The 288,358-nt window shown below is 43.3% G+C and overlaps 3 protein-coding genes across 12 annotated transcripts; 2 read left to right on the forward strand and 1 right to left on the reverse strand.

Annotated features, from left to right (window-relative positions):
* Positions 1-19,902: 19,902 nt before the first annotated feature.
* Positions 19,903-46,715, reverse strand: mon1a (MON1 homolog A, secretory trafficking associated). Of its 4 annotated transcripts, XM_033037068.1 has the most exons (7): positions 37,608-37,873; positions 32,858-32,914; positions 29,579-29,724; positions 27,054-27,506; positions 24,392-25,160; positions 21,878-22,025; positions 19,903-20,450 (listed from the first exon to the last, which is right to left on the reverse strand). In XM_033037068.1, exons 3-7 carry the CDS (start codon positions 29,703-29,705, stop codon positions 20,310-20,312), a joined length of 1,638 nt encoding a protein of 545 aa, XP_032892959.1. In that variant the 5' UTR covers positions 29,706-29,724; positions 32,858-32,914; positions 37,608-37,873; the 3' UTR covers positions 19,903-20,309. The 4 variants fall into 4 exon arrangements, with proteins under 4 accessions (XP_032892959.1, XP_032892960.1, XP_032892961.1 ...); XM_033037069.1 differs by lacking the exons at positions 32,858-32,914; positions 37,608-37,873 and adding an exon at positions 46,343-46,715; XM_033037070.1 differs by lacking the exon at positions 32,858-32,914 and having other exon boundaries at positions 24,392-25,157.
* A 348-nt stretch (positions 46,716-47,063) lies between these two features.
* On the forward strand, positions 47,064-87,969 carry LOC116983354 (RNA-binding protein 5-like). 5 transcript variants are annotated; one of them, XM_033037073.1, is made up of 25 exons: positions 47,064-47,120; positions 53,510-53,588; positions 55,067-55,280; positions 58,172-58,327; positions 59,703-59,775; positions 62,335-62,408; positions 63,754-63,834; positions 65,868-65,928; positions 66,384-66,446; positions 67,396-67,556; positions 68,205-68,302; positions 68,903-68,990; positions 69,464-69,547; positions 70,128-70,218; positions 72,921-72,994; positions 77,846-77,924; positions 78,016-78,107; positions 80,204-80,374; positions 80,990-81,136; positions 82,752-82,838; positions 83,815-84,006; positions 84,487-84,561; positions 84,947-85,044; positions 86,112-86,241; positions 87,650-87,969. In XM_033037073.1, exons 2-25 carry the CDS (start codon positions 53,563-53,565, stop codon positions 87,773-87,775), a joined length of 2,541 nt encoding a protein of 846 aa, XP_032892964.1. In that variant the 5' UTR covers positions 47,064-47,120; positions 53,510-53,562; the 3' UTR covers positions 87,776-87,969. The 5 variants fall into 5 exon arrangements, with proteins under 5 accessions (XP_032892964.1, XP_032892963.1, XP_032892962.1 ...); XM_033037072.1 differs by lacking the exon at positions 47,064-47,120 and adding an exon at positions 47,514-47,738 and having other exon boundaries at positions 69,464-69,544; positions 70,125-70,218; XM_033037071.1 differs by lacking the exon at positions 47,064-47,120 and adding an exon at positions 47,532-47,738.
* A 4,557-nt stretch (positions 87,970-92,526) lies between these two features.
* Positions 92,527-134,183, forward strand: rbm5 (RNA binding motif protein 5). Of its 3 annotated transcripts, none has more exons than XM_033037076.1 (25): positions 92,527-92,655; positions 94,118-94,192; positions 103,043-103,223; positions 106,596-106,748; positions 107,517-107,589; positions 108,343-108,416; positions 112,275-112,361; positions 114,403-114,463; positions 115,280-115,336; positions 116,905-117,065; positions 118,266-118,363; positions 119,177-119,264; positions 120,259-120,345; positions 122,731-122,821; positions 125,004-125,086; positions 127,564-127,639; positions 127,780-127,871; positions 128,832-128,996; positions 130,629-130,778; positions 130,875-130,952; positions 131,951-132,145; positions 132,250-132,324; positions 132,418-132,515; positions 132,986-133,118; positions 133,696-134,183. In XM_033037076.1, exons 2-25 carry the CDS (start codon positions 94,176-94,178, stop codon positions 133,819-133,821), a joined length of 2,499 nt encoding a protein of 832 aa, XP_032892967.1. In that variant the 5' UTR covers positions 92,527-92,655; positions 94,118-94,175; the 3' UTR covers positions 133,822-134,183. The 3 variants fall into 3 exon arrangements, with proteins under 3 accessions (XP_032892967.1, XP_032892968.1, XP_032892969.1); XM_033037077.1 differs by having other exon boundaries at positions 103,052-103,223; XM_033037078.1 differs by having other exon boundaries at positions 92,538-92,657; positions 94,121-94,192; positions 103,052-103,223.
* Positions 134,184-288,358: the final 154,175 nt, after the last annotated feature.

Genomic DNA, 288,358 nt, shown 5'->3' on the forward strand with positions numbered 1-288,358 from the left:
GAGTCAGGGGAAAGGGGAAACGAGAGATGGAGAGATATAGAACAAATGAATGAAAGATATGCAAAAATGTAACGATGATCAAAGAAAGATGGAGCCCACAATGGTCCATTGTTGGCTGTGGGCTGGGTGATAACGAGTTATACACACAATTAAACTCAACAGTAGATTATCTTGTTTTCCATTCAGGGATTAATATTTACAGAAAAATGGAAAGAACTTTCCAAGTCATCCTTGAAATAGTCTCAGGGATTTCATTTGACATCATCTCTACTAGCGTTTACGAATCCTGTCTGGATTTGGGGTTCTTTGCTACAAGGGGAGATTGGACAAACTTGGGGAAACAAGGAGCTGCAGATGCTGGTTTACAAACTCAGATGGTCAGGCAGGAACTCAGGAGAACACGGATAGGTCAGGACCCTTCTTCAGACCCGAAACGCCACCATGTTCTCCAGGGAGGCTGCCTGACCCACTGAGTTACTCCAATATTTTGTGTTTTATTTTTGGACATAATGGATTGTTTTCTCCGGAACGCCAGAGTTTGAGGGGAGATGGGAGAGAGGTATAGTAAATTAGGAGAGGCTTAAATAGGGTAGACAGTCAGTACCTTTTCCCCAGGGTGGAAGTGCCTAGGACTAAAGCGCATAGCTTTAAAGTGAGTGGGGGAAGGTTTAAAGGAGATGTGCATGGATTTTTTTTTACATAGAAAATGATGGGTGTCTGGGAATCAGGCAACTGAACCATCCCATCACCAACTAGAGAGTGACTCTGACCTATCATCTACCTCACTGAAGACACTCAGACTATCTTTAATCAGACTTTACTGAATTTCATTTTAGTTTTTTAGTTTAGTTTAGAGATACAGCGTGGAAACAGACCCTTCGGCCCACTGAGTCCGTGCCGACCAGCAGCCCCCGCACATTAACACTATCCTACACAAACTAGGGACACTTTACAATTTTACCACGTCAATTACCCTATAAACCTGTACATCTTTGGAGTGTGGGTGGAAACCGTAGCTCCCGTAGAAAATCCACGCAGGGAGAAAGTACAACTCCGTACAGACAGCACCCATTGTTAGGATCGAACACGGCACTCGGGCATTGCAAGGCAGCACATCTACCGCTGAGCCAGCGTGGACTAAACGTCATTTCATTTATCCTGTTTCTGTACACTGTACAGTCTTTTCGCTGACTGGATAGCACACACCAAAAAAGCTTTTCACTGTGCCTCGGTCCACGTGACAATAGATAAATAAATGAAACTAAACTAAGCAGTTGGCTCCCAAAAATTGAAATAACCGACTCGTTTTTTTAATCAACAATAATTGCGGGATATACTTAGTCAACAAGTAGGGAGACATCCTACTTTTCCAGTGCCATTTCTCTGAAATATAGCCAGAAAAAAACTACCAGGCAATTGATAGAAGGAAACAGGGCTAATGGGAGGGGTTGACTGTTGGACAGTCTAGAGATGAAAAGGACACAAAAGGGTGTTAAGGGCCTGTCCCACTAACGTGACTTCTCAGCGACTGTCTTTGATCTTCAAGCTTGAGGGCACTCGCCTGAAAAACCGCAAGCTGGATCGACCGTCAGCGATGAAACCGCGAGCTGGATCGACCGACCGCACACACATAAACACATCGCAAAGGCGGCGGCCAGGGAAAGCGGGGGAGCGCTGTCTGAAATTCACACCCGCGATGAACAGGAAGGTAAAAGACGGCTGGCACATAACGGTACGTCCTTTAGAGAGAGGGGGAGAGAAGGGGAGAGAGGGGGAGAGAAGGGGGGAGAAGGGGGGAGGAAGAAGGAGTGGAGACACTTTTAAGAAGCCAGACAACTTTTAATAAATTTTAGCGGGCATTTAACATTACCTGTCGGTTTACTTACCTTTATTTTCTCAACGAGCTGTACTCGCGACTATCCTCGATTTCCATTGATCACCCTCAATTACCTACGAATAACATGCTGACCTACTACGACCTACCTCGACTAAACCTACGAGTAAAGAAAAAAATCTAATTTTTTCCATGGGGACCTTTTTTTACTCGTGGGCATTTTTCAACATGTTGAAAAATACGCCGCAACCTAGCTGAGGCCTCGGGTATGCGGGGACTACTCTCGAGCATGAAGGAGAGTTACAAAGACCTCCTAGGACCTCGTGTCGACCATGCTGCGAGAATGAGTCGAGGGCAAACTCATCTGAACTCGCGGATTAGGTCGCCGCAGTGGGACAGCCCCTTAAGATAAGTAGAGGAGAGTGAAATTTAAAGTCAGAGAAAGAGACATAGGTGGAAAGGGACGATGGGGGAGGTTTAAGAGGAGCAGGATAGTGGGGGAAATGGTTGTGCACCTGGATTTAATGGGGGCACAGGAAACAGAGAGTTACGTTTAGCTTAGTTTATTGTCACAGCGAAAAGCTTTTTGTTGCGTGCTAACTAGTCAGCGGAAAGGACGGCACCGTGGCGCAGTGGTAGAGTTGCTGCCTTACAGCACTAGAGACCTGGGTTCAATCCTGACTATGGGTGCTGTCTGTACAGAGTTTGTATGTTCTCCCTGTGATCACGTGGATTTTCTCCAGGTGCTCCAGTTTCCTCCCACACTCCAAAGACACGCAGGTTTGTGGGTTAATTTGCCACGGTAAAGATTCTAAATTGTCCCTAGTGTGTAGGACAATGCTAGGGTAATGGGATTGCTGATTGGCATGGACTCGGTGGGCTGAAGGGCCTGTTTCTGCGCTGTATCTCTAAACTAAACCACATATGATTACAATCGAGCCGTCCACCGTGTACAGGGACATGAGAAAGGGAATAACATTTAGTGCAAGATCAAGTTCAGCATAGTCCAATTAAAGATAGTCTGAGGGTCTTCAATGAGGTAGGCTGCAACTCAGGACTGCTCTCTAGTTGTTGGTGGGGTGGTTCAGTTGCCTGATAACAGCTGGGAAGAAACTGAGGGAGAGGGGCAATGTAACTAGTAAACATTGTCTCCTATATTCATGAAACTTTGATTAACACGGCCGTTAAATATAATGACAAAACCAAATGCCTGTTAAATAAAATGACAAAAACCAAAACCAGCAGTTTTGCTTTCATGGGAAAGTGGTCAGAATTCAGTTACGATACGATACGATAGAACTTTATTTATCCCAGGAGGGAAATTGATCTGCCAACAGTCATAACAACACAAAATACATGAAACATGAAATTAAAGTGATGAGTGGAAAAGGCTTGGGGATGTGCAAAGATTGGGGGAGGGGGGGGGGGGGGGGGGGGGGGGGTGGGGGGGAGTCAGTCTCAGTCTACCCCACAACAGAAGTTGTAAAGTTTGATAGCCACGGGGAAGAAGGATCTCCTGTGGCATTCTGTCCTCCATCCACAGCAATTAAAATTAATTGACAAAATAAAAGCTGAAGTTCACCATTAAATGACATTTTTGAACATAACGGATGACTGCACTGCACTTCAATGGTATATGGACACACTGATCTGTTCTGTATTATTTATGCCTGCAATATTCTGTTGTGCTGAAGCAAAGCAAGAATTTCATTGTCCTATCTGGGACACATGACAATAAACTCTTTTGAATCTTGAATCAAAATCAAGAATTGGTTTGAAGCGCTGTGTGGGAATTGCATATGCCTTAGTTTGCCAATGGTTTTTTTTCTGACTGATTTAACATCCCTCCCACTAGAATTTGACCAATGCATTGGAAATCCCCTGAGTGACTATTATAATGACGTTTTGCTTGTACACCCGATTATTCTGCATGTTTATTTTTGCATCACTGTGCAATGATCAAATGTTGTGACTAAGTTCCCCAGCTCTTTCTCCCAGTCACCCTGTTATTAAACATAATGAATGTGGCCGACGAGGTGATGATAGTCATAGAATCACACAGCACAGTAATAGGCCATTCTGAGTCTAAGTTTAGTTTACTGTATCGAGGAGCAGTGAAAAGCTTTTATTGCATGCTAACCTGCCAGTGGAAAGACCCTACATTATTACAATCAAGCCATCCACAGTGTACAGATACATTATGAAGGGAATAATGTGAATAACGTTTAGTGCAAGATGAAGCCAGTATAATCCGATCAAAGATAGTCCGAGGGTCTCCAATGAGGTAGATAGTAGCTCAAGACTGCTGTATAGAAGTATAGAAGAGTATAGAAGAGAGATTGAGCGACTGTCCATATGGTGCCAGCACAATAACCTGGCCCTCAACACCAGCAAAACCAAGGAACTGATTGTGGACTTTGGAAGGAGTAGGATGGGGACCCACAGTCCCGTTTATATCAACGGGTCAATGGTTGAAAGGGTCAAGAGCTTCAAATTCCTGGGCGTGCACATCTCTGAAGATCTTTCCTGGTCCGAGAACACTGATGCAATTATCAAGAAAGCACATCAGCGCTTCTACTTCCTGAGAAGATTACGGAGAGTCGGTTTGTCAAGGAGGACTCTCTCTAACTTCTACAGGTGCACAGTAGAGAGCATGCTGACCGGTTGCATCGTGGCTTGGTTCGGCAACTTGAGTGCCCTGGAGAGGAAGAGACTACAAAAAGTAGTAAACACTGCCCAGTCCATCATCGGCTCTGACCTTCCTTCCGTCGAGGGGATTTATCGAAGTCGCTGCCTCAAAAAGGCTGGCAGTATCATCAAAGACCCAAACCATCCTGGCCACACACTCATCTCCCTGCTACCTTCAGGTAGAAGGTACAGGAGCCTGAAGACTGCAACGACCAGGTTCAGGAATAGCTACTTCCCCACAGCCATCAGGCTATTAAACCTGGCTCGGACAAAACTCTGAACATTAATAACCCATTATCTGTCATTTTGAACTTTATCAGTTTATTTATTCATGTGTTTTGTAGTCAATGCCTATTATGTTCTGTGTGCTGAAGCAAAGCAAGAGTTTCATTGTCCTATCAGGGACACATGACAATAAACTTAAACTTGAACTTGAACTGTCTAGTTGTTGGTAGGATGGTTCAGTTGCCTGATAACAGCGGGGAAGAAAATGTCCATGAATCTGGAGGTGTGCGTTAGCACTTTTATACTTTTTTCCCTGATGGGAGAGGGGAAAAGAAGGAGTTGCTGGGATGTGACTTGTCCTTGATTATGCCGAGGAAGCGTGAGGTATAAATGGAGTCAATGGAAGGGAGGTTGGTTTGTGTGATGCTCTGGGCTGCGTCTACAATTCTCTGCAATTTCTTGTAGTCTTGGATGGAGCTATTCCCAAACCATGCAGTGATGCATCCCGATAAAATGCTTTCTATGGCGCATCAGTGGAAGTTGATGAGAGTCTTCTAAGTTGACCAAGATACCCCATTTAAGCTAGTCCCGTTTACCCGCATGTTGTTATTTATTATTATGATCTCAGTGCTCTAAGTAATGTTATAAAATTAAGTCGTTACTGGAGATTTTTAATTTAATTTTCCCGATCCAGTCACATTACCTCATTTTGTAATTCATTTGCTATTCTGTTTGTTTACAGAAAGCTTGAGAGTTTTGCTTTCAATTTCGATCTCTGCAAGTAAAACATAACGAGGCAGCAGTGGTGCAGTGATAGTGTTGCTGCCGACCAGCGCCAGAGACCCGGGTTCGATCCTAAATATGGGTCCTGTCTGTATGGAGTTTGTGCGTTCCCTCTGTGACCGCATGGATTTTCTCCGGGTGCTCCGGTTTCCTCCCACACTCCAAAGACGTGCAGGTTTGTAGGTTAATTGGCTTCAAAATTGTAAATTGTCCGTAGTGTGTGGGATAGTGCTAGTGTACGGGGTTATCACTGGTCGGCGCAGACCTGGTGGGCTGAAGGGCTTGTTCCCACACTGTAATTCTAAAATCTAAATGATTTCGGCACTATTTTCTTGAGTTCCTTACAGCCCACTCAACAATTCCCTCAGAGATAACTACTGATAATAGCATCAAGCAATTGTAACAGCACAGTAGAACATTTGTTCAATCAGGTAAGCTCCTAGTAGAGAAAGATAGTTAGTTTCCTTTGCCCTCAACCCAACTTCTTTCCATTGATTCCATCTAACCCCAGTCACTCCCTTATCTCCCCTCTCAAACCAGGCATGACATATAGAAGTTTGAAAATGCATTCCTCCTAGATTCAGGGGCAGCTTCTTCCCACCTGTTATCAAGCACTGAACCATCCTATCATCAACTATAGAGCGGTCCTGACCTACCGTCAACCTCACCGGACTCTCGTACAATTTTTAATTGGACTTTACTATACTTTATCTTGCCCATAACAGGGGCCCCCAACCTTTTTCGTCCCGTTTACCCCTGGCAACTTTAATAGCACATAACAATGTTATTTCACTTATTTATGAACAGATATCGGTATACCAGAACCAAACACAGTCAGTCAATGAGAAAATATATGTACAAATCCAGAATCAACAAATTTACCCCCTGGGGGGGTAAATGTATGCAGTACAGTGTATGCCGTAGGCTGCCATGTCCTCCACATGGATTGAGCTGCTCCGTGTGTCATGCCCTTTGACCCGATGACCTTACGTGCAAACCCCCTATAGTCATGTATTGTCTTTTCACAGACTGGATAGCACGCAACATAAAAGCCTTTCCCTGTACCTCGGTACATATGACAATAATAAACTAAACTAAAATTAAAAAGCACCATTTTTCATCATAGAATCATAGGCCCTTCAGCTCACCAAGTCCATGTTGACTATCAATAACAGACCCACATTCATCCCATTTACTGCCACTTGTTCCATTGCCTTCTCTGCTTTGGCAATCAAGTGTCAGTATTAATACATCTTGAATATTGAGAGGATATTCTCTTCCACTATCACTAAGGCAGTGTGTTCCAGATTCCAATTACTGGAAAGCTGTAAACTATACAGGTCCACCACTAATTTTACAGCAACTGATGATCCAGCACCTCCTTTCATCCGGACAAAATTACGAGAACGTACTTGAAGTTCACCACCGGGTGGCGCCACCAATGGCTGCCTCGCCAATAGTCTGTCTGTCTCTTCCTTCTTTGTGTTTTTATAGTATGTGTTAAATGTATGTTTTTCGTGTTCTTTAGCTTGTTTTATGTGGGGGGTGGGGGGAAGGGGTTGGGGGATACTTTTTCTAATCTCTTACCTCGACGGAGATGCGATTTTTTTTCCATATCATATCTCTGTCCGCACTGCGGCCTAACATCGAGGAGTTGGCGGCCTTTGCTGGATACCGACATTTGAGAGCTCCACGGCGGGTGCCTGCGGACTTACCATCGCGGAGCTCGCGGTCTCTGGTCAGAGACTGACTTCGGGAACTCCAAGCCGCAGGAGCTTCGACTGCCCCGACAAGGGAGTTTCGATCGCCCCGACGCGGAGGCTTCGACCTGCCGGCTGTGGGAGTTTCAATCATCCCGACAGATGGTTCGACTGCCCCGACCGCGGGAGAATGAAGAGGAAGAGGATTGGCTTTTTTGTCTTCCATCACAGTGAGGAATGTGGGGAATCCGCTGTGGTGGATGTTCATGTTAACTTCGATGTAGCTGTGTATCTTGTTGCTTTTTTTTCGTATGGCTGTATGGTAATTCGCATATCACTGTACCTTAATTGGTACACATGACAATAAAAGGCCTTGGAAACCTTTGCAGTTGGCTGGGTGGCCATAGATGGCGTCATGTGTGGCGCACTGTCTTTAGGGACGGGTCCCTCTGTCCTGATAGTTATATGTTTACATCTGCAGTTGTAGATAGTGATACCTTGGTTTTGTGCAATTCTCAGCTTATTTTACACAGATACATAGATACACAGACAATAGGTGCAGGAGTAGGCCATTCGGCCCTTCGAGCCAGCACCGTCATTCAATGTGATTATGGCTGATCATCCACAATCAGTACCCGTTCCTGCCTCCTCCCCATATCCATTGATTCTGCTAGCACTAAGAGCTCTATCTAACTCTCTTTTGAATGCATCCAGTGAATCGGCCTCCACTGCCTTTTGAGGCCGAGAATTCCACAAAGTCACAACTCTGTGTGAAAAAGTTTTTCTTCATCTCAGTTCTAAATGGCCTACCCCTTATTCTTAAACTGTAGCCCCTGGTTCTGGACTCCCCCAACATCGGGAACATTTTGTTTACATTTATCCCTAGCTCTGGCTGCTAAGCAAGGTCGAAGTACTAATCATGGTGTCAAGCATAAGCAACATTTTACATTTAATATATGTTTTCTTTAAGTTTTTAGCAGTCCACAGTGCTTTAGAGACATGGGAGGGGTATAATTAGTGGGCCAGGGATTAGTTTAGTTTAAAGATACAGCACGGAAACAGGCCCTTCAGCCCGCGCCGACCAGTGATCCTCGTACACTACCCTGCACACTTGGGACAATATACAATTTTCACTGAAGCCAATTAACCTACAAACCTGTACATCTTTGGAGTGTGGGAGGAAACCGGAGCTCCCGGAGAAAGCCCATGCGGTCATAGGGAGAATGTACAAACTCCGTACAAACAACACCCATAGTCAGGGTTGAACACGGGTCCATGCCGCTGTCATTGTTGCATCAATATTACATGACCTCTGTTGATCTGGCAAAATGGATAATCTTGCAGGGCTCTGTAATCACGGGTGCCGGAAAATCGGTGATGGACCTGTAGCTGAGAAGCCATGTTAACACTGATTATCTTCTTATTCCGTCCTTGTCTTCAGCTACCCTCCCTCCCCCACTAGATTCTACCACAGAGGGGCAATTTATAGTTGCCAGTTAACCTACTGATGGGGGGGGGGGGGGGGGGGGGAGAGAACACCTAGAGGAAACCCACACTGTCATGGGGAGAATGATCAAGTACTGCATACACACCACCTGAGCTCAAGGGCTCAAGTTGGTTCTCAGACTCGAACAGGACAATCCAGCCCAATGATTCGGTTCATTTACTCTCTTACGTAACATTAATCTTAAACAATCTGAACAGGGTAGCGCACTGTACTTGTTCCAAGCAAACACAATAGCTTCTTTATGCCAGGTGATTTTTAGACTCGAGTAAAGCACAAAGTGCTGGAGTTACTCAGTGAGTCAGGTTGCTTCTCTGGAGAATGGGGATAGGCAGCGTTTCAGGCCAGGATCCTTCTTCAGCACTGAGACAGATGATGCAAAGAGAGCTGGAGAAAACCTGTAACATTGCCTACCCATGTCCTGTACAGGTGCCAACTGACCTTTCAGACCATAAGACATAGGAGCAGAATCGAGTCTACTCCACCATGGCTAATCTACTTTTCCCTCTAAACACCATTCTCCTGCCTGTTCCCTGTAACCTTTGACGCCCACCCTAATCAAGAACCTATCGATCTCTGCCTTAAAAATACCCAATGTGTTTGTCCTCCACAGCCGTCTGTGGCAATGTCCCACTGAGTTATTCAGGAACTTTGTTTTACTCAAGATTCCAACATCTGCAGTTCCTCGAGTCTCAATTTCAATTTTTCAACTCTTCCTGATAGTTACAAGATGAGCTGAAATGCTATGGACATCCTACAAACAGGCGGAAGTAGCCTCATGAACTTTCACAGTTTCCTAGTGTTGAGAGTGAAGAGGTTCTTGGAAACTGGAGCAGTCAATGCAACCGGCCTTCATTTAGTCTGAAGAAGGGTCTCAACCTGAAACGCCACCTCTTCCTTTTTCTCCAGAGATGCTGCCTGTCCTGCTGAGTTACTCCAGTTTTTTGTGTCTATGTTCGGTTTAAATCAGCAGCTGCAGTTCCTTCCCACACATTTGTTTGCTGTTGAAACAGACAATTGTGACATGACGTTGGACCCTCTGGGATACTTGGACAGAGGTAGACAGAGTGTAGCAGGCCAATTTTTGTGCCTACCACCACAGTGATGAATGCTGTGGTGGATGTTTGTGTTACATTTTTATTGTGTATTGTGTGTTCTTTATCATTGTACCGCTGCTGGCAAATTCATTTCATTTGCACTTTATGTGCAATGTGACAAATAAATTGTATTGTATTGTCATATTGAGACGGGTCAGGCAAAGAGCTGAGTTAACAGAAATCCACAGCCACACCTTTAGACACACTTTGAAACTATGAGCCAGTAAATACTAAAGAGATAAGGATAGCAACAGATGAATGTACTGTAAATGGGTGTTAAATATACTCAGAACACAAAAGTGCTGGAGGAACTCAGCGCGTCCGGCAGCATCTCTGGAGGTCATGGACAGGTGAGGTTTTGGGTCCAGACCTTTCTGCCGATAGACTGGTGTGGGCAAGAGAAAACTGGAAAAGAGGTGGGGGCAGGACAAAGCCGCCTGTAGAAGGGTCACATGTTCTCCAGAGATGCTGTCTGACCCGCTGAGTTACTCCAGCACTTTGCATCTCTGAAATGCTGTCATTCATGGTTATGATCTCAATGCTCCAAACAATATGTATACATTTAAGTAATTACTCAAGTTTTTTTCTCTGGCAAATGATAGGTAAATTCATGGGAGGGGGAGTTTTGAAAGGGGACAAAAGGGGATAAAGGGAGACAAACAGTTGTCAGATATGGAGAGAAGAGGAGTGAAGTAAAGCCAGAGGGTGGGAGATAGGTGGAAGGAGTTTTTAAGAAGGAACTGCAGATGCTGGAAAATTGAAGGTACACAAAAATGCTGGGGAAACTCAGCGGGTGCAGCAGCATCTATGGAGCGAAGGAAATAGGCAACGTTTCGGCCCGAAACGTTGCCTATTTCCTTCGCTCCATAGATGCTGCTGCACCCGCTGAGTTTCTCCAGCATTTTTGTGTACCTTCGATAGGTGGAAGGAGATGGGTTGGGGACAGGTGGCTGAAAACAAGTCATTGATAGGAAGTAGACAGTGTCTATTTGGACAAGGCATTAGGAGCACGATACATTTAAGAATTACAATACTTGACATCTTTGTAATGGATAAACCTAGCACGGCCCTCTGTTTACAACCTATGCAATGCCTGAAATGGTCTTGGTCACATTTGGTGGCTATCAAGCCCCTGTCACACCTTGTCATTGTAGCCAACGTGTATAAAACACCATACACGAAGATGGCGGCGCGTTCAGACGCAGCGGCTTTGCGCTCCCCAGTCCGAGTCAATTCGGAGCAGCCCAGTACAGAACGCGGCTGTGGAAATAAGGTATTTAGAAACCTCAGAACCCCGAGAACAACTAGAACCCTTAACTATTTTTGTTGTAATGTTCTTTTTACAAACCATGTTCTCGGGGTATCTAAATCTAAATGTTATTAGTTATTTAAGTTATGACATCGGATGGTAGCTGCATACCAAATCTCGTTGCACTTATGTGCAATGATAATAAAAGATATTATTATTATTATTTCATTCTTGCGGATTCTTTCCTGCCTAATTTGAGATTAAATGAAGGGCGCAGGGACAGGCAGCATCTCTGGAGAGAAGGAATGGGTGGTGTTTCGGGTCGAGAACCAGCTAACAATGATCTATTCTCCATTTTCCTTGATCTCCATCCCCTTTGTCCTATTTTCACACCTTATACTTCCTTATCTCCCTCTCCCCTGACGACGGTCTGAAGAAGGGTCTCGTCCCGAAACGTTACCTATTACTTCTCTCCAGAGATGCTGCCTATCCCGCTGAGTTACTCCAGCATTTTGTGTGTATCAACAGGGAACAAATGTGTATACAGTCACTCTGCTATAACATTATTATGTATGAAAATTTTATAAAACTGCAGATGCTGGAAATGTAACACAAAAACAGAAAATGCTGGAAATACTCAGCAGGACAGGCCACCTCTGTGGATAGAGAAACACCATTAATGTTTCAGATCAAAGACCCTTCGTCAAAACTAGGAAGACGACGAAAGAAGATTCTAAAGATGCAGAGAGTTGGTGAGTTGGTTGGTTTTGAGAGTAAACGTGGGGTGACTACAGCGGAAAAGCTGCTGGCTCACAGCGCCAGAGGCCTGAGTTCAATCCTGACCTCGGGTGCTGTTTGTGCGGAGCTTGCATGTTCCCTCTTTGACCATGAGGGTTTTCTCTGGGTGCTCTTGTTTCTTCTTACATCACATACCGGTTTAGTTTAGACACATTACGGAAGCAGGCCCTTTGACCCATCGAGTCCACCCTGGCCATCGATCACCCATTCACACTAGTTCAATGTTATCCCACTTTGACATCCACTCCCCATTTACAGAGGCCAATTCACCTACAAACCCGCACATCTTTGCAACGTGGGACGAAACCCGAGCATCCGGAGGAAATGCATGCAGGGAGAACGTGCAAACTCCACACAGACAGCACCTGAGGTCTGGATCAAACCTGGGTCTCTGGCGCTGTGAGGCAGCAGCTCTCTCTGTCTATACGGGTGCTCTGGTTTCCTAAGATGAGAGGGCTTATAGGTTAATTGGACTCTGTAAATTGCCCTTGGTGTGTAAGGAGTGGATGCTAGTGTGAACATGTGATCGAAGGTCGGTGTGGACTCGGACTGCAGGGGCCACAGACGGAGTGGGAGTGAGTTGGAGAGGTAAAGTGGCAGGCACCAGGAAGATCAGGGGTGCCCGTGCAGACTGAATGCTGCTGCTCTGCAAAGTGGCCACTCAGTCTGCATTTGGTTTCTCCAGCATAGAGACTACACACATTGAATGCAGACAATGATATTGAATGAAGTGCACGCAAATCTCTGTTTCACCTGGAAAGCCTGTCTGTGTTCCTGAGTGGTGGGAAGGGAAGAGGTGAAAGGACAAGTGTAGCATCACCTTTCAGTTTAAAGTTTAGAGATACAGCGCGGAAACAGATCTTCCGGCCCACCGGGTCCACACCAACCAGCGATCCCAGCACATTAACTGTATCCCACACACACTAGGGACAATTTTACAATTTATCAAAGCCAATTAACCTACAAACCTGTACGACTTTGGAGTGTGGGAGGAAACCAGCGCTCCTGGAGAAAACCCACGCAGGTCACGGGGAGAACGTACATACTCCACACAGACAGCACGACTAGAGTGGGGGAAGAACAGAAAGAGGGGGAATGCAAGAATTATTTGAAATCTGAGAAAGTAATACTCATCTAGGTGCCTGATGTGTTTTATGCTGCAGTTCATTCAAAGGAGACATACTGTATAATTATCTTTTAATGGTTGAAATACATGTCTGTAGGAAATGATTTAGATCCAAGGAAGAAATTAGACGTTTGATCTCTATTGCACTGCTGTGAGTCATCCCAGACGATGCTATCTTATCTGTACTGGCTTACATAAGTATTCTGGAATCTTGGCGATGTCATCGCTGAAACGAGTGGAGATTTCAGGAATAATTGTTTGCGATCTGCTATCGTTGATATTATCTGACTCAGCAGAACATCTTTTGATGGAAAGATTGAGCTACTGATAGAAGTGTGATCGTGGCGCAGCAGGTGGAGCTGCTGCCTCACAGCGCCAGAGACCCCGGTTCGAATCTGACCTCGGGTGCTGTCGCTGCAGATTTTCTACATTATCCATGTGACCCCCTGCATTTCCTCTGGATGTTTTAGTTTTGTTTTAGTTTAGTGATACAGCACAGAAACAGGCACTTCAGCCCAGAGACCAGTGATCATGGTACTATCCCACACACTATGGACAATTTACAGTGTTGACTGAAGCCAATTAACCTACAAACCTGCACGTCTATGGAGTGTGGGAGGAAACCTGAGCACCCGGGGAAACCCATGAGGTCACAGGGAATATGGACAAACTCCGTACAGACAGCACCCGTAGTCAGGATTGACCCCCATATGGCACTGTAAGTCAGCAACGCTACCGGTGCTCCTGTTCCATCCCACATCCCAAAGACGTGCGGCTTTAAAGGCCAATTGTCCTTGTAAAATAGCCTTTAGTATGTAGGGAGTGGATACGAAAGTGGGGATAACGTGGAACTAGCGCGAATGGATGATTCATGTTCGGTGTGAAGGGCCTGTTTCCATGCTGCAACTTTCTATTCAGTTCAATTCATGTCAGCTGTCCACCATATTGGCACTGAGCCATTGTGGCGCAGTTTCTCCTTGTGCACAGTATATCTCCTCTGTCATAGAAACATAGAAAATAAGTGCAGGAGTAGGCTATTTGGCCCTCCAAACCAGCACCGCCATTAATTATGATCATGCTGAGCATCCAAAATCAGTACCCCTTCTGGCTTTTCCCCATATCCCTCGATTCCCGTTGCCCTAAGGGCTAAATCTAATTTTCTCTTGAAAACACCCAGTGAATTGGCCTCCACATTCCAGGAAATGCTCTCCTTACTGAACTCTGTGGTGTAATTTCAGGCTGGGCAATCCCAGTCACACCCATAGGCAGGTTGCTAGGGTACCTGGAATCATCGTTCGATACCTAGCAGCTTACACATCCTTGGTCACCTTCCTGTGATATGTGCTCCCTAATCGGAGTTCCACTAGTCAGAGTTTGCCACCCCGGGAGGACTTCCTTAGCAGTGCACAGCTGGGGACTCGAGTGATCTGGCATCATGCACTTTGACCACAGCCATGCAATGGCACGGTGACACAGCGTAGAGTTGCTGCCTTACAGCAACAGAGACACCAAGTCAACTACGTTCACTGCCGGCACGGAGTTTGTATTTTCGACCCGTGACCGCACGGGTTTTCTCTGGATGCTCTGGTTTCTTCCCACTCCAAAGGTATATAGATTTGTAGGCTAATTGGCTTTGGTAAAACTGTTAATTGTCCCTAGTATGTAAGGTAGTGGTGGTGTACCAGGTGATCACTGGTCAGCACGGATTTGGTGGGCTGAAGGGCCTGGTTCCGCGCATCTATCTCGAAAGTCATAGAGATCACAACACCTGAAGCAGTTCAAGAACAGCTTTGAGGGGAGTAAGAAGATTCAATTAACCTGGTCCCTGGAAGCAGGGGGGGGGGGGGGGGGGGGGGGGGGGGGGGCGAGGTAGGCTCCAACCCTTTGTGGAGAACCTTTCATTCACTCGAGACTTGAACCCATTGCAGTACCATCTCAGTGAGTTGCTGTAAAGATACTCCAGGGAATCAATCCCAAGGAGCAGTGTGGTTATGTTGGAGATCACCAGGCAAATGGTCACGGAGTCACACAACATATACAGGCTCTTTAGCTGAACTCCTCCATGCCAAACAAGATGCCCTATCTAAGCTGGTCCCAATTGCCCATATTTTTTACCATAAACCTGCAAATCTTACCATTCCAAGTGTTTTTTAAATGCTGTTCTTGTACCTGCCTCAACTACCTCCTCTGGCAGCTCATTCCACGCACCCACCAGCTACTGAGTGAAAAAGTTGCCCCTCGGGTTCCTGCTAAATCTTTCCCCTCTCCCCTCTCACCGTAAACCTGTGCCCACTGTTTCATGATTCCCCTCCTCTCGGTAAAAGACTGTGCAAAAGAGTTGACCATAGGACAGTTGATGAAAAGCTTGGTCAGAAAGGTAGGTATTAGGGTGTAACAAAAATAGAGGCAAAGAGAGAGTCTATCGCTTAAGAGATGCAAGGATTGGAGGGGGACTGTGCAAATTTTGGTTTAGAATTGGAGGAACGTAGAAATCTCAGGGAGTCAAGGGCTGGGAAAGGAGCAAGGCCAAGAAGCAAACTTCATTCCAAGGGCGAGACTTAAAACTGTTTATTATCTCCTTAACTAGGAACCAGCATCAGCTAAAAAACCCAATGACAGACAAGACCATCATGCAAACCAACCTCCTTTCCATTGACTCCATCTACACCATGCAGCCTTGGCAAGGCCAGCAGCTTAATCAAGGACCAGTCTCACCTCGGTCACTCCCTCCTCTTCTCTCTCCCATCAGGCAAGAGCTACAGATGTGTGAAAATGCACACCTTCAGATTCAGGAACAGTTTCTTCCCAGCTGTTATTAGGCAACTGATCCTATCACCAACTAGAGAGCAGACCTGAGCAACCTTCTCCCTCATTGGAGACCCTAGGGCTATCTTTATTTGGACTTTACTGGACTTTCTCTTGCACTAAAAGTTATTTGCTTTAACGTATCTGTACACTGTGGACAGCTCGATTATAATCACGTATAGTCCTTCCGCTGACTGGTTAGCATGCATTAAGCTTTTCACTTTACCTCAGTACATGTGACAATTAACTAAACACACTATCCAGGTACATGTAACAATAAAGTACTATTGACTTTAACTAAAAACAGCATTAAGATACTCACTAACCCCAAATCAATATATCCTTCATGATAGCAGCTTTATCTCCGACCCTTTGGGGAAAACCTACTCCTATTTTTCTGCCTGAGAAAGAACTTAATTTAATCGGGCAGATAATTATTTTTCAAACAAATACACAGTACTCATAGCAACTCAATTAGTCACAAAGCACGTTCCATACACCCATGTGAAAATGTTCCCCCTCAGGTTCCAATTAAATCTTTCCCCCCTCATCTTAAATAGACAATAGACAATAGGTGCAGGAGTAGGTCATTCGGCCCTTTGAGCCAGCAATGCCATTCAATGTGATCATGGCTGATCATCCACAATCAGTACCCTGTTCCTGCCGTCTCCCCATATCCCCTGACTCCGCTATCTTTAAGAGCCCTATCTAGCTCTCTCTTGAAAGTATCCAGAGAACTGGCCTCCACCGCCCTCTGAGGCAGAGAATTCCACACTCACAACTCTCTGTCATCCTCTGTCGTAAACTGTTGTCCTCTGGTCCTTGATTCCCCTCCTCTGGGCAAGAGACTGTGTGTGTCTACTCGATCTATTACGCTCATGATTTTGTACACGATTGAAGTTGAACTATAAAATATTTGCAAAAGAATATATGGTAAAATAAAAATTTCTAGTAATCTTTTATTTGAATTATTGTACACGTGTTTTCACATTTTTCCACCGAAAAGTAGTAATTATGAAAATTCAAGGAAAATTGTAAATTTATTTCCATGTTGTGTAATAACTGTGATTTTCAACATTTAAGTATTTTCATTCTCTTTAAACTCACCTGCCACTTGAGGGAGGTGACTCCAGTAGCAGACAAACTGCCTCAGAGTAAGATGCTACTCAGTTATTTTGTATTAATCCGGAGGCAACGTGTACAACAACAATAATGTGTATTTTAATAGCCTATGAACAGATTAGGTTCTGGTCCCATTATCCACCACCGTAGCACATGCTGCCTGGATCGATTCTACATCAATCGATTTCACAGACATTTGTAGATAATTGAAGATAAAATAAATTGTCAGTTAACAAAAAGTCTTAACAATCAGTGTTAAATTCCTCCCCCCAACACCTCCCACCCCCTCCTCCTCCTCCCCCTCCCCCCAACACCCCCCACCCCCTCCCCGCCCCCCCACCAGCTCCAGTGTTTGAGTTTAAAAATGAAGCTGCCGTGACGCTATAATGCCAACTTTCCTCATCGTGTGGCAGTAGAGAGCAGGGAAACAATGTGTAGGAAGGAAATGCAGATGCTGGTTTAAACCGTAGATATAGAAACAAAAAACTGGAGTAACTCAGCAGAACAGGCAGCATTTCTGGTTGAAGCAAATCCAATACCATAGTTTGGAAGTATCACATTTTCCATCAATGCCTATTCGCTTGAAAAATCAATGCAATGAAAATTGAAATCCTCTTAAGGAACATTTTGTTCATCCTTAAATATTGTCTTTCCATTTGACACTTTTCTCCCACTCGAGCAGCTGTTCCTGAAACTGAGAGACTCCTCAAATCCAGTTCCCGCTGTCCAGTTGAAGGTACCGATTGGTTCCGTTTCACAACACTTTCAGGCAGTTTAGTTTAGAGGTACAGTGCGGAAACAGGCCCTTCAGCCCACTGAGTCCGTGCCGACCAGCGATCCCCATACACTTACACTACCCTACACACTGGGGACAATTTATAATTTAACCTATAAACCTGTACGTCATTTGAATGTGGGAGGAAACCGGAGCACCCGGAGTAAACCCACGCAGGTCATGCAGTGAACGTACAAACACTGTGCAGACAGCTCCCGTAGTCAGGATTGAACCCGGGTCTCTGGCACAGTAATGCAGCAACTCTACCCCACACCACCGTGTCACCCCATGTAAGCTTCTCTCACTGCTACTCTGCATGAAAAAATATCACATAGAATGAAGCAACCTAGAGTGCAACAGGATGGATGTTTTAAACCTCCTGCTTCTACCCTGAGGTAAACAGAGTTGGAGGCGTGAAGTTTGTTGCAAACTTTATTTCAACTTATCACACTCAGGTAGACAGGGTGGTGATGTTGGTGTTCGGCAAGCTTGCCTTCATCTGTCAGGTAACTCAGAACATGTGCTGGGATGTTGTGTTACAACTATACTAGTCGCTGTTGAGACCATAAGGTCACAGTGGCGCAGCGGTAGAGTTGCTGCCTTACAGCGAATTCAGCGCTGGAGACCCGGGTTCGTTCCTGACTACGGATGCTGTCTGTAGCGGGGATCGCTGGTCCATGTGGACCCGGTGGGCCGAAGGGCCTGTTTCCGCGCTGTATCTCTAAACTAAACATATGGAATTATTGTGCACAGTTCTGATTGCTGAGCTGAGGGGTTTAGTTAAGAGATACAACGTGGAAACAGGCCCTTCGGCCCACCAAGTATGCACCAACCAGCGATCCCTGTACGCTAGCACTACCCTACATGCTAGGGACAACTTAATCTTTACCGAAGCCACTTAACTTACAAACCTGTACATCTTTAGAATGTGGGAGGAAACCAGAGGACCCGGGGAAAACCCACGTGGTCACGAGGAGAACGAACAAACTCCGTACAGACAGCACCCGTGGTCAGGATCAAACCTGAGTCTCTGGCGGTGTAAGGCAGCAACTCTACTGCTGCATCATCGTGGCGCTCCCAGAGGTGACCTTATAAGACATTTCTAAGATAATGAGGGAGGAAGATAGGGTGGATGGTCATAGTATTTTTCTCAGGGAATGGGAGTCCAAAATTAGAGTTAAGGTGAGGTGGGAAAGATTAAAAAAAGATACGAGGGCAACTTAATCCACTCAGAGAGGGATGGGGATATAGAGGAGCTGCCAGGGAAGCTGTAGAACTGGATACAATTACAATGCTTATTAGCAATCTATTTTCTGTCTATAAACAATCTCCACCAAATGACTACCTCCAACAGAGGCAGCTGAAAGACAAACCTCAGGCTTCTATATACAGCACAATCCATAATTTATCTTGCAAATGAACCTTCGCAGTAAAATCTCTGGAGGAAAGGAATAGATGATGTTTCGGGTCGGAACCCTTCTTCAAACAAAAGGATGTGTCAGGTCAGTCTCTGTGGGTCCACAAAGACGATGGACCAACCAGATTCCAAAATCGTCAGATGCTGGACAGTTTATGCAACAATAAAAAAAAAAAGATACTTTCCATGTTATGTCTGATAATCTAAGGATAGCCCAAAATGCTTTTGGAATACAGAAACAACTGCAGATGGTGGTTTATACCAGATAGGCACATAGTGCTGGAGTAAATCAGTGGGACAGGCAGCATCTCTGGAGAAAAAGGATGGGTGATGTTTCAGGCCAGGACCCTTCTTCAGGCTGAAGATTGAGTTTGAAGAAGGGTCCCATCACCCATCCTTTTTCTCCAGAGATGTTGCCTGGTCGACCCACAGAGTTACTCCAGCACTTTGTGTCTGCCTTTGTCCTGCTTTTGGAATACGCGTCCTATAAGCAAATACTGTTATCTTGTAGGTAACGTGGCAGTCAACTTGGAGAGCAAACATCTATGAACAGCAAAGTGTCGTACTGTGATGAAGACTGTAGGGTAAAGTGGTGACCCTGAGGAGAACCCCTTACTCCTCCCAAGGGCCTTGAGATCCTTAACGTTCAAGAGAGCGTGCAGCATTCAAGAGGAGTGACAGTCAGGATCTTTGCACTCAAGATGAAGAAGCAGAATCTTCAAACTGAAGGCAAGACCAGTTTGACGTTTGAATAACAGTTTATACAATTTGTTTAAAAAAAATGGAGACTCCTATTCGGGGTAAATGAATGAAGATTCAATATGAGATTTCTCATTGCTGGCGAGGTGCACTACCCCGGGGAACTACTCACCAGTTTCAAGCAGTGACCATTTTATCTCAGTGCGTTGGATCCTATAGGTTTATTTATTGTTCCTATAATACAAAGATACCTCCGCAATTCAACACTGGATAAGAAGACAGAGGCTTGCGACACGGGAAAGGGGGAATCTAACAGGTCTGTTTATGAATGGAATAGTGTTTTTACGAAGGGTTACCGGCACGTTTCTCACTCTTGGTATTGTCGATCTTGACGGCCTGTCGGCTTTCAATCGCCTGCCACACATGATGTCAGTAGTTCGCCTGTGTTTGTCTGTGGGGAGTGAGAGAGATGCAAGGGCAGCCAGTGTCAGTACGTCACTGGGTTGAGGATGAAAAGCTTGTCCTCTTCCTTCCGAATCCATTTCATGAGTTTGGTGATGGCATTGACCGCCGCTACTTTGGTTCCCATTGGAGTAAAACACATGTAGAGTTCAAATCCATTTGTCACCTGCACAATGAGTAAAACACAAGGCGAGAGTTACAAAACAAACTTTTCTCAAGACAGGTCCACCACCGATTTTCCGGCGCCCTTGGTTCCACAGCCTTTCTGGATTATCCATTTTGCCGGCCCGACAGAGGTCATGGACTCCGAGAGGAGTCGAACGGCACCGGAACGGTCCGTTTAGGCCACCGGGGGGGGCAAAGATACCGGCCTCGGAAGTCGGCTTCCACAGGAGTTCCCCAGCCCTGGCCGCAGCGGCAAATTGGATCTGCCGATAGACTGCGGAAGTCCCGATGAGGTCAAGATTGGGCGCCACAATTTCAGGGGGGTGCTTCAGTGCGCTCTCCTAAATTCGTCCGGATTAAAGGAAATGTCGGATTCCACCAGTTGCCGGAAAACCTTTAGTTTAGTTCAGTTCAGTTTAGAGGTACAGCATGGAAACAGGCACTTCGGCCCACTGAATCCACGATGACCACTGATCACCCGTTCACACTGGTTATTCCACTACACACTTGGGACAAGTCACAGTGGCCAATTAACTTACATACCCGCACGTCTTTGGGACGTGGGAGGAAACTGGAGTACCCGAAAGAAACCCATGCGGTCACAGAGAGAACATGCAAACTCCACACAAACAGCACCCGAGGTCAGGATTGAACCCAGGTCTCTGGCACTGCGAGGCAGCCACACTACCGCACTGCCACTGTGTTGCACAAAGCTTAAGATGTAACTTAAATCTTTCCTGTGGATTCAAGAGCTGCGATAGACAATTGCAGTATCGATCCAACTTCAAACGCTGCATTCATCAGAAATTCATGTACCCACTCAAGAGATGCTTAAAGCTATTCGCAGAAGGTCTGATGTGACAATAGTTGCACGACTTCAGAGAAACAAAACTTGTGTCATTGTTCAATACAAAATCGTTGAGACAGTTTAAGATCAGGTGGGGAAAGAGTGGAATTTCACTTCTTTGCCTCAAGTTTAAGAAACTTTATTTCAATTAACAGCCTGACAAATTTCAGTAAAATATCTTTACTCGACAATCTTGTGCGTCATCCATTTATATGGAATGATTGTTAAATCTCCATTTGTTATTTCCAGATCTTTGGCATTATCAATGTGTTTTTAAGGGGTCTGGGTCCAGCCCCTTAAAAGATGTTGATAATGCCAGAGGTCTGGAAATAACAGAGGAGTTTCTTGGACAATTCAATAATCTCTAGGATCAGGGAGGACTGATGTTATCCTGTTAGACTGCTCTGTTGCTCCCGGACCTATCACTTCATTTAATTACTATTTGGATTCGTGTCATCCAGCACAATTAGGAGATTCCAACAGGTATCTGAAGGGATGGTCTTATTAAAGTGGGGATGAGTATCTTGTGAAGCGCTGGTGCAAGTCACCTGCTTCTCCCTGGGGGTTGTTTCATTTCTTACCCACGCCAAGAGATTCTCCCGTTCGCCTGCGTAATAGATGTACTTCAGAGGCCTTGCAGAGTTGTGAATGCGGCTGTACAAATACTGATACAGCTCCAGGAGTCGTTCCAGCTGCTGCTCACTTGTGTAAGGAGCCTCTACTTCAGGACTGGAAGAGGAAACAAAACGGATGTCATTGCTAAATATATAAAATTGTTGAGATCGATTATCAGGATGGGAAGCAATGAGATTTCTCTTGGTTTGTCTGAACATAGAACAGCACTGCTGAACATGTTTATGCTGAACATGATGCCAAATTAAACTGATCTCATGATCAATACATGATCTATATCCCTCTATTCCCTGCGTTCCATGTGCCAATCCAAAAGCCTCTTAAACGCCACGATTGTACCTGCTGCCACCACCACTACCCCAGGCTATGCATTCCAGGCCCGCACCACTTGTGTGTATAAAACTTGCCCCACACATCTCCATTAAACTTTCTCCCTCTCACCTTCCGGGTATGCCCTCTAGTGTTGGATATTTCCACCCGGGAAAAAAGGTGCTGATTGTCTACTCCATCAATGCCTCTTTTAACTTTATATACTTTGACCAAATCTCCCCTCAACCTCTGATGTTCCAGAGAAAACAATCCAAGTCTATCCAACCTTTCCCCTCACCTGAACCCCTCTAATCCAGGCAGCATACTAAAGTTGATGACCAATTATTTTTTCCAACAGTTTTCAGTATCTTTCCTTCACTGTACAATTTTGCATACCATCCATCCATGTGGATGGTTATTTAGTCTTTGTTCCTTTCTCATTACATACAAAAAGATTTATTCAAATAGTTGCAGGGATGATGGCCTTGAGTTAAGTTGAGACTGGATAAAATTAGGTTGTTCGTATTGGGGTAAGGAAGGTTAAGAGGAGTTTGGACAATGCTGGGAACACTCAGCGGGTCAGGCAGCATTTGTGGAGGCAGAGACAGAGTTCTAAAGTTGTTAAATTGTTTTACATTTGGATCTCCAGCATCTACAGTATTCTGCTTTTGTATAGCCCGTGTGAGGTTTGATCAGTGTACATGTGTGCAGATGCTGGTTTAAATCGAAGGTAGACACAAAATGTTGGAGTTACTCAGCAGGACAGGCAGCATCTCTGGAGTGAAGGAATGGGTGGCGTTTCGTGTCAAGACCCTTGTTCAGTCTTGACCCAATCTCGACCACGGGTCGAGACTGAAGAAGGGTCTCGACCCAAAACGCCACTCATTCCTTCACTCGAGATGCTGCCTGTCCTCCAGCTTTTTGTGCCAATCTTTGGTTTAAACGAGCATCTGCAGTTCCTTCCTACACAACAAACAATGGTTAAATAGGTAGACATTACATCTATGCCCAGAGCTCTGGGATAAAATTCCATAGTGACCAGATCCAAACAGCTAATGCTGGAACCACTCAGCAGATCAGTGGAGACAGAAACATTATGTTTAAAGTTAATAAATTGCTCGGTATTGCCTTTATTTTAAATTTGCAGCATTTGCAGTATTTTGCTTTTGTATGGTTCAAACGAGGTTTGATTGGTGTACAGAATTGTTACTGGTTTAACTGGAATAAACAGAGGAAGGGTTTCTCATCAGACGGTGATACAAAGACCAGAGAAATTAGATTTAAAATTGAATGCAAGGAGTAGTGATGGAGACAGACTCAGTCAGTGACCATGAAAGAGAATTGCACAGGCACTTGAGAGTAAATCATGAATTTACATACACCCTGTGTGTCTTGTTATCCATTGTCTAGCCAATATTTATCTCCTACAATCACATCTTACAATCAGGACTACTGGATGCCACAGGGAGAATGCGCAAACTCCACACAGACAGCACCAGAAGTCAGGACTGAACTCGCGTCTTTGGCACTGCAAGACAAGCCAGTGTGCAGCCCATCTCTGTGAAAGTGGCCGCTATTCTCTCTTTTACACCTCAATGCACAATTAGTCAGCAGCCTTGCATTGAATCTAAAGTTCACCGTGAGGCAGTGGCTCCACTGTGCCGCCCTATAAATTAGAGCCTTAGACCACCAAGTTGGTGGTCACAATGCATACAGTACAAGTGAATCTGTTTCCATGGTTGTAAAGGGCCTGTCCCACTGTACGAGGTAATTCAAGAGTTCTCCTGAGTTTCCCCTGATTCGAACTCGGAGAATTACCAATAATAGCCGTTCGTAGGTACTCGGGGCTCTCGTGGACATTTTTCACAGTGCTGAAAAAACTTCACGAGTTACCGCGTTTCCAGAGTACCTGCCGTTAGCATTACGAGCCGCTACGAGACATCCAAGAGCTCCGACGTACCCGCTACGTACATTCTACGCACTTACCACGAGTTTCTTTTTTTTTTAAACTCGGGAGAGCTCTTGAATTACCTCGTACAGTGGGACAGGCCCTTTAAGCATTTGAGATCACGAAAGACACTGTATAATTCCAAGTTAGTCTTTTACAACTTGAATAACTGGGTGAATGGTGCATAAGCTCAGAGCATTCTCACCTGGTGAATAAACCCGAGCTTCTTGACTTGTAGATGAAGTGCCTCAGGTCTGGTATCCCCACTTGAGAAATGCTATAAGATGGAGTCCGCAGCTCCTCCAGCAGCATCTGGAAAGTATTCCTCTTCTTCAGCCGCTCCAGGAATTTACTTTTGCAGTTTGAGATGGGAAAAAAGTGCTCCCTGTCTGTGGAGATGAGGAGCAAGCACAGGCTGTTGGCCTGATCAAGGTAGGAGATGTGGACATGAAAGAAACCATTGGAGTTGAACTTGGGTAGACATATCGGTGTCCAGACCTCTCCATCTCGGAAGGAGGTAGATGCGCTGATGAGGTTGAACAGAAGATGGAGATCGATGGGATGTAGAAACTGGTCCTTTTTCCTCACCAATGATACAAGTTGGTTCTGGGCAACCAGAATGGAGAAGACGAGGCTTTTGTCTTTGGCTTGCTGGAGGCTGCTGCTGATCATGTCCCTCACAGAAGAAGTCAATGGTAGACATCGCACAGCACACATAAGGAAGCTGGGATCCTTGTCCATCAGATTGAGGAGGTTATCTGTTATCCTCTCTGACCCCGAGAGCAAGCGGCGCAGATCGTAGTTCTTCTTCTGCTCAAAGATTCTGTTGAGCTGCGTTAAAGTCAGGAGACTGACTATTTGGTAGTAAACGTACAGAAGTTCTTTGGCCACTTCCTGCTCTGATTGGCGGGTGTGTGAGACTGCCACCATGATCAGAGGACTTCGACGGATAAAAACCACCTTGTAGCCCTCTGCTAAAGAGAAAGATAGACTTAGTCAACACATTCAGAGAAAATCAAAGGAAGGGGAGGATTATCAGTCCAGGGCCATAGTATAAATATTTCAGATGGATAAAAAGACTGCTCACCATCATCCCAACTGTTTACCAGCTGCCCATAACTAAACGCTTACAGTCACAGAGTCCTGGAGAGATACAGCACAGAAACAAGTCTTTCGGCCCACTGAATCAACACTGACCATCAACCGCTCAATCCTACTTTAATCCCATTCTTTTTTTATTCTCTCTATATTCACAAGAACAATCCCAGATTCCCATAGTCACCCCCGTCACACAAACCAACTTCCCTGCCGTTGACTCCCTCACATCTACACTTCACGCTGCTTTGGCAAGGCCACCAGCATAATCAAGGACTAGTCTCAACCCCGTCGCTCCCTCTTCTCCCTTCTCCCATCGGGTAAGAGGTACAGAAGTGTGAGAACACACACCTCCAGATTCAGGGACAGTTTCTTCCCAGCTGTTATCAGGCAACTGAAACATTCTATCAACAATTAGAAAGCGTTCCCGAGCTATTATCTATCTCATTGGAGATCCTCGGTCTATCTTTAATCAAATTTTACTGAACTTTACCTTGCACTAAATGTTATTCCCTTCATCATGTATCTGTACCTGTGGATTGGGTCGATTGTAATCATGTACAGTCTTTCCGCTGACTGGCTAGCACGCAACAAAAGCTTTTCACGGTACCTCGGCACACGTGACAATAGACTAAACTACCAATCCTGCACGTCTTTGAGATGTTGCAGCAGAAAAAAACGACAAGGATCCGGGAGCAGACACCTTGACTGAGGTGCTCCGATTAACAGATGGCTCATGGATTGGGAACACAGAGAGGACAAACGGGGATATGAGGAGAAACTGTTTTTATTTAGAGAGTGGTTAAGGTCTGATTTCATTGCCTGTGAGGGCAATGCAAAAAGAAGCAACAACTGCTTTTTAAAGGGCAGGCACAAGAGAGAATGTGAGTGCTGTGGGGAAAGAACTGGGGGTTGGGATTGCTCTACCAGGAGTTGGCATCATCGCAATGGGCTGACTGGCCTCCTGAGCCATAACTATCCTATAATTTGCAACCCAAAGGTATGAACATTGAATTCTCCTATTTTAGGTAACTTACAAACACCTTTATTTCACCGCTCTCTTCTGCGCACGCATTCCCCCCCCCCCCCCCTCCTCCTTCATCCCCTTCCACCTGTATTTCATCCTGTGGCTTCACATTACATGCCTCTTTTCTCCTTAATACCTTTTGCCTTTTCGTCTCTGATCTTTGTCCAACCATCCTCCTGCAGTCAAACCGCCCCCCCCTCAACTGTATCCACCTATCACTTTGCCCTGGCCTAACCTCTTTCTGTTTTCTCCTCCACCCCTCCAATCAGTCTGAAGAATGGTCCTGACTCGAAACATTGCCTTTCCATGTTCTCTGGACATACTACCTGACCCGAGTTACTCCAGCACTTTGTCTTTTATGTAAATAAGCATCTGCAGTTTCTTGTTTCGACAATTATATGACTCAAAGATTAGAGAACATTCTCTACAACAATCATTTCATTGGCAAGTTCGGATTTTTTAGTTTTAGTTTGGAGATACAGCGTGGAAACAGGCCCTTCAGCCCACCCAATCCACGCTGACCATCAATCACCCGTACACAAATTCCATGTTATTCCATTTTTGCATCCTGCACATTAGAGGCGATATAAAGAAGCCAATTAACCTACAAAAATTAAACAACCGCACCTCACGAATGAATACATTTTGTAAACAAATTCCCACAGTCACCCCGATGCTATGGGTGGGATATGACTTCACCTGGAATAGGCAAAGCTGACATAAAGATGAATGAAGCCAAACTCACCAGCATGGATGGACTTGATCATGTCTTTGGTTGCCTCAATGAAAGCAACAAGAGCCACCATCACTCCCGTCAAGGAAGAAAGAGCTTCCTCTGTCCCATAACGGGAATATATGGGCTTTCCAGCATCGCTGAAGACAAAGATGTGCTTGCGGTGCTGCTTCCACGAGTCGCTCGTTATGTCCTCCTCTTTGTCACTCAGCACCGACTCTCTGCGCAGAGGCCCAGACGACACCTCGCCCTCCGCATCACTCTCTCTTATCTCCTTGTTGACGTCCATCGCCACGCCCGTCAGCTGCGTGCTCAGCTCATTGAAATCTTTGCTGATCTCTTCGATTTGGGATTGCTCAGTGCCTCCCTCGTCGGCGCTGTCCAGGCACCTCTTCTCCTCATCGTCTGCCGTTAGGTCTTCGTAGGACCTTGTGTGGACAAACATTGCACTCTCCTGTCCTGCACCTAGATAAGAAGTGTATAAAAATAAACCATTCTCCTGTCCATCTTGTCACTAATGACATGTGGCAGGCATGAATAATGACCGCGTGAGTGAGAAGGTTCAAAGGTTTGTTAGCTATAGAATAACCTCTCCAGGAATGAGATAATGGTTGTCATGGTTTATATGATTTGTATAGAAAAATAGACACATGGAACAAGAAATAGTTTCATAATAATGCATTGATATGTCTTTAGACTAGACTTCAGAGATAGAGGCCCTTTGGCCCACCAGAGACTAGCATGATCCTACATGTCTTGTTTAGATCCTAAAAGCAGGGCCCAAGATACAATGCATAAAAAATGCAGCAATGAATATGCATCATAAATCTAAGTGTATGTAGGATTAAGTTAATCATTTGCAATGCAACTGTGGATTTGACGGCTACTGAATGTTTTGGAGTAAGTTCCAAGGCTGGAGAAAAAGCTCCTGTTAAAGGGCATTTCACATTAACAGCAACATCCTGCATTTACATATTGCCGTTAGTGTCCAGGGCATTTCAGGACACTAGGACAATTTGACGTGCCTGTATTTTTTTTAAATGACAAGAAAATGTATTGATGGGGAGGTTGTTAGGTGCTTTACAAGGGATCGAGGAAAAATTAAGTTAAGCCTAGGTCAGGCCATTGAGTATAAAAGTCAGGAAGACTGTTGCAAATTTGTTAGGCCGCATTTGAAGTATTGTGTGCAGTTCTGGTCACGCCATTAGGAAGGATGTGGAGGCTTGGTGAAGGTGCAGAAGGGGTTTACCAGATTGCTGCCCAGATTGGAAGGAGTTAGCTATAATGAGGGGTTGGACAAACTTGGATTGTTTTCTCTGGTGCATCGGAGGTTGAGGGGAGTCCAGAAATATATAAAATTATGAGAGGCGTGAATGGGGCGGCAAGATGGCACAGCTGTAGAGTGGGTGTCTTACAATGCCAGAGACCAGGGTTCAATCCTAACTGCGGGTGCTGTCTGTACAGAGTTGGAACGTTCTCCCTGTGTCTGTGATGGTTTTCCCCGGGTCCTCCGGTTTCCTTCCTCACTCCAAAGGCGTACAGGTTTGTAGGTTTTGGTGATGATCGTAAATTGTCCCTAGTGTGTGAGATAGTGCTAGTGTACAGGGATCACTGTATCTCTCAACTAAACAGGGTGGTAAGTCAGAACCTATTCCCTCACGGTGGAATTGTCAAGGACTATAGGGTATAGCTTTAAAGAGAAAGGGGTAAAGTGTATAGGTGTTTTGGCCTTTGACCATTTTCAAACCTGATTCAAAGCATAAAAGTCCATGACAGACAGACCAACAGCTAGAGGTAAGATCGTTTCACCCTGATTCACAACTCAACCACAGATTGTTTCATTGACCTTTGATGAGGAGTAGCACAGGATGGCATAAATCAAAATAGCCTTTAGAATCAGGTATTATTGCACCACAACATGTGGAGAGTTTTCAGTTGCTGGACGATTTTCATAGTTGAAAAACAGATTTTTAACTCTACCTACCTAAGCCTTGTAAATTCTCCGTTTCACACCTTTTCCTAGCTCCAGCTAAGGAGGATGGAGGACCAGCCTAGGAGGCCCACTTGCCCGCCCATAGTTGAAGGAATCGGACGGAGGGCCAGTAACCAGACCGGCTGTGGGGGGGGGGGGGGGGGGGGGGGGGGGGAGTTTGCGGCCTCGACGGTGGAGTGGGCCACTGGAGACCCTGCAACAGCCTGGGACTCGGCTAGACTGGACTTCGCTCCAAGAGGCTGAAGGCGTGAACATCATGGCTACGCTTGGCCAGGCCGACCCCACAACGATGCCAGGCCAACAGGCCTTTATGGTCAGGTCAAAAGCCCTGCACTTACAACAAATGTTACCTGAAAATGGCGCTAAAAACTAGCGACTCTGTATACTGTATCGGTGTACTACTGCTGTACACTTATACGTTATCCAAGATGTATCTAAGTGCTTATGTATAGTATTACTTGTACTGAACTTTATACAAAAGCAAATTCCACTGTACCCTGGTACATGTGACAAATAAAGTACCATTGAACCATTGAGTTATTACCTGGCTCCTTGCCTTCCACCAGTCCTGGGGTGGGACTCTCCGATCTGTTACCACGCTGCAGCTCAACAGGGACCAAGGAGCCATTGACCTCCCAAGACACTTTCCGGTTGTGAACATCGGCCTCCATGTTCTCACTCCTTGGATGACTGTAAATATGCAAATAGACAATTAGCTGTTATGGGGAGAATCTATTTACACTAAATAATGGACAAGTAAGACCTGGAGAGGTCAGGCCTCCCGAGTTGGAAGGTTAGCACATTGGACCATGGAACTGGTTGAAGATGATCTTATACCACTAATCTCTTCTATAACTCAGCATTATACCAGAGATTAAATTTTGCTGTGTAGATTTTCTGATACATTTCCTGGCAAATCCACTCCAATGTAATTAATTGGAGGTTAAATACCATAAGACATAGGAGAATTAGGCCATTCGGCCCATCGAGTCTGCTCCACCGTTCAATCATGGCCAATCTGTTTTTCCCTTTCAACTCCATTCTCCTGCCTTTTCCCCGTAACCTGTAACACCCTCACTAATCAAGAATCTGACAATCTCCGCTTTAAAAATGCCCAATGACTTGGCCTCCACCGCCGTCTGTGGGAATAAATTTGCTACCCTCGGGCTAAAGAAATTTCTCCTCATCTCTATTTTCCATTTATACGTCTTGGAATATTGAGATCCAAGGTCCCAATAAATAATGTCTGGCTTTACATTAGTTTTCATTGAGATTGGGTATTACATTAGTTATGTTAATAGACAAACACTTAATTAACTTCTACAGTAATAAGAATTACTGACTGAGGAGCATGTGCTTGATGCCACCTCTTGTGGATTATAACAACTTTATTTTGACAAAATTAGGTATGACAGACTGATCAATGAAGTTAAAGCCCATGGGATCCAAGAAGAGTGGATTCAAAACTGGCTCCATGGCTGAAGTAATGGATAATAGATGATGGGCAATTTATGACAAATAGTCTGTTAACCGTTGAGTTTCATGGGGCTCTGTATTCACACCATTGTTTTTGTGATATGTAATGATGATTTAAACTTAAATGTAGGGGGTATGATAAAGAATCTTTCCTGATATGTTATTGTTAGTGAGAACAAGAGATTTAAACTGTAAGAAAATGAATGGTATAACAGAATGTTAATTATTAAGAGGAAAATTGAATCAGGATGACACAAGTGGTACAGCTAGTGGTGCTGCTGCCTCACAGCTTCAGAGACCCCGGTTCAATTCTGGCCTCAGATGCTGTCCATGTGGAGTTTGCACGTTTCCCCCAGCGACCACATAGTTTTGTCACATAGATGCTCCGGTGAAAGAAGAAGAGTTACACAACTAAAAGTGGAATGGACCGTTTGTTTACGTGAAAAGGTTGGAACATTCTAGGCTTGTATTGACTGGAGCTTGAGAAAACAGAGCAAGTTATGACCCAGTTCTGCGATGTTGAATTAGGCTGGCCAGCTTTGGCAGCACAGCGGTAGAGCTGCCGTCTCACACCGTCAGAGACCCGGTTTTAATCCTGAGTATGGGTGCTGTCTGTGCAGAGTTTGTACATTCTCCCTGTGATCGCATGGATTATCTCCGGGTGCTCCCAAATTGCAGAGATGTGAAGGTTTGTAGGTTCTGTAAATTGTCCCTAGTGTGTAGGACGCAAAAGTGGGATAACATGGAAATAGTGTGCGGGTGATCAATGGTCGGCATGGACTCAGTGGGCCGATGGGCCTGCTTCCATGCTGTATCTCTAAACTAATAGCTCTGTAAATTATTTAATAGTTTAATAGTCCTACAAACTACCAACAAAACAATAAAATTCTTTCTAGCTGCAGCGTAACAGGCTTGTAAATGCAATACACACTGATAAAAATACACAAAATTCAATAAACCAAAAAATGAGCACAAACAGAATTGGCCGATTGGTCTCCATCTGTCTTGTAAATTGTTCACAATTACATGAGGTTATTCCATCAGCTACGTTAATGGGAGAACCTCAAATAAGATAGAGTTGATTTGAAGATGCTCATTTGTGGGAGAAATTAAGATTAGGTTGCCACCATACTTCCTTTGTGAAACATTAATGTAATTCACATTCACGTAGGAAAATACATCTGCTTAAATTTTTGTTAGTGAATAATTGACTGTAGTTACATCTTGCTTAAGAGGGACAATTACTACCATAATATTACCACAAAGTGAAACTATTAACCTGGTTCCTGTTGCAAATTCGAAGCATTTAAAATATTCCTTTGATCTGAATTATACACAAGATATCTGTAGTGGTAGGCTTAATGAGTATCAAATTGCTTTTACCTCAGAAACTGTCACAATATTACAAAATACTGGAGTAACTTAGTGGGACAGGCAACACCTCTGGAGGGAAGGAATGGGTGACGTTTCGGGTCTAGACCCGTCTTCAGAGTCTGAAGCTAGTATCTTTGGCCTGAAGGTGGGTCTCGATCCGAAGCATCACCCACTCCTTCTCTCCAGAGATGCTTCCTGTCCCACTGATTTAGTCTAGTATTTTGTGTCTATCTTTGGTATTGCGATGTACTTGTATATGTTGCCCTAATAATAAAGAAGGTAAGTAATCTGGAGAACACAATCTCAAATTCCATCTCTCCCTGGATTGTGGCCTCCACCAGGGACACTAATTGATTTGTCTCTTCCTTCTCCAGAATGCAAGAACATTCAAGGAGTGTTACATCTAAGACCAGGATCTTAATACCAGCCAAAGATTGGAAGTGATGAGTTCCTATGTTGATTAACAAAATACAACACTAACTGGTGCCTTTGGGAATGTTGACTTTGAGACGCGGCATGGTGGCCCAGCGGTAGATTTACTGCCTTTCAGCGCCGGAGATCCGGGTTCAATCCTGACATAGGGTAGTGTCAGTATGGTGGGATCGCTGGTCGGCACAGACTAGGTGGGCCGAAGGGCCTGTTTCTGCGCTGAATCTCTAAATTAAACTCTGCAGGTACATCCTAGATCACTCCCTGAACAATGCAGAGCCACTCGGGAAAGGCAGAGCGTGCTTCTGACAAGCTGTTATCACATCTCACTATTCCCAAGGTGTAACTTCTATTTATAAGTATATTTTGTGTGCACTTTTAATATATAATTTTCAAATTGAAAAGCTATTAACACAACCAACAGCGACAAAACTCGGTAGATACTTCAACGTCGGCAGTGTTATTATAATCTATTGATGGAGGATATGTTCCTGTATTTGTAATTATGGACAGAAAACGGGATTTATTTGCAGGCAACACTCACACAGACCTCCTGCCCTTCAGATGGATAAAGGATGAAACAAGTTTATTGAAATGTAATCTGTGTTAAAAATAGAAAAGATGATTAAACAAAAGACATAGATACAAAAGTCAAGGTGTGTTAATTTTATAATAACAACCTTTAAAAGACATTTGGACAGGTTCATGAATAGCAAAGGTTAAGAGACATATGGGCCTAATACGGGTCAATGGGACTAGCTTGGATGGGGCTTGGTCAGCATGAATGAGTTGGGCCGATGGACCTGTTTCCCTGCTGTACGCCTCGTGTGACACATACACACTTCATAAAGCCAGCTGAAGTCATTTCCAACCATAGGGTTACAAATTGTGATTTACACTAAGCAGATGGATGAGTGATGGCAGTGTTACTTTTCTACTATCTACACCATGCAGTCAATGCAATCCTGGCCTTTTCCAATGGCCGTTTTCCACAGTGTCGTGAAGGTACCAGAAAGTTGCTTTTGGCCCAATCATTTAAAAATATTGGCAGCCAAGAAATGTTTGCTTGCGATAACACACTCTATATCAACTGTAACTGAGGAGATATCCCTGATATTACTCACAGGTGAAAAACAGTCAGTCAATGTCACTAACTGTTACAAGGAAGTAAAGTGTCCAACCCTTTGCCCCTTGGATGTGATCAGGGAATTTTTGGATTACTAAAAGCAAAATGAATCAATTATTAAACTTTTGCCCCTTGGATGTGATAAGGGACTTTTTGGATTACTAAAAGAGAAATGAGTCAATGATTACAATGAGTTTCAGAGTGACTGATCAGTAAATGTTGATGAGGTTAGATACAGCAAAATTGCTTATACTATATCCGTTGGGGCATTTATCGATTGGGACCAATACCACGTTTTGGTGGGTGAAAGAGTTATGCAGCACAGAAATGTTAACAGCATAGAAAGTTAATTTATTTGTCTGTGTTAGATGACCATCTATGATATTGGCTCAGCTTTTTTTTTCCCCTATGGGAGTACACACTGTGCTCAGCCTAACCTGCTCTGCATATCTTCCTGGTCTGCAGTTTGCAATTCCAAGTCTTATCTTTTTTTGCTCAGGGTTCCAGCATCTGCGGTTTCATGTGTTTCCAGTCATTTATCTATGTTCTTTTATCTTTGTTCTCACTCTCTAACTGCTCCAATTCACTCAATGACCAGATAACACTGTATAACAGCTTATCCCTACGGTCACCCAGTTTTACTCGGCACCCTATTCTATCCCACCCTCCCTGGTGCTTAACAAGTTACTTTTCTCTCCATCCCGGTTCTGAAGAATGCTCTCTGTATGGAGTCTTTTCGTTCTCCCCGTGACCTGCGTGGGTATTCCCGGGAACTGCAGTTTCCTCTCACACTCCAAAGACGTACGGGTTTGTAGGTTAATTGGCTTCAGTAAAATTGTAAATGTAAATGATCCCTAGTGTGTAGGATAGTGTTAGTGTATGGGGGGGGGGGGGGGGTCGCTGATCACTCAGACTCGGTGGGCCGATGGGTCTGTTTCCCCCCTGGATCTCTAAACTAAAACTAAACGGGTGAAATGTTCATTCTGTTTCCCTTCCCACAGTGGCAGCCCAAGCTGCTGAGTGCTTCCGGCATTTTCTGTTTTTATTTTAGATTTCTAGAATCTGCTGTATTTTATTTTATTTCCATAGTTTTGAGGTTGTTACGAAAAGGGTTAGATGAGGATGGTTGGGGGCTAGAACACTCTGCCTGGAAAGGTGGTAGAAACAGAAATCGTCGCAACATTTTAAAAGTGGCTGAATACAAACACAAAGAGCCGTGACTTGCAATATTATGGATCAAGTACAGAAAGGTTGGATTACAACACAAAGCTCTTTTTCTGCTGACTTGACACAATAGAACAAATGTCATAAATTTCCCAGTATACCAAAAAATTATTTTTTTCCCCACCTGATTTATATCCCTTCAAGTCCAAAGGTTTGGCCTTGAAAACCCTCCATGACTGATCACGATAGCCCTCAGCGCAGAGGGGCAATGATTAGTGATGTTACTTCAGATAGCTGGATTTAATACTGGGCTTGGGGACTGTCTGCGTGTAGTTTGCATCTTTTCCCTGTGACTGAATGGGTTTCCTTGGGTGCTCAGGTTTTCTCCCACATTGCAAAGTGCTGGTTAGCAGGTTAATTGGCTACTGTGGGGTGGGAATGGGAATAATTGGTGGGGTGGAGGTGGATGCGGGTGAGATGAGTGTAGGACGGTTGATATAAATATAGTGAACCAAAGGGCCCGTTTCTCAGCTCTAACATTTTAACAAAAGGACTAAAAGCCAAACATTCAAAATCCATTGACTAAATAAATTTCTGCTTCATCTCAGAGCTAATCATCCGACTCCATCAGGCTATGTCCTCTCATTTGAAAGTTACACATCACCTCAGTTTACCATTTGCATAAGGAAATGACAGGTACAACATTGGTTTTCTGGCATCCTTTGTTCCAGAGCCTTGCCGGATTATCCATTTTGCCGGGCCAACAGTAATAATAATTCAACAATACACCTCTGACCCACGAATTATCCCCCTCCCGTGTCTTTAAAGCACTATGGACGGCAAGAAACTTAAATAAAAAATTAACAACTAACAAAAAAAGTAAATAATTAACTCTTTCAGGATGGAAGCACACGTCCAAAAGAACATGCGCTACACACAATGCTCTCGTAATTCTGTCCAGATTAAAGGCGGTCAGGAATAGGTGATGTTTCGGGTCAAGACCTTTCTTCAAAGTCAGCCCTGACTCTTAGTCTGAAGAAGGGTCTTGGCCCTAAACGTCACCTATTTATTTTCTCCAGAGATGCTGTCTGACCCGCTGAGTTAATCCGGCTATGTGTCTATTTCCAGCTAACTATCCTCGGTACACGTGACAAACTAAACTAAACTGCTGAATACTTCCAGCGCATGGCATTTTATTTATGATGTTCAGAAATCTATATCTATAATAAGCATTATTTCAAATGAATTAATTTTGAATAATTCAAATAAAATCTATGTATTCCAACTTCACTCTTCTTTCCCAAGTTAGTTGCAAAGACAGCAATGTATAAGAGGTCCCATAACCACCTCAATAAAAAAGGCAATCTCCACCCTGCAGGGTCACAGAATCATAGTGCCTGAAGTCCACTAAAACAACATGCACGACAGGACTCAAAATATACTAGTACACAAAATGCTGGTGGAACTCAGCAGATCAGACAGCATCTGATGAGGAAATGGAGAGGTTGTGTCTCAGGTCGACCACCTTCTTCAGATTCGGAGAATAATTTAAAAAGGTCCCAACCCAAAATATCACCTATCCATTCCGTCCACAGGTGCTGCCTGATCCATTGAGTTACTCCTGCACTTTGTGTTTTACTCAACACTCTCCTACACTCTTACACACTTCCTTCTGTCACTATCAATGGAAGCATATTCATGTTACACTCAATTTAATGCCCTTCTTGCCATGCTTTTCCCATGTCATTAACAATACCACCTCATACAGACAAAAACCTTGGTGGGTTGCGGGAATTGAGAGCATGAATGGAATAATATACATGGATTATATAAAGATCAACACCTGCTTAAATTAACATGTAACCAACTTGTTATTTTGAGCACACAGAACTTTTTTTTATATAAAATGCACCAATGTAAATGTTATCATTGTGACAGAAAAAAACTGTTTCCATAGGCACCTAAGTCGGTCAATAGAAGTCACAGATTTACATACATTGGCAGATAAAAATGGAATGGGGAGGAAGGGGAATTTTACTTTAAAAGCATAGTAAGTTGGTGTGATTTAGAATACACTGCCAGAAAAAAGGCAGATCCAATTGTAACTTTCAAAAAGATTTTCATAACTGTTGGCAAGAGGTGAGAGGGGCGGTCCAATGAAAAGGAGAAATTGTGCCAAACCAAAGAACATAGCAATGTACAGCCTTCAGGATCCGGTCTGAAGGGTCTCGACCCAAAACATCACCCATTCCTTCTATCCAGAGGTGCTGCCTGTCCCGCTGAGTTACTTCAGCATCTTGTGTCTATCTTCGGGATCAGGCCTTTCAACCCGCAATGTCTGTGCTGGACATGATGCTTTATCTCAGTGGAAGGGGAATTCAGACCGAACCAATACCAGTAAAGTGTTCAAGTTCCTACACACTGGTGTAAGGATTCAATTCTACCCACTAAAGGATTACTACATGAGGTTATTGTATTAAGAACCGATCTCAACTTCAACTGTCTAGCCAAATTTTCAATTCAGGTATTTCCCACACAGCCAGTGAGTGAACATTTAAGTTAAGAGCTGAATCACCCACGCATAACTTCTATTTGAAGGTTATCGTTGCTCCCACTTCCCCCGTATCAAATCTGTCCCCCTAAACCTGACAATAGCCAACATTATCACCTCCGTGCAAGACGCACAATCAGGCTGATGGGTAGATGTACAATCACTGGCTCTCTTCACCAATTCCTCCCCCGGCCCCATTTCTCCTCCCCTCTTCACACCACACGTGCAAATTACATTTTATTCAAAGAGCATGCGGATAATTATCATGGTTCATTTTTTTGGTGATTTGTGCTTATGGGATTATCTTCAGTGACGAATCCAACAGGAAACAAATACAGTAATATGTTTTAAAGGAAGTTCCAACCTCCTCCGTCCCCACCATATCGACTATTAATTATTAATTCCTGATGAGAGCATTTAATTAGACAATACAGTCGGTACGCTTACACTAACCTGCTCAATCTTCAGGCCTTTGTGCTGCAGTGCCTGAGAGGAAGGGCAGAGATGAAAAATGTTACTATTATTATTCACTCTGTTCCTGTGCTGCCCCTTGCTTCCCCGCTGCGTTACTCGGGCTGTTTATTGCACGGCATGCTCGCACCCCCCTCCCTCCCTTCCCTCGGTCCTTCCTTTGCAATGCGTCCAGTCCAGGGTGACGTCTCTTTCCCCCCCCCCCCCCCCTCGGGAAACTTCCTCCTTGCATCAGAGGTCAACACCAATATCGCAATGAGGAAGAGCCTCTCTTCCCCCCCTCCGCCCCCGCCTTCTGCAGCGGTTAGCTGGGACTTGTAGTCCACAACCGCACGCCATTCACTCGAAACATCAAGGGACGTTCTCGACCGACCAGTTTCTTGACCCATATGGGTTTAATATAATCACTGCATTCTGGACCCGTGTCATGTAAAAGCTTCTTCGCACAAAGAATGTTTGGGAATCCCTTCTCCAAAAGCTCCGAGCCTAAATGGGCTGATTGAACACGGGTAGGAAATAAAATTAGGAAAGAGAATTGACTTGCAAACGAGCTTTGATCTAATTAGTTCTATTCCTAATATTCTCTCCATCATTTCAAACCTAATTGACACCCCACATTTCTGGCTTTCTGAACCCAAGCGTTATTTTTTTGAAGAAAGAGACACACAAGTGACTGCAGATGCAGGAAATCGTACCCGAAGAATAAACCGCTGGAGGAGGAATTCTTTTCTTGAATCTGTTCTGCAAGTTATCCCATACCGGCGACGATAGTCCCATAAAACCCATTGATTTGACACCATAAATGGAGCACACTATTCGACACATAATACCTGACGACTTGAGGGTAGTTTTCTCACTTGCTTATTCCAATTTGGAGCAGCCACGTAAAGCAAAATAACATTTGTTCAGGTCACAACCCCTTTCTCTACCTGAAATGGCTGGAAGTTCCTGGTGCAAATGCAAGCCAATCTGAATCTGAATCTCTTTATTGTCATTGCACATGGTACAACGAAATTTAAAAGTTAATCCCACGGTGCGATTCACAAGAGCAATTTTAAATATATAAGAAAAGGTAAAAATATATACATATAAAAATTTTTTAAAAATACAGATAAATAACAATAGCAGCTGAGGTAGAACCATTCAGTTGAATGTGAGTGTTATTACTTATTTTGCATTGTTAAGTTCACTCTTATCAGGTAATCTCTCAACAGTATCAGTACAGATACTGCACATTGGCCCTTCAGATCATTGGCTTTCTTAGAACCCTTTCACACCCAAAAGCATAAAGTACATGTACATTTCTCATAAATTCTATAAGACAGTGAAAAGAAAAATACAGCCAAAAACAAGGCATGATCGCAAAACACAATTAGGGAACAAGCCTATCGTTATGCAAGAGGTGGTTTGTGATGTTCTGTTACGTAGATAGGATTACGGTTGTGCAGTTTGGTTCAAGAACCTGATGTTTGTAGGAAAATAGCTGTTTACTACACCTGGTGCTGTGGGACTTCAGGCTTCTGTACCTCTTGTTCAGCAGTAGCAGAAGAGGACATGGCCTGGATGGTGGGTGTGCTTGATAGATGCTGCAGGCTTGGGGAAGTGCCTCATATTGGTGTTGTCGATGTTGGGGAGGGCTGTGCCCATGATGGACTGGGCAGAGTCCGCCACTCTCTGTGTGGTTAAAAGTTCCCGTGTGTATAAATATTTCCCGTAAAAGACAGGAATTGAAGTGATAATAGAAGATTATTCTTTTCAGTGAATAATATCACTTTTAAGATTCACCATTGGCAATGAAGAATTTGTTTCCAAACTCAGTTACAACCAAAGAGGAAGCTTATTTCTTGCAATAAAAATGAAAGCACATCTAGCAATTGTTTGCAATTAAAATCAGGAAAAGGAAATTGCCACAATAGGCCCGATGTGCTTTTTAAATCATGATATAGGGGAGAATAATGAGAAATGTATTTGTTCATCACAAAAAACATTGATGAAGATAAATTGAGGACTATTCATATTAATGTGGTGGGAGTCCCTTGATAATTCGGCTCTTGTAACTTATGAACTCATAAATGTAGTTAACACTGTGGGGGGGGGGGAATATATGCCTCCAGAATGCCAGTTCAGACAGAAGTGCCACAGGTGTGATTTAAAAGGCCACATTACCAGAGCCAGTTGGCATCAACGTGGAAGTACACTGAGCAAACAAAATTAAAGTAAGAAATTAAAGGAAGACACTCAAAAATTTCTGAAGTTTTCACCTCTCTCACCAAGTGAAGGAAGCATGTAAAAATAGTGTTAGAGAGGTAGAGTTTACAATGAAATCAGTGCATTAAATGGTTTTCCTTTGACTTCATAAAGGTCTCAGTGGCAGAGATGTACACTTGAGCTTGAGTTTCTTTCCTGAAACTGTATCCCATTGCCACTGATAATATATTTGCTGTTTTGGCTGGAGGGCAGCAGTCCACTAAGTTGGACGACAACAGAAACCGTTGGAGGGGCAGTCTACAAGGGATTGTTCATGTTTCACCAACTAGCCTTCACAGCTTTGCTTGCACTTGTGGCCTTTCAGAAAACTATGGAGCTCTAGGGTGTTTAGGCAAATACCTGCAGAGTTTGGAAGTGTTGGCCTACCTTTTCCGTTCAGCTTAGCTTTTTAGAAGTGTACGTCCTTGGCACAGAACATGAAGTTGAACGAATGTGATAAATTCTTGACAATTATAGCAATACTCTTACATCCATTGCATCAATTGCTACAAAAGGAAGTGAGGTGGGTCGAAGCTCGTGAAAATCCTTTTGTGCATTCCAATCATTTTAACTGATTGCTGGTCCATTGAACGGAGAGGTAATACAGTATGATCTTGTGATGCATCACCTTATGGTATCATTGCTATAGTGTCCCATTAATCAGAAGACCGGTCTGAAATGACAGGAGGGTTATGTCCAGAACATTGACAACAACAAAGAGTTCACTTTGCATTTCTGGATGTTACTTCAGCATTTACACTGATCACAAACTCCTAACAATCCCGCTCAATTAATTGAAATCAGTTAGGGCGGCATAATGGGGCAACGGTACAGTTGCTGTCTCACAGCACCAGAGACCCAGGTTCAATCCTGATTATGGTGAATGTCGGTATGTTCTCCCTGTCGGTTTTCTCCAGGTGCTCCAGTTTCCTTCCACATTCCAACGACGTAGAGGTTTGTAGGTTAATTGGTTTTGGTAAGTTTTAAAATGGTCCCTAATGTGTAGGTTAGTGTACGGTGTGATCACTCGTCAGTAGATCGTAGAGCCTGTTTCTGCACAGTATCTCAAAAGTCTAAAGTTTCATTAAATGGTTTCCCTTTGAATTCAATGATGTGCTTCAAACTTGTGAACATTCAAGCATACTATTGCTTGCAAATCTGAGGGACTGTGTGCATTGTCTTATGCCATGCTTGTGTGTACTCCACAAATTTGACAACTCACAGCAAAAGAGAGCATCACATGGAAGTCAGATGCTCTACCAGAGAGGGAAGAACTGCAGCAGATCTCAAAGGGTTTCTTAAATAATGTTGAACTAAGTAGGAGATTGAAGATTAGTAATGTTTGTAATTCATGCAGCAGTATACAGTGCCCTCCATAATGTTTGGGACAAGGACCCATCATTTATTTATTTGCCTCTGTATTCCACAGTTTGAGATTTGTAATAGAGAAAAAAAAATCACATGTGGTTAAAGTGCATATTGTCAGATTTTAGTAAAGGCCATTTTTAAACATTTTGGTTTCACCATGTAGAAATTACAAGTGTTTAAACATGGCCCCTGCATTTCAGGGCACCCTAATGTTTGGGACACCGCAATGTCATGTAAATGAAAGTAGTCATGTTTAGTTTTATTTGCATATCCTTTGCATGCAATGATTTCTTGAAGTCTGCGATTCATGGACATCACCAGTTGCTGGGCGTCTTCTCTGGTGATGCTCTGCCAGGCCTGTATTGCAGCCATATGCTTGTTTTGGGGGCTAATCTGCTTCAGTTTTATCTTCAGCATATAATAGGCATGCTCAATTGGGTTCAAATCAGGTTATTGACTTGGCCACTCAAGAATTTACCATTTTTTAGCTTTGAAAAACTCCTTTGTTGCTTTAGCAGTATGTACATTTCAGAATTCATTATGCTACTACCATCAGCAGTTGTTTCATCAATGAAGATAAGTGAGCCAGTACCTTCAGCAGCCATACATGCCCAGGCCATAACACCCCCACCACCGTGTTTCACAGATGAGGTAGTATGCTTTTGATCTTGGGCGGTTCCTTCTCTCCTCCATACTTTGCTCTTGCCATCACACTAATATAAGTCAATCTTCATCTCATCTGTCCACAAGACCTTTTCCCAGAACTGTGGTTGCTCTTTTAAGTACTTCTTGGCAAACTGTAACCTGGCCATCCTATTTTTGCGGCTAACCAGTGGTTTGCATCTTGCAGCGTAGCCTCTGTATTTCTGTTCATGAAGTCTTCTGCAGCCAGTGGTCATTGACAAATCCCCACCTGACTCCAGAAGAGTGTTTCTGATCTGTCGCACAGGTATTTGGGGATTTTTCTTTATTATAGAGAGAATTCTTCTGTCTTCAGCTGTGGAGGTCTTCCTTGGCCTGCCAGTCCCTCTGCGATTAGTAAGCTCACATGTGCTCTTTCTTCTTCATGATGTTCCAAACAGTTGATTTTGATAAGCCTAAAGTTTGGCTGATGTCTCTAACAGTTTTATTCTTGTTTCTCAGCCTCATAATTGCTTCTTTGACTTTCACTGGCACCACATTGGCCCGCATGTTGATAAACAGCAATAAAAGTTTCCAAAGATGATGGAAAGACTGGGGGGGGGGGGGGGAAGGCTAGGTGCTGAGAGCTGCATTAAGGATTCATGCCAGTAAAGTAAAACAATGACCAACTTGATATTAAAATTCAAGCCTAGTAAAATTTAGACCAGCCATCTTACCATACCAGCTTTTGTTTAAAATATTCCTACAGGTATCGTTTCTCACCATTACCTTCTTGCCCGCCCCTCAAAATACACACGATTCACTGTCATTGCAGATGGGCGGCACAGTGGCACAGCGGTAGTTGCTGCCTTATAGAGACCTGGTCCAGTGCTGTCTGTACATTCTCCATGTGATCGCATTGGTTTGCTCCTGGTGCTCCAGTTTCCTTCCACACTCCAAACGTATAGGTTTGTAGGTTGATTGGCTCCGGTAAAAAAATTATAAATTGTCCCTAGTGTATTGGATAGTGCTAATGTACAGGGTGATTGCTGGTCAGTGCACTCACTGGACTATTTTCATGCTGTATCTCCAAAGTCTAAAGCCTAAAGATGGGAAAACCACCCCCAAACTCATTGTCCTACTGAAGACCCTTGAGCACGTTGACAGAGAATATAGTACAAAGTAGATTGCCAGAACATTTTTGGACCTAATAACATTCTGGAGACGTAACAGACATCTTAGCTTCCAGTCATGTGCAATAGTGATGAAGTGCTGTGCTGTCTCCAGTGCCATCTCTCAAGCGAGACATCAAACCAAGGTCTATGCTCGCAGTTTGCTTTCAAGGAGGCTATAGAAAATTCCCATGCTCTATCTTGAGAACAATCGAGGATAGTATCCTTGTTCTGATCAATATTTATTCCTTAAAATCACTAAACACTTTATTATGCTGCAGTTAGAGGGGGCAATCTATTCATAAGAAGATACATACAAAATACTGGAGTAACTCAGCAGGTCAGGCAGCTTCTCTGGAGAAAAAGAATCGGTGATGTTTTGGGTCGAGACCCTTCTTGAACAACTTGGCTGTCACATTGCTTACATTACATCAACGATTACATTTCAAAATGGTTTCATTGGATGGAAACCTCTTTCAGATATCAACTTTAAATTATTTTTCTCTTGGCTAATTGGTAGAACTGCGTAGTAAGCCTGCTTCCAATCATTATGGTGCATTAGCCAATGCAGGTAACTACCCACCAGATGGAGTTGCAGAATGTTCTGGTTGCAATTAAATTTGAAATGTACCACTGGGCAATGTCAACAGAGTACGCAATGGAGATTTACGAATCAGAATATCAAAATAGCCTCTTGTTGATCTGCAATTATATTCATCTTACAAAAAAAGGATTGAATTTTTGCAATACTTTTTTGAGCATTCATGGAACAGAAGGAAATTTGTTGGCAAACACAAGGCTTTTTTTGGATCTCTCTTATACCGTGGAGCTCTGTCTAAGGTAGGGATGTGGAGCAACATTGTTACCTTGCCAATCTTGTTTTCTTTCATTTTCCTGGACTTGTGCCTTGGTGGTTAGTCAGCATTTATTGACCTTCCCTAATTGTCTTTGGAAAGGTAGCAGTGAGCCACCATCTTGAACAATTACAACCCTACAATTCATTTCCAGGAGGGAGTTCCTGGATTTAAATTAAGCAACAACCACATTGCAGTGATATATTTCCAAACCAGGATGGTGTACATCTTGGAGCTGAAACTGCAGGTGATGGAGCTCCCATATACTCCTCCTTGGTGGTACAATGGTTTATGGAGATCCAGCAAAAATCATTCCTTGCACAAATTATTTGGTGCTGAGAAAACCATCCACAGTCCAAGCATCAAAAGACTGTGAGCAAAGAGCAGAAGAGAGTTAAATAAAGAATGGAGAGGCATGCAGGGCATACTGGAAGGAACAATTCAAATCCCTTTCATCTAGGAGGAGGAGACATGCCAGGGGACCACAGAAAGTTAATATTTCAAGAAAGGATACCAAGCCAACTGCGATAACTGCAGAAAGGTTTCCCTACATTAGAACATCTGTAGAGTCCTCCTCAACACTCGCAGTGACTGAAAAAATGCTAATTGAATCGCATTGTGGATTCTGTCAATCCAGGAAGCATGAGCAACTCTTCATGACCGTACAGAGGCTTTGACTGTCAAATGAGAGGGTTTCTCGAAATTGGCTGTCCTCAGAATTTCATCCCCATTTGCTGCACGATGTCATTATATTAACCCAGTCCACGAAAGAACCAGTCTCACTGCAGAGTAATGTCAAATAAGTCAGTGTCCCAATGTCTCAATGCTTTTCTCAGTCTGTTTGGCACAATGCTGCAACTCACCTCCAACAAGCTTCTTTCTACAATGGAACTAACCTACATGACATATGCGAGACTATTCAATCTGCATCACCTCTCTTCCAATTACTATGTTACTCCCATCTCGGTCAAGCTGAAGCATATGGATAATTGCTGTATTTACAGAGGCGAAGCTCCAAGATGGCAGAAAATAGGCCTTACCCTTAATACCTGCAAAATTAAGGTTTTCTATCAACCAGTGTCCAAACCATTACAACACCCTACCCTTAATAATAAAGATCCACAATAACACCTTGGGAAACATAGACCATTTTAAATATCTCAGCAGCCACCATCATCATGACGAAAGCCACCATCATCTTCAGCACACCAGCACTGCCGTTAGCCATCTAATGAGAATGATATAAGATCAAGACTTCAAACCCAGCACAGTCCATGGTGTACCAGGCAGCTGTGGCCCTTGCCACAATGAATGCTTCCATAATTTGGACTAGTCACAGCAGTCAGGTCAAAGTGTTGAATTGGTACCACCAATGTTGGCTTTGCAAAACCATCCCAATCCATTGGCAAAGCAAACCAATATGAGTATCCTCTCCCATGCCTGCCTCTGGCACTCAATTAGTTGTTAGGCCAGCAACATCTCTTACATGCTTGACACCTGATCCCTGAAACAGGCACTCTAATGTGAGCTCTGCCATGGCAACAGATTACTCAGTTGGCAGGGAAAATAGATGGCTTCAAAGCTTCCTCGATAGAGAATAAGAAAACAGTGACACATGGGAATAATTGACCCACAGCTGCTCAACATGGAGGTGGAGAATTTGTAATGACGCAGTTGAATAAACTGGCAAAATGAATGGATAGAAAGGTGATAGATTCTATGGATCTGATGATCTGCATCCTTGGGCTTTGTTGGAGATGGTTATGTATGCTTGGCATCTTCCAAAATTCCATAAAATCTTGTATTGCTTCCATAAATTGGAAGGAAGCAAATATATTATTTCATGATTTAAGAGAAAATAAGGTGGACCATTATTTCCCTATCAGCAATAAGGAAAATGCTGGAATTTATTAAGGAACTGGTATCAAAACATAGAAATAATAGGATTGGGCAAAATCAATTGGATTTATCATAGGGAAACAACTAATCTGGCAGAGTTTTTGAGGTTGGATCAATACATAACAAAATAGATAAGTGGGATGCCATTGATGTAGTATATATGGACTCTCAGAAAACGTTTTAAAGTGCCATACAAGAATATTAACAAATATACAGCGCATTATATTATCATCCCCTTTTCACTGCACCTCAATATTTCCACCAAAACTCAATCCACATCACAGATAGGTCAGGGAAGTGGGATGGAGTACTAAAGTGGCAGACAAGTGGTCACCCAATCTACATTTGTTTTTGCCAGTGGTGAGAGGATCACACAACTGCCCTTATTTCATGCCCGTTGTAGTTGTTCATTTTTCCTCTCACTCGCATTAACCAGACGACCACAATTTATCGCCCTCGCAATCATGGGAATAACTCTCTCCATCCATCCATCCTCCCTCTCGTTAAAACGACTTAATTTTCTCCTTTCCCCCAAATGTGACGAAGGATTTTCAACCTGAAATATCAATTCTGTGTCTCCTTCCACAGATGCTGCCTGATTTACAGGACCTATCATTCTTCTTAATCTCCGTTCCTCACGATGCCGATAGGCCGACCTTCTCTCTCCCGGCGTGCCGCGCGGCGTCCCCTCGCTCAACATTACGTAAATGGACCTTCTTTCTCCCAGCGTGCACCGCAGAATCACCTCACACAATAATGCGTTGAATGCAGTGGGTGGGAGAAGAAAACCTTCTTTCTCCCGACGTGCCGCGCTGCGTCGACCCTACTCAATACTGAGTTGAGAACAGCAGGAGTGGGAATGAATTTATTTCTCGAGGCGTCCCTTCACTCAATATCAAATATCCTATAGCGGATCTTTGCTCAAAACTGAGTTGAAGCCAGTGGGGATGACCTTCTTTCACCCGGCATGCCGCGCGGCGACCCCTCATTCATGAACAGCTCTTTTTTCAGACTGAAGGAGGGCCTCGGCCCGAAAGGTCACCTATTCCTTTTCTCCAGAGATACTTCCTGACCCTTTTAGTCACTCCAATATTTTTGTCTCAATCTTCTGTGTCAACCAGCCTCTGCAGGTCATTCCTGCCACATCGGGTTGAATTTAATGGGGATGACCTTTCTCCCGGCGTGCAACGCGGTCCTGTGACTCAGATCAGGGGTGGGAGAGGGGGGTAGAGACCAAAGATCCCCTGCTCCGCTATAAGATCTTTGGTAGAGACCTTCACTTTCCCGGCGCGGGTTTCATGCCAGATGTGAAGTATTGAAGACCAGTTGTGTAGGTTAGTATGCACAACACATCCAAGTTGGCGATATGCAGAGTACTGCCCTGCTGCCGACTACAAGTTCAGAAGGATGCTGCATTGAAGGGAAAGGCGGAGCTATCCGGTGCTCGGCTTGCCACGTGACAGCCGCCTGTCGCTGGGTGCTGCGTTGAAGCAAGTGGGCGGGGCTAAGCCGCGCTCGGCTTGCCACGTGACAGCCGCCTGTCGCTGGGTGCTGCGTTGAAGCAAGTGGGCGGGGCTAAGCCGCGCTCGGCTTGCCACGTGACAGCCGCCTGTCGCTGGGTGCTGCGTTGAAGCAAGTGGGCGGAGCTAAACCGCGCTCGGCTTGCCACGTGACAGCCGCCTGTCGCTGGGTGCTGCGTTGAAGCAAGTGGGCGGGGCTTCTCTCTCCCAGCGTGCTGTGCGCGCCCGCTTCGGTTCCCATCTGACGGCGAAAGAGAACCGGCGCCATTTTGTCGGCGGTGGCTGCGAGGCGGGGAAAAAGTGGAGCAGAAGCCAGAGGTGCTTGTCCGCTCTGTTGGATAAAACCACGGCCGTTGCGACGCGGCGTCGACGACATTGAACAGCAGAGTGTATTTCCTGGCGTCTGTCGGGTATATTCTGGTGGGGGATAAAGTAAGTGTTCGGCGAGGTGGGAGTGTGAGGTTGGCGGCTGTGGCCAGTTGGAGGCCGCCGAGGCAGAGAGCAACAGCCTGGGCCACAGCGTCAAGCCCAGGGCAGCGATTCCCAGAACCCAGGCCCACACGCCAAGTGCTTTAAATCAGTATGTGTGGGTGGTGAGAAGATTTTAATACTACACTTGTACAAAATTGTATGTTTTTAACGTTCAAATTTTACTTTCCTGTCCAAAAACGCCTGATATATATTCTGGAAAAATGTTAAAATACGTTGTAGAATAGTTTTTTTGTAAAAAATAAAGCATCTGACCATGTTTTATCAACCGAAAGTTGTGAATTATATTAAGACTGCAGCACAACAGCTGTGCGATTTGGCACAACTGGTCTTCAATACTTCACGACCCTCCCAGCTCAAAATGCAATTAACCTTTTGAATTTGGGCGTCTCTTACCACTTACATCGGTCAGTAGTATTTGTACATTTTTCCCCATTACCCTCAAATGTCCTAAATTATTTATGTTAGTACATATTTACTCAGCCTGGTTTTGAGCTTTCAAATGTATATGACTTCCAAATCCACCATATTGAACTTCTTCATGCTTTCATATGTGATAGGAACAGAATTAGGCCACTCAGCCCAGCAAGCCTACTCCACCTTTCAACCATGGCTGATTTACCTTTTCCTCTCAACCCTTCTTCTGCCTCCTCCCCATAACCTCTTACACCCGTACTAATCAAGAATCTATCAATCTCCGCCTTCAAATATCCATTGACCTGGCCTGCAGCCTTCTGTGTTTTAAAAGTCTTTTTTTGTGTTTCTTAATCTGAGAACTACTGACTTTATTTCATTGGTTACATCCTACGAAATCAAATTAAAATATTGTCTTTTGGATTTTATTCAGTATTTTCTGCATGGTCTGTGCCAGGAGCAGCTTAACTAAGGCTGTACATACATTGAAACAAGGAACTGCAGATGCGGGGTTACCAAAGAAAGACACAAAATGCTGGCATAATTTAGGAGGTCAGACAGCATCACTGGAGAATATGGATAGGTGACATTTCGGGTCAGGACCTTCCATCAGTCTGAAGATGAGTGCCGACCTGAAACGTCACGTATCCATGTTCTCCAGGGATGCTGTCTGACCAATTATTCCAACATTGTGTACATATATTGAACATTGCTTCTTAGCCTTTGTGTTCTTTGCCTATGGAAATGCATTTGATTTGTATTTAATTTGTTTTCCTATATTTTTAACCATTTATGTATTTGTATTCCTAGATCTCTACCTTCGCTTACTACTTTCTTGGAACGTGTCTTTCTTCTTCCTTCTCTCAAAATGAGGAACCTCTTATATTGCAATATTCAGCTTTTTTGAAAGATTATATATCTTTTGCTATATTAGTTAAGACCCATTGTAACTACTTGAGTATGAAAGTTAAGATTTCCAGGCAATGAAGGAGTATTGCTCTTAAAGTGCCATCCTTCAAATGGATGTCAAAGACACTATTTTGAAGCACTGCAGAAAGAAATGCTATTGCCAAGGAATAAACATTCCTTCAGCAAAAAAAGCTGTTGGAGAAACTTTGGGTCAGGTCAAGTTGCGTTTATCGCAACGTCCACAAGTACAGTGAGGTAAAGGTACAATGAAAATCTTACAGCTCATCACAGGCACATTGAGACAAATACACCAAATATAAATTACATACAAAATCAACATGACAGTAAAAAAGGCAAAACCACATGTGCAAAATACAATTAGGATAAAAATCTAGTCTGTGTTAGTGCAAGAGGTGGTCTTTGCTTTCTGTTGTCAATGTAGGATTAGGGTTGTGCGGATTGGTTCAAGATCCTGGTAGTTGGAAGAAACTGAACCTAGAGATGTGCAATTTCTGGCATCCATACCTCCTACCTGATGGTAGCAGCAAAAAGAGAGCATGGACAGCTGAAATAACTGAGTGGGTCAGACAGCACCATGGACAGATGACATTTTCACATGGGGCTGCTTTGAAATGTCATCTGTCCATTTCCCTCCACAGATGCTGCCTGACCCGCTGGGTTCCTCGAGCAGTCGTCGCCCCCCCCCCCCCATGATTCCAGTATGCGTGGTCTCTTATGTCTCCATGAGTTCTTTAAAGGATTGTTGGTGAGAGATTTTATCAGAAAATTTCACACTGTTGGAGCTAGTTGCGCCCACATTGTTGGCTGAGTTCCCCTTGTTGCAACATGGTTAGTGCTTTGGTAAAGCCATAAGTGATAGGAGTAGAAGTAGGCCATTCGGCCCTTCGAGTCTACTCCGCCATTCAATCATGGCTGATCTATCTTTCTCTCTTAACCCCATTCTCCTGCCTTCTCCCCAAAACCTCTGATACCTGTACTAATCAAGAATCTATCTCTGCCTTAAAAATATCCACTGACTTGGCCTCCACAGGCTTCTGTGGCAAAGAATTCCACATATTCACTTCCCTTTGTGAATAAGTGCTTCATTGGCAGTGAAGTATTTGGGTTCATCATGAAATGTACTGAAAAAGCATACTCGAAACCCAAATATCTTTCTGGTTAGGCATCAACTGAATATTGAAATACCGGGGATCGTTTATAAATTTAATAAACCAGTGATCTACTTTTCATTTTGCATCTTTCTAACAAGCTTGGTCCTTGGTTTCCAAATGATCTGATTTTGCCTTGAGATTTCTTCCCTCTTCTGAGTTATAGATCTTTGAAATAGGACCTTTACCCACTCAGTGTGCACTGAAAATCAACCACATATTTACATTAATCCCACATCAAGCCCATTTTTATTCTCTACAATATTCTCATTCCCAGAGATTCTATTACTCACCTACACATGAGGGACAATTTACAGTGGGCATTTAGCCAGCTAATTTGCAAGTCTTTGGGATGGGAGTACGTAGAGGAAATGCAGACTGTTATAGAAGGAACATGCAGATTCTATGCAGCACCAGAGGTCAGAATTGAAGCTGGGTTTCTTGCAATGTGAGGCACTGGCTCTGCTAGTTACGCCACTGTGTCAGTTTCAAATAAACCTCTAACAAGGTGTCTTCTGTAACACCTTGGTAAAGGTTTTATTTGAAAGTACATATCCGCATGTGCTTGTTCTTCAAATATTTAAAGGTTGCCTAAATGTAATTGAAATAAGGTACCACCGATACTGATTTACAAAAAAAACACTGCAGGACTAGTACATCAGGAAGATTGCTTGTCCTCCTTAGTGAAGACGGATCCAAAGTACCTGTTCAACTCATCTACCATTTCCTTGTTGCACATAATAAATTCATCTTTTTCAGCCTTCAAGGGTCCAACTTTGGTCTTAACTAATTTTTTTCTCTTTACATATCTAAAGAAGCTTTTACTATCCTCCTCTATATTCTTGGCTAGCTTACCTTCGTATCCCATCTTTTCTCCCCGTAATGCTTCACCGAACAGAGCATTTTCATAATGGTTTAAAGCATTTTTGGGCATTTCATCAGGCAGTATAGGAAGCAAATCCTGTTAGATATGTATGATATCTTTTCAAAGAGAAGCACATCTGCTTGGGTATAAAATTGTCAAAACATCTTGAATGGTCATTGCTTTATGCTTCCTTCCATAGGAGAATGCCTGCTTCATGCATTCTCATTGCTTTTTACTCACTACTTTCAAATGTTTTTACACTTACGAGGGTTCCTTCAAAAATGTCAATAAGAAGCATGAGTGGCACAATCGGTAGAGGTGAGCGCCAGAGACTTGGGTTCAATGCTGACCTTGGCTGTTATCTGTGCAGTGTTTTCACACTCCCTGTGATTACGTGAGTTTCCCCTGTGTCCTATGGTTTCCACCCACATTCCAAAGATGTGCGGGTTAGTAGATTAATTGTTCTCTAATATTGCCCCTTGTGCGTAGAGAGCTGGTGGGATAATAAATAAATAATGTAAATGGGTGAGCAGTGGTTGGTGTGGGACTCATGGACCCAAGTGCCTGTTTCATGCCATATATAAACTAAATCAGAATTTTGCTTGCAATTTAGATTTGAAATCAAGCAAACAATTTGGAGAAAGTTTCTGTAACAAATTCTAGAACAACTCGTGCATTTGGTTTGGTTCCGCATTTGCCCTCACCCCAGCCATAGTGTTCCTTTGGAATTTAGAATTATTAAGATCATCAACATATAGTCCAATACCTGCTCGTATTTCCGAAGTTTCTACCCACCCATTTGTACGTAGAACGCTGTGAAAATTTAAAGAATTATGATATTTCTCATTAGGAATGGAATGCCATTAACATGGAAGGGTGTAGTTACATTGCAATAGATTTTATCATGAATGAATGTATATAGAGGGATTTCTAACGTCTCAAGTATAGAATCATAACCATGCAGTGGTCCGATTATCTCTACATACTTTCCTTTTGCTTTCTCAGTATAAAACTGAATGACGAATGATAAACATTGAAATGACCTTCTGCCCAACTCGTCCATACCAACCAAGATGTTCATCTAAGCTGGTCACATTTGCCTTTATATGAACCAGATCCCACCGTACCTTTCTTATCCATGTGACTCAAACTATGTCTTGAGGGTTTATAATGAACCGGCCTAAACTATTTCCCCAACAGCTCGTTCCATGTACCCACCACTCCCTGTGGTGGGGGGGTGGGGGGGGGGGGGAGGGGGAAGGGAAAGGGTGCCGCTCAGCTTCCTGTTAAATCTTTCCCCTCACTGTAAACCAATACTCTAGTTCTTTTTATTTTTGGCCAACCCTGGGGAAAAAGATTCTATTCACTCTATCTATGGCTGTTGTGATTGTATACACTGCTATAAGATCGCCCTTAGCCTCCTACATTCCAAAGAATAAAGTCCAAGTCTGCTCAACCTCTCCCCATAGCTCAGGCACATGAGTTCTGGCCATATCCTCGTAAATCTTTTCTGCACTCTTTCCAACTTAATATGAAGAGTGCAAGTTGTACCCAGTAGCTTAGAATTGTTAAGTCGATTCAAAAGGAATATTATCATCAATGTCCTCACTACTGATAGCGCTGCGTTTCCTTGGATCAATTCTTGTAACTTTTGGTCTTTCAACTAAGAGCTCAAGTTGACAGCTTCGAAACCCAAAGAGGATGTTAGGAGGAGAATGACGTTGTGCCTTTGTTGTGTCATTTAATAACTGCCTGAATTGTGGCATGTTCTTGAATGTTTCACATTTACATTTTAGAGTGACGGGCAGTAACTTTTTTTCTCCGTCTCAGTCATGTACAACAGTATTTCAGAGTTGTATGAATTCAACTTTTCTTGGAAACACGCGCACAGCAACTTTGTATAGTAACTGCATTACTATAGGTGCATTACCAAGGTGTTGCATATTGACTGCTGGTCATGATTAGAAAGTACCACCATTTTCTGCAGAACATGCAATACTAATGCAGAATAATCCTTTTTTCCATTTAACAACTTTTGGGGGGCGGTATTGTAATTATGTGAATACACTGGCAACTTCACAATTTAGCTGGGTTAAGCTACAGATGTGGAATTTAGATTGGAATTCAACATATTCATGCTCTTCCCTTCGAGGCATGTCTTGTCTGCCATATTGGAGACATTGAAATTTTGTCTGGAATTTTGCAGTTTTTTTTAAAGGTCTTGAGGTGTTTAAAAGACATTGCTCTTGGGAGACTGACTGGATTGGGAGGAAATGGATTGCTGTAAGTTTACAAAAATTATTGTTTACTTTAATTTCAATGCTTGCATTCAGAATATTTCCTTTTTTTAATTGAAGATTGTTACTCAAAACGGTTTGGGGAAAAACTGACTTCAGGATAATCCGTAACAATGGGCTACGATAAATATGACAAACGGTAAGAATTTTTTAGATAACTAAAATACTGCTGTAAATCTGATATAAAAACAACATTCTGAAAGTACTCAAATGGCCAGGCTGCTTTCAGAGTGTGAAGCAGTGATTACACAGCGACCTTATTCAGAATTGGCAGAATGCTCTGTGTTATAGTCATTACACAGATACATTGACTTTCATTCACCATAGATGCTGCCCAGGTATTTTCAGTTGTTTATGTTTTTAAGAATTTAATTTGGGATATTTGTTTAATGTTATTGCACACCTGAAGGAGGCTGTTTTGAGATTTTGATATATTGACTTCCAAAGAGGATAAATTTGCCAAAGAACTTTCTTGACTTTGCACCAGTTCTGTTAAAACATAATTTGAAATCTTTAAAACATCTTTTGGAAATAGTTCTTCTGATGGCATTAATAGAAAAGTAATTTTGACTTTTCTTATCCCATCATGTTTACTGAGCAGTCTTTGTTCATTTAAAACATTTGGATCCCTCAGCTTGTCTTTAGTCTTTTCCAGTTAAATTAAAATGTAGTATTTTCTTGCCAATGATTGTATTCTTCAAATTGAAAATAATTTGCTTGTCAGTTATATAATTTTGCTGTCTCTTTTTAGAGATTACATCCTATAACATTGAAAGTGCACATTAAGACACCTGCATTGTCAAAATGAACACAAAATCATCGAGCCCAATGTTGTGCACAATCTTACCTGGTATTAGTTTAGTTTAGAAATATAGCGTGCGAACAGCCACTTAGGCCCATCTTATCCCTCACCGACCACTGCTCGCCCATCTACATTAGTTCTTTATAATACCAACTTCTCATTGATTCCCTACACACAAGGGGCAATTTTAAAGAGATCAATTAATTTACGAACCTGCACATCATAGGGATGTGGGTAGAAAGGGGAGGATCTTTGAGCTATATAAAATAGATTTTAGTACCACCTTGGAGAAATGAGATTCAAAGTTAAATTTAACTTTATGGCGTGTGTTTGCATTTTAAAAATAATTACAAAAAGGGTTGTAAAAAGTATCTTATTCTCATGGAAATTGGTGAAGTTGCTAATATTCATAGTTGAATTGAAATCATTTTTTAATTATGGACTGTGACCAGATCATTTGTGCATAGATATTTTTCAGCAGGCTTAATACTGCATGAGGGAACTTGAAACCTGTTGAATCTGTGGTCACAAACCCTTAAGGAGATAATAGCTAAGTGGTCTATTCCACGTCTAGTGCCAGACTTGGCTAACGTGACCCTGGGGCTTTCATTGCTGGTTTAGGTCAGTCATTCATTGATTATGATGGTCGAGCCTTTGATATCTGACAATGGGGAACAGCAATTTCCCCCCACAATTTGTATACTTTTATGGTGCTGGGAGACATATTGGAAAGTTCATTTCCTTCATGGGGACGATTATTAGGATAACGCAGAATCCACAATTTTATCAATTTCATTTTTTTTCCCTCTTTTCAGTGAAACTAGTCGAAGTGAACGAAGTGGACGTTATGGTTCTGAATGGAACAGAGATGAGCACAGAGAGTCACGAGGTAGACGAGACTACGACTATAAAGATGTTGACTATCGTGCTCCACCAAATCACGGCAGGGACTATGATCGTGATAGACGTCGCGGTGATTATCGGAATAATGACCGCCATCAAGACTATAGGGATTATGACAATTCTGAGGTATGTGCCCTTCCTTAGCCGCAATATTTGATATCACTTCCATTAGCTTTTTGTTGTGGCTGTTTGTTTTTTTGGAGTCCAAAAGAATGTAATATGGCTGCACCAAATCTCTTGTCAATAGAAGACTAGGTGGATGGAATAGTCAAAGCTGAGAGGAAAGTGCTGAGCCTTATTCAGGATGGTAGTTTTCCGACATTTTTGTTTCAAAAATTTACCATGTTCGTTGGGTCTTAGATGACAATTATCAATTTCTCTTGGGTTAATTATAAAGATTATTAATGGAGCTAAACACAGGTCATTAATTTAATGCTTGTATCTGGGAAGGCTGATTGGTACAAAGGTTCAAACGTATTTCTTGGAGGCATTTCTAGAGCAATATATTTTGTGTGCCGCAGTTTGTTGCATTGTACTGTAAAATCTCCATTTAGAGATGCAGCATGGAGACAGGCCCTTCGGCTCACCAAGTCCACACCAATCATTGATCGCGTACACCTAGTTCTATGTTCTTCCACTTGCATAGAAGCACACAAGGGGCAATTTACAAAAGCCAATTAACCTACAAACATGCACATCTTTGAAATATGGGAAGAAATGGAGCACCCGGGGAAAACCCACACGGTCACAGGGAAAATGTACAAAACTCCGCACAGACAGCACCCATAGTCAGGATCGGTCTCTGGTGATGTCAGGCAGCAGCTGTACCACTGTTGCGATGCTGCCCCCAACCTAGTGATCACTTGCAACCTCTTGTTCCAGCCCTTCGCCATACCTTTGCCCTCCATAATGTTTAGGACAAAGACCCATCATTTGTTTATTTGCCTCTGTACTCCACAATTTGAGATTTGTAATAGAAAAAAAATCACATGTGGTTAAAGTGCACATTGACAGATTTTATTAAAGGGTATTTTTTTACATTTTGGCGTCACCATGTAGAAATTACAGCAGTGTTTATACATTGTCTTCTTCCCAACCCCCCCCCCCCCCCCCCCCCAATTTCAGGGCACCATAATGTTTGGGACACAGCATGGCAGTCATGTTTAGTGTTTTGTTGCATATCCTTTGCATGCAATGACTGCTTGAAGTCAGCTATTCATGGACATCACCAGTTGCTGGGTGTCTTCTCTGGTGATGCTCTGCCAGGCCTGTATTGCAGCCATCTTTAGCTTCTGCTTGTTTTGGGGGATAGTCCCCTTCAATTTTCTCTTCAGCATATAAAATACATGCTCATTTGGGTTCAGATCGGGTGATTGACTAGGCCACTCAAGAATTTACCATTTTTTAGCTTTGAAAAACTCCTTCGTTGCTTTCGCAGTATGTTTGGGATTATTGTCTTGCTGTAGAATGAACTGCCGGCCAATGAGTTTTGAGGCATTTGTTAGAACTTGAGTAGATTGGATGTGCCTATACACTTCAGAATTCATTATGCTACCACCATCAGCAGTTGTATCATCAATGAAGATAAGTGAGCCAGTAGCTTCAGCAGCCATACATGCCAAGGCCATAACACCCCACCACTGTTTCTTGAGCAGTTCCTTCTCTCCATACTTTGCTCACCATCACTCTGATATAAGTTAATCTTCGTCTCATCTGTCCACAAGACCTTTTCCCAGAACTGTGGTTGCTCTTTTAAGTACTTCTTGGCAAACTGTAACCTGGCCATCCTATTTTTGCAGCCAACCGGTGGTTTGCATCTTGCAGTGTAGCCTCGGTATTTCTGTTCATTAAGTCTTTTGCAGACGGTGGTCATTGACAAATCCACACCTGACTCCTGAAGAGTGTTTCTGATCTGTCGGACATGTGTTTTTCTTTATTATAGAGAGAATTCTGTTATCAGCTGTGGAGGTCTTCCTTGGCCTGCCAGTCCCTTTATGATTAGTAAGCTCACCAGTGCTCTCTTTCTTCTTAATGATGTTGCAAACAGTTGATTTTGGTAAGCCTAAGGTTTGTCTGAAGTCTCTAACAGTTTTATCCTTGTTTCTCAGTCTCATAATGGCTTATTTGACTTTCATTGGCACAACTTTGGTCCTCATGTTGATAAACAGCAAAAAAAGTTTCCAAATGTGATGGAAAGACTGGAGGGAAGACTAGGTGCTGAGAGCGCTCTTATACTGCCATTAAGGAGGCAATTAAACACACCTGGACAATTACAAACACCTGTGAAGCCATGTGTCCCATACGTGGTGCCCTGAAATGGAGGACGATGTATAAACACAGCTGTAATTTAGACATGGTGGAACCAAAATGTATAAAAATGGCCTTTATTAAGACCTAACAATGTGCACTTTAACCACACGTGATTTTTTTCTACTACAAATCTCAAATTGTGGAGTACAGAGGCAAATAAATAAATTATGAGTCTTTGTCCCAAATGTTATGGAGGGCACTGTATCTCCCCACCAGTCTTGAAGAAGAGTCCTAACCTGACCGTTTCCCTCCACAAATGCTCCCTGACCCCGGAGATGTCTTACCAAGTGTTTTCCCCCACTTGAAATTATGCTGATTGTGTTCAAATTGTTTAAAAATATGTATCATATGAATGGCAGGTCATAATTAATCCTTCATTGCCCTGCTTACTCCCTATAACTATTCGCCCCCTGATTCTCCTCCCATCCACTTACGCTGGGAATGAGTTAATCTGCTGAATAGGATATCTTGGGTTGCTGAGGTTATGAGGCAACAACATCAGTTCTATGCCACCCATAGTCATTCTAAAGGTGTATATTATGAATTGAAGCTATTGCGAGGAAGCAACTGCAACTTCTGTTCATGCCTTCCATTGTAAGAAAATTGTTTTGCCCACCATTAGGCATTACTAGAAATTCAACATCTAAACAGAGTGGAATTGAATTGAGAATCGATGCTGAGAACATTAACAATGTCTTTGCTTCCAGAATTATGATGATGATGGCAGATATGAAAGACCTGAGGGAAACCAGTACTGTGATGGTGACTACAAGGACCATGATTACAGAAATGATGGCTCTGAAGAGAGAGAGAACAAAACAATTATGTTAAGAGGTCTTTTACCATCAACAACGAGGGAAGATGTACGTATATTGCTAAAATTTGGGTTTATCGGCACTTGATAAGGTACGAAAGAACCATTGGATCATTTGGGGAGGGATTGGAAACAAAATATATGAAATGGCTGTATATCTAACTAGCTGAAACCTTGTGTAACAATGGATGACCTGCTGTGAAATGGTATCAAGTAACTTCATTTGATTTGTGAGGATGGGAATGTCAAGATAATCTGGAAGAGCTATTGTATTGGTCTTTGCCCTTCCAGGATATGATTACCAAGAAACAAGAAAGTAAGCAGTAAACCTATGGGTAATTGGCATATCAAAATAACTTACAAAATGCAAGAAGTTGGGAGTGGCAAACATGCGATAATACAAGACTTTAGTCGGAATGGTGAAGTTTGTGTTTGATTGTAAATGAATAACCAAAGGGTAATTTCATTGTGTAAACTTGCACAAACCTATGCTTGACTAACAATAGTATTTTCATTTTCGAACTGCCAAGAGACACATTGACCAACCATGTAAGTATTGTGGTCTTAGAACAACAGTGTTGCCATTCTCCAGTAGGTGACGAACGTTCTGATCCTTTCCATGATCTACAAGACAACTATCGGAAGCATGAAAGTTTGTTCATCATCTCTGTTAATGAGCACAATTCCAACAATATTAATGCTCAGTGCCAACAAGGGCGAAGCAGTTGTTTGGTATTTTAATTAAAGCTCCAAACATTGATTCTTTCCATTACTAATACCTAGTGGTTAGATTATGAACTATGCACAAAATGTACTGTAGTTATTTTCTTTGGGTGCCAAAAAGATGCAACTTCAATTGCTAAGAAGGAAGGCAGCTTTGGGCACTTGGGAATGCGGGTTCCTCTCTGTTATCTGAAGGATTTTGTTCTTCCTGCATTGTCATTGGATCTGAATCCTAAGTGAAGTGGGTCAAATATGATGAGATGGATGGGCTGCTCTTTTTCCACTTTTTAATTACCATCCATGATTAAATGAGATATTTCAGATATACACCTTTTTTGTGCTGTCAGTTTGAATTTTTAGTAAGGTTAGATTTAGATCACCTTGCAAAGTTACATGTAATGCAAGATCTAAAATCTCTTGTCCACAATTGTTTTCCTGCCTTTCTAATGGTGTTCATTTGAGTGCCAGGATCTGTGTTCCAGTGTACAACCAACCAAGGAATGGAACCCAGAGCTGGTTTAAGATATTATGATATAATCATCTGCCATCCTAACAGTGGAACAGTTGAAACTGAGACTTCCTTGTATCTGTTAAAAAAAAAAAAAAATTATCAACTAAGAATAAATATAAAATAGAATATTTTCAGAAGTTGCTTTTAAAAATTCAAGAAATTAAAACAAATTTTAAAATATTCCTTTCAGATTCTTGAAATATTTCAGGATAGTGATGAATTTCAGCCCAAGGATGTGCGAGTGATGAAATGTAAAGTTTCAGGTGAGATTTTCGCTGGTTTTGCAGGTGTACGTGAAAATATAAATATTGTACTTTCTGTTTTTAATGGGGAAATCACAGATTTTGACTAGGGACACATGCTATAAAATTGAGTTCAAGCAAATGTTTTTAGTGCATGGGGCAGATAAGGGTATCTTGAATTAAATTTGTTGAAACTGTTTGCAATTGTCATATATAGAACAAAAGCAGTCCCCTAACTATTTCCCAAGCAACGACTGAGCAAACTGATAAATGTTTTAACTACGTCAGCACTGAGGTGTTTCTGCCTATGGCTCACTCTTCAAACATTAGTACGTTCCACACAAACTTTACTCATGTTTACTGGATTACCTTTTTCGATTTCTCAAGCCATTTCAATTTAATTTCATAACCTTTTAAACTGCAAAAAGTTGGATCATATTTCCCTGATTTCTGATTGAATTCCAAGGCAATTTAATGTTGCTCTTAGAAGAGAAGATAAATTATTCTGAAGCGTCAAGTGTATAAATTATTTTTGATAATACATCATCTATAAATAGGTTTTGTTCATTTCCTTTCAATGCCTTAAGGAGTTTTATTACCGGTTCGCTGAACTGGGTTTAAGACAATTTCCTGTAGAGGCCAACAGAAGAACTGCGTGGATAATGCAATATTATTGATAAATGGTGAGGTGTTTTAAGTACGTCAAATGGCAGGAAGCTGGGGGGGAGTTGACTTGGCAACCCTTTAATTGCCACATAATACCAGTCCAGAATCTTTGTATATTTTGCATTCTGGCCGAAATTAGTCAAGACTAAGTTTATTCAAGGAAGATGGAAAGAAAGTAGTGCGGACAGTGAGGAATTTAATTATCAGAACTTCACTAAGTGCAGCAAATTCTTTTTGAATAATACTTTTACTTTATTTTACAAAAATCAGTGCTCTGTTTGCTATCTGCACACATTTTATTAAAAGCTTCTTGCATTTAAATATTTTTGTTTCCGCTACCAGTGAGTCTTGACAGACTTGGTATTAAGGAATATCTGGGAAAAATTACGCTAATTATGCTTTTGGGAGAAGCCAATCTAAACAGACTAGTTTTTCTTGTAATGCATGTTTGCCAACCTTTTGACTAAACGTTTTATTTGTAAAAATGGAGAGGAGGGGTCTGGTAGCATTGCTTTTGTTTTGAAAAATGAGCTGAAGCAACTTTTATCAGAGCTCCGATTGGAACAGAACTGTGAGCTTTGCTGTGAAAGTGTGCCAGTTGTTTATATGTTATATTGTGACAACAGGGAAATTAGATGTGCCTATAGTACATTTGAGGTATGTGTGCCATTTTAACTACTCTTAAACAATCATGGAAAAAGCAGGTTCAGAATTTCACATTCTTAATGGTTGATCACACAAGCAGAATTCTAAAATAAAAACCCACTCCAAATTTCTCATCTATATCTGCTGTATTAAATATTCAAAAATTATCCCTGCAGAGGCTTTGGAAGTATTGAAGTGTACAGTTAAGGTCAGAATATAATAATTAAGAAATGACACTTAATTAGCTGTACCTTTTCATTTGGCTTTTAAACATTTGATTACAGGTAAAATCAATTATGGACTTTGCACATGTCACAAATTTGTTAATGTTAACATAATCTGAATTTTCTCCATAAAGATTCCATTGAACAAGTAGAGAAATAATTGAATGATATTATAATGACACCCAGGCAATGAGATTTTTAAATTTCCTTAATCTCGAGTAATTCCTATTTAGTGCTGAGAGCTACAATCCATTACAAATTTTTCCAGGTTTATGTCAAATTGTGCAATTCCCATGAGATGTTCTTAAGCAATATTGTTGTTAGGAAGGCAGCCTATTGTACTTCACCTTGAAAGGGCATTGCTCAGAGAGTTTGTGCAATTTAGACCATGGGAATGTTATTGACCCTTCAAGCACTGCATTTACATGACCGCTTGCACATGGCAAGAGTTTTCTGATACATTTCTTTGGGAGTGGTGAGAATTGTATTTAGCAATACTACCACTGAGACCTAAACATTTAGAACTAGCCTTTTGCCTACTGGCTGCAGTGTTGTCTATTTGATGTGTTTGTTCTACTTTAGCGAAGCACATAGCTGTTGTTGATTATATCCTTGTGGAGATTGGTCCAACCATGAAATGGTGCATTACTGGATGCCCAAGTTTTAATCTAGTGGGAGGAACATTGCAAAATACTGAGATATAGGAAGCTAGCTAATTTGTTTGAATGGTGAAGTATTTTAATGCAGGTAGGTTATAACTAAGAGTGTTTAATTTTAAATTATAACTGTCTAAATCTAAAGTTGGAAGAGGATAGGCTGTTAATGGGAGATAAAAATGCTACAGAATGTGTAAAATTTCAAGTACATTCTTGAAAATGTCTTTAAATGTATTTGTTTACTTATATGACAAAACAAAAGCCAATAAGCCTACTTATGAAGCCACACAAATATAGACATTTTTACAAAACACGTGGCGACATGATGAATGGATGCTTTAAACACACTGACTAACACAATCCCGTCTATATCTGAATGCTGTCTCTAGGTCAAAGCCGTGGTTTCGCCTTCGTGGAGTTTAATCACTTGCAGGACGCAACAAGATGGATGGAAGCCAACCAGGTTGCTTCATCACGTCTAGCTTTATTGGAGGGGGAAAGATCAAGTATTCATGCTGCAGAAAAGACCTAGAGGCACCAAATATTACCCTTTCCCTCAAATACCATTGCCCTTCTATTACATTTATGGAACAGACACAAGTTATTTTATGGGTGGTTACATTTTTATCAGCTTTTGTGGTCATGAGCTTAACTGCTTGCAGTAAAAAGGATAAACGAGTTGTGATTAGTTGCTCATTTTAATGCCCTGTATCATACGACACATTCCCAAGTACATTTTAAGGATGCCTCTATTATGCAATACTGCACCATTTATTTTGTTGTCCTCGTACCTGTGCAAACGTCGTACATCATAAGTGCTTGCTTTTTGGGTCTTTCCCTCTTCCACATGCAAACGAACTCCAGTGATGCAGAGTCTTCAGTGCTTTGTTCTGTTTTAAATTCCAGTAAAATGCAGTTCATGTTTGCTTTGTTGGTCTGATTTTCATGAATGTGACTTCTAGTTTCTGTTTTTGTATCGGGAGAGAGAAGGAAATCGGAGCCATGATAATTTCCAGTCCATTCAAACCACCTTGTATTTAAGGGGAGGCACTGATTTGTTAGTGCTCTGTGTTTGTAGCATGTGGTATACATAGTCAAGGTTAGAAATGTATATACACGTTCTGGAGCTAAGGGGGAACAAATGTTCAATACGCTTTGTTTTTCATTCACTTAGCTGTTTTGGAGAACCTCAGTTACCTTAAAATTAGTGAGGGCATTTGAGCAGTTGAGTAAGCATTTCTTGGCTGCTGTTCATTTAAAGCTTGAGACATGTGCTAGTTATGGAATTAGGTACAGTATCTTGATGAATCGAACGTCCAGCTTCTGAACTGTAAACAAGAAGCTGGATGTTTTGTGGAGATGTCCTAATTTTTGCAGATGACAAAATCTATATTTCTAATAACTTAGACAATGCAATACTTGAATTGAGGGAGTGATGTCATATTGTAAATTAAAGCAGTAATCTCAGGGTGAAGTTTAATTTTGCAGAGTAAGTGAGGAAAGTGTAGAAGGCAAACAAAATGCAGCATTTAATGTTTGTTGTATCAGTGAAGAATCAACAATTTACCTTCAAGCCAGCATTAGATTGGTATTTTAGCTGGTAAGGGGGAGGGGGGATGGAAATCATATGTGTCCCTCTTTCAAGAGTTGTGACCCACTTTCAGCTCTGAAGTAGAACATTATCTGGGAGACTAAATCATCTGTTTCCAGGCGAATCAAATTTCTTGAACTCGCAACCCGTGTGATCTGTGTCGTCTAAAGGAAATCTGTTACTTTATGTAGATTTTGACTTGCCCTTTCGTTTGCAGCAGCGGTATCTTACAATTCTTGGAAAGTCAGTCTCGATGCATTACAGCACAAAGCCTTTTGAAGACTGGGGCTGCAACAAGGTAGTAAAAATTAACTGCAGCAAACTCATGCTTGTTATTGAATTTTTGTCTCATGCATGAACAAATTAAATTTGTAAGTTATTTGTTAAAACCCAATAGTTTCAAATTTGACATAATAAAGTTATTTTTCCTGCTGCTCTTTCAAAACTAAGTCTTAAATAACTACATTTATTTTAGTTACTGCAAGCTAAAAATACTAATGGCAGCATATTATACTGTCATTGCATAACTGTCAATTGAAGTGATTGCGTGTCAATTTCAGTGGCCACATATTGAAGTTGCTGCTGTGTTCTTATGAGATGGTGTGTGAATACTGCGGCGAGATTATATGGAAAGTTTTTTTTTCCTGTAACGGCTATTTTACCCAAGACAGCTTTTGGTTTTTTGCTTTTCGATTTCCAAAGGAACATTTAAGTGATGCTCTAGTCTGAAATCGAGTTATAACCTAAATGGTGCATAACATAAATGGTGTTCCTAATTCATCAGTTGCACTTTATCCAATTTGTGTTAAGAAAATCATAGTAGTACTGTTACTCAAAACTAATGCTGTTTTAACAATGTTATTTTGGATGCAAGCATTTAGAACCGTTACTGATTTATTGTTGCACCTGGGTATTGTATAGATTAGTAGAACAGAGTTTGAGAGCCTTTTCGCTCTGTTACCTAGTGATCTGGAATTTTACCCGTTAGCCATTAACAGATGATCTGTGGGCCATTTCTAATAAATCAGTATGCATCAGTGGAGAAGGTTAATTGTTGTTTTGTTTCCATTGGCCATGAGCTTCAGAAAGTGCATGGACTATGTCAAAGTGTTATTTTTGGAGCAGGGGATGTGCATGCGTACTTTTGCCTTCCTTCCCACTTTGTATTTTGTTCCAAGTAGAAAGTTAGGTGTTTGGATTGAGCTATTTAAATTTTTTAATGTTAAACTAACGTCTCTCCGTCTTTTATAACACATTCTTAAAATGAATGCTGAGTCTAGAGAATTTGGAAAACACGTTAAAAAAGGTGAAAATCTTGTTCTCATTGAACAATGGCTTAAGATGTTGGGGTATTCGGGGATTTTAGAGCCGAGATGCAGATTAATTGACAGAAATGTGACCATGGAATAAATGGATTTGGGATTTGGATCTATCCTACTTTAAATGAATGATAGGACAGTGAAGAATTATGTGGTGTGCTCATTTCATGAATTTGTTTTCTAGGAAAGGCCTAACAATTTATGCACAAAATTTATTCCGTGTTTCTCTTTCACCATATAACTTTGCTAAGATTGCAATGTTACTGTTGTGAACATTCTGTTAATTGTGTAATATTACGTGCTTATACCATCTCATGTTTCCCCTTTGGAAAGCTTAAACCAGCATGTAAATTAGGGATGGTAGCACGGGACTCTGTTATGCTACGATTAAGGGAAAACACTTCCTTTTTAGAACTTATCAGCTGGCGACGACTAGCTGTAATGTTTTTTATACAATTTCATACTTCTTGGGATGAGGTATATTGATGTAGGAAATGTATTGTTTCCATGCCATGCTCGCCCATCCACTCAAACTTCTCAGTAGCAGCCAGAAAATAGACAAGAGATGTAAAACTTGATTTAAATCAGATTCTCAAAATTAAGCAGCTATGTTATAAATTAGCACAGGTGATACCACAGGTTTTATTGAAGGCACAGGAAACTACAAATGCTGGATTCTTGAAAACAATCTAAAAACTGGTAGGAGGAACTCAGCGGGTCAGGCAGCATCAGTGGAGGGAATGGACAGTTGACTTTTCTGGAGCCCTTCTTCCACCTGATCAGTCTATTAAATTCCCTCTACAGATGCTGCCTGACTTGCTAGTTTCCTCAAGCACTTCGTATTTTACCACAGTTTTTAAGTTTTGTCTCTGTTTTACAAATCTAGCTGCCAATCCCAAAATTTGGATTTTTGTTTGCAATCTGTCCTATATTTCATGTTGAAGAGATAACGGAAACAAGGGTTATTGTATAGATAATGTTGCTACATACATCTTTCTATTTTGTTTGCTAGTGTGGAGTGACTAATTTCAAGCGACGTGAAAGATGCTTTAAATGTGATGCTCAGAAGCCTGGTAAGCAGTGCTGAGAGATTACAACATTTGATTGGTATGGTTTCAAAAATGTTATTTCACACCGCGGTGGGCTTGAAGTTGTTAATGCTTTTTCAGTGCACCTACTAGAGAAATTTGCAGAGGGAATCATAGGGGTGATCACATTGCCCGTCAAAATTAACCTGAAGTGATGTTGAGTGCTAAAGAATAGGTGTTGTTCATAGGTTCTTGATGTTGGTAAAAATGTGAACATTCTTTATCTTTGCAGTATGACCTGTTAGTAACTATATTATTTATTGACAATTTAATCTCAATGAACAAACACAAATTTTAATAGTTCTGTTCTTTTCATGTTGAGGATATTGCATTGAAAATAATTAGCAAGTGCCTTGGTTCTCACCATCTTACCTCTTCTCATTCACCCTTCCGGAGCTTGCTCTATGATTGGATGATTGATATTTCTTAATTTCTTCCAGAAACTGAAGAAGAGCAAGTTCGTGTGCAAGGAGAGCCATTTATGTCTGACTATGCAAATGACAGTAAGTTTTTAAATAAAGCAAATTTATCGCTTGGTATAATATTTTGAGGTTGGCTTTATTTGGCCCCCACAAGGTGTATAAATATGTATTGATCTGATCAACATTTGATAAGATTCAATATGGTAAAGTGGTTTTGTCTTTGGTTCCACTCACTAGCCAATATATATGACAAACTGATGTCACTGTGTTAAATTGTATATGGTTTCAAACATCTTTAATTTATTTACAGGAATTCTTTGGGGAAATTTGGAATTAACTTGCAGAGTCCCTCTTTCTTTAGTTCTAAATTTAAAGCTATGGTTGTTAAATACATTGAAGGCACTTGGAACTTTGAAGCCAGTGTTGTTTCATTGAAATGACTTAGGACTGCCTTTCTATGTGAAAGAAAATCGATCAATGCAGTTGACAGTTAAAACCAAAATTTCAGTATCCTGCGAGGTGTCGTGCTTCCTAACGTTGTGAGCAGCACTTTGAGTTAAACATATGTTCATCTAACAATACTGGAAGAATGAGGAGAGTAAAGGAAATAAAATCCTTGTACATTTGAGTATTTGAAACCAAGGGAGGAAAGGTGTTGTACAGTCATCTTCTGTTTTTAAATGGAAGGTGCATGTTCATTTTAATTTTGTTAGAGGTGGGATATATTGATAACAGAATATGATGCTTTTCACATTCGTCATCTGTTGCTTGGTAGAACTGCTTCTACATTCCAATCATAACAATATTTTTACATTTTTGGATTGGGATTTTGTTGTGAACTGGCTGCTGTCTGATTTTTTTTATTTATTTTTTTAAAAAATCTGATTGGCTCCAAACTAATTTGGTCATCAATATTCCAATGACCAGGTTACAACTTAAATTATGTATGGAGCAAGATTGAAACCGTAGTCATTTGACCTTACATATAAAAGTTGCCATTGTATTCTAATATCATTTTAATTGTCAACAGCCATTATTTTAAGAAACATAGGCCCACACACGCCAATGGAATCTATCCTGAGTGCATTGGCTCCATATGCTGTGCTTTCCACTGCAAATGTAAGGTTGATCAAGGACAAACAGACCCAATTAAACAGGGGGTTCGCCTTTGTTCAGCTGGATTCGTCTTTTGTAAGTTTTATATTCCCTCTTACATAATGACATATCATAAAGTGATCATATTGCCACAGGGTTATTGTGACTAAGATATTGAATCAATTCATGCTCTGTGAAAGCATTGTAGCCAACTCTTTGCTTGAATGTTTTATGTAAATTGAGATAGCAAGACGTTCAAGTAATTATTGCTCTGCAAGAAGTAATTTGGGATATGATGAGCATTGGCATGTTTATTAAGAAGCCAGTTTATTACTAGTGGGGTGGAGTCATTTTGGAGATCACGTCTTCTGAAGGAATTTAAAGTCAGTTTTATGGACAACGTGCTCAATAGAGACGCAATTTAAAAAAAAAAACGATTTCATAGAGAACTTGATCTTTTATGTAATTGTTCCCTGATCTACATGCACATTGACGCCTATTCATTGATGTCATGGCTCAGCTTTCACAAGACAATGGAATTTGCAATATTATGTATAATATTTGGTGGGCTACCAAGTTCCATTATGTCCTAAGGCTTATTTTACTAGCTTTGTCAACTTATTAGATTCTTGTAGGTTGTTTTTCGGAAGCTGTTCATTCTGCACTACTGAGCCAGGCGATATTTAAAAAAATAAAAATGGAATGTATTCTTTAAAATTGTGATTTTTTTCCCTCCTTTTACAGGAAGCTTCTCATCTTATTCAGATACTGCTTGCACTACAACCTCCATTAAATATTGATGGGCGAACTATTAATGTTGATTTTGCCAAATCTCTAAAAAAGTAGGTTGTCTCCGAATGTTAAAACCTTTTAAGTACAGCTGCAATATTTTGATATAGATTCCTTTTTCTGAAAGGTTTTTTAAAGCTTGCAAACCTAAAATGTGTTATCTGAAACCTAATTGCATATGTGATGAAGTATTCCACTCCATTCCATAATGCTCAGTTTGAGCTGATGGGAAATGGGTTAAAGCTACACTTCTCATTTTGTTTTTCCTTTCCCATGTTTTATATCTTAAAATTATCTGAAAAAATGTAGTTTGCTATCTATAAATTTGCATGCCACCAGCTAGAACCGTGTGGCTAAAGTGGTGAACTCTGGCTGGAAGAGACTTTGGTATCACATAACACTCCAATGTTGCTTCCTATCCATGGTGCCAATTCTTTTTTGGCACCTCGCTGAATGGATACTTTACCGGTTCTGATCATAGCACGTTTCCAGAGTAATAGGAAGGTTTGGTTTATTAAACGGGAAAGCACACCTGTTGTGCCCTGAAAATTAGGTCTGGACTCTGGCATAGATTTCCCTTTCTAAGTGAAAACTGGTTGCTCCTGTACTCATTTTGATATCCTCATAAATCCATAATGAACTGTTTATCTTAGGGACCATATCCTTTCTGATGGTAATAAGATCAGTTCGTCAGCTGTTGCAATCACAGCTATAGCTGCTGCCCAGTGGTCGTCGAGCCAGGTAATGGTCTCTTTTATGTGGTTTTCCTACATATGTTAGTTGTACTGCCTATTTAGTTATTTAGTATGACAGCAGTATCTTATTTACATTTAAGGTGATGACCACCACCTCGTTTAAAAGTACTCATCTACTTATAATCCATATTAATCCTGCACAATGTGGATGCAGTTTGCCTGAGTTGGTCATAAATGTGGACCCGTCAAAAGCTGTAGGCTGTCAAGGTTGCTGCATTTTACGATGTGTTCTTTATTTTTCTCGAGTACTAATCCTCATTTAGGTTACAGTTCCAAACACGCATTGCTCTTCTCTCTTGACCATAGGGGTTCTTCAGTGTGAGCCTTGAGTGCCAACTGGTTACTCCGCTGCAACAAACTATTTCTGTGAACTTGAACCAGCTCCTGTACTGTGCAATTGTTAACGTTTGAAAATGGGATTACCGTTGCTTCAGTCGCATGCATTTTTACCTGCTGTAGGTGCAACAAGGATCAGAAGATGGAAATATTGACTATAACTACTTCCAGCCAGGACAAGATGGCTACAATCAATATGATCAAGTATGTTTAGAAAAATTATTGCAGTGCATAATTGTAGGCATTTTTTGTGATTATTGTGGAGTTGAGAAAAGGCAAAAGTTAAGACCACTTATTTTGTGCTGCTTAGCAGTGCAATGAGTTTAAGGACTCCCTTGAGCATCACCACTGATGGCTGTTAATCCTTGAAATTAATTCTGTGGAAGGATATTTATTCTGAGTGTATATTCTCCTGATTGCTACATTTTCCGTGTTTTTGGTAATGTAATCCAATTGTCTTTTTTTAACACGATCCAAATGATTTTAAAAGCTCTGTGGATGTAACTTCACACGAACTGCAGCAGTTCAAGAAGGCAGCTTGTCATCATATTCTCCAGGGCAGTTGAGTGGCCTTGTTCCATTTGTTTTTTAAAAAAAATAGTAAATACCTTTTGACAATCCTCAATTTGATCCTGTATGACAGATGAGGTTTCAGTAAATCCTAGCCTACACCTGCCTACACTTATTTGTATGTGAAGTTGCAATACAATGCTGCATTGTGAGAGGAGAGTAATGCCCAGCCAAGAAAATTGTTAGTGATTTTACTGTTATATGTCTGCTTTAGGCGCCGTATTCACAAGATTATGGTCACCAAAGTGGTTCTTCGGATTCCACACAGCAAGGTGTGGCAACTTACCAGGCACCTGCTGTAATCACAGGTGGGATGTCTAGTTTTTAACATAATATTTTATTAATACTGTTTACTACTTAACTGTTGGTCTTTGTAACTGCACAGAGTATTTGTTAAAGAATTACATCTGTACCTGAGAATATACTCTATAATAACTGAGAAATCTTGATGTTGCCTTAATAGGAAATTTGCTGCTCAAAATTTAATGAAAAAAATGGGCATCTCTAATGAGATATGAGTGGGGACTTGAATCTTACCACGTGGCTCATTATTAGTATTCCATATGGAATTTGTCATCAGGGAGTTATTAGTTGGCTTTTCTGCCTGCCATTGAGGCTTTGGATGCCGTTGGAGGTGTTTTAAGAGTCATACAATGTCCCAACTATGTGGCTTCTAATGTATTAGTATCTGAGACCTTGAATCTTAATAGAGTGCACTAACGTCCTAATTTATCACTGCTGCTTGATTAGAATGTAACATTTCTATACTGTTCTTCGAATCATTCTGATCTAAATTCACTTTAACCATATAACAATTACAGCACGGAAACAGGCCATCTCGGCCCTTCTAGTCCGTGCCGAACACTTACTCTCACCAAGTCCCATCTACCTGCACTCAGACCATAACCCTCCATTCCTTTCCCGTCCATATACCTATCCAATTTATTTTTAAATGATAAAATCGAACCTGCCTCCACCACTTCCACTGGAAGCTCATTCCACACAGCTACCACTCTTTGAGTAAAGAAGTTCCCCCTCATGTTACCCCTAAACTTCTGTCCCTTAATTCTCAAATCATGTCCTCTTGTTTGAATCTTCCCTACTCTCAATGGGAAAAGCTTATCCACGTCAACTCTGTCTATCCGTCTCATCATTTTAAAGACCTCTATCAAGTCCCTACTTAACCTTCTGCGCTCCAAAGAATAAAGACCTAACTTGTTCAAACCTTTCTCTGTAACTTAGGTGCTGAAACCCTGGTAACATGCTAGTAAATCTCCCCTGTACTCTCTACGTATTGACATCTTTCCTATAATTTGGCGACCAAAATTGTACACCATACTCCAGAATTGGCCTCACCAATGCCTTGTACAATTTTAACATTACATCCCAACTTCTATACTCAATGCTGATTTATAAAGGCCAGCACACCAAAAGCTTTCTTTACCACCCTATTTACATGAGATTACATCTTCAGGGAACTATGCACAATTATTCCTAGATCCCTCTGTTCAGCTGCATTCCTCAATTCGCTACCATTTACCATGTACGTCCTATTTTGGTTTACTTTAATTATGTTAATTTCCTGGTTTAGTTCCAACAGAGTTGTGAATCTGGAATTCTCTGCCACAGAAGGCAGCGGAGGCCAATTCACTGGATGTTTTCAAGAGTTAGATTTAGCTCTTAAAGGGATATGGGGGGAAAAGTAGAAACGAGGTACTGATTTTAGATGATCAGCCAAGTTCATATTGAATGACGGTGTTGGCTCGAAGGGCCGAATGGCCTACTCCTGCACTTATTTTTTTATGTTTCTATGGAGGACATCTCAACACAATTCCTGATTTATATTTCTATAAAATTAATACTGGAAATTTATTCCATCAATTTTAAATTTTCTTACATTTCTTTAATGTTCTTACATTTTTACATGTTTCTTACATTTCTTTAACATATGTTCTTGGAGAACTGTAAGCTCCAAATACATCAAACTGGAAGCACTGTCTCTGTTCTGGGATGGCTGTTTCTAATGCTGTATCACAGCACTTTTTTTAGCATTGTCATGAGAGATTACCAAGTGGACAGAGGAAAATTATCAAAGACATGCTCAAAGGTTCTATGAAGACTTGCTACATCCCTAATTACTCCTGGGAATCAGTCCTCTGTACCATGCATTGGGAGCGCATCATGGCCTTACAGAAACTACAGACCATCTTGCACAAACTACCATTCAGCGGGCACTGTCATCCATCTGCGGCAGCCATTGTTGGCGCTTTTGCCAATTTGGGACCCATAAAACCCAAAGTCAGTACAAGTTGGACTAGATTCTGAGGAGTTGCCCAAGAAAATGACTATTTGTAAACTATATCTCTATTACAGGGGTTCCCAACCTGGGATAAGTTTGCCCCCAGGGGGTAAATTTGTTGATTCTGGATTTGTACATTTTTTCTCATTGATTGACTATGTTTGGTTCTGGTATACCGGTATCTGTTCATCATTAGTTCATAAATAAGTGAAATAACATTCTTATGTGCTATTAAAGTTCCAAGGGGTAAACGGGACAAAGAAGGTTGGGAGCCCCTGCTCTATTAGAATAAAACTGGTCGTCCTCCTGCAATAGTTGCGGGTGAAACTTTGGTAGTAAACTTGTGTAACTTTAATACCAGTCATTTGTAATGTTGGTGTTTAAGAAGGAACTGCAGATGCTGGAAAATCGAAGGTAGACAAAAGTGCTGGAGAAACTCAGCGGGTGCAGCAGCATCTATGGAGCGAAGGAAATGGGCAACGTTTCGGGCCGAAACCCTTCTTCAGACTAGAAACGTTGCCTATTTCCTTCACTCCACAGATGCTGCTGCACCCGCTGAGTTTCTCCAGCACTTTTGTCTACATTTGTAATGTTGACTTGACTAATGCATGGTTCATTAACCTATGTAATTGTGGATCCTCCTGGACTATACTTGTTTATTGCTCCCTCCCTTGATATTTTTTTGTTACGTTTATATTTTCCCTTTGACAGCTCCTCCTACGGTTTCTAAATCTGCAACAGTTTCCCATGATGGTCAACCCTACCTGTCACTGAATCAATCTGAGGTATGTGGGTACATTTCAGTGTTCTCGCGTTTGAGAATTTTGAGGGTACTGAATTGTTCAGCCCAAAGAGACACAAAATGCTGGAGTAACTCAATGGGAGAATCAGCATCTCTGGAGAGAGGGATTGGGTGATGTTTTGGGTCGAACCCCTTCTTCAGAATTGTTCAGCCCCTTAAGTTAGATTACAGAAATATATTCTCTCAAGGGTTATTCCAGAAATCCAAAATTACGCTCTTGTGCACGCTTTGAATTATTCGCTGTATAATTTAAAAAAATTAAATATTACAGCAACCTTTCTGCTAAATGTTGAAGCTGAACCTGCCAGTAAAACGCATAAACAAGAAAATATAATTAGACACCTGCTTGCCGCATTTTGTAGCTTTGAACTACATCTACATATTGGCATTAAGCTGAAAGCACTGTCTTTTTTTGCAGATTCCATTCATGTTAGTTGACTTTGGCAGCAGATTACAAAATATATGAATGTGGGTTGTTGCAGGTGGTAGTGGAATAGTTTCCATCAGGAAACTGAAGAGCTTGTTGATAGTGCTGAGGAGGAAAAAAATCAATTTCCAAATATTATTCTTGGGATTTTTCGGGGGGGGGGGGGTAAAAAAATTTAATTTGACATCTTGGGCAATCGGATGGTGGCAGAGGACCTTGTGGAGCCTTTTTGTTCCTGCATACAGAAAAACTAAGTTTATTGAGCTTTACCATTTTGCATTAATCCAGCTGGCATGGACAATCTTGATGAAAGGTGTAGATCAAACAGTATTGCTGATTTGATCCGTGTCTGGTTTTGCTGCTGTTGACCTGGATCTATAATCCATGTCGGGATTCCCGCACCAACGCACGTCGTGCATGCGGGCAGCCATGTTGTGTTTTGGTTTTAACTTGCGATTCGGAGCCTACAGTACTCATCTCGATTGTATGTGTACAAATTAAAGTACTTGTTATGATATATAATGTCTCTGTATCATGTACTTTGCACAAAAGGTTCACCTGTTCATTCCCTACAGTTTTATTTTTGAGATAGTGATGTATTTTGATGCCAAATTATCCCTTTGATCAGTTTTCAAACAAGTTCTTAAATTCTTTCTTAGCTGTTAAATTCACCCTAACTGTTGAGATAAGGTGAACTCCTCTTTAAAGGGGTGCCACAAGGCTCAGTGCTGGAACCCCAGTTATTTACAATATATATATTAACGATTTAGACAAAGGAATTAAATGTAACATCTCCAAGTTTTGGGATGACACAAAGTTTGGTGGCAGTGTGTCTGCGAGGAGGATGCTATGAGGCTGCAGGGTGTCTTGGATAGGTTGGGTATGTGGGTAGATGCTTGGCAAATGCAGTATAATGTGGATACATGTGAGGTTATCCACTTTGGTGGCAAGAACAAGAAGGCAGATTATTATCTGAATTAGGTCAGATTAGGAAAAGGGGAGGTGCAACGAGACCTAGGTGTCTTGGATATGGATCTTGACCTGGTGAAAGTAAGCATGCAGTGAAGAAAGCAAATGGCATGTTGGCCTTCACAGCAAGAGGATTTGAGTATAGGAGCAAGGAGGTCCTACTGCAGTTGTACAGGGCCCTGGTGTGACCGCACCTGGAGTATTCTGTGCAGTTTTGACAAAAGACATTCTTGCTATTGAGGGAGTGCAGCGTAATTCCTGGGATGGCGGGACTGACATATGATGAAAGAATGGATCGACTGGGCATATATTCACTGGAATTTAGGCTGAGAGAGGATATTATAAAAACATATAAAATTCTTAAGGGATTGGACAGGTTAGATGCAGGAAAAATGTTCCCGATGTTGAGGGAGTCCAGAACCAGGGATCACAGTTTAAATAAGGGGTAGGCCATTTAGGACCGAGATGAAGAAAAACATCTTCAACCAGAGAGTTTTGAATGTGAAATTCTCTGCCACAGAAGACAGTGGAGGCCAATTAATTGGATGTATTCAAGAGAGTTAGATATAACTCTTAGAGCTAACGGAATCAAGGGATATAGGGAGAAAACAGGAACATGGTACAGATGCACAACCTTTTATCCGAAGATCCAAATAACGAAAACCTCCGAATAGCGGCCATTTTTTCGGTCCTTGAAGAAAGGTCCTTGAAAACGTTCGCCGAGGGCGGCCCGCAGAGGTGACAGCGGAACCTCCGGTCGGTCCTCGAAGAAAGGGGAACTAAATCCCCATTCATAAAAGAGAAGGTGAGGGTATATTGCGCGGGAGGGTTAATAATTGACAATATGCTGCTGCCTGCCCGCTGAGTTAAAAAGTTCCCACGGTAGACTCACGATACACAGTGCAGATTGTCGCTCCCTTCAGTTTCACCTCACCTACGCCCCTCTGCTTCCCGGCCATGTGTGTGACCCCTTCCCTCCCCTCTCCATCTCCCCGCCCATTGCACCGGCGCGGGGGCTTTGCACTGTCTTCACGTCGGCGATTGCAGTAGGACTGTGCCAGTCACCGGAGACGTCAGGACCAATTGGACACCGACCACCAGGCCCACCGCAAGCACGGAAAACCCAGAGACCCACAGCCAACAGCAGCCCAGCCCAGCCCCACTCCAACTACAGAGGAACCTGGGTTGCGGATGACGGGGCGCAGCTCGGGGCGTCGTAGGGGCCCATCGGGGAGCGGGTTCCTGTTGGTCCTGACGTCTCCGGCCACCTGCCATCCTCCGGGAACTGTACCGCCCTTGCAGGAGAGTGGGGTTGTTTGCAGTTGCAGAGGGAGGGGGCAAGGGCGGTACAGTTCCCAGTCTCAGCTCCAGTCCAGGGGGGTGGCAGGAGACGTCAGGACCAACGGGACACCAATACAATACAATAATAACAATACCTTTTATTTGTCATTTGAACCTCACATGAGGTTCAAACGAAATTTGGTTTCTGCAGCCAAACAAAAAAAGAACCAAGACACACACCAACACAATTCAATTCACATAAACATCCATCACAGTGAGTCTCCTCCTCACTGTGATGGAAGGCAAAGACTTGTCTCTCCCCTGCTCTCCATTCCTCTCCCGAAGTCGAGGTCAAAGCCCCCGGCGGGCGCTAGCAAGTCCGCGGCCACTCAAAGCCACGCCGGGCGATGTAAGGCCCTGCCCCGGGTCTTGATGTTGGAGCCCCCGGCGGGCGCTAGCAAGTCCGCGGCAATTTACAGCCGCGCCGGGCGTTGTAAGGCCCCCCTCCAGGTCACTCAACCCCTTAATTCGGGCGGGAGAAGTCGCCGCTGCCGGTGCCCCACAAAGCAGTCTCCCACCGTGGACTCGCGAGCTTCCGGTGTCACCATCCACTGGAGTCGGGTCGCAGCAGCTCGCCCCCGCAGCTCTCCACGCTCCGAAGCTGGCTAGCTCCACGGAGGTAGGTCCGTAGGTCCACAGCTCCCACCGCCGCCCACCGACCCCCAGGCCCACTGCAAGCACGGAGATCCCAGAGACCCACAGCCAGCAGCAACTCCAGCCCAGCCCCGCTCCAACTCCAGAGGAACACGTAGGGGCAGAAGCTGATGGTGTGCAAGGTACGTCTTGTTCTTGGGGCGGCGGATGAGGGGGCGCAGCTCGGGCTGTGGGCAAACTGCCACTTGTCGCTGTAGCGGCCCATCGGGGAGCGGATTCCTCTGGAGTTGGAGGGGGAGGGGGTATTGTGCTGTTTGATCGCCCCCTGCTATCCCAGGGACAGGGAGACACAGCGGCTTTTTAGACAGTTGGGCAATCACTTCCAAAGTTCTGCCCACACAGTCAGTACACCTCTCCTACACTGCATTTCATACAAACATTTATTCTGCAAGAAATAACGACATTGAAGACTCAAACTCGCGATCGAGTAACTGCCAGGATCAAGGCGCAAACTCGCGACCTTGCGGATATGAGCCGAGCACTCTACCACTGAGCCAGCCATTAAAATCTACGCTAAAAAATTTCCTTTCCGAAGACCGACAAATTCTGAATTACGAAAAGTGTCTGGTCCCAAGGCTTTCGGATAAAAGGTTGTGCACCTGTACTGATTCTGGATGATCAGCCATGATTGACGTTTCTGGCTACAACGGCTGAATGGCCTACTGCACCAATTTTCTATGTTTCTAAAATAATTTCAACGTGTTTGACTTTTTATTATGCACTAAATTCACTCTAGCTGCTAGTTAGTTTGTAATGGCTCTCAAAATGTGTCTTGGATATGGATCTTGACTAGATCTTCAGCTGCAGACTTACTCCAGCATTCAGTTAGATCTTGGTTGAAATAAAAATATAATGCAGAAAAATCTTGTACGGCACGAGTAGGCATTTGTCTAGGCAGAAGTCTGGATAATGCAGATGAGAAAAAATATACTGCTCAGCACATGTTATGGCAAGTTACAGTCTTTGTCTTAATCAAGGTATAAAAAGAAATGTAGATGCTTGAGACATCTGTAAAGCAAATTAAATCAAACACTCAGCAGATCAGGCAGGATCTGTGCAGATAGAAAGTTAACAGTCAGATGAAAAGACATACAGGTAAAAATGATTAATTTCTCTCTGAAGAGATAGAGTTAAGTCAGATGAAAGAACATACATCTGATCATCTTTCTGTCTGACCTGCTGAGTTTGATTTTATTTGCCTTTCAGATGTCTCGAGAATGTGCATTCTTTTTTTGTTACACCTTGATTAAGACAAAGGACTCGGACTATATACTCTCTATAAAATAAAGTGCTGAACAGGATTGTTTACATCTGCATTGTGCAGTTATTGGTTATATGTGGCATCAATCAGTTTTGAGAAATTATCTGCATATTAATAGCTGGCATGGTGATATTTAATTATATACTTTGGAGTATTTTAACTAAAGGTAACTTTTTTTCCAGGCATCACAATCAGGTCAATCTCAGCACACAGATTCTTCCCCACCTAATGGTTCTTCAGATTCAAAGGATTCAAGCTATCGTGAGTGCTTTACCCAGGTGTTACTCTGTGCTTTACCCAGATGCGCTCTCTTTAGATGTTGCTGAGAAGTCATTTTGTTTTTCTGTTCCAGCTGTACCAGATGTGTCCACTTACCAATATGATGAATCATCAGGATATTACTATGATGCGCAGACTGGATTCTACTATGACCCAAATTCGCAGGTACTCACTTATCAACAGTGTACATTTTAAAAGCCGACTATGTGCTGATTTGCTTCAGATCGATATCTTGACATGGTCATACAGCACGAAAGCAGGCACATTGGCACAGCTGATCAAGATGCCCCATCTAAGCTAGTTCTCTTCATTTGGCCATTAATCCTGCACCCCTATCTATCCATGTATCTGACCAAATGTCTTTTAAAAATTATTATTGTACCTACCTCAACTACTTCTTCCAAAAGGGATATCTTTTGTTTTAAAACAAATTTACATTATCAGAATCTTGGGTAGCTTGATCAAATGTCTCACTACTGTAGTGACTTATATGAAACTAACAATGATGGTTTCTCAATCCAGGGAGATTTCTAATATGTTGCAGTTATAATTGCCTGCTCCATTAAGATGTAGCCAAACTTGCCCTGAAAATGTCAGCATTCTTAAACAGACAAGTTTGTTTTCAGGTAAAACTGGATTTTCAGGACTATTTGGCGTTCCTCTTATTAATGCCACAGCCCACTTTTAATTGGGTTGCCAGCAATACATGAAGTTAAAATTATTTTCCCTGAAGTCTAATGCTCCATGGATAAATATGCCTATTTCAAACGATGCTATTCAGAAGGGACTTCTGTGTTTTCCATCCAAAAGAGGAAATTCTGAATTGTTGCTATGCTCTGATCTTGTTTACTTTAATGCTGGCCTAATTGATTAAAAGATATAGCAAAGAAACTGGCTGTTTGGCCCACTGAGTCCATGCCAACCCTGGCCTGTTCAACATCCTCCATGTTATCTCACTATTGCATCCACTCCGTGGCAATTTGCAGTGGCCATTTAACCTGCAAACCTACACACTTTGAGATGTGGAAGGAAATCGGACAGAGCACTCGGAAAAAAGCCATGTGGTCACAGGGAGGACATGCAAACTGTCCTGTGATGTAAATGAACATTTCGTTCAGATTGATAGTATATTTTACGTTAATTGACATGTTAACTTTACAAGAATCACTTTTCAAACCACGTTTCCACTTGCCCTGCCAGTCAGCTGCGATCGACGTCACAATGGGATCCTGAATCTCATTTACATAAAAAATCGCGATGTTCTAAAAAAAGTTTTAATCAAATTCTTCCATTTTCATTAACAGCTAACATTGTGTTTAGGTTATTAAAGAAAAAATGCGATTTTCATTGAGAATTCAAATTTTTTTTTTAAACATCGCGCTTTTCATTGGGGGGGGGAGGTGGGGGAGCAAGAGGGGGAGGGAGAGTGGGGGAGGTGGGGATAGAGGGAGAGGTGGAGGAGGTAGGGGGAGTGGTGGATAGGGGGAGATGAGGGAGTGTGGGGTAGTGGAATAGGGGGAAACGGAGATAGAGGGAGAGGAGGTGGGGTAGGGAGGGGTTAGGGAGGGAGTGACTGCGGGTAGGGGAGGTGGAGAGGGGAAAGAAGAAGGAGGGTGAAGAGGAGGGGGTGGGAGTGCTGGGGGATGAGGGGGAATGGAGGAGGGTAGGAAGAGGGATGGGGAGGCGCAGTTGGGGGAGATTTGCCGTGACTCGCGTCACAACTGGGATTTCTGGCGTCACAATGGGAACCCCTCAGCCACGCCTGTGCATTTGGAGGCTATGCGTCAGTTGTGGAATATTGCTTTGGGGGATGGGCCCAACGGGTCCGCACCTGGTCTAGTGCATTTTAAAAGGGGTATCTTTTGATTTTAAACAGATTTACAATTTCACAACCTTGGTCTGTGATGAAATGTACCATGCACCACTCTGATAAACGTTTGATGGATAAAATGGAATAAATCTGAGACTGAAGGTTAAGATGTGATAAACAGGTCAAGAATGTACTGATAAGTAGTTAATCTGATATTTTTGTTTTCCTTGTATAAGATACTTGTCAAGTTAGATATAGGGAAACTTAAGGAGGCAATTGAGTGAATGCACATCAAGTGATGCTGCCCTTCTTGATCCATACTTGAGTTAAAGATATTGATTATACTTTATTCTTACCTGTCATCAAATAATTTAAGAGGTTCTTTGATAAATGTTTGCTCTTGACTTATTGTGTTATCAAACAATAATGCATTTTAAAAAATTTGTTTCAGTACTATTTCAATGCACAGACTCAGCAGTATATGTATTGGGATGGAGAAAAACAAACTTACTTACCTGCTCCAGATCAATCTATGCAGCAAAATATGAAATCAGCCACTGGATCAAAAAACAAAGATGGGAAGGAGAAAAAGGAGAAACCAAAGAGCAGGACAGCACAACAAGTGAGAAATGTGGCATGATTTACTAAACACAAGTAGTTTAGCTTCCACTGTCCCAATTGGTGAGACCAAGCCTAGGCTTGGCGATCGCTTCGCCCAACACCTCCGCTCGGTTCGCAATAACCAACCTGATCTCCTGGTGGCTCAGCACTTCAACTTCCCCTCCCATTCCAAATCTGACCTTTCTGTCCTGGGCCACCTCCATAGCAAGAGTGGGGCCCACTGTAAATTCGAGGAGCAGCACCTCATATTTCGCTTGGGTAGTTTACACCCCAGCGGTATGAACATCGACTTCTCTAATTTTAGATAGTCCCTGCTTTCTCCTTCTTTCCCCTCCCCTTCCCAGCTCTCCCACAGCCCACTGTCTCCACCTCTTCCTTTCTTCTTTCCGCCCCCACCACCCCCACATCAGTCTGAAGAAGGGTCTTGACCCGAAACATCGTGTATTTCCTTCGCTCCATAAATGCTGCCTCACCCGCTGAGTTTCTCTCGCATTTTTGCCTACCTTCGATTTTCCAGCATCTGCAGTTCCTTCTTAAACAATCTATTATCAGTGATCATGTTCCATTCTATATTGGGTAGATGAGAACTTAATGTGAATTATTTTTTTCCCCGTAGATTGCTAAGGACATGGAGCGGTGGGCTAAAAGTCTAAATAAACAGAAAGATAACGTCAAAACTACCATGCAGATGATAGCTGCTAAAGAAGAGGAGAGGAGAGAATCTGCTGCCGCAGATGCAGGATTTGCTCTATTTGAGAAAAAGGTATGTTGATGCAGTCAAAAGATGTTATTGGGTGTAGTGGAGCATTTGAATTATTTGGATCTTCAAAAGGACACTCATTTTATATTGTAATTGAGCAGATATTAGCTATATGAGGAAAGGATTCAAGAGTTAAAGGAATGATTGTGAGCAGAAGCTCATGTTCAAAAGTATTAAGGTTTTCTACAATTTTAGGTGCACAGGGATAATTAGGTGAAATGTGAACTTTAAGGGACAAATGAATTGAGGATTATTTTGCAAACAATCTAGAGGTTTTTTAATCCAGAATTAAAATAACAAAATAAATATTGGAAATAAAACGAATCAAAATTGGGCAATTATAGACGGTGGGAACTTGAGAATATACCTTAGGTGTTAAGCTGGATCCATTCAGTTTTAAAATCTGTGTGACGAGATAAAAATAAGCTTTTCTGTAGTAGAAGCATCTAGAATGAGGACGATATAACACATCTGTTCCTTCCTCTTATTTATGTAATACTTAGGCCAAGCAATATTTGTAGAAACAGTAAACAGGTTCATGTTTTGTGTAGATGAAATTTAATCGGATCTAAGGGAAATCAGAACACATTTTAAATTGCACACAGAGGGCTAGGAGAGAACAGAGGGAATGTCTTTGTTGTGGTTGAGACAGATTGACTGACAAATAGTGGGGAGCGGTTGATAATTGCAGATAATCTGTCAGGAAGATAACAAAAATAAATTATATGAAGGTGGATTGGATGAAGACAGAATAAATTTGGTTGAGAATTTGTCATTCCAATGCTAGAAATTATCTGAAATAACAATGCTGGGTGTATTTGTCCTGTCGCCCTTGCAGATTGATTACATATTTTGTAAAGAGATCACCCTTTCTGCATTTGGGGTTACAAACTTAGACTATGTTATGGACATTGCAGTACGCTAAATTGAAAGAGGACACCAGAAAATAAGAGCATAAGGAGGCCATCGGACTCCTCATTCCTGCCCAACCATGGCTATCCATGCTGGCCTCTACTCTTCTGTGCCATTTCCCCTTAATCAAAATAAAACCAATGCAACAAGATTTAATTACATTCAACTTTCCCAAATGATTAGCTATTTCTTTGGTTGATTCTTGCATTTGTCAATAATAGCTGATAACCTGACTGACCTGTAGTCCCCTGCCTTTCTCCTTATTTGAACAGCATTGGCTGTTTTCCGAACTTCTGAAATTTCCTGGTAAGCTCCAGGAATTTAGTGAGTTGTCAAAAATGGTTCCACTATATCTCTGCACCCATTTCCTATAAAATCCCAACGAGGGCACTGGCGACTTCTCTGCCTCTAGACCCCCCCCCCCCCCCCCCACCCCCGAGTTTCTCCAATACTTTATCCCGTCTGATATTAGGAATATTAGTAACATCTTCCATGACGAAGACTGATGTAAAAAAATGTATTCAATACATCTGCCATTTTTTTTGTTTGCTCCAATTAATTTACACCAGCCTCGATCTCTGGAATCCCCATATTTATCTTAGTTGCTGCATTTATCTTTGCATTTCCTAGCAACTGTTGCCTCTCATATGGTTTGTCTTGTTTAAATGTGCATTACATTAATGGATATTGAACACACCTGTTATAGGGGATGGTTGAGCGCCAGCCAATGGTATTGGAACCATTTAGTGGTCTGCCGGAACACCTACGAGATGACGATGAAAGTCCACTGAAGGTTTGAATGTCTTTCTTTCAAGCTTGCTTTTTTTTTGTGTATTTCCATTTACCTCAAATATCATGGGTTGAGAAATTTGCAGTGTTGCCACGTTTAGATCAGGTGAATGCCCACTAATTTTCGACAATGGAAATGGGAAAGTGTTTTCATGAAGTTGTACAGAACTGCAGGCTTCAAGCATGCGGGCAGTGAAAAAAGCTAATGGCATGTTGGCCTTCATTGCGAGAGGATTTGAGTTTAGGAGCAATGAGCAAGGAGGCCCTGTACTGCAGTTGTACAGGACCCTGGTGAGACCGCACCTGGAGTATTGTGTGCAATTTTGGTGTCGTAGTTTGAGGAAGGGCATTATTGCTATTGACGGAGTGCAGCATAGGTTCACCAGGTTAATTCCAGGGGTGGCGGGTCTGACATATGATGAAAGAATGGGTCGACTGGGCTTGTATTCACTGAAGTTTAAAAGGATGAGAGGGAGTCTTATGGAAACATATAACATTTTTACGGGATTGGACAGGCTAGATGCAGGAAAATGTTCCCCATGTTGGTGGAGACCAGAACTAGAGGCCACTTAGGACTGATATGAGAAAAAACTTTTTCACCCAGAGAGTTGTAAATTTGTGGAATTTTCTGCTACATAAGGCAGTGGAGGCCAATTCACGTTTTCAAGAGACTTAGATATAACTCTTAGGGTTAACGGAATCATGGCCCATTTATTTGATACATTTTAAGTGAGGTATAAACTTCATCATTATCTTATATTTGATCTGCTTCACAGTAGTGAAAATTATACTTTTGTGCCTTGTTTTCATTTCTATGACTTAAGCACCTCTGTGCTATATTTGTAAAATGATAATTTGTTAACAATTGTTTATTTTGACTATTCGTACATCTCCAAGGTAAATAATAGTTTAAATGAAAAGATTGAGCTGCTTACCTCAAAATACATTGATTAAACTGAAGTTTAATGTCTTCCTTGCAGAGAAAGTCAAGTCCGCTCCAGGGTCTTGTGGCATCCTATAGTGGAGAGAGTGATGACGAAGAACAAGAAACATCTCAAGACCTGGAAGAAAAATTGACAGATTGGAGCAAAATGGCCTGTCTGCTGTGCAGAAGACAGTTTCCTAATAAAGAGGCCCTTACTCGCCATCAGCAACTGTCTGACCTGCACAGGGTAACTGCAGTAAAATTAATATGTGTAGTAGGAACTGCAGATAATGGTTTATACCAAAGATAAGGCACAAAAAGCTGGAGTAACTCAGCGGGTTAGACAGCATCTCTGGAGAAAAGGAATAGGTGACATTTTGCTTTCGGGACCCTGCTTCAGCCTGTTAGTCTGAAGAAGGGTCTCGACCCAAAACGTCACCTATTCCATTTCTCCAGAGATGCTGTCTGGCCTGCTGAGTTATTCCAGTTTTGGTGTCCATCTGCAGTAAAATTAATATTCATAAGCACGTGAATGCTTGCCACACAAAATGCAGTGAAGATGCAGTGATGCTTTTGGCTAAACATTTCTTGTAACTGAGGTTGATTCGTTAATTTTGTGACAAATTATTCAGTACGTGCTCCAGTTAAAATAATTAGATGTGTACCTTCTGCACGGTGAGGATGGCTTTATGGCGAGCATAGTAATTATATTTATGTATCATTGCAGCAAAATTTAGAGATCAGGAGACGATCAAGAATGTCTGACCGTGAACTTGAAGCATTGGAAAAAACAGAAATAGAGGTAAGCTAATTTAAATGGTAAAGTTAGTTATAAGGGCTCTTCTGTTTCTCAGCAATCTTTTGGCCTTCAGCTTGGCTTCAATATATACACTGAGAGGGTATATACTGGAGTACAAGTTACTCCACTAACTTCTCGAGGACCCTTCACTGTCTCGGATTTGAAAAATTATAATTTTGCTTTAAACTTTGGATCACTTGGATCAAAGTTTTATTTGCCTATAATCGTGTCTCTATGGTTCTCTCAAATGTGGTTTTAAAATGATAGAACCGGTCCTAAGTGGCTGTACATTAATGGATAAGAAATCTAGTTTTAGACCAAATTATTTTATTAGCATTTAATGGTTTGCATGGTTTTGTACTTGAAATATGCCTTCCTTGCCTCACAGATGAAGTACAGAGACAGGGCAGCAGAAAGAAGAGAAAAGTATGGAATCCCAGAACCTCCAGAACCCAAAAGGAAGAGATTTAATAATGCTGCAGTAATGTAAGTGCAACCAACAAACAAGGGAACTTGATTAGGCCATTTACCCCTCAAATACGTTCTTATCATTAAGTGAAATTATGATTCATAATTGATATGATCTAATTGCATACAGTTTCCCACATTCCTGTGGTATCTTCAGTTAATGATCTCTCAAAAATATTTTTTGAGAGATTAACTACAGATATTGATTCAGTTGAAGCTTTTAAGTCTATGAAACATTAATTAATTTTCCCCTGTGTAAAGTGTGATAATTGGACCATTTTGTTGATATGTAAAATGGATGGTGAATCACTCTGGCTGTTGAACCCAGAACTGTGAGGCTGGCCGTTAGATCTGAGAAATGTATTCACTTAACAAATCTTTGAAAATCTCAGCCCCAAAAAGTCATTTATGTTCTGTTGTTAAGTTATGTTCTGTAGTCTAAATCAATAGAATATTTGATATTAATGAAATATAAAGGAAGTTTAAATAATGGTGACTCAATGATTAGTTATGATCTATTTTGTACCCAGCTGGGATGTGTGATCAACTTGGTTTTTGTTCCTCGTATATTTAAGCTTCAAAGAAAGAATAATTGCAGCAGCTTTTTCTAAATCAATTTAAACTAGATCACTCTTGGTAAATGTAATGCTAATCGGGAGGAGCAATGTGGAGGAATGCAAGAGTAATTAGATTCTGTCCATTTAATAACATAGATTACGTGGTGAAAAGAATGACTCTGACCCATTGAGCTTTTTATTCCATTGCTGAATTTCTGTGCTCATTTCTTCTTGGTGCACAAAATTGGGATCAATATTGATTGTAACAGTGTCAGCAAACAGATTGCCCTTGTTCCTCCATCACAGACTAGATCACAGTATGGTGAAGTTACATTATTGTTATGGATCTGATAAGCATCATCAGTGGTTGAAAGTATCAACTTAAACTTACCCAAACAAGCTTGTGAATCCCCATGTTTTCTCTAGGACAAATTGAATTGATCTCTAATATCCTTGCCATTGCAGTAGTGTTTGGCATTTCTAAAAATTTTAATTAGAAAATAAGATAAGATATTTTCTTTGCAACAGTGATTTTGAGCAACCAACAAAGAACGGTATTAACAGTGACAATATTGGGAGTCGAATGCTTCAGGCGATGGGCTGGAAGGAAGGCTCAGGATTGGGTAGAAATCGGCAAGGCATTACAGCACCCATACAGGTAAGGTATTCAATGTATTTTCCCAATTTGGCTGCCACTATCGAATTCATAATTAATAACGGGTAATTTGATTTGGCTATTGATAACCTGATGTCAATACAATAGTTTCTCGATTGATCCCTTGTGAAACAGTGATTTTCTTAGTCTTAAATTTGCTTTTATTTTGGCATTTCTACAATTACACAGAGGAATTCAGACGTGCTACTTTTGCTTATTGCTCCAAGTGCCACATTTGTTTTGTGTGCTAATAAGAATAAGCCAGCATTTAACACATCCCCATCATAAAGATGCCTGCCAATGAAATTCATGCTTTGGGGAAGGAGTAAGAAATCTAAAACTGGTTCCTTGAAAATATCATAATTCAGGGACTGAATCAAAGTGCTGTCATTAATCACAACAAATATTGCATTATTATAATAATAATAATAAACTTTATTACGGACTTGCGGCCCAGACAAGGGGCAACATTACATAAATGCATTGCGTATATTAAAAAAATATCAAAGTACATATAAAATCTTAGTATATCACTTATAACAGCATCATAAATTATATTTAAAAAAACCACAATACACGAGTTAAAAATCCACATTAAAAGAATGATCAATGTCCGACAACGAGACAACGATACCAGTGTCTCCACAGCTGGGATTCGTAGCGTGTAGTGCTAACCCTTATGTTTGACAAGGCCAAATCCAACTGGAGTTTCATTTCAATTTTTCTTTTAGGACATGTAATATCTGCACCCATTTATTGCTTTGTATAACATGGCATTTGCTCACTGCTTTCTGCTGCATCTTCAAGCGGTACTGAATATGGTATATTTTGGCGACTGATTGTGGAAGCTAGCTACTTTATTCTGGACACTTCCCTGGTACGCTTCATGATTGCCAGCTAACGAATGGCACATAGAGGCCAGGGAGCCAATAGTCCCCGTCTCAGCCTTATCAAGATGATCATAGAACATAGCTTTCAGTTGTAATAATTACTTTGTTATAAGGTGAAAGGATGGAAACAAATAGGATTAACTAACCCTTGGCATCAAGTAAAAGACTAAGCTGTTTTTGGAATCATGTAATTCTAGGTAATTTCTGGCCTTATCAAATACAGTGAAATAATTATTTAGAGATAATTGTGCAATTTCACAAAGGTGAATTGTCTATCAGTGATTCAGCTTCCATAGCCCTCAAGTAGATATGGGCTACAGTTCAATTATTTTTGGTCTGCTTAAATCAGTGATCCTTTATTCTGAATCTGGGAGTTACATTGATGATTAATTCCATTAGCATTAGAATGCTAGGTACATGTACTTTTTGATTTTTAATGTGGGTAATGAAAAAAGGCATTTATGTTTCGTACCAATGTAAATGCTGCATGATTCAGTGTTCTTACAAATTTTTAATTTCAGGCTCAAACAAGGATGAAAGGTGCTGGTTTAGGCGCACGAGGAAGTTCATATGGTGTCACTACTTCTGATTCCTACAAAGATGCGGTTAAAAAGGCAATGTTTACAAGGTTTAATGAATTGGAGTAACTTAAGAACGGTTGTAAATATGTAAATAATTTTTCCTAATTTTTGCTACCGGGTATATACTTGAGTAAACGGTGTAATTTGTCTTTAGGAAATGTAATTTTTTGACACTTTGGTTAAATCTTATTTATGTTAAATGTACAATCAAGTGTACAATAATGTATCTACTGTTTTTTCAGAATAAATTTTGAAAAGAATGAGTTTTTCTTTAAATCTGTTATGTTCTGAAACATACAATACCAAATCTTATGCAGATTATATGTTTTGTTTTTTGCTGCTTATAAATTGTAATGTAAGGGATGTTACAGAGAAGACTCATCTGGGGGAATCCTGCAAAAAATTTGTGTAGACCTTAAGTACAGGAGTCAGTCCATTGAAGCTGTTCTGCCATTCAATATGATCACGGTTAATCAAGCCTTCAAATTGGCTTTCTTACCCTTTTCCCCTAATCACGTTATCGATTAGAAAACAATCTCAGACTTAAACATACTGGAGGATTCTGTGGCAAGGAATTCCAAAGACTCAAGCTTCAGAAGAAATTCTTCATCCAGATTTATGTGGGCACCCCCATATTCTGAGATCACACCCATTCTCATCCTCACATTTTTCCTTTTTAAATCCCTGAAGACATCACTAAGAAACATATAAAATTCACTGAATACAGTCTGAATTTAAAGTGCGGAAGGAACTTGGGAGGCCAGCTAAGTTTGGCTAGCACTTGTATTTGTGCTCAGCATATATGTTCTCTTCTGTCCCAAGTTATTTAACCTTTCTTTGTAGGACCACACATCCATATTCTCTTGCTGGTGAATATCTGAATTTGTTCATGACGATCAAGATGCCCCATGTAAGCTGGTCCCATTTCACCCATGTCACTCTAAACATTTCCTATCCATGTACCTGTCCAAATATTTTTTATATGTTGTTATTTTACCTGCCTTAACTACCTTCCACAAACAGTGGAAAAAGTTGCCCCTTGGCTTACTATGAAATCTTCCCCCCTCACCATAAGCCTACACCTTCTAGTTGTTGATTCTCCTACCTTGGGGTAAAAGACTGCACATTCACTTTATCTATTCCCCTCGTAATTTTATACATCTCTAAGGTCACGCTTCAGCCTCCTGCACTCCAAGGAATATAGTCCTAGCCTGCCCAACATCTAAATTAAGCTTTCTTCTGTCCGACATAACCGGTTCCAATGATTTGGAATCACTACAGATCAAAGATGCATCAAAAATAGAGAGTTTAAGCGATTGTAGACCCTCTTTGAGGTTCTGTGCTAGTCCTTTATATACACACCAGTCATTGGCACTACAATTTTTCAGATAAATGTTTGCAAACTGCAGGACGCCTCATATTTAGGCAAATTTTCAAAATCTATCCAATGTGCAAGATGATATAAAAGGACAGTGCTGGAGTAACTCAGCAGGTCAGGCAGCATCTCTGAAGAACATGGATAGGTGACATTTTCGGTTGAGTCTGAACAAGCATCTTGAGTCAGTCTGAAGGGCCTCAACGCAAAATTTCACCTATCCGTGTTCTCCAGAGATGTTACTTGACCTGCTGAGATACCCCAGCATTTGTGTCCTTTTGTGTATGTAGCATCTGCAGTTCTTTGTTTCTATAAGCAAGATATCATTTTCAAATGTGCTTTACTGGGCTCCTTGAGCTGCATATCCAACCTTGGTTTTCACTATATCAGCAAAGTCAGTTACAAATTCTTTATGATGTCATTTTACATTGTGATCTCTTCATTGTTGAAACTCCTGGCTCTTGATAGTGCAACATCACTGTTATCTGATAGAAACCTGGGGTGAGATCTTCTTAAATGTGTTTTTAAATTCCATGGAATAAGTCTGGGCCTCTGCTATTTGCTATTTATAACCTGATTTTGATGAGTAACCAGTAGGTGACAACGAGAGTACTGCATTATTTTGTCACTACAAACAGGAAAAGTATGATGAGATTACTGAAAAGTTACAAGGAGGCCAAGGGAAAATTTAACTGAGACTGATAAATAGACGTCTAGAACTGGTGAAAATAAAAACTATTTTCCTAAGAAAAGTAGTTAATAAACGTGACTAAGGTAAGAGGGAAATTGAGTCATAAAAGTCTGGAACTCAGTACCTAAAAGGGAACGTAAACATTCTAACTCCTTGCATAGGGAATGGAATATTTGCAGAAGGGTGTATTAATCTTTACGTTTAAATAATACGTGAAAATGCACTTGATGTGCCAGGTAATCTGTAGGGTAGTGTACCTGGAGCTAATGAGAAATTAGGACACAGCTCTTTTTCCTGCCAAGATGTACTAAATGACCCAGATGGCCGCCTCTTGTGCAATAATGATTTTGAAAAGGGACCAACATGTTTGCTAACTACACTGCCAAGTGGGAAAAGTTAGCATTAAGGAAAACAAGGCATTTGAAAAGTAATATGTACAAGTTATGTGAGTGAGGCAGAATATGTGGAAAGATCAAAGGAAGTTCTGCGAAATGTTGGTATTGAGGACCAGTTTTGTTGCATAGAAATTGTAGAGTTAATATCCAAGTTTCTTTTTGCGCAGAATTAAAGTAAATAATATGAAAATTATTTGAAAGTGTTAGATTATTAAATGTGGCAGCACAAAGGAATGATGTATGGCTGCTCATACATTAAACACTGGTCTTATAATCGGGAGCACCATGCTCATTAAAGCCTTGTTTTTCATGTACTTCATTCACTCGTGTGTCAGACAACGTATGGCTCGCTGTTGGCTTCTGTCGTCCAACATGCTGACAGAAATGGTCGCCCGATGCGTCACAGAGTGCATCGTGTCATCGTTTCCGGGGATCGCCAGAAGGAGGCTTCTGTCTTGATCCCCTTTCATGTATTAGGACTATAGGAAGGTTAATGGAATGCTGGCCTCTACTTCAAGGAGTAGGGCATTCAAATAAAGTAGGGACATTTGATGTAACTGCAGGGTGCTGGTGAGGCTTGTTCTAGAGTACTGTATACAGATAGATCGGCCATGATTGAATGGCGTAAACTTGATGGGCTGTATGGCCTAATTCTATTATCACATAAACTTATGATATGGAATCATATGTACCAGCAATGGAGCAATTACATTTCTAAATTGCTGCATGCCCATTAACACAATAACATACAAATCCTTAATCAATAAATTAATAGTCAGTAAGAATAGGTAACCTGGTCACAATAGTATGAAATCAAAGTGTGGTGCAGCCAAATCAAAGTCTATAATAGATGTGGAGATATGGTCCCCATATTTAAGGAATTGCATATTTGCATTGGAAGAAGCCTATTGAATAACCTGATTCCTGGAGTGAAGGTGCTGATTTATGAAGAAATGTTGAGCATTTACTCACTGCAGTTTAAAAGAATGGGAGGTGATCTGAGACACCAGATTCTGAGGAGTATTTATTGATGGGCAAGATGCTGAGAGGACATTGCACCCCGCACAGGTTTCTGGAATTAGCAAGCATAGTTTTAGAATAAGGGGTTGCCAATTCACGGTGGAGATGTGGAGAATTTCATCTCAAGGGGATGTGACTCTTTGGAGTTCTCCATTCGAAAGTGCTGTGGAGACAGTCATTGAATAAATTCCAGGTGCAATTTGCAGTCTTTAAGACTACAAGAGGCAGATTTTGAATAGTGGTGTTGAAGCCACGCAGAAACAAGGAACTGCAGATACCAATTTACAGAAAAAAAATAACACAAAACATGTTCTTCAGCATTTAGCGCCCTTTTTAGATCAGCCATGATCTGATTAGACTCAAGAAGGGTTCTGACTCAACACCACCTATTCCTCTTCTCTGGATACTGCCTGACCCATTGGGTTACTCCAGCATTTTGTGTGTGTCTATCTTGGGTAGAAACCAGCATCTGCAGTTCCTTCTTACACCTGATCTGATTAAATATTGGAATGGATTCAAGGGGTTGCTTGCCCTACTCTTGTTTTATGAGACATTAAAAAAAAAAATAAAGTGAAACAATGTGAGGTTGATTTAAAAATCTCTATGATTGACATGAAGCTTTCCAAATGTGACGATTGATATCCCTCTTGTATCCCTCTTGACTCTTATATCCCTGAAGGAAGCCATTGCATTCATGTCAACCACTGTAGCATTGCAATAATTCCCAATAGCCTTGGATTGCTCTGGCTTGGGGTGTCATTTTTCTGTAATCTTCAAAAGCAGAGGTTAAATTTTATTAACTCCGTTTACTGTGAAGCTTCCCATAGGAGATTTTACCACAGTAACAGCGCAGGATACATGTATAGAGTGGACGTGGAGCGGATGTTTCCACTAGTGGAAGCGTCTAGGACCGGAGGCCACAGCCTCAGAGTAAAACAATGTACCTTTTGTAAGGAGATGAGGAGAAATTTCTACAGTGAGAGGGTGGTGAATCTGAAATTCATTGCCACAGACTGCTGTGGAGACCATGTCACTGGATACTTTTAAGGCAAAGATTGACTAATTCTTGATTAGTAAGGGTGTCAGTGATTATGGGGAGAAGGGGGGAGAATGGGTTTGAGAGGGAAAGATAGATCAGCCATTATTGAACGGTGGAGTAGACTTGATGGGCCGAACGGCCTAATTCTGCTCCTATCACTTATGATCTTGTTCTGGCTTCAGCGCGGTGGTTGCGTTGAGTGGGCATTGTAACAGCCTACAACTCCCAGAATGCCGATGAGGTGAATTGCACTTTTGACCAATCAGAGACGGTGGATCAGCGCGGAGCTCGCCGGGTAATCGCCGAGCCCGGCGCCATCTTGTGTGTGTGTGTGTCTAATGGCGGTTGGTTCTTGACAGGTGGCGGAGAAGGATTTTAGGGGAAGCGGGTTCTCCCCGAATAGCGCAGTGTCTTTGCTACCGAACGGTAAGTGCGCCGAAGATCATACAACGTGGTCCGAGTGTTAGACTGAGATTGTCCGTTTCGAGAGAGCGAGTCCGACGGTGAGGTGGCAGCGGAGGCCCGCCCGGGGAAGCGGCGCATCTGGAGAGCCTGCGGGCAGGGAGAAGGGAGGGGTGGGGAGAAGACGATAAAGGGGCGAGGAGTGGGCTCGGAGGAGGTTGGGTGGTGGGGGTGAAGGGGACGGGGTTGAAGACGGTGGGGTGAAGGGAGCCGAGAGAGGTGGGAGTAAATGGGGCCGGGAGGGCGGTGTAAGGGGTCCGGCGGGTGAGGTCTGGTGGGGGTGAAGGGGGCACGGATGGGGTAGGGGTGAAGGAGTGCAGATTGGGGGAGGGGAGGAGAGGGAGGGCAGATGGGGGGCCGGGAAGGGAGTGTGAGGGTGAAGGTGGGGAGAGGAAACTGATATTAAACTGCTGCCCAAAAAATCTTCAAATTCTGCTTTCAGATTGTTCCTATGATTTTTTTTGGTGGGATTGGGGAGGTGAGTTTCCATGTTTTAATGGCTTTTCGCATGACGGGTTATCATTTTTTGGAGCAGAATTAATATTAACTTGTATCAGACTTGTATGACCTGGAGCGGGGCCTTGCATCGCCCGGCGCGGCTTTAATGGCCGCGGGGCTTATTTACCATCGCCCGCCGGGGGCTTTGACTTTGACATCAGGAGGAGAACGAGGAGTGCAGGGGCGAGATAAGACTTTGCCTTCCATCACAGTGAGGAGGTGATTCTCTGTGATGGATGTTTGTGTAAATTGTGTTGTGTCTTGGTTCTTCTTGTGTTTGTATGACTGCATAAACCAAATTCCGTTTGAACTTCTGGGTTCAAATGACAACAAATAAAATCTAATCTAATCTAAAAATTATTTATCTTCTGAGAGTCCTATGTGTGGTCCAAATTTATCTTCCAAGTTCTCCTTGGGTGATGTAAAAAAACTGTGGGCTGATTGTTTTCAACTTGCACGAATATGAAGCATCAGTTAGATGTTTTCTGAACCTTGAAGATTGTAAACAACTGTTCTTTTAATTAACAGCTTAATGGTGTGTGAATATTTACATGAGATTCTGTACCTTGATTCAAAACCCAATTTTAATGGGATTGGCAGTTATTTTGATAAAACAAAAAGATCTGCGGGAAGATTAAAAAGAAACAAATTGATATGATACTGATTTATATCTATTATTATAGGTGAGAGCTAATTGCCAAAATAAGCCATGTCAAAGCTAAAAGTAAACAGTAAGTAAGATATTTTAAAAAATTGGATAATTCGACCTGCGAAATCAGAGAATGGAAAGAACCTTCCCATGGGTTATTTTTACTTTTATCAGAGAAACAGGCATGATCATCAACAGTGTGTTCTATGTTGTAAACAATGTTTTTTGTTAGAAATCAGTTTATCATAATTAATATCAGGCCTGCTGTATTTTTCCTAGGCATTATAAATCAAGGTCTTAATTTTGAATAATCCTCACAAGCAAATCCTTTTGAACAATGGGTTCTAATAAACGGTGAGTCAATTTTCCTAATACTTTATGTGGAAAATAGAACATGTAAAAGTGTGTGGATGATTCTAACATTTGAACAATGTTCCAAAGACTTTAAGATCCTGTTTGAGGGTGGGAGCCAGGAACTGCTTTTAGTTTACCTTAGTTTATTGTCACGTGCACAGTGAAAAGCTTTTGTTGCATGCTAACTAGTCAGCAGAATAACAATACATGATTACTATCGAGCCGTCCACGGTGTACGGATACATAATTAAGGGACTAGCGTATAATGCAAGGTAAGGGCCTTCAACGTATACTGCTGTATTCTGCACTGCAGGGCTCTCACTTAACTTATTTTCTCTGTTTCCAGCCGGGCACCCTAGGCAGCTTTATAGGTTGCCAAATGACAGTTTAGGTGGTCATTTAAGACGGCTTGCATGAAGCGTGCGATAATATGCTCGGACAAAGTGCAGTTACCAGTCAGAATTATGCTCAATGAAGCATTCACATGTTATTTCTGCTTCAAATAAAGTCACAAACTAAACATATTCACCAATCAAGATATGATACATACCACAATGACATGCAGCAAAATTACAATACAGTATCTTAACTCTTTTTACACGTTGAAATGAATGCAATTTCTATTATTTCTTTCCACTTCCAAACAAAAATGTGGTTGGATTATTCAGCGTATGATCAACCTCGGTGAGACCAAGCGTAGATCTGGCGATCGCTTCACACAACACCTCAGTTCGCAATAACCAACCTGATCTCCCGGTGGCTCAGCACATTCAACTCCCCCTCCCAATCTGAATCAGTGCGCATATGCGGGGTGGCCGATGGTGTGCTGGCCCTGGTTGTGCGCATGTGCAGGGGGAGGATGTGCAAGCCCTGGCAGAGTGCATGTGCACGTGCCGACCAAAGATCATAGAGAGGCCGCTCTATACTCTATGATCTTTGGTGCCAGCGGATGAGGAGCGGCCGGAGAGCGGAGACCCGGCGGCCCGGACACGGATGGCCGGCGGGGACGGAGAATGACAGAGATAGAGATAGAGAGGGGGGCCCCGCTCAGAGTTGAACGGCAGGTGTCCCGGGTAAGCCAAGCCGGGTAAAATGGCACGGCTTTTAGATTGCCCGGCGGGACTTTAGGTGGCCATTGGCACCCGGGCAACTGTTAATTTCGAGCCCTGCACTGTATCTTTTCCTTTGTAGTTGAATTTGACATCGTATTTATGTATGGTGTATCTGATCTGTTTGGATATCATGTAAAAACAAAGCGTTACACGTGGCAATAATAACCATATAACAATTACAGCACGGAAACAGGCCATCTCGACCCTTCTAGTCCGTGCCGAACACGTATTCTCCCCTAGTTCCATATACCTGCGCTCAGACCATAACACTCCATTCCTTTCCCGTCCATATAACTATCCAATTTATTTTTAAATGATAAAAACGAACCTGCCTCCACCACCTCCACTGGAAGCTCATTCCACACAGCCACCACTCTCTGAGTAAAGAAGTTCCCCCTCATGTTACCCATAAACTTCTGTCCCTTAATTCTCAAGTCATGTCCCCTTGTTTGAATCTTCCCTACTCTCAGTGGGAAAAGCTTATCCACGTCAACTCTGTCTATCCCTCTCATCATTTTAAAGACCTATCAAGTCCCCCCTTAACCTTCTGCGCTCCAAAGAATAAAGCCCTAACTTGTTCAACCTTTCTCTGTAACTTAGTTGCTGAAACCCAGGCAACATTCAAGTAAATCTCCTCTGTACTCTCTCTATTTTGTTGACATCCTTCCTATAATTAGGCGACCAAAATTGTACCCCATACTCCAGAATTGGCCTCACCAATGCCTTGTACAATTTTAACATTACATCCCAACTTCTATACTCAATACTCTGATTTATAAAGGCCAGCACACCAAAAGCTTTCTTTACCACCCTATCTACATGAGATTCCACTTTCAGGGAACTGTGCACAGTTATTCCCAGATCCCTCTGTTCACCTGCATTCTTCAATTCCCTACCATTTACCATGTACGTCCTATTTTGATTTGTCCTGCCAAGATGTAGCACCTCACACTTATCAGCATTAAACTCCATCTGCCATCTTTCAGTCCACTCTTCCAACTGGCATAAATCTCTCTGTAGACTTTGAAAATCTACTTCATTATCCACAACCCCACCTATCTTAGTATCATCTGCATACTTACTAATCCAATTTACCACACCATCATCCAGATCATTGATGTACATGACAAACAACAGTGGACCCAACACAGATCCCTGTGGCACCCCACTAGTCACTGGCGTCCAACCTGACAAACAACCATCCACCATTACTCTCTGGCATCTCCCATTCAGCCACTGTTGAATCCATCTTGCTACTCCACCATTAATACCCAACCATTGAACCTTCTTAACCAACCTTCCATGAGGAACCTTGTCAAAGGCCTTACTGAAGTCCATATATACAACATCCACTGCTTTATCCTCATCAATATCCCGAGTAACCTCTTCAAAAAATTCAAGAAGATTAGTCAAACATGACCTTCCAGGCACAAATCCATGTTGACTGTTCCTAATCAGACCCTGTTTATCCAGATGCTTATATATATTATCTCTAAGTATCCTTTCCATTAATTTGCCCACCACTGATGTCAAACTAACAGGTCTATAATTGCTAGGTTTACTCTTAGACCCCTTTTTAAACAATGGAACAACATGCGCAGCACGCCAATCCTCCGGCACTATTCCCGTTTCTAATGACATTTGAAATATTTCTGTCATAGCCCCTGCTATTTCTACACTAACTTCCCTCAATGTCCTAGGGAATATCCTGTCCGGACCTGGAGACTTATCCACTTTTATATTTCTCAAAAGTGTCAGTACTTCCTCTTCTTTGAATCTCATAGTTTCCATAGCTACTCTACTTGTTTCCCTTACCTCACATAATTCAATATCCTTCTCCTTGGTGAATACCGAAGAAAAGAAATTGTTCAATATCTCCCCCATCTCTTTTGGCTCTGCAGATAGCTGTCCACTCTGACTCTCTAATGGATCAATTTTATCCCTCGTTATCCTTTTGCTATTAATATAGCTGTAGAAACCCTTTGGGTTTACTTTCACCTTACTTGCCAAAGCAACCTCATATCTTCTTTTAGCTTTTCTAATTTCTTTCTTAAGATTCCTTTTACATTCTTTATACTCCTCAAGCACCTCATTTACTCCATGCTGCCTATAATTATTGTAGATCTCCCTCTTTTTCCGAACCAAGTGTCCAATTTCCCTTGAAAACCATGGCTCTTTCCGATTTTTACTATTTCCTTTCAACCGAGCAGGGACATAAAGATTCTGTACTCTTAAAATTTCACCTTTAAATGTACTCCATTTCTCTTCCACATCTTTCCCATAAAACAAAATGTCCCAATTTACTCCTTTTAAATCCTTTCGCATCTCCTCAAAGTTAGCCTTTCTCCAATCAAAAATCTCAACCCTAGGTCCAGTTCTGACCCTCTCCATAATTATATTGAAACTAATGGTATTGTGATCACTGGTCCCGAACTGTTCCCCAACGCATACCTCTGCCACCTGACCCATCTCATTTCCTAACAGGAGGTCCAGCACCGCCCCTTCTCTAGTAGGTACTTCTATGTATTGCTGCAAAAAACTATCCTGCACACATTTTACAAACTCCAACCCATCCAGCCCATTTACAGAATGTGTTTCCCAGTCTATGTGTGGAAAATTGAAATCTCCCACAATCACTACCTTGTGCTTACTACTAATATCTGCAATCTCCTTACATATTTGCTCTTCCAATTCTCGCTCCCCATTTGGCGGTCTATAATACACCCCTACAAGTGTTGCTACCCCTTTCCCATTTCTCAGTTCCACCCAAATAGCCTCCCTAGACGAGCCCTCTAATCTATCCTGCCAAAGCACTGCTGTAATATCTTCCCTGATAAGCAATGCAACACCTCCACCTCTTGCCCCTCCAATTCTATCACACCTGAAGCAACGAAATCCTGGAATATTTAGTTTCCAATCACAGCCCTCCTGCAACCATGTTTCACTGATCGCCACAACATCATACTTCCAGGTGTCAATCCATGCTCTAAGTTCATCCACCTTTCTTACAATGCTCCTAGCATTAAAATATACACATTTAAGAAACCCACCCTCTCTTATTCTCTGTTTATTGTTTTTTTCTTCTCTCTTCCCTACATTTTGGGTCAGAGTGCTACCATTCTCTGCCTCCTGCCTCACACACTGACTGCTAGCTTTCCCAATTTGAGTTCCTCCCCCCAACCATACTAGTTTAAAGTCTCCCCAGTAGCCTTTGCAAATCTCCCCGCCAGGATATTGGTCCCCCTCGAGTTCAAGTGCAACCCGTCCTTTCTGTACAGGTCGCACCTTCCTCAAAAGAGGTCCCAATGATCCAGAAACTTGAATCCATACCCACTGCACCAGTCCCTCATCCACTCATTTATCCTCCACCTCGCTCCATTCCTACTGGTAGGGAATTGAAGAATACAGGTGAACAGAGGGATCTGGGAATAACTGTGCACAGTTCCCTGAAAGTGGAATCTCATGTAGATAGGGTGGTAAAGAAAGCTTTTGGTGTGCTGGCCTTTATAAATCAGAGCATTGAGTATAGAAGTTGGGATGTAATGTTAAAATTGTACAAGGCATTGGTGAGGCCAATTCTGGAGTATGGGGTACAATTTTGGTCGCCTGATTATAGGAAGGATGTCAACAAAATAGAGAGAGTACAGAGGAGATTTACTAGAATGTTGCCTGGGTTTCAGCAACTAAGTTACAGAGAAAGGTTGAACAAGTTAGGGCTTTATTCTTTGGAGCGCAGAAGGTTGAGGGGGGACTTGATAGAGGTCTTTAAAATGATGAGAGGGATAGACAGAGTTGACGTGGATAAGCTTTTCCCACTGAGAGTAGGGAAGATTCAAACAAGGGGACATGACTTGAGAATTAAGGGACAGAAGTTTAGGGGTAACATGAGGGGGAACTTCTTTACTCAGAGAGTGGTAGCTGTGTGGAATGAGCTTCCAGTGAAGGTGGTGGAGGCAGGTTCGATTTTATCATTTAAAAATAAATTGGATGGTTATATGGACGGGAAAGGAATGGAGGGTTATGGTCTGAGCGCAGGTATATGGGACTAGGGGAGAATACGTGTTCGGCACGGACTAGAAGGGTCGAGATGGCCTGTTTCCGTGCTGTAATTGTTATATGTTATATGGTTACTCTCACTGTCGCGTGGCACAGGCAGTAATCCTGAGATTGTTACCTTTGCAGTCCTCCTCCTTAACTCTCTACCTAACTCCCTAAATTCTTCTTTCAGGACCTCTTCTCTTTTTTTACCTATGTCGTTGGTACCTATATGTACCACAACTTCAGGCTCCTCTCCCTCCCATTTCAGGATTTCTTGGACCCGTTCAGACACATCCCTGACCCTGGCACCAGGGAGGCAAACTACCATCCGGGTCTCTTGTCTGCGTCCACCGAATCGCCTATCCGACCCCCTGACTATAGAGTCCCCTATTACAATTGCCCTCCTCTTCTTTTCCTTACCCTTCTGAGCAACAGGACCGGTCTTTATGCCAGAGGCCCGGCCACTGTCGCTGCCCCCAGGTAGGCTGTCTCCCCCACCCTTACTCAAACATGAGTACTTATTTTCAAGGTGTACAGCCACCGGGGTACTCACCAGTCCCTGCCTCTGTCCGTTGCCCTTCCTAACTGTGACCCAATTTTCTGTCTCCCGTGGTCTTGGAGTGACCACCTCCCTGTAACTCCTATCTATGACCTCCTCGCTCTCCCTGAGCAGACAGAGGTCATCGAGTTGCTGTTCCAGGTTCCTAACACGGTCCCTTAGGAGCCCCATCTCGACGCACCTGGCGCAGATGTGGACGTCTGGAGGGCACTCAGACTCCATGACCTCCCACATGTGACATCCAGAACAGTAAACTGCCCTGGCCCTCATTCTCCCCCTTAACCGAATACAATTAAGCCTTACCCGGGATACAAGCCAATCAGCTGCTTCCTCTAGTCCTGTAACGGCTGCTTCCTCTAGTCCGTTCGACCAATCAGAGGCTTCCACCAGCCCCCTTAATTTGAAGTGTGATCTGCGAATGGAACGTTGCAGATTTTGGTCGCTCCTCCCTCTGTAACGGCTCCCGGGCCTCTGTTGAGACGAGCCCCGCGATGGGTTTTTTAACTCACCACACGAAGGTCGCTCCTTCCTCTGTAACGGCTCCCGGGCCTCTGTTGAGACAAGCCCCGCGATGGGTTTTTTAACTCACCACACGAAGGTCGCTCCTCCCTCTGTAACGGCTCCTGGGCCTCTGTTGAGACAAGCCCCGCGATGGTTTTTTTAACTCACCACACGAAGGTCGCTCCTCCCTCTGTAACGGCTCCTGGGCCTCAGAATCTCCCAGAATCCTTAACTCCCAGAATCCTCAACCTGAAAGCAGAAATGTAAACGAGGGGTTGCACTCAATCAGTTGCTTCCTCTGGTCCTCTTCCACCAATCAGAGACTTCCACCTTCTCTGGAAGTGAGATGGAACGTTGCAGATTTGGGTAACTCCTCCTCACACCAACGGCTCCCCGGGCCTCTGTAGAAGCAAGCCCCGCGCTGTTTTTATACTCACAGCTCCAGGTAACTCCTCCTCGCACCAACGGAGCCCCGGGCCTCCAAATTTGGAGGTTGGATGTGAGATGGAGATGAGTTCTATTTCCCAGCACATGGGAAAAGTTGCCTTCAAAATTAACTTTTAATTAATAGTAATCATTAAGGCTTTCAGGTTTTACCTCATTATTGATGTTTGCTACCTTTTGACTAGTTTGACTTGTTTAGAAATGCATGAAGGTTATTTTATTCTGGGGGGTATGTTATATGAAAGTCATGAATATAGTGGGAAGTCAAATTTGGTTCTAAGCAGACTACTGAACCACTGCTATTTTGAGTTCAGTTTTCTAATATTAATGTTTATTGTATTTGTTTTATTTTCTTATCTGATGCCACCTACCTGTTTAAAAATTCCCACGTCATAATTACTAAAGGATATTTTCCATATTGCTTTATGCGGCATTCATGAGCTTAGTTTTGTATCTGTCTTTTTGCATCTGACAGCCCCGAGTCATTTCCCCGACTACAGTAAGTTCAGATTGCATCATTTTTTTGGTGTTAATTGATTTATCTCAATCACACAGGAAGCTGCCAAATGCATCAAGGGGTTTAAGTAGTCAGGTTAAAAACAAATGCTGAAAATGCGCTGCAAAGACAGCATCTGTACAGAGTTAATTATTGTGCACGATATGAAAATTTGCCTGACTGGTTAAGGATCACCAACCTTTTCTAATTTTATTTCAGATTTCCAGTGTTTGCATTTAAATTTAATTATACACTTTATATTCTTTATGAGTTGCATCGTATTGGGCCAGTATGGTAGAGACTGAAGTGTCTTCTGGCAGAACAGCAGGAAATGAGCAGCAAATTTATAGCTATGTGCACCATTAGCTGTGGAGAGGTGGTCCATTGTAGTCACTCACTGTGCATCTTTAAAAATTTGGCATCCAAAACAATTAGGATTCAAGGAGAATTTGTGTAGTTATCTGTAGTTTCATCATGCTGGTGAGAATTGAAGTTCCTTTAAATGAGGCAGGAATTATAATGTTATCACATGGAAGCAATATTAATCTGTGATGATTGGTGGCAGGACATCCCTGTAATATTTGTCATTTGTGAACCCTATGTTTTCATGCAGTTCTCTGGTCCCAGTAGCACCTGATCTCAGATAGCCAAAAGTTTAATTTAAAATTTTGTTTATTTCAGTAGTTTGTTAGATTTTGCTGGGAGGGTTTCCAAGTATGCAACATAGACAAACTTTTATGAGCAACATTTCAAATTGACTGTGCATGTTCTTACAGAGAACTGCACTATTTTGTATATTCAAAATGTTAAATTGATAATGGCACCAAATACAAATTCTAAAGAACACCCGCCACTGGCACTTCACCCGTCATTCATAATCTATCATTCGTGGAATTCATTTTTTTTTCCAAGGACTCGCAACCAGATAATGTGCTAATGGGATATTCTGGCATTGTTTTCTAATTCCACAAAACTCATTTAAATGGCTGTCTAACTGGCGACTGCCAATTTTAACATCCGTGATGTTAGTTTACAAGAATGATCCCAGGAATGAGTAGGTTAACCTTTGATGAGTGTTTGTCGGCACTGGTCTGTACTCGCTGGAGTTTAGAAGAATGAAGGGGGACTTAATTGAAACATACAGAATAGTGAAAGGCTTGGTTAGAGTAGATGTGGAGAGGATGTTTCCACTAGTGGGAGAGTCTAAGACTTTAGGTCCTAGTCTCAGATTTACAGGACGTTCTTTTAGGAAGATGATTAGAAATTTGGTGGTGATTCTATGGAATTACTTGCCACAGAAGGCAGTGGAGGACAAGTCAGTGGATATTTTTAAGGCAGAGATATATAGATTCTTGATTAGTACACGTGTCAGTGGTTATGGGGAGAAGGCAGGCGAATGGGGTTAGGAGGGAGAGATAAATCAGCCATGATTGATGGGCCGAATGGCCCAATTCTACTCCTATTCCTTATGACCATAGTTTTTTATTAATTAGGATAAGATGTAGAAAATAAGCCTTGCACATCTTGGTTTTTGTAACTTGGGTGCATTATACTTTATCATCTGTTAGTTTAGGTGGGATAAACCTATAGTTTTTCCCCAAGAAACAGAATGGCGATGTTGACTAATTGTTCCTATTTCTCCAGTTATCAGTGCAGGATTATTATGTATGGGTATACTTTTATTTCTCTCTGTTTTGCAGAGTAAGTAGAACTGAACGGAATGGCAGATATGGATCTGATCAGATTAAAGACAGGGTTGATCTGAGAGATCGGCGGGAACGAAGTTTAAGATGTGATCGAGACTATGATCACCGAAGTTCTGGTGACGATCGGCGGCGGCGACATCAAGACCACTGGAATTCTGAGAATTCTGAAATTGATGTAAGTGTACATTTAATGGATTTTGATTTTTAATCTTCAGAGAAGATGTGTTATCACGGTGCTTCGGCAATTTGGTGACTTGGTGCTTTTATGAAATTCTTGACTCTTTTGTGGTAAGCGTATCATTAGGTGTGTCTTCACTGAGAACTACCTTATTAATGAATCAAATAATGCACCCATGAATTACTGCTTATACCATAAATCAGAATTGGTGCTGAAAATATTCTGATTTACTTGGTGAGATACCACATAATTTGCTTTACTTTTCCTGACCACCGGGTGGCACCCACAATGGCCGTCTCGCCAACAGTCTGTCTCGTCCCTCCCTTCTTTGTTGTTTTATTGTATGTGTTAAATGTATGTTTTAGTGTTCTTTAGCTTAATTTATGTATGGGCGGGCGGGCGGGCGGTTGGGGGAAACTTTTTCATCTCTCACCTCGACGGAGATGCAAATTTTTTCCCGTATCGTATCTCCGTCCACACTGTGGCCTAACATCGTGGAGTTGGCAACCTCTGCTGGAGACCGATTTCGGGAGCCTGCAGGACTTAACACCGTGGAGCTGGGGGTACCCATCGGGGATCGACCTTGGAGCTCCAACCACGGGAGCCTGCGGACTTTTAACATCGTGGTGCTCATGGTCCCTGGTTAGAGACCGGCTTCGGGAGCTCCAGGCCGCAGGAGCTTCGACCACCCAGATGCGGGAGCTTCGGTTGCCTCGACTGCCCTGACCGGGAGAATAAAGAGGAAGAAGTTTAAACTTTATTGTCTTCCATCACAGTGAGGAATGTGGGGAATCCATTGTGGTGGATGTTTATGTGAACTTTTATGTAGTTGTGTGTCTTGTTTTTTTTTTAGTATGGCTGAATGGTAATTCGGATATCATTGTACCTTAATTGGTACACGTGACAATAAAATACCTTTGATGGTATTTAGGCCCTACCACAGTCACGTGATATCCACTTGATTGAATTAATTCTGCTTGTTCTGGTATTCTCACAGCACCCCGGACAGCCTTGCAGAGTTCATACTTTGTGTACAGAACAGGTTCGTCCTTGAATCCTCGGATCAGCATCTTCCTGTTCATCCAGGGTGTATGGTTAGGATAGACCCTAATTGTCTTTGTCAGAATGCAATCAACAACACATTTCCTCATGAAACTGATGACGAATGTGTTATACTCATTGAGACTGGTTGAAGTGTTCTTGAATGGACTCACAACTGGCCTGAAGTAGACCCTCAGGCCATGATCTTGTTGAATGGCTGAGCCAGCTCTGAAGATTGAATGGTCTCCTTCCTATCCTAGGTCTTTGAATAAACAGACATTTGAACCTTTGAACTTTTCATGTGTTAATATTTAAAGCAGGACCCTCTCTCTGCAGTAAAGGATCTTCCTCCAAAATGATCAGTGCATTAGATGCGCTGCTAATAAGCTTGGTTTTCCACAGAAAATACACTTTAGAGGAATATTGTGAAAGTCAATCGCGATAAAATAGGCCAAAGTCAGCATGGCTTTGTGAAGGGGACGTCTTGCTTGACAAATTTGCTGGAATTCTTTGAAGAAGTAAACAGCAGGACAGACAAAGGAGAGTCAGTAGATGTTGTTTACTTAGATTTTCAGAAAGCCTCTGATGAGGTGCCACACGTTGGGCTGCTTCGGAAGATGAGAACCCATGGTATCAAAGGGTAGATACTTGCATGGATAGCAGGTTGGCTGGATAGCAGAAGACAGTGGCAATAAAGGGAGCTTTTTCTGGTTGGCTGCCAGTGACTAGTGGAGGTCCGCAAGGGTCGGTGCTGGGGCCGCTACACTTCACGTTGTATATTAGTGATTTGGACGAGGGGATTGAAGGCTTTGTGGTAAAGTTTGTGGATGACAGGAACATAGGTGATGGGGCAGATAGTGTAGAGAAAGCAGGGACTCTGCAGAAGGATTTGGACAGATTTGGAGAGTGGGCATTGAAGTGGCAGATGGATTATAGTGTAGCAAAGTGTGGAGTCATGCATAGGCTATTTTCTAAATGGGGTGAGAATCTGGAAATCAGCTGTGTAAAGGGACTTGGGAGTGCTGGTGCAGGATTCCCAAAAAGTTAATCTGCAAGCCAAATCAATAGTAAAGAAAGCAAACTCAATACTAGCATTTATTTCAAGAGGGCTTGTATACAAAAACAGGGATGTAATGTTGAGGCTCTATAAGGCGCTGGTAAGGCCACATTTGAGATATTGTGAGCAATTTTGGGCACCATATCCGAGGAAGGATGTGCTGGCTCTGGATAGGTCCAGAGGAGGTTTACAAGAATGATCCCAGGAACCTATGATGCGCGCTTGTTGGTACTGGACCTGTACTCGCTGGAGTTAGAAGAATGAGAGGGGACCTAATTAAAATATACAGAATAGTGAAAGGCTTGGATAGAGTGGATGTGGAGAGGATGTTTCCACTATTGGGGGAGTCTAGGACTCAGAATTAAAGGACTTTCTTTTGGGATGGAGATGAGCAGAAATTGATTTAATCAGTGGGTGATGAATCTGTGGAATTCTTTGCCACAGGAGGTCGTCAGTGGATATTTTTAAGGCAGTGATAGATAGATTTTTGATCAGTACAGGTGTCACAGGAATGGGGTTAGGAGGGAGAGATCGATCAGCCATGATTGAATGGCGGAGTAGACTTGATGGGCCGAATGGCCTATTTCTACTATTCATTATGATATGAGCCTTTATGTGGTTGGCTAGATCAAAGTAGAGGGCACCCAGTGCTCTGGAGCCAGACACTTTAAGGATGGCAAATTACTCTGGAGGATATTAGGGAGTCAATTGTTGACATTTTGATCACTTCCTATCATCTTTGCAGTAAAAGCTATTGTTTTTGAGAAATCATTTAATTAAATTACCCACCTGTTACCTTTTAACATGTTCACCGTGCTTATCCATGCTTATCCATTATTTCCTAACGTCTCCCTAAATGTGCCCTTAACATCTTGCTTATTTTTGGTATTAATCTCGGCCATCTAAAGCCAGTTTGCATGGTTACATTCGCAAACAAAGTGAGAGGCTGATTGTGATTACTGCAATATATTAAAATGGAATCTTCACTCTGATCATGCACGGGCTCAAGGGGATGAGACATTTTTCACCTAAAAAGTGCCCTTTCCAAGTAAAAGGTGCCAATAATCATTTTTTATTAATTATCTGGAAGTTGCATGGCCTCTGCGAAGCATGGTCAATTAACCAAACCTGAAAACCTGCATTCTCCTTGGTGCAATGTCTTCTCAGTACAATTTAGTCAGTATCTTCCTAGACCATGTTTAAAACCTTAGTTCTGAGAATATTCTTTGGTTTTAGTGCACTCATGTATTTGGTACTTTTTTTTCCTTTAGAGATATCAGGAGAGAAGAAACAGCGACAGATCAGATGGTGGTTACCATTCTGATGGTGACTACAGGGATACAGACCGGAATGACCTAAATAATGAGCAAGAAAGCAAAACTATTATGTTACGAGGACTTCCCTCATTATCGACAGAGGATGATGTAAGTCTTACGTTCTCCCTCAATATTTGCATTGTGGAAATTACTATGATTCTTGCTGTTTTGCAAAAAAACTGCCTGGGAAAAATAAATGCTTCATATAACCTCCTTGCAATAATCAGACACCATAAGTACCCGTGTCTCACAGTTTCAGCACAAGTGGCCATTCCAGTTGACAATTCTGCAAAGATATTCGATTAACCAATTTAACATCTAGTCTTTAGTATTTTTAGCTTGAAGTAACAAAAGCAAACAAATATGTTTATTATTGAAGACCATATAGGCAAAATACATAGTTGTTGCAAGTCTGAAATTTCTAACCCCTAAGCACGTTGATACTATTTTATAACATCGAAGGTAGACACAAAATGCTGGAGTAACTCAGCGGGTGAGTCAGCATCTCTGGAGAGAAGGAATGGGCAACGTTTCAGGTCAAGACCCTTCAGACTGATGTCGGGGGGGGGGGGGGGGGGACGGGGGACACAAAGATAGAATGTAGGAGGAGACAGTGGGACTAGTGGGGGAACTAGGAAGGGGATGGAGAGAGAAAGCAAGGGCTATCTATTCATTAATTTTAAACAAACTTTTTAAATTATTTATCCTGAGGTACATAATGCCGTTGATGTTTCTGGTATAGGTGGGATTGCATTTTGCAACCTGCAAACCCTATGGAACAACAAATGGAAAATTGTTTTTGAACAGTGTCATTTGATCTAGGTTGCATTGAGATAGATTTGAGTTAGAATTGTAATTGCAATTTTTTTCTTCTAGATTCGAACTGTTTTAGAGACTTATGACGGGGTTCAGCCTAGAGATGTGCGACTAATGAGGAGCAAAATGTCAGGTGAGATTTGTGTTCCAGCTCCCGGCTTCCCCAAAACAAAGAAAGACCACAGCTGGTTTACTGAGTGACCGAGCGGTCAGAAATAGAGCACAAGAATTTGCCATGGCTGAGGAATGTGAAAAGTAACATTGATAATTTAATGGAAAGCAAAATGTAATCCCTCAACAATGCAGTGACAGCACCAATCACTGTATTTTCTTCCTTTTAAATGTCGTAGACGAACGGTAAAAGTCCAGGATTAAAATACAGTCCGATCATTTAATAGCTGAGTGAGCAAAGTCATATTATCATTCCCAAAATACAATATCCAACTATTTATTTATCTATTTTATTTTTATTTAACATTGTACACTATTTCCACTGCACTTCATGTGTTAAACACAGGAATGGTGGTAGTGCTATGTGATATACAAAAAATATGTGATGCCATTGAAAACTCGATTACAGGTGGGTACTACAAAATAAATTCTTGTTTCCAATTTGTCATGGTCTGCATGAAAGAAGCTTTTTATTGGAACCTTTGTTCTTTTTGTAGAGAGATTGTTACTCCTAGGCATTGACATTTTGCACTGTTCAGTTCCTTGCCATGGCAAAGAAAAGGACAAAGTGAGATCACACTGAAACACTGCTTCACAAAATTGTAAATGGAGACGCTTTGAAGCAGGAGGGTGTCATGAGAGATTCATCTGAGAATGGCTGCTTTAAAACCCATTGACTAACACAATCCCGTCTATATCTGAATGCTGTCTCTAGGTCAAAGCCGTGGTTTCGCCTTCGTGGAGTTTAATCACTTGCAGGACGCAACAAGATGGATGGAAGCCAATCAGGTTGCTTCATCACAAGTCTAGATTTCTTGGAGAAAAACAAATGAAAAGGGTCAAGTTGTCTGTATTGAAAACTGATGCAACGAGACACGAGGGCTTTCCCCAAAATAAGTGGATTTTTTTGTAGGATTCTGCATAAACTACAAACTGCAACAGATTGATTACAAGTACAACCCATTTATAAATAGAAACAGCTGCTAGAGCATTGTTTCAAATAGCATGGGGCATCAAAGATAATGGTGAAAATAATTGAAAAGAGCAGTAATTAAATCTAAAAGTATTTCCTATCAGTTCCTGGCAAAAATAATTTGATCACTTTGAAGAAACTTTTCATTCAATTCAATAATGTTTTGGTAATGCCCATAATATTCTTAATTGGCCAGAAAACAAGCTAATTTTCTTATGACAAGGATTTTTACTTTTTAAGGGAATCAAAAGACAAGGAAAGTGGGACTGGGGTAGGAGATCGATCATGATCTCACTGAACTTTGGAGCATGCTTGAGCGACCAGATTGCTTAATTGTGCTTTTTTATAAAGGTGACAATGTAAGAGTGATAATGTAAGGCAACTATGTAAGACTGCTGAGTTGTATGTGGTGAGCAGCTTGAGCATAGTAAAGTGGTTTACCACATACAGGCATAGCAATGATTGCGCAGTGCCTTTTAATTTGAACATTGTTTCCCTATAAAGAGATGAGGAAATATCCTGATCCAGATGCCCAGTGCTTCTTTTGCTGGAAGGTACGGGGCAAAGACATTGTTCGCTTCACTGTTGGATTCCCTGCTTGTAAAGATCAAGCAGGGAAAACCAGATTCACATATTGAAGTGTTATCACTGCTAAAATGCCATTGCACTTTGTAATCTAATTGGGACTAGATCTTCCTGGTAATGAGCAACAGAAGCTGAAGCCCATTACCCAGGGTGATACTTTGCACTTACCGGGTTCTAAGTTACTACATTTTGTGCTTGTTATCAACTCCGTGTGTTTGTTCTTTATGCAGAAGAAATAGTGTGCCAAAGGTGTTTTTATTAAAATACAAGTTGATTTTAACATACAGTCAAGGTCATGAGCAGCACAAATGAGCAAAGTACCAAGAAAATCATTACTGAGTATCAGAATGTCAGGAACAAGCATTGGTAGGAATAAGGTATAAGCCTGAAATTATAGATGTTTTATTCACCAGTTTCTGTCCTATTCCACTTTTGCATTCTACCATTGATGGAGGCAACTGAGTGATTCACTCTCTGGCCTCGCTCACCTGCTGTAAAATCAGTCACCTTGTGAGATCAGTTCCGACACGTTACGTTCTATTTGCTGCCTGAACTTCATGTATCCTGGTAGTTTATATTTTAGCAACGTCTCTTCACATTTATGGCCTGGCCAGCATTTTGAATGAGTGCCTCCGAGAACAAATATAATAAGGTGCATTTGGCTAGGAATCCAGCACAAAATGGATGTGTATTTGGAACAGTAAATTTCTCATGGTTTAGGGGTGTTTGAGATGATAAAAGGAAATACATTGTAGGGAATTGATGCTTGTGATTTAGGAATTAAATGTTGACAAAATTCAGATGCAACCCGTCAATGTCTGTGAGGAGTGCAAAATATTGCAATTTAAACGATGATGCATTTAAAATTGTTACATCTCTTAATTTGTGTTGCAGTGTTGTGTGTTCCAGGTGTAGTATAGTAGTACTAAACTGCATTACTGGCATTATAGGTTGCCAATTGTTTGATTCCAGTTAGTACAACTACAGGTGGTGAAGTACTGGTGTCACATGTTGTTGATAGCTGCTGGGTTTTTTGCAATCAGACTTTTGATAACTGTTCTATTCAGGTTTGTTGGAGTGCTTGTATGATCGTGTGTCAAATAGGGATGTTGCTGGTGTACCAAAAGGGATATTGATAGTTGGCCAAATTAGTCAGTTTTCAGAATTTCCTTTATAACATAAATTGCAATCTTGGTGGATTACATTGAGTTACATTAGATGGCTCAAGATCTTACTTGATCTGTAGTATGTTTGATAAGAAGGCATCCTAAGGCTGGTCTAAAAGGACTTTTGATGTTGTGCAGAAAACAATTGATGGTGTTCAGGGAAGTTGACCGTCTAATAGCAATGCTATTTTGCTCTCCTTTTACCCCAAATTGATTGTCAAAGAAATATTAGTTTCTCTCACTTTAATCCATATTCATGATTTATGAAAGGAATTGGCAGCAAGCACTTTACACCTCATTTGCACTAGAAATGGTGTCATTTATACAAATGGAGATTTGAATATTGTCTAGCAGAGATATCAAAATATCATTTACCGTGCTTGGGAAAGAAATTGTGTCAACTTAGACACTTTGTTTAAGATGACGTTTTGCAGAGAGCATGAACTTTCATTAGAAATGGGGGAAAAGGTGGCATGTTTACCCCGTTTTACCTCCCAGTTTTTCCCTCACTTTTTCTATTTTTTTGTTATTGTCGGGCCTTTCCCTAATTGGAGTGTGAGCACAGAGAGGAGAGGAGCCCTCAGAGTTTAGGAAGTTTGCTATGCACATATCTAATTTGATGATCTCTGATGTTTCTTGTAACATTTGCGTTTTTACTGGGTGCAGTTTGAAGTAGAGATGATAAATCCAAAAAGAAAACAAAATCAGTTGATTTTAATTGAATTTAATAATCTGATTCCTTAAAAATACTGTTGACCTGACACTTTGAAATGTTTCAGAAATTACGACTTGTTTTCAGGTAACTTTCTGTTGTTCGACCAACTGAGCATGTTATTGTATAGTTGTGAATTCATGAGATTTGAAAGTGCATAAATATACCATTTTTAATTGAAGTTGGATATCCCAGAATTTATGATGGTATGATATTTAATCGCTAAAGTCTATTTTTGACTTTTGTGTTGCAATTATATTTTGGCATGTGGATACACACTTTCTAGGATCCTGGCATCTGTTATCTGTTAGCATGGCAGCCCAGATTGAGAAATTGATGAGAGTACTTGCTGTTCCTGATTCTGATTTAAATGACTAGTTTAGATTGTGAAGTCCATAGATCAAAACTTGTGTTTTAATATAAAATATATAAATCCTTTGCACATCAAATTAATTTTATGCTCGTGGTGTTTCTATTGAGTAACATCGGCTTTCAGTAATGGCAACAAACTTTTATGAAATGTAGGGTTTGTTTTCCTTCCGTTTTACTGCCAAGAACAAAACATGCATTACCAGTTTTATTGTATTCCATACATCTATATATATGCTTCACAATACAGATAAATTTCCAAAGGTTATGGGGGTGCATGTTGATTTCTTTTTTTTTTTTAATGCTAGTATATAGGAAGAAGTACCTGGACCAGCACAAAGTAGTTACAGATTGTAGAGCAATTTTACAGCACCTTTACATAATGCTTCCTGAGCTTTGATCAAATTCATGGGTCAGAAAGTTCTGTATCCATTATTGATGCCAATCCTGTGGCAGATTCCACTAAAATCAGCACATACAAAAATGGAAAAAGAGAATATTCCTATTGCTAAAGCATGACTTAAAAGGAAATCTCTTCTAATTTTAAAGCATAATTTTTTTCCTGCAAGCATTAACACCTAGGGTGTGTCTCACTCCAGACTGCTTCTGATATTGCTCTTCTTATTGGACCGTTTGTCACTTGGCCTGTTTCCATCTTACTGAAGACTAGGATGGACTAAGCATAGGTAACCTAGTCCCTTGAGGTCCCTGCTCCCACATATATGCATATATCCATGCACTAATTTGGGAGAAACTGCTCCCTTCCTACTTGAGCACACTGCCATGGGAATAATTTATATTTTGTCTTGAAATAATACTAAATGATGGTTTATTTTTTACAGAAATATCTGACTATACAGGGGAAGTATGTCACCATGCATTACAGTAATCCACGTCCAAAGGCTTACGAAGATTGGCTTTGTGGCAAGGTATTTTGATTTCACACTGAGTATGTAAAAGTTTTTTATTGTGTTGGGCAGCTTTATAAATCACGTTTGATAATGTGGTGGAATTAAGTTTGCAATTTTATTATATTTGGAGAGTGTATATTATTGGATCTGCAAATTAGAATAATTGTTGGAACATTTTTCAGTAAACCTCATATCCATATACAGAGCTGCCAAGTAGTACGGATTTTCCGTATTTTGTACAGAAATGCGATAAGAATACGGATGTACGATTTTGCGTTGTTAAATACGGGTTTTTTTAAAGTCCGTATAACAATGCAAAATCAACCATAGATAATCGTAACAACGAGGTACAGCGGGCAGGGTGGAGCAGCCGAGATTGGCCCGACTTCCTGTTTCGTTGCCATGCCTCTCGCCAAGAGGGGGGGGGGGGGTTGCCCGGTGGGGTTGACTTGGGATCTTGCTGCTTGTAAAATGTAAGGGGGGGGGGGGGGTCATGCTCTGGAGATTGTAACAGATTAAATCTATTGGTGTTTTGAGTTTCAAGATGATTGTTTTTGTGGGCGTGGGTCTGCCGACATGCTTGGGTTGGGGTCTCTATCTCGTTCTTTCTCGCTCTCCCTCTCTCTCTCCTCCCTCTATCCCTCGCTCTCTCTCGCTGTGTTTCTGTCTTTCGCTCTCTACCTCCCTCTCCTTCTCGTGCCCCTTCTCCCGCTCCCCATCTCATCTCTCTCTCTCTCTCTCTCTCTCTCTCTCTTGCTCCCTCTCTCGCCTCGGCATTCCCGGAATCATTCGGAGTTTTGCGGGTACGGCTACATCTGCGGTTCCTTCCAGTTGGCAGGGGGGTGGGAGCCCTGGTCCATTCCCTCCGCGGGTGCCGCCTGGCCCGCTGAGTTCCTCCAGCACTCTGTTTTTTGTTTGGCTCTGGAGTTGAAGGTGGACACGGGGGGGCTGGGGTGGCTCAGCGGGACGGGCGGTGGCTTTGGCGAGAGGGAGTAGGTGGCGTTTTGGGTCGAGGCCCTTCTTCAGACAATCACAAATCGTTGACGAGAGTTCAGTTCAGTCTGAAGAAGGGACTCGATCTGAAATGTCACCCATTCCTTCTCTCCAGAGTTGCTGCCTATCCCCGCTGAGTTGCTCCAGCTTTATGTCTATCTTCAATTTCAGAGTTAAATGAAAAACACAGAGTGCTGAAGGAACTCAGTGTGCTAGGCGGCATGTGTGAAGGGAATGGATTAGGCGTTTCGGGCCAGGGTTCTTCTTCAATAGGAAGGAACTGCAGTTCAGGCTTGATATTTTTCCGATTTAAATCGGAATTACGATTTCCCCCCCCCCCCCCCCCCCCCCGATATGTCCATTTTTTGTGCCCGATTATTTGGCGGCCAATCATCCTCTGTCTCTGAGGGGGTTGCGTCCAATCACCGACCAGCTTCCCTTAAAATTCCCGTCCAATCAACAAATCGGTCTCCCGTCCAATCAGCCGCTGTCTCCAAGGGCATTGTGTCCAATCACATAATGCACTGATCACGCGGCGGCCAATCAGACGCAGTCTCCGAGGGGCGTTGCGACCAATCACCGACCAGCTTCCCTTACTGAAGCAGACGATGGCTGCAGCCAACACAGAGAGATGCAAGAAAGCAGCTATGACATATAATACACAATAAACTATTACAAATACACATAAAACAAGTTATGCATTCTTGTACTCTTACATGGGTATGACTGCACATAAAAAAAACGTTCCAGCAAAATGACACCGCATAAAAATACTGATTTCCTCAGCAAAATACTGATTTCAGGTACTAGAATACTGAAATGCTCTGACAAAACTTGGCAGCTCTGCAAATAGTTAAATGTTCTCTTTATTGCATGTTAACTGAAAACACTGACAAATATCAGTGACTATTTATGGGTCACTTTGTAATGGAAAATATGAAAGATTGTGTACTTGTCTGAATAAAATGTTGCCAGCACTTTTTAAATGTATCTAAATTATGCTTCTGAACATGTGTAAATCAATTTGATATTTTGCTGACTTTATATTTTATAAACTCAAATACAGTGCTGCATTTATAATTTCAAGAGGCGAGAAAAATGTTTCAAGTGTGGTGCTTCAAAGTCTGGTAAGGAGATATTGCAGTTTGCCTTCACTGTTGCTAAAGAGTTGAGCCCTCAGTCCATGCCTGCATGTGTTGTGGCGCAGACTCTTTCTCATTATTATTTACCAACTAGGCCAATCTGCACATGTGCACACAACATCCTACTAATTTCTGGCTTTATGGTTCTAACTTCGATGCCTTGTGTGACATTCATATTTCCCTTTAAGGCTATTCCTGGAATTACGCACAGGTTTCATGCTTACTTTGACAAGTCTTCTGTTATTGGAGTGCAACCTCTACAGGCAAAGCCCTAATCTTATCTTCTGTTAATTTAAAATTAAAGTTCTCATTCACCCATTTCTCTCCATCCCTTTCACTTGTTATTTTTTCTCTTGCACCAATTCCCGCATAAACAAATCCCACAGGTTGACACAACTGTATCCAGAGGTAACTTCAGTGCAAAGACTTCCATTGTTGTATTAGTTTAAAATGTTACGACCTGATAGGTTGCGTTTGGCAGAGTTTACCCTGCAAACATAGTTCACACTGCAAACTTCACAAATATATGCATAAAGGAAGAAAATAGTTTCTATACCTAAACCCTTGAATGGTCTTTCTAAGTTTTGAAACCAAAGTGTATAAAAATGGTCTTTATTAAAATCTGACAATGTGCACTTTAACCACATGTGATTTTTTTTCTATTACAAATCTCAAATTGTGGAGTACAGAGGCAAATAAATAAATGATGGGTCTTTGTCCCAAACATTATGGAGGGCATTGTAATTCCATCACTGGTTTCCTTATTCAATAACGTGTATTGTCCAATTTTCTTATGCTCAGAGTCAGAACAGGATCAGCAACCTGCAATGGAAGTTCAACCTGATTTCTACAGTGATAGTAAGTTAAATTAAATTTCTGCTTGCATTCTGAGGTCTGTTAACACCATTTCTATAATATACTGTCAGTTTTACAGTGAATGCTGACAATCACTTCAATTTTTGCACTTTGATTTTGGAGTAATTTTCCTGTAACTTTGCACACTGATGCTCTGTTTATGAGAATGCACGTGTAATTCTAGGTATAATAATAATACAACAGAGAGAGAATATAAAGGTAGAGGAGTCATTCTGAACCTCTATGCTGTCGTACCAAATTGGGTTATATGTTTCAATTTTGTTCATCTAAGTAAAAGTAAAGATGCAAAGGAGGGAAAATTGGATAAATACATAGTGAGGAAAAAAATTGCAGGGCTACGGAAACGGGGTTGGGAAATAGTGAAAACCAGTTTAGACATGGATGGACTAAGTGGTCTCCTAGGCTCAAAACAGCCAGCCTCTCTTTTGTTTGAGATGATTCGTAAAAGCTACTTGTTTTTCAGTTGTTATACAACGTGGAAACAGGACTTTCCTTCCAACTCGTCCATGCAGACCAAGATGCCCATCTAAGCTAGACCCATTTGCGTACATTGTCCTAATATATATTTTGTGGCTTGATGCCAGATTTTTGGAAAGATACTTCTGTGAAGCATTTTGTGATGCTTGGCAATGCTGAAGGTATGGTGTTAGTGCTTGTCAATTAAGGGCATCGTTCCTGCTGATTGCAGCCATACGGCACTTTACCGTTAAAGAATACTGGCTCTCATTGAGTGGTATAGGAGAATCCTTAAACGCTCACCCTGTCCGCACACTCCGCCATAAATGTGAAGCCAGTAAATAGAGCTGACTGCATGCCAATATGTCCAGATCAAATTCCAAGGTCACTGCCTTCGGCTGCTGCCACTTATTAGGTTATCAGCGCTCATCTTCCCACATGACTCATCTCAAACATTACCAGGCAGTTAAGATAGGCTTATAAGATGTTGTACTCGAGACATTCTGTGCATCCAATTGATTCAAGGTAACTACATTTTTAATATTTGTTAAATATTCGCAGCTACGTTGGCCTGACCACACCTCAGAAACTGCTAGCTTGTATTTGATGGAATTAATTGGAATAGCAATGCTTTTGTTTGCACGTGGTAAATGCACTTTGTGCTGCATTTGTCACTGAATATGATTGCAATATGGCAATAGGTATTTTATATGGGCTGTATTTTACTGGGTGAATTGCTTTTTTCCATGTGGAAATATGAAACTGAGGTATTAGTTATGGGAATAACCTACTATAGTAACAAATACCAAATACAAGAACACACAAGCTGAATTTGAATGAAACCTGTAGTCTGTTCCATCAGTTGTCCCGTGACTGTTTAGTAATATTTTAATCCCAACCTGTGTGTGTTCATAGCGACAGTCGTTGAATAATGGTAACCTACTCTAAATACTCCCCTAAAATTATTCTGCAACAGTAGGGTCAGTTTATTCCTTCTCTTATAAATGAGATCGGTTGCACAAATTGCACAAATCTTGCTGGTCTATGCTGTCTAAATGTCCAGCAAATTTACAAACATCTTTTTATTTTAACAGCTGTCATTTTAAGAAATATTAACTCTCATACCTCTGTGGAGTCCATCTTAAGTGCTCTAAATCCATATGCTGCATTGGCTCTCTCCAATATCCGACTGATTAAGGACAAGCAGACCCAGCTGAACAGGGGCTTTGCTTTTGTGCAGCTAGCTTCTATTGTGGTGAGTATTAGTTAAGCATTTATTACAATATTAGTGGTAAAGTGCATCTAGTGTTCTTTGATTTCTTTTTAAATTGCATACCGTATGGTTTCTTAAACTGAAGGGTATTGGGCTCGGACAGGCCTATAATACATTGTTTGCAGGAAAACATTCCACAATCTGAAGAGAGATTTTACGAATCAAATGTTATCGAATTGAGGGATGTGGAGAAGAGTATGCTCGTGTCCGATAAGGTAGACAAAAAAGCTGGAGAAAATCAGCGGATGAGGCAGCATCTATGGAGCAAAGGAATAGGTGACCTTTTGGGTCGAGACCTTTCTTCATTCGGGGGTGTGGGGGGGGGGGGGGGCGGGAAAAAGAAATGAAGAGGCAGAGACAGTAGGCTGTGGGAGAGCTGGGAAGGGGAGGGGAAGGAAGGAGAAAGCAAGAACTACCTGGAATTGGAGAAGTCAATGTTCATACCGCTGGGGTGTAAACTACCCAAGCGAAATATGAGGTGCGGCTATCAGATTGAAGGAGGGTCTCGACCCGAAACGTCGCCTCTTCCTTCGCTCCATAGATGCTGCCTCACCCGCTGAGTTTCTTCGGCTTTTTTGTCTACCTTCGATTTTTCCAGCATCTTCAGTTCTTTCTTAAGTATTTCTCTGACCTTTCTAGTACAAATGTTTTTATCCCAGCAGTCACTGAGTTACTTTTGTCACTATTGGTTCTTGGAAAACAGATAAAAGCAATGAAAATATAACTTTTACATATGCAAGGGACGAAGGGCTGCCACTGTTGAAGGCAGAATGATTTATTGTACATTTTCTTTGAGCAGATGACAATATTCAAGTGCTTTTTAAGTTTACTTGAATTTGGACTAGATTTAATTTTATAAACCAGGTAAATTGAAGTTGGCTCTCAACATTCCAGAATTAGCCCAACGTCGTAACACTGAAGGAACCATAATTAATTTTTAATGGGACAATATTATTAGCAGGTTCTGCACAACACAAGGTGTGTTGTCAATTAAGTTAAAATGAACAACTGCAAAATGTTTAGTTTCCAAATACATCCTTTGAATGTAAATTACAATTAAACTGAAATCTTACATGCAGACCACCATTGTCTTAAAAATTCATGCTGCATTTGATGAATGCGATTGGAAACATGTTAATGTTAATAAATTGACCGCTCACTGTCGTCTTCTGAAATTCACAGGAGGCATCTCAACTTCTTCAGATCCTGCAGTCCTTACAGCCACCACTAAGCATTGATGGCAAAACTATTGGTGTTGATTTTGCAAAGAGTGCAAGGAAGTAAGTAACTGAACTGCTAAATTTTATGACTGACACAGGTTTACAGCAAAAATTGCTTCCGCTAAAGACATTTCGAGTTTGTAAATCTATTTCGGATTTTTACTGGGTTGCTGTGGATCAGTTGTTAGTTTGGGAAACCAGGTGACTGGGTAGGTTTGTAAATTGTAAGTTTTCTCTCTGTGAAATTTAGTCTTTATGCCTAAAACTGAAATGATAGACAGAAAGCCTATGTGGCAGCTCTTTGCCAAGTGTTGGAGATGGCATTGGAGAAACACAATGGAATAATAGGCACGGACCTTTCCTGCCTCCTTATAATTCTACTCCTTCCTATGATTGCACATTTGAAGACTTGCGAAATTCCTAATTCAATTTCACATCCTGACACTATGTGGAGCTACATGTAAAAGCTATAGCTTTTTGAGAATGATTTTTAAAGCTATATCTACCCTGAACAAAAGCAGTAAGATAAGAGCACAACAATGGAAGTTGATATTGTCCTCCATCACTTTTTCCTTTTTATTTTGGAAATTTTGTTGGCATCATCTCCACAATCTAGCTGGAATTAATTACTGTTTCATTGTGTTAATGAACTGCAGCATTTAGTTCTGTCTGCAAGGTCACTTGATCACCCTGACCAATTTAGCACATTTTGAGCACTGTATACAAAACTATGAGAAAGGTGGCTTATTAGTGTATGACAATAATCACTTTATGACTTAAGGACTTGGATTTGATTTTCAGTGCCTTTGGATGAAATATAATGATAGTGTGGTTTAATTTGAACTATTAACGGTCAAATTGCTTTCCTGTTAGGGATCTCTTTCTTGGTGATGGAAATCGGATCAATGCAATGACTGTTGCAAGTACAGCCATTGCTGCAGCTCAGTGGTCATCAAGTCAGGTAAAGCCATATAGTTTCAAGTAAACATTTTGCACTAAAATTCTTCAAGGATTTTCTCCAATTTTATAATTACAAGCTTTGAGAAACAAATAACAAATCAATAATGTGCTGTGAAATTGGAATGTGACAATCCAGTTGAAAGTAAATTACTGACTTTCATATTAATGTTGATATGATTAATAGATTATTTGAAATGAATGAATTCATTCATTCATTCATAAAGTAATCATTCATTCATATTAATGTTGGTATATGATTAATAACAAAATTACAAAATATAGATTACACCAATCGAATTCTTACCAAGCACCTGATATTTTAAAGGAAGTTTAAATTGCTTTAAGATTAGCTGTGTTATCTTGCACACATAAGTGAGCTAATAGTCTTGCTATCCCTTTGAATAGAAGTGGGTGAATAAATCATACTAAGCTGCTTTTGTTCAGTCTGTTGGTTATATTTGGAGCATCTTGCTAATACATAGTAGATTGAACTGCTGCGATTGATATTTATATACGGTCACTAATTTGGTTCTCAAATTGTTATATAGCCATCTGAATTATATATAGTGTGTATGGGGGGGGGGGGGGGGGGGGGAATTAGACATTGAAATAAAAAAATTCCTGTCCCAGAATTGTGAATGCTGAAATGTCCTTCAGAATTGTTTCCCATGGCTAAGATGGTAGATTGGAGGAACGCATTTAAGTACCTTAGATTCATGGAACTGCAGAGGCTTGTTTACAAAAAAAGTCACAAAGTGCTGGAGTAACTCAGCAGGTCAAGCAGCATCTCTGGAGAATGTGGATAAGTGACATTTTGGGTCTGGACCCTTCTTCAGACTTATGCGTTGTGATGGGGCAGTTTTCAGGACCTCCCCCCCTCCAAATATTGAACCAATGATTGCATAGTTGCATAATGTGGCTGTAATTGTTGTAAATTTGTGTTTTAGATTTTTAATTTTAATTCTTGAAATGTTATCTAATTCCTTTTTATAAAGTCTCAACAAATTTCGGATCCAGTGAACCAGGATTACGGTTACCCCCCACACTCTGGTTCAGATAACTACAATCAGCACTATTCGCAGGTTGGTAGTTGATCAGCGGCAATAAGAATACACTAAGTGTAATTTTATAGTAGATTTAGCAGAACAGCAAAGGCGGATGTCTATCCCTTGAACAAAATGTCAGGTGTTAAACTTGACGTTATGCTAAAGAGTCATATGGCAGAGGGGAATATGTGTAACTATTTAAGTAAATGTCTCACAAAGCACAATTTCAAGGATCAAGCTGATATGTGTAATCGTGTGTTGCCTTTAATGATCAAATTCATGTAAAGTTCGTTATTTTGCATCATTTTGGGTCTATATATTTAAACTTTGTTCTAATTCTGGCAATTAACTCTACTGTTAAATTGCCTTAAGAATTAAAGCACTTTTTCAAATACAACATCAGATAATCCATTCTGGCTGTGAAATCATTCCTGGTCTAATAAACTGATTCGTTATTTAATCTTATAAATCAGTAATGTTGAGAGTGTTGAAGTTGGTATCTGGAAAGGATGCCATATTTGTAATGACTACCATGATTCTTGCGTTTTCATTTTAAAAGTGAAATTTAATAATTTTAGATATTGTATAGTTTTAATTGTGCTAAGTCTAGTTTTACATCCTTCTTGGCCTGTCACCTTCCCAGTATTTTTTTTTTTTACCTTGATTAAACCTGCAGTGGAAGATGTTAAGTTGGAGAAATATTGTACCAGGAACGTTTGAAGTATTGTCTCCAGTAACTATTACAGAGAGCATTAGTAGACCTGGAAGAGAAATTTTGCATTCATGTTTTATTTATAAAATATTACATTTGTCCAAGATTTGGAATATTTCCCACGTCACTGCCAACTGTCAAGGTCTTAAAACCGGCAACCATGCTTGTATCTATACTGGAGTACAAATCAGCAGTCCTGTGGAGCAAGTTTCTTCTGTTCCTGTGCTAAAATGTGAACACTTATAATGACATAATCAAAATTGCATTGCCTTTCTGGAGGGGTTTTGATTACGGTGTATGGAGTGGTGTGAAAAGGTTTTGGAGACAGTCACTTTTCCCACCATTTCCTGAAAACAAGAATGAAAAGGGAGCATGTTGTGCCATAGTGTTATCCAAAAAGCATATTTCAATGCTTAATTTTGTTTTTAATAAGAAGCTTTCAAGCTACTTTCCTGAACAAGAATGTATCCTAAATTGATTGGTGTTACAGTTTATTTTTGTATAATTACTCAACAGTAGTTATATTTTAATGTGCCCAGTGGCTTGTAGCCCAACTTCAGTTTGCACTGTTTGAGGAACTCTTAAGATGGAACCTTGATCTCCAATAGATTATATGCTTTGGCTCATCTGGAACTTTATTAAATTAAAAATATGAATTTTCTTTGTTGAAAGTGAGGTATGACAATGGTGAGGGATTTTCTAATGGGTTTCTGTTAACACTATGCCAGATTGTGCAGGATAGTTTAGTTGTAGGATATGAGTCAGATTCCTTCGCCACTAGACTTCTAGGCTCCAGCCAATCATGAGAGAAATTATGCTGTTCAGGCATTTTTTTTCCATCTCCTCTCATTGAAGACATGGTTGTTTACTCAACCCGAGCCAAGATTTTAATCATAACATATATTGCTGTACCAACGTACCACCATGTATATTGGTCTCAATTTATAAATACATAGCATGCTTCGTGTTCCACTTCACAGCCTGCCATTTATAACTCTTCTCACATGCATAGAAATGACAGCATTTGATTCATGAATTGATGTACATAAACATGCAAGATTTACAAAAAACTTTGCATATTCTCCAGTGTTAATAATAACATGCAAGTATCAGACCAATGTGTCTGAATATTTCTGGGGTCCTAATCCATGGTCTGCAAAAGCAGTTCTTCAATATTTTATGAATGTGTCTGCAATTCTGGGATATGTAACCTTGGAAATTTGAGGTGTTTGTTATGGATGAAGTATAGTTTTAACAGACACTTGCATTTTCAAAGGGTACCAACAGTTCAAACCATTCATACTGGTTGGGGATGGGGGGGGGGGGGGGGGGGTGGGTGAGCAGAGAGGTGGAGCAGTTGTAGAATTCAGCTGCTTCCTTGCAAAAAAGAAAATGGACATCTGGCCTGCAATTGTGGGCTTAGTTGCCAGCTACAAAGCAACACTAACAAAAACCTGGAAACAGGTTATTGTTTGGTTGTCTTGTCCAAGGATTGGCAACTGCCATATGTGCCCCTATAAAGAAGGATTTGGAAATAGAAAATAAACCTACACATTCCTATCGGTGCCACAACATTTTGAGTTTTACTTCGGTTGGAAACACAGGACCGTGCCTTGTATGTATTTTTTGTACGGATATTCTAAAGTGCAGTCTTAATTAGTTCTTCTGTGTGCACCACACTAACTATGAAATATGTGCAATCGGCACAGTACTCGCAGGAATACCAGTACACTCAACAAGGCTCTGTGGACCCCAGTCAACAGCCTCCTGTCACATACCAGGCAGCAGCTACTCTCACAGGTAGGGTGTCAGCGTTCTCTTTCAGAAAGAAAGACTGAATTGAGAGGTTGGTGCAAAGTTATTCCTTTACTAAACCAGTCAATCAGGTTTAGCGGAAGAAGAAATTACGTGTGTGGTTACTTTATATCTTCGGAAATGCACAGGTCATTTTTTATGTAAACTTCAGCTTTAAACTTGCCAACTTGTCAGTCTCCATTCATCTACAGCAATTCAACCGTATCTAAATATCAGCTCAAGCCTAACTAGTAAAAGTTACTTCACTTATGCCATACAGGCGACCTCGCATTACAGAGGAGTTGCATTCCTGGAAAACCAACGGTATTGAGATTTTCTGAAATGGGGGGGGGGGGGGGGGGGGGGGGGGAGATGAACAAGGCTCGTGAAAGAAACAACAAATGTTGTCTAATTTTACTCACTCAATGCTGTAGAGCAATAGATTTTGGACATGGCGTGGCTTTGTGTTGTCAAATTGCAGCCGGGACACTCCTTTGCCATGGCCTGTCCGATGACACATGAACGGATGTCTCAAAATAGAGAGTTGCCACGCTCTTCACCTATGGGACATTTTCTCTGACACACAATGCACATGGATTAGGAAAGGGTTTAGGAAGTTTTGATATCAGAGAAAGGGATGGGACTTGAGGATCAGGGGCCGCGGAAGAAAGATTGTTTAGAGGTGTTAAAGCACGGTGAACAGTGGAAGTGGAGTAGAGGCCAAGGGCTTACATTAAAAAGTTGATGATGGCTACTGCAGCTCCCCCACAAGTACAAGTCAGAGAAGATTAAGAGCGCAGTAATGTTTCACTCTGAGGAGCCTATTCACATATTAATGGGCAGGAGAGGGTATAGCCCGTGACTGCCAGCCCAATCGATGCAGTGACATCGACTCCAAATCTCGTTGCCCCACAGTACTGAGTGACTAAAAATAAAAATGGACAAAATCTGTTTCTTTTGTGTTTGTTTATTTCCCCATTATTAGCTTAAATTTTATTCCATGTCTCTAATTTTTGGGAAGTGATTTGTGAACCTTTCAAGGGTGAATTTCCGTAACCCTAATGGCTGTAAGGCAGTGGTCGCCTGTATTTTGGCAATGGAACATTGAAATGCATTCCCATGGTATGTACTCTCCACACATTCAGGGTTGTGTATATATGTTGCTTTGCAAAATAAGTTTTTCTGTTATAGTTTCAATGCTGTCAGAATTTTGGGAGACCCAATGGTTGAGGCTTGTAATTGTTGTACTGTGTTCACTTGATTAGAAGAATACATAGTAGAACAATACACAGTAGTTTTGTCTGGATAGATAATGTTGAATTGACTAGCTCCAGATGAGGTGTCAAGTATTCAGCTCTGCTATCTTTTGGCATGTTTTAGTGTAGAATCATTGGATTCATAGTTCGCTAATCCTTAATTTTGAGCCACACTTTTAAAGTTGGATCCTACATCAAAATTTAGATTAAGTCTTGTGGTTATGTGCAAAGAGAGAGCAGTGGCCTATTTTATCCAGTTTTAAAAGTTGGGTAGTTGTCATTCTGATAATGCAGACTGGAAAATTAAAAGCTAGAAAATGGTTAGAATTTTGTTTGTATTAACTAATTTACAAGATTGAATGTAGTGCAAGTTGTGATCTTCCTTAACATAAAATTGCATTTCTTATTTTTGGCAGTTGAAATTGTGCTAAAATGTTACATTGAGTTAGGTTTGACATTTTAATTGCTTCCCTATTTGTCATTTGTCATTTATTCTATAGTGGAAGCCAAATTAAACCAAAGGGCCAGTATAAAGTTTTACTGAATGGAGTTGGTGCATTTTCTTTATTGATGGACTATGTACATTGCTTGGAATGCCAGAATTTGCTGTCAAAAGAAGATACTGGTGTGCTACTGCCTTAAACCATTGCTCTCTTACAGAGGAAGTTTGAGGATTTAATTTGCCAGTAGGGAACAGATTTACATTATGCTTTTTTGCACTTCCATCAGATGAGCAACTGATTGAATGTTAGGTGGGATATGGAATCCATGTTATAAATTGGCAAAATCATATGTAATCCCAAAGGGCTATTTAAAAAAATATAGACTACTTTGAATTAAGCAACTTTGTGTATTTTAGATCTTTTTAATTGATGTGTTAATATATACAGCTTTTAAAACAAAAACAATTGTGTGGTTTTTTTTTGTTGCAGGTCCTTCTGTCAGCACTTCATCAAACACACCTGCATCTCAGGTATATTCAAGTCATGCTCAAACCTACACGCAAAATACTCAGGTAAGATTATTTTATCTGGAACTGATGTTTCTTTCAAAGTTACTTGGCAATGAAGACGCACCCCCATTTTGAGTTGCTAAATTTTGAAAAAAACGGCTGGCGGGAGAGGATCAAGGGTTTTGTTTAGTCAGTAGAAAGGATGATGTGAAACTCCTTCAAGGAGGCAATTTGGACCGGGGAGCCTCCATCTTCGCCTGCCCCACAATGCGCTGTACGGTTCAGGTCTGAGGGATGGGGACTTCCTGGCTCAGGGAGATCACATAACAGGGAGAGAGAGAGCCCGGGACAAAGCAGCCAGCCTTCCGCCCAGAAGCTACCCACCAACCACCACTTCCACCGGTTGACCTTTGCGGAAGGGCACAGTGGCTGGCTGGCGGAGGGGCCGGCAGAAGGCGCTGAGGTGGCTGTCCGGTCCCGGCTGCCGCTCGCAGCCACCCGAGCTACTGGGTGAGTTGCTGGCATGATCCCTGATCATGGTCCCTGAGGTTGGCTTGCTTGCCCCAGATCTGGCTGTAGCGCCCAGGTGGGCTCACTTGCCCCGGGAATGGCTGCAGTTCCCAGGTCGGCTGCATGCTACAGGACCGGCTGTAGCGCTCAGGTCTGCTCGCTTGCCCCAGGTCTGGCTGTGACACCTAGGTCGGCTGCGTGCCCCTCGAATTGCTGCAGTTCCCAGGTCTGCTTGCTTGCCCCAGGTCGGCTGTTGTGCCCAGGTCGGCTCGCTTACCCCAGGTCTCGCTGCAGTTCGCAGGTCGCCTGCGTGCCCCGGGACTGGCTGCAGTTCCCAGATCAACTCGGCTGCCAGGTCTGGCTGTAGCGCCCAGATCATCTGCGTGCCCAGGTCGCAAAAACGAATTGAAAAAAATATATGCCTGCGGGCTGGATGAGTTCGGGTTTGGAAACTTTTATCGCTGTTTATCAACATGAGGACCAAAGTTGTGCCAATGAAAGTCAAAGAAGCTATTATGAGACCGAGAAACAAGAATAAAACTGTTAGAGACATCAGCTAAACATTAGGCTTACCAAAATCAACTGTTAGGAACATCATTAAGAAGAAAGAGAGCACTGGTGAGCTTACTAATCGCAAAGGGACAAGCAGGCCAAGGAAGACCTCCACAGCTGATGACAGAAAAATTCTCTCTATAATAAAGAAAAATCCCCAAACATCTGTCTGACAGATCAGAAACACTCTTCAGGAGTCAGGTGGGGATTTGTCAATGACCACTGTCCGCAGAAGACTTTATGAACAGAAATACAGAAGCTACACACTGTGAGATGCAAGCCACTGGTTAGCCGTAAAAATAGGATGGCCAGGTAACAGTTTGCCAAGGAGTACTTAAAAGAGAAACCACAGTTCTGGAAAAAGGTCTTGTGGACAGATGAGATGAAGATTAACTTATATCAGAGTGATGGCAAGAGCAAAGTATGGAGGAACTGCCCAAGATCCAAAGCATACCACCTCATCTGTGAAACACGGTGGAGGTGTTATGGCCTGGGCATGTATGGCTGCTGAAGGTACTGGCTCACTTATCTTCATTGATGATACAACTGCTGATGGTAGCAGCATAATGAATTCTGAAGTGTAAAGACACATCCTATCTGCTCAAGTTCAAACAAATGCCTCAAAAGTCATTGGCCGGCGGTTCATTCTACAGCAAGACAATGATCCCAAACATACTGCTAAAGCAACAAAGGAGTTTTTGAAAGCTAAGAAATGGTCAATTCTAGAGCGGCCAAGTCAATCACCCGATCTGAACCCAATTGAGCATGCCTTTTATATGCTGAAGATAAAACTGAAGCAGATTAGAAGGGGACTGGCCCCCAAAACAAGCATAAGCTAAAGATAGCTGCAATGCAGGCCTGGTAGAGCACCAGAGACATCCAGCAACTTGTGATGCCCATGAATCGCAGACTTCAAGCGGTCATTGCATGCAAAGGATATGCAAGAAACTATGAAACATGACTACTTTAATTTACATAACATTGCTGTGCCCCAAATATTACAGTGCCCTAAAATGGGGGACCATGTATAAACACTGCTGTAATTTCTACATGGTGAAACCAAATTGTATAAAAAAATGGCCTTTATTAAAATCTGACTGCACTTTAACCACACTTGGTATTACAAATCTCAAATTGTGAAGTACAGAGGCAAATTAATAAATGATGGGTCCAAACATTCTGGAGAACACTGTAGTAATACCCAATTCCTTTCTCAGATTCCTGCAAAGAAATCCAAAACGCATTCCAGTTAGTTTTTAGAAAGCATATTTTCCCTTTCCTCCCAGTTAGGCCATTTGTCTAAAAATAATTTGTTGGCTCTACAGAGTGGATCTAATCCCAGAGACCTCTCCACATTCTTCGATGCCTTGTTCATCATGATATTTGACTTTGTTGAGATGCTATGTGAATATATATTAATCTTTTGAACTGGGTGCATTAAATTTGCCAAGTGACGTGGCTTTTTTTGTACGGTACAGGTAGATGCTGGACAGCAAATATCAACAAGTCCACAGAGTACAAGTTCAAATGCTGCATCTTCAGACTCTAAATTCTGTAAGTGGTTTAGTTTCAAATAAATACATACTTAGTATAGTACTTTAGATGCCTTTTGAAACGTTGTCCAGCTAGCTGTTTGGTTTATACATGTTGATAAGAATCGTGATCTCTTTTAATGTATTGATGCTTGTTTGCAGCTGCACCTGATGTTTCCAATTTCCAGTATGACGATTCTTCGGGATTTTACTATGATCAGCAGTCTGGACTCTACTATGACCCTAATTCTCAGGTACGAACACTCTTGAAATTGTTAGCTGAGCAAATATATTGTAAGGAAGTGCAAGTTAACGTATATCCATTACTTAATAAATTATTAGTTTGTTTCAAAACAGTTTGCAAAATTACTTACTTCAGAAGTATGGTTTCAATAGAGCATGTTCCCACATATGTCAATGAGATAAATGACTAAATTATTTTCTTCATTGATGTTTCACAGGAATAATTATTGGCTTGGAAGCAGAAAGAGCTTCATGGTGTATTGATATATTTATCTGGGTTTACCTGAAAGACCAGGCTCCAGTAATACTCCACTCCCTCAGTAATACCCCACTCCCTCAGTAAATCTCCACTCCCTCAGTAATACTCCACTCCCTCAGTAATACTCCACTCCCTCAGTAATACTCTACCCCTCAGTAATACTCCACCCCCTCAGTAATACTCCACCCCCTAGGTAATACTCCACCCCCTCGGTAATACTCCACCCCCTCGGTAATACTCCACCCCCTCGGTAATACTCCACCCCCTCGGTAATACTCCACCCCCTCGGTAATACTCCACCCCCTCAGTAATACTCCACCCCCTCAGTAATATTCCACCCCCTCAGTAATACTCCATCCCCTCAGTAATACTCCATCCCCTCAGTAATACTCCACCCCCCTCAGTAATACTCCACCCCCTCAGTAATACTCCACTCCCTCGGTAATGCTCCACCCCCTCGGTAATGCTCCACTCGCTCGGTAATACTCCACTCTCTCAGTAATACTCACTCGACCAGCCATTACCTGCTCAATCTTCCAGAGTTGTAATTTGAACTATAACTGCTTTTCCAAAGTAGTAGACAAATTGGTGTTAATGGAATATTTCATCATCTTTTATTTGGTTTGCTGTCACTTTTTCAGTAGCTTGCTGACTACTATTCCTTTAGAATCCAAAGTTTATTGAAGACTTGCTTTTTTATAACTCATTCCAGTACTACTACAATGCACAAACTCAGCAATATCTGTACTGGGATGGAGAGAAGCAGAAGTACTTGCCTGCGTCAGAATTTACTGCACAGCAGAACTCTGCTGCTAATGCATCTAATAAAGATGGCAAAGAGAAGAAAGAGAAACCAAAGAGCAAAACAGCACAACAGGTAAAAAGGAAAACAAATGCACATCCACTCAGTACAAAGTATTGTTAAAATAAATCTATTTTCTAAGTAGTATTGATATCCATGTGCAAATGGGCTCATATTGTCTGCAATTGGAGTTAGTGGGAAGAAATATTTCTTTTGATACACAGAATCTGAATATACGTTTAGTGATTTTTGAATTCTTGTTACAAAGTGGGCACTGAGATTGTTGCACGTTCTCTGCTCTTTTAACGATGAAATACAACATTAAATCCATTTCAGCTGCTTTCCATCTTGTATTATATTAAAAAAAAAAAATTATTACATGTTTTCTGTGCTGACTGAAAAAAAAGTGCTTGTGTGCATTTTGGTTTCAGCTCGGACCAACATTTAGTCAACTCTATTTGCCTTGGGTCTTGCTGACCTGTGGTATATTAATTAACTTGTTTAAAAGCAATTTGTTCTTGATTCTTATCCAAAGCCAACTGGAGGGAGCTTCATTTAAAGGTTACATAAAATAACTAAATTGCCCATTGTCCTTAGGGATTAAAGGTTAAAATGTCAACAGCAGTGAATTAATATACCAAAGTCTATCTAATTCATCTTCAGTGGGGTTTTTTTAAAGAACAAATCAATGCTCTTTCTTTGTATATTAATCTTTTTTTTAAGTTGCTACATGCAAGTTCCCATTAGAAACAAGTTCAGCCAACGACCAGGGATTGCAAAATATATAACCTGGTCTGACCTCTGCTCTCAAACTGGGAGCATCTCTACCCCTACTGCATGAATATAAAGACACAAGTAAAAGGCCACCCTTATCAAGCCTCTCCCCGTCATTCAATATGATCATGGCTGATCTGCCCCAAGCCTTATCTCTGTGATGCCTGTTCTGATAGCCCCCAATTACTTGACCTTTCAAAACTTTATGATGTAATCTCCACAAACCTGCTGGGTCGGGAATTGGCACTGAAAAGTTTCAACAGACCTCTTTTAAATGATAGATCTGTAATTTTCGTTTTTTTCTTCTCCAATATTTAAGATTCTCCCTCCAGTTGAAACATCTCAGCATCTATCTTATTTTGTCCACTCAGGATTTTATGGTTCAATAGGAACATTCCTCAATTTTCGAGACTGCAAAGAATAATGTTTTTTTTTTAACTGCCAGTGACAAGAGCTTGGGAATTTGCCTGGTGAATCTCATTTGAACTCGAGGTGTGGCTTCCCAGTACCCTGTACAATTGTAACTTCCCTTTTTCTAAACTTCAATCCTTTTTTTGACCGTGGACCATTTTGACATGCCCGCTGCGTTTTTCCTTTCATCTCCATTGTCTTTCTATGAAATTGAGCGCACTTCTGGGCAGAAAGTGGATTTGAAAATACACAAATAAAGTCTTGTCCTATGCCATCCTCAAACCTTCAGTTCACTCCACAAGTGGGTTCAATATTTTAATAACGCTCTCTGCTTAGTATATGTTTCAAATCAAGTTTTGGGTAGGAAAGAACTGCAGATGCTGGTTTAAATCGAAGATAGACAAAATGCTGGAGTAGCTCAGCGGGACAAGCAGCATCTCTGGAACGTAGGAATGGGTGACATTTTAGGTTGAGTTGTTGTGTTACTCCCAAATAACCAGTAATGTGAATATGGCCTTTTAGATTGCCAAAGATATGGAACGATGGGCCAAGAGTTTGAACAAACAGAAAGAAAATGTCAAAACCAGCTTTCAGCCTATTGGTACACAAAGAGAAGATGAGAAGAAGGAGTCTGCAGCAGCAGATGCGGGCTTTGCTTTGTTTGAGAAAAAGGTGCACATTTTCATTGACTTTGAGTGCAAGTTTGTTGTTCAAAAAATCTTGTACAGGAACATATCACTTTAATTCTGTGTGGCACTGCTATTACAGGCTATGTCAGCAGAGAGGTCGCCAACAAGAATAGAGATGCTGAAGAGGTCTACTGATGAAGAGGACTACACGCTGAAGGTTAGACTGTGTAAACTGATGCATATAAGTGCTGGAAATATAAACTAAGCAACAAAAAATGCTTGAAATTATCAGGTCAGGTAACATCTGTGTAGTTTTAATGAAAGGTCACAAACCTAAACATAATGTTCTCATATCACAGATGCTACCTGATGACTATTTCCAGCTTTTATGTGTAAACATGTTTGTGAATGTCAAGACTGACATGTGGCGTTGGCAACTATTCCTTACTGAATATTGTTTTCATGTGCAACTTGATGTGGCACACACTGAATTTGGACATTGAAAATCAGATGAACATATGGACATGAGAGGTCCTATTTAAGTTGGTTGCTAGTACTAGCATTTCCGCACACTCTGCCTGACCATATTTGTTTTAGGGCCTGTTTGAGAATTCCAAAATGTTTGCGAAGGGATTCATTTTGTGCAATTGTAATGTGTTGTACATTCCTACTCCACATACAATATTAGGGTGAAATTATTGTAATTTGCTACTTAAGAGTACATTCTAGCACACATTACTACAGCAAGTCAAATTAGAATCATGCATTCCTTAAAGTAACTTGAGAATATTGATAGTGAAGGGACTATTTATTTTGGTTCCCTTGAAGCAGCCTGTGCAATATTGGGTCGTTTTTTAAAATTGTTTTGAATACTTTTAAAGATACCTATTAAATAGTTTACCAACAATGTCCAGTCTGGTATACATTTTAGGTTAATTGAAAAAACAAGGCACTGGAGATGCTGGTTTACATAAAGAGACGCAAAGTGCTGGAGTTACTGGGCCCGCTAAGTTGTTCCAGCACTTTGTCTCTTTAGGTTAATTGAACATAATTTATTGTAGAATGATTATATCCACTGTAAAAGAAACAAGATGCAGAATTGCTAATAATTATTTGTACAATGAATTACCAATTTAAGAGGCAATTGCATTTACAAGGATCAAGCATGTACTGTTTAGCTTGTGATACCTAAATAAACTTGTTTATTTAATTCAGAGAAAAGCAAGTCCTCCGCAAGGACTTGTGGCAGCTTACAGCGGAGAAAGTGATACAGAAGAAGAGCAGGAAAAGACCGAGGATGGAGAGGAGAAGCTGACAGATTGGAAGAAAATGGCCTGCCTTTTGTGTCGACGCCAGTTTCCAAGTAAAGAGACACTCATCAGACACCAGCAGCTCTCAGAATTGCACAAGGTATATAGATCTCACAAAATAAAAATGTAGGTACATTTGAATTTTTTTTACAATAGCCCTTCCTTAAATTATGCAATTACAATTTGTTTCTTTTTACCATAAAGCAAAATTTGGAGATTCACAGAAGAGCAAAGATGAGCGAAATGGATCTTGAAGCTTTGGAGAAGACAGAGAGAGAGGTATGATCTTCTTTTCTACAAATTGGAGCATGTGCCTGTAGTGCTTTTATTTTGAAGTAATTTAGTATCACTGAATCTTAACTCTTTCCACAGATGAAGTACAGAGACAGGGCAGCAGAAAGGAGAGAGAAATATGGGATCCCAGAGCCTCCCGAGCCCAAGAGGAAGAAGTTCTTTGCACCACTAGTTGTGTGAGTGATGTTGTTCCTCCATGTTTGAAGCCATTTCCATCACTCCCATATCACTGAAACTGTTGATTTGTTTATCATTTGGTTAGTTATACTTTACTATGATCCATTGGATGAGATAATTGGGCCTATGGACTTCCACCATCCACAGTGATAAACAATATCAAATGTTCCAATACTTCCTCTATGCCATTAGTGATGGTTACTTAATGCCATGTGCATCCTTGCTGTTAGGGTATTTGTCATTAGTTTCCCACTAACTGTGCAGCTACTCTGCTAGCTTGCTCATTCTTATTCTTCACTGGGGAATCTCTAGTTTCCTATAGATCAATGATCTTACCACTTTCTGTTTCCTACGCTGCTGACCTTGTGTCACGTTTCAACCTTTTTGATATTTGATAAACTTTCTCTGAACAAATAGCAGCATGAAATGCAGAAAATAACTTTTCTTGCACTGTGAATGTCTTCTTTAGCAGTGATTTTGAACAACCAACCAAAGATGGCATCGGTAGTGATAATATTGGAAGCCGAATGTTACAAGCCATGGGCTGGAAAGAAGGTTCAGGACTTGGTCGAAATCAACAAGGCATTACTGCACCAATCGAGGTTTGTTTTTGACTTCATGAACCTAGCCACGTGGAAGCTTGAACTTCAACAACATATTATTGAAGCACGGCTTGAGTTTGATATAGGACTACATTTTGAATTTAAGAATTAAAATCATTCAAAAAGGCAGTACAGTGCATTGACGTCCCTTCAGTGGGTTCATTGTGAAGTGGGTGGGGTATTAGGTTGCAAATACTTGGATGGGTGACAGTCACAAATGTAATTTGGGGGGTGGGGGGAAGGAAGTGGAGAACAGGTGCGTGCAAGACATTGAGAGTTTACAAGATCATTTCTAACCAAGTTGCTCTACTGTACTAAGTTATCTTATGCTGTCAGAGGAATATCTATCCGCTGCTCTTAGTTTAGTTTATTGTCAGATATACCGAGGTAGAGTGAAAAGCTTCCAGCCCAGTGACCTGCCCAAAGGCAAGGAAAGCACTGAGCCAATAGCAATATTGAATATTATTTTAAAATGGAACTGTGTATAGCTTAAAATATTTCTGCCGCTTAAGATTATAATTTTGTGCCTTTTTGAGCTGCGTGGTACTAAGAACAATTTTGAATCTTCTTGAAACAGGCACAGTTGCGAATGAAAGGAGCCGGACTTGGAACACGTGGAGGCTCTTATGGAGTCAACACTGCAGACACCTACAAAGATGCCGTTCGAAAAGCCATGTTTGCCAGATTCTCGGAAATGGAATAATATTTCTTGGTGTTGTAAATATTGTTACTGTTTTGTTGTACCAAGGAAGAATGCTTGTGTCAATTTTTTTCACTTCCTGCTTTGGTTATATTTCTAAGTTCCAACAAAAAAATCCGCAATTTAGTCTTTTAAATTATGACCTTGTAAAACTGGAGGTTATCAACTGCTGGTGAGCATGACATACGAGGGGAAGACTTGTTGCGTTATGGATTTTGATACAAAATCGGCTAATTGTACATTCTGTATTATAATCAACTGCCTTTGTACAGATTTTGGGATAGTAGCTGTAAACCTGATTATTTTGAATATTTCTTTCTACTTTCTTTTCTCTTCCCTAAATAAATTCCTCGGTGCTAATAAAACTGCTGGTTTATTTTGGAGTTCTGAATAAGAGAGAAACAATCTTAAACTGCAGGATTGATTTTTAAGCCCAAGTTCCCCAACACATCGGATAAAATGGAGGTGTGTGGGTGTTACAAAAGGAATAACATTGGGGTCATGTTCGATGTAGGTAGAAGCATAAGGATTAGTGTGGGAGTGCGATGGATAATCGAATGTAACTTTATAGCTTAAAATATTTTGGCTAATTAAGAATATAATTTTGTACCTTTTGAGCTGCATGGTACTAAGAACAACTTTGAATCTCCTTCGAGTAAGCACAGGAGTGAACGACTTGGGACTCGTGGAAGCTCTTATGAAGTCAATTGCATGGCCGTGTTTTCAGACACAGTGATGCTACAGTTAGTGTAGCTGCTTCAGGGCACATGTGACCTGGGTTTCATTCTGCCCTCCAGTGCTCTCTTTGTAGAGTTTGCACATTCTCCCTGTGACTGTTTGGTCTGGTTTCCCCCACACTCCAAAGATGTGTGGGTTGGTAGATGAATTGCCTAATGTTGGTGAGTGATAAGATGATGGTATTAAGTGGTGTGCTAATGGGCATGTGTGTGCAAATGTGGAAATGGATGCAGGGATGGAATTGATAGGACGGGTCTGAGCTGGCATTATATTATAGATATAAGCATGGCACAAATAATACCTGTATTGCCAGGGAACGTGAAAATTTTGCATTTTAGTGGGACATTGACTAATGTCAGGCCAGTAAACTACATGGAAAAAATCTTCCAGATAATTGCGCAGCGTAAACTTTTGATATAACTGGAAGAGATAAAAGGGAAAGCAAATGGTTTTGGGTTTAAAATACACACTTATGTGGGAAAAACAATGAGATTAGTAAATCACTACTTGCACTGAACATCATGCAGAGTGATTTACAAAGCGGTTGCAAAGTCACAACTTAAACATAGCATTCAAGTAGCTCCTTAATATCATCTGCTTTGTGTCAAAGAATTTAGTCGTTATGTTATTCTTCTGGTTTGATCCTAGCGGTACGATGACATGGAAGAGACGTAATTTATTAATTTGTTCATGGAATATGAACTTGTTGGGCGCAGCACATGAGGAACCAAATATCGTGAGCTGCTCCTATCTGTGGAGTTACAGCTTGATGTATATGTCACTTGCTCTGTTGCCATCCAATTTGCAGCACAAAGGACCCACCTACAATGGAAAGAAGTTTCCATTTTGATTTACAATCGTATGGCAACAGCAATATTTTATGAAACACATTGCTTTTGGAGTTTGCAATTATATCAATCTGCATTTCTATTCATAGTGTAATTGATTTTTTTTAAATTTAGCTGCTAGTATTTGTACAAACTTTTTGGATAGACACAAAGTACAAGAGTAACGCATCAGGTCAGGCAGGATTACTTTGGAAAAAGGATGGGTGACGTTTCAGGTTGGGACCCTTCAGAGTGAAAGTACAGTGAAGGTGAGGAGCTGGAGGCGAGAAAAAGACCTGGCCCTGATTGGCCCTGGTCTTTTCTCGCCTCCAGCTCTTCCCCTTCCCCCTACTGTCAGTCTGAAGAAGGGTCCCAACCTGAAAAATTGCCCATACTTTTTCTCCAGCACTCTATCTTTGGTTTAAACCAGCATCAGCAGTTCTTTGTTGCTACAAACTATTCTGGGTGTTCATTTCCATTGAAAGTGAAGTGTGCAATGAGGCAGAGCTAGTCTAGAAATCACGTGAAGAGGGAAAATATATATTGAATATTTGGACAGTATAAAATGCATTGACTTCAATTAGTTCATTTTTTATGGTCTCATTCTTGTCACTTATTTTGGGGTTTAAAATAGGATTAACTACTTGCCCACACTGAACATTTTGCTATAGTTAATCTGTCCACACTCTTCAGGTTTGTGTTCGCGTTTGAACTTCAGGTTCATGAATGTAATAAATGGTTCAGAAGGTGAAGCTTTATGATGTCTTGGACGTTGTGACTGGACCAAGCTCTTGCTTCATCTAGACCATACAGAGCTAGGAGCAATGCCCATCCCAAAGTATAGCAATTCACATAAGGCTGTTAATCACTGCTCAAATCTGGAGTGGAAACATATTGTCCTTGTCCCTGAATAGCTGCCAAAGGGAGAAATAGCAAAGGGATGCTCTTAATGAATCATCTTCAATCTTGGAAATACAAGTTTCAAATTAATGAATTTAATAGATGTAGTAACTACTTTTGGGACGGCTCAGTGGCGCAGCGGTAGAGTGCTGCCTTAGCGCCAGAGACCCAGGTTTGATCCTGACCACGGGTGCTGTCTGTATGGAGTTTGCACGTTCTCCCCGTGATCTGCATGGGTTTTCACCAGGAGCTCAGGTTTCCACCCACACTCCAATGACGTAGAGGTTTGTAGGCTAATTGGCTTGGTAAAATTTTCCCAACTGTATGTCAGAAGTGCATGGATAGCTGGTCGCTGCAGACTCTGTGGGCTGAAGGGCCTGTTTACACACTATCTCTGAACTAAACTAAACTTCCAATCAGAACCTGTGTCCTTTTCCCTGCTATCTTGGGTCAAAAGGGCATCTGCTGTTCCTTTTCATTATCTTAAATTTTTTGAAAGACTTGGTTAGCTGCATAAGGCGCTCTCCTTCAGTAACCGTAAAATAATTCAACTCGTTATTTGCACTGAGATTATGACACTGATCTCAGCAAGCATAGCAGTTGGATGAACACCTTTCTCGTTGTCCCCTAACCCAAAGATAATCTTTCTAACTCTTTAGATCAAGTTGTGCTTTCTGCACAACAGAGGAAAGTTGGAAGAAGGGTCCCAACTTGTATCGTCACCTATCCATGTTCTCTTGAGATGCTGCCTGACCTGCTGAGTTACTGTCATCTTTTGTAATCCTGTCCTTCCCCTCTTCCAGATTTCTTCTTCTACAATCAGTCTGAAGTAGGGTCCTGTCCCAAATCATTGCCTATCCATGTGCTCCTGAGATGCTGCCTGACTCAATGAGCTACTGTAGCAATCTGTGCTTCAATTGTAATCCTCCATTCTTCCAACTTTTTTCCTCCGACAATCAGTCTGAAGAAGAGTCTCGACCCGAAACATCGTCAATCCATGTTCTCCTGAGATGCCTGACCCACTGAGTTACTCCAGCATCCAGTGTCTTCTGCCGTGTTCTTAATGTTCAGTAACGTAGGTCAATATTTTATTAAATAGAATGTTTAAGGAGTGAAAAAGACTACAAAAAGTACTAAACATTGCCCAGTCCATCGTCGGCTCTGACCTCCCTACCATCGAGGGGATCTATCGCAGTCGCTGTCTCAAAAAGGCTGGCAGCAACATCAAGGACCCACATCATCTTGGCCACACACTCATCTCCCCGCTACCTTCAGGTAGAAGGTACAGGAGCCTGAAGACTGCAACGTCCAGGTTCAGAAACAGCTGCTTCCCCACAGCCATCAGGCTATTGAACTCAACTCAAACAAAACTCTGAACATTAATAGCCCATTATCTGTTTATTTGCACTTCATCTGTTTTATTTATTCATGTGTGTATATATTTATACAATGGTATATGGACACACTGATCTGTTCTGTATTCATGTCTTCCATATTCTGTTGTGCTGAAGCAAAGCAGGAATTTCATTGTCCTATCTGGGACACATGACAATAAACTCTCTTGAATCTCTTGAATCTTAATAAGATTGTTTTGCTCTGTTTACTAACCTGACGTTATTCCTCTTGCTTGAAGTATATCAGCTGCAGCTTTCATTAATTACCCATTATGCCGCAGGCATTCCTTTTAAATTTAGTGCAGGATTGATTTCAAGGGTTTGAAGACAATGCTGTATGGTTGCAGTAATTTTCACACAGATCTGACTGCTGATGCAATGTCATCTCTAGTCATAGTGCTTTGCCATTTCCAATCCACTTGTGTTGGTAAGGAACAATTTCTGCTCCAACTTTAAAAGATTTAAAAAAAATAGTTGGGATTGTGAGCTATTAAGGATAGGCATAATTCTTTAGGTTATAGAAACAAGCTTTATTCACAGTGCCTCATTCCTCAAATCTTATTCTTGTCATTTCTAATTAGTTTAGCTTAGAGATACAGCATGACAACAGGCCCTTCATCCCACTGTGTCCGCACTGACCTTCGATCACCCGTACGTTAGTTCAATGTCATCCCTGTTTTGCCTCCTACACACTAGGGGCAATTTACAGAAGCCAATTAACCTACAAACCTGCACGTCTTTGGAATGCACTCGGAGAAAATCCACGCAGTCACTGGGAGAGCGTGCAAGCTTTGTACAGACAGTACCTGTAGTCAGAATCCAGATGGCAGCTGCTCCAGTGCTGTGCCACTGTGCCATCCCAATGTTGAGAGAATTTTTTAATAGGTGCCATATGAATATATACATTTCTTTTATGAGGGAAGTAAGATTACAAACTCTTTAAAATAATTTGTTGGGTTGGAGAGCAGTTGAACAAATGCAAATATAAGTCCTTTAAATGAGTTTCCACGTTGTGTTGCCGTTATTTCACAAGTAGTATCAGTGGCCTACAGGCAATGCAATGTATGCAGTCTTATTCCCAATGTTAGTCCCCCCCCTCCCCCCCCCCAATATATCCAGATGGAATTACAGATTCTACTGTTTAATGTAGTACATGCCATGTTTGAACACTAAAGCAGAATGTGCATTGTGGAAATAAATATTAACAATGGCTGGAAATATTCAGAAGATCTGGCAGTATCTGCAGAGAGGCAGAGTTTAAGTCTCTTGGATGTAAAAGTTGGAGGCTTAATGATAAAGGGCGTACAGAGGCTGGGAAGGATGTGTGGTGGTGCAGCAAGCAAGAATTAGAGGGACCATGTTGGGGATGGGTGTTGAGCTTCTGCTGTTGGAATAACTTAAGTCATGCACTTAAGTTAGTCAAACTCCTTGAAGTGTTGGCTGGTAAATTGACTGCCGTTATCAGATAACAGTATGCACTGAGCTCCGTGGTCTGCAAAATGGCGAGCAAACTTCGAAACTACCCCGCGGGAAGTGGGGCTGCTAGGAAAATCAATGTCAAACCATCCAGAATACGAATCGACAAGTACCAGGTACTGCTTGCCATGCCATTCAAATATGTCAGTTGCCACTGTAGACCACGGGAGGGCAGGAGCGTGATGTAAAATAAGTGGTTGTTATTGTTGATGAGTTTAATGGCCTTGGCGCGATCCAGGACCTTTGTCAGATTAGCATCGTGTTCTTCGACAGTTCGTCCAGCAACGAGGATGTCATCCACTACAATGGAGCATGGGTAACCTGCAAACAACTGCTCCATAGCTTGTTGAAATACTTCACTAGCAGAGCCTATGCCAAAAGGCATGCAAAGAAATCTGTAACGCCCGAACGTGTGCTGAAGGTGGTTAATGTGGAGGAGTTGTGTTCCAGCGAAATCTGCCAGAATGAACTCTTGGCATCTAGAACAGTGAATACAGTTGCCTCAGCCATCTGCGCTGCAATCTCGTCCACAGTGCGCATGAGATAGTGAGGTCATTTAATGGCTGGGTTTAAGTCCTTCGGATTGATACAAATCCGTATTTTGTCCTTATTCTTCTTCGTTGACACAACCATGGTGGAACTCAATCCGATGGGTCAGCGACGGGAGCAATCGCGCCGAGAGACACCATTCTGTTGAGTTCACTTTGAACACGGTCCCGCATAGCATAGGGAATCTTGTTGAGCTTCTGCTGTTGGAATAACTTAAGTCACGCACAGTGATTAAGATCCAAAGACTTTATTAGCGTTACAGCATAGTTAACTTAATCTTAGCACATAACTCCAAAGTGAGGGAGAAAGGGCAGCACAGCTTTCTGTTAAACTGGTGGGCGTAGCATGACTCATAACATGAGTGACACTGATCTACAATGGGGTGATGTAATGACAAGGGGGTGACAATGCACACCAGAGAGAATGTAAGTATTTGATATAGTAGACTGTTTGGCGGAAATGTAAATGTCAATCACATAACCATCACTTTTGTATACAAGAATGTTAATGTACTTTAAGATCTGAGTATACCATGTGTTATAATTATTATACAGTGTACCATTGTCAGTTTTAAGAATGAGTGAATTCAGTAAAGAAGAGTAGATATCTTCTCCAAGTATGGCAGATAGCATCTGCAACATCTAAGTAATTTGAGAATGCTACAATGGTGATTATGTTGGGTTGTCATTACTGGCAATTGTAAATGGTTGTGGCAATGAAGAATTCTTTAAGCTGGGCATGGAGGGGGAAGTTAGCAGGATATGAACACGGAGAAACGTTGGAAAGTTCACAGCAAGTGCAGACTCTGGCATTTCCCCCAGCAAGGTGCGTATTCTCTGCAGAATAACCTTGAATATCATTGCTGTTAGGAGCAGGGAACAAAGTAAAGAATTTAAAAATACACAACTCTCAGTGTCCTATCTGACCTTTAGGAAAAGGGTAATATTGTTTCAAAAATAATATTTCATGGAGAGAACTACAGCCCTAAATACAGAAAAAATGATCAGTGTTCTTTGTTTCTGCAATTTCCCAGATATAAAACCTTTGCAATTTAATGTATAAAAGATTGTGCTCCAAATATCAAGCTCATTCCTTTTGGTATCCCACCAATGATCAAAAAATGGACTCACTGGCAGGTGAAGATAGACATATTATTTCGGTGAAGATAGACATATTATTTCGGTGAAGATAGACAGAAGTGGGGAAGTGAAGAAGAAGGGTCTCGACCCAAAACGTCACCCATTCCTTCTCTCCAGAGATGCTGCCTGTCCCACTGAGTTATTCCAGCTTTTTGTGTCTGTCTTCGGTTTAAACCAGCATCTGCAGTTCCTTCCTACACATTTTTTAGGTGTGCAAATTGTGCTCGAAGAATATTGCTTCTTGTTTGTTCTTGTTATGTAATGTTAAAGGGCTATGGCGAAAATATTGATTGTCGCCTCTGATGCTTAGTATTATTCGTGAGGTGCATCTGAGGCTGTTGCTGGTGAGTTGATGTTGACAGCGACAATGTATTATCCAGTGTACTATATCTGTCTTCCTTTTATTCCCCATTGTGGCAATTAGCACTATAAATAGATGTTGTGATATTTCTTTGATAAACTACATCCATGTTGGGTACAAGCGGCAAGTAAATTATGAACATTTTTCATCTTGAGCAGTGATAATTTATTTGTTTTCTCTGCATCTTTTAAAAGAAAATTTGCCTGTATTGATGAAGGGCTGGTGACTGGGGAATGGTGAATCAGAAGTGTGAATGAGAAATCGTATACAAACGTGTTGAGTTGAGTGGAGACTTGGTAAAGAGATAAAAGCATAACGTTTACAGAATGTTTGAAGTCCAGTTTTGAAAGTGAGTCAAGACTAAACTGTAAAAGAAAAAAAAACATCTCGAAATACGAGTGAATAGTGTACAGAAATGGGAGGATTTGTACTGTGGTAGATATATTTGGAATAAAAACCAATGAAAGGAAAATAGTCACAAAATGAGTCTGAAGAAGGGTCTCGACCCGAAACATCACCCATTTCTTCTATCCAGAGATGCTGTCTGTCCCGCTGAATTACTTCAGCACTTTGTGTCTGCCTTCGGTTTAAACCAGCATCTGCAGTTCCTTCCTACACCAATAAAAGGAAAGTGCCCTGTTCCCTTGTCGGCCAATATCATTATTAACCTATTATTAGTTTTTATTTCTAATATACTAATATATCAGTACAAATCCTCCAACCTTTGACAATGAGTGGTGAATCAATGGAATGACTAGTCTGTGGTGGTAGAGTAATGTTGGACTGAATTACTGAGCAGAAACTTTTTTTAAATCATGCCACCATGACTTGTGTTTTCACACCAGGATACCTCTTTGATCTCAAAACGTGCGGCAATAGCGCTCACATGCATGCCCTCAGTGCCCAATTTTAGACTTTAGGGATACAATACGGAAACAGGCCCTTTGGCCCATGGAGTCCAGGCTGACCTGCGATCCCGGTACACAGCACCATCCTACACACTAGGGACAATTTACAATTCTCACTGAAGCCAATTAACTTTTACAAACCTGTTTGACTTTGGAATGTGGGAGGAAACCAGAGCAAAACCACGCGATCACTGAGAACATAAACTCTGTGCAGACAGCACCCAGGGTCAGAATCAAACCCAAGTCTCTGGCGCTGTAATGGCAGCAACTCTATTGCTGCGCTACTGTGCTGCCCTTGTACATCTGTACATTTCAATAACTCTATTTATTCCCCATTGTACAAGTATTGATGTTATAAATAGAGCAAGATTTGAGCAAGATAAATCTCTGGCATGTTATGGCACTATGGATGTTGTTTATCATACCTGTGGTGCTGCTGCAAGAATCCAAAGTCCAAAGCCTATCCATAGGCCCAACTGCAGATAGTTCCCTAAAAATTGGAGCTGTTGATACTAATAGGAAGCATCCAACAGACAGAGACTTGGATGACTCAGTAACTGCATTCCTACAATACAATACTGTCTTGTATCAGATCTGGAGATTGGATAGATTGGGAGTAGGGAACGCTGCTGTGATTGCAGTTGAAGAACAAGGTGGGGGGGGGGGGGGGGTTCCACTGTGCTGGCTATCAAAGTTATGACTTTTCTATGGACATCAGAGAGATTAATTTATTGATGGGGTTAATGTAAAAGGTTTTATTTCAGCATCGATGACGCACTGATGAAAGGGTGATACGTGTCAACGCTTGCGTCAGCCTGAGATGGATTTCCATTAGCAATGTTCCACTTGACCTCTGAGTACAGAACAACTTGTTCAAGAAATGTAAGTTTTGTATAAAAGGAAACAAAGGAAAGCAACTAAATCGAGATACGATCAGGAATAGGGTACGTTGCAAACATCAGAGAGTTATCTCCAAGAAGAAGAACAGGCTTTTTAAAGCAGCAATCTGCTAGAGGTCCTCAGGGTAGGAGGAGGAGCAGGGGTTTGGGGTTAAACGACAGGTCAGCGTTTCAGGTCAAGACTCCACATTAGGACTGAGAGTGGCGATGGTAGATTTTTGTTTGGTTTAGTTTAGAGATACAGCATGGAAACAGATCCTTCAGCCCTCCGAGTCCAGGCCGACCAGCAATCCACACACATTAACACTATCCTACGCACACTAGGGACAATTTACAATTTTTACCGAAGCCAATTAACCCACAAAGTTGTACGTCTTTGGAGTGCGGGAGGAAACAGGAGCACCCGGGGAAAACCCCTGCGGTCACAGGAAGAACGTCCAAACAGACAGCACCCGTAGTCAGGATCGGAGCCAGGTCTCTGGCGCTGCGCCATTGTGCTGCTGCTGTGTGCTCAGTATGAAGAGAAGAGGGGGACTGATAAGACAGGGCCGGAGGTGAGTGGCGAATGGAGGTGCGATAATGGGCAGGTTATGAGAGGTTGGGGGGGATGGTGGTAGAGTCAGGAGACAGGCAGGTGGAGGACTGATGGAGGTTGGGGGCACGTGAATGATTGGTGGAACCAGAACCAGATGGGGTGAGGTGGTGAAGCCTGTGTGTGCATTCTACATGTAGTGAGTGGATGGAACCTCCATCCTCCATTTTCCCTAATCCTTCACCCTGACCCTATGCCAAGTACTGATCCACGCTCCTTTGGAAGCTACTCAACCTTCCACTTTCCTTTCAGGTGTTGCATTCCAGTTTATAACAACTCGCAGTGCACAAAACATTCCCATCGTCTACTTGGTTTTAAATCTATGTTTAACTCTATGATGATGGGTTCTCCTTATTTACTGTCATGGAGTGGTAAAGCCCATAAATGAGCTTCTCTGTCCACTGCATCCATGACAATCTTTTCCCCATCTTCACCAATCACATTTGTCAGCATTAAGACCGTACCTTCTATGCCTTGTTTATTTACCTCCTGGTCCAAATGCCTCTCAAACGTAGTAATCATAGTTGATTCCAGAATGATAACAACAGAATAAAGGATTTGGTGTTAGTGATGGAATGTAGAGCTGAGGTAGATGATTGTCTTCATCTTGTTGTTCTTCTTCTTCTTTCGTGTGGCGTGCACAGCCTAAAGTTGTTGGACAACTTGTTCTATTTGATCTTCCATTTGTGCACGTCGAGTTGATTACATTAGTCGAAACAGGGCGGACCACGTGAAGGTTGCAATCTTCCACCCCTTCGTCTTGTTGAATGGCAGATTAGGCATGAGGGACCAAATGACCTCATAGTGCTATTTCTTATAGTCATAGAGACATACAACATGGAAACAGGCCCTTTGGCCCAACTTATCCAGGCTGACCAAAATACCCCATCTGCCATTGTCCCATTTGCCCATGTTTGGCCCATATCCCTCTATACCTTTTCTATCCATGTACCTGCCCAAGTATCTTTTAAATGCTGTTATAGTACCTGCCTCAACTACCCCCTATGGCAGCTCGTTCCATATACCCACCACCCTCTGAATGAAAAGGTTGCCACTCAAGTTCTTATTAAATCTTGCCCCTCTCACCTTAAACCTCTGATTCTTGATTCCCCATCCCTGGGTAAAATACTCTGTGCATTCACCCTGGCTACTCCCCTCATGATTTTGCAGTTTGTTTTTAAGATTTAAGTTTTAGGCTCAGATGCATTAGAGTCATAGAGTGATACAATGTGGAAACAGGCCCTTCAGCCCAACTTGCCCACACTGGCCAATATGTTCCAGCTATACTAGTCCCACCTGCCTGCGCTTGGTCCATATCCCTCCAAACTTGTCCTGTCCATGTACCTGTCTAACTGTTTCTTAAATGTTGGGATAGTCCCAGCCTCAACTACCTCCTCTGGCAGCTTGCTCCAGCTACCCACTTTTCAACAGTTCAAGCCCATATTTAGACCTGATTGATATGCCTAGCACTCAGCATATACCCAGGTTAGATTTCAGTAGAAACCCACTTATATTTGGAGCAATGACACACTCCTCTCTGCCTCAATGCCATGGTTTGAATAGAAAGCTGATCCATGTCAATTAGAGGTTGTAAACTCCCATCAAAGCCTTGCGTGGTTTTTGTTTAGTTTACTTTAAAGATACAGCATGCAAACTGGCCTTTTGGCCCACCGAGTCCATGCCAACCAACGATCCCCACACATTAAATCTACCCTACACACTAGGGACAATTTACAGAAGCCAATTAACCTACAAACCTGCACTTCTTTGGGATGTGGGAGGAAACCACACGATCACAGGGAGAACATGCAAACTCCGCACAGACAGCACCCGTAGTCGGGATTGAACCCGGGTCTCTGGCGCTGTGAGGCAGCAACCGCTACGCCACTGTGCCACCAGCACCTGCTGTTTTCAATCATCTCTGAACTTAGCGACCATACACATTCCCATGGGCCTAGTTTGAATTCACGCCTGAATATTAAGCAAAACAACTTGCAGTGATGTTGGAGCGCACTAACTTTGTCTCCATTAATTTTAACCTCATACAACACGAAAGGGCCCATTGAGCAATTGTCACTTTGATAAAGCTATATCATTAGTCCCACATGTCCTTTCCCTTCATTTTTCTCTCTCTCAATGTATTTATCTAATTCCTTTTGACAGTTGTTACTGATGTGCTTCCATTTGGTTTCAATGTAGTCCTTTCATGCATTCTATAATAACAATTCTCTTCCATGGCTCTTATTTCTTTCAGGAAACACCTTACATCTGTTCTTCTTGGCCCACAGTGGTGCAGCAGCTGATAGAGCTGCTGCCTCACTGTTCCAGAGATTTGGTTTCAGTTTTGACCTCCAATGCTGTCTGGGCCTAGCCCATTATCCCAGTGTGGGTTTCTTCTGGGTTGCTGCAGTTTCCAACCACATCCCAAGGAACGGTAGGTCAATTGTTGAGGGAATGAACAGGTGACGCCTCAGGTCAGAACCTTTCTTCAGACCAGGGCAGGTAGCAGGGCTGCTGACTCATAGTTCCAGAGACCTGGATTCAATCCTGACCTCGAGTGTTAAATGGACCAGACTGAAGAAGGGTCCCAACCTAGAACGTCACCCGTCCATTCCCTCCCTAGACGCTGCCTGACCCATTGAGTCCCTCCAGCCCTTTGTTTAGTTTAGCTTAGTTTAAAGATACAGCGTAGAAACAGGCCCTCTGGTCCACCGACTCTACATTGGCCATTGATCACACGTTCATACTAGTTCTATGTGATTCCACTTTCTTATTCACTCCCAACACTCCTAGTCCCAGGATTGCACTCCCAGCAATTTACAGAGGGTCAATTAACCGACAAACCGGCACATATTTGGGATGTGGGAGGAAATCAGAGCACCTGGAGGAAACCCATGAGGTCACGGGAAGAACATGCAAACTCCACACAGATAGCACCTGAGGTCAGGATCGAACCAGGGTCTCTAATGCTGTGAGGCAGCAGCTCTATTGTCTGAGCTGTTATCCATTGTTGGTGGATATTCAATGGGAGGATCTGAAACAAATGAGACATATCTGTAAGATAAAGAGGGCGCTTATTTTACATTGAAGGTGGTAAGGAATTTCTTCTCCTAGAGGGTGGTGCATCTACTCTTGTCTACCCCGGTGGGTTCTAGACTGGGACAGTGGGGTGTTTAAAGAAGGGGTAGACACAGTTTTGAACGATCATGGGATTGAGAGCTGTGGGAACTGGCACAGAGGAAGAGTTGGGGGCACAGTGATAGAGTTGCTGCCTCACAGCGACCAAAGATCCGGGTTCAATCGTGACTATGGGTCCTGCTTATACGAAGTTAGTACGTTCTCCCTGTGACCGCGTGGGTTTTTCCGGGTGCTCCAGTTTCCTCCCACTCTCCAAAGATGTACAGGTTTGTAGGTTAGTTGGCTTCAGTAAAATTGTAAATGGTCCCGAGTGTGTGGAACAGAACTAATGCACGGGGTGATTGCTGGTCGGCGCGGACTCAGTGGGCCGAAGGGTCTGTTTCCACGCAGAACTATAAAGTCTAAAGTAAAGTCTGAAGCTTAGAGTTGAGGTCTGGAGTAGATCAGCTGTGATGACACTGAATGATAGGGCAGGGTTGGGGCTGCCAGCTGGACAACTCCTGCGCCTATTTCCCTGAATGTACGCTTCGTGGTGGTCTCGCCTTGAGGAACGATCATTGGCCAGAAAGACAAGACAAAATCTCGTGAAGCCAGCCACCGGAACTCTTTCTGTGATGACTACACTCCAGAATCAAGGTCACCTGAACCTCTGCAATCAAGCTGCTCCGTGTGGTCAGAGGTTAGCTCCCCCCAAAATGGTCTTTGATTTAATTAACTCTCTTTTCAACTATCTTTCTCTTTTCTCTTTTCCTAGTTCTATAATATATCGCGGCTACCCCACCTTCTTATCTATTGTAATCATATTGTCTTTCTGCTGACTGGATAGCATGCAACAAAAACGTTTCACCGTATCTAAGTACACGTGACAATAAACTAAACAAACTAACTAACCATGCCTGCCTCTTGCAAATGGTAAGTATCCAGAGGCGGTCTTGGGGCGGCACAGCGGCGCAGCAGTAGAATTGCAGCCTTGCAGCGCCAGAGACCCGGGTTGGATCCTGACCGCGGGTGCTGCCTGTACAGAGTTTGCACGTTCTCCCTGTGACTGCATGGGTTTCTTTGGGCGCTCCAGTTCCTCCCCACATTCCAAAGATGTGCAGGTTTGTAGGTTAATTGGCTTTGGTTAATTGCCCCTAGTGTGTAGAATAGACTAGTGGATGGATGACGTTGGTCAGCGTAGACTCGGTGGGTCAATGGGCCTGTTTCCACGTTGTATCTCTAAATTAAACGAAACGAAACAAGCAAAACGAAACGAAACGAAAGGAAACAAAATGAAACTAGACAAAATGAAACTAAACGAAATTAAACCAAACTAAACACAGTACTTAATTTCCGTCCTTGGTCACTCGGCTCTCACTGTATTACATCATACCTACTTATTTCTATTTATCCCTTTACCTATCTCATTAAGAATGTTGTGTGGTTTCAGACAAGAAGCCTTCAATTAGTTTCTTTACCATTTTTAATTACTCTGACTCTAAATTAGGGTCAAACTGCATATCGCCGAGTCACAGCAGTTCGTGCAATTGAAATTCACACGTACTGAATTCATAACTCGCTACCGAAAAGCTTGAGGTACGGATTTAAAAGTCAATTTAATGGAAAATATATGGGAAAAAACACATCGTGTATGCAGAGAAGTGTATGCAGTGAAAGATAATATTGGTAGGACAGTGATTGGTAGGACAGTGACAGGGGGAGGCCATTTAAGAAGTTTGCTTTGGAAAATGACAAGGCAATCTCTTCCATTGATACTTGTACAATGAGAGTGGGCTGCCAGTTCACTGCTAAGAGACTAATGAAGGAATTTGTTTCTAATGATAATTGTACAATGAAACTTCACCAAACAATGTAACTTCCATTTCCATCTAATTAAAACAAGGATCCTTTCTCTTTTTGCTTACAATACAATCAGTGTTGCTTTGGGGCCAAGGAAAGAGCGTTCACGTCGCGGCCCTGTTTCAACCAATCTTTCCACCACCACGCACAAGAAGCACAAGAAGCGACAAGACAGACACCATTGTGCAGATGTCGAGAAGTGTGTTCAGCTCTTGCTGAACAACTTCTAATCTTGTGTGTGGACTCGATAGGAAGAAGAAGTGTTGCTTTGCCTGGTGAGAGAAAACTTTCTTGGAGGAATACATTGCCACTTATTACCTGTTATTCAATGGGAAAAAAGTGATTGTGTTACGAGAAGTTGTGATGAAAGTAGTTTTCTAGCAACACAACTCTTCCCATAACACGAGGGTACACTACACTCTTATTCACCATTCCTAACACATGCTGGCCATCTCACTGCAAGTGTGAATTTGTCCCAACAGCCCATCCAGTGTAATACAACATTGGGTAACTATCTCAGTATGGTTCGAGGATTAGAGTCTGGGGCCATTTACTATGAGTTGTGGACTCCCTGATAACAAAGGGAAGTTTCTCAGTTATATTTTTAATCTATACAAGATTATTCATTACCGAAGACCACTTCTTTGAGGAGGTATGAGACATCAGAAATAATTATTTAGTGTATTTTGAGATACAGCATGGACAAGAAAAGGCCATTTGGCCCACCCTATTAAATCTTTCCCCCCTCACCTTAAATTTACGTCCTCTGTTTTTTGATTCCCCTGCGCTGGGTAAAAGACATTGTGCATTTACCCTGTCTCTTTCTCGCATTTTTCATACACCTCCTCATCCTCCTGCACTCCAAGGAATAAAGTCCTAGCCTGCTCAACCTCTCCCTATAGCTCGGGCTTTCCAGTCCTGGCAACATCCTCGTAAATCTTTTTTGCGCCCTTTCCAGGTTAACAACATCTTTCCTATACCAAGATTTTGACTTGATTCAGTGCAACAAAATGGTTTAGCCTGCAGTCATAACATAGAATAAATAACAAACACTCAACACAGTTTAAAGTCCCAAAGTCATTGTCTCTTCCCTCCTTGCTCTCCCTCTGTGCTGAGGCAATCCAAGATGACCAAAACTGAGCACAATACTCTTAATGTGACCTTACCTACGTCCTGTACAAATTGTAACATATTCTCCCAACTTCTATATTCATTACTGACGGAAAGTGCCAAAGTGCCGAAAGCCTTCTTGACCATCCTTTCTACCTGTGACGCCACTTTCAGGGAAAGTGCTGTGTTTACATATTCTGTTGTGCAGCTGTAGGTAAGATATTAGATATATCTGAAGAAGGGTTCGGCCCGAAATGTCACCTATTTCCTTCGCTCCATAGATGCTGCTGCACCCGCTGAGTTTCCCCAGCAATTTTGTGTACCTAAGATATTAATTGTTCTGTTTTGGGACATATGACAATAAAACACACTTGACCCTCAAGATCCAGTTCAACCTTTGCTGTAGATAGACACACAATGCTGGACTAACTCAGCGGGACAGGCACCATCTCTGGAGAGAAGGAATGGGTGGCGTTTTGGGTCGAGACCCTTCCTAAATACACTAAACAATTATTTCTCATGTCTCATACCTTCTCAAAGAAGTGGTCTTCGGTAATGAATAATCTTGTATAGATTAAAAATATAACTGAGTCGAGACCAAGCACGACACCTGGAGGCTGCAGCGAATCGTCCGATCAGCAGAGAAGGTTATTGGCTGCAACCTTCCCTCCATTGATGAACTGTACACTGCAAGGGCCAGGAAGCGAGCGGGCAAGATCATCTCTGACCCCTCTCACCCTGGCCACAAACTCTTTGAATCACTTTCCTCTGGAAGGCGACTCCGGACTGTCAAAGCTGCCACAGCCAGACATAAAAACAGTTTTTATCCACGAGTAGTTGCTCTACTCAACAGCCAAAAATCTGTAGCCTCCCTTTGATCTGGTATTTTGTGGGTTCACATGCTTGATCAATGGTGTTTTATCATTAATGTTTTATTATTATTAATGTTTAGTGTTTTCTAATCATTCATAATTGTCACTGTATGTCATGTTGTTACTTGAGGGTGGAGCACCAAGGCAAATTCCTTGTATGTGACTACTTGGCCAATAAACTTACTTACTTTACTTCAACCTTTGTTGCAATGTTTTACCTGCTGCAATACTTGCTGTGGCCACCAAGTGGCAGCAGTGCACAATTAATCGAAGCTGGAAACAAAGCGTGGAAGACACACAGCAGGTCAGGCAGCATCGACTGGCAAAGAAACTGAGACACGTTTAGGTCAACGAGCTTTCACCAGAGCTGTTTTGGAAGATCACGGAGAGCATTTTTCAATGAACTCTACGGCAAAGGAGGCAAGGGCCACAATCGAAGCTCCTGTTATGATTTCAGGACAAAACTGTCCAGGTTTGATGAATCACGAGATGTTGAATTCACGTCCAGGATCAGATGTTTAATGGTTCTGGTGGATGGTTTCACTTGAGATTTTCCCTCGACTCGCTGGCCAGCAATCCTCCCTCAAGGCAGGACCACCAAGAAAAGAATACTCAGGGAATCAACACAGGAGTTGTCCAGCTGGCTGCTCAAACGTGCCCTATCATTCAGTGTGATCATGGCTGATCTACTCCAGACCTCAGCTCTTCCTCTGTGCCAGTTCCCACAGCCCTCAATTCAGTGATCTTGCAAGTTCAGAAGTCATAGGAGCAGAATTAGGCCATTCGGCCCATCGAGTCTACTCCGCCAAATCATGGCTGATCTATCTTTCCCTCTCAACCCCATTTTAGATTTAGTTTAGAGATACAGTGCGGAAACAGGTCCACATTGATCAGCGATCCCCATACACTAGCACTATCCTACACACTAGGGACAATTTACAATTTTTATTGAAGCCAATCAACCTACGAACCTGTACGTCTTTGGAGTGTGGGAGGAAACCGGAGCACCCGAAGAAAACCCACGCGGTCACAGGGAGAAAGAACGTACAAACTCCGTACAGACAGCACCTGTAATCAGGATTGAACCCGGGTCTCTGGCACTGTAAGGCAGCAACTCTACCACTGCCCAACCGTGCCGGCACCATTCTCATGCCTTTTCTCCATTACCTTGGACCAAGAATCCATCAATCTCCGTCTTAAAAACACCTAATGACTTGGCCTCCACAATGTGCCTATCTCTTCTCTGACCCAGTCCTACAAGCCGCCAGGGCAGGGAATAGTGTAATTCACCATCCTCTAGAAGGAGAAATTCTATTGCACGTTCGGTGTTAAATGACGGCTGCTGTATCTTGTAGTTGTGTCTGCTTTGTTTCAGATCCTCCCACTGATTATCCAGCAACAATGGATAACAATACAGGGCTGCTAAGTGGTGTGGTGGATGGAGTTACTGCCTCACAGCGTCAAAGATCTAGGTTCGGTACTGACTATGGGGTGCTGTCTGTGTGGAGTTTGCTTGTTCTCCCTGTGACCCTGTGGGTTTCCTCCAGGAGCTCCAGTTTCCTCCTGCATACAAAGATATGTGGGTTGGTAGGTTATTCGGCCCCTGTAAATTGTTTCTAGTGTGGAGGGAGTGAATTAGAAAGTGGGATGAAATAGAACTAGTGTAAACGGGTAATGGATGGTCAGCATGGACTTGGTGGGCCGAAGGGCTATATCTTACAATTCAATCAAATATTTTAAAATTGACGCTCGTCTGCTTACTTTGGGTGTGATCCTGCTGTGCCCATGATGAAGATGGAAAACCGTAGGTTGAGTCAAGCTGGTTGCATTTTAAGGAATGCGCAGAGAGTGGCAGGGACAAGTATGGATGCTCTGAAGTCCTACTGCTTTGCAAAAAACGTGCTGGTTTGTAGGTGAGTTGACCATTGTAAGTTGCCCCAAGTTACAAAGTGAGTAGTCGTATCTGGAGGATGTTGATGCAAATGTGAGGAAAATGGGCCGAGTGGGCAAGTGGGCTGAGGAATGGCAAATGGAGTTTAGCGCAGAGAAATGTGTAATGTTACAATTTGGGAAGTCAAACTAGGGCAGAACCTTCACAATGCAGAGTAGAGCCCCAGGGAGTGACGGAGAACAGAGGGATCAAGGAGTACAGATACATAGTTCCCTGATTGTGGCGTCACAGGTAGATGGGGGGGTGAAGGAGGCTTTTGACCACCTGGCCTTCACTAGTTAAGAGAATGGTGCGAAAAAAGTTGGGACATTATGTTACAGTTTTTCAAAACATTGTTGAGGCTGTACTTGGACTATTGTGTCCAGTTTTGGTCACCCTGCTACAGGAGAGATGCCATTAAGCTGGAAAGAATGCAGAGAAGATTTATGAGGATGTTGCCAGTATTTGAGGGTCTGAGTTAAAGGGAGAGGTTGGGCAGGCTTAACCCCGACTTTATCCCTTGCAGTGCAAGAGGATGAGGGGTGATCTTATCGAGGTGTCGAAAATTAAGAAGGGAATAGAAAGAGTGAACGCCCTGAGACTTCATCCTGGGGTCGGGGAATCAGGAACTAGAAAGCATAAGTTTAAGGTAAGAGGGGAAAGTTTTCATGCAGACCTGAGGGTCAAACCTTTCTCACAGAGGGTGGTAGGTATAAGAAATAAGCTGGCGGAGGAAGTAGTTTGGTATAATAACAGCATTTAAAAGACATTTGATCAGGTACATGGATAGGAAAGTGATGTGAGCCAAATGGGGGTAAATGACACTTACCCACATTTTGGTCAGCATGAGCGAATTGAGCCGAAGGGCCTGTTTCTGTGCTGTACGACTCTAATAAAATGGAATAAATGTTAGTGGGTGCTGGATGAGCTCCAATTGCTGCATCCTCAACTCAGTGGGAGAGTTTGGAGCCAGACTGGTTCACTTAACTGACATGTCGGCTCCTGGATGATATTGATGTGACATGTCTGGATCACTCCACTTGACAGGCCGTGAACAATCCTTGGGCGTGCGGAATTGAAAATGTTATAAATGTGTGAATAGTGGATAAGATCATGAAAGGAATGGATCGGGTAAACGCACAGAGTCGTTTACCCCAGAGTACGGGAGCCAAGAACCAGATGACATAGGTTTAAGATGAGGGGGGGGGAAGATTGAATAAGAACCTGAGGGTGGAGGGTGTATGGAATGAGCTGTAATTAAGGCAAGTATTATCACAATGTTTAAAAAACATTTGGACAGTTACGTGGATAGGACAGGTTTAGAGGGATAAGGGGCAAACGCAGGCAGGTGGGACTAATGCAGATGGGGCATGTTGGTCGGTGTGGGCAGGTTGGGCCAAAGGGCCTGTTTCCATGCTGTGTGACTCTATGATCTTCTCTGCTTGTAATCCACAGCATCCAAAGTACAGGCTGTAGTTGAGCCTGGATTGGATTTGTGCGAATATGTAGCAGCTAATATGGTGGGTTGGAAGATGTGGGAATCATTCGGTGTAGAATACCGTAAGCAGGGTGGTCTCGCAAACTGTCGCAGTGTTATCACAGTCAGAGTCTAAGACAGGCTCTAGTGCTGGCTGTGGCCACGAGAGAGAGATATACCACTAATCCTGGTTAATTGCCATGTTCTTATGCAAACGGCATTCAATGTGCAATGTTTCCTTGTCTTACAATGTACAGTAAGTACATGGTGAATTAAATAATTCCATCACTGGCAAAGCATGGCTCGTAATCCCTTGTTTGGAAAAAGGCTTACGTTTTCTTTTCTTTCTGAAATCAATCAGTCGTTACGATAAATAATTATTTGTGCAGTAAGTTGTTCCCCGCACACTGACTGCAGAGATGTGGCATTTAAAATAATGTATTGAAGGGTTAAAGGTGTGGAATAGTCTGACTAATTGATCGAAAGATACAGCATGGAAACAGGCCCTTCGGCCCACCGAGACCATGCCGCCCGTCAACCACACTAGTTCTGCATCATCATTCTTTCGTATCCACTCCCTACACATTCCCATTACGTAGAGGCCAATTAAACTACAAACCCGCACGTCTTTAGGATGTGCGATGAAACTGCGGCACCCGGCGGAAACCCACGCGGTCACGGGGAGAACGTGTAAACTCCACACTCAGACAGCACCCGAGGTCAGGATTGAACCCGGGTCTCCGTTGCTGTGAGGCAGCAACTCCACCAGCCGTGCCACTGTGCTGCCGTCTATTGAAGGTTTCCTCAGAATACTCCAAAACCAACCTGTGTTCGGTATGGATCTTCCCCGCACTATCAGCACAGGTCGGCTGTAAAAGGCTCTGTTGTACTTTAAGGATGCATTGACAATGTAGCAGGTACATTCAATTCTCCAGTCCAACAGTCCAGTCCCCCTGCTGTTTGTTTTGTCTCATGACAACATTTCTCCATTCCCTGGAGAATAGGTCCAGAAATGAGTGATGGCACCAAAATGGCCAGGCACATTACTGCCCAATTAAACATCCCAACAACTGATCTGCTGCAGTTTTCAGTGTGATCTATTGGCAGGGAGCTTCCTCCTTCCATCAGAAGCCCATTCACAAAGTGGAGGCAGAGTGGTACAGAGAGCTGCTGCCTCACGACACCCGGGTTCAATCCTGACTACGGGCGCTGTCTGCGTGTGGAGTTTGTATGTTCTCCCTGTGACCATGTGGGTTTTCTCCGGGTGCTCCGGTTTCCTCCCACACCCCAAAGACGTGCAAGTTTTATATAAAACATTTCTCATAAAGGTACACCTTGCAATGAGGGTGGGTTTGTAATCCAGCAGTTAGCTAACCTCTTGAGACTTCATAGGAGCTCACACTTTATTTTAGTTTAGTTCAGAGATACAGCATGGAAACAGGCCATTCGGCCCACCGAGTCCACACTGACCATCGATCACCCGTTCACACTAGTTCCATGTTATCCCACTTTTTCCATTCATTACACACTAGGAGCAATTTACAGAGGGCCACTTAACCTACAAACCCACACGCCTTTGTGATGTGGGAGGAAACTGGAGCACACGGAGAAAATGGCGCTGTGAGGCAGCAGCTCTAGCGACTGCACCACCATGCCACTCCCATGACAATCTTAGAAGTGTGCAACAATCTGGAACCACCAGATGGTCTCATAGCCTCTGCTATTTTGTAAAGTTATCCCACTGAGGAACACAATGTAGTTTGATTTTTCCATGAAAAATATTAGTCTTTGTAGAAACAGCACAGAAACAGGCTCTTGTGCTCACAACCGTTTTATTTAGTTGTTTTAGAGACACCACATGGAAGTAGACCCTTCGGCCCACCACGTACACACCAATCATTGATCACTCTGGTTCTATGTTAGACCACTTTCAACATCCTACACGTCAGGGACCATTTGCAGAAGTCATTTAACCTATAAACCTGCACTTCGTTGGAATGTGGGAAAAACTGGAGCACCTGAAGGAAACCCACGCGGTCACAGGGAGAACGTGCAAACTCCACACACACAGACAGCAGCCGAGGTCAGGATTGGAGCCGGGTCTCTATTGCTGAAGGGCCGCAACTCTACGCGCTGCAGCACTGTGGCGTTCTCATGACAACCTCGTGTGTGCAGCTAACTTGAACCTTGAACTTAAAGTCTCTGCTATTTTCCAAAGTTCTCCCACTGAAGAACACAACGTCATTTGATTTCTCCATGCAGTACTGTGAAGAATAGTAGTTATAGAGTGGTACAGCACGGAATAATAATTTTCGGCCCACTGAGTCCACATCAACCATCGATCACCCGCACACTAGCTCCATGTTAGATCTCTTTCATCACCCTACACTCTTGGGATAATATGCAGAAGCCTACAAACGTGCACGCCCTTGAGAGTGGGAGGAAATGGGAGCACCCGGAGAAAACCCACGCAGTCACAGGGAGAATGTAAAAATTCTGTACAGACAGCACCCGTAGTCAGGATCAAACCCGGTTCTCTGGTGCTGTAAGGCAGCAACTCTACCACTGTGCCACCGTGTCACCCAGTAGCTACAGTAGCTTTTATGACCTTGAGACCTCCCAAACTACTTTGCAGCCAATTTATTTTGTATGATTCAAGGAGATTATTTCTTCTTCTTCTAAACTCAAGATGGTATAGGTTTGGAGTAACTCAGCGTGTCAGACAGCATCTCTGGAGAAAAGGAATAGGTGACATTTCGAGCCGAAACACTTCTTTAGACTGAAGAAGGGTCTCGACCCGAAACATCACCTATTCCTTTTCTCCAGAGATGCTGTCTGACCCGTTGAGCTACTTCAGCTTTTTGTGTCTATCTTCGGTTTAAACCAGTGACGGCATTTCTTCCTATATATAGTATAGGTCTGGTTCCTCATAAACAGCGCTGTGAGGCAGCTACTCTACTGCTGCACCAACTTACCACAATACCAACCTATTTTTCCATCTGCATTTATCCCAATTGTTTGCATTAGGACTGTGACATTCAATGCCTTGCCGTTTTCAACATAGTATGTGGTATCAAACTTGTCGTTCCGCACTTGGTCTTTGCGTTTACCATTTGAACAACCTCACACATTATCTTTCCTGACTTCCATCCCACATTCCTCATTGCTCACCTGACAGACTCATAGACTCGTCCAGCGTGGAAACAGGCCTTTGGCCCAACTTGCTCACACTGGCCAATATGTCCCAGCTACATAGTCCCACCTGCCCACGTTTGGTTAATACCCCACCAAATCTGTCCTAGTCTCCATGTACCTGTCGAACTGTTTCCTAAACATTGGGATAGTCCCAGCCTCAACTACCTCCTCTGACAGCTTGTTTAAGAAGGAGCTGCAGATGCGGGAAAATCGATGGTAGACAAAAATGCTGGAGAAACTCAGCAGGTGAGGCAGCATCTATGGAGCGAAGGAAATAGGCAACGTTTCGTCCCGAAACGTTGCCTATTTCCTTCGCTCCATAGATGCTGCCTCACCCGCTGAGTTTATCCAGCGTTTCCCTCTGACAGCTTGTTCCCTACCCCCACCACCCTTTGAGTGGTGAAAAAGTTACCCCTCAGGTTCTTATTAAATCTTTTCCCCCCTCACCTTAAACCTATGTTCTCTGGTCCTCGATTCACCTACTATGGGCAAGAGGCTCTGCCCATCTACCCGATCTATTCCTCTCATGATTTTAAACGCTCTCATTTTATAGACCCTCATTGTCAGCGCAGTTGACATCATTCCCTTCCCTCCCCAGAGCTGACAACACATGACGAAAGGCTTTGTGGAATGAATCCTTCCCCTTTAGAAAACAAAATATGTCATATTTCACTGGGATACACAAAGAAATGAAGTTGCCTCACTTTTAATGAGGCGTTCCTGAATGATGGATGGTGTAAAAAATAGTGTGATACTGGGTTTATGATTACAGAAGCCATCACTCACCACTATTCTGCTTGTTTGGGCAAGAAAAGACCGGGTCCAAATTTTGTTGTCAACAAGCGTGTGCCAAAAATATGCCGTATGGCTGACTGGTTCGTAGCTTTCAGGTGCAGGTCTCCATACTATCCTTTTAAGAGCGAAGATAGACACAAAAAGCCGGAGCAACTCTCATTTGGAGAAGCCCTTTGGATGAAGGCTGGAGTGAAACGGAAGCACTATTCCAAATAGTAGGGGTGGCACTGTGGTGCTGCGGTAGAGTTGCTGCCTAAAGGGCCTGTCCCACTTTCACGACCTAGTTCACAACCTTTTTTACTCGTGGGCATTTTTTCATCAGGTTAGAAAAATGCCCCGACCTACTTGATGCCACGAGTACCTACGACTAGCATCACGACCTGCCTACGACCTTCCTACGACCTCCTACGACCTCGTGACGACCATGCTGCGAGTATGAGTCAAGCGCAAACTTGGCAGAGGTCGTGAATTAAGTCGTGAAAGTGGGACACAGGCCCTTTACGACGCCAGGGACCCCGGTTCGATCCTGAGTACGGGTGCTGTCTGTACGGAGTTTGTACGTTCTCCCTGTGACTGCTTGGGTTTCCTCCGTATATGCGCTGGTTCCCTCCCACAACCCAAAGACGTACAGGTTTGAAGGTTAATTGGCTTCAGTAAAATTGTAAATTGTCCCTAGTGTGTAGATTAGTGCTTGCGCGTGGGGGTGATTGATGGTCGCCGCGGACTCGATGGGCCGAAGGGCCTGTGTCCGCGCTGTATCTCTAAAGTCTAAAGTCTAGTAAAGATATTCTTCTGAGGTTGGAATTTTGTCAGGTTGTTCCAGGAAGTTGCCACGCAGTTTCTCCTTGCAACTCTTGCCGACCTGCGTATTTTTTATGAGTCATTTGATATTAAAGTAGGGAAGCATTAAATTCCATGAGATTTATATGACCCGTTGCCTGGAAAAGCAAAATGCAAGGCGGCCACAAACCATATTAATGGTTTTATTCGCACAGTCAGAGGTGGCTGTGCTGGGAACGATAATTTGAACAACAGATATTTACCATCTTCTACTGTGAGCAATCCATTTCTTTATGCGTTCAGGATATGACTTAAATCTTTTTAATCACTTTCATTCACACTCAGCCTTCCTGTCCCCAAAGGCTTTACGCAGAGCCGAGCATTGTCACCGTAGCACTTGCGTATGAAGGTTCGGCAAAAAGTGCCTTTGAAGTATCAGCCCCTGACTCATTCCCCAGCTCAGAACCAAAGCAGGTTCTTGACTCTGTTCATTCCACAACACTGGGTTTGGTTTTGAACATTGACATTCACTATTTTACAAGTGGCTCGATTTTGGCCAAAACGATTTCAACGCAAGAACTCATGAAATTAAATATTGCGTTACCTCTCTCACTCCCTCTCCTCCTCCATCGGCACGATCACCTCTCCCTCTCCATCTACCCTCTCTCCCTCTCCCTCTCCCTCTCCTCTCCCCTCCCCCCCTCCCCCCCTCCTTGTAGAATGACAAGGAGAAAGAGAGAAACAGGGAGTCTTGGGGAAACTTACTGGGGGAAAGATGAGGTGGAGGTAGAAAGAGAGAGGGAGCGGAGGAGATGCACACACAGGAACAGTGGAGAAACAGAAGAGGTAACAGCAATAGAAGGCCAGTTGTCTCAGATTTCAGTACATTGGATGACTCTCTTTAACTAGTCTGTGATTCACTGTGCCACTTCAGCGCACCAAGCTGACATTGTAACGTTATACGCAGCATTATAGCGTTATATAAATAGATACTATTTGTATTATGTAGGCCACATTAGTTATAACGTAATTTCAATTTGAAACTGGAGAACTTTTACTTTTTTACTTTTTAGATTGACAAGCGAAAAAACAGTCTTGGGGAATAAAAAGTCTAGGAAAAACAATTTCTATATAATCTCCGCAACGTTTTCCGACACCATTGTCTCTCAAGAACATAATCTGTCAGTTTCACCATGGGTGGCCATTGAAATTGACAAGTAATCACTTCTGACTGCAATAATACTATAACATTTTAGTATTTTTAGCTTTCAGTAACAAAAATAAACTTATTGCTACTAAAAAGGCCTATCGTTTTGAAAATAAGTTGCAGAGAACAAGATAACTTAGTTTGTGTAAGAAGGAACTGCAGATGCTGGTTTAAATCAAAGATAGACATAAAATGCTGGAGTATCTCAGCAGGACAGGCAGCATCTCTGGAAAGAAGGAATGGGTGACGTTTCGGGTGGAGACACTTCTTCAGACTAATCAGGGGAAAGGGAAACGAGAGATATAGAACAAATGAATGAAAGATATGCAAAAAGTAACAATGATAACTGAAACAGGGCATCGTTAGTTATTTGCTAGGTGAGAACGGGAACCTGGTGCGACTTGGGTGGGGGAGGGATAGAGAGAGAGGGAATGCCGGGGTTACTTTAAGTTAGAAAAATCAATATTCATACCACTGGGTTGTAAATTGCCCAAGCAAAATATGAGATGCTGAAAAAAGAACTTAGTTGTTACTTGTCTGAAATGTCACAAATCCAGCACTGCACACTCTGATCTGTGCCAGTGTGGTGCCAGAGAACAACCTGACCTCGAGGACTGGTAGCTTTGGGGCATGTTCCATGCAGCTACAGAGGCTTCTGTTGAGAACAGGCACAGTGGTCTAAGATGGTTGAGAAACAGCCACGGCCGCATCATCTGAGACCCACACCACCCTGGCCGCACACTCATTTCACTCCTGCCATCGGGAAGAAGGTATAGGAGCCTGAAAACTGTAATGTACAGGTTCAGGAGCAGCTTCTTCCCTACAGACATCTGGCTATTTTACTTCGGAGTCACGTGAGTGACTACTTGAAGACCCCGCCAGCACGCGTGTGCGACATAGCGTCTCACGCAGTGCAACAGTGACGGGCGGGGGTGGAGCGCTCCCGCGGCAAAATTGAAACTGACCTACAAGGTAAGAAAAATTATATTGAAGTTGTATTTCTTCCCCTTGCTGTGCTTTATATTGGACAAGGGGAAGAAAAAACGGACACCTGAACCAGGAAGGTTCAGGGAGCCGACAGCCATGGGTGACCAGCGGCTCCAGGACCGCAGGCTGTGAGGAACTAGGAGGTTTCCGACAGCCAACAGCCGACAGCCAGGGACGACCGGTGCACGCTGAGCCCAGCACCGTGAGCTGTATACCCGGAAACAGCGCAACGGGCTGGAGGCAAGCAGAACAGGAGTCGGTCCGTCCGATAGACTCGGGGAGTCCGGCCAGGAGGACGCGATGCCCAAGGGCAGTGGAAGTGACCGTTGGAGTGGTTACTAAGGTCCACTTACAGACTCCAGCTCTGCCAAGCTGAATCCAGCGCCATGAGCCGTACAGCTCAAATCAGCGCAGCAGGCTGGAGGCTAAGCCCAGCAGGATTCAGCCCGGCCGATCATACTCATCTGAGTCCAGCCGAGAGGACGCGCTGCCCGAGTGCAGCAGAGGTCCGCCCGTGACTTGCTCCGGGAGATGGTGCAAGCTCACTATGGGAGTCTTCGCACTCCCACAACAGCACCTTATCGAGGGCTGTAAAACAATGCATCTCCCTCGACAGAGGAGAGCATTGTGGACCAGGACTGGGCTGGTCCTGAAGAAGGGGACGTGGCTGAAGAAAACGGCAGTGTGCAGGGGGTGCAGAATCCTAAGGAGCTACTGGGAGTGATCACCAAAATTACGGATCAACGAAAAGTACCATTGCAGACCAGGCTGGCGGCCAGCATCGACTACCTGTACTTCCATCCTCTGCAGGAACAGGTAACGAAATTACGGAGAAGTATATGCCTCCTGTGAACTTTACTTCGTTAAAAATGCCTGCAGCAAACAATGCGATCTGGGGGTACAGTGGGACCGGCACAAAAACCCAGGAGGTAAAACTACAGAAGATTTAAAACTTCTGACAGCGGGCATATCATTGGTTGCTCGCCCAGACGATGGTACAGAGATGACAGCAGGATTGACATTGCTCCACTATGAAATCAATTGCTTGCGAGAGCACAGTAAACCTGCACTAAACCCCAAATTTGCAAGGTTGTGTGAAACAGCTGCAACACAACCAGGGGGGAAACTTGTTTAAGCAAGTAAAAAAGCTCAACGAAGAGTTTAAAGCCATCGGGCTCATAACAGCGTCATCAGCAACGACAGCACCCCTATGCATCCACCAGCAGGTATCATCTGGTGAAAGCATGAGGGCCGCGCAGCACCATGAAGGTCCTTTTTAGGCCAAGGCCCAGAGCGACCCTCATGGAAAACATGCCAACCCCGCACTCCGGTGCCTCTTCCGCAGAAGAGGCAGAAATTGAAGAAAGGGGCGTACCACCGGCAACCAGGGAGGTAGGTGGATCTGGTTCCTTCCAGAACACAAAGGTGTACGACCTGTACTAACAGGGGGAATGTTACACTTGTTTTGGGAGACATGGAGGGATCATTGTCGATACCTAAAATTTAACTGGATGGGGCAACAACGGCAGAGTATAGCGTTGCCTAATGAACTAACTTCAGCCCCAAGACTGTTCACCAAGATATTAAAACTGGCCTTGGCAATATTAGAAACAAAAACATATTGTCATGGCATATCTTGATGATATATCAATTGTGGGGAAACCCTGGATCTAGCTAAATCAGCAGTTTTAGCTACCAAACATTGGGTGAAACTCTGGGGTCATCTCCATCCAGATAAATCTAAGTCGACGGCATCCACAACTATGGACTTTCTGGGATTTGCAAGTAACGTTATCCATATGTCTGTAACATTGCCAAAGAGTAAAGCAGACTTGGTAGAAGCCTACAACAAAATTAATTATTACAAAATAAACCATCTATTTGACAGAAGACAAGGGTAATTGGAAAACTAGTAGCAGCATTTCCAACTACTCAGTTTGGGCCTTGCATCATTAAAGCTCAAAAAGGGCAAAAGTGCAAGAGCAAAAACACCTTGCAGGTCACTTTGATCGACCTATGCAGTTACCAGCCAAAGCAATTAGGAGTTATAATGATGAAAGGGAATACTTGGCGTAGTTCCAGCCCATCATTATTAGTAATCAACATTACTAAAAACACTGGGTATTTAGAGTTGTTGGGTGCGTTTCATGGGCTAAAAGCCTACTGCTCACAATGCAACATCTGCATGTCCGCCTACAAATTGATAATACCACAGTGGTGGCATATATTAATCATATGGGTGGAATAAGATCGATATCATGTGTCAATCTGGCCAATATAATTTGGCTATGGTGTGTTAACATACATATTTGGCTAACAGCAAACTTATCTACCAGGTAAGCTCAATACAGTGGCACACACCAGGTCATGAAAATTCAATGACAGCACCGAATGGCTGTTGGACCACAAAAAAGTTGTTGATATTACCAAAAGAGGGACACCAGATATCGATCCATTTGCATCTTGACCCAATCACCAGTTACGTTGGTAACTGGTGATTGGGTCTAGATGTCGCTTGGGAACCACACTTGGGGCAGCAGCAATGGACGTCACTCACTGAATGGGGGATAATTGTTTACAATGTTTTTCCCTCCTGCCTCATCAGTCGGATCCTAAGCAAAATACATATGGACTCAGCATCAGGTGTCTTGGAAGTACCTGATTGGCCTACACAGCCATGGATCCCTGTGGTCTCGGACATAGTCTCTGAACCATAGTCCACCATGCTAGATCCGGGCTGGCGGACAGGACCATGAGCATGATCACGGCAGCCTATCAAGAATCAACAAGGACTGGTGTAGCGTATAATACAGCTACAACCACCAACGTCCTGGGAATTCCTGTCCAGCCTTCATGTAGATGAAGGACTGAGCTGCAGCACTATAATTGCGCAGGAGTGCCCTGTCAGCTTGCTGGTGGCAGGCGCCACGACAACTCTCCATGGGATCTCACCCTCTAGTTGCCAAACTTATGAGGATTATTTACAACACTAACCCTCCTAGAGTGAGGTACTCCCAGATCTGGGACGTCAGTGTTGTACTAACAATGCTAGGGGCACCAGCAATGTCCCTGTTCCTGGAGGAAAACTGACATTTAAAAACAGTATGCTGATAGTACTGGTCTCAGCTCTAAGGGTCCAGTTTCTACATAAACTGAGACTGGGATAAAATGATGGCATCTCCAGAAAAGATAACTTCGCATATTAGAGCTTGTTAAACAAGATAGACCATGATCATCAGGACAAAATTTGGAATTCCAGGTATACCCATCTGACACCCGACTGTGTGTAATGACACACCTTCTACTATACCATAAGACTACTAAAACTTAAGAGGAAGTAAATTGGCACTATGGGCAGCCATAAACAGCCTAATGGCCGGATATCAGCACAAACCATCTCTAGATGGCTCAGACAGGTTTGGGAGCTGCTGGGGTGGATACTGACATCTTAAGTTTCAATCCACAAGGGCAACAGCAACACCGGCAGCTAGAGACAATGAAGTGCCTATGGACCATATCCTGGCAACAGCAGGATGGTCTAGAGAAAGACCTCCAATTCTTTATAATAAGCCAATAACCAAACTTGCGGTGTTGCAGAATCAAGTTTGAATTCTGTAATATATTTAGCCCTAGGGAGCATTATTTTGTTAAAATAATTTGTTATTGTTTGAATTGGATACATGTCTGAATACAACAACATACTTCCTCCCTTGAATGACTTCGGCAGTGAGTGAAGCATGGACTGTTCCACGGCTTGAAATCACAGATCTTTAAAATCTTCACGTAGTCACTCACCTGACTCCAAAGTAAAATAGTAAGATTAAATGAGAACTTACCAGTTTGAAGTTTGATCTTTATTTTATGAGGAGTTACGATGAGGGATTACGTGCCCTCCGCTCCCACCCTCTATTATAAAGGTCAACTGGTATATTAGTTCTTCTTATCTTACTATGTTTATTTCAATTACAATTACTGTGATTCCACACCGCTGCTTTGAAGAATGTCGCGCACGCGTGCTGGCGGGGTCTTCACGTAATCCCTCATCGTAACTCCTCATAAAATAAAGATCAAACTTCAAACTGGTAAGTTCTCGTTTAATCTTACTATTAAACACTCCAACCTCCAAATAAACTAGATAGACTTGGGGGGCATTGGTTTTGCCTTTTTGCACTATTATTATTTGTTTGTTTTTTATGTGTAGTTTAGTTTCAGAGATTGAGAGGCGATCTCATTGAAACCTACTGGATAGAGTGGACGTGGAGAGGATGTTTCCAGCAGGGAGAGAGTCTAGAACCAGAGGGCACAGCCTCAGAATAAAAGGACGTACCTTTAGAATGGAGATGAGGAGGAATTTCTTTAGCCAGAGGGTGACAAATCTGTGGAAATCGTTGCCACAGACAATGGCAACATTGTGGTACAGTGGTAAAGCTGCTGCCTTACAGAGCCAGAGACCTGGGTTCAATCCTGACTATCGCATCCCGACACCTGGGTGCTGTCTGTACAGAGTTTGCACGTTCTCCCCGTGACCTGCGTGGGTTTTCTCTGGGATCTCTGGTTTCGTCCCACACTCCAAAGACATACAGGTTTGGACGTTAATTGGCTTGGTATAATTGTAAATTGCACCTAGTAGGATAGTGTTAAGGGCCTGTCCCACTTACGTATCTTTGGCACGCAAATTACGCGACCTCGTGGTCGTGTTGAGCCGCGAAGGTCGCGCGCGATTTCATGCGTACGCACAGCCGTCTGGAGCGCGTGATGTCATTTGAAGATGGACACAAAGCTGGAGTAACTCAGCGGGACCGGCAGCATCTCTGGAGAGAAGGAATGGGTGCTGTTTCGTGTCGAGACTCTTCTTCAGACTGAAAAGAAGGGTCTTGACCCGAAACATCACCCATTGCTTCTCTCCAGAGATGCTGCCGGTCCCGCTGAGTTACTCCAGCATTTTGTGTCTATCTTCAATTTTCTTGGCCCCGCTCTGGGCGTAGAAGTGGGGGCGGATCCGGATCCGCAACGGCCGTGAGCCCCAGGTCGAGTTCGGCGATTGTTTGCCTGCTTCTGCTGCTGTTGGAGGTGAGACGTTGCGTCGCGCCAGGGTCTTGGGCCTGTCCCACTTTGGCCGTCAGTTACGCGACAGGCCGTTGGCGCACGAAGATTTTGTTCGCTACAAAAACTTCGGAGCCTCGAGCGATGTCGCGCACAACTCCATACACCTCCGCGCTTCTCAGTGGGACCGGCCCCGCGCGGACATACGATGCCCGTGCGCCTCAACGCGACCACGAGGTCGCGTAATTTGCGTGCCAAGGACACGTAAGTGGGACAGGCCCTTTAGTGTGCGGGGATTGCTGGTCTGCTTGGACTCGTTGGGCCGAAGGGTCTGTTTCCGCGCAGTATCTCTAAACTAAATCTGATTCCTTGGAACCCGTACATTTCATTACAATATGGGAGCAGCTTTACCTTCCCATGCCTGGAATGTTATAAACATGCAGGTTTACTGCTGGGAACTGAAGCCCAGATTGGCAAATCCCTTTCACACGTCCCATATTATGTGAAGAGCTTGTTCTTGGCGGAAAGGAATCGCCATTTATTGAAAGTATTTCTGAGGTTGTGTTTCTGGTTGCAAGAGCAGTGTGTATGTTGCATGAATCTGTGTGGTCTGGTCTGCTATTAGTAGACACATTAAGTTCCTTCACTTCTCCCACCGCTGGGCCATGCAAGGACTGAGTGCCATTAAGGTTATTGATCTGCAGAGCGCATTCCCTGAGCAGCTTAACACAGCACCATTCCTCTCTTATTATTGACTGAGTGGTAATTTTTAATCCGTTTCATTTGGGAGAAAAGTAGACCAGTTTACTGGCAAGTGTTGTGGGCAGAACCTCATCAAAAGTCTTTCACTTCAGCGCAGTAGAATGTGGGTGACAGTTCACTGGTTGAAGAAGATAAAGTCAGTGCATAAAGGATTTGGAGGCAGAAGAGAGCCTGGCCTTTTGACCGAGGTACAGTGAAAAGATTTTGTTTGCGTGCTATCGAGTCAAAGATTACACATGAATACAATCAAGCCGTCCACAGTGCACAGATGAAAGATAAAGGGTATAACATTTGGTGCAAGATAAAGTCCGATTAAAGGTATTTTGATGTCTCCAGGGTAGGTGGTTAGACACAAAATGCTGGAATAACTCAGCGGGACAGGCAGCATCTCTGGATAGAAGGAATGGGTGACATCTCGGGTCGAGACCCTTCTTCAGACTGAGATTCAGTAGATGTGTACCTTTCCTCCTCATGTACCTGTCCATGGTTTATGGTGGGCATGGATTTGATGGGCCTGTTTCCATACTGTATCTCTCTATGATTCTAAAAGAGACTGGGAAATTCATCTTGCTTAGGCGGCACAGTGGCACAGTGGTCGTTTTGCTGCCTTACAGCCCCAGTGACCCTTGTTCGCTCCCGACCACGGGAGCTGTCTGTATGGAGTTTGTACGTTCTCCCTGTGACCTGCGTGGGTTTTCTCTGGGTGCTCCGGTTTCCTCCCACACTCCAAAGACATACAGGTTTGTAGGTTAAAGCCATGTCCCACTGTACGAGTTCATTCCAAAAAAAATCAAACTCGTGGTAAGCACGGAGAATGAATGCAACGGGTACGTCGGAGCTCGGGGATGTCTCTTAGCGGCTCGTAACGCTAAGGGCAGGTACTCGGGAAGACTTGCTAACGGCAGGTAAGCACGGGAAGAATCGTGAAGATTTTTCAACATGTTGAAAAATGTCCACGAGAGCCCCGAGTACCGACGAGTGGCCATTACCGTAAATCTCCAAGTTCGAATCGGGGCAAACTCGGGAGAGCTCTTGGAATGAACTCGTACCGTGGGACAGTGCTATTAATTGGTTTGGATTCTAAATTGTCCCTAGTGTGTGCAGGATGGTGTAAGTGTGTGGGAATCGCTGGTTGGCGCGGACTTGGTGTGGCCGAAGGGCCTGTTTTCGCGCTGGATCTCTAAAGTAAACTAAACTAAACCTCCCACGTAACGTTGGCTGTTCTCTCGGGTCTGCTGAAGTCAATAGTAATGACAATCGTGTCCTCTGGGTAAGGATATCCACCAACTTTTCCGAGTCAAATGTGACTCCAGATCTACGACTCCGCTCAGAAACATCCGGGAAGGCGCCACGATGTGAGTGGAATCGCGCCATTACAGCTCCGAAAAAAACCGAATTTAAAACGGGGGTAAAAGGGTCAAACAAACGCACTTACCACAGGAGATCGATTGTGAACGGCTCCGGCAGCGTTTAAAAGGTGCGTGACGTCATCAGGCGCGCGATTTTAAGAAGAAATTATGACCCAGCGCTCCCCCACCCCCACCGCTGGAAAAAAATCTACGAGAAGGGAAACTGGCCTCAGCTCTGGAGCTGCTGCTGCTTCTGCTTCTCAAGAAGATATCTCACAGAGGAAAGCTGAAATGGAGGAACTTAAGACTACCATTCTAGGTGAGATAAAGAAGCAGAGGAAGGAGTATATGGAGGAGATAAAGAAGCAGAGGAAGGAGTATATGGAGGAGATAAAAAGTTTAAAAGCGGATATGCTGGTGTCTCACGAGAAAAATAAAGAAGATAAAGAAGACTTAATAAAACAAGTTATAACGACGGTAAAAAGTATGATGGATGAGTGGAAGGAAAAGGCTAATGCCGAGTTACAAACTCAAATTGAGGATGTAAAGGAAATAGCTGCTGGGATGGAAAGAAAGCTGGATGACAAGATAGATCCTACTATAATTTCGCTAGACCAACAAGGCGAAGCAATTAAAGAGCTAACTAAAATTGCTGAAGTGAATACTAAGGAGACCGAAAAACTCCGTGCCGAGAACAAACGCCTCTTAGAATTATTACATAAAACAAACGAGAAATGTATCGATCTGGAGGGACGCCAACGCCGTAAAAATTTGCGTATAGTTGGTCTGAGCGAAGGTCGTGAGGGGAGTCAAGATCCTCGAAAATTTGTTGCAAAACTTTTAATGGATATTTTGAATTTGGATCATGAACCCCTGTTGAGCCGTGCACATAGGGCTCTAAGACGGGCCCCTGGGATAGGTTCATCGCCCAGACAAATGATTGTAAAAGTGGCCTTTGACCATGTCTTCGAAGAAATGATGAAGATAATAATAAAAAAGAGAAACCTGAAATACGAGGGAGACAACATCAGTATTTTTAGAGACTTCCCTGCAGAAGTGGCCAAGAAAAGAGCTCTATTTAAAGAAACAAAAGGTATTCTGAGGAATGTACAGAATACTAAGAATCTGAGATATGGCTTGATGTACCCAGCAATACTGAGAGTAACTTATGATGACAAGGAATATCGTTTCGTTAAGCATACTGAAGCATTGAAATTCGCCCGAGGCATACAGCAGAAGCCAGAAGATGAAGAGAGAGAAGATGCGGAGGAAGAACCCGAGGGAGAAGGAGAGGACTGAACTTTTATCATCGACCTGTGGTTATGAAATACTCACTTAGAAGGAAGTGGAATAATGGGCATTTAGTAGTAGTTCTGTATTAATTATTAGAAAATATTTAATTATTCCATGATAATAGTATTACATATTATAGTATTAAATACAATTGATATTAGTAATTAGCAAATAGTAATATGAATAATAGAAATAATTACTAAGTACTAAGTATATAAAGTTAGTACCCCACCCCAATATATATAGCATTTGAGATAGGAGCTGGTATAATCAACATCTTTTTTTTATTAAAAAAAACGGAAGTCTTTAGATTAATGGCCACGTTAGTGTGGCTTTCACCTTCACATACTACACACTATACAAGTGTAGTTTCTTTTTTTTCTGAGCACCCTATTAACACCCTTTACTTTTTTTTTATTATTGATATTTCTTATTGTTTTTGTTTTTTATTGATCTTATATTATATATTATTTGAATGTAGATGTGAAGGATATTGTGTATTTAGTTTAAGAAGACATAGATGTGGATTAAGGTGGAAAGAAATTCTCATTGGATTGATGTCCGGGTGCAACGGGGAGCTGGGTGAGTCAAGAAGGCTACTCCAAAAAAAGCCGCCCTAATAGTAAAATGCATGATATAAAGGTGAAGACTGGGGGTGATGGAGTAACCTTCTGCAGTTGGAATGTAAAAGGCATTAATGAACCAATTAAAAGGGGAAAGGTATTAGCTCAGTTGAACAGATTGAAGACAGATGTCATTTTCCTTCAAGAGACTCATCTTAAAAAAGATGCTCAACATAGATTAACAGCTAAATGGATTTCTAAGGTGTATCATTCTACATTTATTCATAAATCTAGAGGAGTTGCAATAATTATTCGCAAAGGTATACCTTTCATACAAAGTTCTATTATAGAGGATAAAGAAGGCAGATATGTAATAATTACAGGGGAATTGTATTCAAAAAAGGTAATTTTAATGAATATATATGCCCCTAATTTTGATAATCCATTATTTTTTAAGAAAATATTTAACAATATTCCTATATCCACTCAACACAATTTAATAATTGGAGGTGATTTAAATTGTACTTTAGATAATTATCTAGATAGATCATCCGCAAAAAGGAAAGCTGCCTCGAAATCAAGTAAATTCATAAATGCTTTTATCAATACATCTAATATTAAAGACATCTGGAGGTTAGATAACCCATCCGGACGAGAATATTCTTTTTTCTCGCCCGTACATGGAACCTATTCGAGGATAGATTATTTTTTAATAGATTCTAAATTACTTCCCTTTACGTATGATGCAAAATATCATAATATTATCATCTCGGATCATGCGCCATTAACATTTAAGATAAAATTAAAAGATATATCTAATAAAACTACTACCTGGAGATTTAACCCTCAGATATTAAAGGACAATGACTGTTGTAAATATGTGATGGATCAGATTAAATTATTTTTTGAAACTAATGATAATCCTGAAACTTCTCCATCACTATTTTGGGACACATTTAAGGCATTCATGCGTGGCGCAATAATATCCGCACAAGCACATCTCAATAAAGAAAATCGAAAAATAGAACAAAATTTAGAAAATGAGATAAAACGTCTAGATAATGAAAATATAAAACAGCCTTCCAAAGAGTTAAGTAATAAAATTGCATCAGTAAAATATAGATTAAATAAAATATATTCTAATCAAGTGATTAAACTTTTTCAACAAACTAAGCAAGTGTATTTTGAATTTGGAGATAAGCCACAAAAATTACTAGCACGACAGCTTAGAAAATTAGAAGATGAGTAGATGATACACGGAATTAGATCTGAGTATGGAAATATATTAATTACTCCAAAAGATATTAATGATAGATTTTTACAATATTATAAAAATCTTTATTCGTCAAAACTAACAGGACAAACAGATAGTATGGAAATATTTTTACAAGAATGTCAAATCAATAGCTTAGATCAGGAAGGTAGAGAATTGTTAAATGCTGAAATAACAGTAAAAGATATTATAGAATCAATTAGTTCGCTTAAGAACGGAAAAGCAGCGGGCCCAGATGGCCTGAGTGCAGAATTTTATAAAAAATTTCAAGATCTGATTTCCCCAAGATTACAAATAATGTATAGATATGCATATGACCAAGGAAAATTACCAGAATCTTTAAATGAATCCACAATTACACTCATCCCTAAAGTAGATAAGGATTTGGAAGATCCTGGATCATATAGAGCGATTGCCCTTTTAAATACAGACCAAAAAATATTAACTAAGGTCTTATCTAGGAGATTAAGTTTAGTGATCTCTAAATTAATACATTATGATCAAACAGGTTTTATCCCAAAACGTTACTCATCCCATAATCTCAGACGTTTGTTTAATATTATATATTCAAAAAGAATACGAGATACGGAACTAGCGGTTATATCACTAGATGCAGAAAAAGCGTTTGATCAGGTGGAATGGATGTATTTATTTAATATAATGGAAAAGTTTCAATTGGGGGATAGATTTTGTAAATGGGTAAGAATTTTATACTCGAATCCTATGGCAAGAATTTTGACTAACCAAATTTTATCAGCCAAATTCAAACTCTCTAGGGGATGCAGACAGGGATGTCCGTTATCACCCTTATTGTTCGCATTGGTGATAGAACCATTGGCGGAAAAAATTAGATCTGAACCTGAAATATATGGCTATAATACTGATACAACAATTAATAAAATTTCTTTATATGCAGATGATGTTTTGATTTATATTACAAAACCGGAAATTAGTATTCCCAACCTGCTAAACATTATAACTAAGTTTGGTGCATTTTCTGGGTATAGGATTAATTGGGATAAAAGCGAGATTATGCCAATAACAGGAATAAATCTTAATACATTACAACAATACCCATTAAAAGTAGTTACAGACAAACTTAAATATTTAGGGATTAACGTAACTAAAACTCATAACTCATTAATAAATCCAACTATCCTCAACTATTAGATAAACTTAGAAAAAATATTTTATATTGGAAAACACTGCCTATATCCATGATTGGTAGAATAAGTGCCATAAAGATGGTATTTCTACCGCAGTTGTTATATTTGTTTCAGGCTATTCCTTTTTTTCTTCCGAAAACTTTTTTAAAAAAATTGATAATATTGTCAATAGCTTTATTTGGGATTATAAAATCACAGAATAAATAAAAAACATCTATGCAAAGCTAAGATAAATGGAGGATTAGCACTTCCAAACTTTTTATATTATTTTTGGGCTGTTCAGATTAAGAATATGAATTTCTGGTGGGTAAATATGGATCATGAACCGACATGGTTAAATATAGAAAAGGAGGACTGTCTACCTTTCAATGTAGGTTCGATAATTTTTGCACCAACGGAAGTACAAAAAAAATATTATAAAGACAACCTAATAATATATAATAATAGACGTATTTGGAAACAAATAGTTAAGACTCTACACTTGGATAATCTCTCATTTAGATTACCAATTATGAATAATCCATCGTTTAAACCTGCTATATTAGATGGGGGGTTTAAACAATGGGATGATTTAGGAATTACAAGGATAGAACATCTGTATAGAAAAGGAAAATTTCTTTTATTCCAGGAGTTACAAGATATTTATGGATTGTCTCCACAACATTTGTTTAGGTATTTACAAATTAGAGATTATATTAAATCCAATACACAAGATTATAAAATAAAGAAGCAGGATTGTTAGATGAACTGTTTAATTTATATCCAAATACAGAAAAATTAATAGCCTATATATATAACATCATTTTGGATAAGGAGAATCCAATAACGGAAGTATATCGTCAAGCATGGGAAAATGAAATGGGATTGGCTATAACAAAAGAAAACTGGGAAGAAAGTCTACAACGAATACACCGGTGTTCATTAAACGCCAGACATATACTGATACAATTTAAAGTATTATATAGGTTACATTATTCGAAAACTAAATTAAATAGTATTTTTCCGAATCTCTCCGCTATTTGTGATAAGTGCAAGAAAGCAGAGGCAAATTTAATACATAGTTTCGTTACATGTCCTAAATTGAATTATTACTGGACAGAAATCTTTAAAGTTATTTCTGAAGTCATCAAAGTTAAATTGGACCCTAACCCAAAGCTAATAATATTTGGAATTCCGGATTTACATCTATCACTTACAGTAAATCAAAGAAATTTCTTTGATTACTGTTTAATAATTGGAAAAAAAATCATATTGAAATTTTGGAAGGGAACATTATCCCCCACAACCAAAATGTGGGCAACAGAGATGATGGAGACGTTACATCTGGAAAGAATTAGATTTGTCCTATTGGACAAGTATAATTCTTTTGAACAGATATGGTCTCCATATATACAGTATTTAGAGAAGTAGCTGTTCTTGGCAACACAGCTCGACGTGCACCCTGCGGGATTTGGTGAGAATAATTCATTTTTATATTGGAATTACATATATGTCTTTATTGATACTATCACTTGTAGTAGTGTTATTAATAATACATATTGTGGTTACTAAAAATGTTTTTTTTTTTTTTTTTTTTTTTTTTTCGTTTCTCTTTTCTTTCCTATATATAATCAAATTATTATTTAATCACTCTCTTAATGATTTATTCTTTCTCTATTCTTTCTCTATCATTATTTCTAAAAAAACAGTAGATAAGTATTACTAGTGTTTTACTTAATGCAAATTGAATTAATTTGATATAAAGTTGTTTGAAGCATTGTAATTGATTACCTTTAATAAAAAAATATATTACAAAAAAAAAAAAAAAAAAAAAAAAATAAAAAAAAAAAAAAAAAAAAAAAGAAACATCCGGGAAGCCACTCAGCTCAGGGGACGTGTTAGCAGAGATGAAATTGCTGCTTTCACCAGTCAAGTCCACATCCAGTCAATGAGTGATGAAAACAGATTCATTTTTGAAAAACTGTAATTCAGGTTATTAGTCAATGAATCATAAAATGGTAGAAAATTGCAGAAAGGGGTAGCCGACCCATCAATTTAGCGCAGTTTAATAAAGAGTTCCCTTGGTTTAAGTAAGTCCACATTCAGGTCTGCGCCCTTCAGGTAATGGTACACCAAGGAGACATCAGAGTACTGAGACTAGCTGTGTCTGCTGCTATTTCAAGCAATCAGCTCCACCACCCTCCCACAGTCTATGTGAAAAATGGTTTCCTCAACTCTCCTCTAATTCCTCTACCCATTATTTCAAGTCTATGTGCCAGGATTTTGATCCCTTTGCCAAGGGGTAGGGGTCGTTCCTGTGCACTCTGTCTAAACCCCTTATAATTTTATACGTCTCAATTAAGTCTCCCTGAAGCCACTTCTATTCTAAAGAAAACAGCGGCAGTTCATCCATCATTTCTCTTGGTTGACATTTTCCAGTGCTGGCAACATCTCTTAAGTCACTAGTGCATTCTACTAGTGCAAGTGCACCATTCCTGTGGGTTAGATTTGTGTTGCATTCAGTCTATGCATAGCCTCCCTCAATTGCTGCCAGCCACTGTTGGCAGATTCAATTTTCCTTGAATCCCATGGGGTTTTACTTTATTGAGCTGCCTACCATGTGCAGCCTTGTCTAAGGCCTTGCTATACTCCATCAACCTTCTTTCATACCTCCCGATAAAGTCAATTGAGCTAGGCAAGCAGGGCCGAAGTAGGGTTCCCACCCGAAACGTCACCTATCCTTTTTCTCCAGAGATGTTGCCTGACCTGCTGAGTTACTGCAATACCCTGTGTCTATCTTCGGTACAAACCAGCATCTGCAGTTCCTTCCTACACATATTGTCTGCTTCACTGTGAATTCTCCTCTAGGTATGCCTGCCTACTTTGCAGAAGTTCTCCTCCTTTCTCCAATGGAAGTTCTGTGAGACCCCCTCTCACTGCCCCCCCTCTGTGATTTCTACTCTTTACCGGCAGTCCGAAGAAGGACCCCGTCCCGAAACGTCACCCATCCTTTTTCTCCACCTGGCCCGCTGAGACACTCCAGCATTTTGTGTCTGTAGACAGGCAGGGACTAAAGATAGACACAAATTGCCGGAATAACTCAGTCAGCATCTCTGGAGAAAAGGAATAGGTGACGTTTCAGGTCAAGACCCTTCTTCAGACTTGAGTCAGATCAGTTGGCTGTGGAAAAGGTGAGAATGAGGGGATATGATCAGTGAAACTATAAAACAGTGAGACATGGACTGTTTGTTCTTGGTTAAGGTGCATCTTTCTAAATGAAGGTTTCTGCTATCCCTCAGAACCGATTCCAATAATTTGCCCAGCCCAGATAGTAAACTGCTTGTAACCACTCAATTTATCCCCTTGTCCCATTTGGAACGTTGAACTAATGTCATCCTGATTTGCTGGCATCAATTCTGTAGCCAGAGATGACAGAAAAATTACGCCCAGCACATCACTAATTTCCTCTCTCTGGTTCTTTTTAAGGCCTCAATAGAACCGTGGATTACTTTCTTCCAGAGATGTTGAATGACTTGTTTTTGTTTCTTACTGTGTTGATCCCATCCAATACGTCTCCTCTTCCTCCTGAAACACGTTGACAAAATACCCCCCTTTGTGAAGAGAAGTGCAACGTATTCATTAGGAACCTTATCCACTTCCAATGGCTCCTTTTGGCCCTTAAAGCCCCTGTTTTCCGCAGTTGTGGAATCCTACAGCACAGGAACAGCCGCCCATGCTACACCAATCCTACCTGCCCAAGTTAGGTCCACATCCCTCCTATGCCTTGCTATGTACTTGCTCAAGCATCTTTTAAAAGTAGTAGTTATATCTGCCTCTGTAAAATTACCCCTAGTGTGTAGGGAGTGGATGAGAAAGTGGGATAACATAGAACTAGTGTGAGCAGGTGAGCAACGGTCTGCGTAGACTCGGTGAGCCGAAGGGCCTACTTCCATGCTGTATATCGAAACCAAACTAAACAGTGTTCTTAGTGTAGGGGAGTTGTTGAATCTGTGGGGAATTGAAGAGATTGAGAATGAGAAAATGGGTTATACTGTATGTAGGGTAAAAATTAATGTGTGGTTGATGGCCAGCACCGACTAGGTGGCTGAAGGGCCTGTTTCCGTGCTGCTTCACTCTGACTCCACGGTTCTATGAGAAAGGCTGCATTCAGCCCCACAGGTCTGTTCCACCATTCAATGTGGTGATGGCTGATCTGAATCTATATCCAGATGGCTTGCGTTCCTGGAGCTTGTTTTCCCAATGACGTGTGTAGGAAGGAACTGCAGATGCTGGTTTAAACCAGAGAAAGTCACAAAATGCTGGAGTAACTCAGCGGGACAGGCCGCTTCTCTGGAGAGAAGGTGTGGGTGACGTCACGGATCGAGACCCTTCTTCAGATTGAGATTCAGTAGGTGTGTACCTTTCCTCCTCATGCACCTGTCCATGGTTTACGGTGGGCATGGATTTGATGGGCCTGTTTCCATACCGTATCTCTCTATGATTCTAAAAGAGACTGGGAAATTCATCTTACTTAGGTGGCACAGTGGCACAGTGGTAGTTTTGCTGCCTTACAGCCCCCTAGACCCGAGTTTGCTCCCGACCACGGGTGCTGTCTGTATGGAGTTTGCACGTTCTCCCTGTGACCTGCGTGGGTTTTCTCACAGAAGGAATGGGTGACATTTTGGGTTGAGACCCTTCCTCAGACTGATGGCCTTGTCCATCTCAATACCACCTAACCCACAGTCACCACTTTTACTGCTGCTATTTGCCTACTTTTCAGCAATAGTTATGACATGCCTTGGAATATTCTACAGAAGATCCTCCAAAGAATATAACCTTTTTCTTTCTGGCCTTAATGTATAGGATAGTGCTAGTGTGCGGGGTGATCGCTGGTCGGTGAGGATGCGATGGGCTGAAGGGCCTGTTTCCAGGCTATATCTCTAAAGTCTAAAGTTGCATAGCTAGCAGAACTCTTGCTTCATGAGGCTGATGTCCAGGGTTCAGTCCTGATCTATAGAGGTATGTGCGTGGAGTTTGCAGGTTCTCCTTCTGCTTTCTTCCAGGTGTTCCAGTTTCCTCCCATGTCCCAGCCTGGTTCCACGCTGCATCTCTAAAATCTAATGTGTACAGGGGTAGTCGCCAGTCAGCAGGAACGCGGTGGGCTGAAGGGCCTGGATCCACGCTGTATCTCTAAAGTGTAAAGTCTCAAGTTAAGGTATTGTTAACTCCTTTTCCTCCTTCACATTGATGAAAGCCTCAAATGTCAGGGGAGCTACAACTAAAATCAAACTGAGTTAAAAAACAACGAGGGAACTCTGACCCAGAGGTTCAGCAAATGAACGCCAATGATTTATGGAAGTTACATTGCTTCAGTGAAGATGGTAAAATGAAAAATACTGTTATTGCTTCTCTTTTTTTATTCGTGTTGCTGGCCACACTGATGTATTGAGAAGGCCGTTAAATCTCGTTCGAATGGGGTCAGGAGACTTTTTTCCTTATTCATATTTTGGTGTCACTGGAAAGGCCAGCATTTATTCTCCATCACAAGGGCATCAGAGCCAAATGGTTCCCTTACCCTATTGCTGTTTAATGTTGGTGCCACTAAAAGCTGCCCCTCAGTCAGCAGCTCGAAAGAAAGAAAAAATATTATGTTTTCTGAGGACCTTCTGGCTTCAGAATATCCCCAAATATTTTAGATCCAACGTTGAAATGTAAACAGATCAAAACAGTAAAAAAAGGTGAAGGTGGACACAAAATGGCAGCATCTCTGGAGAAAAAAATGGGTGGCTTTTCAGGTCAAGAAATTTCTTCAGACTCGAAGTCCCAACCCAAAACGTCAACCATCTTTTTTTCTCCGCAAACTCTGCTTGACCCACTGAGTTACCCAAGCACTTTGTGTCTATCTTTGGTATAATGCAGCATCTGCAGTTCATTGTTTCTATAGTAAATAAGGTGCACGTGGATTTAAATAAAGAGAGCTACAAGAGACAGCAGATAATAGACAATAGACAATAGGTGCAGGACTAGGCCATTCGGTCCCTTGAGCTAGTACCGCCATTCGATGTGATCATGGCTGATCATCCACATTCAGTACCCCATTCCTGCCTTCTCCCCATATCCCCTGACTCTGCAATTTTCAAGAGCCCTATCTAGCTCTCTCTTGAAAGCATCCAGAGAACCTGCCTCCACTGCCCTCTGAGGCAGAGAATTCCACAGACTCACCACTCTCTGTGAGGAAAAGTGTTTCCTCGTCTCCGTTCTAAATGGCTTACTCCTTATTCTTAAACTGTGGCCCCTGGTTCTGGACTCCCCCAACATCGGGAACATGTTTCCTGCCTCAAGCGTGTCCAAACCCTTAACAATCTTATATGTTCCAATGAGATGCCCTCTCATCCTTCTAAATTCTAATCTTTAGACATTGTAGTGGGGACGGGGGGAGAAAGCTGGAAGAGAGGTGGAGGCGGAACAAAGTCTACCAAGTGATAGGTGGATACAGGTGAGGTGGATATTTGATTAAAAACCCTCCCTCAACAATATCCACCTATGAAAACTCCCCTTCACCTGTATTCACCTACCGAACCATCACTTATCCATGAACTCCTGAGATGGTGCCTGACCTGCTGAGTTACTCCAGCACACATTGCATCCTTTTTTATAACCTGCCAGACTGTTTCGCACCCTCACATCATTTCCACCTTTAACTTTAACTAACCTCCATAGTTGCGTTCACGAAAGCATTCTATCAGGTTTGGGAACAGCTCCGCAAGACCGCAAGAAATCACAGAGAATTGTGGACACAGCCCAGACCATCACACAAACCAACTTCCCTTCCATTGACTCCATCTACAGCACGCTTCCACGGCAAGGCCACCAGCACAATCAAGGACCAGTCTCACCCCGGTCACTCCCATCAGGCAAGAGGTATAGAAGTGTGAAAACACACACCTCCAGATTCAGGGACAGTTCCTTCCCAGCTGTTGTCAGGCAACGGAACCATTCTATTACCAACTAGAGCGCAGTTGGAGATATCTTTAATCGGTCTTTACTGGACTTTATCTTGCATTAAATGTTGTACCCTTTATCCTGTATCTGTACACTGGGGATGGCTCGATTGTAATCATGTACAGGCTTTCCGCTGACTGGATAGCACACAACATAAAGCTTTTCACTGTACCTTGGTACATGTGACAATAAAGTAAACTAAACTAAACTAAAGTAAACTGGTGTGGGGCTTGATGCTGTGGGATTGATATGGCACAGGCCAAGTGTGTGTGACATTGAACACATGGACAGTGTAGCCAACTGTGGGCTGGATGTGTTTATGATGGCCACCCACATTTCAAACACCCTCGATCTAGAGGTAGCACCTTGCCCACCCCTTGACAAAGTCAGTCTTCCAGCATCAAGTTCGAATTGTCGCTTACGGTCATTCCACCAGCAAAACCGAGCAACGTATTCGGGGTGAGCAGGTTTAATATCCTGGGGAGCATGTGTCAGACCAAAGGTGTTGTAAATCAGAGGGTGTTTCAAGGATGTGTGATATTCATAACAAATGTGTTAATGTGTGGTATGAAATTCTTTCTCAGCTGCCTTCGCAAAGACCTAACTCCAATGGATCAGTGCCCCTTGTAAAAATAGAGGATTGGATTTCATATAAAGCTGTCATTTGCTGATATCACAGGGAGCAACTTCAACTGTTCTGCTTCTTCTTGCGTTTGAGGCAGCAGAAGTCTGCAGCAGGGTGATGCCACCCGGTTCGACATCCGTAAGTGCCCGGTCTATAAAGGGCGCATGCTGCGGGTTGGCGCCAAGCTGCGACGCTGCTGCCGTCTCTGTTTGTTGTCGTTTGCTTGACTGGGGTCAGTTGACAGGGCTCACCACGGGGAGGTCGACAATGTGAGCCCCTCGAACTGCTCAATGCCTTGTACAACAGGGGGACTGATATAGATAAGCCTGTTATATTCTCCCTCTGAATCAAAGGGGAGGGGTTCTTGGCACGAGTACTTCTCTTCTAATATCTTTCTTAGACAAATTCCTTCAGTGTATAAAGGCACCACAGTGGCCTTTCAGAATCTGTTTGGGGAATGTGAGATTGTGGCTGATTGGGAATGGATTATATACAGGGTTCTGGCCTGTCCAAGCATTATTAAGATACAAAGATAGACACAAAATGCTGGAGTAACTCAGCGGGTCAGGCAGCATCTGTGGAGAAAAGGAATAGGTGACGTTTCGGGTCGGGACCCTTCTTCAAGTCTGAATCATCAAGAACAACAGAGGAAGAGGACTGACTTTGGTGCCTTCCCTCACAGTGGGAAACGTTGATTCTGCTGTGTGGGGATGTTTTATGTTGGACTATCGTGTGTTGTGGTCTTTATTTCATTTGTATGGCTGTATGGTGACCACACATTCACTGTACCAACTGGTACATGTGACAAATAAATGTATCTTGTACCTTCTATCTTGTATCAGGTCTGAAGTCTGAGTCTGAAGAACGCAACCTAAAACGTCACCTATTCCTTTTCTCCAGAGATGCTGCTCGACCTGTTGAGTTACTCCAGCATTTTTGTGTCTATCTTCAGTGTAAAACCAGCATCTGCAGTTCCTTCATACACATTATTAAGCTCCATTTCATAAATTAAAAGTAAAACACAAAGTGCTGGAATAACTCAGCGAGTCAGGCAGCATCAGTGGAAGGAACGGGAGGGTTACAGAGTACTGTGCGTACACATCTGTTGCTGCAAGGAAGAATGACATTGTTCTGGTTCGGGACATATTTCAATAAAACTCTCTCGGCTCTTGGTTAGGCAATGTTTCAGGTCGAGAACCTTCTTCAGACTCTCCACCATGTCTCTATTTTATTAACACCTTGTATTCTTACATTTACAGCCAACTCCTCTGTGTTAAAAAAGAAGCATAGAAATTAATGTTTGTCAATGATGAGGAGATACGTATTTTTGTGTATGCGTTTGCGCGCACGAGTGCTCACGTGCACGTGTGTGTGTGTTTGTGCGTGCATGTGTGTTTGCATACATCCGCGTGAACGTGTGTGCATGTGTCTGCGTGCATGTGTTCGCGTGCATGTTTGTGCGTGCGTGTGTTTTTATACATCTGTGTGCATGTGTCTGCATGTGTGCGTGTGTGTGTCCGCGTGCATGTATGCGTATGTGTGTTTGCATACATCTGTGTGCATGTGTGTGTATGTATCTGCGTGCGTGTGTGTGTTTGTGTGCATGTGTGTGTGTATGCATGCGTGTGTTCACGTGCATGTGTGTGTGTGTGTTCACGTGCATGTATGTGCATGTGTGTGTATGCGCATGTGTGTGCATGTGTGTGTATGCGCATGTGTGTGCGTGCACATGAGCTTCCCTCCCTTCTACCTCACCATGTTTACAAGGGTGCTCTTGAAAGAGGGGAGAACAGCCCTGCATTCACTGGCCCAATCAACTTGACATGTCTGCTTTGACTTCAGAACATATGTGAGGACTTGCCTTTTGAAGGAGTCCGTTCTGAATGCACTCCGGGCCCAATTATCCATACAGTTGCATCAACAACAGTTGCTCATGAAAGACCAATTGTGAGGAGAGGCTTTCAGAGCGAGTGAAGGGTGCTATGGGGTCTCTCCTTTCAGTGATTCTCTTCTTAATTACCCGAATGTTTAAAGAAAAATATTTTCTTTTTTTTTTGCGATTCGCAGCTTCTACAGTATATCCTGCTGGAACCAATTGATTTTCTTAACTCAACTGGAAAATGGTCTGAAGATATCTCCCAGGAGGACTGTTGTTTTTTGGCACTGCACTGCCAGGCACTGTCAGTTGTTTTTGGTTTATTTTTGAGTCTCTTTCACATTTAATGAGGGTCTGTTTAAATTCAGGGGAGCTGAAGTTACTGGCTGAATGTTGTGAATATGCTGGCTTTATTGATAGAAATACTGATGATGCACGATACAGTGACTTTGTTTTAAAGTAACCTTGGGCCATGTTTTTTGTGGGTCTTGTATTTTTCCCACCAGATGTCTTGTATCTGTGCTTTTTATGGAATCGATGTACAATAAAATATTTACAGGGGTGGGGCCAGTGGACAATCCTGTCGCATTTAGTTTCCTCAGCGAGGTGGTTGCACAAATTGAGTTTGAGTTTGTTGTCACATGTACCGAGGTACAGCTAAAAGCTTTTGTTGCGTGCTAACCAGTGCGGAAAGACAATACATGATTACAACCGAGCCATCCACAGTGTACAGATACAGGGTAAAGGGAAGAGAATAACGTTTAGTGCAAGATAAAGCCAGTATAGTACGAGAGTCTCCATGAGGTAGATAGTACTTCAGGACAGCTCTCTAGTTGTTAGTAGGATGGTTCAGTTGCCTGATAACAGCTAGGATGAAACTGTCCCTGTACCTGGAGGTGTGCGTTTTCACACTTCTATACCTTTTGCCCAATGGGAGAGTGGAGGAGAAACATAGAAACATAGAAATTAGGTGCAGGAGTAGGCCATTCGGCCCTTCGAGCCTGCACCGCCATTCAATATGATCATGGCTGATCATCCAACTCAGTATCCTGTACCTGCCTTCTCTCCATTCCCTCTGATCCCCTTAGCCACAAGGGCCACATCTAACTCCCTCTTAAATATAGCCAATGAACTGGCCTCGACTGAGTGGCCGGGGTGCGACTCGTCCTTGATTGTGCTGGTGGCCTTGCGGAGGCAGCGTGAAGTGCAGATGGAGCCAATGGAAGGGAGGTTGGTTTGTGTGATGGTCTGGGCTGCATCAACAATTTTCTGCAATCTCTTACTGTCTTGGATGGAGCTGTTCCCAAACCATGCTGTTTGATGTGTCCTGATAAAATGCTTTCTATGGCGCATCTGTAGAAGTTGGTGAGAGTTGGACATGCCGCACTTCCTAAATTTTCTAAGGAAGTAAAGGCGATGGCATGCTTTCTTGGATTGTAAGAGGCAAAAAAAAAGAAACATGAAGAAAGCCCATCTATGCCTCTACTTCCTTAGAACATTGAGGAGATTCTGTATGTCACCAAACACTCTCTTGAACTTCATACCCAGCCACTGACACTCTCCTCCGCTTAGCGGAGTTGGTCCTCACCCTCAACAACTTTACATTTGACTCCTCCCATTTCCTCCAAACACAAGGCGTAGCTATGGGCACACGCATGGGCCCCAGCTACGCCTGCCTCTTTGTCGGGTACGTTGAACAATCCATGTTCGAGACGTACCAGGACCCCATCCCCGACCTCTATCTCCGTTACATTGACGACTGCTTTGGGGCCACCTCCTGCACCTACACACAACTGACTGACTTCATCCACTTCACCACCAACTTCCATCCGGCACTCCAATACACCTGGACCATTTCCGACACTTCCCTACCATTCCTTGACCTCACCATCTCCATCGCAGGGGACAGACTCCTGACCGACATACATTACAAACCCACTGACTCACATGGCTATCTGGACTACACGTCTTCCCACCCTGCCCCCTGTAAAGACTCCATCCCCTACTCCCAATTCCTCCGCCTACGCCGCATCTGTTCCCAGGATGAGCCATTCCATTCCAGGGCATCGGAAATGTCCTCGTTCTTCAGGGAACGGGGATTCCCCTCCGCCACCATAGATGAAGCTCACACCAGGGTCTCATCCATACCCCGTAACACTGCTCTCTCTCCCCATCCCCGCACTCGCAACAAGGGCAGAGTCCCTCTGGTCCTCACCTTTTACCCCACCAGCCGGCAAATACAACGCATAATCCTCCGCCATTTCCGCCACCTCCAACGTGACCCCACCACTCGCCACATCTTCCCATCTCCCCCCATGTCTGCCTTCCGCAAAGACCGCTCCCTCCGCAACTCCCTCGTCAATTCTTCCCTTCCCTCCCGCACCACCCCCTCCCCGGGCACTTTCCGTTGCAACCGCAAGAAATGCAACACCTGTCCCTTCACCTCCCCCCTCGACTCCATTCAAGGACCCAAGCAGTCGTTCCAGGTGCGACAAAGGTTCACCTGTATCTCCTCCAACCTCATCTACTGCATCCGCTGCTCTAGATGTCAGCTGATTTACATCGGGGAGACTAAGCGGAGGTTGGGCGATCGTTTCGCCGAACACCTCCGCTCAGTCCGCAATAACCTACCTGAACTCCCGGTGGCTCAGCACTTCAACTCCCCCTCCCATTCCCAATCCGACCTCTCTGTCCTGGGTCTCCTCCATTGCCAGAGTGAGCAACAGCGGAAATTGGAGGAACAGCACCTCATATTCCGCCTGGGGACCTTGCGTCCGGATGGCATTAACATTGAATTCTCCCAATTTTGCTAGCCTTTGCTGTCTCCTCCCCTTCCTTAACCCTCTAGCTGTCTCCTCCCACCCTCCCATCCGCCCGCCCTCGGGCTCCTCCTCCTCCTCCTCCCCTTTTACTTCCTTCTCCCCCCCACCCCCCATCAGTCTGAAGAAGGGTTTCGGCCCGAAACGTCGCCTATTTCCTTCGCTCCATAGATGCTGCTGCACCCGCTGAGTTTCTCCAGCAATTTTGTGTACCTGCTCTCTTGAACTTCTGCTGGTGTCCAGCAGATGGCATATCGGCTGGTTGCATCACAACCTGGTTCGGCAACTTGAACACCCAGGAATGAAGAAGATGGCAAAAGGTGGTGAACGCTGCCCAGTCCACTACGGGTACTGACCTCCCAACCATAGAAGGGATCTACAGGAGTCGCTGCCTCAAAGGCGGCCAGCATCGTCACAGACCCACGCCACCCTGGCCACACTCATTTCACTCCAGCCATCGGGAAGATGGTACCAGATTCTGAAAACTGCAACATCCAGGTTCAGGAGCAGCTTCTTCCCTACAACCATCATGCTATTAAACACTACAACCTCCAAATAAGCTCTGAACTATATAGACTTATGGATATTATTTTTACACTACTATTGTCTATTTATTAATCTTTTATACTGAACTTTACTTTTGTTGTTTTTGTGGGTTTTACGGACTATTATGTTTACATATCTGTTGGGTTGCAGCAAGTAAGAATTTTATTGTTCCGTTACGGGACCGATGACTCTTGTAAGGAACGGAGTTTCTACTACAATGGTAGGGATAAGATGCCTGCAGTTTGCTCTGGTGTCGAAGAGCCATTTTGTGCACAAATGACTTATATTGGACTCGTTTTGAACGGCAGACACACATACTTTTTTCCTGAAGTTTGGCAGCACTTTCTTGATGTTGATAGTAGAAACAAAGAACTGCAGATGCTGGGTAATACACGAAAGGACACAAAGTGCTGGAGTAAATCAGCAGGCCAGGCAGCGTCACTGGAGATCGGGGAAAGGTAACGTTTTGGGTCGAGGCCTTTCTTCAGACAGGATAGCTGATGTTATTGGGTGAGACCCTGTCTGAAGAAGGGTCTCATCCTGTAACAGCACCTATCCATGTTCTCCAGAGATGCTGCTTGACCCGCTGAGTTACTCCAGCACTTTTGCGATGAAAATAGTTGCTTGGCTTGCGGACTTTTCAACACATCCAGTCTTACTCCAGAGACTTGAGCAAAGATTCAAGTGTTTTATTGTCCTATGTCTCAAACATCACACCGACATTCTGACTTGCACCAGCACAAATGAATATGTTAACATACAGCAGTCCTCTATAAACAATATAATAAACAATATTAAACCAGTATATATATTATGTGTATGTACATAAAACAAACAAACAATAATAGTGCAGTGAGACTAAACTAATGCCCCCAAGTCTGTAGTTCGGAGATTATTTGGATGTTATAGTGTTTAATAAATAGCTTGCTGGCAGTATCTCGAAACTCTCCACATCACACACCTTCCACTTGTTCTCTCTGCTCCTCCCTACATTTGCTGCATCTGTTTAACCCACACTACCACCTGATTTAACTTGTATTTTAACTTGTATTTTAACTTGTTAAGTATGGAAGCCATTTGAGGAAATGTGTGGTGTTATGTCTGTCTTGAAGCTGTCGTGGCACTGTAATTTCCTGAAAAGGATTATTAAAGGTATAATCTAATCTAAATCTAATGAAAGGTGATTGACCCAAAATGTCGACTCTGTTACTCTCTCCACATGTGCTGCCCAACTGCTGAGCATTTCTGAACATTTCCTGTCTATGTACCAAGTTTCCAGCATCCATAGCATTGTGTGTGTTTCACAGCACTGAGGATACAGCTATTAGTAAGATCACACAGCACGGGAACAGGCCCTTCAGCCCATTGACTCTATGCCAACCCACAAGCACCCGCTTTGATTTGGTCGGCATTGATGAGTTAGGCTGAGGGGTCTGCTTCCGTGCCTTACTATAATGTAGACATTGGAGGATACAGCATGGAAACAGGCCCTTCGGCCCGACCAGCGATCACCTTGTACGCTGACCCACTGGGGAAAATTTACAGTTTTATCAAAGCCAATGAACCTACAAAACCTCACACCTTTTGGGATTTGAGAGGAAGCCAGAGGACCTGGAGAAAGCCCACACGGTCACAGGGAGAAGGGACAACTCCGCACAGACAGCACCCGTAGTCGGGATCGAACTCGGGTTTGTGGCTCCACCGCTGCACCACTCTGCTCTATGACTTGATGCGAGTGGAACTGCCGGCGTTTATTAGAGTCATACACCACGGAAACAAGCCCTTTGGCACAACTCTTCCATGCCCACCAAGTTGCTTCATCTAGGCTAGTCCCATTTACCCACGTTTGGTCAAAATCCCTTGAAATCTTTCCCATCTATGAATCCTTTCCTCTCCTTCTCTCCGGGACAGCCTACCCACTTTCCCCACTTCATTATTTAATAGGAATCTGAGGGGTAACTTTTTCACACCAATAATAGTGGGTGTATGGAACAAGCTGCCAGAGGAGGTAGTTGAAGCTGGGACTATCCCAACGTTTAAGAGACAGTTAGACAGGTACATGGATAGGGCAGGTTTGGAGGGATATGGACCAAGCACAGGCAGGTGGGACTAGTGTAGCTCGGACATGTGGGCCAGTGTGGGCAAGTTGGGCTGAAGGGCCTGTTTCCACACTGTTTCACTCTATGACTCTATAACTTGTGAAGCCCAATGCCACTTCCCCCTCCCCGACTGGCCTCTCTCTTGGACGCTTCCCATTTAAACTATGCTGGCTGCTGGCAAAATGCCCTGGAATTTGAAGTTGGCTGCGACCAGACTCTGTGTCCGTGCCAGCACACTGGGGCGGAGAGAACAGGCTCCTGACAACAGGCACACGCCAGTGACAATGCCAGCCTGTGACAGGAAGCAGCGTGCGGTGGCAGGGAAAAAGCACCTTGTCTTTGCCCACCGCAAGCCCGTGTGGCTCCCTTCCAGGTTGCCCACATGCCAGCCTACTCACATGAACCTGGCATTCCCTTCATTGTTTGAAAGGGAAAGTGAGATGCCTGCAATATTCCATGCCCTCGGTACCACACAAGATGCTCCCAGCTGTCTCAGACAACCCAAAGATCGAAAGCCCTTCCCCACTAATTCCCACTTGCACACAACATCTTTCTGGTTTAGAGATACAGCAGGGAAACAGGCCCTTTGGCCCAACCGGGTCCGCGCAGACCAGCGATCACTGGTTCCATGTTATTGCGTTATTCCCATTCCTTACACACGAGGGGCAGTTTACAGAAGCCAATTAACCTACAAACCCGCATGTCTTTGGGACGTGGGAAGAAACCGGAGCACCTGGAGGAAACCCATGCGGGTAAAGCTGCAGTCCACACAGACAGCACCCTAGGTCAGGACTGAAACCAGGTCTCTGGCTCTGTCAGGCAGCAGCACTACCAGCTGCACCACTGTGCCGCCACATTAAGGTCATCAGCAGTAGTCTGGGCTTTACTGGAGGTTAGGCCCTGCGTGAGTTCAACTCAGTTCAGCGATCACTCCATCTCATGGGATGCCTCTTGACCACAGCAAGAGCAAGATCCCACATGTAGCTATGTGATAATAACCAGGTGCTCTGCTGCCATAGTAATACTGATTGAGAGCTAAATACTTGTTGGGACACTGAGGGGAATATCCGTTTATTTTTATACAGAACCAGGGGAATTTTAAAGGGAAGACAAATAATAATTTAAGACCTGAGCCAAAAAACGGTGTCTTTGATATTATAGCACTCCCTCTGTGTTGAGGTAATTTTACTTCAAGAGTCTGGAGTAGGATTTGAACCACAACCTTCTAAAGCGCCACCACTACAACCAGCTGAGCCGCTCTCGACTCATCTCCAGCTGTTTCTGGCCAGCATGTGTTTTTAATGATTGAATGAAAGATACAGCATGGCAACAGGTACTTCAACACACCAAGTCATCACCATCATCATCATCACCATCATCATCATTGTTGAAAACTTCAACGGGCACGGTGCCTCACAATGCTATGTACAACAGTGATCGCAACTTCTATTGAAGTGTGGATGGCCGTTGGCTCGCTAGGAGCTCATCCGCCCTTTGACAGGTCTTGTTTTTGGTCCTGCTGGGCTGCAGCAAGTAAGAATGTCATTGTCCCGTCCAGGACATATGACAACAAAACACTCTTGACTTGACTTGGGGGCCCACAGCCCCCTCCTCACCTGGCAAACCAGGTGGGGAGACGGTTTAGTCGCCGACTATCCGACCATGGAGCAGGTAGCAGGGGATTACATGGTACCCTTGGCGGTGGGAACTCCCCCCCGACCTGACCTGACCCACCAAGTCCCCGCCAAGTCCCAACCACCACACTAGTTCACACTGTTATCCCACTTCCACATCTACTCCCTGCACACTGGGGGGGGGGGGGACTTACAGAGGCCAATTAACTTACAAACTTGCATGTTTTTTTCCAGTTTATTTTATTTGGTCATCACCTGTACCGAGGTACTGAGAAAAGCTTTATGTTGCGTGCTAGTCAGAGCGTAAAGACTGTTCATGATTATAACCAAGCCATCGCTGTGTACAGGTACAGGATCAATGGAATAATTATAAAGTCCAGTATAGTCCAATTAAAGGTAGTCTGAGGGTCCCCAATAAGGTTGATGGCAGCTTAGGACCGCTCCCCGGTTGGTGATAGGATGGTTCAGTTGCCTGATAACAGCTAGGAAGAATCTGGATGTGTACGTGTTTTCACACTTCTGTACCTCTTGCCCGATGGGAGAGGGGAGAAGACGGAATGTCCGGGATGAGACTGGTCCTTGATGATGCTGGCGGCCTTGCCGAGGCAGCGTGAAGTGTAGATGGATCAATGGAAGGAATTTTGACATGTGGGAGGAAACCGAAGAACCTGGATAAAACTCGCCTGGTCACAGGGAGAACACACAAATTCCACAGACAACGCCTGAGGTCAGGATCGACCCGGGTCTCTGGCGCTGTGAGGCAGCAACTCTACTAGCTGCGCCACTGTGCCGCCCTTACTGAGAGCTACTTAAAATGCGGGACTATTGATTTACACTACTGTGGTTAGAGCTTTTACATCCCAGCTCCTAGTTCTGTAATGGCAGAAAAATTATCCATTCCCTCTCTAGATGTACATGGAAGAATTATTCTGTACACTACAAAAGCATCTTGATAAAAGAAAATGTTTAAGTTAGCTAGATATCGGGCAGAGGAAATCTCCCTCCTCTCTGCTATCATATTGCTGACATTATCATCTGATCTCTGTGTGTGAAGAGAGTTGATGTGCCTTGCACGAGATGTTGCTATGGAGATCAAATCTTTGTAATGCATTGCAAGTTTTAATTTTGTAGCCACACGCAAATATTAATATATGAATAGTAAGCAGTGATACTAATAAACCAGACTTTTAACTGTGTTAGACAGTGATTGATAGTGTGAGTCTGAAAAGGGTTTCGATCCGAAACATCACCTATTCTTTTTCTCCAAAGATGCTGCCTGACCCGCTGAGTTACTCCAGTATTTTGTGTCTACCTTCGGTATCAACCAGCATCTGCAGTTCCATTCTATACATTTTTGCAGTGTGTTGAGTGATCAATTCTATGTTGGTCTTTTGTTTTAGTTCAGAGATACAGCGTGGAAACAGGTCCTTCGTCCCACCGAGGTCACGCCAACCATTGATCACCCGTACACCAGTTCTATTTTAGCCCACTTGCGCATCCTACACACCAGGAACAATTTACAGAGCCCAGTTAACCTACAAACCTGCACCTCTTTGGAATGTGGAAGGAAACCAGTGCACCCGAAGGAAACCCACACGATCGCAGGGAGAATCTACAAACACCACACAGACAGCACCTGTGGTCGGGATCAAACCAGGGTCTCTACCGTTGGCGGTTAGGCAGACGTTCATTTACACCTCCTCCAACCTCATCTACACTATCTGTTGTTCAAAGTGTAGACTCTTTACACATCGGCAAGACCAAACGAAGACTAGGCGATCATTTCGCTGAACAACGTCGCTCAGTCTGCCTGGACCTACCTGATCTCCAGGGTGGGAAGAAGTGCAGCCTAGATCGTGGTGGGAAGCAGTAGGTTTATAATAGACGTCAGTTGATAGACTGACTCCTGTGATGGAGACGGTGAGATCAAGAAAGGGGAGGGAGGTGTTGGAGATGGCCGGTGTACCCCTGGATCAGGGATTGCTCCATATACCCATCATTGGCCTCCTCCGTTGTCAGAGTGAGGACAAACGCAAATTGGAGCAACAGCATCTCAAATTTTGTTTGGGCAGTTTACAACCCAGCGGTACGAATATTGATTTATCTAACAAGTATCTAACATGAGACCGCATTTAGAATATTGTGTTCAGTTCTGGGCACCATGCTACAGGAAAAATATTGTCCAGCTTGAAAGGGTTCAGAAAAGATTTACGAGCATGTTGCCAGGACTAGAGGGTGTGAGCTATAGGGAGAGGTTGAATAGGCTGGGTCTCTATTCCATGGAGCATAGGAGGTTGAGGGGAGATCTTACAGAGGTGTACAAAATCATGAGAGGAATAGATCGGGTAGATGCACAATCTTTTACCCAGAGTAGGGGAATCGAGGACCAGAGGACATAGGTTCAAGGTGAAGGGGAAAAGATTTAATAGGAGTCCAAGGGGTAACTTTTTCACACAGAGGGTGGTGGGTGTATGGAACAAGCTGCCAGAGGAGGTAGTTGAGGCAGGGACTATCCCATCGTTTAAGAAACAGTTGGACAGGTACATGTATAGGACAGGTTTGGAGGGTTATGGACCAATCGTAGGCAAGTGGGACTAGGATAGCCGGGACATTGTTGATTGGTGTGGGCGAGTTGGGCCGAAGGGCCTGTTTCCATACTGTATCACTTGATGACTATGACTCTGTAATCCTTCCATTCCCCTTCTCTCTCTGTCCCTCCCAAGTTGTTGGACTAACTTCAAAGCCGTTGTTGAGTCTCATTGTCTATAACTCATTTTCACCAAGCCCACAGCTAACAATGGCCTGTTTCCTTTGTCATTGTTACTTTTTTGCATATCTTGCATTCATTTGTTCTATATCTCTCTCTATCACCGTCTATATCTTAAGTTTCTCTTTCCCCTGACCCACTGAGTCACGCCAGCTTTTTGTGTCTATTTTCAAGTTTGCAGGTTTCTATAAATTGTAAAATTGTAAAACTAGTGTTTAAGGGACAGAAGTTTAGGGGTAACATGAGGGGGAACTTCTTTACTCAGAGAGTGGTAGCGATGTGGAATGAGCTTCCAGTGGAAGTGGTGGCGGCAGGTTCGTTGGTATCATTTAAAAATAAATTGGATAGGCATATGGATGAGAAGGGAATGGAGGGTTATGGTATGAGTGCAGGCAGGTGGGACTAAGGGAAAAAAGTTGTTCGGCACGGACTTGTAGGGCCGAGATGGCCTGTTTCCGTGCTGTAATTGTTATATGGTTATAGTGTGTAGGATAGTGCTAGTGTTGGTCGGCACGGACTCGATGGGCCAAAGGGCTTGTTTCTGCACTGTATAGATCTGTAAAAGATTTTACCTTTACTTCACTTTAGGCTTTAGGGATCCAGTTCATGTTCATAAACTATAGGAGCAGAATTAGGCCATTTCGCCATCAAGTCTATTCCGTCATTCACTCATGGCCGACCTATCTTTCCCTCTCAACGCCAGTCTCCTGCCTTCTCCCCACAGTACTAATCATGAATCTGTCAATCTCAGCCTTAAAAATATCCATTAACTGTGGCCTCCACACCCTTCTGTGGCAATGGATTCCACAGATTCACCACCCTCTGACTAATAAAATTCCTTCTCATCTCCTTTCTAATAAATACAGCATGGAAACAGGCCCTTGGGCCCATCGAGTCCACGCCGACCAGTAATCACTCCGTACACTAGCACTATCCTACACACTCAGGGCTATCTACAGAAGCCAATCAACCTGCAAACCTGTACATCTTGGAGTGTGGGAAGAAATCAGAGCACTCGGAGGGAACAGGGAGAATGTACAAACTACATACAGGCAGCACGTTTCGTCAGGATTGCACCCGGGTTCCTGCTGCTGTAAGGCAACACCTCTACCGCTGCACCACCCTGCCACCATGGTGGCACAGTTCCTATTAAATCTTTCTCCCCTCACCTTAAATGTCACCTAAATGCTGCATCAACACTAGTCTCGATGCATAGCCACAAGAATCTTCAATGGAGGCTACAGAGTCCTGGGTTCTACACTGACCTCTGGTGCTGTCAGTGTGGAAAGTCTTTCTGTGACTGCCCCCCCCCCCCCCCTACCCCCTGCGTTAGTCAATTAGTGCCATACCCTGGCACTATTACAAAAATACTGCAGTTGCTAGAAATCCCAAATGGAAAAGGCTGGAAATAACGCAGCAGATCAGGAAAAAAAAACCTACGAGAGAGAAACAGAGTTAACATCACAGGTTAGAAACATTCCGCTGGAGACGGCGTATATTCCCCCGACAAATATCTCTGCGATTCCTTTTTGTGAAGTTTATTATTGATTCCCTCTCCTCCATTCTTACCAGAAATTTATTCCAGAACAAAACAATCGGCTGCGTTTTCTGTTTGGAAAATAATTTCTCCTCACTTTCCTCGTGATTCCTCTTGAGCAACTGTTCTGAAATCCCTCATCCCCCTCCCGAGAGGAACAGCACCTTTTCCCTCACCTTTCTAAAGATGTACCTCATAATTTCAGCAAGGCCACTTAACCCTCATCGCTCTAAGGACAACAATCACAACTGCAAATCCCTCACTATTACCACAGGAGCAATAGTGTTCAGCTTAATAGGTGACAGCTGGAGTGTATAATGACGATTCAGCTTCAAGAGGTGCTTTATTTTACTGGACCCATAGACATATATGGCCTCAATACCAGCTGTAAAGAGTTATCCAGACTAATCCTACGTTCCAGCCCCTCAGTTCGTTTCAAATATGTATTGACCGCTTTCTAAATATGAGGAGGGATTTTCACCTTTAATTTAGACTTTACTTCAGACTTTAGAGATACAGCGCGGAAACAGGTCCTTCTGCCCACCGAGTCCACCCCAACCATCAATCACCCCGTACACTAGCACTTTCCTACACACTAGGGACAAACCCATGCCTCTGGCGCTGTAAAGCAGCAACTCTACCACAGCGCCACCATGCCGCTCCTCATCCCTTGGGGTGGCACAGTGGCGCAGCTGGTAGAGCTGCTGCCCCACAGCTTCAGTGACCCGCGATCCACTCTGACCTCGGCTGCTGTCCATGTGGAGTTTTCCCGTTCTCCATGTAACCACGTGGGTTTCCTCTGGGTGCTCCAGTTTTAACCCAAAGATGTGCAGGTAGGTAGTATGATTGGTCACTGTAATTTGCCCCCTAGCTGAGTGATAGTTGATCAAAATATAGAGAGAATTAGTCTAGGATTAATGTAAAAACGTTTAGTTTAGACATCCAGCATGGAAACAGGCTCTTCGGCCCATCGAGCCCACGCCGACCAGCGATCACCCATTCGCTAGTTCTATCCTACACACTAAGGACAATTTACAGTAGCCAATTAACCAATAAACTTGCACATATTTAGAATGTTCATATTATTTGATTGTAAATGCTAGATGTGTTTTCTCATCAGGGAACAAGAGTTCTCCTTGACTCCGACTCCCGAGGGCTTGAAAGGACAAAGTGTAGTCAATCTGTTGTTGAATCTCACACTGGAGTGATTCAAGTTGGGGGATAGATCCTCGATGATCGATGCTGCCTTTAGAGTTTTTAGAGAAACACAGTTTTATGTAAAAAGCATGGAAACAGGCCCTTCAGCCCAATGAGTCCATGCCAACCATCGGTCACCCATACGCTGGTTCTATGTTATTCCATTTCTGCATCCACACACTAAGGGCAATTTACAGAAGCCAATTCACTTTCAAATCTTCACATCTTGGAACGTGGGTGGAAACCGGAGTACCCAGAAAAAGGCAGCATGGTGGCTCAGCGGTAGAGTTGCTGCCTTACAGTGCTAGAGAGCTGGGTTCGATCCTGACTCCCGCACTCCAAAGACGTGCATGTTTGTCAATTAAATTTCCCGGGATCAAACCAGGGACCTTTAGATCTTCAGTCTAACGCTCTCCCAACAGAGCTATTTCCAGAGTCTTCTTGAGGCAGCGCCTCATGTATCAACCTTTGATGCTGGGTATTACCATGCATATGGCATAAACTTTCCCCAGTTTCTGGGATAGAACTAGAGTACAGGTGATCAATGGCGATGCAGACTCGGTGGGCCAAAGGGCCTGCTTCCTCATGCTGGATCTCTAAACTAAACTAAACTAAACCGAAATCCACGCAGTGACAGGAAGAACGTGCAAACACCACACAGACAGCCCCCGAGGTTAAAATTGAACCCGGGTCTCTGGCACTCTGAGGCAGTAGCTGTATCTCTGCACCACTGTGCCGTCCTCAAAACAAACCCCAGCACCGCCAGAACCTGGGATCGAACCAGGGACCTTTAGAACTTCAGTCTAACACTCTCCCAACAGAGCTATTTCCAGAGGTACACAAAATTGCTGGGGAAACTCAGCGGGTGCAGCAGCATCTATGGAGCGAAGGAAATGGGCGACGTTTCGGGCCGAAAACCCCTCTTCAGACTGAAGATCTGATTCTTCCCTTCCCTCCCGCACCACCCCCTCCCCGGGCACTTTCCGTTGCAACCGCAAGAAATGCAACACCTGTCCCTTCATTTCCCCCCTCGACTCCATTCAAGGACCCAAGCAGTCGTTCCAGGTGCGGCAAAGGTTCACCTGTATCTCCTCCAACCTCATCTACTGCATCCGCTGCTCTAGATGTCAGTTGATTTACATCGGGGAGACCAAGCGTAGGTTGGGCGATCGTTTCGCCGAACACCTCCGCTCAGTCCGCAATAACCTACCTGAACTCCCGGTGGCCCAGCACTTCAACTCCCCATCCCATTCCCAATCCGACCTCTCTGTCCTGGGTCTCCTCCATTGCCAGAGTGAGCAACAGCGGAAATTGGAGGAACAGCACTCATATTCCGTCTGGGGACCTTGCGTCCGTATGGCATTAACATTGAATTCTCCCAATTTTGCTAGCCCTTGCTGTCTCCTCCCCTTCCTTAACCCTCTAGCTGTCTCCTCCCACCCTCCCATCCGCCCGCCCTCGGGCTCCTCCTCCTCCTCCCCTTTTCCTTCTTTCGCCCCCCCCCCCACCCCCCATCAGTCTGAAGAGGGGTTTCGGCCCGAAACGTCGCCCATTTCCTTCGCTCCACAGATGCTGCTGCACCCGCTGAGTTTCCCCAGCAATTTTGTGTACCTTCGATATTCCAGCATCTGCAGTTCCCTTTTGAACCCAGAGCTATTTCCAGAGCTTTCTTGAGCCAGCACCTCATGTAGAAACCTTTGATGGTGGGGATTTTCCGTGCATATGGCACGTCTGGAGGGAGGTGGAGTGGGAATGATTACCTGGCTGGTTCCTGAGGGAGGGTGGAGCAGTTAGTGTGGAGTAGCCAGATGGTACAGACCAACCCTGAACTAAGCTTTTCCTATTGAGCCATCGTGTGCACAAATTTACAGTTACGGTATCGAGCAGTCCTTTGTTGATTTAATGATCAATTCTTTGAATTGAACAATGAAGTTACGGGGGGGTTATTTAATCTCCATTTAGTCAGCGGGATGGGCAAGTCAGTTGACAGATGGTGAATTCCAGTCATTTAAAGTGAACACTCGTCTCTCTCACACAACTCCAAACACAAGGAGGGAAGTAGTTTGCTGAAGTGTTTGGTTTGTGGCAGGCAATAATTAATGGGGGCTCCGAGTAGATGTGAGAGCCACTTGTTTGTAATTCTGTAAAGCATTGAACCTGTTACTCTGTCTTCTGCAAAGCGAAAAGGACCTGGAATTGATGCTGTCTTATCAGTCAGGCCTCGTCAGCTTCGGGAACCAGGGTGAAGTTCATTGTGTGAGACTGTGACAAGGAAATCAAGAAAGGTAAATCAATGCATAGTGCCGCAGCGGGTAGAGCTGCTGCCTCACAGCTCCCGAGACTCAAGTTCGATCCAGACCTCGCATGCTGCCTGTGTGGAGTTTGCACGTTCTGTGACCAAGTGGGTTTCTTCCGGGTGCTCCGGTTTCCTCCCACATCCAAAAGAAATGCGGGCTTGTAGGTTAATTGGCCTCTGTAAAAAAAAATGCCCCCAGTGTGTGGAGTGTGGATGTGAAATTGAGATAACATAGAACATGTGTGAATGGGTGAACAATGGTTGGCATGGACTCAGTGGGCTGAAGGGCCTGTTTTAATGTTGTATCTCTAAACTAAACTAAGTCACAGTGATTCAGCATTTCCTGGCTTGGTTAATTGGAGTTTATCACAGAAAAGAACCAAGGTTGTGAAGGATTCCTAGGAAAGTTATTGGGATGTGGTGAATTTTAGATGCAATGCAAGGCTGCTGGCTAATAATGTATTGAGTTGTAAAAGAGAGAATAGTAGATGTTTCCTCAGAGATGTGCGGCACAGTGGCGCAGCAGTAGAGCTGCTGGCTTTACAGCATCAGAGACCCGGGTTCGATCCTGGCTACAGGAGCTGCCTGTATGGAGTTTGTACGTTACCCTGTGGCACACGCACGCGCACACACACACACGCACACGCACACGCACACGCGCACACGCACACGCACACGCACACGCACACGCACACGCGCACGCGCACACGCACACGCACACGCACACGCACACACACACACACACACACACACACACACACACACACACACACACACACACACACACACACACACACACACACACCAAATATGTGTGTGTATTGACAAACAAAGCCGGTGCTGATGACCCAGGAAAGGTGGAGCCCAGAATGGTCCATTGCTGTCTGTAGAAAAGGTGTTAATGATGGGATCGTAACAATGAAACTAGCATATGCACGGGTTACAAAGTTAGAGACATCAATACTCATACCGCTGGATTGTAAGCTGCCCAAGCAAAACATGAGGTGCTGTTCCTCCAATTTGCGTGTGGCCTCACTATATATATATATATTTTAAAAAATATATATTTATGCACGTGTTTTCACGCCGACCAGCGATTCCCGTGCACTAAAAGCATAACACACACAGTGGACAATTTATAATTTGCAGAAGCCAATTAACCTAAAAACCTGCACGTCTTTGGAATGTGGGAGGAAACCAGAGCACCTGGAGAAAACCCATGTGGTCACTGGGAAAATGTACAAAACCTGTACAGTTAGCACCTGTAGTCAGTAAACTAGTCAGAATACACACACACATATGTATCTATATATATATATATATATATATATATATATATATATATATATATACACACAGAGTACTATGTTTACGCAACTGTTGTGCTACTGCAAGAATTTCATTGTTCCATTTTGGAAGATGTTGCTGAACAGTGCAGTGCAGTGCATGTGGGGAATATCAGTCGAGTGTAAAACCCATCTTCTAGACTCAAAACTCAAAATATGCCTCTCGACTCTTGCATTGAATACAGACGAGGCTGGGGAAAAGAAAGACTTGATTGAAATTACAAAGACACCCTTGAACTTCGAAAGAGCCTTTTATAATCTTCTCAGGAGCTCTCAAACACGTTTTACAATCACAGGAGCATGTTAAAGGTGCAGTCATTGTAAGGATGAAGGTATGCTTGCCTCTTAGTACAACTTTAGAGTCCATGGTTTTAAAGCATATGCTTTACGTGAATCCTGAATTCCTGGATGGGTGATTAAGCTTACTGAGGCATGAGCTGAATGAAAATAGCAGCAGGAAGAATGCTCCTCGGTTTGAAGTTAGTCCAGAGCACGCTGGAACAGAAAGGCAATGAAATATATTCTAGTGAAGAGTTCCCAGAGGCACACAGTCGAACCATTTCCATAAAATAAGCCATCAAAAGAAACCAGTACCTATAGTGTCGTGCATCTGATTGAAACCAGAGAGCCGTGATTTAAGAAGCATTTGCCTTTGTGTTTTCAAAATATCTTGACTTTTTTTCATATATTAATAACTTGCCTTTCGAAAGCAATGAATAATTCATGAGGAGCGCAGCAAGGTGCCACGGATGGTGATGATTGGTTGCCGAGGAGGGGCCCTCTTACTCCCCTCTCCCATTAGGCAGGAGGTACAGAAGTGTGAAAACGCACACCTCTAGATTCAGGGACCGTTTCTTCCCAGCTGTTATCAGGCAACTGAACCGTCCTCTCACCAGCTGGAGAACGGTCCTGACCTCCCATCTGCCTCTTTGGAGACCTTTGAACGATCTTTATTCGACCTTGATCGGACTTTATCTCGCACTAAATGTTGCGTCATTAATCCTTTCATTGCCACGCGTACTGTTCACTCTATGAGATTCGTGCAATCAAGGGATTTCATTGCTTCCTGGCGTAAATGACAGTAAACTAATCTGAATCAGACCAGGAGTTCTGTATAGAAACAAAGAACTACAGATGCGGGTTTATACCAAAGATAGACCCAAAGTGCTGGAGTAATTCAGCGGGTCAGGCAGCATCTCTGGGGAAAAAGGATGGGTGAGAACCCTTCTTCAGTCAGATTGTAGAGTGCCGGGGGGGAGAAACTGGAAGCTGCCTTTTTGTTGGTTACGTTGAACAATCCTTGTTCCAGGTGCGTACAAGTCCCATCTCCTAAAGGGCCTGTCCCACATTACGAGGTAATTCACAAATTCACCTAAGTTATTCACGAATTCTCCCGAGTTTTCCCCTTGATTCAAACTCGCAGAATGTTTATAACAGGTCTGTAGGAGTCCGTAGATATAGCGTAAACCAGCCGTAGCTACTCGGGGCATCCTCCTGACAATTATTTTACTCGTGGACATTTTTTATCAGGCTGGAAAAAAACGTCCCGACTTACCTGATGCCCCGAGTACCTATGGCTGACATAACGAGCCGCTACGATATATCTACAGACTCCTACAGCCTCCTACGGACCCGTGTACATTCTGAGAGTTTGAATCAGGGGAAAACTCGGGAGAATTCGTGAATAACTTGTAAAGTGGGACAGGCCCTTTACTCTTTCTCCGCTACATCGAGGACTACATCGGGGCTACCTCCTGCACCCGTGTAGAACATCAACTTTATCAACTTCACCACTAACTTGAATGAATTGATTGATTGAATCCTTTATTTGTCATTCAGACCTTTCGGTCTGAACGAAATGCCGTTGCCTGCAGCCATACATGTAACAATAAACAACACATGATAAACACAAATTAACATCCACCACAGTGAGTTCACCAGGCACCTCCTCACTGTGATGGAGGCAAAAGTCTTAGGGTTACTGTCTCTTCCCTCCTCTTCTCCCTCTGCGCTGAGGCGATACCCACCGGGCGATGGTAAGGCAGTCCCGCGGTTCAAGCTCCGCGGCCCGGGGGTGGTCGAAGCTGCCGCCCTCCAGTTCAGCGGACGCAGCTGTTGCCACGGGAGCTTCCACCCTGCCCTCAAATTTACCTAAACTATCACTTCCCCCATTCTCCTGCCTTCTCCCCATAACTCCTGACTCCCATACTAATCCAGAATCTATCTATCCCTGCCTTAAATATATTAATTGACTTGGCCGCCACCAAGAATTCCCCAGATTCACCACACTCTGACTAACGGAATTCCTCCTCATCTCCTTCCTAAAGGAACGGCCTTTAATTCTGAGGCTATGATCTCTGGCCCTGGAGTCTCCCACTAGTGGAAACATCCTCTCCACATCCACTCTTTCACTATTCGGCAAGTCTCAAGGAGGCCTCCCCTCATCTTTCTAAACTGCAGCGAGTGCAGTACTCACTTGCCGAATGGATGCAAAAGTAGGATATCACAGAGCTAGTGTGAACGGGAGATCAATGGTCAGCGTGAACTCGGTGGGCTGAAGGGCCTGGTTTCATGCTGTATCTTTCAATAAACAAACAAAATTTAGGATTGACTCATCCTTATTTTTTACAGTAAAAACATCTATAGATCACTAATATGCGTGATGCTCTGTGGCGACTGATGCATGCAATGTAACGATGCTCCACTTTAATCTGATCCCTGAAACCTTTGGAATGCATTCTGTGTAGACTACACTGAAGTGCCACTGACTCTTCTCATGTAACGAGGGAACTGGTGGGGGAGGTTTCCAGAGATGACAGTGGTGATAAATACAGATGTTAATGAACAATGTCTCCAGCCACCTCTTTAGCAATGAGGGATTTAAGAAATCTCCTTAGCATGTTTCGTGCAAATCCTTTCTTTATCAATAGCATCTTATCATTCTTCAAAAGGCTTCTGGATGGATGGCAATTAAATGTAATCAATTGGCTTGTCTGCTTTAGTGATAAAAACTAATTGCATGCAGATTAAAAATGAGGTTTGATTTCATTTGATATTTTGGGGGAGTTGACATATCTATTGCAATGAGTTCATCTACTCTTGGGTTCAAAAGCAGCAGAGAGAGTGAGCTCTTCCTCAGTAAAAAAGAGCTATTCAGAACCTTTTTTTTGTTGGGTGGCGCAGTGGCATGGCTGGTGGGGCTGCTGCCTCACTGCTTCAGAGACCCAGGTTCGATCCTGACCTTGGTTGCTGTCTTTGTGGAGTTTGCAAGTTTTTCCTGCGACTGCGTGGGTTTTCCTTCGGGTGTTCATAAGTTCATATGTCCATAAGTTATAGGAACAGAGTTAGGCCATTCGGCCCATCAAGTATACTCTGCCATTCAATCATGGCTGGTCTACATTTCCCTCTCAACCCAAACAATGAATTCTCCAAACTCCTTCCTCTCTCCCTTCTTCACCACAACCCCCCCTTCCCCTTCCTCTCCCCTGAGCCCCACCTGCACTCATGCCTATTAATCCCCTCCCCCTTCCTTTCCACCCATATTCCTTCCTCTAGCTTCATAATTCACAATTCTTCAATAGTTTTGTCTCGTACCTTCTGCCTTGTCATCTCTGGCCCATATCCACCATCTGCTTATTACAATTCCCCTTCACATGTATCAACCTATTAATGCCAGGCTTTGCCCTGCCCCCTCCTCTCTTCCAGCTTTCTCCACCTCCCCCCCCTTCCACAATCAATCTGAAGAAGGGTCCCATCCTGAAACATCACCCGCCCATGTCTCCAGAGATGCTGCCTGACCGGCTGAGATACTCCAGCACTTTGTGTCTTAAGGCCCTGTCCCACTTACGTGTCCTTGGGACGCAAATTCCGCGGCTTCGTCGTCACGTTGAGGTGCACGGGCATCGTGTGGCTGTGCGGGGCCGGTTCCACTGAGAAGCGTGGAGGGGTATGGAGTTGTACGCGATATCGCGCGGCGGTCCGAAATTTTGTAGCGAACAAAATCTTCGCGTGCCACCGGCCTGTCGCGTAACTGACGGCCAAAGTGGGACAGGCCCAAGACCCTGGCGCGACGCAACGCCTCACCTCCAACAGCAGCAGAAGCAGGCAAACGATCACCGAACTCGGCCTGGGGCTCACGGCCGTTGCGGTCCGGATCCGCCCCCACTTCTACTCCCAGAGCGGGGCCAAGAAAATTGAAGATAGACACAAAATGCTGGAGTAACTCAGCTGGACCGGCAGCATCTCTGGAGAGAAACAATGGATGACGCTTCGGGTCAAGACCTTTCTTTCAGACTGAAGAAGGGTCTCGACCGGAAACATCACCCATTGCTTCTCTCTTGAGATGTTGCCGGTCTCGCTGAGTCACTTCTGCATTTTGTGTCCATCTTCAAATGACGTCACGTGCTCCAGACGGCTGTGCGGACGCATGATGACGCGAGCGACCTTTGCGGGACCGTCGCGCCTCAACGCGACCACGAGGTCGTGTAATTAGCGAGCCAAGGATACATAAGTGGGACAGGGGCTTTAGTTTGGTGTACATTAGCATTTGTAACCTGCCTTTGTCCAGCTTTGCCTTGTTGCCTCCCTCTGGTGTGATGAATCTCAATTCAATCCCTTGGGAATGTTGGCCTGGGAAAATGCCTTCAAATTCGACAGACCTGAACTAGATAATGAAATCATTTTCTACTCCAGACCTAACGATACATTTTCATTTAATATTTATTTCCGTTGGAAGGTGATAGATTAAGATATTATATAAATATTGTGTCAGGGTAACTCGTCTGGTATTAAAGCCTTTGTCTGCACGTTAATGAAATAAAAAACCACATACATTGTAAAAATCATTCTGTATTTAATAAGTTTTTAATGTCAGCCCATAAAGTCACAGGCTGGTGTACTTGTGTTTATTCTGCCACTCAATATCCTACCTGGTGAGCTTTTCTTATTGAATGCAGATTTTTTCTTCAAGTATATTGCCTCGAAACCGACCTAAAATCCCTGAAGTGCTTTATCAAACAGTTTTGCTCTTATATTTGAGAGGCAGAGTGCCGGCAACATACATATTTCACTGTCAGTGGGCTGTGTAGTTAGCAGAGAATGAATTCTGCAGCAAACTAGAATCCCGATAAAAACAAATCCTAAGCGGAGAGGCATAAAAAGAAAGCAATTGATGACAAATTATTTCATTAATTGAGCCTATGCCAGTCATTAGTTTAGTTTAGAGAAACAACATGGAAGCAGGCCCTTCGGCCCAACGAATCCACACCGACCAGCGTTTTATTTTACAGGCTAGGGATAGTTTATTTTACGGAAGTCAATTAACCTACAAAACTGGTAGACACAAAATGCTGGAGTAACTCAGCGGGTCAGGCAGCGTCTCAGGAGAGAAGGAATGGGCGACGTTTCAGGTCGAGACTACATCAGTCTGAAGAAGGGTCGCGACCTGAAACGTCACCCATTCCTTCTCTCCAGAGATGCTGCCTCACCTGCTGAGTTACTCCAGCATTTTGTGTCTACCTTCGATTTTAACCAGCACCTGCAGTTCTTGCACAACCTACAAATCTGCACGTCTTTGGAATGCGGAAGGAAACCGGAGCACCCGGAGGAAACCCATGCGGTCACAGGGAGAACGTACAACCTCCGTACAGACAGCACCCGTAGTCAAGATCAAACCTGGGTCTCTGATGCTGTAAGGCAGCAACTCAACTGCTGCTGCCCTTCATGGAGTAAGACAATAAGTGACAAAGACTAGAGGTGAAAACCAGACAAAAATGTATCGGATAATGGGAGATTGGGATTGAAATGAAAAGCTGGAGGGAGGGATATTGGTGGAAGAGCACTGGCGGGGGGGAGTCAAAAGAGGGGGTATAAATGGAAAATATGGGACTCGGGGAAAGGAGATTAATTTCATTAACCTTGAACTAGCAATGCGTAGAATCCTGATGACCTCCAGACAATTCGCTAGGCAAGCATCTTGAGCCTAATGGGCCAGTCGTATTTAGGCGATTTTTCAGCGGCAGTCGCCTGAAAAACTGGGAACTGGAACAGTGACTGTCAGAGTGGAACACACACAAACACATCGCTTCCTTCTCCAACCTGTGTGAATTTTTTAGACAGTGCTCCCCCCGCTTGCCCTGTCTAAAAAATTCATAGGGTGCAAAGCCAAGGTGATACAGACACACACCGCAATGAACAGGAAGGTTGGCGCTGTAAAAAGACGGCTAAAGCACAGTGTATGGTAAGTATTTTAAAAGAGGGAGGGAGGGGGGAGATGGGGGAGAAGGAGTGGAGACAACTTTTAAGAAGGCAGAGATACACGGCTGTGAAGCTCGGCGGACATTTAACATTACCGGTCGGTTATCCTTGGTTCTGAAAACTACTGCTTACCTTTTTTTTCCCAATGAGCCAATGAAATTCACCGGTCAGCACCGGCTACAACCTACGAGAACCTCCGAGAACCTTCGACCTCCTGGCGACCCACCTACGGCTCGAGAATTCTCGCTACTCTCCATGGCGGCTTCATTCTGGTCGCCGCTAATTTTTCAACATGTTGAAAAATTCACGGCGACCATAATGAGGTCGCATCTAGTTCCTAGAATGCGGGAACTCCTCACGACCATGAAGGCGACTCCCCGGCAACCACCCGCGAACATGTGGCGACTGTATAGTCTCCTGCAGTCGCCTAATAAGTCGCCTAAGTGGGACAGGCCCATAAGTACACGTTTCCCCATTCACTAGGGTGTAGGATAGTGCTAGTGTACGGGGTGATCGCTGGTCGGCACGGACTCGATGAGCCGAAGGTCCTGTTTCTGCACTGTATCTCTAACAGTCTAAAGCTCAATCCTAATGTAAGCTGACTACCTGAAGGGCAATAATTAGTCTCTTCTTTCCTTCTTCTCATCTTGGCCTTGTTGGACGGAAGTGTTGCTACGATGCTGGGAATGCTGGAGTACAACCACTGCACACGCTACTGCAGATGACTGCAGAACTGAAATGCATGCTGTCTCTCATTATAAATATCGCGGTGGGGTGTAAGAATTTGCACTTGGTTTGGAATTGGATCTTTCAGTTATTAGCAGATCTCTGAATCTGAAAGTAGGATTCATATCCTTGGGGACGTGATTATGGAGGAACACAGCCCCGGGCAATGTTCGATTTGGATTAACCTCTTCATCCTAGAAGCTGATAATTTACAGTGCAGCACACAACTAAAACTAACACCCATTCCCTTCCACCCCATATACAGTGCAGATTTTGCTTTAATTCATGAACTTTCACCCTGTTCGTTGCATAAAAGATAACATTGTTTCACATACTCTTTAAATAGGAGCCGGGGAGATTAAAAAAATATATACATGATCAGCAGAACATAGAACCTAGAATATAGAACGTAGAACAGGAATGAAGAAGGGTCTCGACCCGAAATGTCACCTATTCCTTTTCTACACAGGCACTGCCAGACCGCTAAGTTACTCCAGCACTTTGTGTCTGTAGAACAAAGAACATTGAACATAGAACAGTACAGCACAGGAATGGGCCCTTCGGCCCACATTGTCTATGCTGAACATGATCGCGTCTGCCTGTACATCATCCATATTACCTGCACTTCCAAGTGTTTAACCAAAAGCCATTTAAACACCACTATCGTATCTGCCGCCACCACCATTCCTGGGAATGAGTTCCAGGCCCCCAACACTCTGTGTAAAGAAAACTTGCCGTGCACATCTCCGTTACATATCCCCCCTCTCACCTTATACCCCCTAGCGTTGGACATTACCTCCCAGGGAAAAAGGTTCTGACTGTCTAACCTATCTATGCATCTCATAAAATAGGAGGTGGGCATCTCTCAACGGTTCAAAGGTGCTTTCTTGTCACATGAGCAAAGTGCAAATGCTGTTCTTACAAACAGTCCAGTAGCATATTGCCATACCATCCCCGATTGCAATTAGCAATTGCTACTGCAATGGTCCCGCATGCAAAAGGTATCATGTTTTGGTGCCGTTTTCCAAGCTCGGCCCACGCTTCAGTTGTTATGAGCGGGGCCCGATCCAGGCAAGCCCCAGGCTGCTGCGGGCCTCCAGCCATCACCTTCCCTTGGTCGACCTGCAAACTGACATCCTCTCCTCGCCTGTCCATCTTTGTTCCCCGGGTCCTGCAACAACCCTTTCCTTCGTCATGGAACAGTTGGTGATAAATATCGCAGGACAATGTATTTGACTCTCCGCACTCCCTCTACCTGCGAGTGGTTTCTTTGTAGATCATCTTGAGTGTTACTGAGAGTGGGTATCACAGCATAGTGGTTAGATGATGACATTATTGTTCTAAGAAGCTGCACCAGAGATCAGGAGATGCATATGTGTATTGAAAACAAGCTGCAGGGAACAAAATAACTTAGTTTGTGTCGGAAGGAACTGCAGATGCTGGTTTACACCAAAGACAGACACAAAAAGCTGAAGTAACTCAACGCGTCAGGCAGCATCTCTGGAGAAAAGGACGAGGTGATGTTTCGGGTTGTGACCCTTCTTCAGACTGAGAGTCAGGGGAGAGGGAACCGAGAGATATGACCTTTGCTCACCCCCCTGGGCTTGCCGGATCGCCCAGTTGCCAAACACTTTAACTCCCCTTCCCCTTCCCACACTGACTTTTCTGTCCTGGGCCTCCTCCACTGTCAGAGTGAGGCTAATAGCAAATTTGAAGAACAGCACCTCATATTTCACATGGGCAACTTACAGCTCAACGGTACGATTATTTATTTCTTTAACTTCAAATAACCCTTGCATCCCCTCTCTCTCCGTACCCCCCCCCCCATCCTAGTCATTGTACTAGTTTCACTGTTGTCCTGTTGAGTTTCACTGTTTGTATTACTCATTATACACCCTTCCCCACAACCAACAATGGACCATTGTGAGCTCCACTTTTTCTTGATCATCGTTGCTGATTTTGATCTGTCCTTTTGCCTATCTTTCATTCATTTGTCCGATGTACCTTTTCATCTCTCTCCTTTCCCTCTCCCTCGACTCTCAGTCTGAAGAAGGGTCTCAACCCGAAACGTAACCTATTCCATGTCTCCAGAGACGCTGCCTGACCCGCTGAGTTACTCCAGCTTTTTGTGTCTATATTAGGAGATGCATGTTGGAAGGTTACCATAGTGCTTGGGAATTAAAGTTCAGTTAATGAAAAGTTGTTCTTGCATCTGGTGACCTTGAGTTTATTAATGAGGGCAGTTTGGGGGGTGGGTGTGGTGGGCATTTAATGGTGGCCCTCCCAGCCATTGTCTGTAAGTAAAATAATTAGGCTTAATACAGGTCGGGACTGGCACAGTGGTAAGGCAGTTGCTGCCTTACAGTGCCAGGGACCTGGGTTCGATCCTGATGTCTATATGGAGTTTGTGCTTCTCCCCGTGACCACGTGGGTTTTCTCCGGGTGCTGAGTTATTCAAGCATTTTGTGTCTATCTTTGGTATAAACCGCCATCTGCAGTTTGCTTTTTATAATACCTGACAAGTTGTGCATTTAAAGATCTAAATCATATTCACTTCTTCTCTCAATGTTTACACTGGTTCACGCCTACATGTATTTTTTTGCTGGCCGGCTGGAGAATGGTGGAATCACATTAAACAGAAGAGCATGAAATGGGTCTTTTGTCCTCTTGCACCTTCTCCATTATTCAATGTTCATGGCTGACTTTCAGTGTCAGTGGCTCTTTCCAGCACTAATGAGACCAGTATTGACCACACTCTCCTGAATTCACTGCCTGACACCAATGCTGAGGGCATATTAGGTTGCAGGGCACGTCACAGCTAAAGGGGGTATTCATTTGATTTTCATCGATGACAGGATCCAAGACTCCAATCTTTGCAACAGAATGAAGAACCACAGCAAGCCAGAGAAAGAAAGACTGGCATCTAAATAACACTTCTCTCAGGACAACCAGAGTGTGTTGAAGTCAATGGAGTGGCTTTGATGCCTAGTCATTGTTGTACTTGCCCCTCTTCTTGGTCTTTGTCTGTACCCGCGTGTCCCTGGAGAGCGAACATGCGTCGTCCACGTGGCCTTCCTTGAATGCTGGTCGGCTGAGGGTGTTCGAGTGCGTCATGGATATGGTCAATGTTGTAATTAGTTTAGTTATTACTTTATTTGCAGCGATAACTATTTAGTTAGAGATACAGCAAGGAAACAGAGCTTTCGGCCCACCACGTCCGGGCCGACCAGCAATCAGCCATACACTAGTTCGATCCTACACACTAGGGATAATTTCACCGCTGGAGGGGGCAACGGGGGTGGGGTGGAGGGGGGGTGGAATGGAAGCAGATATCATCTGTGTCATGGTGACACAGCAGTTGAGTTGCTGCCTTACAGCACCAGTGACCCGGGTTCGATCCTGACTACGGGTACTGTCTGTACGGAGTTTGTACGTTCTACCCGTGACTGTGTGGGATTTCCCCGGGTGCTCTGGTTTCCTCCCACACTCCAAAGATGTACAGGGTTTGTAGGTTAATTTGACTTTGGTAAAAATTGTAAATTCTCCCTAGTGTATAGGATTGCGTTAGTATACGGGTGATTGTTGGGTGGGCATGTACTCGGTGGGCCAAAGGGTCTGTTTCCATGCTGTATCTCCATACTAAACTAAACTAAACTAATCTAGGCTAAACTAACCTAAACTAAATCATGGAATTACAGATGTCAGGATCCATTCCTGAGTGCAGTTATAAACCCTGCTGGCAGGAAATTCAAATGGTACAGGATAGGAAACAGATCTGCTTTGCTGTCAGGCGCAGACGCACAATAACAAGATTACAAGGGTCTCCTGGTAATCCTGTATCTAGAACAAACAGGACGGAGCCGTGCTGAATGGCAGGAACCCTCAGTGGGGTTAGCTAGATTTCAATATCCCTTTTTTATCCAATATAACACATCCAAGGGCTGTTGGCCAGAGTGGTAGACCTTTCACAACAGGTAACAGGCCATGAATCACTCTCAACCAAGGCAGAGTGCGGTCTGGTGAACAAATGTCAGTTGTGATAAACATTCTTGAGCTCATCTGGAACGGTGCCTGTAAGTGTAACTGGAGTGATGTAGGATCCTTTAGCTCATGCTCTCAGTTCATTCTTACCTCAACTCAGAATGGTAAGTTATATCTTCCTGAGTTGTAAGACCGGAGACCAACCGAGCAATGGCATTTTGTTAAATATTGTCGATACAGTATAGAATGGTACAGCAAAGGAACATAATGCCCGGGCTGAACATGGTACCAAGCTAAAGTAATTTAGTTTAGGTTAGAGATATAGTGTGGAAACAGGCCCTTTGGCGCACAGAGTCCACATTGACCTGCGATCACCTCGTACACTAGTTTTATCCGACACACTAAGGGCAATTTACAGAAGCCAATTGAACTATAAACCTACTTGTCTTTGGAGTGTGGGAGGAAACCGAAGCACCCGGAGAAAACCCACGCGATCACAATGAGAATATACAAACTCCACACAGAGAGCACCCGTGGGTCGGCACTGTGCAGCAGCATTTATTGAACCTAATCCCACATTATTCTTATTGTCCTTGCACTCAAGTTCAAGTTCGTTCAAGTTCAAGTTCAAGTGAATTTATTGTCATGTGTCCCTGTATAGGACAATGAAATTCTTGCTTTGCTTCAGCACACAGAACATAGTAGGCATTGACTACAAAACAGATCAGTGTGTCCATATACCATAATATAAATATATACACACATGAATAAATAAACTAATTAAGTGCAAATAACAGAAAATAGGTTATTAATAATCAGAGTTTTGTCCGAACCAGGTTTAATAGCCTGATCTCCAACAGATGCACCCAGATTCTACCACTCACCTACATACCAGGGGCAAGTTGCAGCGGCCAATTAAAGGGCCTGTCCCACTTGGCCATTTTTTCGGCGACTGTTGGCATCATTGTCTGACGTATCAGGTCACCGAAAAATTTGTGGTGTGAGGCGGCGTGTAGCGGCGTGATGACGTTTGACGTGCGGTGTTTATTTCAAGTGTCGCAACTTTTTTTTTGTCGCCGCTAAATTGTGAAACGTTCAAAATCTTTTGGCGACACTGATATGACGCCGGCAGTCGCCGAAGAAAATCGCCAAGTGGGACAGGCCCTAACCCACTGACCCACATGCCTAAGGGATGTGACAAGAAACTGGAGCACCCAAAGGAAATTCACATGGCCACACGGAAAACGAGAAGTAACTGATAATTTGTTGTATATATGTTTATTTTTTAATTTATATTTATTTTTTTGTTTCTTGTTGCGTCTAATATGCCAGTAAATTCTCTGCCACAGAGGGTAGTTGAGACCAGTTCATTGGCTATATTTAAGAGGGAGTTAGATGTGACCTTTGTGGCTGAAGGGATCAGGGGGTACGGAGAGAAGGCAGGTACAGGATACTGAGTTGGATGATCAGCCATGATCATATTGAATGGCGGTGCAGGCTCGAAGGGCCGAATGGCCTACTCCTGCACCTATTTTCTATGTTTCTATGTTTCTAAAGCTGCAGCAAGTAAGAATTTCACTTTTCTTGTTCATATCTGGTGCATATGATAAATAAACACTATTTTAATTGACCTGACTTGACTTTTTACTTGCAAACTCCACACAGCCAGCACGCGATGTCAAGGTAGAAACCAGGTTTCTGGTTCAGTGAGGCAACGGCACTACCAGCTGCACCACTGTAATCATTCAGCAACATTTTTATCTTTGTAATTTTTGGTGAATATAGGAGAGGGATGTACAGGAAGGGAACAAGTTCCAACCCACACGACTGTAACTCAGTGTATCTGCCACTGTGCTCGACTTAAAATAACTGGCACTCCCAAGTGGTGGCAATTTATCATTGATTGATGTGAAGCAAAATAGCTTGTAGGGAAAATATCATTTAATAGTGTTTCCACCAGGTGCCATAACCTTGTCCCACAGAAATGATGAATGATTCTATGGGATATTTCACTGACGGGTTTTAACCTCTTAGTACTATATTTGTTTTGCAGATTTACTGCGTGTGGAAAGATTTAACGTTATACAGTTGTGGCAGAAACTATTTCTATATGGTGCTCCCCGACTGGCATCAATCGTAAGACGTAAGGATCGATTTAACGCGGGTGTGGGAGACATTAGGGAGTTGAGGGGAGAGGACAATCCATTCTGATTTACTGGTTTTAACTTGCTAGGTCTATCTAACAAGTCCATGGGTCGCCCGATAGGACAAGATGCTGGCTGCTAGCTTGTGGGCAATGATGAACAGCAGGAAGAAAGACAGGTAGGATCTGGCATTGGGAGGGGATGCAGAAGAAGGGGTTAGACAGAGCTTTGCAGCTAAGGCGAGCGGAGAACCGTGGAGGTCCAAGCACTATTTGTGTGGTCGCGAGCAGTATTCCCGCTTCCCCACCTCCCCAAGTGAGGTCAATAAAAGTGAATGAACATCCGTGACTGTGTCAGGAACGGGAGGCATCTCAGGGCATTTGCCACTTCATTTTGTTGCAGTTAATATGAACGGCAGCTCTGTCTGCCCAATTTTCAACAGAACCTCCAGGGATCCACCAGAATGACCACATCTGGAGTCTTGTGTACAGTTTTGGTCTCCTAATTTGAGGAAGGACATCCTTGTGATTGAGGCAGTGCAGCGTAGGTTCACGAGATTGATCCCTGGGATGGCGGGACTGTCATATGAGGAAGGATTGAAAAGACTAGGCTTGTATTCACTGGAGTTTAGAAGGATGAGGGGTTATCTTGTAGAAACATATAAAATTATAAAAGGACTGGACAAGCTAGATGCAGGAAAAATGTTCCCAATGTTGGGTGAATCCAGAACCAGGGGCCACAGTCTTAGAATAAAGGGGAGGCCATTTAAGACTGAGGTGAGAAAAAACTTTTTCACCCAGAGAGTTGTGAATTTATGGAATTCCCTGCCACAGAGGGCAGTGGAGGCCGAATCACTGGATGGATTTAAGAGAGAGTTAGATAGAGCTCTAGGGGCTAGTTGGATCAAGGGATATGGGGAGAAGGCAGGCACGGGTTATTGATTGGGGACGATCAGCCATGATCACAATGAATGGCGGTGCTGGCTCGAAGGGCCGAATGGCCTCCTCCTGCACCTATTTTCTATGCTTCTACGTTTCTAACGAGCTGCCGGAGGAGATAGTTGAGGTAGGTTCTATCGCAACGTTTAGACACATTCAGACAGGTACATTGAAAGGACATATTTAGAGGGATATGGACCTAAGGTAGGCAAGTGGGACTAATGTAGATGGTACATGTTGGTCGGCATGGGCACGTTGGGCCGAAGGGCCTGTTTCTACGCAACAAGACTCTCTGACTCCCCACGAGATTGATTGATACTTCATTATCACATGAGGCAAGTCAGAGTGTATTCTTTGTTTCGCATACATTACACAAAGTATGCAAAGAGTCACCACATATAAGTGCCGACAAAGTTACAAAAGTATTCAATATAGTTCCCAATGATCTCTCTGTTCTTGCCCCCCCCTCTCACCCCAGGTCTCTTTTTGTTCTCTTGGGTGCAGGTTCTCATCCGAGCTCTGGTACTTACCGCGGCCCATTCTCAGCCACCAGAGACCATGAGTCCAAGTTGACCATCACTCTAACTCCCTATTCCACTGCTGTTCTGCTTTTGATTCTAACATCACCACTGTAGTTCTCTAGATCCGCTCTACATTCTTTCTTCTTTCTTCCTCGTCACATTCTTTCTCCTTTTCGTCTGTTAACTGGACTCTCCTACCTTGACCCATCAGGGAAAGAGTTGAAGGTTAGCAGAAAGCAAAGTGACTCGGGAGTGCTGGTGCAGGATTCCCAAAGAGATAATTTCCAAGAAGAATCGGTGGAAAAGAAGACGAATGAAATGCTAGCATTATATTTTGAAGAGGTCTAGAATATAAAAATAGGGATGTAAAGCTGAGGCTCGATAAGGCACTGGTCAGACCACATTTGGAGTATTGTGAGTAGTTTTGGGCCTCATATCTGAGGAAGGATGTGCCGGTGCTGGGGAGGGTCCAGAGGAGGTTTACGAGAACTGATCCCAGGAATGATTGGGTTAACAAATGATGGATGTTTGATGGCACTGGTTCTGTACTCGCTGGAGAAGGAGGAAGGGGTACCTCATGAAAATGTACTGAATAGTGAAAGGCCTGGATAGAGTGGATGTGAAGAGGATGTTTTCACTAGAGAGTCTGGGACCAGAGGCCATAGCCTCAGAATAAAAGGACGTACCTTTAGAAAGAAAATGAGGAAGAATTTCGTTAGTCAGAGGGAGTTGAATCTGTGGAATTCATTGCCACAGATGGCTATGGAGGCTAAGTCTTTGGGTATTTTTAAAGTGGAGATTGACAGATCCTCGATTGGTTCGGGTGTCAGGGGTTACGGGAAAAAGGCAGGAGGATGGGGTTGAGAGGGAAAGATAGATCAGCCATGATTGAAGAGTGGAGCAGACTCGATGGGGTGAATGGCCTAATTCTGCTCCTATGACTAATGAACTTGTGAAACATCCGCTTAGCTTTCTTGTGCCTTCTTTTCACAGAGCAGGATCAGGACCCGTAACTTTCTGCGCCAGATGCCAAGGTGCTGCTCATCGAACCACACGTGGCAGTAAGATGTAAGCACCTAACCCAGCCGAGAAGTGTCTCCTGGGTATCATTCCGTTTATTGACCACGGAATTTCGCTTGAGATGCCGGAATTCCAGTCAACATTGAAACACTGCCGACACGAAAAAATAACGCCAGGCTCGGCTGTCCACAATTCTCCCCTCGATCTTTAAAAATGGCAGCACTGGTAATGGAGAAACCAGCCGAACATGCCCCGTCTCAAAGGGAACATCCATCATCTTCATGGGGCGGGGAGTGGAGCAGAGTGGGGGGGGGGGGGGTGGGAGGGAGTCTGTCCTTCACTTCAAACTGCATATAGAATCCATCAATGGTGTGTATTACTCTTTGTTTTTTTCTTTTACAATGCACTTTAGGGTGCAGTTTAAGGGAAGTATAGGTCCTCTTATAAGAAAAGCGATGACTAATAATAATAATAATGGATGGGATTTATATAGCGCCTTTCTAATACTCAAGGCGCTTTACATTGCATTATTCATTCACTCCTCAGTCACACTCGGTGGTGGTAAGCTACTTCTGTAGTCACAGCTGCCCTGGGGCAGACTGACGGAAGCATGGCTGCCATTCTGCGCCTACGGCCCCTCCGACCACCACCAATCACTCACACACATTCACACACATTCACACACAGGCAAAGGTGGGTGAAGTGTCTTGCCCAAGGACACAATGACAGTATGCACTCCAAGCGGGATTCGAACCGGCTACCTTCCGGTTGCCAGCCGAACACTTAGCCCATTGTGCCATCTGTCGTCCCGATACTGTAATGGATAGGAGTCTAAAGGGTTCCCCAACACGATTGCAAACCCTATCAGCAGCCGCCCTCTAGAATAGACTGGTGTACATGTGGGGAGCAGCCAAATCTACACTTCATCGCAATATAAACTTTAGTTTAGTTCAGAGATACAGCATGGAAACAGACCCTTCGGCTTACCGGCTCCACTTTGACCATCGATCACCCGTTCACACTAGTCCTGTTATCCCAATTTCTCATCCACTCCCTACACATTGGAGGCAATTCATTTTTTTTTACAGAGGCCAATTAATCTACAAACCCGCACGTTTTGGGGATGTGGGTGGAAACCAGAACTTCCTGTGGAAACAGCACTGGGCCGAAGGGCCGAAGGGCCTGTTTCTGTGCTGTATCTCTATATTAAACTAAACTAAAAACTAAAATTTGTGAATGTGAGTTTGGTGGAGAGATTGTTGGTTGAATTAAGGAGTGGAATCTCTTCTCTGCACCCTTTCCAACTTGACAACATCTTTCCTATAACATGGTGCCCAAAACTGAACACAATACTCTAAATGGAGAAATCCAATAGATTTGTCTCTGAATCGTGGGTGATTATTGCAGCAGTGGTAATCTGACTCTGGTAGCCATTAACGTAACAGTTCTCCAATGGAATGACACACGAGTTCTACTGTACTCCAGCACTGCTGACAATCCTTCAGGAATGGCTAAATCTGGGAATAATACTATGAGCTGGCTGGGACAACCAATCCTAGGCCTTTGTTAACTGGGTCTTTCCACATTACATGTGGAAAGTATTTGCATGTTGCAAACTTTCCTTTCAAGCCTCTTGATTTTTCTATCCAAATGTGTCTAACTATTAGGACACACAGCCAGCCCTGAGGAAGGAGAGAAGGGAAAGATTCAATAGGAAACCTGAGAGGCCTGTTTTTCACACAGAGGGCTGGTGGGTATATGAAACCAGCTGCCAGAGGGGGTTGTTGAGGCGGGTACTGTAACAACATTTAACAGGCATTTGGACGGGTACATGGGTAGGAAAAGTTTAGAGGGATATGGACCAAACACAGGCAGGTGGGACTAGGGGGCACATGGGCGAAGCAGTGGAGTTGCTGCCTTGTACTGCCAGAGAACCGGGTTTGATCCTGACTTGGGTGCAATTTGTATGCAGATTGTGTGTTCTCCCTGTGACCGCGTGGGTTTTCTCCGGGTGCCCCGGTTTCCTCCCACACTCCAAAGACATTCAGCTTTGTAGGTTAATTTGCTTCTGTAAATTGTATATTGTCCCTAGTGAGTGTGATAGTGCTAGTGTATGGGGGGGATCGCTGTTCGGCACAGACTCGATGGGCTGAAGGGCCCGTGTGCAAGCTGTATCTGTAAAGTCTAGTGCAGATGGGCATCTAGGTTGGCATGGGAAAGTTGGGCCGAAGGGCCTGTTTCCATGCTGTATGACTCCAGGACTCTATGATTCTATGAATGGGACAGATTGGATTGCTTTGTACAGAGGCATCGTGGATTCAACAGAGCCGCTCATGCTGTTTCTGACTCTCACTCTCCCAGGGACACTTAAAGATCACCTATGTGATTCATGTTACAAATATGAATTTGAATGGGTAATATTGTCCCATATGCTTACATAAATTACGCTCAGTACTTCTGTAACTCTGGGGATAGCAATTTATCAAGAGAAGGTTTACACAGACTGTAAATGTCATCTGCACATTTATTCAAGGGCCGCCATAATGAAAATACTTGAATGAATATGGTGATTTGCATCATTCCTTCAGAGCTCCTCACAGAGATTTACAGCTAATGAAGTTAGCTGCTGTTATGTGCAGCCAGCATAACAATATAGGAAATGTTGTTTCAATGATCTTAGGAGTAAATATCATCAGCAACTTGTCCTGGACCAGTCATATCGAAGCAATGACCAAGAAAGCACACCAACACCTCTACTTCATTAGGAGGTTTGGCACGTCCCAGACAACTCTCGCCAACTTGCACAGATGTGCCGTGGGAAGCATTTAATAGGGATACATGGCAACATGGTTTGTGCACAGCTCCATCCAAGACCGCAATAAATCAGCACAGTTGTGGACGTAACCCACACCATCCTGCAAGCCAACCTCCCTTCCATTGACTCCATCTGCATTTCACGCTGCCTCCGCAAGGCCATTAGCATTATCAAGGATGAGTCTCACCCCCGGTCACTCCCTCTTCTCCCCTCTCCCATCAGGCATAGGTGTAGAAATGTCAAAACGCGCACCTCCTGATTCTTGGACAGTTTCTTCCCAGCTGTTATCAAGCAACTGAACCATCCTATCATTAACTAGAGAGCGGTCCTGAACTATCCACCTCATTGGAGACCCTCGGACTATCATTAATTGGACTTTATCTTGCACTAAATGTTATTCCCTGTATCCTGTATCTATATACTGTGGAAGGTTTGATTGTAACCATGTATAGTTTTTACGCTGACTGGATAACATGCAACAAAAACGCCTTGGTACTCGTGACAATAGACTAAACTACAGTAACTAACTAAAGCTCCCACAAACAGCAATGTGATCATGACCGAGTGGCCTCATAGGTAGATCGGGTGGTGAAGAAGGCCTTTGGCACCTTAGAAGTTGGGCCTTTATGTTGCAGATTTTGGTGAGGCTGCACCTGGAGTACCGTGTTCAGTTTTTGTCACCCTGCCATAGGAAAAATGTCATTAGGCTGGAAAGAGTGCAGGGAAGATTTACAAGAATGTTTCCAGGACTTGTGGGCTTGAGTGATGGGGAGAGATCGGGCAGGCAAGAACTTTATCCCTCGGAGCGCAGGAGGAAGAGGGGCGATCTCGTGGAGGTGTATAAAATCATGAGAGGAACATAGGGTTCTTTACCCAGAATTGGGGAATCAAGATCCAGCGGACATGGGTTTAGGGTGGTGGGTCATCATCTATTATCTTTCCTCTGACTGCTTAGAACGCAACGGTACACGTGACCATAAAATAAATTAAACTAATGGATATGTAGGGAATGGAGGGATATGGATCACATGCAGGCAGAGGAGATTAGTTTAACTTGGAGTCACATTCAGTATGGACATTGTGGGCCGAAGGGCCTATTCCTGTGCTGTGCCACTGTTCTATGTTCTACATGTAACACCACATTCATATTCATGAAATGCACGTTTTTGGAAGGGAAGATTGCCTGTGACAGGCGCTGTGTTGTGGCTGGAAGCCCCGTGTGGAAGGGAACAGATCCAATATGTGTGTGTTTAGGCATCTCCTGCTTGACATCTCCTGCTTCTGGCTGTGGTATGTGTGTAAATATTTGACAATTCACGCGGGAATAACTGTCCAGATGAACGTCGTGTACAGTGCAACGTGATGTATTGGCTACAAGCTGGCCTCTTACCCAGGTTTAACGGTTTGCATTTTTTTTCACATGGCCAGGCAAATAAGAAACACACTGCAGTGTGAGTTTTGATGTTTGAATGCTGCCTTCCACCCTCCTTGTGTAGGAAGGAACTGCAGATGCTGGCTTACACCAATGTGCTGGAGTAATGCCGCAAGTTAGGGAGCATCTCTGGAGGAAAGGAATATGTGACATTTCGGATCGAAATGCTTATTCAGACTCCAGTCTTAAACTCCAGTCTTAAACAGTCTGACTCCAGTCTGAGAATGGGTTATGACCTGAAACGTTACCTATTCCTTCTCTTCAGATATGCTGCCTGACCCGCTGAGTTATTCCAACATTTAGTGTCTATCTTCCTTCCTTAGCTGTTGCACTCATCACTATTTCACTGTTCATTTGTGTTGATGGAAAATAAGTTAGGAAGTGTGGTCTTTGCACAGAGTAGAGATCTAAATGTCACCATGTTGGAGTGAGTGACCTATTCCCAGATCTGTTGTGCTGCTGCAAGTAAGAAACTCATTGTCCCGTTTTGTTACATATGACTCCTTATCTTATATTATATTCCGTATTTCAAGGACTAAAACATTGCAGTTTCTGTCTTTTGAATAGTTTTAGTTTAGTTTAGAGATACAGCACAGAAACAGGCCCTTCGGCCCATCGGGTCTGTGCCGACCAGCAACCTCATGCACACTCGGGAAAATTTACAATTGTACCAAGCCAATGAACGTACAAACCTGTACATCTTTGGAGTGTGGGTGGAAACCGGAGAACCCAGAGAAAACCCTTGTAGGTCACGGGGAGAACGTACAAATTCCATACAGCCAGCACCCATAGTCGGGATTGAGCCCAGATCTCTGGTGCTGCCCTAGGGGGAAACGTTTGGCGATCCTTTTTCCCAGGAAATGTCAAAGATTAGAGGGCAATGTTTTGAGGTGAGAGGGGCAAGGTTTAAAGGAGACGTACGGGACAGGTTTTTTTTACACAGAAGGTGGTGAGTGCCTGGAATACGCTGCAGTAATGGTGGTGGAGGCATTGTGATTGTGGCATTTAAAATACTTTTGGGCATTTCACCTTTTCCCCATTATGGACTTTGGACTTTGTCTGTGGAACTGATGCACTGCAATGCTGAGACATATATTCTGCACTCTGTATCTGCCCCTTTGTTCTACCCATTGTACTAGAGTTTGACGATTGTAATTAGTTTAGTTTAGAGATACAGCGCGGAAACAGGCCCTTCGGCCCACCGTGTCCGCGCTGACCAACAAATCCCGCACACTAACATTAGGTACAATTTACAATTTTACAGGAGCCAATTAACCTACAAACATGTACGTCTTTGGAGTGTGGGAAGAAACCGGAGCACCCGGAGAAAATGCACGCAGGTCACAGGGAGATCATACAAACTCCATACAGACAGCACCTGTAGTCAAGATCAAACCCGGGACTCTGGCGCTGTGAGGCAGCAACTCTACTGCTGCACCACCGCGCCGCCCCACAGCTCTAACAGCAGATTAAATCTTTAACAAATGACTTTAAGGCTCAGCATGCTTGGAGCAGGTGCCCTGGCGCTGATGCGACTGACATTTCTCATTGCCGTCTGCGGCAGTAGAAACGATATCATCCTTTTGTTGGTATTGTACGAGGCTTGTTGTCTGGGATCGAATTCATAACCAGCATAGGAAATTAAAGTGTGGGATGCCATATTTTGAGCTGGGTCGCCTGAGGCAAATGCAATATATACTGTATGTAAGACATTTATAGACGTAGTACTGAGAGATTTAAAAGCAATGTTGTTTTCTCCTGAAAGAAAAGCCTTTGTAAGTTTTTGTTGTGCTTAAATTTCATCTCACTGTTTTAATCTCATTTGATAGTTAAGATGATCAATACAAGATTCCTTAGCCATCTGTTACCCTAGCAAAATGCTAGAGTAACTCTGTGGGTCAGGCAGCATCTCTGGAGGAAAGAAATAGGTGACGTTTCGGGTCGAGGCCCTTCAGACTACTTCAGGCCGGACAAACTTAGATTAGATTAGAGATACAGTGTGGAAATTGGCCCGTTGGCCCACCGAGTCCGCGTCGACCAGGGACCCCCGTACACTAGCATTATCCCACATACTAGGGACAATTTTCAGTCTTTACCGAAGCCAAATAAACCTACAAACCCGTATGTCTTTGGAGTGTGGGAGGAAAGAGGAGCACCTGGAGAAAACCCACGTGGTCACAGGGAGAATGTACAAACTCCATACAGACAGCGCCCGTGGTCAGGATCGAACCCGGGCTTCTGGCGGTGCAAGGCAGCAGCTTTACCACTGAGCCTAGGTTAAAGGTCAGTGTTTAACTGGCTGCTCCACTCGGTTCTCTTGTGAGGGAATAATCTTTCTTCCTCCCTTGTTCATTCACCATGGCAACACCAGGTGAGACTGGAATTCATCGCACAAGGTGAATACGAGTGAAGACTAGTTTGCTATGTAAGCACTGCCTTGTGGTTTTAGTGTGTAAGAGGTTTATATTTAATGATGACAGGATCGGCCCTACTTGGAACAGGCTCGTGGGCAATGTCCCGGGTCTTGCTACATTTGTCATTTGTACTTCTTTGCCCTTTCCATTAATACACAGGCACTGAGAAGCCAGAGCAAACCGTCTTCCAGACACTCATAGATGACTGAAATATCTCGCCCGTTGCTTCTCGACAGATCCTGTTTGCGGCGTGCTTGCAGGAGGTTGCTGTGCCTTTTGAGGCGTGGAGAGGCAGAGCAGAGGGAGGGGAGAAAATAATGTGGCTGAGGTGGGGGTCATCTTGGGAAACGCTGTTAACACCTATTGCCAGGCTGCATGAGGTAAGTGAAATTCCTGGATTGGACCAAACAATATGCCTGGTTTTCATATGTCAACGTTTGACACCTCGTTGCGCTTCGTTGAATCAATGAGCTCACTTGTGGTTCTTGTCAAGCTGCCAACTTGCTGTACCGGAGGGAATTGTTGGCACCTTTCTAACTTCCCTGGACGTTCAACTCAAACTAGTTTTATGCAGGTGAGCAGGGAGAAAAGTTATGCACGTGGACACAAAATGCTGGAGTAACTCAGAGGGACAGGCAGCATCTCCCGGTGACGTCACTCATTCCTTCTCTCCAGAGATGCTGCCTGTCCCGCTGAGTTACTCCAGCATTTTGTGCCCCTTCGATTTAAACCAGCATCTGCAGTTCTTTCCTACACAAAGTTATGTACGTGATGTGCAAACATCAGCTGGGGCTTTGAAAGAAGGAGACAATCTCATCGAATGAAGTGAGCAATAAGGATTGGGATTCGGGAAAGTGGGTTTGGCTGTCACCAGCGGTGGCTTCAGCACCCTGCTTCCTGATATGACAAGCTGGAAAGACGGCAGAGAAGATTTACAAGGATGTTACTACGACTTGAGGGCCTGAGCCATAGACAGAGGGTGAGCATTCTAGGACGTTATTCTCTGGAACACAGGAGGATGAGGAGTGATTTTATATAAAATCACAAGAGGAATAGATCAGGTAAACGCAGAGTCTCTTGCCCCGAGTTGTGGATTCGAAAAACAGAGGATATAGGTGAGGTGGGGGGTGGGGGGGAGGGGGGGGGGTGGGGGGGGGAGATTTAATAGGAACCTGAGGGGTAACTTTTTAACACAAAGATGATGGGTATGTAGAACGAGCTGCCGGAGGAGGTAGTTCAGGCAATGTTTAAGAAACCTTCAGACTGGTACTTGAATTGGTCAAATTTAGAGGGATATGGATTGGATGGAAGGGCCTGTTTCCACACTGTATCACTCTTTGATAAGTTAACAAGTTTTTCTCCATACAAAAAACTACTGGTCCACGACTGATTTTCCAGCGCGTCCTTTAATCTGGATGAAATTACGAGAATGCACTTGAAATCCCCCCCCCCCCCGGGGGCTCCGGCGCCTTAGGTGGACCGTTCCGGTACCATCCAAACTCCTCGCAGAAGCCACGACGTCTGTTGATCCGGCAAAATGGATAATCCAGAGAGGCGCTGGAACCAAGGGTGCTGGAACCAAGGGTGCTGGAACCAAGGGTGCTGGAACCAAGGGTGCTGGAACCAAGGGTGCTGGAACCATGGGTGCTGGAACCAAGGGTGCTGGAACCATGGGTGCTGGAACCATGGGTGCTGGAACCAAGGGTGCTGGAACCAAGGGTGCTGGAACCAAGGGTGCTGGAACCAAGGGTGCTTGAACCAAGGGTGCTGGAACCAAGGGTGCTGGAACCAAGGGTGCTTGAACCAAGGGTGCTGGAACCAAGGGTGCTGGAACCAAGGGTGCTGGAACCAAGCTTGGTACTTGGTACTTGGTGCTGGAAAATCGGTGATGGACCTGTATGTGTTCACATTGCACAATATCAATGGTGTCCCATCTGAAAGATGACATGTCCAACAGATGACATGTCCAACAGATGACATGTCCAACAGATGACATGTCCAACAGATGACATGTCTTTGATTGCACTGAAGGCTTTAACTAATATTGGGGTTATTAATTTATATATTATTTGTTTATTAGGGATTATCTTTGTGTATAGTGTTTGAAGGCCTGTATAGGGCTACGAGTAAGAATTCCATTGTTATGTTGTTGGTACATATGACAATGAAGCACTCTTAACTCTTAGAGGCGGCACAGTGGTGCAGTGGTAAAGTTGCTGCCTTAAAGCGTTAGAGACCCGGGTTCGATTCCGACTATGGGTGCTGTTTGTATGGAGTTTGTATGTTCTCCCTGTGACTGCGTGGGTTTTCTCTAGGTGCACCGGTTTCACCCCACAATGCAAAGCCGCACTGGTTTATAGGTTAATTGGCTTAGGTAAAATTGTAAATAGTCACCAATGTGTAGGATAGTGCTAGTGTACAGGGTGATTGCTGGTCGGCGCAGACTCGGTGAGCTGAAGGGCCTGTTTCCACATTGTATCTCTAAACTGAGGCACATCTGTCATGGTGCTATGGAGAGACAATGTACATTTTGTGCTTAGTGTCCCTAGAATGGTTATGGATCCAGTTTCAGCTTAGTTTATTGTCACGTGCACCGAGGTACAGTGAAAAGCTTTTATTGCGTGCTAACCAGTCAGCAGAAAGACAATACAGGGACGACAGATGGCACAATGGGCTAAGTGTTCGGCTGGCGACCGGAAGGTGGCCGGTTCGAATCCCGCTTGGAGTGCATACTGTCGTTGTGTCCTTGGGCAAGACACTTCACCCACCTTTGCCTGTGTGTGAATGTGTGTGAATGTGTGTGAGTGATTGGTGGTGGTCGGAGGGGCCGTAGGCGCAGATTGGCAGCCACGCTTCCATCAGTCTTCCCCAGGGCAACTGTGGCTACAGAAGTAGCTTACCACCACCGAGTGTGACTGAGGAGTGAATGAATAATGCGATGTAAAGCGCCTTGAGTATTAGAAAGGCGCTATATAAATCCCATCCATTAATACATGATTACAATAGATCCATTTACAGTGTATAGATACATGATAAGGGAATAATGTTTAGTGTAAGGTAAAGCCAGCAAAGCCCAATCAAGGTTAGAATGAGGATCATCAAAGAGGTAGATAGTAGTTCAGCACTGCTCTCTGGTTGTGGTAGGATGATTCAGTTGCCTGATAACAGCTGGGAAGAAACTGCCCCTGAATCTGGAGGTGTGTGTTTTGACACTTCCACACCATTTTCCCTTATGGGAGCGGGGAGAAGAGGGAGTGGCCAGGGTGCGACTCGTCCTTGATAATGCTGCTGGTCTTTCCGAGGCAGCGCGAGGTATAAATGGAATCGATAGAATGGAGGTTGGTTTATGTGATGGTCTGGGCTGTGTCCACAATTCACTGCAATTTCTTACAGTCTTGGATGGAGCGGTTCCCAAACCAAGTTGTGATTGATACATCCCGATAAAATGCTTTTTATGGTGTTTTCTCTTTCATGGGCACAGGAGATACTAGATTATTGTTTCAAGAAGCATTAGTCCTGAGGCACAGCATTCTTCTACAAGCAGTACAGTGGCACAGCTGGTAGAGTTGGTGCCTCACAGCACCAGTGTTGCAGGTTCAATCCTAACCTCCAGCTCTCAGTGTAGAATTTGCACAATTTACTTGTTATTAGGCAGATTTCATCGTGGTGCCCTGGTTTTCCCCCACATCTCATTGTAAGTGACTCTAGGTCTCTCGGACTCTTGAAATTGCAGAGAACGGCCCAGACCATCACACAAACCAACTCACCCTCCATTGACGTCATCCACACTCCATGTTGATTCGGCAAGGCTGCCAACATAATCAAGGGTGAGTCTCACCCAGGTCACTTCCCTTTCCCATCGGGCAAGAGGTACAGAAGTGTGAAAACACACACCTCCAGGTTCAGGGACAGTTTCATCCCGGCTGTTCCATCCTATCAACAACTAGAGAGTGGTCCTGAGCTACTATATACCTCATTGGGGACCCTCGGACTATCTTTAATCGGACTTCACTGGACTTTATCCTGCACTAAACATTACTCCCTTCATCATGAACTGTGGGTGGCTCGATTGAAATCATGTATTATCTTTCTGCTGACTGGATAGCACGCAACTAAAGCTTTTCACTCAACCTCAGAGCATGTGATGATAAACAAAACCTCAAGCTAGTGTAGGTGAGTGGCGGAACCTGGGGGGAGCTGAAGAGAATGTGGGGCAAATAAAAAGGGATGTTTTAATGGGTGCTTGATGTATGGATTCGATGGGCCGAAGGGCCTGATTCCCCAACGTATGACTATGATTATGGAAACAAGTAGCGTTAAGATACAAACCACATTCTGTTATTGATTAAATACTCAGATCTTGCTAAAGACAAACAATGAGACAATTATGAAGTGTCAATGGGGGTTAACACTAGTGCCTTTAACTCTGAACCAAGGGGGTCAGGGATTCACAAAGGGAAAGCAATCCATTCATCAGTGAGCAGAGATTTGTAAATGAACGATGTGTAAGAAGGAACTGCAACTGCTGGTTTACATCGAAGATAGATACAAAATGCTGCAGTAACTCAGTGGGTCGGGCAGCATCTCTGGAGAAAAGGAATAGGTAAAGTTTTGGGTCGAGACCCTTTTTATGATCCAGTGTGAAGACTACACAGTACAGACAGCACTCGTAGTCAGGATCAAACCCGGGCCTCTGGCACTGTAAGGCAGCAAATCTACCACCGTGCCACCATATGTTATGACCACTTTAAGAAGAGAAACTCTCATATCTATAATATTTCACTTGGGACCCCGTTCCCTTTATTCTCCTTTATTTTCCTTTCTCTGTCCTATTATCCAGAAGGAAGTTGAGCAATTTCCTCCTTCCTCTCTGCCTGTCCTTTGCCATTGTTTCTCAGGACCGGCGTGATCCACGTAACTGCTCTGTGTCTTCCACTATCTAGCTGTCCCGGTGTTAATCTGTGGTCTCCTGGGCCCCGAGCATTCATTTATCAACCACACTTTTCAGAAATCAAAGGCAACAGGTCAGATCAGACCAACGACAACAATCACTGTGAGAGCTGGATTTACCCTTTGAACTACCCTCTGTGGATTATTGCCTGCCTTACCATATGCTGTGTGAACAGATCTTTGGCTCAATATTAGCCAATTCACAGTGCTGGATTTAACATCTACTGATTTAGCTAATACACACTTTTCTTCTAATTTCACACCATATGAAGCAGTATCACGGAGCAAATGTTTGCTTGATCAAGCTGAGAAACATTGGTGGATGACAGATATGTGTATAAAATCATCAGAGGAATAGATTGGGTAGATGCACAGAATCTATTGCCCAGAGTAGGGGAATCGAGGACCAGACAACATAGGTTCAAGGTGAAGGGGAAAAGGTTTAATAGGAATCTGAGGGGTAACTTTTTCACACAAAGGGTGGTGGGTATATGGAACAAGCTGCCAGAGGAGGTAATTGAGGCTGGGACTATCCCAACAATTAAGAAACAGTTAGACAGGTACTGTACATGGGTAGGACAGGTTTGGAGGGATATGGACCAAATGCAGGCAGGTGGGATGAGTGTAACCGTTGGGACATGTTGACCGGAGTGGGCAAGTTGGGCCGAAGGGCCTGTTTTCACACTGTATCACACTGTGACTCTATGACTCTAACTAATTGAGATGATTACAAGATCAGGCTGAATAAGGGTCTTAACCTGAAAAGTCACCCATTCATTCTCTCCAGAGATGCTGCTTGTTACTCCAACATTTTGTGTCTACCTTCGGTCATGAGAGAGCTTCTCCTACTTTGCTTGGTAGCGAGTCCCTACCACAGCAGGTAGAGCTGCTGCCTCACAACGCCAGAGACCCAGGTTTAATCCTGACTAAAGGCATTAAAGAGTTTGCAGTTCTCCCTGTGATCACAAAGAATTCCTCCGGGTGCTCTGGTTTCTTCCCACATCCCTAAGATGTGTGGGTTTGTTGGTTAATTGGTCTCTCTAACTTGCCTCTAGTGTCTACAATAGGTAATGGATGCAAAAGACTTTAGAGATACGGCGGAGAAACAGGCCCTTCAGCCCATCGAGTCCGTGCCGACCAGCCATCACAATCACAATCACAATCACAATCACTATAATATTTTATTAGCCAAGTATGTTTTGCAACACACGATGAATTTCATTTACCAAGTTGTCAGGGCGCCATCTTGGGGCACAGCTGCTAGCTAGCAGCTGTCCGTCTTTTTCACTCTTTTCTTTAATTTTGAGTGAGTTTCAGTGTCTGTTTTTAGGAGGTCTAGACTTTTTTATGTGGGGGGAGGAAGGGGGAAACTATTTTCTAGGTCCCTACCTGGGCGGAGAGGTAGATTTTCTCCGGGCTGCACTGTTGACCCGTCCTCGCGGCCTACCAGCGGGCCTGGAGCGGCGTTTTCCCGAGGGGACCGCCCAGCACCTCTGCTTCGGCGGCGGCACAGCGCTGGAGCGCTATCGCGGAGCGGAGCGGGCGATGCCTTGCCTGGGTCGTCGCGCTGGAGCTCCGGAGAGCTGAAGACCGCCGATAAAAACATTGCGGTGCTGCGGGTCTGCGGAGCGGGCAGCTGCGGGCGGCGGCGCTGACTTCAACATCTGGAGCCTGGGATGTCTCGATGAGATCGCCAGTGGTGGAGCTCTAACCGTCGCGGCCTTGTTCTCCGGTAAGGAAGCGGCCGTTCCAGGTGTCCCTAGCCGCTGAGAGGATTCTCCTGACACCGGAGCACCATCTCCCGGCGAGAACGGCCTGGAACATCGGGCCTCCGTAGAGGCAACTGTGGAGGCCTCAATTGGCCCGTCTATGGGTGAACTGGGGATGGGGACTGGACATTGTGCCTTCCCCCACAGTGGTAACCATTGTGGGGGGATGTTTTTATGTTAAAGATCCTTATTGTTCCGTTTCCAAGATGGCTGCCGGAAGGGAGAGTGAACGCTGGCGCGATTAGCTGCCGCTGCTCGCTCTTTGAATTGTGTCTTTGAATTGTGTCTTTGAATTGTGTCTTTGAATTGTGTATTGTTGATGTCTTTACTATTTATTTTTTATTTTTTTGTCGTTATTTTTTGTTTTAATAATAATAATAATAAATTTAATTTTTATAGCGCTTTTCTAAGACTCAAAGTTGCTTTACAATAGTAACAGACAATAGCAAACGGAGAAGCGGCGAACAAACAGCGCCAGCGTCCTCTCCGTGCAGCACATAAAAAAAGAATACAGACATAACAATAATAAAGACATTTAAACATAAAAACATCCCCCCACAATGGTTCCCATTATGAGGGAAGGCACAAAGTCCAGTCCCCAACCCCAGTTCACCCATAGTCGGGCCCATTGAGGCCTCCACAGTTGCCTCCACGGAGGCCCGATGTTCCAGGCCGTTCTCGCCGGGTGATGGTGCTCCGGCATCGGGAGAATCCTCACAGTGGCATGGGACACCTGGAACGACCGCTTCCGTACTGGAGACCACGGCTTCCGAAGCCAACAAGGTCGCGCCGGATGGAGCTCCACAACTGGCGATCTCGTCGAGAGATCCCAGGCTCGCGATGTAAAGTCAGCGCCGCCGCCCGCAGCTGGCCGCTCCTCAGACCCGCAGCTCCGCGATGTTTTTTATCGCCGGTCCCAGCATACCAGAGCTCCAGCGCGGCGACCCGGGCAAGGCATCGCCCGCTCCGCGATAGCGCTCCAGCGCTGTGCCGCTGCCGAAGCCGTGGTACTGGGCTATCCCCGACAGGAAACGCCGCTCCAGGCCCGCTGGTAGGCCGCGAGGACGGGTCGAAACTGCAGCCCGGAGAAAAGCTGCCTCTCCGACCAGGTAGGGACTCTGAAGGACAGTTACCCCCTCCGGTTTCCTCCCTTATTGCAAAGACGTACAGGGTTGTAGGTTAATTGACTTTGGTAAAAGATTGTAAATTGTCCCTAGTGTGTAGGATAGTGCTGGTGTACAGGTATTGCTGGTCGGGGCGCACTCAGTGGGCTGAAGGGCCTGTTTCCGCACTGTATCTCTAAACTAAACTGAGGATAAAAATGTTCCAGGACCAAGTCAATTGACGAGGCGAAACCCTTCCCAAATCAAAAAGGGCCCAAGCTGGCCATCCGCGAGTCAAGGCAGCAGACAGTGGAGGGCTCTACCCGAGACAACTGCCTGCCCCTTTTCCGGGGATACGTCCGTGCCCGGGTGCAGTTAGAAAGGGAATACGCCCTGTCCACGGGCACCCTGAGGGAGTTCCGGGACCGCTGGGCTCCGCAGGGTGTTGAATGTATCCTCAATAAGGATTGTATCATAATTGTATAATAGTTTATTATGAATATATGTTTGTATTGTATTATGGTGGTGGGTTCTGGCTTGTTTTGTTGTAGTGTAAATATTATTTTTTAATAGAATATATTATTTATTTTTTTTAAATCAAAAAGGGCTGTAGCTTGTTTAGCAACAGAAAGCCACGGTTTGTCTCCCATCCCACTTCCACCATGCAGAATTGCAGGGGCTTGTCAGGGCCAGAGACCTCCTTGTTGGTACCCACAACACCACTGTTAACTAACGTGGAGCGTGATTTGCTGCGTACAGTGTATCTACAGCTGCTTCATCAATAGAGACTCCACGGACAGCATTGGCTGACTCCCAGCCAAGGCCAGAGGCTTGGCAACAACACAAGACAAGAGCAAACCGTCAGCCAGATGCTTTCATATAATCGCTGGCAAAGGGATTGAAACCCAGACCCTCCAGCGACCTGTAAATCACGAGAGTGTTAATGAAGAGAGAGTCTGTGCTGTAACCTGTTGATGAACCATTCTGGGAGCAGGTTATTAGGTAGAACAACACCCAGCCTGTAAGTGAAGTCGACTGGGTGTCTGTTGGTGCACGCCTCAATGGAAAGCGTATCTCTTCACTCGTCTCTGCACACTCCCTCTCCCTCGCCTCTGCTCTCCATTCTCAGTCCTGGCCCTCTGTTCTTCATGTTAAGCCTGCAGACATAGAGTCATAGAGTCATACAGAGTGGAAACAGGCCCTTCCCACACTGTGCCCAACTTGCCCACACGACCAGCATGTTCCGCCTACACTAGTCCCACCTGCCTCTGTTTGGCCCATTTCCCTCTAAACCTGTACTATCCATGTACCAAAAATAAACAAAACTTTTTCACCCAGAGAGTTGTGAATTTATGGAATTCCCTGCCACAGAGGCCAAGTCACTGGATGGATTTAAGAGAGAGTTAGATAGATCTCTAGGGGCTAGTGGAGTCAAAGGATATGGGGAGAAGGCAGGCACGGGTTATTGATAGGGGACAATCAGCCATGATCACAATGAATGGCTCGAAGGGCCGAATGGACTCCTCCTGCACTTATTTTCCATGTTTCTATGTTTCTATGTTTCTACCTGTCTAATTGCTTCTTATGGTACTTTCAGTGAAATTCCTCGTATGTTACAAAACATACTTGGCGAATAAAATCTGATTCTGATTCTGATTCTGATTCTGGTACTGCATAATGTTGCCGCTTTGTTCTCAGGCATGGTCACACATGTGACCCGCCCAGACTATTGCCCCGTCCTTGTCACTTTCCAGCTGATGGGGGGAGCCCCTTGCACCCAACCTCCATGGCCCACCATTCCCACAGAAAGTGGTCTTCCCTGACAGTGGTCCAAGGTAAATATGGCCCTGTCTATCTGCAAAGTTGGGCAGCTGGACTCTGGTGAGAAGGCAACCATTTGCTTTGACCTATTATAGAGTTATAGCCATACAGCGTGGAAATAGGCCCTTCGATCCAACTTGCCCACACTGACCAACATTCCCCGTCTACTCTAGTGCCACCTGTCGGCATTTGGCACATATCCCTCTAAACATATCCTATCCATGTAGCTGGTATCCAAACGGACACATGGCTTCACACTATTCCACCTCAGCCTGGTAACATTAGGACACCCATTGGATGAGAATATACAAGGCATGATGAATAAGTTTGCAGATGACACTCAATTGGGTGGGAGCGTAGATAGTGAAGATGGTTATCAAAAAATACGGTATGATCTTAATAGGCTGGGCATGTGGGCTGAGGAATGGCTAATGGAGTTTAATGCAGATAATGGCATGGTATTCTTGTCAAATCACGACAGGACCATCACAGTGAATAGCAGCATCCCAGTACGTATTGTAGTGCAGAGGGATCTTGAACAGGTACATCCTGAAAATGGCATCACAGGTAGATCGGGTGGTCAAGAAGGCCATTGGTCTTCATCAGGCAGAGTATTCAGTATAGAAGTTGGGATGTTACAGTATGCAAGACATTGGTAAGGCCACACTGTGTTCAGTTTTGGTCACCAAACTGTAGAGCGGATGTGATTAAGATGGAAAGAGAGCTGAGAAGATTTGCGAGGATGTTGCTAAGACTCGAGGGCTTGAGCTGTAGGGAGAGGGTTGAAGGGCTAGGATTTTAACCCTTGGAGCAGAGGATGCTGAGGGGCGATTTCATCAACATGTAGAGAACGATAAGGGGAATAAATAGGGTGAATGCACGGTCTTTTACCCAGGGTAGGGGAATCAAGAACCAAACGACATAGGCTTAAGGTGAGAGGGGAAAGTTTTAATAGGAATCCATGGGTGGGTATACGGAATGAGCTGCTAAAAGAGGTAGTTGAGGCAGGTACAATAACAACATTTAAAAATACATTTGGATGGGTACATGGATAGGAAAGGTTGAGGGGGATATTGACCAAATGGATGAGCATTGATGGGGCATCTTGGCTGGCATTGACAAGTTGGGCTGAAGGGCCTGTTTCCATGCTGTATGACTCTGTAACTATGACAGGGAGAAGGTCAATTAGCCGCTCGCCATTCCTTTGGTTCATTGCTGACTGTTAACAGAGAAATTTGAAGGGCAGCAAAACAAATTTCATCATCTTTCTTGGATGTCAAATTGCCGGTCAGTTTTAAACTTGTAACACGCACAAAATGCTGGACTAACTCAACGGATCTGTAAGCATCTCTGGAAAATATGGGTAGATGATATTTCAGGTGGGGTTCCTTTTTCAGATTCAAGTCTGAAGAAGGGTCCCGACCCAAAATGTTACCTATCCATTTCCCCCAGAGAAGCTGCCTGATTCGCTGAGTTACTCCAGTATTTTGGGTCTATCTTTGGTATAAACCAGCTCCTATAGCTCCTTTTCATTACATTTAAACTAGTGGTTTAAGGCAAGTGATAAACTCAGATTTTATTCAGAGAGCAAGGTACTAGACTTGAGTTTAATTTAGTTTAGTTGAGCTTATTGTCACATGTACCGCAATACAATAAAAAGCTTTTTGTCACATGCTATCCAGTTACTGTAGCAAAAAGACAATCGAGCCATATGTATAGAAACATGGTAAAGGGAATAATGTTTAATGCAAGATAAAGTATGAAAGTTTAGTGTATGATGTGTATGTGTGTGAGAGAAGTGATATGTGTGTGTATGTGATCTGTGTGTGAGTGTAATGTGTTCTTTGTGGGTTTGTGTGTTGTGAACTTTTGTGTGTGTGTCTGTGGGTGTGAGATGTGTGTGTGTGTGGGTGTGAGATGTGTGTGTGTGTGGGTGTGAGGTGTGTGTGTGTGTGGGTGTGGGTGTGTGTGAGATGTGTGTGTGTGCCTTGTGTGTATACGTATGTGTGTGAAGTGCGTGTGTAAATGTGATGTTTGTGGGAAGTGTGTGTGTGATGTGTGTTTGAGGCATGTGTGAAGTGCATGTGGGTGTGTGTGAGATGTGTGTGTATATATGTGTGTATGTATAAGATGTGTGTGAGGGATGTATGTGTGTGTGTGGTGTGTGTGTGTGTGCTTTGCACCACTATAGTTGCTTTATATACTTTGCTCTTTGCACTATCATGGTCTGGTTTACTTGGTATAGCTGTTAATTTATTACGTATTTGTTTTTGTTGATGCCTGGAACGTGCCTGCAAGGCTGCGCCAAGTAAGACTCTCATTATTCCAGTTCATATCCAGTGCATATGACAAATAAACATTCTTGATTCTCCTGACGATGAAAGTGCATTCATTAAATACAGAATCGAGTGACTGATGATGATTACTGAGTAATCAGGATGTACTTAATGGCTTTCTTCTGCTGTTTCTTCTCTCCGCTTTCCACCAATGCACCATCCAAGTTCTAGAACGAACAGCATCTTGTCTTGGAAGCCGAGGTCCTTCAGCCACAATTTTACCTCCAAGGGCAGTTTGTGAATTGAACTTGTGTGTTTGAATGGCCGGCTGCACATTGCCGCTGCATGCTAACATCCTCTGGTTCAGTCTCATCGTCTGCAACTCGTTCTCACCTGACAAACAGCTAACAATGGCCTGCTTCCTTTATCATTGGTACGTTTTTGCATATCGTTCATTCGTTTGTTCCATATCTCTCTACATCACCATCTATATCTCTCGTTTCCCTTTCCTCTGACTCTCACTCTGAAGAAGGCTCTAGACCCGAAATGTCACCTATTCGTTTTCTCCAGGGATTCTGTCTGACCCGCTGAATTATTCCAGCTTTTTGTGTCTATCTGCACATATAGCTCACATCTGTTTGCAGACCTTCAGAGCTTTAATGACTTTTCCCATCCAGCAGCTATTGCCTCTGCCCATTCCTTGCTGAGACTGTGTGGTAATCTGTGGTCCAAATTATTACAGGTCCAGATTATTACACACACTGCACTTCACAGAGAGTTACAGCAGAGGATAAACAACAGGGGCTGAGTGGACAGGTTTTGAAAGCTGCTGTCTGTGTGTTAGTGCAGGAATTTATTAACCATGTACGGCTATTGTGCTGGATACTTTCTTTAAAGTCTTACCATCAACGAGGCAGTCACGCTGCTGGTAGCTGGAACTGGGAGCATTAATTACAATGTTAAATTGGAACAGGACAGTAAGGAGCCTGTTGCACTTGGGAGTCATTTGCGCGTCACGCAGGTGGCGTGCGAGGATTTTGAGAATCCCAAAATCCTGGGGCGCCACACGCTACCACGCGTCACTGCCTACGCAACCATGTCTCACCGTGCGCCATGCGCGCGTAATGCACGCCGTGAGTGTGTCACGCGCCCGCCACAACGTGTAAATTATGTAGCGTAAATGACGTGCAAATGATGCTCAAGTGGGACAGGCCCTTAACTTTAACTCTGCAACGTAGCGGCAACATGTAGCTAGAATAGTTCAAACTGTGAGGAAGAAGCCTTCAAAAAGGAGCCGGACAAAATTCAAAACTAGATCTTTAGATTTTAGACTTTAGAGATACAGTGGAAACAGGCCCTTTTGGCCTAAAGAGGCCACGCTGACCAGTGATCACCCCGTACATTAACGCCACCAGGGATAGTTTTATTGAAGGCAATTAACCAACAGAGTGCGGCACGGTGGAGCAGGCGTAGAGTTGCTGCCTTCCAGCGCCAGAAACCCCGGTTTGATCCTGACTACGGGTGCCGTTTGTGCAGAGTTTGTATCTTCTCCCTGTGACTGCATGGGTTTCCTCCCAGTGTTACAATTTCCTCCCACTCTACAAAGACGTACAGGTTTGTAGGCTAATTGGATGGTAAAATTGTAATTTGTCCCGAGAGTGTGTAGGGTACTGTTAGTGTGCAGGGATCCCTGGTCGGCATGGGCTCAGTGGGCCGAAGGGCCTGTTTCTGTGCTGTAATTCAACCAATATTTTATTCACACAGTCAAAATAAATAAATTAACCATTTTTTAAGACCATGTCACTGTACTAAACTAGACTAAACTAAACCAAACCTAACGTGTACTAGCAGTAATGCATACTGTAATGCAATTAACCTACCAACCTGCACATATTTGAGCTATGTGTTCAAAAGGGAACTGCAGATGCTGGAATATCGAAGGTACACAAAATTGCTGGGGAAACTCAGCGGGTGCAGCAGCATCTATGGAGCGAAGGAAATAGGCGACGTTTCGGGCCGAAAGAAGAAGGGTTTCGGCCCGAAACGTCGCCTATTTCCTTCGCTCCATAGATGCTGCTGCACCCGCTGAGTTTCCCCAGCAATTTTGTGTACCTTCGATATTCCAGCATCTGCAGTTCCCTTTTGAACATATTTGAGCTATAGCAGATAGCCAGACCCGGATGAAACCTACATGGTGAAAGGGAGAATGCACAAACTCTACACAAGTAACATTCAGGGCAGTGGTGCTACTCCCTTAGCTTTGTTTAGTTTATTGTCACGTGTACCGAGGTAGAGTGAAAAACTTTCTTGAAGCATTCAGTCAGCAGAAAGACTATATATGATTACAATCAAGACGTCCGCAGTGTACAGATACATGATAAAGGAAGTAGCGTTTAGTACAAGATAAAGTCCAATTAAAGATAGTTGAGTCTCTTCAGTTAGGTCGATAGTATCTCAGAACCATTCTCTAGTTGTTGATGGGATGGATCAGTTGCCTGATAGCAGCTGGGAAGAAATTGTCCCTGAATCTGAAGGTGTGCATTTTCACACTTCTGTACCTCTTGCCTGATGGGAGAGGGGAGAAGAGGGTGACCAGGATGAGACACGTCTTTGATTTTGCTGGTGGTCTCGCCGAGGCAGCGTGAAATATGGATGGAATCAATGGAAGGGAGGTTGGTTTGTATGATGGTCTGGGCTGTGACCATAATACTCTGCAATTTCTTGTAGTCTTGGATGGAGCTGTTCCCAGACCAAAAACTACAAACTCCTTACAAACAGCACACGTAGTCAGAATCGAACCCGGGTATCTGGTGCTGGAAGGCAGCAACTCTACCGCTGCACCACTGTGTCACCCTCGAGATTAAGAGGGTAGATAGCATGGGCTCAGTGGGATGAATGGGCATTTATCATGCCTTGCTTTCATATCCAACTCTGCAAAGAAGCTGAAATAACTGTATTATTAACAACATAAATACGTTTTGGCAATTGTATCATTTCCAACTGGGTATAATATGCAAAGTATGTTAATAACTCAGTGGTATGTTTATATCTGCAATAACAGATGATGGGTTGGTCCCAACTGGATAATGTGCCAACGTTACTGCCTTTCATCTGACTGCCCAGTGCTTTAAAGGCAGGGACCTCCCTCTGTTTCACACAATGGGCTTTGGCCTCTTTTAGTTTTTAGTTTAGTTTAGTTTAGAGATACAGCGCGGAAACAGGCTCTTCGACTCTCCGAGTCCCTGCTGACCAGTGATCCGCGCACTTTAACACTATCCTACACACACTGGGGACAATTTACACTTACACCGAACTAATTAACCCTACAAACCTGCACGTCTTTGGAGTGTGTGAGGAAACCGAAGGTCCCTGAGAAAACCCACGCGGTCACGGGGAGAACGTACAAACGCTGTAAGGCAGCAACTCGACCGCTGCGCCACCATGCCGCCCTGTCTTGGTTTGTGCTATTCCTAAAAGAGCCTATGACTGCATGGTTCCAGTCCTTGTATCCTGATGCTGGATAGGTGTGATTGAGCTTGCATTAGATAAAGGACTCATGAAAACAAATATCACAAGGACATTCATTAATATTTGTGAGTGATGGTGTGTGTTACCCTAACCCTGGTGCATTAATTAGTGCCTTGTCAAAGCATTAGGAAAGGTAGTCCAACCATCTATCAAGCCCCCCCCCCCCCCCCCCCCCCTTGCCTGTGTTCACCTATTAAAGTTATAGGAACAGAATCAGGCCATTCGGCTCATCAAGTCTACTCCGCTATTCAATCATGGTTGACCTATCTTACCCTCTCAACCTCATTCTCCTGCCTTCTCCTCATAACCCCTATAACCAGCAATGCTTTGTGCTCATCTTCCTCTCCTAGCTTTCTTCAACTACCCTCCACCAGTCAGTCCCAATCCATATCATCATCTTTCTATGTTCTCAAAGGATACTGCCTGACCCACAGAGTTACTCCAGCATGTGTGTCTTTCTTTGTAAACCAACATCTGCAGTTCCTTGTTCCTAAGTTAAGTAGGTTTAGGTTTATTATTGTCATGTGTGCCGAGGTACAATGAAAATCTTTGTCTTGCCCAAAGCAAACCAGATAATGATTCCGATTCAAACAAATCAGTTAATGTTGTACATACAGTAGGTAGAATCAAGCCAACTTCAATTACAATAGGATGAGCAAAGGAAAAGATACAAAGTGCAGAATATAGTTCTCAGCATTGTGGCTTAAATGTTCGAGAGACAAAGTCCAATGTAACTTAGCAGGTCAGAGGGCATCAAAGTCCAATTTCTGCAATGGGGAAGTAGTGAATTGGACGGTAACCTAGTATATGGAAGGATAGTTCAGAAGCCTGATAACAGAGGGGAAGAAACTGTTCCTGGGTCTGGTGGTGTGCGCTTTCAAGCTTCTGTATCTTCTGCCCGACGGGAGCAGGGAGAAGACAAAATGACTCATTAAATAGATTGAATAATATCATCCTCATCATCATCGTTGAAAACTTCAATGGGCACGGTGCCTTACAATGCTATGTACGAAAGTGATCACAAACTTCTACTGAAGTGTGGAATGCCGTTGGCTCGCCAGGGGCTCATCCACCCATTGGCAAGTCTTGTTTTTGGTCCTGCTGGGGGTCCATAGCCCCCTCCTCACCTGGCAAACTGGGTGGGGGAGACGGTTTAGTCGCCGACTATCCGACCATGGAGCAGGTAGCACGGGATTACATGGGTACCCGTGGCGGGGGGAACTACCCCCCCACCTGAGCTGGTAATAATCCAATTAAGGATAAGGGGGAAGTCTTTTAGGACCGAGATGAATAAAACATTTTTCACACAGAGAGTGGTGAATCTGTGGAATTCTCTGCCACAGAAGGTAGTTGAGGCCAGTTCATTGGCTATATTTAAGAGGGAATTAAATGTGGCCCTTGTGGCTAAAGGGATCAGGGGGTATGGAGAGAAGGCAGGTACAGGATACTGAGTTGGATGATCAGCCATGATCATATTGCATGGCGGTGCAGGCTCGAAGGGCCGAATGGCCTACTCCTGCACCTATTTTCTATGTTTCTATGTAAGAATAGATGTTCAGGAAAGTGTTACCTTGAGTCTGAAGAAAGTCCCGACCTGACAAGTCACCTGTCTATTCCCTCCACGGATGCCCTCTGACCTGCTAAGTTACTCCAGCACCTTGTGTTTGTTCTAGATTTCAGCATCTGCAGTTCCTTGTGTCTCCGGCTTAAAAGTTTTGCTGTCAACAGTGGTGAATTTGTGAGAACGCGGGTAGTAGGGTCAGTGCCTTCTGGCAAATTGGCAACACTAAATCTCGGACTAAATCCACCTGCCGTGACAGGGATTTCTTCCAACCTGTGTTTCTTTTCTGTAGTCATCATCCTAAATAAATGCCTTTTATATCCCAACTCTCTGGGCGGTTCATATACATTTCCCCATCAAAGCCACTCCTACCTTTGAACATCTGTATTAAATCTCTGCTTGACTTCACAAGCGTTACGGCGCACTGCCACCTGTAACTAAATCTATCACTCTCTGATATTGTAGTGAAACTCTTTTGCAAATTATCACCCCATTGTCACGACAGTTTGGTAAAATAAGGTAGAGCATTTTAACCGTGGCCTAATTGGTGGCTTGTATATGTTTAAGAAGGAACTGCAGATGCTGGAAAATCGAAGGTAGACAAAAATGCTGGAGAAACTCAGCGCGTGAGGCAGCATCTGTGGAGTGAAGGAAATAGGCAACGTTTCGGGTCAAAACCCTTCTTCAGACTGATGTGGGGGGGGGGGGGGGCAGGATGAAGAAAGGAAGAGGTGGAGACAGTGGGCTGAGGGAGAGTTGAGAAGGGTAGGAGAAAGTAAGGAGTACCTGAAATTGGAGAAGTCAATGTTCATACCGCTGGGGTGCAAACTGCCCAAGCGAAATATGAGGTGCTGCTCCTCCAATTTACGGTGGTCCTCACTCTGGCCATGGAGGAGGCCCAGGACAGAAAGGTCGGATTCGGATTGGAAGGGGGAGTTGAAGTGCTGAGCCACCGGGAGATCAGGTTGGTTATTGCGAATCGAGCGGAGGTGTTGGGCGAAACGATCGCCAAGCCTGCGCTTGGTCTCACCGATGTAGAGCAGCTGACATCTAGAGCGGCGGATGCAATAGATGAGGTTGGAGGAGGTGTATGACTCTACCTGTTCTATTTGGATAACGTGCAAAGCAAGCTTTTCATTTTACCTCAGTACACGTGACAGCAATGAGCCTAAATCTAAACCTGAAACCTACTGAATTTAAGAGAGAGTTAGATATAGATCTTAGGGCTAATGAAATCAAGGGATATGGGGAGAAAGCAGGAATGGGGTACTGATTTTGGATGATCAGCCATGATCATATTGCATGCCGGTGCTGGCTTGCAGGGCCGAATGGCCTACTCCTGCACCTCTTGTCTATGCTTCTATGTTTCTACTTAGATGGGGAGGGTGGGGGGGAAGGGAGAGGTTCTCAAATCGGTCACTCACCTGGGTTGTTTGTACCTGTCCAGACTGCGAGCACCATAATGAGCCGGGAAAGGTCACGACCTGAGCTCACTGGAGAAGCTGGTCCCAGCGGACCCTGTTAAATGAGAGGCATGTACCTGTTCTCGCTCGCCTAGTGTCTGTGCAGTGGTCGGGGACGGGGCTCAGTGGCTGGACGGACACAGCTGTGGGATCCGCAGTGACTCAGCTGAAAGAAAACCGTTCCAGAACCAGCCCCTGTTATTACAGCTGAGTCCTGAGTGAAGCATGCCGACTTCGCCAGGAGTTTGTTACAGATTCCAATACAAGGAGGTGTACGCCATCAAACCTCAGACCCTCTAAACATGTCTGACCAAAACTGCGGTCCAACAATCCCTTTTTGAATTATAATTGGGGGAGACAGAGATGGCTTGTCTTATCCAAGAGGGAAATATATCAGGCAGAATTCTCAGCTGCTAGGTTTTCCAAATTATTTATTTGCAGGGTGTGGACATTCCTGGCAATGCTAACATTTATTCACCACCCTAATTGTCCCCTTAGGTGGTATTTAAACAGCAAACCTACGGGAGGATCTGGAAGCACATACAAGCCACACTGGGTTAGGATGGAAGGTTTTCTTCCTGGAAAGACATTGGTGAATCAAATAGGCTACTTCCACCCCCCCCCCCATCCTCTGGTTTCACATTTCACTTCTCTTCTCTCTTATCCGACACCATTTTGTCTCCTTGCCTCCTTTTTGTCCTGCCGTCATCCCTTTTATCTCCTTTTCATCTCCACCCTTTGTCCATTCATCTGCCAACCAACCAACCAACCCTCTCATCTGTATCCACCTATCACTTGCCAGAGGTAGAAACAGAGTGGTGGAGGAACTCAGCGGGTCAGGCACCATCTCTGGACAACAGGGATACACGACACTTCAGGTCAGGACCCTTCTTCAGACCCGAAACGTCGCCTATCCATGTTCTCCAGGGATGCTGCCTGATCCGCTGAGTTACTCCAGCATTTTGTGTCTATCTTTGATATAAACCAACATCTGCGGTTCCTTGTTATCACTTGCCAGACTTTGTCCCACCCCCACCTCTATTTTACACCTACTATAATCAGTCTGAAGAAGGATCCCGACCGGGAACAGCACAGTGACACAACAGTAGAGTTGCTGTATTACAGTGCTAGAGACGCTGGTTCGATCCTGACTATAGGCGCTGTCTGAACAGAGTTTATATGTTCTCCCAGTGACCATGTGGGCTTTGTCTGGGTGCTCCGGTTTCCTCCCACACTCTAAAGACACACGTTTGCAGGTTAATTGGCTGTTGCAAATTGTAAAAATAGTGAGTAGCATAGTGCTTATGTACAGGGTGATCTCTGGTCAGCATAGACTTGGTGGGCCAAAGGGCCTGTTTCCATGCTGTATCTGTAAAACCTAACGTCTAAAGTAAAGACACATATCCATGTCTTCCAGAGATGCTGCCTGGCCCATTGAGTTACTCCAGCACTTTGTGTCCCATGGAATTCTACATCAATCTGGTAACTTCATGGATACTGTTACTGGGGACTGCTTTTTCTTAAATAATTCCAGATGTATTTAATTACTGATTTTAAAATCCCCAGTTACCATTGTGGGAATTGAACATGTCTCTAGATCCATCGGCCAGAACTCCAGCTGCTAATCCACTGACTGAACCACTATGTTGCTGCTGTTAGGTTCATAGAGTCGGAGAGTCATACAGTGTGGAACCAGGTCCTTCTGCCCAACTTGTCCACACCAACCAGCATGTCCCATATACACTCGTCCCACCTGCCTGCTTCTGGCCCATATCCCTCTAAATCTGTCTAAATGTTGCCTCAACTACCTCCTCTGGCAGTTCGTTCCATACACCCACCACCCTTTGTGTAAAAAAGTTATCCCTCAAGTTCCTATCACATCTTCCCTCTCTCATCTTAAACCCATGTCCTCTGGTTCTCGATTCCCTGACCTGAAACGTTGTCTGTCCATTCCCTCCATGGATGCTGCCTGACCCACTGAGTTCCTGCAGTGCTTTGTGTTTTACTAAAAATAAACTTAATTTTGGGTGGGCCATGGAACTCTGCATCTGGCGCAGGGCTCAGTCCTTTGTGCCTATTTCCCTCCAATTCACTCTCCGGGCATTTATTGATGTTAATGTGGGAGTTCCTTTGTTACTGTGAACTACTGGAAAAAGCAGTATTCAAACACCGTAAAGAATAATGTTCTGTGACTGAAAGCAAGCAGCAAAAAAAAAAAATCGCAGACTTACTCACGAGCAGTCCGACATCAGTACATTAACATTACAATGCTGGAGGGAGTAATGAAATAGTGGTTGATTCATTTGAACGAGGCATTATAACTCAATAAAGTGAAAATTAAAAACCCATTTCACTGCACTCCAGTGCACAGTTAGAACATTGATGTGTTGCTTTAATGAAGTAATTTTAATATTAATTTATGTTTTGTGTGAGACCACTTGGAGCACAGAGGAAGTGTAGGTCCTTAACGTTGTGTAACCTGAGCTAAATCTTGGCCTTTCTGCTAATCTATCTCAATAAATGAGGATTAAATTCACAGGGACCATCTTGACCTGAGAAGCCTTGTAAATCAGCCTTGCTCAAATTCTTAAGTCTCGTCATTCGATTCACGGATGTTTGAAACCAAACATTTTCTCCTGTTTTCAGATTAATTGCTGGGTTTTTCAAGGCGGAGAAAAGGCAATTTAAGTTCATGGCTTTAACTCCGCAAAACAGCTTGCATTACCATAGCACAGGGGGCGCAGCGGTAGAGTGCTGCCTTGTAGCGCCAGAGACCTGGTTTTGATCCTGACTACTGGTGCTGTCCGTATGGAGTTGGTATGTTCTCCCCGTGACCGCGTGGGTTTTCTCTGGGTGCTCCGGTTTCCTCCCACATTGTAAAGACATACAGGTTTGTAGGTTAATTGGCTTTGGTAAAAGATTGTAAATTGTCCCCTGTGTGTAGGATTGTGCTAGTGTGCGGGGTGATCACTGGTCGGCACGCACATGGCGGGCCAAAGGGCCTGTTTCCGTGCTGTATCACTAAACTAAACTAAACTAAAGATGTAATGAAGGAGCAGAATGTGGAGCAGTGGTGACTTGATGCCGGAGGAGGCATTAGAAATGATGGCCAAATACTCGGATTGAGTGCGCCTTAAATCAAGAAAGATAGTTTAGTTGGGTTTAGTTTATTGACACGTGTACCGAGGTACAGTGAAAAGCTTTTGAAGTGTGCTTACCAGTCAGCAGGAAGATAATACATGATTACAATCAAACCATTTACAGTGTACAGATACATAGCGTGAATGACGTTCAGTGCAAGATAACGTCCAGTAAAGTCCGATCACTCCAATGAGGGTCTCCAATGAGGTAGATAGTAGCTCAGGACTGCTCTCTATTTGTTGGTAGGATGGTTCAGTTGCCTGAGAACAGTTGGGAAGAAACTGTCCCTGAATCAGGAGGTGTGCGTTTTCACACTTCCACACCTCTTGCCTGATGGAAGAGGGGAGAAGAGGGAGTGATCGGGGTGCAACTCGTCCTTGATTATGCTGCTGGCCTTGCCGAGGCAGCATGAGGAGTAAATGGAGTCAATGGAAGGGAGGTTAGTTGTGTGATGCTCTGGGCTGCGTCCACAATTCTTTGCAATTTCCTGCGGCCTTGGCTGGAGCTGTTCCCCAGCCATGGTGTGATGCAGCCCGATAAAAGCTTTCTATGGCACATCTGTAGAAGGATATCTAGAGAGGCAGAAAAAGACTTAGAAGGAACGCCAGACCCTTTGAGGAAAGAGGGGGGCAAGAATAGTCCTTAATTATAAATATGAAATGGGGTGTCTACATTGAATACCAGTTCCAACCACTCCATATTAAATCATGGGACTGAATATCAGAAGGTGAGTACTTTACCTATGTTGAACTCATTGGTCCATGGGTTATAGTTTCTATTTGTTTGAAGGTCCCCTTCATCTCTAGGTGACCAAAAATGGATACATTTATCAAGGGATGTTCTCTTTCTCCTTGGGCAGAGTGGTTGGAAGTTTTACACACATAGAAACATAGAAAATAGGTGCAGGAGTAGGCCATTCGGCCCTTCGAGCCTGCACCGCCATTCGATATGATCATGGCTAATCATCCAACTCAGTATCCCATCCCTGCCTTCTCTCCATACCCCCTGATCCCTTTAGCCACAAGGGCCACATCTAACTCCCTCTTAAATATAGCCAATGAACTGGCCTCAACTACCTTCTGTGGCAGAGAATTCCACAGATTCACCACTCTCTGTGTAAAAAATGATTTTCTCATCTCGGTCCTAAAAGACTTCCCTCTTATCCTTAAACTGTGACCCCTAGTTCTGGACTTCCCCAACATCGGGAATAATCTTCCTGCATCTAGCCTGTCCAACCCCTTAAGAATTTTGTAAGTTTCTATAAGATCCCCCCTCAATCTTCTAAATTCTAGCGTGTACAAGCCGAGTCTATCCAGTCTTTCTTCATATGAAAGTCCTGCCATCCCAGGAATCAGTCTGGTGAACCTTCTCTGTACTCCCTCTATGGCAAAAATGTCTTTCCTCAGATTAGGAGACCAAAACTGTACGCAATACTCCAGGTGTGGTCTCACCAAGACCCTGTACAACTGCAGTAGAACCTCCCTGCTCTTATACTCAAATCCTTTTGCTATGAATGCTAACATACCATTTGCTTTCTTCACTGCCTGCTGCACCTGCATTCCTACTTTCAATGACTGGTGTACCATGACACCCAGGTCTCGTTGCATCTCCCCTTTTCCTAATCGGCCACCATTCAGATAATAATCTACTTTCCTGTTTTTGCCACCAAAGTGGATAACCTCACATTTATCCACATTATACTGCATCTGCCATGCATTTGCCCACTCACCCAACCTATCCAAGTCACCTTGCAGCCTCCTAGCATCCCCCTCACAGCTAACACTGCCCCCCAGCTTCGTGTCATCCGCAAACTTGGAGATGTTGCATTCAATTCCCTCATCCAGATCATTAATATGTACCCCACTAGTCACTGCCTGCCATTCTGAAAAGGACCCGTTTACTCCTACTCTTTGCTTCCATGACACCATGTAAACTCTGACAATTCAGCTTCTTTATTAGTGTCTGTAGATTTATTTGGCATTGGTGCAAGTATTATCACTCAGACTGATACAAGATAACTTTAGACTTTAGAGATTTAGGGACTCTTTGGCCCACCAAGTCCACGGTAACACCTACACACTAGGGAGAATTTACAAGCTACCCAACTTAATTAAGTTGTTAATTAACCTGCACATCTTTGGAGTGTGGGAGGAAACTGTAGCACCTTGCGAAAACCCACGTGGTCACAGGGAGAACGTACAAACTCCGTGGCAGGGAACATCCGTAGTCAGAATCAAAGATCATAGATCTAGAGTCTTTGGTCAGGATTGAACCCGGGTCTCTGGCGCTGTGAGGTAACAACTCTACTGCTGCAACAGTGTGCTGCCCTCCAACTGCAGAACATCCTTTATTGAAGGCTTCCTTTGTATGCACACAGACACATACGTATGCATGCGCACACACACTCACACACATACACACACATACACACACACACGCTCGGACACTCTCTCTCTCACACACACACACACACACACACACTTGCACATGCACGCACACGTACGCGCACACACACACACACACATACACAGGAAGAGACGGCCAGCTAAAGAGAGGCGAAGCTATTCGGGGAAGCATGTTAGAAGGTAGAAATGAAGGGAGACAGATTTCTATAATGGGGTAGACACAAAATGCTGGAGAAACTCAGCGGGTGAGGCAGCATCTATGGAGAGCAGGAATGGGTGAAGTTTCGGGTCGAGACCCTTCTTCAGCCTTAAGTTGGGGGTGGGGGGGGGGGGGGGGGTAATGGGGTGTCTGCTGGAGGAGGTTACGGAGACAGGATGGGAGAGGAGCTGCAGAGGGAATTGAGCATAAGAATTTACTGTGAATTTTAAAATGAGGCATTGTTGGATGGGAAGACAGTGCAGGTCAGGGAGCTCGGAGCTGCTAGATGAGAGGGACCTGAGTGAGCTGGGATCTCGGTGACACAGATGATGGGAAGTCATCTGCCTTCATATGACTAACGAAGGGAGAGGAGTTTCAGCAGTCAATGGGCGATACATTTCTGGATACCACACACATCTCGGAGGATCAGGTGGGATTTTGTGTGGGCAGCATTGGTACCAGGGAGTGACAATATTGCGATTGGGACAGGATCTCTGTTTCCCATTGCCAGACCACACACACCAGTGTTTATACGGACCTCGTTAGTTTGGTTTATATCTCGAGTCAATGTAATGTATACAGGAGTGTTATAGATTAGGGACAGAGACTATATTTGGTTTCCAGAGCAAACATTGCCTTCCTGTTACACGAGAGGAGGATGCACTTTATTTCTCCCCCACCCACTTTCCTTTAAGTGGCGTAAGAAAGGTGGATTTCCCATCAGCGAGGCCGCAACAGAGCAACGGCGAGGAAGGCTGCCATGAGCAGAATGCTGTCCTCGTTAACGATGATCCAAACTCCTAACGGCAGTGAGGCAAAGGAGAGGGGGACACACCTGCACCACGAATAGGTCCGGTGTGACGGTTTGCGTGGGGGGCTGTTGGTTGGGTCGCATTCGGTGCATTGGGCGTCGAACCTGCTTGAGTGCACAACGTATTTGGAAGGTTCAACTGAAGTTCATAAATCAGTCAGACGTCACCGGTGTGGTTTATGATGTCCTTGGGATTCCCCAGGGTGTATTTGTGAGTAACATACTCCCGGCCATCTGTTCTCCTGTGTGTACTGCGGTGTTATATAACTCTCGCTCTTTGCACACCATACATCATCGAGACCTGGAAACTGGAACCGCACACCGAGCAGTATCGGCCGGGCCAGCTCCACACGCTGCTGTATGTGTCACGGGCAGGCAGGCAGATGCTGCAGGTCTCCAGCAGCTGACAACTTGGATTGTCCTCTTTGGCGCATTCCATGCAAGCGGGAATTATCCAGCGGGAGGATATATTAGGTGTTACCATTGTAACTCGAATGGCTGTGCTCCATTGAGCCTCTTCCTACCTGGCCATCACCTTTTGGTCATGAACATCAAGCATGAGAAGAAAGTCTTCATGGTTACTGCTTCAATGGAGGAAGTGAGGGGAAGATTGGTTTTGGACCATTTTCAGAAAAGAAAGTCCTTCCATCAAGATGCCTTTGAAATCAAGTGATAGCCCTTGAAAAACTCTGGTAACGTGTTCTTCAAGAACTACCTCTGAAGAACATTAATAAAGTTGGGTTTTCCCTTCAAAGACTGAAAGGAATAAATACCATGTAAACTTTTAACTGCATTAACAAGATCCTTCAATGCTGAGAATGTTACAATGGTCCATTGGTACTTGATTGTCACGTTACCTAATTAGAGTGAAATACCTTTTTGCATACAGTTCAGTGACAATCCTACTATACATGAGGTACATTTGGGATGGCACGGTGGCGCAGCGGTAGAGTTGCTGCCTCACAGAGCCAGAGACCCAGGTCCGATCCTGACTACTGGTATTGTCTGTACGGAGTTTGTACGTTCTCCCTGTGACTGCGTGGGTTTTCTCCGGGTGCTCTTGTGTCCTCATACATTCCAAAGACGTACAGATTCGTAGGTTAATTGGCCTCTGTGAATTGTCCCTATAGTGTAGGATGCCGAAAGTGTTCTAACATAGAACTGGTGTGTGGGTGATCAATGGTTGGTGTGGACTTGGTGGGCTGAAGGGCCTGTTCCCATGTTGTATCTCTAAACTAAACTAACCATATTAAATATAAGAGTATAAGATAGTAGATCACACTGAGTCAGTCCACAAGAGTCACCACGTTTCGGCACCATCTTGTACCCTTCAAGTCCATAAAAAAGAAAATTTAGAGTCGTAACATGGCCATATAGGCCAGTTGTTCCTATGACGGCATTAGGTCAGAGTTGCAGGGGCTGTGCTGGCCCATGTGACACACCCAATGTGAGTCAAGACCTTTCCTTGTTTTTGTTTTGTTGTGTGCTTTGAGGTGAGGGATAAATACGGTGAAGAAACAATTAAGTCATCGTTGATGAATAGAATACTATGGTGAGGAATAGTGCTGGTTGGATGGACCTCATTGAAACTTACCCAACATTGAAAGGCCTGGATAGAGAGGATGTGGAGAGGATGTTTCCACTAGTGGGAGAATCTAGGACCAGAGATCATATCCTCAGAATACAAGGACGTGCCTTTAGAAAGGAGATGAGAAAGCATTTCTTTGGTGGTGAATTCATTGCCACAGATGGCTGTGGAGACCAAGCCATTGGGTATTTTTAAGGCAGAGATTGTCAGATTCTTCATGGATTATGAGAAGGCGGCAGGAGAAAGGGGGTTGAGAGGGAAAGATAGATCAGCCATGAAGAATCTGTCAATCTCCGTCTTAAAAATATCCATTGACTTGGCCTCCACAGCTCACTGTGACAATGAATTCCACAGTTTCACACCATCCGACTAAAGAAATGCCTCCTCATCTTTCTAAAGGTACATCCTTTTATTCTGAGGCTTTGAATTACGGCACTGTACACGATTACAAATTATGATTGGGGAAATATTCTGCTTGCACCTTCTGTTACACTAGGTGTAAAAATACTGCTTGGACTAAAACGATAACATGGATTTGATTTTGATTCAGAAGTTCATGTGAACATAGAGCATAAGATTATAAATGCATTATAAAGAGCAACAAGAATAGGCCACTCAGCCCCTCAAGCCTGTCCCACCGTTCCTCAAGTTCTTCTACTCTTCGCTATTGCACTATCTCCATATTGAACTGATCGATTGATTGACTAAAAGATGTTTAGTTTAGTTTAGATATATGGCGCGGAAACAGGCCCTTCGGCCCACTGGGTCTGCGCTGACCAGTGATCCCCGCACACCAACACTATCCCACACCCACTAAGGACCATTATTACATTTACCAAGCCAATTAATCTACAAACCTGTACGTCTTTGGAGTGTGGGTGGAAACCGAAGATCTCGGAGAAAACCCGCGCAGGTCACGGGGAGAACGTACAAACTCCGTACGGACAGCACCCTTAGTCGGGATCGAACCCGGGTCTCCGGTCCTGCATTCACTGTGAGGCAGCAACTCTACCGCTGCGCCACCTTGACCGCCGATGATGCAGGCGATCAAATCCGCTCCGACCTTTGATCACCTGTTCACACCTGTTCTATGTTAAAAAAAAATCACCCCTCATGTACCTATTAAATCTTTCTCCTCCAACCTTAAACTTGTTCTTGATTCCCCCAACCTGGAAAAAAGGATGTGTGCATCCCCACATTGATTTTATGTACCTCATGATCTTGTGCAGCTCAGGTTGAGGATCTTTCATTAGAAGAAATATCAGGGCATATTGACCAAAAGCTTGCCCTGAGAGACAGGTGTTAAGAAGCATCTTAAAGGAAACAAGAGAGGGAAAGAAGTTATTGACCAATGGTGATTGGTGGTTGGCATGGACTCAGCGGGCCAAATAACCCGTATCCATGCTATATCTCCAAATTAAAACGAAACAATCTATTCTTACCATTTACTATTCCATTCTACTATTCTTACACTACAATCAGTACTTATCTATGAGTGTGCTTATCTATAGTATGATGTTGCCCGATTTTACGCAAAACAAAGCAATTCACTGTAACCAGGTACATCTGACAATAAAGTGTCATTGAATCATTCTCTACACCTTTTGATCAATCCATCAAGATATATATAATCCTCTCTATATTTAGCACATATATCTTGCCATATGTTCTATTAGACCCATGAGATAACAATTATTCCTGTGAATTTGGCCCATTGTTACTTCCCTGTTCCTACCCCACCCCTCTGCCACTGCCCCCTTATTCCAGTTTATAGATTCTAGAAGCAATAACTGTGAACATGTTGATGTACAGACTATGATTTGGGTCGAGACTCATACTCGATGTTACACCTTCCATGAATCTAACTTGCTCCATGGGAAATGGGAAATAGGTTGGGGGGAGCACAGCATGAAAAACAATTACCAGGCATACAGAGGAAAAGGTCCAAGGATGTGCTCAAAGATTCGAGGATGTGCTAATGGTCGGAGTGGATTTGATCGCCTGCATCTTAAAGAAATGCTCAAAGCCTCCTTAAAGAATTATGAAACTAATTCATAAATTAATGAATTCATCTTCATTGAATCTCTGTCTCATGACCACTTAAGGTGGAAAGGAGCATCTGGGATGGTGTTGAGAACATCGAGGACTTGCATCAGGTGGACATTGAGGTCCTATTCATGTGCTGGAATGAGGACAACATCTTACAAATTACATATCCACAGAACTTGGACACAAAGTGGTGGAGTAACTCAAGCCTGGCAGCATCCCTGGAGAACATGGATGGGTGACGTTTTGGGCCGGGATTCTTCTTTCGGATTGATCAGTCTGACGAAGAGTCTCGACCCAAATGGTCGCCCAATCCCAGTACATGAGAAACATGAGAATTAGGTGCAGGATGTAGGCATTCGCCCTTCGACGCCGGCACCGCCATTCAATAGATTCATGGCTGATCATCCAACTCCAGGGTATCCAGTTACATGCTTCTCTCCATTACCTTCTGCTCCCCTTAGCCACAAGGGCCACATCTAACTCCTCTTAATATAGACAACTGAATGGCCTCGACTACCCTCTGTGGCAGGGAGTTCCAGAGATTTACCACTCCTCTGTCGTGAAAAAAGTTCTTCTCATCTCGGTTTTAACAGGATTTTCCCCTTATCCTTAAGCTGTGACCGCTTGTCCTGGACTTCCCCAACATCGGGCGCAATCTTCATGCATCTAGCCTGTCCAACCCTTAAGAAGTTTGTAACGTTTCATTAATATCTCCCTCTCAATCTCTACATTTCTTAGAGAGTATAAACCAAGTCTATCCAGGTCTTTATTCATAAGACAAAGTCCGACATACCAGGAATCAGTCTGGTGAACCTTCTCTGCAACTCCCTCTATGGCAATAATGTTCCTTCCTCAGATTTGGAGACCATAAACGTACGCAATACTCCAGGTTGTGGTTCACCAAGAACCTGTACCAACTGCAGTCGAACCTACTCTGCTTCCTATACTCAAATCCTTTTGCTATGAAAGATAACATACCATTCGCTTTCTCACTGCCTGCTGGCCACCTGCTATGCCAACCTTTCAATGGACTGGGTTGTACCAATGACACCAGGTCTCGCTGCATCTCCCCTTTTCCTAGTCGGCCACCATTGTGTCTTCTCCCCCAAAGAACATAAGTCGAATAGCATGGAAAGGCATGGCAATTTTTGGCCCCAACTAACCAATGCCAACCAAGATGCTCCATCTTACTCTAGTCCACTGCTCGCATTTGGCCATTGTCGCTCAAAACCTTTAATATCCCATGTAAGTGTCCTTATAAATGTTGTCCATAGTATCTGTCTCAGCTACCTCCTCTGTTCCTCAATTACCTCCTCTGGCAGCTCTGCTATATAATCACCACCACTTTGTGAAAACTCAGCCATTGCTATCCTAGAAAACTAATAGCAGTGAATCCTTGTGAACCTCTTTCTGGACCAGTGTAATCTTCTTAAGAAATTAGGACCAAATTGTACTCGGGGGCTCCAGGTATGGTCTTGCCCAGACATTAAGGGTCTGTAGAAAGGTCAAGTCAAGCTTTTGCTTCACTCCACTGTCTAGTCAAGGGACTAGAGGACAGGGACAGATACTAGTGGCAAGGGACCCGACTCGATATGTCACCTTTCATCAGTCTGAAGAAGGGATCTAACTTCAAACATCACCTATCCATGTTCTTCAGGGATGCTGCCTGATCCGCTAGTCACGTAGTGTCTTGTTTTGTAAACCTGCATCTGGAGTTCTTTGTAGGAAGGAACTGCAGATGCTGCTTTAACCTGAAGATAGTCATAAAAAAGTCGACAGGACAGGCAGCATCTCTCGATGTAGACAAAAGTGCTGGAGAAACTCAGCAGGTGCAGCAGCATCTATGGAGCGAAGGAAATAGGCAACGTTTCAGGCCAAAACCCTTCTTCAGACTGATGTAGGGTGGGGGGAGAAGAAAGAAGAAAGGAAGAAGAGGAGCCAGAGGGCTGAGGGAGAGTTGAGAAGGGTAGGAGACAGCAAGGGCTACTGGGAATTGGAGAAGTCAATGTTTATGCCGCTAGGGTGCAAACTGCTCAAGCGGAATATGAGGTGCTGCTCCTCCAATTTCCGGTGGTCCTCACTCTGGCCATGGAGGAGGCCCAGGACAGAAAGGTCGGATTCGGAATGGGAGGGGGAGTTGAAGTGCTGAGCCACAGGGAGATCAGGTTGGCCCGAAACGTTGCCTATTTCCTTCAGGGTTTCGGCCCCAAACGTTGCCTATTTCCTTCGCTCCATAGATGCTGCCTCACCCGCTGAGTTTCTCCAGCACTTTTGTCTACCTTCGATTTTCCAGCATCTGCAGTTCCTTCTTAAACAATAAAAAAGGCATACATCAAAAGCGATCACATCTGAAGAAGGGTCTCGACCCGAAACGTCACCCATTCCTTGCTGCCTGTCCCGCTGAGTTACTCTAACTTTTTGTGTCTATCTGCAGTTCTTCGTTTCTACTAACCACAGACCTTGCAAGTTACCTCCTGCTCTGTGTGTGGACGAGGCTACAGTTCCATATTTGCCTCAATAGCAACCTCAGAAGCCACAAAACTAGGAGTGGAAGCAGGTCATCACCAATCACAAGGAACTGCCAAAGAAGAAGATCAAAGATTTCAACATTATAAGGATTCCAAGTGATAGATGAAATAAACCAGGAAATATATGTACTCTAATCAGTTGGCGGATGCCATGTCTAGAATTAGTGTGAATTTGGAGACATAAGTGACTGCAAATGTTGCAATCTGGAGCAAAAATAAAAGTGCTGGACCACTCAATGTGTCGGGCAGCATCTGTGGAGGTAGTCAATATCTTCAGTGAAGACCCTAAATCAGGACTATGAAATGTGAACTTAGTGGGGTTTTTACAGTAGATTCACACTGGAATATTTCAGGGTGAGCTACATTTATTTTGTTTGCATTAAAAAATATACTTTGTTCATAATAATTCTAAACTTTATATATACAGAATGTTCAAGTCAACATGTTCACAAGTATTGTTATTCCATTACTTAACAATAACACATATCATCAATGACAGGCTTAACGCAAATATTTCATGGGTTTTTAACACAAATTTTAATTAATTTGTATGCATTTGCACGTGTGCACTTCACTACAGATCCCCTACATTTGTTTATTTACGATGCTAACTCCAATTTTACTTTTTTCTTTTACAGCCCGCCTTGCCCTTGACATCCAAATCCCCCCCTTTCAAAAATGCAAACAGGCAAACATCTGTGGGAAATGTTCAATCTGCGGAAAGGGCTCTTTAAGGCAAGCCGCGAGGTCTCAAACACGGCTCTTTTTGTTTGTTGTAAGAGTGACAGAAATAAACTGTTGAGAAGGTATCCTTCCGTTGCTCAAACGTTAATGTACACCTCCCTGTTTTAAGTCGTGCGGGGAAGATGCCGAGGAAAACAGATTGCTATGGCAACGCAGCTTTGTTAACAAAAGAAAATGTTTCTGCTGGAGTGAAAGAGAGAAGAACACCTCCAGTACCCCGAGAGTATAGATTTAATATCATCCTGCTCAGCAATTTAATTTGATGTAACCCTTATGGAACAGTTTACAAGAGGAACCTGTCACTGAGCCATAACGACAATAGGTTGTTTCAGAAGGTCTGCAGCTCTGGCATATAGGAAACTAAATCCTTACTGCTACAGAAAGTACCTCTCCCTCCCCCACACCCTCTCGTCCCTGAATCTCCCCACAAATCTTTATTGAGCAAATGTTGATTTTGAGCGGTGGTTGAAAATGTCCGGTGCAGGGATAACGTTACTTGGAAGATTAAAGCGGGAGCAGGAAAAGGACTTGGCTTAAATGAACAGACACTGAACATATGTTTAAAGTTAATGACCAATTTAAATGACTAACAGTGAACTCTCTATATACCCTGACAAAGGATGCCTTATTACAAGGTATAGTGTTTCGGACCCTGAATGCACATTTAGCAACATTTGTCCAGATTTTGCATTGTTGCCTCTCATCACATTGGTCCTTAGCCGCTCGTGATCCCATCGGTAGCATCTCTCTATCATTCATTAGCCGTTCGACCCATGACATTGTCCAAACAAAACAAACAAGTGAGTCATCGTGCAAGCGGGTATTTTCATGTTCATAAATTCTAAGAGCAGAATTTAGGCCATTCGGTCTATCGAGTTTAATCCACCATTCAATCATGACTGATCTATCTTTCCTTCTCAACCCTGCCTCCTCCCCACAACCCTTGACACCCATACTAATCAAGAATATGTTCATCTCCACTGTAAAAATATCCATTGACTTGGCCTCCACTGCCGTCCGTGGCAATGAATTCCACAGATTCATCATCCTCGGCCTAAATAAATTCCTCCTCATCTCCTTTCTAAAGGTATGTCCTTTTATTCTGAGGCTGTGGCCTCCGGTCCTATGTTCTCCCACTAGTGGAAGCATCCTCTCCACATCCACTCTATCCAGGCCTTTCTCTATTATGTACATTTAAACGAGGTCTCCCCTCATCCTTCTAAACTCTGGCGAGCACAGGCCCAGTGCCTGTGGACGGCTTGATTTTATGGATAAAGAACTTGCATTGTCTGTTTGGGGCGGAGGACAGGAGTAGACAATATCAATGCGCTTTGAGTCTCCACTCACATCCACACATCAGCAAGGCTGAGTTGTCACCAGCTTGCAGCACTGTCAGCCATTATTATTTGATGGTACAGTGAAAATAGATTTGCCTTAAGTGAGTGGTCGGAGGAAATGCTTGCAGATGTTAGAGGAAAAGAAACCCAGATGAAAGGGTCTGAACGCAATTGCAAGTTCGAACGAAGAGAATATGTTATTTGGAGGAATGAATATCAATAAGTCTGGCTGATTTCCTGAAGTTGCTTGTTTCTACATTGCAAACTCTCCCCAAGGTCTGGCTAGTTTGGAGAAATTCTCTTCTAGTTTTCTTCCCCCTCCCTACAATCAGTCTGAAGAAGTGTTCCGACCCAAAACGTCACCTATCCATGTTCTCCAGGGATGCTACCTGACCCGTTGTGTTACTCCAGCACTTTAATATAATCAGTGGCGTCCCTTTTTGTATACCAGCATCTGCAGTTCTTAGTTCCTCCCATAAGTACAAGGGGCAGAACACTGGTGCAGTGGTAGAGTTGCTGCCTTACAGCGCCAGAGACCCAGGTTCGATCCTGACTACGGGTACTGCCTGTATGGAGTTTGCACGCTCTCACTGTGCTCGCGTGGGTTTTCTCCGGGTGCTCCGGTCTCTCACATTCCAAAGACATGCAATTATGTAGGTCAATTAGCTTCTGTAAATTGTCCCTAGTGTGTAGGATAGAACTAGTGTACAGATGATAGTCGGTCGGTGTGGACTCTTTGGGCTGAAGGGCCTGTTTCCACGCTGTATCTCTAAACTAAACTAATCTCTGTTCCCATGCGCCATTTATCTTCTCACCACGTGGTCACTAAGTTATTGAGAGTGACAGGGCACGGAAATGGGTGCAGCTTAAAGTCAGACCCAAAGTCATGCTAAAAATAGATTCATAGGTAAAGGAATAGAGTACAAAAGCAGGGCTGCTACAAGGGCCAGGCCAATAACCGATTATTATATTCAGTTCTGCTCAGTAGAGTTTCGGGGAGATAGAAACCGGAGCACCCGGAGAAAACCCACGCGGTCACAGGGAGAACGTACAAACTCTGTACAGACAGCACCCTTAATCAGGATCGAACCCGGGTCTCTGGCGCTGTAAGGCAGCAACTCTACCGCTGCGCCATCGTGCCGCCCAAATGATTAATATATACATTTTGGTGCTGCTGATAGGAATTTGTTTTTACAGCACTGAAGGGGAAACTTTGACTTGAAAGTGATGTGATCACTAGCTTTAACTTAGCTTGCGAGAAACATAACTTGGAACTTTTCTGTGATGAAAAGCAGACATTAAATAGGTAGTTAAGGAACTCTGATGGAGAATAACCTATGTGTTGTCCCAGGCAAGGTATGGTTTAAGGCTGAACAGTGGGATAAAACACAAAACTGAAGCCAATTTCCTGAATGCCATCTTAAACGATCAACTATACCAATCAGCATATTTTATGCTTCGTAACATAATCAACTTTCATTTCTACATCCCCATCCTTTCTCATTATTATTGCAGTATTATTGAGAATTCCTCTTCAAGTTTCACAATGGAATTCGAATAAGGTTCAAGAATCCATCCAGATGAAATGCAAACCATTGCTCAGAGCTCCTGGTATAATTGAATTGACAAATATCAATCCTACTCCAGAAGTGTCTTTCCACAGTAAGGTGAACCCACTAATAATGATTAGCCGTACTCTCAGAAGATTTCATAGTGACTGTATTACAATATTTCACTCATCCAAACTCTGCTGATTGTACAGTGGATAAGTACTTGCAGAAAAAAATAACTAGAAAATGTGGAGAGAACTGTGAGTGAGAGCAAATAGGTACGATGACTTCCAGACTCTTATACTCAACGCCACAGCCTATGAAAGGGAGCATACCATGTCACTGTATTTCATGTTGTCACTTGCGGGCGGAGCACCAAGGCAAATTCCTTGTATGTGAATACTTGGCCAATGAACTTATTCATTCATTCATTCATTCATTCATTCATTCATTCATTCATTCATTCATTCATTCATATATCTTTTCATCAGAAGATTATCGAACATAGAACAGTTCAGCCTGGGAACAGGTCCTTCAACCCACAAAGTCCTTTCCCAACATGATGTCAAGTTAACTTGCACTCTGCTTGCACATGATCTATATCTTTGATTCTCTGTCAATAAGTCAAATCTAAATCCAAACCTAAATGTATAGGAATGAAACTGTAAGAGTTATTGTTTTTAGTTGAAACCTGGGATTGGAGTAACATTTTAAAATTACAATAATATATTTTATCTTCATTTTAATCTTCTTTATCTCAATTGGCATTGTTTAAAACAACAGGCCCACATATCTTCTTTGTTCCATATTAAATTTATTCTTCTGTTCTTAGATGCAACTTCAAGAAATTAGTGTTAGTAAAGAATTATTATCAGAGAAATTAAAGGGACTATAAAGTCACAGATTGCCAGGACTTCATGGGCTGGTTCTCAAATAGTAGCTACGGAAGTAATAAATAGATTTGTGAAAGTTGCATGGGGAGGATCTAGCTCGTTTCCCACAGAAGATAAAAAATGTAATCCTATTAATTAAATGAAAGAGAGAAATAGACCTACAGACAACTTGTCTTTACATGAACAGCAAGGAATCTATTATTAACCTGTTCACGGCAAGATTTTTTCTGAAGAAGGGTCTCAACCCGAAACGTCACCCAAAACTTTTCTCCAGAGATGCTGTCTGACCCGCTGGGTTACTCCAGCTTTTTGTGTCTGTCTAAGATTTATTTTCACTTGTATTCTCTGACCTGAATATACTCGCTGGTGGTACTGAACAGGTTAAAGAAATGGTAACAATTCATTTAGAAAATTAGTTGGATTGGCAGAAAACAAAATGGATATATGAAAGGAAAATCATGCTGGGCAAAATATATGTTGTTTTTAACTATTGTAAACAACTGAATCTATCAGGGCGTACCGTGCCTTGATGGTAAAGACTTATACAGGTGCTGTTTCTAGAATTGAAATAAGGAATGCAGATGCTGGTTTACAGAAATGGACATTGCCCGCTGGAGTAATTCAGTGAGTCGGGCAGCATCTCTGGAGAACATGCATCTTACTTAAACATAAAAAACATTCTCAAGTTGCTTTGACAGGGTAGATGTCTTCCTTGATTGCACAGGTTAGAACCAGCCTGAAAAGAATTGATAAGCCATTCAAGGCAGAGATGAGAAAAAAAAATTCACCCAGAGGGCAGTGAATGTTTCGAATTCTCTACCAGTTCAGTTCAGTTTAGTTTACTGTCACAGGTACAGTGAAAAGCTTTTTGTTGCGTGCTAACCAGTCGGCAGAAAGACAACACATGATTACAGTCAATCCATTTGCAGTGTATAAATACGTGATAAGGGAATAACGTTTAGTTCAAGGTAACGCCAACAAAGTCCAGTCAAACATAGTCCTAGGGTCACCAATGAGGTAGATAGTAGTTCAGCGCTGCTCTCTGGTTGTGGTAAGATGATTCAGTTGCCTGATAACAGCTGGGATGAAACTGTCCCTGAATCTGGTGGTGTGCGTTTTCACACTTCTATACCTTTCGCCTGATGGGAGAGGGGAGAAGAGGGAGTGGCCAGGGTGCGACTCGTCCTTGATTATGCTGCTGGCCTTGCCGGGGCAGCATGAAGTATAAATGGAGTCAATGGAAGGGAGGTTGGTTTGTGTGATGGTCTGGGCTGCGTCCACAATGTCCCAGCTGTGGAGGTTCCGTAACTGACTATATAGAAAACAGAGATTAATAGATCTTCAGATATTAAGGAGGTCAAGGGACATGTGATTAATACTGTATAAGGAGATGAGTTAAAAGATTAGCCAGGATTTTATTGGATGGGGGAACAGGAATGAGGGGCCAAATGTCCCATTTCTCTTCCGTTTTCTATGTGTTTTCTGTGCTCTCTTTCTTTTCTCTGTATTGTCTTTGTTGTTCCTGTTGCCCCTTTTCAGCAAATTACAGTACAGTACAAAGTCTGAAACTTAGTTTAATTGTTTTGTGTATCTATTCATTCTCTTGCTAAAGCTGCCCAGCCAGCGAGCTGTGGTGTTGAGCACACACTAAGCAGTCTCGTGTACAGCAAAGAGAGTCAATTTACTCTCGAAAGGATCCCATCTGAAGAGGATTCCCAATCCGAAACGTCACCTATCCATGTTCTGCAGAGATACTGCCTGACCCGTTGTGTTACTCCAGCTCTTGGTGACCAGTTTCGTAAACCAGCATCTGCAGTTCCTTATTTCAATATTAGAAACAGCACCTGCATAATTAACAGGATAAGTAACTGCAGCAACATGTGTAGGAAGGAGCTGCAGACACTGGCTAATGCTGGAGTAACTCAGCGGGAGAAAAGGAACAGGTGACGTTTCGGGTCAGAACCTTTCTTCAGACTGAAATTAGATTGGGGGAGGGGGAGGGGGGGGGGGAGGGGGAGTGGGGAGGTGGGGGGGAGAGAACTGGAGGTAGGAAAAGACCAGAACAAATCAGGGCTGGCTCCAGATGACCAAGGAAGGGTGGAGCCCACAATGGCCCATTGTTGGCTGGGGAGGAGGTGATAACGAAAGGATACAGGGATGGGAACAGTAGAACTAGTAGGATGGCAATTTATTTTTATCTCTTCGCCTCAAGCAATCCTACAGGGTCAAGGATGACTAGGTCCCCCACTGGTTTCTTAGGCTCGGAGGTTACACATGAGACCAGTGTGGGTACCACGGTACTTTCTACAGCTGGGACAGGAGTGCCTGATCAGATGGACAAATGGGTAATTTGTGAGGTAGAGCAACTATTCTGCTACTTACATTAGCCTTCAGCGTGGTCTAATGCATGTATTTGAGGTTCTCAATACCATTCCATAGGTTTGGAGGTTACTCACGGGACCATTTCTAGAAACAAGACCTGCATCATTAATGGCAGGAACTGCAGATGCTGATTTACATCAAAGATAGACACAAAATGCTGGAGTTACTCAGCGGATCAGGCAGCGTCTCTCGAGAAAAGGAATACATGATGTTATGGGTCAAGACTGTTCTTCAGACTGAGAGTCTTCAGTTAAAGCAAGGTAACTGCTCTAGAAATTCACTGAGTGGACTATAGTTCTGAATACCCTGAATTAATGAGTTTGAGATGTTGTCGTTCATCTGCTTTTGGTAGTCAGATGAAGGCATTGAATCAGATGACTGCATGTACACAAGCACAGGAGGAAAAGCCCCTGAAAGAACAAGAGATGGTTTGAATCTGACTTTCACTACCACAATTCTGGGTGCGATCCCAACAAACAACAACTGCAAGGACACAAAGTGCTGGAGTAACTCAGTGGGTCAGGCAGCATCTTTGGAGAACATGGATAGGTGACATTTCGGGTCGAGACCCTTCTTCAGACTGATACCTAGGCAAGAAAATTATGCCTGAGGTTTGGTTCATCTTGGGGGTATATATTTAGGAACAAAAAAGATTTGGTCCCAGCCCAAAATATCACCAATCCATTTTCTCCAGAGATGCTGCCTGACCCGTTAAGTTACTCCAGCGCTTTGTGTCCTTTCATGTAAACCAGCATCTGCAGTTCCGTGTTTATAAAAACGAAACTGTTCAATATTGTCATTTCACAAACTAAATCATTATTGTGGTTTATAGAATCGAGGAGACTTACAGCACAGAAGGAGGCTATTTGTTCTAATTTTGGCAGGTTGGCTAAAAAAAGGGCTCTTTAAACTAATTTCACTTCTATATTTTTGATCCATGGCCCAATAGTTGGTACTGTATGACATCCATTACACAGAATTTCAAGTAACTTTAATTTGAGTTTAGAGATACAGCACCGAAAGGCCCTTCGGCCCGCTGAGACCGTGCAGAGCAGCGATCTCCATACACTAACACTATCCTATACACTAGGGACAATTTACAGTCTTTACCAAAGCCAATTAACCGACAAACCTGTACGTCTTTGGACTGTGGAAGGAAAATGGGGCAGCCAGGAAAATCGCACACGGTCACGGCGAGAATGAACAAACTCTGCACAGACTGCACCCCTGGTCAGGATCGAACTCTACCGCTGTGCCACCATGCCGTCGTACCGAGATTTAATCCCCTTCTCATCCACGACCAATACATATATAGAATACTTGATTTCATCATAGCCTTATAGGAAAACCATGGATTCTAACTTACATATTTAATACGTGCAATATTCCTATGAGATCTAATTCTCAGTGTTTTTTTTATCACTTCATCCATGCAGGAAGCTCAGACTGATGTTTTTCCTCTTACTGAGTGCAGCCATTGCCTTCCCTGGGGAGATCATTAGCGGCCCTTTTGTCGAAGTCAATGATGTCACTCTGCTTGTTAATCTTGGCTGGAATATATGGGAGAACTCAGAACAGCAGCTCAAATTCTTCGGATTCAGTGTTGGCTTTTAACGGATTAAATTGAACAGGACGTGAGGTTTTTTGCTCGTTTAGATGGCCTTGGAGCTAGGAGGAATAACATTGCTGAGGTGATGCACTTGAGCCAATTACTCTCCACACAGTTTCCACCTTGCAGAGTCCTCCAAGTTCGATCAAATGCAACAAAATAAATAGTGCAGTGGGGAGGACTAGAAAACGCTCACAAAACATTACTATGAATGTATGGATTGGGAGATGTTAACACATAGCAACCTACTGAAGCTTTTTTGTGTGTTTAGTTTAGTTTAGTTTAGAGATACAGCCAGCAAACAGGCCATTTGGCCCACCGAGTCCACGCCGACCAGCGATCCCCGTACACCAGCACTGTCCTACATGCTAGGGACAATTTAGAATCTTTACCAAAGCCAAATTAACCTATGAACCTGTATGTCTTCGGAATGTGGGAGGAAATCAGAGCACCCGGAGAAAACCCACGCGGTCACAAGGAGAACATACAAACTCTGTATAGACATAGAAACATAGAAAATAGGTGCAGGAGTAGGCCATTCGGCCCTTCGAGCCTGCACCGCCATTCAATATGATCATGGCTGATCATCCAACTCAGTATCCTGTACCAGCCTTCTCTCCATACCCCCTGATATCTTTAGCCACAAGGGCCACATCTAACTCCCTCTTAAATATAGCCAATGAACTGGCCTCAACTACCTTCTGTGGCAGAGAATTCCAGAGATTCACCACTCTCTGTGTGAAAAATGTTTTTTTCATCTCGGTCCTAAAAGATTTCCCCCTTATCCTTAAACTGTGACCCCTTGTTCTGGACTTCCCCAACATCGGGAACAATCTTCCTGCATCTAGCCTGTCCAACCCCTTAAGAATTTTGTAAGTTTCTATAAGATCCCCCCTCAATCTTCTTAATTCTAGCGAGTACAAGCCGAGTCTATCCAGTCTTTCTTCACCAGATCCCGTAGTTAGGAATGAACGCGGGTCACTGGCGCTTTAAGATAGCAACTTTACCGCTGCACCGCTGTTAATAGAAATTGTTACACACTGTGCAACCCATAAGATTGATGTGGGCTGGAAAGAGAAAAAGCAAATGATTATATTTAGCCTTTCGGCACCTTTGTATCAAATGAGACATTTTTAAAGTACAGTCGCTGCAGTAGCAATGGCCATGTGCTGCCAATTAATGCATAGCAAGCTCTCACAAATAGCAACATGATAAGGATGAAGTAATCCATGTTTTGGTGTTTATTAGGAAAACTAATATACAGGTTAATGGAAGTAATTCTAATGCTCCTTTGGGAAAAAGAGTATCATCTACTGAGACGAGGAGCGCTGGCCCGTGCAACAGGCCTGGGTCACCCGGCGCGGAACTGGGAAACCCGCCTGCAGAGAGAGCCGCTGAGCCCGGCCCCTGCTCGTCCCTGAGGACCAGAGAAGTGAAGAGGAGTGTGGAGGGAGTTGGCGACGAGGGATGCAAGACCAAAGGGGCCGGTTAGACGAGCCTTCCGCACCCTCAAGGACGGCTGCGAGAGGCACGAAGGCTGAACGGTGGCCGGGTGAGGAGAGGGTCGGCGGTTCGCTGTGAACGATCAGGACGGGGGTGAGGGCTGCAATGGGCCTTTATGGAACTTGGAAAATGGCGCCAAACTTGGCGACTCTTGCTGAAGACAGACACAAAAGATTGAAGGAGGTTACACAAAGTTGTGAACGCTGCCCAGTTCATCACCAGTACCGACCCCACCACCACGGAAGGGATCTACAGGAGGGCCAGCATCATCACGGGCCCACACCATCCTGGCCACACTCTCATTTCACTCCTGCCAGCGGGAAGAAGGTGTAGGAGCCTGAAAACTGTCATGTCCAGGTTCCAGAACAACTTCATCCCAACAACCATCAGGCTTTTATACTCTATGAACTCCACCTAAACTACGAACAATGAACAGCCTTGGTTGCACAAAGGACTTTGAGCTTTATTTTTGTTTTTTTACTATATTGTTTCTTTTTTTTAAATTATTGATCTTTTTGTTGTTTAATACTGTATCTACTGAGCACTAAGTTTACATACCTGTTATGCTGCTGCTAGTAAGAGTCTCATTGTTCCTTTTTGTGACATATGATAATAAAACACTCCTGACCGTTTTTGTTTCAGGTTGGGAACCCTTCATTCAGCCTAGATGAAAGGTTGATCTGAAACGTCAGTTGACCATTTTCCTCCACAGATGCTGCCTGACCCACTGAGCTCCTCCAGCTGACCCCCTCTTTCTTTGCTACAGATTCCAGCATCTGCAATCTCTAGTGCTCTAAGTGACTGTCTTGGCGATACTTACACTAAGAACTAAGTTAATAGGTGGCAGCACAGCGGTCAGAGAGGCATGGTGGTGCAGCAGTAGAATTGTTGCCTTACAGCGCCAGAGACCCGGGTTCAATCCTGACTACGGGTGCTGACTGTACGCAGTTAGTACGTTCTCCCTGTGACTGCGTGGGCTTTCTCCGGGTGCTCCCGTTTCCTCCCACACTTCAAAGACATGTAGGTTTGTATGTTAATTGGGATCTGTAAATTATCCCTAGTGTGTAGGATGCGAAAGTGGAATAACATAGAACTAGTGTACGGGTGATCGCTGGTCAGTGTGGACTCGGTGGGCCGAGGGGCCATTTTCCATGCTGTATCTCTAATCTAAATAATCTATGTGTTACACAATGCTGATATTATTGACGTATCATTCTGAGGCACATTTGAAACATCTGATCGGATTGGTTTAAAATGTGAAGCCATTTGATATGTTTTGATTGGTTTATAGGGAGGAAGAGCAGGTTGTCCAAAGTAGATAATGTGATTGGCTTATTTGGGTGTGGGATTCGATAAAGCTGGAATGATTTAGTTTTGAAGCCACAGTTTTCTTTAAATTGCAAATGTTGAGGAAATGTCAGTTATCTTATTGGACACAAAATGCTGGAGTAGCTCGGTGGGTCAGGCAGCAACCCTGGAGAAATAAGGTTCTGAAGAAGAATTCCGATCCGAAATGTCACCTATTCCTTTTGTCAAGAGATACTGTGTGACCCACTGAGTTACTCCAGTATTTTGTGTCTGTCTTCAGTGTAAACCGGCATCTGATGTGCCGTCCCACAGATCCTATCACACCTCCTTTATCGGACCACAACCAGAGAGCGGGGTGCTGAACCACAATCTACCTCTTTGATCACCCTCGGAGTATCCTTGACCGGACTTTGCTGGCTTTACCTTGTACCAAACGTTATTCCCTTATCATGTATCTATACACGGTGAATGGCTCGTTAGTAATCATGTATTGTCTTTCTTCTGACTGGTTAGCATGCAACAAAAAGCTTTTCACTGTACCTCAGTACACGTGACAATAAACTACACTGAACTGAACATCCTACACATTAATTGTCATATTTCAGTACTAAGAGCAGCAACATATTTTTGCACCTCTTAATGTCACAGGGAGAAGAATGTGAGTAGTTGAACCAGCCTCTTTCTTCGGTCTCTGTTTGACTCAGCTCGAATAACAGAATGCTTGATCAATGAGCTGTGGTACAAGGATCCGGAAACTGGGCTATTTTCTTAACCTTGGAATTATAGAGCTTCCCATCCAACTTTAACATTCCTTGGCAAATAAGTTACATGTTTACCAAGATTCAACGATACTTAAGAGAAAGAAAATGTGACCCGTTTTGGCTTTACCATGTTTCCCTACCTCCTCTCCTTCAGTAGGACGTTTACAAGAGACTCTTAAAAGCACTTAACTCCACATTGAATGTGTTATTTCTGGAGTCTCTCCCACATTGTGGAGGGAAATGTCAGCCTTTGGAAAATACTGCTTAAAGAAAACCTGCTAGAAGACTTGAACAAGTGAAAGGGACGCTCTTAATTGGTGAAGAAAGGTCATAATTTGTCTGCGCTGAAATGCATTGTGTGGCTTTGCTGATCAGTAATAATCTGCAGTTGAAATTCTGCCTTTCAATGGAATTTATGGCACGTGTGGATGATGGATTCCGAAATCAAATTAAGGGCAGGATAGGTCTCTACACCTTCTGCTCAATCCTTCTTCCAACAGAACTATCTTTTGGCAGTGTAAACTGGAAAAGATTCAGAGAAGATTTACGACGATGCTGCCAGGACTTGAGCGGGTAAGCTACAGGGAGAAGTTGGGCAAGCTAGGATTTTATTCCTTGGAATGCAGGAGGCTGAGGGCTGATCTGAGAAAGATGTTTAAAATCACGAGGGGAATAGATAGGGTGAATGCACAAAGTATTTTACCCAGACCAGGGGAACCAAGATCTATAGGACATAGATTTAGAGAGGGGAAATATTTAGTAGGAGCTCAGGGAATGGTGGGTATGTGGAGTGAGCTGGTTGCAAAAATTGGAAGGCATAGAACGAGTGTGAATGGGTGATGTGTTTACATGATTTTGGTGGGCTGAAGGACATATTTCCATGCTATTTCATTCAGACATTCAATCATTGTCTTTGGTGAGACGACGTGGAGAAGAATCAAAATACTGTTTATTGTCATTTGAACCTAAGTTGAAACGAAATGATGTTTCTGCAGTCATACAAACATGAAAAAACCTATACACATATTTAACACAATTTACATAAACATCCATCACAGTGAATTTCCAACGTGGGATTGTGGTCCAACCAGATGAAAGAGGCCAATGTGATCTGTGGTCTTAATTACATAATTACGGATGATGTTCAACATTTACAGAATGCTTTTCAATACCACATGTACTGTACCATGAGGTATCTTCTGAAATGTCATTCTTTAGTAATGTGGGAAATGGCAGCTAATTTATGCACAGCTAGTTCCCCAAAGCAACAATATGGTTCATGATCAAATAATTTATTAGAAATTGCAAGTTGGAAAATTAAAGGGGTTTTTCCAAGTTGAGGAATTCTGACATTTCTATCCAGGTTCCTAGATGTTGCTAGGACTTGAGGGCCTGAGCTACAGGGGGAGGTTGAGCAGGCTAGGACTTTATTCCTGGAGCGCAGGACGATAAGAGGTGATCTTGTAGAGGTGCACAAAACCATGAGAGGAATAGATTGGGTAAATGCACAAAGTATTTTACCCAGATCAGGAGAATCGAGAACCAGGGAACTTCGGTTCAATGTGAGGGGGAAAAGATTTAATAGGAATCTGAGGGGCAATATTTTTACACAAAGGACGGTGCTTTCGCTGTAAGACAGCAACTCTAGCGCTGCATGGTGGCGCAGCAGTAGAGTTGCTGCCTTACAGTGAATGCAGCGCCGGAGACCCGGGTTCGACCCCGACCACGTGTGCTGTCTGTACGGAGTTTGTACATCCTCCCCGTGACCGCGTGGGTTTTCTCCCACACTCCAAAGACATACAGGTTTGTAGGTTAATTGTTTTGGTAAATGTCAAAATTGTCCCTAGTGTGTGTAGGATAGTGTTAGTGTGCGGGGATCGCTGGTCGGCGTGGACCCGGTGGGCCGAAGGGCCTGTTTCCGCGCAGTATCTCTAAATTTAAAGAAAAGAGTGGTGAGTGAATGGAACGAGTTGCTGGAGGAATTAGTTGAAGCAGGTACTATCATAACTATTAAGGGGCATTTGGACAGGTACATGGATAGGATAGGTTTAGAGGGTTGTGGGCCAAGTGCAGGAAGGTGGGACTAGTGTGGATGGGGCATGCTGATTGGCATTGGCAAGTTGGGCTGAAGACTCTGTTTCCATCCTGTATGACTATGATTATCACTCTAGGTTTTCCACGCATTTGATGCACTCCTATCTAGTGGAGCTTGGATACCTGCTGTGGGATAACGGATGTGAGAGCCATTCTTTCTTCCTTGACTTTCCTTATGGCTCCCAAGTTCAGGTCAACCCTCCCCCAATAGCTTATAACTACACCTGATATCCACCCCACTCGTCTGCCAACAGGCTGTGTATTTATTTAGCAAACAGAAGAGAGGGTGGCACGGTGGCGCAGTGGTAGAGTTGCTGCCTTACACCTTACAGCGCCAGAGCTCCGCGTTCGATTTTCCCCACGGGTGCTGGCTGCATGGAATGTGTATGTTCTTCCTTCCGGTCTCCAGTAGGAAAGTACCAATTCGGAACCTCCAAGCCACAGAGTCTATGGCCCCGACCACGGGTGAACAAGGGAGGAGAACTGGTTGAACTTTGTTGCCTTCCACCACAGTGAAGAATGCTGTGGTGGATGTTTGTGTTAAATGTTATTGTGTATTGTGTGTTCTTTTTAAGTGTATCGCTGCTGGCAAATTCATTTCACTGCATGTAATGTGCTTGTGACGAATAAGATTGACTTTGACTTTGACTTTGACCATGTGGGTCCTCTCTGGGAGCTCTGGTTTCCTCCCGCACTCCAAAGATGTACAGGTTTGTAGGTTAATTGGCTTTAGTAAAAATTGTAAATTGTCCCTAGTGTGTAGGATAGCATCAGTGTACAGGTTGATCGTGTCGGCGCGGACCCGGTGGGCCAAAGGGCCTATTTCCGCATCATATCTCTCAACCCTAAAGTCTAAAATTTCAACGAACAGCAGCAAAGATTCATGACTAAAAACACAGCAAAGGTTCTTAATAAAAACAGTGTCATTTTTCCAGCAGAAATGCAGTGAGTGGAAGCTAGTTTGGTCATGCAAATTACATGTGTAAAATTAATTCCTGTCAATTCAGGCTAGAATGAAGGGGTTGTTATTATCTCATCATTTCTCTCCTAGTTTGGAATTATTCTGTCACTATATGCAGCCTTTACGATTTTAGTATAGGTAAGATAGAGAGCAAGTGAAGCTTAAACTGGAAAAAGATAGACAGAAATCAAAATAAAAGTTATTAACGCCTGAGTTTGATCTCCAAGTAGCTGCGTGACTGTCTCTCTCGCATTCGGAGTTCTAAAGCTCGACGCTCTTTTCTAGCACAGGCTACCCACCAAACCTGACTTTTCTCTCCTCTCTTCCAACAAAAGACAGGGGCGGCACGGTGGCGCAGCGGTAGAGTTGCTGCCTTACAGCGCTAGAGACCCGGCTTCAATCCTGACTGCGGCTGCCGCCCGTGCGAAGTTTGTATGTCCTCCCTGTGACCGCGTGGGTTTGCTCCGGGATTTCCGGTTTACTCCCGCAGTCCAAAGACGTACAGGTTTGTCGGTTAATTGGCTTGGCATAATTATAAATTGCCCCTAGTGTGTGTAGCATGGTGTTAATGTTCAGGGATTGCTTGTCGGCACAGACCCCGTGGGCCGAAGGGCCTGTTTCCACGCTGCATCTCTAAACTAAACTAAACTTCCATGTTTTCCTTATGGTCCTCGGGGATCATCTGTGTCTTATTACAGAGAATTCAGTGCTCCTTTTGTGGCCGCATTTCAACGAGATGGAGCAAAATGGACGAGTGATTTAATTTGGACAGGAGCCCAAGACTCAGTTCATAAATTGTTCAGCAATGGTGCGGGGAGGGAGAGCGGGGCTGCCTGTTGGGGGGGGAGCAGGAATGATGAATTTGTGGAGCTGTGGACAAGCAGTGATTTTGTAACATCTGTAGAGCACAAAAAACTCATATACCTTTCTTAAATATAGACTATTATTATTATTATTATTATTATTATTGTACTACTATTGTTTGTTTTTTGAGTATTTGTATGTATTTTTTCTATATATGTATGTGTGTATAATATTTTATATATATATATATATATATATATATATATATATATATATATATATATTTGTGTGTGTGTGTGTACTTGTGGGTATGTGTATATACACACTGAACTTTTTGTTTCTCATTTATCATATTGTTAGTGTACAATGCTTACATATTCTGTTGTGCTGCAGCAAGTAAGAATTTCATTGTTCTATCTGGGACACATGACAATAAAACACTATTGACTCTTAAATATTAAACAAAGAATTTGGTTTGAAGGCTACCATTAGCCAGCAAGCGTGTTAATTGGTTTATTGGTAGGAAAATGGATTGACTTCAGGCTGCTTAGGAACATGCTGTTGTGGGGCTTGTCGTGTGGTTTAACACTGAACATACCTTCGCTGTGTTAACTTCTGGGTGAATGAGTAATTAGGTGTTTGTGGCCTATAATTAACCAAATTATTCCCTGTTTCTTAACAGTTAGGAATGCAAAAAACGCTATAGAAAGGGGAATAAAGCAATTATTATTCAATTTCCATTTTCTCTTTAAATAAATACAGTTGTGAAGTTGCCTCAATCTGATGGATTGAACAGATTTTGGTCCTCTTAGAGTTCAGGCTTGTGTGTGGACCATTGGGAAATCCGTGTGATAACAAACGCTACATTGGTTATTAAGCTTACATTTTGTGGCCAGGGTTTAGTTTTATTCACAGTTAAATAGGCATCAGACCAGGCAGCACCAGCAGAGAGCTCATAACATGAGAAAAAAATTATCGATTAAAAATGTTTTTAACTGGCAGAGAATGCAAGTGAAGGGCAGGGAGAACAAAAGGCACAGCAGTATTGCTGCCTTACAGCGCCAGAGACCCGGGTTCGACCCTGACTACGGGCGCTATCTGTGCGGAGTTTGCACATTCTCCAAGTGTCCACAAGAGTTTTTACCTGGTGCGCCGGTTTCATCCCACACTCCAAAGAAGTGAAGGTTTGTAGGTCAATTGGTCTATAAATTTTCCCTAGTGTGTAGGACAGAACTAGTTCCAGGAGGGTTAATTGACTTGGCAATTAGGTGTGAGTATCCTGGTTGGTTTTCCCTTCTTGGCAAAGAAGAAATCCGGTGCATCAGTCATGAAATGAGCTGTGAGTCTTGGGGACGGGCTAGAATGGGAATAACGTTTAGTGCAAGGTAAAGTCCAGTAAGGTCCGGTGAAAGATAGTCCGAGGGTCAACAGTGAGGTAGATGGTAGCTCAAGACTGCTCTCTAGTTGTTGATGGGATGATTCAGTTGCCTGATAACAGCTGGGAAGAAACTGCCCCTGAATCTGGAGGTGAGCGTTTTCACACTTCTGTACATTTTGCCTGATTGGAGAGGGGAGAAGAGGGAGTGACCGGGGTGAGACTGGTCCTTGGTGATGGTGGTGGCCTTGCTGAGGCAGCGTGAAGTGTAGATGGAGTCATTGGAAGGGAGGTTGGTATGTGGGATGTGCTGGGTCATCACCCTGTGGCTAGGATTATGGTTACAACATGTGTTTGTATTGGTTGTATTCCACTGTCATAATCTAATCCGTATGCTTTCTGATGGTTATCATGGTCAGCAATGTTTCTGACCAAATTTCTCATGGATCTGCATATTTTCAGATCCTATTGATCAGCCATGAGATACTGTCATGCTCTCATCTCCTTGTGTGGTACATTGAGGATTTAATGTTGGTTCTGTTGGGCTTCTATTTATTTTATGTCATAGAGTCACAGACCATAAGGGCGGCACAGTGGCATAGTTGTCATCTCACAGAGCCAGAAAGTCGGGTTCAATCCAGACCTATGCCCCTGTCCCACTTAGGAAACCTGAACGGAAACCTCTGGAGACTTTGCGCCCCACCCAAGGTTTCCGTGCAGTTCACGGAGGTTTTAGTCAGTCTCCATACCTGCTTCCACCACCTGCAACCTCCGGGAACCCCGCACGGAAACCTTGGGTGGGGCGCAAAGTCTCCAGAGGTTTCCGTTCAGGTTTCCTAAGTGGGACAGGGGCATTAGGGTGCGGTCTGTGTGGGCAGACAGTTTCCACCGGGCACTCCAGTTTTCTCTCACATCCCAAAGACATTCGGGTTTGTAGGTTAATTGGCTTCTTTAAATTGGCCTCCTGTGTAGGGAATGGATGCAAAAGTGGGATAGCATAGAACTAGAATGAGTCTTCAATGTTCAGCATGGATTTGGTGGGCCGAAGGGCCTGTTTCCGTGCTGTATCTTTCAATCAATTAATTAAGCATGGGAACAGGCCCTTCAGCTGAACTTATCCATGCCAACCACAATATTAATGTTAGTATGAGCCAAAAATATAAATCTGAAGCAGACCGTAAACTGGTTGCCCTGTTTCTGTGCTGTACAGTATATTCCACATAATTCGCGCTGTAAACCTCATCCTCTGTGGCTGCACTGCGCAGGTATGCATAGAAACAGCTGCACTCTGCTTTCATAATATAGCTCCGCAGAGGTCAATGCATCTGAATTTCAAAAGTGGATTAGAATATGATGTTTAGTGCAAATGACGGAAAGCGAATTTCCCCCAAAGTGGAATAACATCAGCATTTGAAAGCTGGATAGTGCAACAAGACTCACAACATTAATCCATTCCAGAATCTCCTCCCATTTCCCTCCCTTTAAAATGACGAAATCCCACTTCTGGGACCCTTGTGTTCAATTTAGCTCAAATTGATGGGATGATAGAAAATCCTCTCTCCACCATTAGTATAGATATTAAATGAAGCCAATTGCTTGTGTGTGTGTGGGTCGGGAGGGGAGAAGGACTTGCAACTTGGCAGATTCAGCAAGAGAGGCCTTCAAGATGAATGGTGGGGTGGGGTTCAGGCATGTTATTTTTGAACAAGAGTAGAACAAGCTTTGTGCACTGTACACGATTAGAAATGTTTGACACGGATATTAGAATGGAAAGCTGACCTGCACGGAGCCACCAACATTCGTTACGTATTTGTGAAAATCATCTAAGATAGCCTTAGACTGCTGTGGTTAGTATGCAGACATACTGTGCCAATGCAGTTGGAATCGAGTCTACTTTGTGCTACATCTGAACTAGAAGCGCTAATGGGAAACTCCACAACCAGTCCAGCAGCATGTTCAGCGACTTCTCCCTCCTTAATATCTTCTGGCCATCATCAGAACCTTAGTTACCTCTAGCTAATATCCTTTGACATCCTAGCTTCCACCATCTATATATGTTAACTTATCCACAACACTGCCAGCTGCGTTTCAAATCAGGATGCTTAACGCATCAAGGTGGCACGGTGGCGCAGAGGTCAAGTTGCTGCCTTACAGCGCCAGAGACCCAGGTTTGATCCTGACTATGGGTGCTGTTTGTACATTCTCCCCACGACCACGTGGATTATCTCCAGGAGCTCCGGTTTACACCCGCATTCCAAAGACATACAGGTTTGTAGGCTAATTGGCTTTGATAAAATTATAAATTGTCCCTAGTCCGTAGGATAGTGTTAGTGTATGGGGATGGCTGGTCGGAATCGGTGGGCCTAAGGGTCTGTTTCCGCACTGCATCTCTTAAAATAAAACAAAACTAAATCCTATTCATCCAAGGCAGAACTAACCATTGTATCACTGCGCTGCCAGTTAGAATGTCTCTAGGTTTTCTTATATGCTTATGCACCACTGTAAGCGAGGCTCTTTTAGCCATTAGGCTGTGCTCCCACAGCAGTAAGTGCTATGCACTACCTTTGAAAACGATGTAATTAAGGAAAGAAATACAGACAGAATAGTCTCAATTGACAGATTGTTGTGATTTCAATAGCTGGACACCAGGGCTGTGTGAAATTGAGCTAACATGACATGCATAACTTCCTTTGCAAGTTTCTGATTCATGCAAGCTGTTGGAAATATGATGTTTTGGCTCTCCAGCCCTTGAAATTGATGCATTTCTGTAAGAGTAGTCCACTTATTCCCACCATCTAACTATGAATTTCACTTTTATTGTCACACGGAGGGCATAAAGATGGGCTAATAGTCTGGAGAAAAGAGTTCAAAAACCCATCACGGTGATCGGGAATTAGATTATTTTGGGGATGAAAGCAGGAGTGGGATCGACAGCAACGTTACTGCTGGGTGGTGGAAGAACCCATCTGCTTTATTGATGTTCTTCAGGCAAGCAAGTCTACTGATCTTGCCCATTCCAGCCTTCCCTTGACTTCCCCATCCACCTTCATGCTTTTAGTTTAGTTTAGTTTAACTCAGAGGAGTTGAGTTGAGTTGAGTTGAGGTGAGTTATTATCATCGCCTGTATCGAGGTATAGTGAAAAGCTTCTGTTTGTGCTCTATACTGTCAAGGAAAGACTATACATGATTACAATAAAACCACCCAAAGTGCACAAATAAAGGATAAGGATACAACGTTTAGTGCAAGATAAAGTCCAATAAATTCTGATTGAAGGGCCTATCCCACTTACGCGACTTTTTCGGCGACTGCCGGCACCCGTCATAGGTCGTTACAGGTCGCCGAAAATTTTCAACATGATGAAAATCCAGTGGCGACCAGAACAAGGTGTGACTCTTTGGGTGACTACTCACGACCATACAGGCTTCACCCCGCGACATGTCGCCAGGGGGTCGCCTGTATGGTCGTGAGTAGTCTCCTAGTCACCCAAAGAGTCGTAGCGCCTTTCTGGTCGCCGCTGAATTTTCAACGTGAGCTATGACAGGTGCCGGCCTTCGCCGAAAAAGTCGCGTAAGTGGAACAAGCCCTTGAAGATAAGGACTCCAGTTGATGAGAGGACATTCAGTTGCCTGATGACAGCTGGGAAGAAACACCACTTGCTCATCCACATGGGTAATTTACTGAGGCCGATTAATCTAAAAACCTACACGTCTTCGGGAGGTTGGTGAAAACTAGAGTTTTCCCAAGGTGACCCGTGCAATCACAGGATGAAAATTCCATACAGACAGCACCCAAGGTCAGCATCAAACTTGGGTCTCTGCTGCTGTAAGGCAGTAGGTCTACCAACTGTGCCACTGTGCCGCCCTGTTACTTAGTTAGTTAGTTAGTTTATTGGCGTGTTCATAAATTCATCAGTGATAGGAGCAGATTTCGGCCATTTGGCACATCAAGTCCACTCCGCCATTCTTCAATCATGGCTGATCTATCTTTCCCTCTTAACCCCATTCTCCTGCCTTCTCCCCGTAACCCCTGACACCCGTACTAATCATGTATACAGATATACAGTGAAATGCTTGTTCTGTATGCTATCCAATCAAATCACACAATGCATGAGTACAATAGATCCTAATCTGGAACACCATATAGATGAGATGATCACCAGATTCTTAACGTCATCTTGCAACTTCCACGTCTCAGAGGTCCGATCTTGACCAAAGGAGATCTTATTGTCTCACTTTAAGGTCTGGTTTCACTGGATCGATGAAGCAGGGGTCACGATGGCCCAGCACGATGCTGTTGGCTCCTTCCACCGCCGTTTACGTGAAGCTGTGGCAGGCTGTGCATGATTCACTCGCTCACCCGGCTGCTGTAAGTCCCTCACAACCGTCTCCTCCGCCAACATCACAAACCGTGACTGCCACAAGCATTCCACCCACCCGCTCCAGCCACTGCCCCCTCCTCTCCCAGGTATCCATTTGATTGGATATCAAACAGAACAAGCATTTCACTGTACATCTGTATACATGATTAGTATGGGGGGAAGGCAGGAGAATGGGGTTAAGAGGGAAAAATTGATCAGCCATGATTGAACAAAGGAGTAGACTTGATGGGCCAAATGGTCTAATCCTGCTCCTATCATTTATGAACTAATGAACATGCCAATAAACCTTGTAGCCTTTGATGTCTCATTTTCACACCTTACCCTTCTTTATCTGTGTCTCCCTCTTCATGTTATATATGTTATACTTCTGCAAATAAGACTGTTCTGTTATTGGTACATATGACAATCAAACAATTAATCAATCAATATATCAATCAATAAGTAGGAATTTCTTCAGCCAGAAGGTGGTGAATCTGTGGAATTCATTGCCGCAGACAGGCCAAAACCATAGGTATTTTTAAAATGGAGATTGATAGGGTCTTGATTAGGAAGGATGGAAACAGGTCCTTCGGCCCAACTTGCCCATGCTGACCAAGGTGCCCTACCTAAGCTAGGCCCATTTGCCCATATTTGGTCCATATGCCTCTAAACATTTCCAAACCATGTACCTGTCCAAGAGTCTTTTAAATGTTGTTTTTGAACCTACCCCCTCTGGCAGTTCATTCCAGACACCCACCACCCTCTGAATGAAAAACCTGCCCTTCAGGTTCCTATTACATTTTTCCCTTCTCACCTTAAACCTATGTCCTCTGGTACTTGATCCTCCGACATGGAAGACTGTAGAAGAAGGAATCCCATGAATATTTCTCCACAAACCATTCCCCATAGTCTGCTGAAGATCACTACCCCCTGACCTTTGAACACAAGCCACCACTTACAGCTGGATCACCTGAAGCTATTTGAAAATGCTTCTCGAGTTCAAATGCTCTTTTGGGTCTTCCTTAGTAATTAGCCTCTGACTTGATGTCAGCTTGAAACGCTGCACAGGAAACACCGATGCATATGGAAGAACTGCAAAGTTTTCTTTAATGAATAAACCATGAAAGGATTTAGATTCCTGCACCAGAGGTCACATTGTCTCATTATATTTGGGGTCTTATTTTTAAAGATCCAGTCAAAATGGTTCTATGTTTGTTTGTTCATCTCTTGAGACCAGCAGGTGCAATGCATGTTGTCAAAGTCTCAATTCTATTCCCTCACAATACATAGAGTTTAGTCATCCAGTATGCTTCAATGATGATGGTTTTATCGTCACATGTGTGAAGTGCTAACACACAGTGAAATATTTTCTTACAAGCATTCCAGTAGAGCATTGCCATACCCCCGATCCTCAATTAGCAAATGTACAGAAATAGTCTCCTGAGCCCGCTTGCCAGGGGCACCATGTTTTGACGTCATTTTCAAAGTCCAGTCCAGTCCACGCTATAGTTTTTATGTCCAGCACCTCTTTCTTTCTTTCTTTCTTTTCTTCTTTCCTTTTTTCCTTCTTTCCCTCTCTCCCTCTCTCTTTCCTTCTTTCCTTCTTTCCCTCTCTCCCTTTCTTTCTTTCTTTCTTTCTTTCTTTCCTTCCTTCCTTCCTTCCTTCCTTCCTTCCTTCCTTCCTTCCTTCCTTCCTTCCTCCCTCCCATCCTTCCTCCCTTCCTCCCTACCTCCCTTCCTTCCTCCCTTCCTCCTTTCCCTCCTCCTTCCCCCCCCCCCCCCCTCCCTCCCTCCCTCCCCCCCCCCCTCCCTCCTTCCTTCCTTCCTTCCTTCCTTCCTTCCTTCCTTCCTTCCTTCCTTCCTTCCTTCCTTCCTTCCTTCCTTCCTTCCTTCCTTTCCCACATAAGAGATTAGTTTACAAACTTAAAGCACACGGCATTGGGGGTTCAGTATTGATGTGGATAGAGAACTGGCTGGCAAACAGTGGAGTGACTAGTGGGGTACCGCAAGGCTCAGTGCTGGGACCCCAGCTATTTACAATATATATTAATGATCTGGATGAGGGAATTGAAGGCAATATCTCCAAGTTTGCGGATGACACTAAGCTGGGGGGCAGTGTTAGCTGTGAGGAGGATGCTAGGAGACTGCAAGGTGACTTGGATAGGCTGGGTGAGTGGGCAAATGTTTGGCAGATGCAGTATAATGTGGATAAATGTGAGGTTATCCATTTTGGTGGCAAAAACAGGAAAGCAGACTATTATCTAAATGGTGGCCGACTAGGAAAAGGGGAGATGCAGCGAGACCTGGGTGTCATGGTACACCAGTCATTGAAAGTGGGCATGCAGGTGCAGCAGGCAGTGAAGAAAGCGAATGGTATGTTAGCTTTCATAGCAAAAGGATTTGAGTATAGGAGCAGGGAGGTTCTACTGCAGTTGTACAGGGTCTTGGTGAGACCACACCTGGAGTATTGCGTACAGTTTTGGTCTCCAAATCTGAGGAAGGACATTATTGCCATAGAGGGAGTGCAGAGAAGGTTCACCAGACTGATTCCTGGGATGTCAGGACTGTCTTATGAAGAAAGACTGGATAGACTTGGTTTATACTCTCTAGAATTTAGGAGATTGAGAGGGGATCTTATAGAAACTTACAAAATTCTTAAGGGGTTGGACAGGCTAGATGCAGGAAGATTGCTCTCGATGTTGGGGAAGTCCAGGACAAGGGGTCACAGCTTAAGGATAAGGGGGAAATCCTTTAAAACCGAGATGAGAAGAACTTTTTTCACACAGAGAGTGGTGAATCTCTGGAACTCCCTGCCACAGAGGGTAGTCGAGGCCAGTTCATTGGCTATATTTAAGAGGGAGTTAGATGTGGCCCTTGTGGCTAAGGGGATCAGAGGGTATGGAGAGAAGGCAGGTACGGGATACTGAGTTGGATGATCAGCCATGATCATATTGAATGGCGGTGCAGGCTCGAAGGGCCGAATGGCCTACTCCTGCACCTAATTTCTATGTTTCTATGTTTCTATCACCCATTCCTTCTCTTCGGAGATGCTGCCTGGCCTGCTGAATTACTCCAGCTTTTTGTGTCTATCTTCGGTTTAAACCAGCATCTGCAGTTCTTTCCTACATACAACATTAGGCTCAGCAACTATGAACTTCTATGGACTGTCTTGGTTGCACTAAGGACTCTCTGGACTCTCTTGGCCATTACACATGTGTGTTTGTACACTTTGCATTACTTATATAGGGCTGTTGAATTATCCTAAGCAATGGAAGACTCGCACAAACTGAACATCGAACGTTGACAGAACTGTTTGTTACATTTTCAGCCATAATGAACTCGGAATTTTAACTTCCTGGGATTTATTATTATACGCCTGATTTATGGTTTGGTAAGTCCCTGATATTACTGACTTGTAATGTGCTGGAACCTAACACAGGAAAACTATTGTAATTCTAGTTCATCTCTGTCGCATATGAGTTGCAGGGGATTAGTGAAACTCTAAGGACAATTATTCCTTATGCATGCCAAAGTTTATTGAAGGTTGGGCCGGTGTGGTTGCTTAAATAGTACGCACTTAGACCTCTGTCAAGCCTAACTTTGATATATGACAATGCAGTCCTGCATCTAATCTGAAAGTTGGTTTTCAAGTAAAATAACTTAAGGAAGAAGGAATTTCTGGCCACAAAGCATCCTTTGTGCCTTCTGTTTATCCCACAGTACTTCACAACGCTTTAGAGTTATAGACTCATACAGCATGGAAATAGGCCCCCCGGCCCAACTTGCCCAAGACAAAAAAGATCCCCCATCAAAGCCAGTTCCATTTACCCATATTTGGTCCATATGCCTCTAAACATTTCCTATCCTTGGACCTATCCAAGTGTCTTTTAAATGTTGTTATTGTACCTGCCTCAACCACCACCTCTGGCAGTTCATTCCATATACCCACTACATTTTGAGTAAAAATTTTACCCTCCCCAAGTTCCTGTTAAATCTATTTCCTCTCACCTTAAACCTATGTCCTCTGGTTTTTGATTCTCCTACCCTGGGTAAAGGACTGTGCATTCACCCTTTCAATGATTTCTTACACCTCTATAAGATCATCCCTTAGCCTCTGTGCTCCAAGGAATAAAGTCCTAGCTTACCTAATCTCCCCTTACAGCTCAGGACCTCGAGTGCTGGCAATATCCTCGTAAATCTTCCTGTACTCTTTCCAGCTCAATGGCATCCTTTGTATAACAGAGTGACCAAAGCTGACCACAATGCCCCAAATGCAGCCTCACCAACGGGTTGTATAACTCTAGCATGATACCCTAACTTCCCACTCAATACCGTGACTGCTGAAGGGCAATGTGCAGCAAGCCTTCTTTACCACCTTATCTACCTGTGACGCCACTTTCAAGGATGGTTGAAGTTGTACTCCAAGATCCCTCTGCTTGACAATGCTACCCAGAACCCTACATTATTCCCTTTGTCATGTACAGTATGCTGTGGATCGTAATCACAGTATGATCGTAATCGTGTATAGTCTTTCCGCTGACTGGTTAGCACGCAACAAAAGCTGTTCACTGTCCCTCGGTACACGTGACAATAAAATAACTAAATTAAACACTTCACTATGAAGATCCTATGTGGTTTGATTATATATATATATATAAATATATATATTAAAAAAAATAATAATATATATATATATATACATATATATATAGTACACACACACACATGCATATATATATTATATATATATGTCATAATAGGGTAGTATCAATTTCCCTCCTTGGATAAATAAAGTTCTATCGTATCATATCGTATTGTATATATATATATATATACTGAACCTCTTTTAATTTTTTTTTGGTTTACAGAGTACTACGTTTATATATTTTGTTGTGCTGCTGCAAGTAAAAATGTCATTGTTCTGTTTGGGACATGTGACAATAAAACACTCTTACAATGCAACCCTTCTATTCCACTGATGCACTCAACTGAAACGCAATATTTCTACAATTAAGCTGAAATTAGCCCACCTCAGGCAATCTGCAGTTCTAACCCTTGGCACAATGTAGCTAAATGTTAGGAGTGATCTTCAAATAGTTCTGTTGACCCCAGTTCCTTGGCTAGAACTCATTGAGTCTTGGGAGTTTTGGGGGTGTGAAACCAAGCCATGTATGGCCATGGCTTTACTGACTCCCTGCTTCCTTTCATTAACTGCCCCTCTTAAATGTGCTCTTTCCAATCCCCACAGACGCACGGAAACAAATGGTTAAAGCTGCAGGGAAAAGCCAGCAACGTAAATGTTTGTGTTGCATCGAAAACCACAGTGGATCCAGTTATCCATTCAACCCCATCACGTCTCATCATTGGGAACACTGGGTGTAAAAAAAAAGTTCCTCACTCTAATTAAAAAGCTAAAATGCTTTGAAGCAACATTGAAGCACAAACCAGATGTGACTTTGTGACTGTGACTTTTGGACCATTTGGGTTTCTGACATTGAATACTATAATATACTGTAGCAATCGCAGCCCTGTTAATATTTATAGTTGAGATTCTGAAATTTGAAACAAATAAAATAAGCACTAAATTGCAGGTTGTTGTAATTTACCCATTGAAGCTGAGAGTGGCCCTCTGATAATAGTCCTGAATATACAGATTGGAAACATGTGCAGCGAAGATCAGATAGATGCAATCCTTTCACATTATCACAAGCTCACATGTAGACAATTACGTTTCCATGACCATAGGGGCACATGCAATAATGCTTCCAAGATGTGTTACTATATTTAATAGCATTCAATGTGTCTCCACCTAACAGCAACAATAGCATCCGTGGGCCTTGATAAAATGGCTGCCTTATATCCCGTCAAATTTCATTGCTGATCTGTCTGTACTTGATGACTAAATTACATTTATTTCAAGTCTTACATGCTCGGTGCAATGTTTTACGATGCTGGTTGATATATTTTCTTGTAACCTGATACCAAAAATAAATTTAGGCATTAGTGCGCTGGATGCAAAATGTAATGTAAGAACTCTTGTCATTTTTGTCCTTGTTAAACCTTCAGCTAGATCATTCCGAAACGCTTCCATCTCCTTAACAGCAGCTTTGTTCTACCTGTCAGTGATTCAGATTGAAAACATTTAGACCAGTTACAAGTCTCATGTTAACCAAAATGGAAAGCCTGCCTGAATGAATAGAGGCAGCATAGCAACCGGCTATGTGTGCGACTGGCCCTGATTCTTCCTGTTTTTTCCCCACCTCCAGCCCTTCCCAACCCCTGCTTTCAGTGTGAGGAAGAGTCATGGCCTGCAATGTCACCCGTCCATGTTCTCCAGAAATGCTGCCAGACCCGCTGAGTTACTCCAGCACTTTGTGTCTTTCAAGAGCAATGGGCTTGCTGGTCTATCACACCTGTAGGGGCAGCAAGGCTCAAGATAGAGTAATCGTCTGCAGGAGGTAAGGAAACATTTGGAGATCCAAAAGTCAAGGTTGAAAGAATAAAGTGTGAAATTCCTCAAAGGCTTCATATATTCCAACCTTCCTAAGTTTTTTAATCCAATCACAGGAGAATAACCTGGTCTTCAAGAAGTGGCTGTGGACCGGGCGAGGAGAGGGATGGTTCACGGGCCGATCCGGTCGGGGGCGACGGAGGAAGGCCCCGCAGGAGCCTGAGGCTTTCCATGGATCGGGAACCGTTCCAATAGACCGAGCGTGAGGGCGGACCAGACTTTGGAAATGCCGCCAAAACATGGCGGTGCCTGCATGTGTAAATATGCAAAAATAAACTCACTGCCCAGTTGTCCATGTGACAAATACAGCACCAGTGAACCACTGGATCATGTGCACTGTGTAAAACATTGTATCTGACATTGTAACTAACTCCTCCCTCTTGGAGGTCCATAGGAAGTCGCAGCCCACTGCACCAGCCAGCAATACAGAGCAGTTAGAGTCATAGAATCACACAGAAACATGCCCTTTGGCCCAACCTGCCCATGCTGACCAACATGCCCCATCTACACTGTTCTCACCTACCTACCATTGGTCCCTATCCCTCTAAATCTATCCTATCCATGTACCTGACTAAATGTCTTTTAAACTTTGTGATTATATTTGCCTCAACAGCCTCCTCTGGCAGCTTATTCCATAACCCACCATCCTTTGTGTAAAAATGTTGATGGTTATTATCATGGAAAATAAAAATCGCCCAGCCTAATCATGGATTAAACTCATATCCCTTGGTCGTGTATACATGGAATGAGAGGCTGCATAGCGGCAAAGTGGTAGAGTTGCTGCCTTACTGCACCAGAGACCCGGGTTTAATCCTGGCCACAGGTACGTAACTATCTGCATGGAGTTTGCACATACTCCCTTTGACCTCGTGGGTTTTCTCTGGGTGCCCCAGTTTCCCCCCCACATTCCAAAGATGTACTGGTTAGTATGTTCATTGGCTTTGGTAAAATGGTAAAATTGTCCCGAGAGGATAGTGTTGGTGAGAGGGGGTGATCGCTGAAGGGCCTGTCTCCGTGCTGCACCTCTAAAGTGTAAAGCCCAAAGTTTGAGCAATTGATTAATGTGGGTGTAATTAAGAAGTCGAAAAGACACAAATCAGCAATAGGAATAGAAAAGGTCAGGATGGATATGGGCCAGGCATAGGCAAGTGGGACTAGCTCGGTGAGACCAGTTGGGCCCCAAGGGCTTGTGTCTGTGGTCTAAAGCTCTGTGACTGACTTTAATTGGCTCTGAGCTGAGCGGACAGTCGGAAGTCAGCCACATTGGGGCACTGGAGGATGGAGGAGTTCTCGTCTGGAAGATGTTAGTGAACCAGATAGGTTTTTGCAACAATCTGATAAGTTCATGGTTACAGTTACTGAGACTAGCTTTTTAAATACTCAAAATCATATCTGATTTTCAATGATGCGGAATGTTTTGCTTTAATCCGGTAACTTAACCATTACACCACTGTGTTACAGTCACCCTGCTGTTACGTTCCAGCCCTGTGGGGCCCACTTTCTGCACCCTCTCCACGATCAGCAGAAACCCTGAGAATATATAGTAGCCTTGGCTGAAGAGCATAATTCACCTCAGTTCCACCGGCAGGTCTCAATAATCCGTCTCAATCAGTTCTCCCCTCCTTGCTTCACATCATTTCAATAAGGTTTACCTTTGAGAACAAAGGTTTAAAAAACCCCACAGATAAAAAGCACCACTGATAACTATCAACAACCCTTGGAGTTGAAGTGGATTGCTTTGTTGTGCAGGTATACGAGGACCCTTATCCCTCCTTGCCATTGCCTTCTGCCAAGATAAATACATACATAGTGGCTCAAACACAAGCCATGGCAACGATACACTTCCACTTCAAGCTCTACAAGGTAGTAATGATGCATTCTGTGATGGGTCTGGGCTGGTATGCATGATAAGAGGCAGAGTTAACTGTGCAGGGGAACATCTGGCTGGGGAAAGATAAGCTCCTAAAATTCTTGAGGATGTTTGAAAATAGGAACAACAGAAACGTGTTCCCCATTAAAGGTCCCCGTCCAAACACTGCACTCCGAAGGAAAACAAATGCAACTCGAGTGCCCGTTTGCAGAAATTGCAGAGAGTCATGGACGTAGCCCAGTCCATCACGAAAACCAGTCTCCCTATCATTGACTCCACCTACACGTCACGCTGCCTCGGCAAGACCATCAGCGTAACCAAGGACCAATCTCACCCCGGTCACTCCCGCTTCTCCCCTCTGCCATCAGGCAAGAGGCACAGAGGTTTGTAAACACACACCTCCAGATTCGGGGACAGTTTCTTCCCAGCTGCTATCAGACTACAGAACCATCCTATCACCACCTAGAGAGCGGTCTTGTCCTCCCATTTACCTCATTCAAGACCTTCGAGCTATCTTTAATCAGACTTTATCTTGTGCTAAACATTATATCACTAATCCAGCATCTGCAGTTCTTTCCTACACATTATATCCATTATCCTTTATCCTGGATGGCTTGATTGTAATTATGTATGGACTTTTCACTGACTGAACAGCACGCAACAAGAAGGTTTTTCACTGTATCTTATTACACGTGGCAATGATAGACAAGAGAGTAAAGTTGCCTCATAGATCGGCTGAAGTTAATGTTGATGGTCGTCCAGGTGATAATGTCAATGTTGGACATGCTTTGATTACTCAACTAATAATGCCACAATGAGGCACACACAGTCCGTCCCAACGTTTATCTTTCAAATATTAGCATTGACGTGTAAGATATTACTGAGGTAATTGGTAAAGGTTCAGAGGAATGCTGATGAAATGTTCTTTTCATGCTGAGGATCACCTGGTCAGGAACTTGTTGCCGGAGTGTGGGTTGCGACAGAAACATGCATTTAAGAAGTACTGTTTCTAGATGTTTCTTCTTATAGCGTCATTCAGCATTGAAACGGGATGGGAGATTGCAACCTTCACGTGGTCCGCCCTGTTTCGACGAATGCAATCAACCTGGCGTGCACAATCAATTTATGCCCCTGTCCCACTTAGGAATCTTGAACGGAAACCTCTGGAGACTTTGCGCCCCACCCAAGGTTTCCGTGCGGTTCCCGGAGGTTGCAGGTGGTTGCCGGAGGTTGCAGGTAGTGGAAGCAGGTAGGGAGACCGACAAAAACCTCCGGGAACCTCCGGGAACCGCACGGAAACCTTGGGTGGGGCGCAAAGTCTCCAGAGGTTTCCATTCAGGTTTCCTAAGTGGGACAGGGGCATAATATCAAATAGAACAAGTTGTCCTACAACTTTAGGCTGTGCACGCAAGAAGAAGAAGAAGAAGCATTGAAACAGGCCCTTTTGCTCAGCTTGTCCATGCCAACCAAGGTGCCCCATCTACACTAGTTCCACCTGCCTGCATTTGGCCCACATTCCTCTAAACCTGTTCTATCCATCTACTTATCCAAATGTCTTTCAAATGTTGTTATGGATTCTGCCTTAAATACCTTCTCTGGCAGCTTATTCTGCTTATATTAAGATTTGGGAAATGGGATTAGATACCTCCACGTGTATTAATCATCTGTACTAATCAATAACCTGTCAGTCTCTGCTTTAAAAATATCCATTAACAGCTGCCACAGCCTTCTGTGGCAAAGAATTCCACAGATTCACCACCTGCTAACTGAAGAAATTCCTCCTCATCTCCTTTATAAAGGTAAGTCCTTTTATTCTGAGGCTCTGGCCTCTGGCCCTTGACTCTCTCACCAGTGGAAACATCCTCTCCACATTCATTCTATCCAGGCCTTTCACTTTGTGGTAAGCTTCAATGAGGTCCCCCCTCATCTTTCTAAACTCCATCGAGTACAGGCCCAGTGTCGTCAAACGCTCAGCCTATTTCCCAATCATTCCTGGGATCATTCTTGTAAACCTTCTCAGGACCCTCTCCAACGCCAGCACATGAGGGTTTACTTGATGAAAGAACTTCAATAATTTAGTTCAATACTATTTTCTTTTACAACCTTGTGCGGTCTTGTGAAAGTTACATTAAATAGTCAAAGGGAGAAGTTAAATCTGAAACATACTAACAAGATCTGCTTAATAATCTCTGGAGAGTAAATTCTCAACAGCACTTATATGAGAGACCTTTATTGGTAAGGACTGAGATTTGAAGATTAAGGTACGTTTCACAAATCTGCTGGGATTTGTTGAGGAAGTGGGTAACTCTGAGTATGGGATACATTCAATAGACAATACTAGGAAGTTAAGAAGCATACTCATCGAATCAATGGCAAGTCAGCTGGAGGTAATTTGGAAGCATGAATGTCCAGAAGATGAATATTAGTGACAAGTTTAATTTAGAGCATTTATTAGTGAGATCTTCTTGACTCAAAGTGATAGATGTTTGGCATAATCTAGTTGTCAAGGGATTTGATGGAATAGTTAACAAAGTGAAGAAAAGGGATCCCAGGATTTTAACCCAGCATCTTAACACCAACCATCCATTAGCAGTGCAGTCAGAAGTGGAAGATAGACACAAAAGGCTGTAGTAACTCAAAGGGACAGGCAGCATCTCTGGAGAAAAGGAATAGGTGACGTTTCGGGTCGAGACCCTTCTTCAGACGATAGTACGCAACAAAGAAACTTTTCACTGTAGCTTGGTACACGTGACAATAATAATGAATTGAGCTAAACTAAACTAAAATCCTGTGAACTGGGGGGGTTTCAGCATTGTCTGTTTGAGTGTCCACCAGCAAGAGTGTGTATGTGTTTACTGATCTATGAGGCAATGTGTAAGGCACAATGGCGGTGAGATACATGGGCTGAAAGTATCACTGGAGGAAGTGTTTGGAGAGGTCACCATTAGGTCAGAGTTGAAATGGCACTAGAACCTCAAGATTCAGAGGTTTTGACTGTAGGATGATGAACCAAGGAAATATATAGTTGGTTCAGTTTAGCGATACAACTGGAAACAGGCTCTTCAGCCCACAGAGTCCACACCAACCATCAATCACCTGTTCACACTAGTTCTATGTTATCCCACTTTCTCATCCACTCTCTGCACACTCGGGTCAATTTACAGACACCAATTAACTTACAAACACAAAAGTCTGAAGAAGAGTTCCGACAGTGAACCATCCTCTCACCTCCTCATCCGGCCTTCAGCCCTTGAGGCCCGGGGGGGTGGGGGGGGGGGGGGGAACTCCTGCGGCCGACTCGGAGGGCAAGGAAGGCAAGACCCCGGCTCTCCCACCGGCCCTTTGTTCCAGCATCTGCCGCTGACTCTCTCCGCCCTCCGATTCACGGCCTTTGGGGGCGAGCAGGAGGCAAGCTTGGCCCCTCTCCAGGTGGGCACCTCCGGTTCTGTGGCGGGCGGGCCGGGCCCACTGCAATGTCGGGGTTCAGTGGCCGCCCGCGCCCTGCCGCGCGGCACTCCAGGAGTTGCCCATGGAACTGCTACCTGACCTGAGGCCTTGGTGACTCGAGGGATGATTGCTTTGCTATGCAGAGGCAAGATAACAATTCTGAAGACCCCATAAAAAAAACGGCATCAAACTGGCGACTCTATATGCTGTCTCACTGTAATACCGCTACACACTTGTGCTGTATCTGAGATGCATCTAAATGCTTATGTATAGTGATACTGAAGTATACAAAATGAATATCGCTGTACCTTGGTGCATGAGACAATAATGCACCATTGACCATATAACGTTTCTTCAGGTTTGCCGCTCTGATGTGGGCCTGCCGTGCTGTGGGCCTGCCGTGCTGTGGGCCTGCCGTGCTGTGGGCCTGCCGTGCTGTGACCAGGGAGCGGCTGCAGATGCTGAATTAAATGCACTGGAAATCATACAGAGACAGGAGGTCAGGGACAATTAATTCCAGCTATGACAGGACCAGTGGAGGAAAGGAGAGGTCCTGTATCCCCAGGGAGACGCTGTGAGAGTCCAGTCCTGCGTGAGAACAAGAGGATGGGAAGTATTAAACTAGATTTAAATTGTGGATTGTTGTTATTGGATTTGTGATACTTGGGAATATTTTGGAAACAACATGTAATTTTAACTATCGGTGCAGTTAATGCGTGCGTTTGTCTGAGTTAAGTGTAAGGTTACATTTGATGTTGAGAAATTAGTGTGATATATTGTATTCATAGCTATGTACTGTCCCTAAATGGCCTAAAAACATAATTCAAAGAATATGGTGAGAATTTATGGTTGTGTTTTCCACAGCTGTTTGGCATCTGAGGAGTACTGGAGGCGGTTTGAATCTTAGAACATACAATGCTATGGCACGGGCTGTTGTAAATCCTACAATTTAGGAGTCAATTCGAGTGGATTAATCCACCAAAAGTGGTTGCAGGATGGTGGCATGACACTGACCTGTCCGTCCTGGGCCTCCTCCACTGTCAGAGTGATGGGCCTGTCCCACATAAGCGACTTTTTCGGCGACTGCCGGCACCCGTCATAGGTCATTACAGATCGCCGAACATGTTGATAAATCCAGCGGCGACCAGAACAAGGTACGACTCTTTGGGCAACTACTCATGACCATACAGGCTTCACCCCATGTCCCCAGGGGGTTGCCTGTATGGTCGTGAGTAATCTCCTCAGTCGCCCAAAGAGTCGTAGCGTCTTTCTGGTCGCTGCTGAATTTTCAACATGTTGAAAACTTTCAGCGACTTGCAACAACCTATGACGGGTGCCGGCAGTCGCCGAAAAAGTCACGTAAGTGGGACAGGTACATGAGGCTGCACACATATTGGAGGAGCAGCACCTCATATTTCGCTTGGGCAGCTCACAACCCAGCGGTATGAAATGATTTCTCTAACTTCAGGTAACCATTGCATTCCCTCTCCCCCCCTCCCTCCTCCGCCCCAGTCCTCTCGCTAATTGCACCATTTGCATCGCTTCGTTATCACCTCGCCGCCAGCCAACAATGGACCATTGTGGTCTCCAACTTTCCTGAGTCATCGATGCAAATCTCACAAATCTACTTCCCCCCTCACTCAGTCTGATGAAGGGTCTCGACCCAAAACACCACCTATTCCTTTTCTCCAGAGATGCTGCCTGACCCACTGAGTTACTCCAGCAATTTTGTGTCTATCTTCCTTATTCTGTTTGCTATCGCAATGTAACTGGGCAGGCCCTGTCCCAACTTGCCTGTAACATTCCATGCATGCCTTTGGGATAAGTAACAACCCTTTCTCCACTTAAGGAGGAAAAACACAGGGAGGACGAGCAAAGGTTCCAGTGATTCCTAAAGAACGTAAATCCAGGCTGATTTTAGAAGGAGGAAACTTACCGAATAATTAAAGGCCTGGTTAAAATGGATGTGGAGAAGATGTTTCCACTAGTGGGAGAGTCTAGGACCAGAGGGCATAGCCTCAGAATAAAAGGAGGTGCCTTTAAAGTGGAATTTCTTTAGTCGGAGGGTGGTAAATCTGTGGAATTCATTGCCACAGACGGCTGTGGAGGCCAAGTCGATGGATATTTTTAGGGCAGAGGCTGAGAGATTCTAGATTAGTACGGGTGCCAGGGGTTGTGGGGGGAAGGCAAGAGAATGGGGCTGAGAGGGAAAGATAGATCAGCCATGATTGAATGGCGGAGTAGATTCAAAGGGCTGAATGGCCTAATTCTGCTTCTAGAACCTATGGACATGAACATGATAGTCCAATCTGGCACTGAGTGAGTGTGGCAATGACAGAGATATCATTTTCAGATGAAACACTACATTATGGTCTCTGCATCTGCTTATGCTCCACCCCATCTCGTAGTTGACTGGCAGGTACAATGTCGGCAATAAATACCTTGAATCTAAAGAGGAAATCCACAACAAATGCTGTCTTTCTCATTCAGTGATGCCAATGAACTGATTATCTCCTCGATTTATGCAGTTGGCTTGCTCCTCACACCCGTCAGCGCTCTCTGACAATGGTATTTTTACAATCCTTCCTCGGTGAAAATATACAAGTGCTCCCTTAGATATTTCACAGTGCAACCAAAGGGCTCTAAACCTTCACTTCACCAGCATCTGGATGTCAGTTTGTGAAAGAGCAATTTCCCCTGGGCTTGCTTCGTGATGTTTGTGTTCCACACACACTTGAAGTGTTGTGATTCTTTCACCCTCTTTATCCAGAGCATTCTGAGCTTGTTCTTGACTCTGAATTGTTGCATTTTATGTACTTTTAATTTATTTTAATGGATGTCCCATGAGAATAAAACATAAATTTCTTAAGGCAGCACAAAATTCCTTTGACATATCTATAGCCCAGAGGACGAAAGAGAGATGGAAGAGAGCGAAGAGCGAGAGATAGACAGCAAGTAGTAGAGAGAGATTAGGAGTCGAGAGAAGTAAGAGGACAGACGAAGAGGCGAGAGAGTAGTAGAGAGAGAGAGAGAGAGAGAAGGAGAAGAAGAGATGAGAGAAGAGAGATAGAGAGAGCGAGAGGAGCGCGAGAGAGAGAAGAGAGCGGAGGAGAGGAGAGAGAGATAGCAGAGGAGAGAATCAGACCGACAGAGAGAGCGAGGGGGAGCGGGAGGAGGGAAAGGGGGAGGAGGGGGAGGGAGAGGAAGAGGAGGAAGGAATGACGGATAGGAAGGAAGGAAGGAAGGGAAGAAGGGAAGGAAGGAAGGGACGGACAGGAAGGAAAGGGAAGGAAGGAAGGAAGGAAGGAAG

The sequence above is a fragment of the Amblyraja radiata genome, chromosome 18, assembly GCF_010909765.2.
Source record: "Amblyraja radiata isolate CabotCenter1 chromosome 18, sAmbRad1.1.pri, whole genome shotgun sequence".
NCBI lineage: Eukaryota > Metazoa > Chordata > Chondrichthyes > Rajiformes > Rajidae > Amblyraja > Amblyraja radiata.

What these genes read in the sequence shown, in the direction of transcription:
- mon1a (XM_033037069.1), bottom strand. Translation starts at nt 29,705, where the DNA reads ATGGAGGCCGATGTTCACAACCGGAAAGTGTCTTGGGAGGTCAATGGC. An exon ending in GGTGGAAGGCAAGGAGCCAG is followed by an intron (nt 27,507 to 29,578) that starts GTAATAACTCAA and finishes CTTCTTATCTAG; the next exon opens with GTGCAGGACAGGAGAGTGCA. An exon ending in GATCAAGTCCATCCATGCTG is followed by an intron (nt 25,161 to 27,053) that starts GTGAGTTTGGCT and finishes CTTTCTCTTTAG; the next exon opens with CAGAGGGCTACAAGGTGGTT.
- LOC116983354 (XM_033037073.1), top strand. Translation starts at nt 53,563, where the DNA reads ATGGGCTACGATAAATATGACAAACG. An exon ending in CATCAACAACGAGGGAAGAT is followed by an intron (nt 58,328 to 59,702) that starts GTACGTATATTG and finishes TATTCCTTTCAG; the next exon opens with ATTCTTGAAATATTTCAGGA. An exon ending in TTTGCCAAATCTCTAAAAAA is followed by an intron (nt 68,303 to 68,902) that starts GTAGGTTGTCTC and finishes TGTTTATCTTAG; the next exon opens with GGACCATATCCTTTCTGATG.
- rbm5 (XM_033037076.1), top strand. An exon ending in ATCTTCAGACTCTAAATTCT is followed by an intron (nt 127,640 to 127,779) that starts GTAAGTGGTTTA and finishes GCTTGTTTGCAG; the next exon opens with CTGCACCTGATGTTTCCAAT. An exon ending in ACTATGACCCTAATTCTCAG is followed by an intron (nt 127,872 to 128,831) that starts GTACGAACACTC and finishes AACTCATTCCAG; the next exon opens with TACTACTACAATGCACAAAC.